Consider the following 288358-nt stretch of genomic DNA (forward strand, 5'->3'; position numbering starts at 1 on the left):
CTATAAAAAGTAGTATTATGGTGCTTTATTTTTGGCTCATTATCATACCAGTATGTGTAAGCAGTACACAAAAAAAGATCACCTCAAAGAGAAAAAGCAACAAGTTTTGGCATGGAAATTTTCAAACCTTGAGAGTTGCAGGGTTGATTTAAGCAGATTACCCTGGCTTGCTGGTGTGGAGGACAGGCAGGGGAGGTTTGCCCAAGCAATAGAAAAGCAATAATGTCTCTGCTCCAAACCATCTGTTCCACTCGCCGATTGTGGGATCTGAAGCTTCATCATCCATACTTATTCCTATCCTGAAAACTTATTTTGATGATCATGAGTCTTGAAGACAGAATGTTTTTAATCTCAAAGTGTCCAGAGCTAGGCCCCTAATAATCCTCCATAAACACTGATTGACTAAGTAGAATGAAGAGGCCCTTAGCTAAAATGCTAATACTTTCTGGTATAAACCAGTCACTATCCATTTGCCCCTCACTTGAGGAGGTTCCAATTGAATAGGTCTCAGGAAAGACTCCTGGCATCTCCTGGCAGATTCTGCCACATAGCTAGGTTGAAAATCCCTGGGATAGGTATGGGGTGAGAGGAATGGAATGGACACCAAATGTATACCTCATAACGAATCTCTAACAATGGCAATGACACACTGTAGATAAAGCATAGGAATGAGCCCTCAATTTAAAGACCCACTTTAAATCTTACCAGCTATGGGCATTTAGCCAAGTGAACTAGTTGTAGCTTTGTTTCCTTGCCTGTTACAGTGCAGGTGGATCACAGGAGGTAGTGCTTATGTAGCACCATGGAAGCAGCGCTTATGAAGAGGGTAATGCTTACTAACCTCAGCCATTATGACCAGCACTGGCAGAGCACCTTATACAGGGTACACTTACAGAAAGCCCCTCCTTCCTCTCCTCCTTCTACTCTTCCTCTTCCTATTCTGTTCATCATCCTCCTCCTCCATCTCCCAGGTTGGCAACGGATGCTCTGCTCCCCCTGCTTAAGCCACCCCCTAATATATGAAGTGCAAAGCTTCCCCCAGGTCTCAGGTATCACATGGAATCAGCCTAAGCACTGAGGTGTAGTGTTTTCTCTTTGTTCTCCCTCTTCCCTTTCTCTGGCATTGCATGCCTCTTGGGCATAACTTCCAAATGGGTGAGCCATGATAGAATATTCTTGCTCCATGAATGGATGCAGTCAGTTCCTTCTTGTCATTTCTAGATAAAATGGTTTTGAATCAGATTCTGTACTATGCCTTATATGCTACATTCACTTCTCTTTCCATAAGTAACAGAAAAGTGAACGCTATAGTTAATACCATTGGAAGTAATATACAAAATGGCATCCTTTTGCCTTGAAAGAGTCAAAGGGCATCTCTGAGTGTTTTACTTGTTACTTCAAGAACAGGAATTAGGTCAGGGAGAGAATTTGGCTCATTAAATTTCCTTCAAAGATAAAGACAAGTTAAGGACTTGTCCAAGGTCACATAGCATTTCATATATTCCTCAATCTCAAAATTAAAAGAAAAACTTATGGACACATTTTCATGACCTTCATAAACTTAGATAACAAGAAGTGCAGACTCTATAACTTTTCTCAGGGCATGTAAGAACTAGGAATGAACAGCCGGGTACAGTGGCTCATGCCTGTAATCCCAGCACTTTGGGAGGCCAAGGCAGGCAGACCACGAGGTCAGAAGATCGACACCACCCTGGCTAACACGGTGAAACCCCGTCTCTACTAAAAAATACAAAAAACTAGCTCGGCGTGGTGGCGGGCACCTGTAGTCCCAGCTACTCAGGAGGCTGAGGCAGGAGAATGGCGTGAACCCGGGAGGCGGAGCTTGCAGTGAGCCGAGATCGCACCACTGCATTCCAGCCTGGGCGACAGAGCAAGACTCCATCTCAAAAAAAAATAAAAATAAAAATAGAAATAAATAAAATAAAATTTAAAAAAAGAACTAGGAGTGAACTTGTAGAGGTCATGATGAGACAAAAAAAAGAACTTTCAGTTATGCTTACCCTTTAATACTAAATGCATATCAGTTACTAAATCTAAGAATATTTAGAAAGAAATGATATTGAATAAAATTAGCAAGGTTTGCAATTTTTCATGATATGAATAAATGAGATAGAATTAAAAATATTTCCTACTTAACACTGTCCAGTGGGAAAGAAAATTAGTTTATGCTTAGTATAAGGATACATAAAATTTTACTATAATTCAGCCCTAAGGAATTTTTTAATTACCTCAGTAATGAAAAATGTAAAATTACTATAAGCGTGTGTGCTGGGATCTTTCAACACCCACTCCTCAGCTTAAATCACTTGCCATTTTAATATCCAATTTCATAAATACAATATTTCCAAAATGTTTGGCCCTTCAGAACAAGGCAGGAGTGAATACATGATAACATCTAGCCATAACTTGCACTCAACAAGAAAAAAAAAATGGCAATATCCATGGATTGTACAACTCCAACTGTGTTTAAATGCCAGCCAGTCATTTCTTCATCAGGAGCAGTGACAAAATTACAAATTCCATTGCTGCTCTGTCTTCAGAATTGGGTCCAACAAATCAGAAACAACAACCTCCACTAGTTTGTGTGGTCTGGCAAAAGATTAAGCCAAAAAAATTAAATATTTTCCCAATCAGCAAATGTTCCTATGAATGGATTGGCCAACAACCCCAAGTGCATTTCTTTGAATTATTTCTTACATGCAATCCCATTTTTTCCAGTAATCTATTAGTTAACCAGAAATACTGTACATATTTTAATGGGTTAGGGGACCTTAAGGGAATTGATGCATCTCAAATGAATGCCTCAGGGGACTCTGGTTTATTACATAGAAGATAATTCTTTCCTGAAAAGGAGCAAGCTTCATTTGAAATTAAGATTTGGAGATCATAAATGGAATCAATTGAGCCAAGAAGTCTTTTGTAATGTATGGCCCATGGGAGACAAATAAGCCTTTGCAGCAGGTTATTCAAGTGGTGAGAGGAAAGGCTAGAGAGCGACACAAACCTCTTCTCCTACCTGCCTCTCATCAGAGCCTGTAAACACAACATTTTGTGAAGGAGACTTAAAGGATTTTCCTGGTCAATGTGCTGCACTAAGAAGTTCTTTCTTCAAAGGGGCAGAGAGGGAGAGAGAGACAGAGAGAGAGAGAGAGAGAGAATGAATGTTGGTTGTGTTCCAGAATATCTTGACGCAGTTAACCACAAAATAAGTTATTAGCTTATTGTAAGTGCAGCCAGTTTTAAAGTAATGGAGTAATCCACTGTGGATTGCAGCAAGGAAGTGGAACAAAGGGTGTGAAATGAACAGATGGATTTGATTTTAAACAAATTAGGCCCATGACAAGGGATGTAACAAGTCATTTTTTAGTTTTCCATGCTATGGGTTAACTTTGCTTGTGACCTTTCCAGCCTGTGAGCTCATTATTCCTTTACCAGGAACTCAGACCTTTCTGGGAGAACAGCTTTCATGCTCTGCAGTTGTAAACTACTGTCTCTTGCTTCTACTAAACTGATCAAACGAGGCACTACAGAGACTGCCAAGACAGAATGCATGATTACTTAATCTTCAAACTATTTGTTCTCTTAATCTCGTACTCATTCTTGGCCACATTGATAAATACAAGAACAAATGTTCCGGAGGTGTCACACCTGTAACCCTGGGTTCTGAGAGCACTTGACAATCCCCTACTGGCATACTCATTCATGTGGCTGATACCTACTCTAGGCAGACTTGTGACATGGGCCATCTGTCTCCTTTCCACTCTTTCTTTAATCCCCCGTGTGCCTCCCTGTCCCAACTTCATGTGTTCAGTCACAGAAAACCACTGGAGATAGCCCTTCTGCAGTGAGGCACAGCCCTCCGCCAAGCCTGAACTCCCTCACAGGATCCACTGCCTCAAAACATCCTACTGTCTTCTCACTGCCTCAGTAAAACCCTCTCTCCCTACTGCCAATGCCATCTAGAGCTTTGGACAGAATTGATAGGTGTATAGAAATTCACACTAAGGGGTGAATGATTGGCCCCTTGACCTAAATTACAAATCTCTTGACTCTTCCCTCTCCACAGAACCACTAGGGTGAACGGTCTAAAATGATGATTCCCTGTGACCCACAGAAAATGTTAAAGTTCCCAACTTTACTCCTCCTGGATCCTCACCCTATTCAACCCATCACTGCCCAGACATCAACCCTGCTTCTCTCTCTTCTTGTCCCAGAACCGAGACTGACATGATTACCTTTCTTCTAAATCTTCTTAATCTAGAACACACTTGCTCAGTCACAACTGTTTAGCAAAATCTGAGGCCAAAATCTTAGTTCAAGCATTACCTCCTCTAGAAACTTCCCTGACTCACACCCACTCAAGCAAAGGTCATGGCTTACTTTTGGTGTCAAAACCTTACCTAGTTCATGACAGCGACTCTCAGCAACATTCACTAGATTTCTGCAAATTCAGCCCTACCCAAATTGTTCCCTTAATTACCTCTAAAATGTGACTGACATGACACTTTTGTATGAACAAAAAAACAAGGTAATTCAGTGTGTGCGTAAATGCTATGCAATGAGAGTGTGTGGTAGAGAGACACCAACACAAAGAGGAGGCTTGCGATTTGTTCCTGTTCCCGGAATGAGGGATCCTGAAGCCATATCCTTCAGTCTTGTCCCACAGTTAGATGCCAGGAGAAAGACCTCAAGGGACTGAGGTGGGGGAGATGCTACAAGGATCCAGAGATTACATCAACCCTGACAGCCACTGGATGGACTGGCGAGGACTGCCTGCCATTCACTTCTTGCAGATGTGCCCTCCAGATCCCTCTCCTCCCTACAGAGAAGGCTTTGTCAGCCTAGCTCTGAGTTTGTGGTCATGCAGAATGCAGAAAATGTGTGGCAGGAAGAGTATGAGAAAGGCAACAGGAATGTGGAATGATAACTGCTTGCGGGATTGGTTCTCAGTTTCTTATTTCTGTGAAGAGAAGCAACAGGGCAGAAAGAGCAAAACAAGAAGGTGAATGGGTCACAGGGAGTGAGGAGGGGGAGGGAAACTGAAAAGGTACAGGAGTTGGGTCTAAGAGATTCTTTAAGTTTAGCATGGGAGAGGTTTTGAGGCCCTTCAGGGGAGAAAAAAACTGAGCAACAGAGAAAGGGGTTGTTGGGAAGTGTTGCTGTGGATTTCACAAAAACATAAAAGTTGACTTCATTCAAAATGGTGGTTGGCCCTGGGGTGTGGGTATTGATTGACTGAGAAGGGGCACAAAGGAGCCCTCTGTGGTTCTGGAAATGTTCTCTATCTTGATCTGGGAGGTGTAGGCGTGCCAGATAAAATACAGGATGCCCAGTTAAATATTTGGGACACACTAATACAAAAAATTATTTGTTGTTTATCTGACATCAAATGTACCTGGCTGTCTTGTATTTTTGTTTGTTAAATCTGGCAACCTGAGGGTGGTGGTTACATGGTATAGACCAGGTAACCACCTGGGGGTGATTTTGCCCCTGCAGACATGATATAAAATCAGCTGGGAGTGATTTTGCCCCTGCAGACATTTGGCAATGTCTGAAGATATTTTTGGCTGTCACAACTGGGTGGGTATGCTGCTGGTACCCAGAGGGTGGAGGCCAGGGAGGCTGCTAAACATCCTGTATTGCACAGGACAGTCCCCCACAACAAAGAATTATCCAGCCCACACAGCAATAGTGTATACCTATGTAAAAACCCAGCAAGAAGACACTTGCTCAAAGCACCCTTGCTCTTGTTACTGTATGTATATTATAATAAATAAATTTATGACAGAAATAATTCTAAACCAACAAAACTATTTACAGTATCAGAGACCTTAAAATGGGTTAAAAAAATGAATTAGATAATGGGATAATGAATCTAAATAACATCAGAAAAAAAATGGACCTCATTTTTAACATTTGTTCATTGGAATGCACTTTAATAAATTTGAGTCCTTGAGGAGACTGAGCAATATGCACTTGATGTGGTTTGGCTCTGTGTCCCCAACCACATCTCATCTTGAATTATACTCCCATAATTCCCACATGTTGTGGGAGGGACCCGGTGGGAGGTAATTGAATCATGGGGGCAGTTTCTCCCATACTGTTCTCATGGTAGTGAGTAGGTCTCACGAGATCTGATGGTTTTATCAGGGGTTTCCACTTTTGTGTCTTCCTCATTCTCTCTTTGCCTGCTGCCATCCATGTAAGAGAGGACTTGCCCCTCCTTGCATTCCGCCATGACTGTAAGGCTTCCCCAGCCACGTGGAACCGTGAGTCCCACTAAACCTCTTTCTTTGTAAATTGAAAGTCTTTTGTAAATTAAAGTCTCAGGTATGTCTTTATCAGCAGCATGAAAATGGACTAATACATGGCTCCAGGATTTTTCGAGTTGCATATTTTTTCAGTATTTACATAAGACCTCATGGTTCCCTGTGGCTCCCCAGCAAACTCATAGAGATACCATGAGATATTTTAAATTCTCAAGAGAAACACAGAGGTACTTAACAACTGCCAGACACTGTACAAACTGCTAGCCTCAACTAGTTCAGTTTTAACATGAGGTCACAAAATTCAATATGAAACAGAAAGTGAGGGTTGGTGGTGCTTCCATAATTTGAGAAGCCGTAGTGTTCTCAACTAGCGTACACAATCTCATTAGTAAGTGTGGTCATCTAAAAAATCTTTTTCCTTCCGATTTATGTGTATTTATTTAAATGTTTACTAAGTAATATATAGGGCACAGGTATTATTAAGTTGTTTTAACCTAACTACTTAATAAGCAGAACTGGGCCAGGCATGGTGGCTCACGCCTATAATCCCAGCACTTTGGGAGGTCGAGAGGGGAGGATCACTTGAGGCCAGGAGTTCAATACCAGCCTGGCCAACATGGTGAAACCCTGTCTCTACTAAAAATACAAAAATTAGCTGGGTGTGGTGGTGTGCACCTGTAGTCCCAGTTACTCAGGAGGCTGAAGGAGGAGAATTGCTTGAACCCAAGAGGCAGAGGTTGCAGTGAGCTGAGATCATACCACTGCACTCCAGCCTGGGAGACAGAGCAAGACTCTGTCTCTCTGTCTCAAAAAAAAAAAAAAAAAAAAGAAAAAAAAGCAGAACTGTAGATATTTTCTTTAGGTTTGGAGTGCCATGAAAACATCACTGGGTACCATGAACAGAGAAAGTTTGGGAACCTCTGCCTAAGAGAACTGAATGATTGTATAAATTTAGCAGTATTTATACAATACACAGCACACTGATTTGCAGTTTTTGAAAGTAAGCGTGTTTCCTCCCCCTTGAAAAAAGGCATTGTCTTAATCGTCTTTGTCTGTCCAAAGACAGAGAATGTTTGCTGAATGGCAGTTGAATGAAAGGGGGAAAATTAGCAGCTTGTTACCCCTAGAAGAGCGTGGCTAACGTGTGATTTCAATTGACGGGATAAAATTTGAAAACCCACAAAACAGAGAAGAAAGCAAGGAAATTTTTAGACAGGGAGATGTGAGGAATGGGGCTTTCCCTGTGTCCTGACATGACAGAGCAGACACAATGCCCTCCTCTGTCCCTGGGATTGGCTTGGCCTTCATGTGAGCACAAAAGACATAAGATAAAATTCCTTGGGCTGAACATTAGAGCAGTTGATGTCACCATATCTATCTCATAATCACCAGTGGAAAACAGCCCATTTGCCTTGAGCAAGCATAGAATTTTTCAGTTGTGTTCAAAGCATTGCCACAGCCATGTTCATTTTGTCACCTGCTTCTTACTTGGTGAAAAGCATGAACATCATGGGGCTCCTGTGCCTGGCCCAGGTTCAAATTTCCTGGCTTTCCAAAAGGCATGCAGGCCTCTCTGCTTTTGCACAAGGCAGTAGCCCCTTGACCTTTTGCAGTTTTCCACAGTTGTGTCATATCCAGTCACTCACGGGCAAGCACAATTAGTGGTACTGCCAAGTGCCGGTGGAGAAATGCCAAGGTGGTGAGGAAGTGAATCAAAATGAATTGAAATTACCTGCAGAGAACTGATGAGGAGGACTCAGTCTGCCGCAAAAATCAATGAGTTACAAAACAAAACAAAAAAAGGTCTGCCTGAGAAAATCAATGAAACCCAAACGGGGTGACCATCGAGAAAAATTCTCACATACACACAAGTCATACCTGACCTCAGATGTGCCCAGCAAATCCAGCTCTTGCCCAGCTTGCTAAAGGGAGCATAACCCATCTACCCTCTGCAGCAGGATTTCTCAATCTTCCCTGTGTATGTGAGTCACCTGGGGACCTTGTTAACTTGCAGAATCTGATTTAGTAGGCATAAGGTGGGGGTCTGAGAGTCTACATTTCTAACAAGGTTCCAGGAGACATTTCTGCTGCTGGTGTGTGAACCACGCTGAGTGGCAGGCATCTAGACGTATGTGGTTTCTCAAAGGGTAGCCCTTACACCAGCATCATCAGTACATCTGGGAGCTTGTTACAAATGCAAATTCTTAGCCCTCCACCCCAGTCCAACTGGATCAGAAACTCTGAGAATAGGGTCCAGAAATCTGAGTTTTAAGCTCTCCAGTTGTTCTGATGCATTCTAAAGTTTGAGAACCGCAAATATTCTAGATCTGTGTTTTCGTGTAGGTCCATGCCCATCTCTACAATAAAAATGTTTTATGCTCACCGAACCCTAAGGTCTCTTGCCTTCCTCTGAAATCACCATCCCTTAAATTTCTATTTTATGTTGTTAACTTTTCAACGGTCATATTTATCTCCCAAATAGCTATTGTCTTGTCTTAGAAACGACATCAAGAGCTGCTTGAGAGCAGGGGCCATACCTTGTGTAGCTCTGTATTTCCAGCTTAGCACAGTGTTTGCCACATGGCATTTGCTCAACAAATACTTCTTGATAGGCTGATGGGTATTATGTGGATTCATGTTGAAGTCAAATATGAAGTGACATGCAGGAATTCATTTTCTAGTTCAAGCATCCTTTTCAACTGAATATAGGCATTTCTGTGAATATCTAATGCTGCATAACAAACCACCAAAAAACTTAATGGCTTAAAGTGACAATACTCATTTATTATCTCTCATGGTTTCTGTGGATCAGGAATTCAGGACACATGTGGCTGGCAGTTCTGGCTTGGCTTGGGGTCTCTGATGAGGTTGCAGCCAGATATTGGCAGGCTAAAGTCAAGCAAAGGCTTGAGTTCCTCTCCACTGATGGCTGCTTGAGTGACCTCACAAAATGGCAACTGGCTTCCCCAAAAGGAAGCAATCCAAGAGGCCAAGGCAGAAAGTCTGAGGCTGTCACTTTGTTTAGTATTCTATTGCTCACATAGGTTAGCCCCAGTGCGAGGTAGGAAAGGACTGCACGAGAGCGTGAATAGCAGGAGGCAAGGATAACTGGAGGTCAGTTTGGAGTCTGGCTGTCGTAGTGGGTATCTTCAGGTAGCCACACACATTGCTTTTGCTCTCAAGGAGTTTGCATTCCTGAGGAAGACAACAAACAGTAAGCAAGTCCACAAATAGGGATTTAAGACAGAAATACATGTATAAAAAAAAATAAAACAAGCAGGCAACAGGGTGGGATGGGGGTGTGACTTCAGATAATGAGGCCAGGGACTCTATGCGGTCATGATATTTGAGCTGAACGATGCAAAAGAACCTCCATGTGGCAACCAGACAGAGGGAACAGCTTGTGCAAAGGCACTGGGCAGGAGGCACAAGCTTGGCATGCTTCAGAAACAGAAAGCAGGCAAGTGCAGCTGGAGAGTAGTAAAGAAACAGGAGAATGCCAGTGAGGAGAAGCCAGAATCCAGGGAGGCGGGAAGGGAGCTGGAAGGGTTTGGTGTCTCCAAAGCCAAGAAAAGAGAGTGTTTTTAGAAGGACAGAGTCATCCACTGTTCTAAATGCTGCTGAGAGGTTGAACAAGAAGAACATAAAGAATTGGCCAACGGATTTGGCAAGGAGTGCTTTGCAGACCTTGTCAAGAGCAGTTTCCATGGCGTGCTTGGGATTAAAAGCCTGATGAGTGTGTTGAATTGAAGCCGGGAAACGAAGACGTGGAGACAAGCAGTGTGGAATAATTCTGAAAAGAACTGATGTCGTGAGAAAACAAATGGGGCAGTACCTGGGGAGGGGGGAGGGGGGAGGGGAGGGGAACGTGGAGTTAAGAAAACTTAGTTTTGATTTGGTTTTTGTTTGGGGCTTTGGGTTTTAGGTTTTGGTTTTTGGTTTTAAGGTGGGAGATAGGACAGCTACATGGGCTGAAATATGCTGAAGGGAATGAGGTAGGATGCGGAAGTCTCTGGAACACAGCAGTCACTCAATACATGCGGTTCCCATCATTACCCATGTGACTAAATTGTACTTTGACCCAACTAGCTCGAGACAGCAGATGTGGCAATTTGGGAGACTTCTGTTTACTTGGGAATTGTAGTTCGTTAACTCTTCTCATTTAACCTATGAAATTACTACTTATACCTTAGTGTCTAACTTGTAAAGTTTATGGAAGTAGTAAAGCAATCTTTTGTTTCTAAAATATATAACTTTAAATTGCCATTGATTTAGACTTGTCTCCTTCCTTTCACTCTTCTGCTTATTCCTACTGAGTTTTTTTGTGGTTAAATATGATTGGGTGCAGAGACTCACCCCTGGCTGTGCTCTGCCTAGGGTGTTCCCAGTGATCTCAAGGGGTATTGAATTTTTCCTACATTTTATTGAAACTGTCAACTTTCATTTACTTTAATTAAATATATAAGTTATAAAGGAGGGCTTTTTTTTTTTTAAACAAATATACAAAACATCCCATTGTTGCCTTGAGGCACCCTGGGGAAACCACAAGATCCCCTCAGTGATCCACAGTACTGGCAGCCTCTGTCTTCCTTGTTGTATTTTATGAATATTTTCCTTTTTTGTAAGTGCCATGAACTGCAGAACACTGGGAAATCTGATTTTAAAATACTGGATGGATGGAAGTCAAAAGTGACACAAGGCCTTCTTGCTTTCGCCTGGCTTCTCCATGGTGGGACCCCAGCACCCTCCCATCCTCCATCACAGCTCTGCTTGTCTGTCTTGGAGACTTCCTATCCTCTTTCCATTCACCAGCCTTGTATAGGACCATGTTACACTTACCTTTGAGGTGCCTGGAGAAAGGGAGGAAACAAATAAAATCAGTGATCCACATGTATGTGCTAGTTAATGTCAATCTCCTTGGTTGCTGTGAGTTAGTACTAGCCCTCCTCAGGAATCCCCACTGTAGGGGCAGATGATTAGGAAGTGAAGAATCCTAAACATGAGTCCATTCTCCAGATTCTGCAAATGCTCCAAATAGCAACCTCTAAATCAGCACCAGAAGGCTCCTAAATTAGCATATGGATGTTAGATTTAGGCTTTACATTGGGAAAATGTTTTCAAGGTGTATGGTTGGCTAAAATGATTATGCATGCACCACCGCCCTGCAGTCCAACACCTTCCAAGCGGTACCCCAGTTACAGAACTCCATGTTGTCCTGAATGGCCCCATTCACAGAGGACTCTGCTGCCTGATCTAGCTGGAAGACTTGCTGATTCTTCTCCACAGGGGGCTGTTCTGAACGCCCAAGAGGACAGAGAACAGGGGCTGCACCAAGCCTAGAAAAAAGGTTGTATGATGCTTTTGAACCTGTTTTCTTACAAGTCTCTACACGTGAAAGAATTCTGTCTGAGACCAGCTTCCATTTTTAACCTGTTTCACTTATCTGCTGCTATTGACCACCCCCAAACCCAATGGCTTGAAGCGATGATTTATTATGTTTCATGATTCTGTTGGTTGGCAATCTGGGTCCTTTTTTTTTTTTTTAGATGGAGCCTCACCCTGTCGCCCAGGCTGGAATACAGTGGCGCAATCTCAGCTCACTGCAGCCACTGCCTCCCGGGTTCAAACGATTCTCCTGCCTCAGTCTCCCAAGTAGCTGGGATTACAGGCACCCACCACCACACCCAGCTAATCTTTGTATTTTTAGTAGAGATGGGGTTTCACCATGTTGGCCAGGCTGGTCTTGAACTCCTGACCTCGTGATTCACCTGCCTTGGCCTCCCAAAGTGCTGGGACTGTCCTGAATCCCATGTCTGGCTGTTGGTGCCAGCTGTCGATGGGGGCACCTCTGTTAATGCTTCCCCAGGAGACAGTGCTAAGCTTTGTCACAGCATGATGATCTCAGGCTTCCAAGGGCATGAGAGTGGAAGCTAAATAGCCTCTAGAGGACTAGCTCAACATCACTTGTGACATATGCCCTTGGTCAAAGTGAGTTACAGGCCAGCCCAGATTCAACGGGGGCGGAGAAATAGACTCTGTCTCTTGTTAGGACTAGCAGCAACATCACATTGCAAAGAGGCATGGCCACAGGAAAGAATGACCCATGAAAGCCATTATTATATTGATCGATTCCCTCATCTGGTAGTGAGATGGTGGCAGAGGAGGCAAAGAATTTCTACCCACTGCTGATCATTCAACGAAAGAATCCAACAAATTAGGCTGAAGTACATCCTTTGTCAGAATAGATGTAAACCCTTTTTCACAAATCGTCTTCTTGATAATTTTGAATTTTTCTTCAGGAAAAACTTGTTAGGCCTAATGAAAACCTCATTTTTTTTTTTGAACCTCATAATTTGGCTGATGAAGAGTTTCAAGTATTCCAAATTGGAAAAGTGTCAGCATAGGCATTTTTGATTGTGTTATGTTTGCATGATTAGTATTATCTTATTCAACCTCCAGCTCCATCGCTGGAGGATTTCTAAGCCACCTATACAGTTGGTAAGCGTTGCTTAAAATTGGACAGGCTAATACAGAAATCTGCTTTACCTGAACATGGAATCTGCAACACATCATAATTTGCTAATAGAACAACACTGTCAATCCCTCTTCACCATCCCTGCCATCCCTCGAGATACCTTGTGAACTGAATGTGACATGTGTCCTGCTGAAATATGGATCAGGTGGGGTTATATCATCAAACCTGCTATTAAATAGTAGGAAGCCTTATTTTATTATTTATTACAGATTTTATATAACTCTATATTTTATAATATATTATAAATTATATTAATTATATATTTATGTATATTATACCCATTTTTTCTTCCTATGCCTCCGGTGGATTATGTTTCACATCTCTTTGGAGATGATAAAAGTTACCTTCATGCAATGCATAATTTATTACCTTATTTTATAATTAATCGTGTGTGTGACATCTACCATACTCAGGACTAGGACTAGGGTGAGGTGACTAAGGCATTTGTCATGTGCACAAAATTTAAGGAAACACCAGAAAACCCTGTAATCAAAATAAGTACTATTTTAATGCAATATTTTAAAAATCAAAGTTAATGCAAAAAAGATCCATAATGAACACAATATGAAAGTTTTAAGTAAAGACAGCCTCCAACAGGGCCAAGATTAGCATTAGGCGAGTGAGGCTGCGTGCAAATGCAGACTTGCACAGTCTTTATTCTACATGTTCATACTGTGTTCATCCATGAAACACAATCTGAGATATGAGATTTTTTAATAAGAGTTTTTGGATTCACAGCAGTATTGAGTGGAACATACAGCGAGTTCCTGTGCACGCCCCATCTCCACACATGCACAGCCTTCCCCACTATCAACATCCCACACCAGAGTGGTGCGTTTATTACAATCAGGGAACCTGCATTGTCACATCATCACCATTCAAAGTCCATCATTTACATTAGGGTTCACTTATGCTGGTGTGCATTCTATGGGTTTGGACAAATGTATAATAACACATATCCACCATTATGGTATCACACAGAATATTTCACTGCCCTAAAAATCCTTTGTGCTTTGCCTATTCATTCCTCCCTCCCCCCTAAGCCCTGGCAACCACTGGCTTATTTACTGTCTCTATAGTTTTTCCTTTTCCAGTACGTCTATAGCTGGAATCATGCAACATGTATCCTTTTCAGACTGGCTTCTTAGGCTAGTAATATATCAATTTCCTCCATGTCTTTTTGTGACTTGATAGCTTGTTTCTTGTTAGTACTGAATAATATTCCTTTGTCTGGATGTTCCAGTTTATCTACTATATTAGTCTGTGTTATCCAATAGGAGATATATATATATATATACACACAAGTATATATATATGTGTGTATGTACATATATATGTATATAGGTAGGTACAGAAGGTACAGGGAAATGGATTGATGATAAGGAATTGGCTCATGCAGTTATAGAAACTGAGAAATCTGAAGGTCTGAGGTTGGCAAGCAGAAACCCAGCACAGGAGGGCTGATGGTACAGATCCAGTCCAAGTCCAGAAGCCTGAGAATGCAGAGAGCCTATGATGTTAAGTTCCAGTCTGAGACTAAGTCCAAAGGCAGAAAAGACTCATGTTTCAACTCAATGATAGACAAAGCAAATTCTCTCTTAGCCTTTTTGTTCTATTCGGGCCATCAACAGTTTGGATGAAGTCCACCCACATTAGGGAGAACAATCTACTTTGCTCAGTCTACCAAATAAAATGTTCTTCCCATCCAGAAGCACCTTCACAGACACAGCCAGAATAATGCTTAATCAAATATCTGGACACCCTATGGCCCAGTCAAGTTGACACACAAAATAAAGCATCACATCTACTCACTTACTGTAGGATATCTTGGTAGTTTCCAAGTTTGGGCAATTATAGTAAAGCTGCTATAAACATCCGTGTGTAGGTTTTGGTGTGAACATAAGTTTTCAGTTCATTTGGGTAAACACCAAAGAGTGAGATTGCTGGATCCTCTGGTAAGAGTTTGTTTAGTTGTAAGAAACCAACAAATTGTCTTCCAAAGTGGCTGTACTTTGCATTCTCACCAGCAAAAAATGAGAGTTCCTATTGCTCCACATCCTCATACATATTTTGAACTAATTTTCATATTTTTAATATTACAGTAAAATATATTGGTCACTGCATTTTTTGGCACCACTTTAAATTTTGAGCCTAAGGCCAATGCCTTCCTCACCTCACTCTAATCCTGGCTCTTGATTTAGCTCCTTTAGGGCAGAAACCATTTCTTCTAATTTTTGAAAATATCTCAAGTAAAGTACTTAGGAAAGTGCCTGACATATAGTAAGTGCTGGAAAAATGTTAATCATAGTAATTACTATTATGAAATAGTGCCTACCAGAGTTATTTGTACAAAATGTTCAATGATGTAACTGCTTTTTATATAATTGAAATATCCTTTTACCTTTACCTTTCACCTATTTTATTAATAAAAGCACATTGTTGCCTATTTTGTCCAGCTCAGCAAATTTGTTATTTGCGGCCTGTCCATATCTTTATATTCACTTCTAACATTTCGAAGGTTGCATTTTTAAAAGTCAAGCCTTGTGCTTTCAGGTAGAGCAGATGAATCCCGGATGGAGAAAAGATTTTCTACTTGGGCTAGAAAAAAAGGCAGTTTCTCTTGCTTTCCTTGTTATGCAGTGCAGTGAGGATACACATTTGCTCTGAGATTCTACTGGTGATTAAAATAACATTATAATTCAATAAAAAGTGCACCAGGCAGCCTCTCTTCCAGACGATTACATGTCACTGTGGTTGTTTTCTATTTAAAGTTCAATAAAATAAAGTATAATTCAGTACTGACTTTAGGATTTGCTCCAATGTTTTCATCAATTGTAGTTTTATGTACAGTCTTCTGATTTTCCTCACAGTCTAGAATCATTGAAGAGTTGGTCCAAATGAGTTTAAAAATTTCAATTGCTGAGGCAGGAGGATCGCTTGAGCCCAGGAGTTCAAGACCGCAGTAAGCTATAATTGCACCACTGCACTCCAGCCTGGGCAACAGAGCAAGACCCTGTCTCAAAAAAAAAAAAAAAAAAAAGGATTTCAATTACTAGCAAATTACAGAATTGTAATTCTTAAAGTAGAAATAGCCATAAACCAGAATTCTCAATGTAAACAATAATGACAATTGAATCTTGTGAAAACAGCCTACAGAAAGGCTGGGAGAAAAATTTCCCATTCTGGCAGGATAGTCACTGATATTTTTGTGACTGTATCAAGAAGCTATTCCCAAAGTTCTCACAATTACGCAAGGCAAGCCACTTAATAACCTGCTTTTGAACAGCTGTCAGTTGCCAAAATAAAGGATCACATTTACCACAACACAACAAAATTTCTGTTCAAATCAAATCAAAGGTTTATTTCACACATTTGTGTATCTTCCCACCAAAATAAAGAAATCACACATGCATCAAGGACTTCAGTCAATCCTAGCCCCGTTTACCAGTTGAGTAAAGATAGAAGCAGAGGGGGAAGGAAAAGGGAAAGTGATCAGTTTAATATTTTTTTAGCTTGTGATAGTACTAGCTAACTGGTGATTTATCTTAAAGTTTTCCTGCTCCCAGGAGTGGAAAGAAAGATCAGCAACAAAATCCATTCAGTACTTTTTTTCCTTTTTCTTTTTTGAAATGGAGTTTTGCTCTTGTTGCCCAGGCTGGAGTGCAGTGGTGTGATCCCAGCTCACTGCAACCTCTGCCTCCCGGATTCAAGTGATTCTCCTGCCTCAGCCTCCCGAGTAGCTGGGATTACAGGCATGTACCACCACGCCCAGCTAATTTTGTATTTTTAGTACAAAATGGGTTTCTCCATGTTGGTCAGGCTGGTCTCGAACTCCCCACCTCAGGTGATCCACCCGCCTCAGCCTCCCAAAGTACTGGGATTACAGGCATGAGTCACCGCACCCGGCCCATTCACTGTTTTTTTTATGTGAGCCATTCAACCAAGCGCCTCACTCTCAGAAACGTGTTCAGTTGTGGCTACCATGAACACTTCCTTCAGCTGCTGATGGTAAGAGGAACATGCCTGGCAAGGACAGTACGGCCATGGTGCTGAGCTCCTCATACCTGTGTGTTGCCTTAGATTTCTCTTACCACACAGGCAGGTCTATGCTAAAAAAGTATAATTTATATATTCTGAACCACCATTAATAGGTAGCAATTGATATTTACTAAGTGCAAATCATCCATTGAGGTTTAAAACTTAAAGCAGAAAACTTCTAATAGATTTACTTTCAATGATTTAAGTCTAATGTCAGTAGAGTAGAGAGTAGACAGTAGAGAGCATTCTGAATTGTATTCACTTTAACAAAAGATGGCTGGAAAGGCTAAAACCCATCTAAAATTCATGTGAGTGATCTGGCATCCCTACATGGGAAAGGCCCAGGCTGGAGTGCAGTGGCAATTCACAGGAATGATCAACGCACGCCACAGCCTTGAACTCCTGGCCTCAAGGGATCCTTCTGCCTCAGCCTCCTGAGTAGCTGAGACTACAAGCGTGTGCCACTGCACTCAGCTGCTTTTCCTTCATTGAGTCCTTTCTGCTACGAATTTGTCCACGTTACTGAGAAATAATCATCCTTTGTTGAAATGCTCAATTGAATTACGGCTGTGATGAGACATTAGTATCTCACTTACCTGTGGAGGATTCTGCTCCACAGATGCTAGCAACAGCATAGAGCTTTTAACTATTTAGATGCGTATATTAGAGATTTCTAAATATTACACACTAAAAATCCATGTTGTCTAAAAGTTAAAACATCTAAAATGGATATAAGCCAGGCACAGTGGCTCACGCCTATAATCCCAACAGTTTGGGAGGCCAAGGTGGGAGGATCAGTTGAATGCAGGAGTTCAAGACCAGGCTGGGCAACATAATGAGACCCTGTCTCTAAAAAAATAGAAAATATTAGCCGGGCATGATGGTGTGTGGCTGTATTCTCAAGCTACTCGAGAGGCTGAGATGGGAGGATTTCTTGAGCCCAGGAGCTTGAGGCTGCAGTGAGCTGTGATTGCACCACTGCACTCCAGCCTGAGTGACAGAGTGAGACCCTGTCTAAAGTAAAATAAAATAACAAAATAAAATGAAACAGATATAAATTAGTAGACAGTATGACCAAGTTTTTGTTTTTTTTTTTAATTTTTTAGATGGCGTTTCGCTCTTGTTGTCCAGGCTGGAGTGCAATGGCGTGATCCTGGCTCACCGCAACCTCTGCCTCCCAGATTCTAGTGATTCTCCTGTCTCAGCCTCCCGAGTAGCTGGGATTACAGACATGCGCCGCCACGCCCAGCTAATTTTTTGTATTTTTAGTAGAGATGGGGTTTCTCCATGTTGGTCAGGCTGGTCTTGAACTCCCAACCTGAGGTGATCCACCTGCCTTGGCCTCCCAAAGTGCTGGGATTACAGGCATGAGCCACCATGCCCGGCTTATGACCAAGTTTTTAGGCACTAACAGAGATTTTCAGAAAAAAGACAACACTAATATTTATGTTCTGTAAACTGAAGGTACAGGAGGTCTGAATCTTCCAAATCTCTGAGTAGATGGTTACCATGCTGCTACGTGCAGGTCCAGAAATGAGAAAGACAAACATGGTAGATGACGAGTTTTGCACAATGACAAAGTGGATATCATGAAAAGCAATAATAAGCACCTGGGCCATATTCCTGAATTATAATTTGTTTGATAAAATGCTAGAAGGATAGACATCTTGGCTAGGTGTATTCTATTTTATTCACTCTTCAAATAAAGGAGTCCAGCCCAGTGATATGTCATGGGATTGTACAAATTGGCATTTGCGGATATCAAAAGGATGCCTGCCACCTAGAGAGACACGGGAGTTTGCTGTCAGCTGCTGGCTGTCAGCGGCCTTTCTGATCTTGTTTCCATGGAAATTGACATTAGATAGGTGAGGGGGAGGGGAGAGTTATGGGTTGCGTTTTTATTTCATTATTTCAAATGAGATGTTAGAATCCTTTACCTTCTTTGCACCCATCTGAAACTGGTTTCCCTGACAACGGCATCAGGGATGCTGCCCCCCCAAGATCTGAGAGCAAGAACTCTTACTTCGCTGGTCTCAGACAACGGCATTGAAGAGGACAATCAGCCCAGGCTGCAACTCCCTCAATCAGCAGAAGGGGGTCAAGAAGAAAAGGAACTGGAAGTGACCTGAAACTTTCTAAGAAGGTTAAAAGAAACACAACAAGGTTTCCTTTATTTCAAAAACTAGTCATTCAAGTAAAACAAATGCACAGGTAGTGAGGCCTGGCTCAGACCTTAAAAACTGCCATCATGCGGATAACTACCTAATCCCGCTGGTCCACACAGCTCCTCTCTCTGTGGCTTGGACCACCTGCTCATGCGCTGTCTTAGACATCATGCTCACTTTTCTTAGATAGAAAAAAAGAAAGGAAAATTCCAGACAAGGGCTCATTAGGTCATTTTCTTTCCCCACCAATCAATGTTCTTCATACTGAGTGCTTTGCTTTCCAAGGAACTATAGTTGTTTTTAAAGGATTTTCGCTGCAGAGGGTATGCTAAATGCAGAATGTGGTGGCACTACAATGGCTGTCTGCTTAAAAAAATAATACTATACAAGAAACCATAAGGGAAAGAAAAGAGTGGCCATTAAAGTACACTATTAAGAATGGTTGCCCTCTACATTCCAAATGTGAAGTTATGTATCAGGGCTATTACAATGGCAGAGAGCTGTGCGGTGGATTCAGTAGAATGGCCATGTAAATTGAAAAGCAAACTAATGTCTCTTAAAGCCTGGAAACCACAGAAGGAATTTGCTCCCAAGTGGAAAACTCCAGGCAATCAACCAATGAATCACTCACCCAAAGAACAAGAGCTTTGTCTTTCTCGACTGTCTTTTATGCAGAAGGATATGGGTCACTACACACAACATCAGAAGAAATCTAGAAGGGCACAGGCTTTGGCATAGGCCGTACTTGAGTGTTGATGGTTTCTATAATGAAAAGGGAAACAGTTTGTTCCTTTTCTTTAATTTTGCCATATAAAACATTCTTATGAAAGGCTATACCAAAAATGCTTGATAAATAGAAAACTCTTGATTGAGATGCTTGTGTCAGGTGGAGATAAATTTTACTTTTATGCAAGCCAACAACAGAAATGGAAAATAGGCTTATGATATAGTCACACTCTATGATGTAGCAATCTCATTCTTGAGATTATTGCAAGGTAATAGTTCAAAAGAATAAAAAGGAAGTTCTATATATGGAGACTTTAATACAGTATTAGTTATTAGAGTTAAAATAACCATGCAAGGCCAAGCACAGTGGCTCACGCCTGTAATCCCAGCACTTTGGGAGGCCAAGATGGGCGGATGTCTTGAGCCCACGAGTTCAAGACCAGCTTGGCCAATATGGTGAAACCCTGTTTCTATTAAAAATACAAAAAATTAGCCAGCCATGGTGGTGTGTGCCTTATAGTCCCAGCTACCCAGGGGGCTGAGATGGGAGGATCACTTGAGCCCAGGAAGGTAAGGCTGCAGTGAGCTGAGATTGTGCCACTGCACTCCAGCCTGGGTAAGAGGAGTGAGACCATCTCAAGGAAAAAACAAAACAAAATCATGCAAAATGGCAGTAGTCTAATAAATGGCATTGTATTATTTGATGGGGTCAATAAAAAGTACAGAAGACTATGCAGAAATAAAGGGGAAAAATTTGTGATAGCAAATGGAACGGGTGTTGTGCTTACATATGTATGCATGCATGAAGAAATAAATGTAAGGGAAATATACCAAAAATAGAAATACTAGGATGGAAGAGTTTTGTTTTTGTTTTGAAACAGGATCTCACTCTGTCACCCAGGCAGGAGTACAGTGGAGCAATCTTGGCTCACTGCAATGTCCACCTCCCAGGCACAAGCGATCCTCCCACCTCAGCCTCCTGAAGAGCTGGGACTTCAGGCACCTGCCACCATGCCCGGCTAATTTTTGTAGAGATGGGGTTTCACCATGGTGCTCAGGCTGGTCTCAAACTCCTGAGCTCAAGCAATCCGCCCACCTTGGCCTCCCAAAGTGCTGGGATTACATGCATGAGCCAGAAGACTATGCAGAAATAAAGGGGAAACAATTTGTGATAGCTAGTGAGAGCAGAACACAAAATGGAATGGGTGGTGTGTTTACACGTCTGCATGCATGTAGAAATAAACGTAAGGGAAATGCACCAAAATAGAGATATTTTTGCCTGGCAGTTTTGTTTTTTAATGCTTTGTAGCCTTTTCCTCCAACAATATATAAAATAAGGCAGTAAACTGAATGTTTGGGCCCTTCCTGCCTCACTTTTGCAAGTGGATTTGCATGTTGGCTGTTGCTTACTGCGTCAGTTCGTGGCATGTGAGCTGAGTCATTACACTGGTTACTTCTCTAACTAGACTTAGCATAAGGAAAACAGGATAAATAGTAGCATATCCTATTCACAGCAAAGGAAATGACCACTTACATCAAGAAATTGCTGAAAACTTGACAATTAACAGGAACATACAACAGGTGGAAACTGTGCAAGCCTTAATAGAGCTCACTCATTTTGAGAGATATGAATGTAAGTATAGCCTTTAAATTGCAAGAGATAAATGCCACCTATGCTTTAAGGGGTACTGAAACACATTTTCTTTCTATGGAAAATGGTCTGAACAATCATTGTTCTAGGATAATAAGGGTATCCTCAAAACCAGTAACATACTAGGTAACCCATTTACTGACACCATCAGCATCTTTTTTTTAGAGCTGAGAGAAGCTATCCGCAGATTGGACAAACATTAAGTTGATCATATCAGGACTCACACAAATCGACCGTACCCCTACAATCCAGGCATGCTGCAAGGCATTACAAGTTTCTTCAAACATCACCTTTTCCGAAGGTAACATTTGAATTTGGTTATTTCTAGGAAAAGACGCCAGTTCAGAAGGTCCTGGATGTTGAGGCCTGACTTCCCAGTCACCACCCATGCCCTTAAACAAACTAAACAAGAGTTGCTGACTGTGCTAGTGACACTTTGTACAAGTTTTGTTAAAGTCTACCCATTTATTTACCACTCAAGGCAGGCCCAAGTAGATACCAGTTGGGGAGGTCCAGTGGCCAGCCAAACTGGGCCCAACATGGCAACTTCTCAAGGAAATGCATGACTAACCCCCATGTTAAATTCTCAAAGTGCAGTACCTGTTAACAACTCTGTGAGGTATACGCTTTTATTCCAATCTTGCAGCTGAAGATTCTAAGAAGGGCTGAGGAAGTCGCTCAAGGATATACAGAAAAGGTAACTACGTATCACACCTGCCATCTGTGCCTGGTCTGGAGTTGATTACAAATGCAGTGTCCTTAACACACTACAGTGCCCATGGCATATTACTCTTACAACTACAGAAGATCTTTTTAAATAATACGAATATAGGAGTAGGTTATAGGTCCCCACTCTTAACTTATTAAGGTTTATCATCATTGGGGTTTCTAAATTACCCCTTTGTGGCAAGTAAATAACAATGAAAAATAATTATGATCCTGGAAAACTATAGATTCTTAATATTGAAAAATAGAACACACAAGTATATACAACAGAAACCGATCAAGAAAATTAGGCATTCACATTAAGTGTCTAAAAGAAGCTATCAAGAGTCTATGAAAGCTTTTCTAGGAATTGTTAACAGGACAGACATCCATTGTTCTTAAAGATGGTGTTAGCCTATGAACTGACTTCAGGATCCTTTAGAAAATAATGAATGGAAGCTAGAACAAAACTAGATGGAACATGAGATATTTATTGCCTATCATTAGCAAATACTTTCTTAGAGTAAGAACATTAACGAGGTTGACCTGAGAAAAGCAGCTATTGCCATGCTTTGCTAGGGACAGTATACATAAGCCCAGTAGTTCTGGAAAGCAATTTGGCAGTTTATAATATCAAAGATCTGAAATATCTTATCTTTCGATGTGGTAATTCAACTTCTTAAGATTAATCCTAAGGAAAGGAGCAGAAATGAGGAGAGAAAATTATATATGAACATTTTCTTTATAAGGATTATAATATCTTAATGTTTAAAATGGCCTACATACCTAACAAATGAGAAATAGGTAAGTTATAATATACCCAACACTGTAAATTTTAAGTAATAAAAAAAAGTGAGAAGCAGGTTATAAAACCTCATGGACAAGAAGGTAGAACAGAATTAAAACTTTGGAGTCTGAACATCTAGAGTTAAAATCTGATGCCACAATTTGCTGTGTGATCTCAAGCAAGTTAATTTCTGTGCCTCGGTTCCCTCATCTGTTAAATAAGCATGAACCCAGTAACTACCTCATTGGGCTTTTGTGAAGGTTCAGTGAGATAACACAAAGTGCTTAACTGTCCTTTGGTAAGTAGCAAACACATTAATAATAATCTGTATTACATTTGGCATGATTGGCACAAAAAGAGTAGTTTTAGCCAGGCGCAGTGACTCATGCCTGTAATCCCAGTGCTCTGGGAGGCCGAGATAGGTGGATCACTTGAGGTCAGGAGTTTGGGATCAGCTTGGCTAACATAGTGAAACCCTGTCTCTATTAAAAATATAAAAATTAGCTGGGTGTGGTGGCATGTGCCTGTAATCCCAGCTACTGGAAAGGCTGAGGCACGAGAATCACTTGAACCTGGGAGGTGGAGGTTGCAGTGAGCCTAGATTGCGCCACTGCACTCCAGCCTGGGCAACGTAAGACTGTCAAAAAAAAAAAAAAAAAAAAAAAAGAACAGTTTCTAGGTGAAACAATTATGGTGGGTTTTAATTTTCCTCTTTGCCATTGTTTTCCAAATTGATAATCAGGTGTGTGAACTTTTTGATTTTCTTAAAAGTATCAATAAAAACAAAGGAGACTGTTTTTTATTATATATATGGGCACATTCAGTAATTAAATGCAAGAACATCTGGAAGCCCTTGGGACGTTGCCTGGCATACAACAGTTCTTCCAGACACTTGTGGGAATGGCACCACTGGGTGTTCTAACCAAGGGTCAGCAATGCCAAAGTGTAATTCACATCCAAGACTGCTGAGTGCTGCCTGCCCATCGTTACTGTTGGTTTTCTTAGGGCCATGCCTCACCACATCCCCTCTATCACCATCAGCAAATTCTTCCCCAACTTCCCTCTTTGGAGTAACTCCATCTTAGTCACCAGCCCAGTGACCACCCTGCTTTAGTCAAATGGCTGGTTGACTGAATCTAATATGATAATTTGAAGGACAACACTCTGTCAAGTCAGCAGCTTACTGTTTTACACAGTTAGGTATCCAATTTTCAAGGAATGATTTCTAACTCTGCATCACCACTCCAGTTAAACACCATGTACATTCTTGTGGCCTCCACATTAGGTCCTTGTGGTATGTTTTCCAAACCTCCACAGACTCACACTGATTTATGTCTAAGAAAGAAGCAACATTTTTAAGAACTCAATTATTGTAGGGCTCTTATAGTACTCTGCTTCAAAAGTTAGTTTTGGGCAGAGACTACTCAAAGAACAGATGTCAAGCAACTTCAAAACAGTAAGCCTTACACTTTATTGCCATCTTCCTTTTAATCTTCAGCCTCAAACTCTCAAATACTGAGAGGGTTCCAGTCTTTAGGAAATATTAATATACTCTCACAGTTTATTAAATTGATGGCTCTGTTGTAAAGATTATTATGCCAGATCACTAGTTCTCAAAGTGTGGTTCCCAGTCCAGCAGTCTCAGGACCACCCGGGAACTCGCTTTAGAAATGCAAATTCTCAGGTCCCAACACGGCCTACTGAAACAGAAACTCTGAGACTGGGGTCCAGAAATCTGAATTTTAACTGGTGATGCTGATGCAGACAAAAGTTTGACAACCTCTCCAGAAACGTGAACCTCATTAAGAACAAAATATTTAACTGTTTATTAAGTGCTAGTTCAAAATATGAGGCAAAAAAGCTTTATATATCTGGATAGTAAATTCCCCGGGGCAGAAAATGACCCTTACATGGCTTCATCTTGCTCAGGGAAGCCTGAAATTGTGGTGATCTGATGATGTCACTGCCACATGAAGAGAGGACATCTTTGAGAAGTAAACAATCCACGCACCCGAGCAGAGAGTTTGAAATGTCACCACTCAACTTCCTCGCCATGATGACAGAGGCAGCAGTCTCTTGAGGGAATTAAACAACACGCTGAAATTAAGAATCTGATCCCTTTCTCTGATCTGTTGGCAAATCTGGGAAAAGTCAAAACTATTACCAAAAGTGTAATTTTAAAAATCCCCATATGGGCTGAGCATGGTGGCTCACTCCTGAAATCCCAGCACTTTGGGAGGCCAAGGCAGGCAGATTACCTTGGTCAGGAGTTCCAGACCAGCATGGCCAACATGGTGAAACCCCCACCTCTACAAAAAATACAAAAAATAAAATAAAAATAAAAATCCCCATATGAATGTTCTCAGCTTTGGGGCAGCTGCTATTTACCAGTCATATCTTAAAAGAGCCCATCAAAATCCCATCAGCCACCACAAAAATTAGAATTTATGTCAAACCCCTACCCTATCACCTCACAAACAACAGAAACTTAATAAATGGTAATTATATTGATGCAATATTTTGTCCTTATTATATAATAGGTGCTAGAAACATCTAGCTATGAAAAAAGTATTACAAAACCAATCTCACTAGGACTTTGATTTTTCAACCCAATTCCATAGATGAGTTACATGGTAGAAACATACATGCAAGGCATGAGTAAAGACTGTGAGTGATTTAAAACATCAATATTAAATATATATGATTTGTTGGTAGAGAATGAGGAAAACAAATATTTACACAAATTAGGTTATAAATTAGTGAACGCGAACGTATTTATACACCTAATATTACATAAGAGTGCTACTTAAGGGAACTGTGCAAATTATATTTTTTTTTTGAGACGGAGTATCGCTCTGTCGCACGGGCTGGAGTGCAGTGGCGCGATCTTGGTTCACTGCAAGCTCTGCCTCCCGGGTTCCAGGTTCACGCCATTCTCCTGCCTCAGCCTCCCGAGTAGCTGGGACTACAGGCGCCCGACACCACGCCCAGCTAATTTTTGCATTTTTAGTAGAGACGGGGTTTCACCGTGTTAGCCAGGATGGTCTCAATCTCCTGACCTCGTGATCCGCCCGCCTCGGCCTCCCAAAGTGCTGGGATTACAGGCGTGAGCCACCGTGCCCGGCCACAAATTATAAATCTTTGAAATGAAATGAAGAGGGAATTTGGAGAACTAGGGGGAAAAACAAAAATCACAGCCCACTTGGCTGGGTGCGGTGGCTCACGCCTGTAATCCCAGCACTTTGGGAGGCTGAGGCGGGCGGATCACGAGGTCAGGAGATCGAGACCATCCTGGCTAACACGGTGAAACCCCGTCTCTACTAAAAAAAAAATGCAAAAAATTAGCCGGGCGTGGTGGCGGGCGCCTGTAGTCCCAGCTACTTGGGAGGCTGAGGCAGGAGAATGGCGTGAACCCGGGAGGCAGAGCTTGCAGTGAGCCAAGATTGTGCCACTGCACTCCAGCCTGGGCGACAGAGCAAGACTCCAACTCAAAAAAAAAAAAAAAAAATCACAGCCCACTGTATGAAATTTGAAAGAACACAGACAAGGCTCATGGCAGAACCTGCATTTGGTCTGTCCTGTGAGGCCATGGGGACACAGCTTCCCTGACCCTTGGTTATATGAGGATAATGATAACCACCTTCTGACATTTTTATATGCGAGACTGCCACATACCTCTTGGCACATGGTGACCAAAGAATCTGAATTTGTTGAAACTTACTTTGTAACCCATATTCAGGGCAAAAGGTATACAAATATTTGGCTTACTAGATCTCAACAATCACATGATTCCAGTCTCCTGGGGGACAGGAGTGGTGACTCCTACGGTCACAGCTTAGGAAGAAATTGCTCTCCCACTTGCACTTGCATTTGTGAGAATCACCACTCACAACCCTGTTCTCATACCTACCGCCATCCTCCAGACCCTGAAAGGTAGACACAATTTTTACTGTTCCCATTTTCCAAGTGGGAAACACTCAATTGTCTGGGCAATTTCCTAAGACTCTAACCCTTCTGCAGCTGGGCTTGCACTAGTCATCTCCAGGACTCTTGCCACTAACACAGTCACAGCCTCTTCCAAAATCAAATAGAAGTGGCTTCATCAGATTCAAGATGATCTATGAGTTGATAAAAGTTTCAGAAAAATACCGTTACAGAAAGAATGTCACAAGTTTGGGAACTATAAAGTATGAGGGAAAATGAAGGGAGAAAATCCACTAACAGAAAACAGGAGTATCTCTTTAACCCACACACATGCATCCCCCTTCTCCACGGGCATATGGCTGCAAAGCAAGACATCGCATTTCCAGTCTCCCTTGTGGCCACCATGTGACAAACTCCCTGCCGACGGACTGGCAAATAAAAGTGATGGAACAAATTCTAGACACCTGCTTAAAAACACATCCCTTTCCCTGGACTTCTGCTCTTTCCCCACTGCTGGCTGGAAGTGGTGGCAACTAGAGAGGCCTTACAAGTGCAGAGCCGCATTGTGGGCCTGGGTCTCTGGGTCGCAGGTAGGAGGGAGACAAACTCTAATGGTCTTTAAGCTACTTCATTGTTGTATTAGAGAAAATAGGGAAGTAAGGCGGGGAGGGAGAGAGAACAGAAAAGATAAACACTCCATTACTCCATTAACAAGCCATCTGAGTCTGTCAGATAGAAACCTACTTCGTTATACAAGGAAGGGATGACAGCATAATCAGCTTTAGTAATGGGGGTTTGCCATTCACTTAATGAGAAGTGAAAATATTTAACTCAGTATATAAACATTTTTTTTTGGCAAAAAGCAAACAAAGTAATGTTTTTGAATATATAAAGAACAAGGTCTTGGTAACAAATGAAAAATATTAAGACAAACTGCCAACAACTCGCTGGATCATAAGAGAACAAGAACATTAAAAATTCCTTAGGTGCTATTTTTAAACAGCCAGGAACACTGCCTTAAATTTATTAGCTATTATTTTATAAAATAATATAAAATAATGGTATATAATAGTATATAGTATATAAAAAATAAGCCATGTAGCTTTTTCAGGAGGAAACATGGATGGTAACTTATTAAAAGCCCAGGGTTACAGATTTCATCTAATCAAATTAGTAAAAGCATGTCCACAAAGATAAAGACCAAAGACTAATGATAGATAATAATGGCTAGAGCTGCAGGGAGGGCCTTAATGAGAAGAATGCGGAGAAGTGATGGGTATGGTTGGCTTAAGTAAATTAATATAATAGACCAAATAAGTATTAACGAAGACAAAACCAGCTGACTTTCCACCTTTTACAGGTTAATGAACTCTGCAGCTTTCTGTGTATCATAGATCATAACACAAAACCCAAGTGAAGCTTGTGAAGAGAGAGAATACGGATTTGAAACTACTGAGGCTGGCAAGTAGTGGGTCATGCCTTTAATCCTAGCACTTTAGGAGACCAAGGCGGGAGGATCACTTGAGGCCAGGAGGTCGAGACCAGCCTGGGCAACAAAGTGAGACGCTGCCTCTACAAAAAATAAAAATTAAAAAAAAAAAAAAATTAGCCTTGCTATTCAGGAGGCTGAGGTGGGAGGATTGCTTAAGCCCAGGAGTTCAAGGCTGCAGTGAGATGTGATCATGCCATTGCACTCCAACCTGGGTAACAAACAATGTGAACTCAAATCTTTAAACAAAAACAAAAACAAAAAAAAAAAGGAGAGAGAGAGAGATCGAAAGAAAGAAAGAGAGAAAGGGAAAGAGAAAGGGAAAAGAAAGAGGAGATTGGGCCTTCCTAGAAAAAGGAATATTTTGCCTTCCAATGAATCACCAGAAAAAAGTAGAGCTTTAATTTGTGACCTTGAATCACAATAGTATCATAACAAAAGAACAAATCTTGATGAAGTAATTTTACTTTCCTAAAGAAAACTGTCATTAGTAAACCTTCAATTACTCACAATTCCTAGTCTTGAGTTCCCAGTAACTCAAGCTTGTGAAGGATTAGGTTCTAATGCAATGGGAGCCTACCATCAAATATATTTATAAAATAAGCAGTGCAATTCAAAACTTCCTCTACAAATGTATAATCTTTGCTTATAAAACCCACATGGATGATCCCAAAGCTTTAATAAAAAACAATAAAGAAAGAAAAGGAAAACCACTTATTGGTACTAAAGCCTTTACTGTAATAAACCAAATATATTTACAATTTATACAAATGTTTAACCTTCAACAAAAATACAAAAAAACATTTCACAAGATGCAAAACCAGGAAACAAGTTCATTGGAGACACCACTGCTCTACAAAGGACGGAAAGTGAGGTGAACTGCAAGGAACAGAAAGGTAATCTCACACTTGGGCAAGGCGTGATCCCCAGATCACCCAGAAAGAAAGAATGGGCTGTCATGTGAGTCGGCAGATTCCGTTCCTCAATCCTACAACCCATGGCCCCTCTGTCCGCTTGGCCTTGGTGCTCCATTTGGTCTATGTAGACAGGTGACTTTCTGCTGATGGACTTGTCGCCTCCTCTTTGTAGACTCAAAGTAGTTTTGTGTCAAGGTTTGGAAACAGGTGTTTGTAATTTTTTTTCTCTTTTAAAGTTACAACTTTTCTATTTCTATAAATTCGAAACATTTTGGCCCAATTCAACTATAAACGTTAAACCACATAATGATTTCAGTAGATGACTTCATAGACTGTAGCCTTCTTGTCCCCCGAGCCAGTGACTATGTACTTATCATCCACAGAGATGTCACAGCTAAGCACTGACGAGGACTCTTTGGACTGGAAGAGAAAACAATGGACATGTGTTTAATGTGGAACAACGGTACTCAGAGGCCCTGCTCCCTTGGAGGCACCTTCACTCCTGGCTTCAGAGGCGACACTGTGGTCAAACTGTGGATCTAGGTGAGGAGTACTTACTCACCTGGAATATGCTGGCTCCATAGGGGGTCCGCCAAGCATTGAGGAGGTTATCTTTTCCAGTACTCACAAACCATTTACCTAGAATTAGCAAAGGAATATCTAGTTTTCACAAGGTTAAAATTCCTACTATACAATTAGCAACTTGGACTTAATCAAACTAAGAACATTTTTAATATATGAACTATCATGCCCTAAGGACTGGTCCATGATATGAACAGAGGTTTTAATCTGGGCTCCTCAGTGATTTATCAGTGATCTTGGGTATAATCTAAGAGGTATCAGCCTCCTTAGTCACTGGATACAGGACTAGTAGCATCATATCCAACACACGGTAACCCTCAAATATAGAAATCAATGAAGAATGTGTTCTATTTTAGTCAGTCTCCTCATGATAAAATGGGATTAAAGATTCCCATCTTTAATGGGAATTAAAGGATTAAACATCCAACTTAAGTAAAATGCCAGTCACATCATATAGCATGAAGAAAAATGCTCAATAAGTGATAGGCACTCATCCACCCATCCATCCATCCATCCATCCATCCATCCATCCATCCATCCATCCATCCATCTATGCATACTGTGAACAGATATCTGCCCATCTGCAGCACACAAGAAGGGTCACCACATGAACTTCTTCCCTCTTCATCCTCACTGTAGAGTAGAGTGTAACTAAGTGTCTGCGTATACCTAAATATCGACTTCTCTAACCCTGGATTCCTCATCATGGCCAGCTCATAATGACTTCCACTGCCCCTGCTCCATTCTTCAATAAATTCCCACCCACCCCTCTTCAGAGTAGAAACTCATTGTCGTCTCCCAACCCCTCCAAAACAAACTTGTGTCCAAACCGTGTATTAGGCAATCACATTGCCTGCTGACTTTTCTCAAATTAGCAAAACAGACTGAAACAGACATTGCTGTGCTCTGAAGGGCATATTAAAACAATAGAATTATTGCATCCAGCTGTTCGGAGAACATTTTTTCCAGATTATGATCTCTACCATATTTTTTTAAGAAGCATTTTCCATTTGGGCCATCAACGGCCTCCAGTTTCCTTTCGGCTGAACTCACCACAGTAAGCAAATTTCAGGGACAGCACGCAGCTCTCATGCAGGTGCAGCTGGTACTTGTCAGGCTTGTTCACGTGCAGCACCTCCACATTGCTGCTCTCCATGCCCACCGCCAGCCACTCCCCAGTGGGGCAGTACCCCAGGGAGAAGATCTACAAGGAGCAAGACAGGCTCACTCATGATTCCGCCTGATACACTTAGGAAGGGAAGACGCAATGTGAAAAGTGGGGAAATAGCAAGAATGGGGGGAAGTAATCAGCCAAGTCCAGACTGTGGGGAGGTCCACAGGGCAAGTGATCTAACGCAGATGAACCAAGTGTCAAAACCTTTAGGAAACTGGAAACATTTGAACCTCTCAGTCCTTTGGGATAAAATTAAGAAATGATTCCTAATAATAATGGTATTCATCTGTACATTTTAGAGGAGGCTTTACCTTTTAGAGACACTAACTGAAATACGATCATATATCACCTATCAAGGGGGATACGTTCTGAGAAATGTGTTGTTAGGTGACTTTTTTTTTTTTTTTGAGACGGAGTCTCGCTCTGTCGCCCAGGCTGGAGTGAAGCAGCATGATCTCGGCTCACTGCAAGCTCCGCCTCTTGGGTTCACGCCATTCTCCTGCCTCAGCCTCCCGAGTAGCTGGGACTACAGGCGCCCACCACCACGCCCGGCTAATTTTTTGTATTTTTAGTAGAGACGGGGTTTCACCATGTTGGCCAGGATGGTCTCAATCTGACCCTGTGATCCACCCACCTCAGCCTCCCAAAGTGCTGGGATTACAGGCGTGAGCCTCCGTGCCTGGCCTTGTTAGGTGACTTTATTGTGTGAACTTCAGAGAGTGCACTTACACACACCTAGAGAGTGGAGCCTATCGCTTGTAGGCTACAACCCTGCACAGCATGTTACTGTACTGAGTACTGTAGGCAACTGTAGCATAATGGGAAGTATTTGTACATCCAGATACATCTAAACATTGAAAAGGTACAGTAAAAATATAGTATTATAATCTTAAGGGACCACTGTCACATATGCGGTCTGTCCTTGGCTAAAAGGTTATATGGTGCATGGCTGTGCTTATGGATAAAATGATATGCTGCTAGAGTTTATTTTAAAATAATCCAGTGTCTGGGGGTGGGAACGAGAGTTATCATATGGCCAAATAACTTAAAGCTGAGCGATGGGCATGTGGCATTTATTGTACAATTCTCTGTGCTTTCATAAATGCTTGGACATTTGCTGTACTCATATGTATTTGAGAATTTCTCTAAGAAGTTTTAAAAAAAGGCAGAACAAAAATTGTATCCTGCTTATGTTGGGAAAGAGTGAAAACAGCAAGACTCTAAGAAACTCAACAAAATGTTAACAGGAATATGAAATTTAGAAGTATATATGCTTGTTTTCTGTTTCTGTCCTAGTTTTCTGAGTAGAATTATTTTTATTACAAAACAAGGTAAAAAATAAATGCCAAGTCATGATCGAAAGAACAATTCTACCACCAGAAAGCATTTAAAATGGCAAACACTGTTTTTTCCAAAACAAGTCTGCATTCAGACATTGGACATCAAAATACTTTTCACAATCTACAAAGTTGCCATTTATATATTATTTCAAAAGTCTGCAAATCTAGTCAGCCACCAGTTCATTTTTTAAAGGATGAGGAATAAAATGGGTATCACTGAGGTATCTGTGCATTTTTTTGAGCTCTCTGGTGCAGGTTAAATAAATGAACTTTCAGAGGAGCTGTGACTTTTCTCTACTCTTAGTGACATTCTGCAGATTTCTCAAGTTCTATTTATTTGGGAATCAAAAAATCATCTCCTACTCCTGCATTAGATGGTGAGAATATGTGCCACAGATCAAACACTGCTGAAGGAAAACTATACATTCTTCAATGTACAAATCCCTTAAACAAACTCATATGTAAATATAACAGAGAACACGCCTTAACCTACAGGATTCTAAAAACCACTCTAGTTTTGGGGAAGGCAGGGGGAGGGTCGTGAAGGAGGAGGTGGTGGTCATTGTCTTTAAATTATTTATCTCAAATTCAGCCCTGATCTGTTTGTCCAGCCACTACCATCCTAGGGTAAGGAGGGAGGGTTGTGAGGAGGAAGACACACCCCAGCCACCTCCCAGACTCCAGGGCAGGCGGAAGCCACTCAGTCACCTGGGAGGTGAAGTCGTGCTGCTGCAGCTGCCGCCCCTCGCGCAGGTCCCAGGACCTGACTGTGTTGTCCAAACCACCCGTCCAGAGCTTGGTGCCATCATTAGAAATGTCAATACAGCTGGCTCCGTCTGTGTGGCCCTGGAATTGCCTGATAAAACAAACCAGATTGAATAATGATTTCCTGCCAGAGCTCAAGGTAAACACTGTTGTGTTGTTAGTTTTGGACCGTGTGTGTGTGTGTGTCTGTGTGTGTCATCCCGCCTGTGTGTGTGTGTGTGTGTGTGTGTGTGATCCCGCCAGTGTCTGCTGATGTGCAAGATCAAACTAACCTTCCCTGAGGAGGAGGGGAAACAGCACCTGCGATTGTCTTTCCCTTTTTTCACGATCCAAGTGCTAAAGAAATGGAATGCCACTGCAGGTCACTACCCAGAACTTAAATAAGCTACTCTGACAAAACCGTCTGGAAGGTAAAATTCTTTCCAGGTCTGGAAAAGTGTTTAATTGTTAAATAGAAAATAAAAGACAAACACACAAAATCCCGATTGTATTCCTTATGGGAAGATAAAGGTCTGTTCTTTAATCGTGCAGGCCTGAGTCCGTGAGAGAAAGAAATGGGGACGTTACAAGCACAGGGTGTACAGAAGCATTCCTGTTTCCATGAGTGAATCAACACAGCAATGCCCTACGTGCCAACAGAGCATGAGCTCATGTATTTACTCAACCTTGCTTTCTGTGTTAGAAAGAGCCCTGCATTAGGAAATCTGGACTCCCAGAGACAAAGGGTCACGCATGCCGGCCTCCTGACCTCAGAGACATTGGGCAGAGACACAGGTAATTGCTGAGGCAGACCCATGGGCACCTCAGCAAGACTGCCTCCAAGCGGAGCACAAGGTTGTTCTTTAAAGAACCTTGTGCTTCATTCAAAAATCGCCATCAGAAACGATCAGCCAACAGGGATCTGCTGAGCACAGATGCTGTGCAAGGCAACTAGCAGAGCTGCTGAGGGGAGATCAGTGTAAGCCCCAGCAGGGACGGTGACTGGTGGACTCAGTTCTGCATGCTGAGAGGAAGCTGGTGGGGGAGCAGCCAGAAAAGGCGAGCAAAGTCTAGACCCACCCTCAGAAGCAGGCGGGATTCAGTAAAGAACTGCGTGGCAATTTCAACACTGAGAAGAAAGTTACCATGCTGCTTCTTCCTCCAGGATCCCCACACCTTATCATTCCTGTAGAGCTCCAAACTTTTAACCTGAGCTTGGATTTTAAAGAGTGCAAGGGAAGGAAAAAGCACCACTACTGCCCTAAATTCTAAGCCAAGACGTGAACCATCACTTTTAAAATCTTCTCTCTGCAAGCCATCCCCAACTTCTGCACTTTAGGATCCAGGTTGAGTCCTCTCTCCTGCGGCCGTGCAGGTGGACCTCCAATGTTTCTGCTTGCTTCCCAGACATCCCCACAGAACACCCAGGCCTGGAGCAGTCCCTGCTTCACTTGGTGAAAGTGTTGCTTTTCTTCCCTTCAAACAGCTCTGGAAATCCAGTGACCCTCTGACTTCTTTTGACCTTTGTAACTCATGAAACGCTGTTCCTCCTTGACTGAAAACACCTTCCTCTGCTGACATACAGTACCTGGCAGCTGCTCCCCGATCCCTCTGCCCTCTCTCCGTCCATATACTATACTCCAGCATTACTCTCAGGCACATCCTATGACTGTTCAGAACGTGCTGGGTTACAGTGGATACAAAGACATTCAATAAGCTGTACATGGCCCTATTACATGCAGCAGCCACTAGCCACCTGTGGGTGGTCCAGAGAAAGATTTGTAAGATGCTACCCCATTCTATCCAACAGGTATTTACTCCCCAGGAGCCGGCACGGAGCAAGGGTTCAGAGTACAGACAAGAGAGCAGAATGCCTGGGCCTCAACTTGGCTCCACCACATCTGACTGTGTGACCTGAAGCCAGTAACTTACCCTCTCTGAGCCTCAGGCACTTCCTCTATAAAATGGGGCAAATAGCAGGACAGACGTTATGAGAACTAAGTGGAGGAATATTTGAAAAGTGCTTAGAATTGATATTTTGAAAGTGCTACTTATGGAGTTTTAAAAAAAGAAAAAAACAAGTAACTTTTGCTAGGATAAAAGGTGGAGAGGGCGTTCGGCCCTGGCTCCATCATTCCATTTCGCTCACCTACACTACCCAGCAAACAGAAGAGGACAGTAACTGCCGCACTGTCACCCACACGCAGGGTCCGGGCCCGGCTCAATGACACTTCATGGATTTCTACAGCGGAGGTTTGAAGAGAGTGAGCTGTCATGATGACTTCTGGAGCCCATCCCTTCTCTGTGCAGCATGAGAGGGGACTTACCAAACAAGCCACAGACCCCAAACTGCGCCATCCGCAGGGACGGCTTCCCAGCAAAGATGAAACAAGAGTAAAACACGTGCTCATTTTACCTTTCATATTTCATTCGTGCTTACTTTAAAAAGACTTTTTGAGAACAGCTCTGGTGTGAGCACTGACTTCTGAAGGGGGCATTTGGCGGGGGAGCTGAGGAGAGACACAAGGGTACCAGAACTGCAGCTGCTGCTAAGGTGACAGGGCTGATGCCAGAAGGCCAGGAAGAGCCCTGCGGGCTCCTGGGTGGAACCACCCCTGGGCAGGTCTATTTCATTATTGAGATAATTTTAAAACCATTTTGTAGGCAAAATTCATAGAATCTCCTCTTCTCATGTCCCTTTGTTGATTTTCTGTTATCTTTTATCAGTTGGCTCTTGTCTGCACCAAGTTCTAGCCAAAGCCCAAAACATCTAGTATCAAGGGCCTTTTGTGCTGCCGTGTAATCCACATTAGGCCACCCCTTGGCAAAAGCCAGAAATATTTTTAGAACAAGTTTGGAGTCTGTATGTGGGCTGAAGAATTGGCACATTAAGGAGATAGAAAGTCTCGGGTGACACCAGGCATAGTAACAAGACTGTAAGCCCCCCAAAGGCAGCAACACAGTTGTCTTTGTTCCCTCATCACCTAGCCCCATGCCTGGCATTCAAGAGGCTCTTATTGTGTGGGCTGCAGGCAGCCAGAGAGAAGCAGAGGTGATAGGCCCAGCTGCTAAAGAAGCGAACCCCTCCTTAGACGACCATCTTTGCTCACCTCACTAGTGTCTGGTTGTGCAGATCCCACACAGCGATGTTGCCGTCGCTGCAGCACGAGAAGCAGACCTTGGAATCGGGGCTGATGGCGAGGGCGTAGCAGGCGGGGGCCGAGGATGTCAGCTCCGCCTTGATGCGCGGGGTTGGAGCCGCCAGGTCCCAAATGGACAAAGTACTGGCTTCCCCTCCCACTATGAGAGTGCAGCCATCAGGTAGCAATTTACAGGAACGGATATAATTGTCTCTGTTCTGTAGAATAAACATAATTCATTGCTATAATGAATTACCGAGAATCATAGCACCATGTTCTCTAATGGCTGTCTTGGTTTTTTGAGTTAAGAGTGGCGTTTCATGGACACTCTAACAGAGCAAGAGTTCTCTAGTCAAGATTGGGGTCCAAGTACAACTGTCTCCTTCAAAATAGTAAACAAAACAAATTCACAGGAGCTTAGGTAACTGCTTCTGGTGTCCTGCATCACAGAGCTGAAACTATCTAGGTATGAGGTACAGGTGTACACATAGTTCCCTGATAAGAAACCACTTTTCCAAGCTAGTTTATAAATCTACTTCATCACCCTGCATTATTTACCACTTGGAAACTGCAGGCCCATCCTCTATGTTTCGGTCTTCCTTATGCTGAGCACATTACCTCATTAGTCAGAAGGATTCTTGCTAAGAATTTACCAGAGCTGCTTTCTCAAGTTGTCATGTGGCTGCTGTTACACTTAAGCCCCTCAATGCAAAGGCCAAAGAACCTGATAAAAGCAGGCATCTTTCCATCAAAACCGACACACATGAAGGGGCTGTGGGTGGGGGGCCCTCATATGATCAACTCCTGAAAGATGCAGATATGGCTAAAGTTTGCTTACATGCTTTTAACGATGGATTATCTTTCAAAGATTAAAGAAACTTTAAGCACATGACTTCAACAAAGGATACTCCTACTGCTATAGAATATTGGGCCATATTTAAATAAGAATTTCATGAATGAAGACGTTTTGAAGTTATTTGGTTTTTTTAAAAAATGCACTAATAACTACTCTAAAAAAAGTCTGTGTTTCAAAAACACTGCCACTCTGCTTTTTGGAAACACCTTCTCCGGAATCCTTACAATTTTCCAGGCAGGCAGTGGGTACATGGCACCATCTGCAACAGCAGAGTGCAGGCAGACACCACACCAGGGCAGGGCAGGGCAGGGCAGCTCGGAGTCTGCTTAAGGCCAGTGGTATGTGCTCTGTAAATCCTGGGGTTATGGTTTAGAAATTGGAACATAGCCGGGCGCGGTGGCTCACGCCTATAATCCCAGCACTTTGGAAGGCCAAGGCGGGCGGATCACAAGGTCAGGAGATCGAGACCATTCTGGCTAACACGGTGAAACCCCATCTCTACTAAAAATACAAAAAATTAGCCGGGCGTGGTGGTGGGCGCCCGTAGTCCCAGCTACTTGGGAGGCTGAGGCAGGAGAATGGCATAAACCCCGGAGGCAGAGCCTGCAGTGAGCCGAGATCCGGCCACTGCACTCCAGCCTGGGCGACAGAGCAAGACTCCGTCTCAAAGAAAAAAGAAAAAAGAGATCCGAACATGTCCCAACATGTTTTATGTCCCTGAAAAATGCTAAATGGTATTCTCAGGCTCTGAGCGGACGTGGCTTAGGTACTCTGGGAAAGCATTCTCACTGCTCTCTTTCGTTGATGGCTGCCCCGGGTCTTTGCAGTGACAGCCTTTAACCCTTTCCTGAAGTTAAGGCCATAAAACCTAACCAGCTCTCTCAGGTCTCCCTTAAAAACACAGACCCTGTTCAGAATGGTTTTTATGCCATGTTATCAAATATTTACTATTCTATATTTATCTAAAGGCTGTAGGTCAATTAAAAAACGAGTGGATGGCAGGGATCAGAGTCCAGGCCAAGTTGTGCTTTTGTCCATTAAATGGGAAACTCTCTTTTGTAATACTCATCCATACATGAGGAGAGCCTCTGTAAACCACTGTAAAACATTTTTTAAAAAGAAATCCATCAACTCTGGGATTTAGCCAGTACAACAGCAACAAATGAAACCTTCGCATTTAAATGGGGAGCCGAGGGGGTTAAATAACCAACACAGGAAACAGAAGGGGCTTCTATTTCCTCATAATGGGAATAAAACCCAGGCCCACACAGCTATTTCCTTATTGAATCTCCAGGGAGAAATTGCCCTTGTGCACCAGTTCCTGTTCACTCACCAGACAGTCGAGCTGGGAGACAGGGCTCTTATTGCCAGGGTGGCTGATGTCCCAGACCTTGACGCAGCCCTTCCCACCCGTGTACACGTGTCTCGTGGGGTTGCTGATGGTCACCGCGCACACCACCTCCCCGTGGTTGAGGGTGTTGATCTGGCGAGCATGCCGGGGGATTCCGGGTCCGATGAGGGCGTCGGGGGGAAAAGGGACAGGCTGCATCTGACCGTCTGCAGTAACGTGGAAGGAGTATGCACTTTTGGAAAAACGATTGGAGAGAACACAGAAAACACATTTACAGAGGAAGCAATCGTTATCTCGGCAATGTGCTACGACTATGAAAAAGATGAAAAAAAGGAAAGATTCTCTTGTATAGTTTCCTTTGAAATCAATACAAATTGAAGCATTTACTGATGGTGCAAATTTAAAATAATTAATAGCAGAAATCTAGCGTGTACCAAATGACATATATATTGAACTGTATGTAAAATTTTTTTAAGGGTTTTAAATTGTTCTTACCCATTCTGTAAAGCATTCCCTCAAATCTCATTATAAAACACTTAATGTACTTCCAAATGAACATAAAATACCTCCTTCCATGTATCTTGTGTAATTGTATGATTTCTTAGTATAATTTTAAATGATTATTTTCCCTGCTAAAGATGAAGCCCTTAAGAACTAATAATAATTAAACAGAGTAGATATATTTCAACAGCAAAAACAACCCCCCAAAAAACAGCTTTCTAAAAATACCAGTTTATGGTTTGGACTTCAACTTTCTTTTGCTTAAGGAAGAGAAAATAAGAGATTATCTTATATGGCTGTAAACAGAGATTTTAGGTTTCCTACTCGACAATCTTCCTTGCCTACCTTGGACAGGAACGCCATTATATAAGACAGCAAAGTGCGCAGCTAAAAAACTACTCTTCCCCGGTCTCCTTTAGCCCAGCCTGCCTATGTTCTGACCAATGAGGTGTAAGAAGAAGCTGTTGGATGGCATTTTGAGGAAGCTCTGAACTTGAAAGAGGGGAGAGGGATGGGGGATATGGGAACTCTCTGTAACTTTCCACTCTATTTTGCCAAGAACCTATAACTGCTCTAAAAAAATAAATGGGGAGAGAGCATACTTGCCCTCTTCTCTTCTTCCTTCCCACTGCCTGAGCTAAGAGCAAGATGACTGGTGCTCCTACGGCCCCTCTGGGCCACAAGTTGATTTCAAAGACAGAAATCAATTGCTGGATAGCAAAGACTTGGAACCAACCCAAATGCCCATCAATGACAGAATGGATAAAGAAAATGTGGCACATATACACCATGGAATACTATGCAGCCATAAAAAAAAGGATGAGTTCATGTCCCTTGCAGGGACATGGATGAAACTGGAAACCATCATTCCCAGCAAACTAACACATGAACAGAAAACCAAACCCTGCATGTTCTCACTCATAAATGGGAGTTGGACAATGAGAACAATGAGATCGCGCCACTGCACTCCAGCCTAGGCGACAAGAGCAAGACTACGTCTTAAAAAAAAAAAAAAAAATTATGCACATTCTACTTTGAAGACCACTACTTCCACTTTCTTAACTTGAAATCACTAGGAGAGCTAGAAGTTCAAACCATAAACAATAAGTGAAGTATGCACTGCTTCCTCCTTCCCATTACCCTCGAGAAAGTCTGGGCCCTTTCTGGAGATTGTCATTGGCAGCTTTAAATATAATGTAAACACCATGAGTACTAACACAGAGCTTAAATTTTCATTTTAATACAAACTCAAATTTTGTAGAGTAACTTAGCAAGCACAAAACTGAAAACCGATTATGCCAGGTCTCTACCACCCTGCACTTAAAACCCACATACATTTGCTTGAAAATAAAATGCATGCTATTATCTTCCCTCCATAAAAGCAAAATATCAGACACATGAAGACTTTTAAACTTCCCCTCCACTCAATCACAGGACATAATCTCAATCTGTTATCTGCTGGCAAATTGGTTCCAGTAACTAATAGTAAATAGCTTTCTGGCCCAAAACCTTAATGTTACTCTTAATTTGAATGAATAAGCACGTATAATGGGAACCATGGAGACTGTCCTGGGGAATAAATACACATATAAAAACAATATAGCTCAAAGCCCTCACATCACCAAACCACTCAATCTCATTTTTTATCCAACAGGATTATTTGGTGTCCTTAGCAATATATCGAGTCCACATGATATTTCAACATGCACATTATAGTTAGTTGAACAGGAACCTATGCCACTTATTATGGGATATTTGGAGTCATAATCAAATAGCATTTTGTTGCCCTTGAAGACTGCCACAGAACTATGGGAGTTTAAGTCTATTCATGTCCTACAAGAATTCTAGGCTTTGAAGAATGCTCAACGAACAAAGTCCAGTAGCCAAGTTCTATGACTCAGAATCAGGCTCCATGCTCTGGGTCCAAAAACAACAAAAAAAATTGCCAGGTGATACTGAAGAAATGACAAGTAAATTTCCATAAAATTAAACAATTGAGGCTGGGCGGGGTGGCTCACGCCTGTAATCCCAGCACTCTGGGAGGCTGAGGCGGGCGGATCACGAGATCAGGAGATCAAGACCATCCTGGCTAACAGAGTGAAACCCCATCTCTACTAAAAATACAAAAAAATCAGCCGGGTATGGTGGCGGGCGCTTGTAGTCCCAGCTACTCGGGAGGCTGAGGCAGGAGAATGGCGTGAACCTGGGAGGCGGAGCTTGCAGTGAGCCGAGATTGTGCCACTGCACTCCAGCCTGGGCAACAGAGACTCTGTCTCAAAAAAAATAATAATAATTTAAAAATAAAAGTAAAACAATTGAGTTGCACATGATTTATAAGGATGGTGTTTAAGATGGAGAAACTGCTTCTCAAAGATCTCGGTGCTATGAGAGAAATGACACATGTGAGGATTAGTTTTTCTCTGTGTACCACAAATCAAGCTGGGCGCCTCCAGGTAAGGCCAGGTTTCCATGAGGCACCCTTTCATCAATCTCAGATTTTTCAGAGAAAGGAAATTTTATCTTCCTCCAACTGGAAGCCTGCTTATCATAGAGTTAAATGTTCCAGATTAAATAGATGCACCGAGTAACAGACGGGAGATCTGTCTGCTGATCTTTGGAAGACACCCACTTCTCTCCCAGGTGTCCTCTTCTTTACACTGCACAGGAGGCCTGCGATCATCATACGGAGGCAATTTAAAATTGATTCACAATGCAGCGAGCTGCTGTCAGAAGCTGTGAACACTCATCCGTCCCACGGGAAACCCATATGGATGTTAATACATCAGTCACAGGGGGCCTCGCAGGAAGCTGGTGCTGCCCGCTGTGCTGGAGAGCCAAATCAAATGAACACACCAGAGCAACACAAAGGGTGGATGGGTCTTTAGGAGGGATCAACTGGAAGGAAAAAACGAGGGGAGGAAATTATTCACCTATAATAATAACAGAGCTTTTTCAATAAAAGGCCACACTGAGGGCTCATCATGACAATGGTGAAGGGATCCCAGAAGGAAACTTAACTTTCTCTACTGGTTGAGGAACTAGGAAAAGTAAAACCAATCAGAAAGAGGAATGTATAAACAGATAGTGAGCATTCATGAATATCGCTCACACCTGAATTCAGAATGAAGCCAGATACAAAATAATGGACATGGAAATGACTGCATTTCTAGAATTTCGAACACAGGCAAAATTCATCTGCAGTATTGAAAGTCAAGGTGGTGGTTAACCTTGGTGACTGCAAGGGGCATGGGAGGCGTTTCTGGGCAACGATCCTGTTCTGTTCCTTGATCCAAGGGCTGGTTACACAGGTGGCTGCCTTTGGTGAAAAGTCACTGAGCTAGACATGTATGATTCATGCACTTTTCTGTATGTGTATGGTATTCCAATATTTAAAGTTTAGATTCATTTACTTATTCAAGAGGAAGTCGAGGGGAAGGCTCGTAACCAGTTAACACATTAGATTAGGTCCACAGGCAAATCAAGTGCCCAAACTTTGCTGTTAAATGAACCTCTCTCTGGTTCTCTGGCTACATCAACTGCAGTCTTGCCAATCAGCCAGCCTGCAGTCTAGAATGTGTCCGTTTCGTGATCCATAAGATAGGAATAATAATAAAACACAGAGGTTGCAGGGGTTGCTGTAAGGATTAAAGTGGTAACAGCTGCAAAACACTTAACACAGCACTTGACACCTGCAGTGAGTCTTCAGGAAATGACAGTATTGTTATCGCACCACCACGACTTAAAAAAAAGCCAAGTGAAGATACGTTGAATTGAGGGCTTTATCTCAACCAGTGGACAAGTATGTGGGTCAGGGAATGCGGAAAGGGAGGAAGACTCAGGGTGGGGATCAGGAAAGCACAAGGGCAGTGACGAGGCAACAAAAAACACAAAATTCTTAAGTCATCAAAGGTGAGAGTGGGGGAAATGGCAGTTGGCAAAGACTAGAACAAACGCCCAAAGAGTAGAGATGGACGTTTGGATAGAATCGTGGCAAACTGCAGGGCAGACAGTCAGTCCTGGATCCCTCCTTAGGGGCCATACAGCGAAGCCCACCTGCATCTCAGAAAGCCTCAGAACTGAGCCCCAGCCCCCACCTAGCTTTCTGAATCAAGCTCCTACAGATCAGGATCGCTTCTGCTTCTGAAGTCTGGTGTCAGAATCGAAAAGAATAAAGCCCACTCGACTTCACAGATGTAAAACATGAATGAAATAAAAACCCATTAAGAGCAAGGGGCTTTTCATTTACTGGGCACACAGCAGAGGTGAAGGAACTAAAAGCAAAGAGTCCCCACCGGGCTCCTTCGCAGCTATGGTGAACTGGAAAACAAGACTGTGTTCCAAGGGGGCACGTTGTTTTTTCCTAGCAGACCAGGCTCCTGTTAATAAAACTATGCTGTGTTCTGTGGTCAAAGGAAAACAGGTGTTTACAGGGTTGTTGGTTTCCTGGAAATAGGAACTGCAGTGGCAGAATCAAGTAAACAATAATGAAGAACCACAGACCCCAGAGATGACGGCTGTGGTCAAGCCCCGCTGCCTACGGACTTGGCACTCTGGATGTGAAATTGTTAGCTATATTAACAAGGATCAAAAATCCGATCGTGTCAAAAACCTTCATTCGCTCTTCAAGCTCTTTAGGGCTCATGAAGCCCTTTACAATTTAGTGCCAACAAGTCTTACTTCATGTGACCTTAAACTCCCAGCCACATAGGACAACAGGCCAGTCCCCTAAAATATCACATGCTGTCACATCTCCAAGTTGCACACAAACTGTTCCCTCCTGCTAGAACAGCACCACTTCCCTCCCAAGTACACGCCGCTTCCTCCCTCCCTCTGCCTGCCACGAACTCCCCAGCCTTGATGATTCTTTCCCAGGGTCCTAACCTTTCCTATTAACCTCTCTAATAGTATTTCTCATATGGTGAACATTTAAGTCTTTCCCATTCCAGAGTTCTTCAGGGGCAGGCAGAAGGTTTCACCAGCCGGCACTCCATCAAAGGATCAGAACACCACAAGCTGTCTACTGTTACCTAATCACTTATATATTGAGGAAAAGTTGCCCTGGTAAGGAAAATCTGCTAAAATAAGGTGGGCATTCCTCTCTAAGCCCCTGGGTTATGCCAGCCAACTTTTCCCAGGCAACGTCTAGCAATTATACCAAATGTCACTAAGAGATGGTAGCAGTTTCCTAAGGGGGAAAGGCAGTCTCTAGACAGCTGACTTAGACCACAAAAAAGACAATGAAAGCAATGACAATAATGAAGTGAAATCCATAGCTTTCCCCTAAGCCAGCTAAATCCAGTGGATGCTGGGCCCTTCCCAAGTAAGCTGTGGCAGAAGCAACCAGAGGTCACATGGAACAAGCTCGATCCTGCATCTGGGCCCTGGAAAGCAGGACCCACACAGTCAAGTGCAAGAAGTCAGAAGGCACAAGCAATTGCTTCAGTTTAATGACCAGTAACATGTGGGCACCAAGCCTAACTAACTTGAGCCTCATTTCCCCATTTTTACAATGTGCCCTGACAAAACTTAGCCTATGAACAGGACTGCTGAGGTGTGAAGTAATGAAGCTACATGGGAAAGTACTTCAAGAAAACTATGAAGCGCAATATAGTCAACCTTTGTTTGCCACATCACAGGAGGGGGCTCACTATCCCTTACTGTTTAGAGATGAGGGAAGGTGGCACAGGCTAGGCTAAGTAACTCGCCCATAACCACGGCTAGTAAGCGGTAGACCAACTCCAGCTCAGCCCAGCTGCAAAAGTGGAGCTGTTAATCTTTACCTTAGCTTCCAGGTCAGCACTACCTGTGACGTTATCCCCTCAAGAGGGATAACATGGGACCCACCAGGACAAAGACACCTACCCCACACATCATGAGCAACATAAGGCATGTCGACATCGTGAGTATGACTGTGGGGGCTGGGGGAACCGGGCTCCTTATAGAATGGATGAGAATAATGTAATTTATGATTCCAGAGGATACTCTTAGCCTGAAAACTAATAAAGGTGGTGGCTGGGAGGAATAGTGACATGGGGCTCATAAGAAAATCAGTCTTATTATTCTAAGACTTTAGAAGAAAGTATAATTTACCTGCTATGGGTAAAACCTTCCTCTGTCAATTATTTTAAGGGTCTGCACATCTAACCCATGACATCTACAAAATTTTTCCAGTTTGGCCATTCGCGTATTCTTCCAAAGAGAAAATATGCAGAACAGGGTATAATTCCCACCTTATTTGGAAGACAGCATTTCTGCGTTAACGGAGGGCTTTATTAACAACTAACTTGAAAGTAGCAAACTTCAAAGCATTGGTTGGGAGACTCTTTGTTTCCTTATTTAGAGGCATACACTCTATTTTCATTTATTGTTTTTAAAGGCAAATACAAAACTTCTTAAAATGGATATGTAAAGGAAGATTACAAGCAAAGAAAACAAGAAACAGATGACCTAAGTTGATAAATGAGGAAGTATTCCAGCCAAAGTCAACATTTAAGATTCTGAGTTCTAGGACCTAACTTCCTCTATCAATTACACATTTCCAAACTTCTCAATGTGCTGGGGCAGGAACAAGGCTCCTAAACAGGACAAAGATACAAATGGAGAAATTCTTGGATGGAAAGTAAAACAAAAAGAGGCTTAATATATTGCTATTTCAAAGCTAACCTAAAAAATTCCAGCAAAGGAACTATCACTACAGACAAAAACGAGCATTATCCAAGCAAGAAATATACACACTATATTTATATCCCATAAACCAAAAGTCATTTCTGACAAGGTGAAGAGGGAGAGAGAGAAGTAAAGTGAGGAATTATTATAGCTAAACACAACTGACATCAAAAGGAAGGTCCTCCCAGCTACTCAGGAGGCTGAGGCAGGAGGATCCCCTGAGCTCAGGAGTTTGAGGTCACCCTGGAGATCCCCATCTCATTTTTCTTTTTAAAAAGGAAAGGCCTCACCTCAACTTAATTTCAAAAAATTAAGCTACATATTCCTATATCAGAAGGTAGAAAAACAGAAATTAAACTAATACCCACATGTCAATAATAAGGAACAAAATGGGCGTGTTATTTTTAGCATTTAATAGACCAAAAAAAAAAAAAACCTACCCAAATATCACTGTGATGGTCAATTTTATATGTCAACTTGATTAAATCAACTAAGGGACACCAGGGTGGCTGATAAAACTATTTCTAGGCGTGCCTCTGAGGCTGTTTCTAGAAGAGATTAGCATTTGAATAGGTAACCTGAGTAAAGAAGGTCCCCTCACCAGTGCAGGTGGGTATCACTGAAGGCCTGGACATGACAGAAAGTTAGAGGAGGAGCAAGTGTGCCCTTCACTTGAGCTGGAACATCTACCTGCTGCTCTCGATTATCAGTGCTACTGGTTCTCAGGCCTCAGCTTGGAGTAGAACTACGCCGGCTTTCCCCGGCCTCCAGCTTGCAGACAATAAATCATGGGATTTCTCAGTCTACACAGTCGTGTGAGCCAATCCCTCCAAATAACTCCTTCTCCATATCCATATCTATAGTTTATTGGTTCTGTTTCTCTGGAGAACCCAGAGTCATACAACCCCATCAAATAAAAAGAGGGCTGAATCAATTTTCAAGTCCACTAAATAAGCGAGCTGTGGAATCTAGACAAAAACAGAGAAACCAGAAGATCAGAAACAGAAAAAGTGGGGTGAAAGGGGGAAGCCCCCGGCCACTGAAACTTTTTCTTGGCTAAAAGCCTGGAAAGGGTCTCTAATCACTGCTGCAAGTGTTTTCCTATGAGGCAATTTTACCCCAAACGTAGTTAAGATTTTTCTTTTCCCTTTAGGCTCTAAACCAAAAAGGTACTTTAAAGATTTATGTAAACACTAAACAAGTGGGTAGAAGATTTCTAAATTACATGTCTGGCATTAAAACATAGGGTGAAAGGACCTGTAACTACCCTAGACTCTTAAGCCAAACTATTATTAGCCTGAGTTATTACTGACCTCTAGGTGCTAATATATAAGGCAGGTAGAGCACAGCCCCCAGGTATTTATAGGGAGAACAGCAGTGCTACAGTGCCAGAAAAAAAAAAAAAAAAAAAAAAAGTCTAACTAAACTTTGGAATTTCTCTTACCAATGATCTCCACAGAGCTCAGGGGAATAAATGTCCTAAAACTAAAAATGAATTCAAGTTATGCTGAACTAAACAATACCAATTAAATCCAGCCTTGAGGGTATGAAAACAAGCTCAGGGTTACCTCTTATAAACCAACACTACTTAATAATTCGAAAATGCAAACCAGGGATCTCCTTTAGAAAAGAATGAATCACAGGGTCTTACACAATCCTGGACCTGCCTCCCACCTATTCAAGGCAACAAACATTTGTTTCCTGGGTGTCTATGCTCAAGGGACAAGACTTCGGGAACTTCCATCCTCGTGGGGAGGAAGCAGATAGAAACACGGCTTGTACACGATTATAATCCAAGCTCTCAAAAGTGTGAGAAGTGTCATAAGATGTTTCACGCTGCAACTGGAGGGAGACCATAGATGGGAAGGCATCCATGAAGGCTTCATGAAGGAGGCAGCAACTCAAGCGGGCTTTGAAGGACAGAAAATTCTTCAACAGAAAGAGACCAGTGAGAAGGGAAGCTGCTCCAGGGAGCAGGGGCTGGAGTCATCAGGGAACAGAGGCTTATCCCATTGGGTTAGCACAGGATGTAAAGCACACAGGACATGGCACCGGAAAAGCAGGCTGGGGGGATATTACCAGCGGGGCCTTGAAGGGCACGTCGGTTTATACAGGTCGAACATCCCTTATCCAAAATGCTTCAGGACCAGAAGTGTTTCTGATCTCAGATTTTTTTCAGACTTCAGCATATTTACATATACATAAATGAGTTATCTTGGGGATGGGACCCAGTCTAAACACAAAATTCATTTCTGTTTCATACAGACCTTATGCACTTAGCCTGAAGGTGATTTTAGTTTTCCCTTGGGGATACCAAATAAACTGTGTGTTGTGTGTTTTGACCGCACCTTGTCACATGAGGTCAGGTGTGGAATTTTCCATGTGTGGCATCATGTCCGTACTCAAAAAGTTTCAGATTTTGAAGCATTTTGGATTTTGAATTTTCGAATTAAGATGCTCAATCTGTATTCAACTTTTGAAGATCTCTGTGCAACACACAGACCTGATAAGTGCTTTACAATAAAGAATACACTGACAGCAATCTGATGAGGAAGGAAGACAACACTCAGCTAGAACCTTACTGACAAAACTGGGCATGAGAAACATGAGAATTTTAACAAAGAATAAGACTGTTAAAAAAAAAAACGAGTTAAATGGGGAAGAATCTAACACTAAAGTTTGGGCTCAGATGTCAGAGGGAATGGGAATGATGCTTTAACAAGGAGAAGAAGTTTGGGGAGGCTGGAATGGGTATGAGAGAGGAGGGAAGGTGACCAGGGTGGTTGGGAAACCCATCTTGTCATCTTAACACCGGAAACAGGAGTGTGGAATGGTAGCACTACAAGTCATCTTGCTCTGTTCCACTCTGATTGACAACAGCGTGAAGTCACCGGGCCTTTGCACATGCTGGTCTCTCCACCCAGAGGTTCAGCCCCTTCCCCTATTGGGTTAGTGCAGCTCTGAAAACCCTTCTGCAGGGAATCCCTGCTTGACCATTCCCAATGGGATCAGTCCCCCATGCTGTGTCATAGGCTTTCTAGGACACTGTTCCTCTGTAATAGCTCCGTGGTAGCCTCAGGGTCTACAATTCTGCCTTGGATTTTGTGATTATTTAACTCATGTTCCCCTTGAAGGATCCTGTTCAGGATATGCCACACCAAATATGCCCTTTCGGTATATTGGTTATATTGAGCTGAAAACACTTGAGAAATGAGAGATCCAGGAAAGACTTTCTGACCTCTCTCTTTCTATACAAAAACAGGCCATAAAATTTCCCATGAGAAAGGTGCCCTCCCTGTACCAGAAACAGAAGAACAGCCTTATCACCAGAGTCTGGGAATCAACACTAAAAGGGATTTCCACAAATAAACTTACCAAAATAACCTTTGTCTCCCACAAGTTTTCCCCCAATATATCTATCTCTTAGTTACTTCCCCACAATTTACTGCCTCCAGCCCAAAACTCTTTTTCTTGTCATGTCTTCACAAATTTGTCATTTCTTTGTATAAAAGTGATACAAGGTCAGGCGTGGTGGCTCATGCCTGTAATCCCAGCACTCTGGGAGGCCAAGGCGGGTGGATCACCTGAGGTTATGAATTCAAGACCAGCCTGGCCAACATGGTGAAACCCTGTATCTACTAAAAACACAAAAATTAGCCGGACATGGTGGTGTATGCTTGTAAGCCCAGCGACTCAGGAGGCTGATGCAGGAGAATCGCTTGAACCCAGGAGGTAGAAGTTGCAGTGAGCCGAGATTGGGCCACTACACTCCAGCCTGGATGACAGAATGAGACTTTGTCTCAAAAAAACAAAACAGAACAACAAAAAAAGGTGATACAAGCTGTCTGCTCTGGTCGCTTCTTCGGGTCTTCATTTCCTTGTGAAGACTCCCATGTACACCTAAATTCTTAATAAGACTTGCGTGCATTTCTCCTGTTAATCTATCTTATGTCAGTTTGATTCTCAGGCCCAGCGGCAGACTCTGAGAGGGCAAAGGAGAATTTTTCCTTCCCTGCACCCCATCCTAGGCTGTGAGCTCCCGGTGGGGTCCCCTATGCCTATGCAGGAGGTCTCAATAAAATCTGTGAAAGTGTGGATGGAAAGGAAGTGACAGGGTCTGGATCTTAGTGAGCAGGTGATGTGGGAACCCTAAACCACGGCCCACAAGAGAGGGCTGAGGCGACAGACAAATTCTAGCCAGAAGAGAAGCCTCAGGGTGGTGTGGAGGTCTCCAAACACTGAAGAGCTGCCATGAGGATGATAGATTAGCAGTGTGCTGTGTGGTCTCAGCGGGTAGGAAAGAGCCAGGATTGATGAGTCAAAGTTCCAGGGAGACAGATTCAGCTCAAGGGCTAGAAGAGTTTTCACACAGTCATGGAAAATGCATTGTTCTGGGCAGCAGTGGGTCCCCCATCCTTGGACACGCACGGTCAGAGGCACACAGTCACTGCACGAGGCTATCTTAGCAGACTTGAACCATGGATGAGCATTTATACTAAAGGGACATTAAGGTCCCTCCTGCCCCAACTGAACTCTTCTGGCTGTAACACTCAGGAGGCACTCATCCACCTGCACATGGATCCCTCAAGCTCTCTCTCTGTGCACGACACAGACTGTGCCTCCCCGGTTCCATGGGAAACTCATTCCTTCCTGCATGCGCTTCAGCTTCACCCCACGAAGTCTTTCGGACCCTAATTTTGGTCACTTCTTTACATGTCTCCCTATCACCCACTGCTCTGCCTCGAGAGCACATATCACAAGTCAAACCAGGATATTTACTTTTCTTTTAACGACATCATCAAGCCCCCGAGGGCAGAGAAGGCTGAGAGCACCCTCTTTCCTGGAGCATGACTGGCATCGCACACAAAGCCTGACAGTTCACACTCAGTCTATGAATGGCAACTGTGCCTTCCGTCTGCCTCACCCAAGCATTCTTTCCGTGGGTATTTTTCAGAGAATTATTTGTATAACTTTTAACGCCTTGTTCACTCTACCCTGGACACATGAGTTTGTCCTCATTTCTCTTAAGTGCCTCAGACCAGCCCTACTCAACGTGTGGTCAGCAAACAGTGGCTACTGTTTGCAGTGAGATGAGTGCAGTCATCAAGAGTGAGCGACAGCAACCTGAGGACTTAGGGCTGTTGACTCTTGTAACAACAAAAAATGGACTTGGATTTGGTATCTTTTTCCTCCTATTCATTTGTATTGTATGTTACAAATGTACCTATCTTTGACTTACAGGGCGGGGCGGGGAACTGGTCTGTCACCATAAATAGTTTGAGCAGCACTGCCCCAGGCAATATTACTTTACTAAATAGTAAGAACAACAAGTCCTCTCATACTAATTAATAGATATGGGCAGTCATACGTAGAAAGCTGAAACTGAATCCCTTCCTTACACCTTATATAAAAATTAATTCAAGATGGATTAAAGATTTAAATATTAGACCTAAAACCATAAAAACCCTAGAAGAAAACCTAGGCAATACCATTCAGGACATAGGCATGGGCAAAGACTTCATGACTAAAACACCAAAAGCAATGGCAACAAAAGCCAAAATAGACAAATGGGATCTAATTAAACTCAGGAGTTTCTGCACGGCAAAAAAAAAAAAAACTACCATCAGAGTGAACAGGCAACCTACAGAATGGGAGAAAATTTTTGCAATCTACCCATCTGACAAAGGGCTAATATCCAGAATCTACAAAGAACTTAAACAAATTTACAAGAAAAAAATAACCCCATCAAAAAGTGGGCAAAGGATATGAACAGACACTTCTCAAAAGAAGACATTTATACAGCCAACAGACACATGAAAAAATGCTCATCATCACTGGCCATCAGAGAAATGCAAATCAAAACCACAATGAGATACCATCTCATGCCAGTTAGAATGGTGATCATTAAAAAGTCAGGAGACAACAGATGCTGGAGAGGATGTGGAGAAATAAGAACACTTTTACACTGTTGATGGGACTGTAAACTAGTTCAACCATTGTGGAAGACAGCGTGGCGATTCCTCAAGGATCTAGAACTAGAAATACCATTTGACCCAGCCATCCCATTACTGGGTGTATACCCAAAGGATTATAAATCATGCTGCTATAAAGACACATGCACACATATGTTTATTGTAGCACTATTCAAAACAGCAAAGACTTGGAACCAACCCAAATGTCCATCAATGATAGACTGGATTAAGAAAATGTGGCACATATACACCATGGAACACTATGCAGCCATAAAAAAGGATGAGTTCATGTCCTTTGCAGGGACATGGATGAAGCTGGAAACCATCATTCTCAGCAAACTATCACAAGCACAAGGACAGAAAACCAAACACCGCATGTTTTCACTCACAGGTGGGAGCTGAACAATGAGAACACTTGGACACAGGTGGAGAACATCACACACTGGGGCCTGTCAGCAGGTGGGGGATTGGGGGAGGGATAGCATTAGGAGAAATACCAAATGTAAATAACGAGTTGATGGGTGCAGAAAACCAACATGGCACATGTATACCTATGTAACAAACCTGCACATTGTACACATGTGCCCTAGAACTTAAAGTATAATAAAAAAAAAACATATATATATAGAGAGAGAGAGGCAGTAAGATTGTATATAACCCAGATCCTGGCAACAATGGCAAAGTTCATTTTTCCTTCTGATATTAAGTCTATCTTCCTCACATAATATGGCTCAAACATGAAAGAGAATCCTAAAAAATATATTTTAGGCCGGGCATGGTGGCTCATGCCTGTAGTCCCAGCACTTTGGGAGGCCATGGCAAGAGGATCACTTGAGCCCAGGAGTTCGAAACCAGCCTAGGCAACCCAGGGAGACCCAGTGTCTCTAAAAAAAAAAAAAAAAAAAAAAAAAAATGGAGAGAGAGATTTTAATTATTTTAGAGAGAGCAATGATTGCCAAAGGCCAATGGCGATTTTGACCAAGATGAGAAAAGTACCCTGACATAGTATCACAACATTGGCCACTGTGTCCACTGTCCTTGTCCTTAGGCACATTGTGATTCCAGTTTGCACGGCTTTGAACACAAAGAAATGCAAGGTGCTCACAAGCCAAGGACATGAATACTTAACTCTAATAAGCATGATATTACTTCTGTCTTACAACTGACCCTGTTAATACACACATACACACATATAAGGAACAGGGTCCAATTTAACTGTGCCCACCCACCAGCCTTCCACCCTAGCATCACAGCTCACAGCTCTGCTCACCCGCCTTCCCCCACTGCATCTTCTATTACACCCAAGGTGGGGGCTTAGCAGCTGAACACACGCCCCGTACCTCTAACTCTTGAAGCTAGCTTTTTCCCTAAGGATCAGCTGAACTTGGCCTTATTTGCCTATTATTCCACCAAAGGTTCATTGGCTACTGGTACTACTGCTTCTCATCACAACTTTACTGGTTTGCCCTTTATCCACTCACCAATCAGTAGAACACAACAGCTACAACACTGCTGGCAACCACAGATAGGAAATGCTCACAAGTGCCCCCAAGGACCTCCCAGGCTGGAAGCAGGGGGGGCATTCCCAAATTCCCAAGAAAACACACCAGGTAGTAACTAGTTCATGGGTACTCAACTGGAAGAGAACTACCAGCTAAGTGAACATTAAGCAATACTACCCCTGACTCCCTTCATTGGGCACAGAGGTCATCATAAATTCCTAACATTGCTACTGATTCTTAGTGTAGACAAAAACCTCATTTCATAATGAATCAAATTATTGTGAAACAGATATTATAATATATGAAAAGTAGAGCAACGGGAATCGGCTTTCCTAAAAAGCAGGTGACAGGGTAAGAAATTCAATTTTATCTCATGCTGGTGGTTTATTTGAAACAAGGCTCTTATCAAAACCACACAAGGATGACCGGGCAGCTGAGTGGACTGCTCAAAATAATTCACCATGCTGGGAGTGGTGGCTCATGCCTGTAATCCAAGCACTTTGGGAGGCCAAGGCAGGAGGACTGTGTGAAGCCAGGGCCTCACAACTTTACTGGTTTGCCCTTTATCCACTCACCAATCAGTAGAATACAATAGCTACAACACCGCTGGCAACCACAGATAGGAAATGCTCACAAGTGCCCCAACGACCAGACTGGGCAACATAGGGAGACCCTGTCACTATAAAAATAAATTTAAAAATTGGCCAGGTATGGTGACACACGCCTGTAGTCTTAGCTACTCAGGAAGCCAAGGCAGGAGGATGGCTGGAGCCTAGGAGGTCGAGGCTGCAGTGAGCTGTGATTGTGCCACTGCATTTCAGCCTGGGCAACAGAGCAAGACGCTGTTTCTAAAAATAAAAAACTCACTAATGTGACACGCAAGTGACGTACTGATAAAAGCTGAAAGCAACCACATGAAGGCAAGGGTATGACAAAAACAAACTGAAGGCCTAAGACATGTAGCACCAGTACCTTTATTGAAACAAAATCAGCTGGGCACGGTGGCTCACGCCTGTAATCGCAACACTTTGGGAGGCTGAGCAGGGCAGATCAGCTGAGGTCAGGAGTTCAAAACCAGCCTGACCCATATGATGAAACCCCATCTCTACTAAAAATACAAAAATTAGCCAGGCATAGTGGCATGCACCCATAATCCCAGCTACTCGAGAGGCTGAGACAGGAGAATTGCTTGAACCTGGGAGGCAGAGGTTGCAGTGAGCCAAGATCGCACCACTGCACTCCAGCCTCGGCAACGAGTGAAACTCCGTCTCAAAAATAAAAAAAATAAAAAAAATAAAAGAAAGAAAAGGAAAAAGAAAAAAAGCAACAACATTTGCAAAGACCTGCTGCCTTAAAGAAAAAGAAAAAAAACAACATTTGCAAAGACCTGCCCCCTCCCCTCCCCTTTCCTCTCCTCTCCTTTCCTTTCCTTTTTGAGACAGAGTCTCCTTCTGTCACCCAGGCTGGAGTGCAGTGGCATGATCTTCACTCACTGCAACCTCCGCCACCCAGGTTCAAGCGATTCTCTGGTCTCAGCCTCCCGAGTAGCTGGGATTACAGGGACATACCACCACGCCCAGCTAATTTTTGTATTTTTAGTAGAGACGGGGTTTTGCCACATTGGCCAGGCTGGTCTCGAACCCCCGACCTCAGGTGATCCACCTGCCTCAGCCTCCCAAAGTGCTAGGATTACAGGCGTGAGCCACTGCGCCTGGCCTCTGCTATTTTCTATCTTAGGAGAAGGCAGAGTTTTGCTGCTAAGCAAAACAGACCTTCACATTTCAATTCTGCTGTTTAAAAAATTTGAGAACTTTAGCAATTCTTTGAAATCACACTTCTAATTACTCACATTATGAAAATGAAGCAATTTTTAAAGTGACCCAGGAAGAATCCAATTGAGTTTTTTTAAATTCCAATTCTTTTGTGCACTGGACACAAAATGAACATTAACTTTTCCTGCTTCCCCACGAAGCCACTTTGCTTTTTATAATTCTAGATCTCTTGGAGCACTCATCAAAACTTTACTTGGGGGTAAACCTGGGGTGCTGGCATCCAACACAACCTACCCTTCAAATAACTCTTGTTTCCACCAAAATAAGAAAAAGGTGGCACAGAGCTGAGTAAAGAGATGACACATTTCAAAAAAGTGTCTAAGCCTGCAAGAGTTCGTGACAGCTGACTGCCCACAGCACAGCACTGTTGGGAATCTCCAGCAGCTGCCCTCTAACCAAATGGCAGAACAGAGCAGCTTTCTGAGGGGTCAGGCGAAGAGGGCCAGCCACCTCCAGCTCTTTCCTCCCACCTCATCCTCATCTCCATCAGTTTCTCTCCAGAAATAACTAAACTTAGGAGATCACCCCCAGGGAGAAGACAGAGGCATGACACCTACAAGCTGCCTATTTATAGAAAGTGTTAACACTCCTCAGGAAAAGACACCAGAAATCTCCTTGGAAACGCCCAAGCCTGTACTCCCTTTGGAATTCTAGTCTGCTAATACCAATGACTGAGTAACCACCTTTAAAACAAAACCAAGGTCTCTGAGGTACTTACGGTTTCCCCCCAGGGATTCCTGCCAGGTTTGGAGGAATGGTAGGTACTCTCATGTGAGGGGGAGGATCAAACCCCACCTGGAAACAAAAATAAGGCATTGCAGACTCAGTTTATTGCAGCAGGCACTTTGTGAACATCAATACCGTTCATTAGAAACTCACAGATCCCCAAAGCAACATAAATGGGAACAGTAACATGGCCTAGTGTTTTTCTTTTTAATTACTATGCAAGAGGTAATATAAGCACCCCTGAACGCCACAAGACCCACTTCCTTTTTGGGAGGTAGAGAGGACATGTGATCTATTTGTGCACTGAGAACCACTTCCCCATGGTAAATACTTCCCTTAGACTTGCAAGCAAGTTCACAGAGCAGTATGTTGTATTAGGATTTCTCAACCTCAGCACTACTGACATTTGGGGCCAAACAGTTCTTTTCTTTGTTAGGGGCTGTCCTGGGCGTTGCAGGATGCTGAACAGCATTCCCGGCCCCTACTGTTTATGTGCCAAGAGGAATCCACACCTGCCCCCCCCCCCCCACCCCCAGTTATGATAATCAAAAGTGTCTCCAGATATTATCAAATGTCCTCAAGGGACAAAATCATCCCCAGTTGCACACATGGGTCTAATTTAATGCTTAAGGATTCATACATGGATTCCCTACTTTGTCTAGCGTTAAGGACAGCATGTAGTCTCTCAGCTGACCATCTTACTTTCAACACTTTGCCCGCCACTGCACAGCCTCTCCTACAAGTGCAATATCAGGAAAAACAAATGAATCTTAATGTCACCGCAAACTAGTGGAGGTAATGCTATGTGAAGAGGGGACAAGAGAGAAAGGTAGAGGACATTTTTCAAACAGCCAAGAGAAATGACGGTGGGACTTTATACCCTTAATGCAATCAACGATCACAGAGCCAATTCTACCCTTCAAATGCAGTTTTGTTTCTTCTTGTTCAAAAATTAGATCATTTGCACAGTGGCAAGAGGCAGGGCAAACAGACGAGAGACAGCCTGCTCCCGTGGTTCAGTCTGTCCAGAATTCTACCTGTTTACAGAGACCACTGCTTATATATAAGTCATGCTATTGGGTTTAAAGTGTAACATAGGCATAGAAAGAGAAAGTGATGGCTTCTCAGACATTTTTTCCTAAGGTTTAATGAGAAAAAAAAGTTCAAGAAAATGAATGAAAAGGCTTCTGTGAACCACTCGAATCATTTCGTCGCCTTCAAATAAAAAAAAAATCGACTTTGGTGGGAGAAAACCAGATGTCCCCTGAACCACTGAAGGCGCTTCTAAACACTGCCTTTTTCATCCACAAAAACAGCAAAACAAAAAACGTTTGGCCCTCACTTAATGAAGCAGCATGCTGATGAAAGCTGACAAGAGGAAGGTGAGTGTGTGGCTGGGACACTGGGCGTCTTTGTCTCCGAGGTGTGTGGGGCTGGCTGCTCCTGCCCACGCAGCGCAGAGAGGCCTGGCCCCAAACCTGACAGTGCTCAATGGAGCATGCAGCGTTCCTACCCCAACCACAGCCCACCCGACAGCGGCCTACCATGGGGGAGCGCCCGTAGGCCACCACGGCGGCCGCGGCGGCTGCGGCGCTCATCTGGGGCGACATGTTGTGTAAACTGGCGTAGGCAGCGCCTGGGCTGGTCAGCTCGCCGTTCATGCCAGCGTGGGGGACCATCCCAAAAGGAGCAGGGTATGGGCCGGGCACTGCCAGGGGTGTCCTCAAGCCAGCTGCTGAAAGGAAACACAAGCCGCACATCATTCAACTGACCCACTCCATCAAACCTGACCAGCAAGTCTGGCCTCATCATTTGTTAGTGTCACTCATGGGGAGAGAGAAAGAGGTAAGGCTTCTAGGGGAGGGGGAAAATCACCTCCAATTTATACACTGGATCCCTCCTTCCCCAGAGCAAATTCATCTCCAGGAAAGAAAAGACTCCAGGGGAAGCACAACCCACACATTTTCTCATTTGTGTAAATGGCAGCACCAGGAAGCCAGGGGAATTAAGCGTATTCCATACCCAATTTACAGAGGGCAAACCAAGGCACAGGCACCAAGTGTTTACCTGACTTAATCTCAAAAGAAGATTTTCTCGATAAAATCCAAGATTTCTCTTTCAGTCCGAACTTTCCATTCCCTGGTACCAATTCCAAATGAAAATCCAATCCTGGATTTACGTAAACCAAAGCACGGGTTTAAGAGGAATATTCTGTTGCCTATTTTCCTTTGGGCCCAGGTTGTTGCTTTTTTCCTTTCCCACTGGGGAATATCAGGTTGCAAATTATGAGTTTTTTAAGGGCTGGAGTCGCAGAGAAACCCTCCTAATTTCTACTGAAGGAGAGACCACTGATTCCTGAAGCCTCCCTTAGCAGAAAACCAGCAAACTATAGTCTGCAAGGAGCACGGCTGGGCCAGCCAAACTGCTGTTTCAGCCAGTATTAGCAAAGTCAGACGCACAATGCTAGTTAGGTAGGGAGGCTTGTGTTCAAAATAATTATCAGAAACTTTACTGAAGTCCCTAGGATTTGAATTATTTAAAACTAAAAGAAGGCTGGGCTAGGTAGCTCACCCCTGTAATCCCAGCACTTTGGGAGGCCGAGATGGGCAGATCACCTGAGGTCAGGAGTTTGAGACCAGCCTGGCCAACATGGTGAAACCCTGTCTCTACTAAGAATACAAAAATTAGCCAGGCGTGGTGGCAGGCGCCTGTAATCCCAGCTCTTTAGGAGGCTCAGGCAAGAGAATCGCTTGAACCCAGGAGGCAGAGGTTGCAGTGAGCTGAGATCCCGCCATTGCATTCCAGCCTGTGGGGGGACAAGAGCAAGACTTTCATCTCAAAGCCCAGGAGGCAGAGGTTGCAGTGAGCTGAGATCGCGCTATTGCATTCCAGCCTGGGGGGACAAGAGCAAGACTTCGTCTCAAAGAAAAAAAAAAAGAAAAGCTGAATGTAAACAGTTGGAGACTGAACAGAGTGCAGCTGCTGAAACCCAAGGACAAACATCTGTTTCTTATCATGGCTTTTTCAGAGATAGGAAGGAGGGTGGCCCTAAGTACATTTCATATTTGTAGGGCAATTGCGTCACAACATTAACAGACAACAAATCAAGCTGGGAATGGGAGAAACCAAACAAAGCACAACAAGAGGCGATGCTGTACCCGCTTGGTTAACGAGGGGGTCTATGGCTGGAGGCTTGCCGAGACCTGGACGGAGGCCTGGAGTGGCGCTGGTGCCCGGCGTTGGCATGTCGCTCCGAGGCGTTGGTGTGCTGGATTTCAGAACAGGCGTGCTGGCTTTTTCATGCTGGTGTCATTAAACAAATTAAATGAGTATTATTTTTAATCCAAGCCATATTACACAATTTATCACAACAGCAGCTGGGACACTGGGCACCTTCTAGCTACTCCCTCAGCCAATTTTCATAAATCCACACAATGTTGACAGCATTAACTTGTGAGCGAGAAATGTTGACCTTTCCTCTTCCTGCCAGAATTAAAACTCGAGCTAGAGACACAGAACATGATCACACTTCTTCCTCCGCAGATTTTATTTTAAAAGTATTTTCCATCAGCCTTGTGGACTTTGGGTCTACGCCAAGTTAGAAAGATGACCACCCAGAGAATATTTCCCAGGCACTCAGAAACACATGTCCTGGCCGCCAAGTCCAAGGAAGACCCCTTTTCTTTTCTTTTTTTTTTTTTTTTGAGATGGAGTCTCACTCTGTCACCCAAGCTGGAGTGCAGTGGCGCAATCTCGGCTCACTACAAGCTCCGCCTCCCGGGTTCACGCCATTCTCCTGCCTCTGCCTCCTGAGTAGCTGGGACTACAGGTGCCCGCCACCATGCCCAGCTAATTTTTTTGTATTTTTAGTGGAGACGGGGTTTCACCGTGTTAGCCAGGATGGTCTCGATCTCCTGACCTCGTGATCCACCCACCTTGGCCTCCCAAAGTGCTGGGATTACAGGCCTGAGCCACCGTGCCGGGCCAGAAGACCCCTTTTCAAGTCTCCTTTTTAGGTAGCCCTGGGATTGAGACAAATGGTGAGAGACAGTGGGGCCAGTATCTCAGAGACAAAAGCCCCAGGGCTAACCTTACCAATATGCCTAAAAAGAACAACACTTTGGAGTTAAGTGTCACTGCCCACTTGCCTACATAACCAAAGTGGACCCACCAGTGCAGATCAGAGACTGAACACCAGCAAGGGGCCTTTCGGAGTCCAGACAGTAACAGGGTTACAGGGCACCTTCTCTGGCCTTTCAACCTTTCATGTGCTTTACAACACAGTCCAAGAACCACTACAGTGTGGCAAAGAGCACAGGCTAAAGAGAGCTCTTTCTGACCTTGGATCATGAGCCACGGCTGTGTAGCCTTGTTAAGTTATTCATTCCCCCCAACCGGTAAAATGGGATAATGCCTACCGGGACCAGGTAAGGATTAACTGCAGGGTTGTTATGAAATGTTGTTGTTAAAAGATGATGCAGTCTACAAAGTTTGATTGAATGAGTGACCACATGAGTGGGTTCTGATGCACCAGTTCCTGGCTTCCCCTGGGGCCTCCTTTGTGCATCACTGATCTGACGAGCTCCATAATATCGGGGCATGCTCTATGACATGCCCCGATATTAAGGATCAGTCTACCAGGTAAATGACCAGCCTAAGAAAATGAAGACTTAAGAATCTCGGAAGTTTGAAGCCAGGTGCGGTGGCTCACACCTGTAATCCCAGCACTTTGGGAGGCCAAGGCAGGCAGATTGCCTGAGGTCAGGAGTTCAAGACCAGCATGGCCAACATGAAACCCTGTAATAAGCCAAGATTGCACCACTGCACTCCAGCCTGGGTGACAGAGTGAGACTCCATCTCAAAAAAAAAAAAAAAAAAAAGAAGAAGAAGAAGGCAATGAACATGGATGCATGTACACCCTCTCTAATGTGTGGTGGTACCAGGCATGGTGGTGAGTGCCTGTAATCCCAGCTACTGGGGAGGCTGAGGCAGGAGAATTGTTTGAACCTGGGAGGTGGAGGTTGCAGTGTGCCGAGATCACGCCACTGCACTCCAGTCTGGGCAACAGAGTGAGACTCCGTCTCAGGAAAAAAAAAAGAATCTCTGAAGTTTGAACCATTTGTCAACTGGGAAGTTTCAGAGAGCTGTGCGGCAAGAACATATCCCCCAAGTAAGACGGCAGTGAGGCTGGGCTTGTAATCCCAACACTTTGGGAGGCTGAGGCGGGCGGATCAAAGAGGTCAGGAGTTCAAGACCAGCCTGACAAACATGGCAAAACCCCATCTCTACTAAAAATACAAAAAAAAAAAAAAAAAAAAATTAGCTGGGCATGGTGGCGTGCGCCTGTAATCCCAACTACTCAGGGGGCAGAGGCAGGAGAATCACTTGAACCCAGGAGGCAGAGGCTGCAGTGAGCTGAGATTGCACCACTGCACTCTAGCCTGGATGATGGAGTGAGACTCCGTCTCAAAAAAAAAAAAAAAAAAAGAAGAAGAAGAAGGCAATGAACATAGATGCGTGTACACCCTCTAATCATGGCCGAAAAGAGACGACTGAGAGGGGAAAAAGTAAACCCTGAATGGTGACAAAAAACAGAAGGATGAGTTTCACTATTAAACTCTTAAAAATACAACCCTCAAGCAGCAAAACCCCCACATTTCCAATACTTCAGAGTCCTCCAGTCCACGATGAAAAATACACTGCCAAACAGGCAAGTGTCAGTTTTCTTTACCTACCAAGCTCATTTCTTTGGATTTCAAAGAAGTGGAACTTGCCGAGGAGGCCGTGGAAGCTGGACTGCTAGAAGCATCCTTCTTTAGCAGGCGATTTTTGTCGATTCCATTTTCCCGGGGCGAGTGGGCAGGGCTTGCTCGCGGAGAAGAAGGGTCCTCAACAAGCATAATCAAAAGTTTTCGTGATTTAGCTTGTAACAGACAGACTTTTCCCTTTCCACACTCATTCTCTAAATTTAAGGACAGAGCTGAAAGTCCTTCGGGTTGGGGTTGTACAAGGTGACCAACACCATGTTATAAATGAGCAATATGGGGTTGGCAAACATACCTGCAAACATGCCATAAAAAAAAACTCCGCAGTCATATCCCTCTTTGTGCCTCAGGCTTAAGAACTTTGCCTAGAGGGCACTGGAAGGAAAGGGGAGCCAAACATCCAACTTAGGCATTCAAAATGTCTAGAGAAATATCTTTTTTTAAAGGAAATAAAACTTTATGTCAGTTAGACCATTATTGCTCCATACATGAGCAACCATTAACTTCTTAATGTAAGAAGTTGCAAGAGGTCCCCCCACCGAGGGGCTCTACTTCCTTCATTCACTGTTAGTTTTTTTTCATAACATTATTCAAATCATTCTGAAGATAAACTTTGATGAAAAGAATGGTTACCTCATTAGACACATCCACAACTAAGTTGTCATCACTTTTGTCACCATCACTGTCCTGGAAAAAAGAAACATTAACGCCATTTACTAAAAGCTAAGAATAGGTTTGAGGCACAGTTAGATTTCTTTCTACAGTTCTTGGTAGCAGACAGACTAAAAAAACTACCTGGGACAGGCCTGCAGGCTCTCTATCAGTTTGCCAGCCCTAGTAATTATTATCATCTTCCCCCTCTTCTCATCTGACCTGGGGCTAGGCAAAGCTTCAGGCAGGAATTCTGTAGCAGTAGCAAACCAACTATCCAATCACAACTTGTTTACAGGTGATGGCAAGTTGCAAATACTTGGCAGATTGTAAGAGCTCAGTAAATGGTTGCAACAGCTGAATTTCTCGAGGGATGAAATCTCTAATTTGAGATCTGCACACCCTTATATCAGAGTTTTTCCATATGATTTCAAGGGAAACCATTTTCCCATGGGATTACTAGTTAATGCAAAAAAAAAAAAAAAAAAAAAAAAAAAAGAATCCCGCAAAGCTAGCTGGTGGATCGAATAAGCAAACAAAACCCAATCTTTTTCTCTTAAGTAACAAAAAAGTAAATTAAAAATAAACCTTTTTAGCAATCAGCTTGAAGTATTTTTGGAAAGATAATAGATGGCAATATTTGAAGGGCAATGGCATTCTGCAATAGGGCTCTCATTGTCCCTTCATAAAGCTATCATATTTACTAATCAGAGGAAACTCCAAGGTAGCACTGGGTTTGGAAAAGATTCGGAAAAGCTGTTCAGCCGGGCACAGTGGCTCATGCCTGTAATCCCAGCACTTTGGGAGGCCGAGGCGGGCAGGTGGATCGCTTGAGGCCAGGAGTTCAAGACCAGCCTGGCCAACATGGTGAAACCCTGTCTCTACTAAAAATACAAAAATTAGCCGGGCGTGGTGGCGCATGCCTGAAGTCACAGCTATTCAGGCAGCTGAGGCACAAGGATCGTTTAAACCCAGCAGGTGCAGGTTGCAGTGAGCTGAGATCGTGCCACTGCACTCTGGCCTAGCCGACATAGCAAGACTCTGTCACAAAAAAATAAATAAAATAAAGCCTGTTCAATTTAATGATGTGGGCTGGGCGCGGTGGCTCAAGCCTATAATCCCAGCACTTTGGGAGGCCGAGGCAGGTGGATCACGAGGTCAGGAGCTCGAGACCAGCCTGGACAACATGGTGAAACCCCGTCTCCACTAAAAATACAAAAATTAGCTGGGTTTAGTGGTGTGCATCTGTTAATCCCAGCTACTCGGGAGGCTGAGGCAGGAGAATCGCTTGAACCCGGGAGGCGGAGGTTGCAGTGAGCCGAGATTGTGCCATTGCACTCCAGCCTGAGTGACAAAAGCAAGACTCCGTCTCAAAACAACAACAACAACAACAAAAAATTCAATGATGCGATCATCCCTACATCAAGTTTGAGGCAGGCTGAAAAAGTCTACCTTCTTAGCCAAAACGTCTCATGTCCTTTAGGGCAGAGTAATACATTATACAATGTAGGCATATGGAAAAAGCAGGACATCTCAATGGGTTTGAATTCTTGGAAAGGAAGAGGTTCTGAATTTATGATCTAAACAATTCTTTTACTGATGCTGTTGTCAGTGAAGAATATAGAAATAATATCTGAAAAATATTAGTACAAACAAGTGCAAATATTATCCACATTGGCCTTCTGAAGTAGGCCCACAAATTTAGTCTAGAAAGTTTACCCTCAACTCTAAATTCAGGTCTTAAATGATTTGTTTCCTAATCATACCCAGAGCACTACACGTGAGAGACCCAATATATTTTCTTCAGTAGCGTGTTACAAGATATATTTTAGCCATGGTTACAAGGGCACCATGCAATTCACTAGTAACAACTTCAAATTACAACCAATGAGGAAGCCTGGGTAATCCTAAATAACAGTCTACTGAAATAAATATTTTCATGCAATAAAGAACAAAACTAATACTAACAAAAATCTGTTTTCTCTTGGTAAAGCCCACAGCAAAGCACAAATGTTTCCAGGTATTAAGGGTGGTGGTGGTGAAAAAATATAAACTAAAAGAGTTTCTCTTCTAAAAAGAAAATTATGAAAATGGCTAATTTAGTACACAGAAGGAACTAGCAAAAAGTAGCAAACTATTCCTTTGTTACAATGGAACTCTGAAGTGAGTTTACTGTAATTTAAATCTTAGCTTTGTACTGGACCCTTCTGCAAATATAAACCTTCACAGGACAGTACATGTCTGTCATCAGTGATCTAAGGTCTGAGGCCTCTGTTCCAGATTCTCCAACATACTCTCCACACATGGTCCCTAACCATCTATCCAACCAGACAAACCTAGTACATGCAGGTTACAAAACTACCACGGCAAGCTTTACGGATTCTAGAGCACTCATTACTAAATAACTTACTATACACAACAGCCTCATGAAGGGCAATTCAGAATTCTACATCAGCAAATCTCTGCATGTCATAAACCTTCCAACTTGCTTATTAACACTGAAAGTACACAATGAAAGTACAGCATGGGACATCAGCTCTGGGCAACAGGCAAGGGGAGAATGATATGTGCTAAAAAGTGTTGGGCTAGGGTGGGGAGAACCAACAGCTTTGTTTCTTAGTATGTTATTAAAGCATAGTGCAAAGTGTGAACCAATTTGAGGATCTCTGGTAAAATAATCCAATACTGGAGCTGGGTTTGGGCATCTTAGCATAGTGTCGAAGAGCAGAGATACTACAGCTGGCTCCAGCAAATCACTGGGATGTTATAAGAGTTAAATGAAATAATCCATGTAAAAATCACAAGGTACCTGGCACTAACTCCAGGTGGTACTCAAAAAGATGTTACCTATCATCAGCTATAGGCTTGGGCCAGCCAGCAGGAGACACTATCCTCTGTCTAGTGTTTAGACCTCCACATAGCCTGCACAGTAGATACCTCTTCCTCCAAGGGCATCAGGGACGTAGCCCCATTTCAGCAACTTTACTTTCATACTGTTCCTGAGAATGCATCCAACCTGAAACAGACACTCAGGGACACACAGGCAACTCCAAGTCATACATCGGCTGCAATGTTTATAACCCTGAGAACAGAGCCAATGGCCATCTGGCTTGGTTTGGTTTCCTTTTGAATGTGGTTTTAGCTGGATCTGTGACAAGAGCCCTCACTCCATCAACCAGTACAGTGATCTCATCTACAGAATTTAAACAAGATGCCTCTGGGGTTTCTTCCATTTTGACCATGAACTTAGATCACTAGAATGCTCACTATGGAAGACATTGAGCTCTGCCTTGAGAAGTAGCATGAGCCTATATTATCAGAACAGCATCCACAAAGCTTTTGTGACACTATAATTTTTACTCTATTTTAGCAGGAGCGGCTACTAAATTCACAGAGTCCAAGACAAAATGAAAAATGCAGAGACCTTATTCAAAAATTGAGAACGCAAAGATGGTGAGATCAGAGCATTACACCAAGGGAGGTGGGGGGCCCAGGGGACTCCTAACAAGAGCAGGGCCCTGAGCAACCGCACAGCCCACAAAGCCAGCCCTGCATTTTCATATTCCCTTTTGAGTAACAAAGGCAGGAAGTCTAAAGCTTAACACCGAGCCTGGCAGAAGCATAATTTACAGCCCCAAAGGGAAATACTATCCTACAATGTAAGAACCTCTCCTCTTTACAGTATTATTTTTAAGGACATGGAATTATCACTAAGATCTTAGAGTACACTTGGATACTCAGGTGAGCAGTAAGCAAACAAATATTATTTCAAGTCCTTTAATTACTTACATAGTGGCTGGAGTCCTTATCATCCACCTTCCTTTTCTTGATGTCATTGGAAAATTCAGGTCCATTTCTGCGTTTATCTGTGCCTCTTAGACTGTCTGGGACCAGGAGGGAATTACTCTGCAAGACAAAAAAATTCATCAAAGATTTCTTCCCAAGCCTCTTTGTACACATGAAAACCCAACCTCGATGTGAGAACTATTTTTGAAAGGTGATACCTACACAGCCTTTCATTCCATTTAATTCATCTCATCTAAAGACTTTGATGGCAAACATATCTACAGGTTTACACACTTAAAAGGGAGACCCTGACTTTGCAATCGAACCATCCAAAGCTAGGTGGATTCTTCAGGCCTCCTTGCTTCTGTTCTATTTACTGTTTGAGAAATAGGAGCTTGCTGTGTTGTATGTGGATGTGTTTTTATTCTTTCCCACTGCGACTTCCTGGTCAGGAATACGAATGGCCTATGAGCAAATCTTGAGATTACTCTATTAGATATATTCTTTAACTGTAAGAGTCAATGTGTACCACTCTAAAAAGGCACAAAGGAAGCGGTGGGATTAACAGCATGGTTTCCTAAAAGGCAAATCACATTTTCCACAGCAACAATGAAGGAACTCTTTTGAATTCTTTTAATTTATTGTTGAAAATAAGACTTGGTGTTCCTCGCCAATAGCACTGAAATTTAAGACCTAAGGGGGGAATTTCAGCCAGTGAATCTTCAATAGCAAGGCCAGCTCCCACACACAAAAGCAGGAACAAGGACTAATCTTTTCCACAAACGACACAGGATACTTTCATTCGCATATGCCGAGTAGGAACTGTTGACCCAAAGAAAACAGGCATTTTAGATATTTTGGGGTCACATGACATGATCTGACATCTCTTCAATTCCCATCTCCCCTCAGGCTAAAGCATCAGAACATGTTACAATGAGTTCTTTTAAGTGTGGGATTAGCATATGCAAGGGGGCAATTTGTTCAGTGATGTGTTACTGCCCTGAACAATGTTGAATGAGCTGTACAAAAACCTCCTTTCACAAAGCCCAGATAACCCCAATCTCTGAAAGATGTTTGAGCACTAAGAGGACAGTGTCCAGGGCCAACAGACAATTATGTTACCTTTCTCTGCCACAATTTAAAATAGAAGGGCCTGGGGGATACCTTTAAGTTAGACCACATCTAATGCAACAGTATACAACAGGAGCAAATATTTTATGGTACCTTTTTAAAAGCCCTGAGTTTCATTCCTAACCAGCCAGAGGTAATCAGCCAGGTGGCCAGCCCTCAAAGCTCCCCTGAAAACCATGGACCCCACCATGGGAAGGTTGTCCCCAGCTCAACCATATGCAGGAGGAAATCAAAACTGGGGACCAGAAGGCAATCCCAAGCCTCTTGGCCCGCCTCAGGGACTGACTCTAAAGGAGCTGGGCTCTTTTATTCATGACTGTTCAAGCTACACAAATGCCAGGAGGCTTAGATAAAAGCAGCTGGGAGGGACCAACGCAATTCAATATAGAGAAGCTCAAAGTAACGTCTTTACCACAGTGTTTGGGGCTGAAAGGTGAGCCGGCTGGATCCCTGAACTAATTACCTAGATACATGTCCGCTAAAAGCTAACCCCTCCAACCCAGACCCCCAGCTGACAAGGCTGCAGGAGACCTAACTCTTGCAAAGTGCTAACACGCCCTCTGAAAAGCTGGGCCGGGGCAGCAGCTGCTTGTTCACACATGGGAAACGTGTTTAAATACACCCCTCCTAGTTTACTTCAGCCCCGAGGTCTCCTCCTCCAGACTCTGAGCAGCATCCAGGGCAGGGCTGTATCTTATTCAACTTTAAATCCGCCCAAGTGCCCAGCAAAATGGGGCACAGAGTCTGTGTGTGCTGACCAGTTTTAAGTTCAAGTCTCTCTCCACAGCCTTCCAAGCCCTCCTGCTGTCATCAGCACTGCACATCCAAGCCACAGGGCCATTCCAAGACAGCTTCTTAATGTCTTGTTTTTTTTGTTGTTGTCGTTTAATGATGTCAAGTGGTACTGTGAACGTAAAAGTAAACTACACTTCTGTTAGAAACAATATAATTTCTGTTAGAAACAATACAATTTCTGTTAGAAACAATAACCTTTCCGTGGCTGCACCTTTAAGACTGTCAAGCTTTGAGGCCTCTGCGCCTATGTGTTCAAAGTTACTACTGTAATTTCCACTTGAGCGGCTTAAATGAAGCTTATAATCTGAATAGGTTTTGAAAAGCTCTGAAAGTTCCTCTAAATGTGGTGGACAGGGCTAGTAATTAGCACCCCTGCTTATCTGAAAATGGGCCCCATTCAACAGCAGACTTCAACAAGTTACAAAACAAGATGCCTCATCATACCTTTGATGCTGTAAAACTGACTCAAAACAAGGCAGCAGAGTGTGGGCTGGGAAGGCCCAGAAACACCACACTCAGACCCAGGGATCCCTGGCCCACGCAGCTGCTGGACGCCCGGCAGGCTTTCCACCTAAAGTCTACCCCACCAAAAACAGACCGCTTCCTTTTACTCTTGCTCCCATGAACCCAGTTTTCTGTGTATAATTGCCCCTGACTTCTTCCAGCCCTGACGCTGCTTTCATTGTTGTTCTTGATATAAGCAAACAGTTCCAGCCTAATGAGCTTCGCTGGTAGCAACAGCAAACATTCTGGTTTTTAAACTACTGCCTGGGGGACCCTTACCTTCATGATTCCCTCATTTGTTCCCAGAAACCCAAAAGTGACTTTGTGGGTACTGCATTTCTTGAGGTGTTTTTCCCTCATGTTGTGATTTCTCCTCGCGCACCCCCTACTGTGTGTTGCTTATGGCTCCAGGGTAGAATACAGTCATTTTGATGGCCATTAAGAGCTACTTTATACATATTTTGAGAATTCAGAGACTAAACCTGGGTATTGACTAAATTGTCATTTTAATCCTCCAAAATTTCGAATGCTATGTTGTCTGGGTCCAAGTCTAACAAATCGAGGCAACATTTATGAGGACACCATTTGCAAAAGAATGAAACAGAGGTTGCTTTGCATTAAGCTATTTAAAAATGGTCATGAGGCCGGGCACAGTGGCTCATGCCTGTAATCCCAGCACTTAGGGAGGCCGAGGCAGGCAGATCGCCTGAGAAAAGGAGTTCGAGACCAGCCTGGCCAACATGGTGAAACCCCATCTGTACTAAAAATTAAAAAAAAATAAAAAAATAAAAAAATTAGCCGGGTGGTGGCAGACACCTGTAATCCCAGCTACTCAGGAGGCTGCAGCACAAGAATCGCTTGAACCTGGGAGGCAGAGGTTGCAATGAGCAGAGATCGTGCCACTGCACTCCAGCCTGGGTGACAGAGTGAGACTCTGCCTCAAAAAAATAAAATGAAAAATAAAAATCAAAAAAATAAAAATGGTCATGCTTTCTAAACACAGAAAATAACTGGAATCAAACCTGAGAAGAGGCCAAAGCAACCACTGAGACATTTCGTTCCTCTTCCTCCTCCTGCTCCTTTAATCTGGAGGGCTAGGATGTCCAGAGACAGAGGTGATTTGCCTGAGGCCAAGCGGCTCTGTCCACCACCTGCTGATTCCCATTACAGCCAAAGTGCCTCCCCTCTCAGAAGAGTGATTTTTAAACTCAAGTTTACATACATGGAACACTTGTACCCAAAAACTTACTTGAAATCCACCCTGGCTCTTTCAACTACTGCACTTAACATTCTAATGTGACATAATACCTGACGCATGGTTTCTCTGACCCACCTCCTAACCAACAGAATGCCTTGCTTTAATCAGGTTAGATGTCTTCCATACCAAAAATAGAAACGTGTAATTTTTAAATGAACATTTTAAAGTCTACTTTAAAATGAACTAGGAATAGTCCCAAATTCCTGCCTTTCCACTCAGAACCCAAAATTAACACTGAAAAAGGCCTCAGCAGAGTGACAAAGCAGCCCAGGTACACACAGGCTTCATGGCATGCCAATCACCAGAGGTAATCAACCTACAGACCTATTTGCCACTGTAGACACCTCTTCCTAGAGTCTATATTTTGAAAGATTTTAATCTACCAAACAGGATTCATCAAGTAGAATTCATTTTTCAAATATTTATTTGCCAAATAAATATTTAATCGAGAATCAGCTTTTTGATCAACATGAGAACCAGTGTTACTATCCTGACTGATGTACTCTAATTCCAGCCAAGAAACCCAATGTTTTATTTCACCTTGCAGCTGGTAAAATGTAAATATCTGCCAGGATTTTTTAAAAGACTTTAAATGTTGGGAAGACTTCTATTACAAGTGTTCCAAGGACTGAGGTTTCTAGACTGTATGTAAGTTTTCATTTAAAATTAAAAAAATAAACAAATAAACAAAATCACCTTATTTACATCTTCTACAGAAACTCAAAATAGGAGTAATACAGCCCACGGAGGACATTACAAACCTGGGCAAATCAGCTGAAAACACATTGTTCAAAACAAACTGAAATTCTAAAACCAAATAATTTTCTACACCTACGTATGGCATACACTTGTGGGTACAGGGTCAAGTACCCTGTACATAAAGGGAGAAGCGTATCTGAGAAGTCTAAAAGAAAAGATCCTCCTAGAATGCTCAGTATCAGAAACATAAAGAGGGTCCAAAAATGGGCAGAACTGGCATAACTTTTATATAGAAAGTACTTGAGATGATTAGAGAGGTGCAAGAACACAGAAACCATATACTCCATAAGAAGGGACTGGACTCTCTCTCTCACGAAAATCTGGAATTCTGTGAGAACACCAGATCTCAAGAGGGCATCTTCACTGGCAACAAGCAAATTGCTACTTATTAATATATGCTTCCTAAGGGTTACATCTAACTTGCACTAATAGGATGACAGAACAGAATGGCTATGACAGCAAAAGAGCTGGTCAGAAGAAAAGAGGAATGGCAGATCTTCTGATATTACAGCCTGTGTGCATTCTGAGACAAATTCTGAGCACAATTTCCTAACTCTGGGAACCATGTTTTATTAAACACACAGCAGGATCTTTCCCTGTGGTAGCTCAATGGCCTGAAGGTAACCAGATAATTGGCGAAGTGTTTGAATATCCTGGATGCGAGAGGCCAATATATTCTTTTAAAATAAAACAAAACTAAACATTCCACCACAATTATGAAACCATACCTTCATGCAAGAACTTACAATGTAAGTAGGTGGGTTGACTGAACCTCAGAGAGCACCCAGTGGCGTCAAAAAAAAATGTTAAGATTGGGACTCTGTATTACTTTATCCTGACCATTCAACACAAATGATGTGTCTATTTCATGCTCCAAACACCTATTCAAGACCAAGGTAGCAAAGACCCAGCCACTTCAATAAGGATAACAACCAGTCTTTATAGTCTTGTTCCAAGAATTTGACTTTTCTTTAGCAATTTAACAGTAATGGTTGTTCACATCTACTAACATGTTCCGGAAAGTAACCTCAGAAACTACTAAAAAAAAAAAAAAAAAAGCAACTTTAATAAAATGCTGCCCTGTCAATGCTATCAAACACTAGTTACAGAGGCCTTCATGAATCCTAAGACCTCCAAGCAACTTCGCTGCCAACAAGTTCGAACCCTGAAACCACCAGCAGCAAAATGGAAAGGAAAACCCATTCATGCATACAGCAAAAGCAAGACAGGTTTCCCTAATGCAAAAATAAAGCACATTATTCAAATGGATTTCTTTAGCTGCCATGCTGATTCCCCTTGGGAACTTTCTCCTCCCCGCAGGAAAAGTGTTTGTGTCAGAGGTACAGATTGGAAACTCGTGACACCTCATTTATCCTCAGTTACACTAAGGCAGTAGGAACCTAATTTACTAGCACACTCCACACTGACAATTAACTTCTCGGTGAACATTAAAACAATTAGGTAACGACGCACCCCATCACATCTGTGTGCCTTCTCCACCTACACCTGGTGTCAATTAAGCCATCACCCTGCGCTGTACTTTTTGCTACGGTCCAATTGGTCATTCACGTACTCTGCCTAACACTTCGACTAATGTATTTTTAACCCATAAAACTAATGAGATCCCCGCTTGTTAACAACATGGACAAAGTTGAAAATCTGTCCACTGGCAACCATATCATATCTCAGAACCCTGCCTGTGCAGCCAGTCTGAAGGGCACACATTGATGTTTCACACAGTTTAAATGCAAACTATGGGAAAGAACCAGTGCATTCCTGCAACTCGATTTTGCAACTCATCACTGCAGAATCCAGGTGGGTGACTCAGTTAGGAGGACTCATGGAAAGATAGCCGTGCAGGTGACACACAGGGCCGGTTAATGTTGAGGCTGGACAGGGTGCTAAAACCACGATGCCTTCGTCACCACCCTCTCATTTGTAGCTGGCCCTTCTACCCTCCTCCAGGCAAAGCAAAACAAACTCTGGAGCGGACAATAAATACAATTATTTAAAATTAATTTTTAAATAACCTCATGACACTGCCATTCCCCAACTGAGGACCTAATCACAGCAAAAACAAAATCTCTATGTCAAAGCTTTTTTGAAAGCATGGTTTCTAAGAGCTGCTCAGCTGTTTCTGTGCCTCTTTGCTCTCCAGCCCCTGTTGAAATACTTGCTAATGCAAGAAATGGCCCTGAAACTAAAAAGCCATTAGGTCAGGACTTGACTAAGTCATCTGTGTATCTGACAGCACTTACATTTATACCTCCTTATCTCAAAGATGAGGACACAGAGTTTGTTGTCCACCTATGTCCCAGTGAGGAAATGATAAAAAGATTATAGGGACAAAAGAAAAAAACCTGCTCACAATTGTAGGTTTTCTAATTACAGAGCACAAACTCAAGTCAAAAAGAGGTTTTGGAGGGAAAAATTGTTCTCTCACTTTTTGTTTTGGTTTTTTTTTTTTAGAGTAAAGATGCCCTATTTTCACTGTAATCACAGTGAGATAAAACCTGAACGTTAATCCAGTCCCACCAAGGCCCCGATATCCACCTGACTTATTGCATCCACAGTAAACAGACACCTCTACCTGGTACAGGCTCCTGACAATCTAGAAACCACTGGGGCTTTCCTTTCAAGGGTTCACCCTATTCACAGCAGTGATGCCAACTTTCTCAAAGAAGAACCATTTTTTTAAGCTGAGTTTTAAACTTGGCCAGAAGGGAAACCTGCCCAGGAGACTGCTTAAGAAAACCTAAGTGTTTTCCACTGTGCCCAAAAATTGAAATTTTAGGTGACTCATCTCAGTTTTAGCCTTTATTTCCAGGCAATCTCTTAACATGTCAGGTCATGATTAATTCATAAATATTTAGGCAAAAACAGTACCTCCTAGGCTGTGTCTACTTTTGAGAAATTTGATTATCAGGAAAGTGATCACGTTAATAAGCAGCTGAGATCAGTTTCACGGTGCTGACATGCTGAGAACCATCGGTAACTGCCACCTTGGCACGTGGACCCTTATTTCCATAACCGCTTGTGTAATGTGTATTTTAAAAAGGAAGAGAAAACCAAGGCTGGGTGAGGTGGCTCACGCCTGTAATCTCAGCACTTTGGGAGACCAAGGTGGGAGAATCACTTGAAGCCAGGAATTCGACACCAGCCTAGGCAACATACTGAGACTCTGACTGTACAAAAATTAAAAGAAAATTGTTTTAATTTAAAAAACAAATAGGAGAGAAACCCAGAAGTAACTGCATTGAGTGTAATGAATGATGCATTCACTGCTGTCTTGCTACTCTGCAAACGGCGGTGGGAGGAGGGCATTCCCTAAGCACCTTCTATGCTGTCTGCTACCCTCCCACCTGAGGCCTCCTAACCCCCTCCCTGTGAGGCAACCACTACTACCACCATTTATAGATGGGACTAGGAAGGCACAAAAGGATGAAAAAGCCTTGCCTGTGTAGCCAGAATTCCACTAAAGTCTGCCTTTGTACAAAACTCACGTTCATTCTACCACCCCTGATGCCGCCATGGTTCCCATAGGCCTCCGGGAATGAATGTGATTTTTTTTTTCCAGAAAAGACCAACAGTATTCTTTTCCAAAGCAAGCCTCACATCTTAACTCCTCCTTGCCTTCTATAATGTTGTCATTTTGAGAAAAAGTGATGGATGGGTGGTCCTAACTAGGATTTGGTCCTGCCTCTGACAAAATTAACTAGTCAAGAACAGCTAGAGAAGAGTAACAAAAGAAAGAAACCACTTTATATAAAACAAGGTGATGTTTGTCATAATTATCTCTAGGCAAGTTCTAAATACAAACTGCTGGTGATTTTAGAAGTCAATTACAGAGTGACAACATGGTCCCTCAGATTACTAACTCTCAATCTGTTAACTAAGTAACTATGTGACTGGATACACCCAGCCTCCTTGATAAAACCATGGTGCTGTGCCATATGACCTGAAAGACAGATGAGTGGTGCTTAGACTGTTGTGAGTTAGGAACCCCTTTCTGAGAATTTGATGAGTTATAATCTCTCCCCAGAATTCTGCAAATGAGCACGGACCCACCCAGTCCATCCATGAATGCCACTGCGTAGGTCTATACACTGTCTGCTCTGGAGTCTCCCCCAGAGTCTCCTCCCTTTTCCAAACAGTGATCACACTAGCTAGGTATTTCAGTGCCTTACATTCAACAAATGTTTAACTGTGACATAAAATGGATCACTGCAAAATGATAGCAAGTATACGCAGTACCTCAAACAGTACTCGGGCACATAGTCAGGGCTCAACAAATATTTGTCAAATGACTCGAAGTATTTAAAAGCATGCCCTATTATAAATTTTTTTAAACCATACAACTTTTTGTCAATTATCTCTTTCAAGCAGATAAAAATAGCATTCCCTTCAGCCAAAACTTAATGTAATTTATCCTTAAATTAATTAAAATATCTAAAGTTATTTTTTTATTATTACTGAATGCTACTAAGAAATAATGGCCTTTCTTAGGTCATTTCATATTTCTCTGCTAAAGAGCTGCACTTTTATAAGAAAAAAGATATCAAAATTTTAAAACAGCCAAAATAATTTTTTAAACCAAAGCCAAACCTCTATAAAGTTGCTAGCTTTATTGTTCATCCCTTTCAGAAATAAGAAACTTTAAGGCAGTTTCCACAAAAACTTTCACTCTTAGAACAGCCATGTGTCACTAAACAGGGATACTTTGTAAGAAAGCCATGTCAGGCAATTTCATCATTGTGCAAATATCGAACAGTGTGTTTACACAAACCTGGGTGGTATAGCCTACTACACACCTAGGCTACTGCTCCTAGGCTACAAACCTGTACATGTTACTGTCCTGAATATTACAGGCAGCTACAACACAATGTAAGTATTTGTGTATCTAAACACACCTAAACATAGAAAAGGTACAGTAAAAATACGGTGTTATACACTTAGGGGACCACCATCATATATGCAATCCACTGTTGATGGAAGTGTTGTTATGCAGTGCACTGATTGCACTTCTATTTCCTAGGCTTCACATTAAAACAGATTGCTTATTTAAGGCTCATTTGTTTTCCTACCATAAAATCTTTAACTAGCAAATTAATTTCTGCCACTAAAAATAAACAAACTACCTACCAACCAGTTTTAGGCTCACAGATAAAAATCCATACACACCCACATTCCCTGTGGATCCCATCAGTCTCTGATTTCTGCACTTGGTATAAATAATATGTTCAATATAGAAAGACAAACAAGAAGAAAAAAAAAAAACAATAAGGAGTTCGTCTTATTTATGGCCAAGGTTCTCAGACTTTGGTCCAAGGATCCCTTAAGGGTCCCGGAGACCCTCGCAAATCTGTGAGGGCAGATTCTCTTCCTAAACGTCAACTAAATACCACAAAAGAGCGAATGCAGAAGATGAGAATCCAGCTATCCTCTTTAAAACTCAATAAACTACAAGGCATTCAAGACATTTGTAGACATAGATAACAATGCCACTCTTCCCACTATAATTTTTTTTGCTTTGGAAAAGTTATTTTTCATTAATAATGTTATTTGTATTAACACAATTTAAATTAAGTAGCTCTTCATCTGTTTAAGTGATTTAATTTTTTTTCTTTCTTACCCAGTAAGTATCAAAAATCAAAATATTAACCTAGTAAATATCAAAATATAACCCAGATAAACAAAAAGTTCTTCAGGGTCCTCAATAATTTGATTTCAAGGGTATCAAGATCATGAGGCCATAAGGCTTTGAAAATCACTGGCCTGTAGCAACCACCCTTAACCTCTCACTGGATTAAAAAACAGCAGCAAACAGCAATTGGCTGACTTAATCTGCCAAGTAAAATTAGACTAATTCAAACCACTTTATTAAATAGATAAGTACTATAATATTTTAGGCACTAATAGTACACATCATCTCATTATCCACTGCTTTTCATACTCATTTTTATACAAAGTTTGAAGAGCTACTTAATTTTATATAACTGTAGCAAAATCCCACTTATGTGGACAGTGAACAGTTTAATTCCTCTCTCTGGACTGAATTAAATGCTTAGGTTACAATTAGTGTAGTTTTCCCATTTTAATCATCATTGCCCAACAGTTTTCTGCAGTAATTAGGCAGGAAACACAGCATATATACTTGTTCTGAAAATATTCATTGAAATGATTAGAACTTGTCAAAAATTTGATATAAAAAAGATACATGTCCAAAACACATAAATCCACATTTGAACTAGAAAGTTCGTTGACTGCTAACCCTAACTTATAGACTTAAAAATCACCCACAGTTGCCTGTAACTCAAGAACTGCTTCATACTTCTTGAAGGGGACAACCAATAACCCTCCCTCCACCCACTCCAATGAACCCATGAATTAAGCACTTGCATATATTTTTCTGTCAAAAATACCAACAGGAGGTTATCCGACACATTCGGAAATTCAGAAAGACACAGAGGTATAAAATACATCTCTACTAGCTTAAGCATACAAACCTCTGCCTATTCACACTTCTGGCATTTCAGAGAGGCACATACCACGTCACGTGGTATCACTTCCACAATTCTGATACCACTAAGTTATAGAACTTTTGCTGAAACTTTCTCCAGTCTTGCTTCTTTTAGTAATTGTGTCACTCACTCCTCCTCGATTCTCTGGGAAAGGGCTTTGTTGCATGCTTACATACCTCGAATTGCAGATGCGTGTCCCATAATGCCTTACATATATGGTATGCACTCAATGAACATAGCCATTTAAGGTGAAACAGGAGTACTGAAGAAAACATGTTAAATTGAAGTCCCAAAGCTAGAATAAGTTCAATAGATTTAAAACACGTAATAGCCTAAAGGGCATGGGCTTTCCCCAAATTTCTTCTGTGATTTCATCCAGGGTTAGGTTTTTAAATTTGACACTCTACTGAACAGACATAAAAGATGACTATCTCACCGGGCATGGTGGCTCAGGCCTGCAATCCCAGCACGTTGGGAGGCTGAGGCAGGCGGATCACCTGAGGTCGGGAGTTCCAGACCAGCCTGACCAACATGGAGAAACCCCGTCTGCACTAAAAATACAAAATTAGCCAGGTGTGGTGGCACAGGCCTGTAATCCCAGCTGAGGCAGAAAAATCGCTTGAACCCAGGAGGCGGAGGTTGCAGTGAGCCGAGATAGTGCTACTGCACTCCAGCCCCGGTGACAGAGTGAAGACTCCATCTCAAAAAAAAAAAGACTATCTATAGGAACCCTGGAATGGCAAAACAATAAGGCTTCCTCCATAAACTAAAGCCAGTTTACTTATCTGTACTGTGTGTGTAGAATATTTTATTTCCCAGCTATAATTTTTTGTCCCCCCAATCCCCTCTCAACATTTTCCAGAGAAATTTATAGGACAAGAATTTTAGAACTAGCTACCCTTTCCTTCAACCATTCCCCACTCCTCCACGCACATCCAGATACATGAAATATACCAAGATCTGTCTCAAAGACAATTTTAAAAGTAGCTACTATTCTACACAGAAGAGGGGGAAAAAAAAAAACCCTGAACTTTTATCTTCCCCCCAAAACTTATACCAAAAAAGTTATCAGATTTAAATGTTCAGTATCCCCCTTTTTTTTTTTTTTTACCATATTAAACACGGTCAAAATACTGCTATGTTCAGAAAGAAGGAGGCAAAACCTATAGGTTATCCCAGCTGAAAAGGGGCTGAATTCTCTCTATTTGCTACACAACATTTGAGATGCACTTTAAGTACAGGTCTCTCCAGAGCTAACTGGCAGATGCATGTACGGATCAAATGTACACATGAAAAATGAGTGTGACTTAGGCTGGTGAAAACATGAACTCTATGCACACAGCCCTGTCCACTGAATTTCCTTCTTTTTAAGAGCTTACTGGTATGCTCAGTTCTTATGTCTAAAATAGATATAAGATCAAGTTCACATTCCAAGGACAATTATGCAAAGAAAACAAGATATGGAAACCTAGCAACCAAGATGCATTCGCAGAGGATGACTGGTTTAAGTAGAAATGGTACATTACTAACCAACTTCACAAAGGGATTGTGATCTCTTGCCTCTAAAACTGATTTAAGATATAAAAATGAATATTCTTTTAAACTACAGCCAACCAGACTTAGAATGCAACCATTAACACTTTTAAAGTCAGGCAGGGGAATATACAGATCAAAGTGTATTTCCAAGTAAGTAATCACAGCAAATAGTGTTGCCTCCAATTTATGCCCCTCTTGTCTGATGCAAGTTTTGTAAAAAGACAAGAGCAGAGCAAACAGTCATATAAGAAAAAGAAATTTTAAAGGAAAAAAAGTAAAAGAAAAAAGCCAGGTCACTGAGAGAGACAGGGAGAGTGTGCATGCCTGTCTGTGCCTGTGTGGAGAAGTGTTGTCAGAAGGGGACCATATGTTTGTGTGTGTGTGTGTGTGCATGTGCAGCAGGCGTTTGAGTACTTACTGTGCCCGGCTCTCTGTCTGCTCCCGAGGTTACCAAGAAACGCACAGACATGCCCGTTCAGACACAGAGGCAAGAACAGAAATAAAAAAAAGGGGGGAATAATTAGAACACAAGCCCCAAACAGTTTTAAAAATGGCTTTTATTTATATAAGTCATTGCACATTCCTAATACAGTGATTTCCTGAAAATTACAGTATTTTGTAAACATAAGATTTACAGTTTAACCATACACAAAGCCTATTTTTTTATTTCTTGACAGAATAAATTACTTTTCTTCAAAAAATTAGTCAAGTGCAATTTTGCCCAATATTTAATGCATACTAGAATTAAAGCCTATGAAACTAAGTAGTAACAGATGCAATTATCAAACCTTTCATTTGAACACATTCACTTTCAAATTTAACTTCTTATTTCGCCCCATTTAACAACATTACTTTCTTTGAAAATTACCCAATTAAGCAGTTAACAGTTTTCCATAATATGGTACAGGCCACTGGCATTAACTAGGCAGTTGCCAAGATGTCAAGATGCCTGCAATCTAACGAGATCGAGAAATCTACAGATGCCCACAGCAAACCCTGCAAACTTCCAGGGTGACCTGTGTTTCAGTGGAAAGCTTTGCGACAGTTCCTCTTATCTCATTGTTTGCTCTCTGTATAGGTTGGGGCTCTCTTTAGCGATGCACACAACTTTGCAGCACTGTAAGAGTATGAGGACAAAGTCCTAATCTGGCTTGCCCGGCCTCTCACCTCTGTGGTGCTCTGCATCGTGGTGCTTCTTGTCATCTTTTATTGCCAAGTGAGACTGCCCACTCAGAGCACTAGACAGCGCAAGAAGGCCGGCACTGCCCCCGAGGGGCGGGATTCCAGGAGGCTGAAGTCCCGAAGGATGAGGCGTAAGGGGAACTGGGGGTCCGTGGCCATGAGAAAGATGCTGAGCTTGCAACTGCTGCTGCTGTTGGTGGTGGTGAGAGAAAAAGGAGGAGGAGGAGGAGGAGGTAGTGGTGACAGTGATGGCGATGGAGGCGGCATCCAGGGGAAAACAGACATGACAGGAGGGGAAGGCGGAAACAGAACAGGAGGTTCAACAAACACACAAAAGGAGCCAAGAAAGAGAGGGAGGAAAGGGGAAAAAATGCGATTAGTGCTTTCAGTTCATCAAAAGCTTTCACTTGCTCAATTACCTCTCCCACCTTCCCAAAATATAATCCTCATATCTACACTGTCACTTTCTGGTATCACTCACTCCGAGAGGGGAGCTGTTTATTATTAAGCAAGGCTGGCTACATCAGTAAGTAAACATGAGCTAGTTCTGTCTTTATGCGCCTCCAGGGATGAGATCCAGCATGTCACTGAATCTAAGATGCCACAGATTTTCAGACACACGCTGTTTTCAGAGGGTTTAAAATGGGGGTGGGGATGCATCCCACAATATAGTAGCCATACTCTCAACCTGTCACCAGGTAACTCCATTTCACCCTACACCCTTGCATTGACTTACCACAGTAGTATGATGAGACGAAACCAAAATACTATCACTAAGGAACAGAATTTGGAAAGGAAGACCCAGTAATCTGGGTGGGTGTCTCATGCACCACCCAGGCACTTATGCCCCCTTATTCCATCGATCCCTCTCAGTACTGTGAGGAAGTATTGCAATTCCCATTTCCCAGAAGGAATGAAGGCTCAAAGGCATTGACTAAATTGCTGAAACTCTATCCCTAGGCAAGAGGGGACTGCAGTCAGTACAGGAGCCACTCTTAAGGCTGCTGTTTACCATGCTGCCATAGACAGGGGAGAGGATCTCAGGGAGCCAGGCTTGTGGCCGCTGGAGGAAACATTAGAAACGAAACTTTGTTTATCCTTTCCTTCCTACCAAGCTCCACAACTCAAACCCACTCTTTCATTGTGACTGATGAAAATACTGAGACCTAGAATGGGTAGGACCGTGGATGAGGAAAGCACTTATGTGTGGGACTCCAGCCAGCGAGCCAAGCCCCCGTTCCCAAATGCCTTTTCCATGACTGCACTTTGCCCCCATTGCTTAACCCATTCCAGAAGTTCTAAGTCTGTTCTCATTACACAGTATCATTGTTCTTATACATTATATTTAAAAGCACATTGTATGAAATGAAAAAGTATCCAAGAAATGGCCCCTGTACCATGAATCTGGCCACATTTCAGCTGTCCAATATAAAACTTATTTTTGATGAGACAGTAAAAACGATTAAGGCTCAATTTCTAAGGTGTAATGTTAGAAAATTCTCCAGATTCTGATTCGTGCTCACTTCCTTGGGACTCAATTACTCATTTTATTTATTATCCCTTTGCGTGCACTGAATATATTAAATCTTCATGCCAGATCTTCAGTCATTTCTACCCAGCCCACTGATTTTTAACGGAATCCCAAACACAGTTCCCAGCCTCAAAAGTTAGAGAAAACACCATCTTAAGGCCAGAAATCAGTGTCTGTGGAAATTTTACAATGAATTTTCAAGCACTCCAACTTTTCTAAAAATGTTTAGGGTCAGGCACAGTGGCTCACTATAATCCTATAATCCCAACACTTTGGAGGCCAAGGCAGGAAGATCACTGCAGCCCAAGAGTTTGAGACCAGCCTGGGCAACATAGGGAGATTCCATCTCTATTTAAAAATAAACAAATAAAAATGTCTAAGAGCCAGCCAACCATCTTTATAAACTTTCATTCTTTTCAAAGAGAGCATGGTTCTAATTAGAAGCAAAATGGAAAAGGAGATGAGGTCAGAACAGGCAGCATTCATAGCATTCTTGGAAAGTATAAACTACTCATTCACCATTTGAGATCATAATAACAATTTCTTTATGCATAAAATCACCTTCCTGTCATCCCAAAGACACTAATTCTTGCTCTGTCACCTTTTAAGAGCTTGGCAATAGTGAGACATAAAACTGAAGAAGCTTGCAGTGGCATCACGGTCCACTAGGCATGCTCATTAGCACTTAATTAGGAACTAGACACCTGCCATAAGAGATGTGCTTGGAGAAGGATGAGGAACAGGACTGCCCTACCAGCAATTACTATCATTACTTGGAGAGTAAGAGCTATGTCAGGCTTCGGGGGGGGGGGGCATGCAATGATGCATACACAAGCAAGTGCAGCGGGTAATTAAGCACGGCACTAATTAAAAGAAGATGAGAGAGGCTAAGCAGAGGGGAAGGAATCTAACTACAGGGTGGAGGATGTCACCCTCTCACCCCTCTCCCTGCTTTCCCCACTCCCCTAAAAATCTAGAATGGAGTCACCAGAAGATGACTTCAGAGGTGGGATTCTTATGTCAGACCAAACATACTCTGGTAATATTTAGATACTAACAAAGTAAAGATTTCCGGCCAGGCACAGTGGCTCACCCCCATAATCCCAACACTTTGGGAGCCCAAGGCAAGTGGATCACGAGGTCAGGAGTTCAAGACCAGCCTGGCCAAGATGGTGAAACCCCGTCTCTACTAAAAATACAAAAATTAGCCAGGTGTGGTGGCGGATGCCTGTAATCCCAGCTACTGGGGAGGCTGAGGCAGGAGAATCATTTGAACCCGAGTGGCAGAGGTTGCAGTCAGCTGAGATCACGCCACTGTACTCCAGCCTGGACGACAGAGTGAGACTCCGTCTCAAAAAAAAAAAAAAAAAGAAAAAAAGAAAAAAGAAAAAAAAAGATTTCCCCTCCCATAAATCCAAGCTAGCTTTCAGAAAGAAAGCTGGGGAAGGTGGATCATGCCTGTGATCCCAGCACTTTGGGAGGCTGAGGCGGGTGGAACACTTGAGGTCAGGAGTTTGAGACCAGCCTGACCAACATAGTGAAACCCTGTCTCTACTAAAAATATACAAATTAGCCGGGCGTGGTGGTGCATGCCTGTAAAATCCCAGCTACTTGAAAGGCTGAGGTGAGAGAATCGCTTGAACCTGGAAAGCAGAGGCTGTAGTGAGCTGAGATCGTGCCACTGCACTCCAGCCCGGGTGACAAGAGTGAGACTCAGTCTCCAAAAAAAAAAAAGATGAACTGGGTAGCAGATTCTGGTATCTTACTGTGAAGAGGTGATGGCTTACATAATGGGGCTTTGCCACAGCTGTGAAGCAAACTTTTGTGGTTAAACCCAACAGTTTGACTAATATCTATCAACAGCAACATTCAACAGCCTAACTGGCCACAGGTAACTTCCACCTCTACCCTAATCTGACCTTCTAGGTCCCCTGAACAAACAGCTCACTGTCTGTTATTAGAGGTAACTGGGTTCTTCCATCCATTGCTTGGCTACAATAAAAGGTTCTTTTTTTTTTTTTTTTTTTTTTTTAAGCAAAATCCTATCAAATTGAAAGGAGTACTAAGTAACAATCAAATGGATCACAACTGCTGAAGATGTCGTGATTCTAGGAAATGTGGCCACTCCACCTCATATTCGACTTCTTGTTTCTGCAGGGCAGTGCTCCTAGATAATATCTAAGTGTCCATCGTCTGGCACAAGCTTGGAACACATCTGAGGCAGGGAGGGTAGGTATCATGATACCTACCCATTTCACAGATGATACTGGCTCAAAGCCAAGAGGCTTGCTACAGGGCTCAGAGCCAGAATGAGGGCTACAAACCTTTTGTTTCCTAGGACAAGATTTCTCCTGTAACCCCAGCAGCTCAATCATGTTCTCCAGAATAAGAAAGGAAAAGGGCAAAGTCATTCTCTACTGAGACTTCGCATTTCCCCCACTGCTCAGCTAACCAGATGCTCTTGAGAACACCTGATACTACATACACAGAGACAAATCCACCCTCACCAACAGGCCTAATGGCAGTGACAGGGGAGTTCACGCTTAGACTGCATGAGTACCATCTCCTGTCCCCCTCCCCTTCTCAATGCCTGTCCTACATCTGCAAAAGGACACTATCCCTTGCCCCCAGCTCTCTTCCAAAGAAGCACGTCAAGAAGAATCAAGCCTAACAGTGTTGGCTCTGGCTTTTCTCAGAAGTAGATGCTTAACATTATAAACACAAAGTGTCATTTCTGAGATAACATATTTATTTAAATGAGTAGAGGGGCCAAATCTAGAAGAGTAAAACAGCTATCTCCAAAAGGACAGCGCTCCTCTGTCCCATCTGTCTTTGGAAGCCCATTTTTTCTCAACAAGGCTTACCTGAGACAATCTTGTACTTATCACCTTCAACAAAAGGAAAAAGTATGGATGCTACTTGAATATATTTTAGGAAAAAGTGATACTGATACTACTATATAGCCAAAACCCAATAGCTCTGCCGATCAGGAGAATTTATGCACACTTTTCTTTTTTTGAGACAGAGTCTTCACTGTCGCCCAGGCTGGAGTACAGTGGCGCAATCTTGGCTCACTACAATCTCCTCCTTCTGGGTTCAAGCGATTCTCCTGCCTCAGCCAGCCAAATAGCTGGGATTCCAGGTGCACACCACCACGCCCAGCTAATTTTTGTATTTTTAGTAGAGATGAGGTTTTACCACATTGGCCAGGCTGGTCTGGAACTCCTGACCTCAAGTGATCCTCCCACTCCGGCCTCCCAAAGTGCTGAGATTACAAGCGTGCGCCACCACACCAGCCGATACATGCATTTTTTTTGAAGCAAAGTCTCACTCTGTTACCCAGGCTGGAGTGCAGCAGTGCAATCATGGCTCACTGCAGCTCAAATGCCTGGGCTCAAACAATCCTCTCACCTCAGGCTCCTAAGTACATACTTAGCTAGGACTAGAGGTGTGCACCACTACACTTGGCTAATTTTTTTTTATAGAGATGGGGTCTCACCATGTTGCCCAGACTGGTCTGGAACTCCTGTTTTCAAGCAATCCTCCTGCCTCAGGCTCCCAAAGTGCTGGGATTACAGGTGTGGGCCACTGTGCCTGGCCACAGCTTGGCTAATTTTTTTTACACAGATGGGGTCTCACTATGTTGCGCAGGCTGGTCTAGAACTCCTGGCTTCAAGCAATCCTCCTGCCTCGGCCTTCCAAAGTGCTAGATTACAAGTGTAAGCTACCATAGCTGGCCTGCATCTGTCCTCTCTAACCAAAACCTGCCCCTATCATTTCGAAAACTGCAAGATGTTTTTTTCAACATGACAGGAAGGATGAGGAAATTTATTCTTCTATCTAGGCATTAGTTTAATTAGGAAATTTGCTTAAAAGTCAAAATGCTTGTAGATTTATACAACACAGAACACACATGAAAAAGTTTGTAAAGTGATTAGTAAAAGTTTTTTGTTTTTTCGTTTTTTTTTTTTTTTTTGAGACAGTCTCGCTCTGTCGCCCAGGCTGGAGTGTAGTGGTGCAATCTCGGCTCACTGCAACCTCCACCTCCCGGGTTCAAGCTATTCTTGTGCCTCAGCCTCCATAGTAGCTGGGATTACAGGTGAGCACCACCAGACCCAGCTAATTTTTGTATTTTTAGTAGAGATGGGGTTTTGCCATGTTGGCCAGGCTAGTCTCGAACTCCTGACTTCGAATGATCAGCCCACCTCGGCCTCCCAAAGTGCTGGGATTACAGGCATGAACCACCGCGCCCAGCCGAGAAAAAGCATTTTTGATAAGCAATGACAGTTTCTAGCAATATAGCTGGTTTCTCAGGCTATGATTCTAGACCACTGGTTCTCAAGCAGAACCAATTTTGACACCCCTCCCCTCCCTGCTTCAGGGACATATGGCCATGTGTGGAGGTCACTGCGGGGGAGGGAAAAGAATGCTACTGGTGCATCTAATGGGTGAAGGCCAAGGATGCTGTGAACATCCTACAATGCACCGGACAGCCCTCACCACAGAGAATTATCCTGCCCAAAATGTCAACAGTGCTAAGGTTCACTGACTCGAATTTAGACCTAAGCTGAGATTCTGTGCCATTAATTAGAATTCATGTTCTTGTATGCTAAATGACTTGCCAAATTCTTGTTTAAAAAATAAAAATACTGTTCAACATTCAATCACATTCACTGTCCCTTCATCGCCATCTGAGTACCCTGTCACAACACAAAAAAATGAACATCTGCTTTCTTAAGCTGATTCCACTAACAATTTCAAAAATTAAAAAAAAAAAAATCCTTGTATTTTACAAAGCAATTTGAGAAAGGACTACACTGGGAAATTTTACATACTGGTGTTCTGGGGCCCTAAAGGGAATGACAAACGTTCAGATTTGGGGATAAAGAGATCAGTGCACTTGCTCTAACCAAAATCATTTGAATAGGCTGAGAGTGAGACAAATAAAACAAATGCCAAACCCTGAGTTAATGATACCGAAAACCCACAAGGAATAAAGCGATCTCATCCATGTCAAACAACAGCCACGCATTGAGAATTTTAATTCACATTTTACTTAGTGCAGCTTGGGTCAATTATATTACTATAATGAAACTGACTTTGCTGTTTACATTCAGAGTGTTACTGTAATGGTATAGTTTCTACACACAGTCACAGCACATGGCTTATCACAATGTTGTTGTAGCCTCTAACAACTGGGAAGGACACCCAGTATGAAAACACAGGCCAATGCCCACCTTCTCCTGACCGGAAACTAAGCTCCTTACCACCAACCATGGAATCAACTTTAATTTCTGAAACTTCACCCGCTCTGTAACCCCAAGAAAAACTATGTCATAAAAAATCACAGACTTAACCCAATCCAAACTAAAACCATGCCCCTAAGTGGCACCTCTGATGCTAAGAGTGACAGTAAGTGGCATTTATAGCACCCGGTATTTAAACACTTTCTTTTAAGGGGACAAAAACGTGAAAAGGAGCATTTGTTGACAGTTCTCTCCAAATCACTCTTCCTTGATTTCTGCTATTTCCCTGTTCTTTAAAACACTCAATTCCTATCTTGGGAGACAGCAAAATAAATAAATAAATAAATAAATAAATAAATAAATAAATAAATAAATAAATAAAAATAAAGAAGAAGAAAACTGGTATGCTACGTAAACACGTGGAAAAGAGCTGTCTGGCAGCAGAAAACATCAAGGATGCTACTGCAGGAGTTATCGCAAAACCTCCCATTATGTGAATGGCCTCTCACGTAAAGAGGGGCAAGGGTGATAAACAGGGAGAAACTGCTTATGGGGCCAAGAATTCTCCAGCCACTTGAAGACAATAACAAAAACTAAAATAACAACCCACTAAAGGCCCCATCTCAATGCAGGAGCACACAGAAAATGATGCATGGGCAACCTAAGGAATGGGAGAAAATATTTGCAAACCATACCTCAAATAAGAGGTTAACATCCAAAAAACTCAATAGTACAAAAATAAAAAAATAAGTATCCTAATTTAAAAATGGGCAAAGGACCTCCTGAACAGACATTTCTCAAAGAAGACATACAAATGGCCAACAGATATACAAAAAAATGCTCAATATCATTAATCATGAAGGAAACGCAAATCAGAGCCACAATGAAATATCACCTCAGGCTGGGCGCAGTGGCTCACGCCTGTAATCCCAGCACTTCGGGAGGCCGAGGTGGACGGATCACCTGAGTTTGGGAGTTTGAGACCAGCCCAACCAACATGGAGAAACCCAGTGTCTACTAAAAATACAAAATTAGCCAGGTGTGGTGGCGCATGCCTGCAATCCCAGCTACTCAGGAGGTTGAGGCAGGAGAATTGCTTGAACCTGGGAGGCAGAGGTTGCAGTAAGCGGAGATCGCGCCATTGCACTCCAGCCTGGGCAACAAGAGCAAAACTCCATCTCCAAAAAAAAAGAAAGAAAGAAAGAAATGTCACCTCAAACCCGCTGAGATGGTGGGTAACAAAAAGACAAAGATATGTGTTAGTGATGGTGTGGAGAAAAGGAAACCTTTGTACACTGTTCTTAGGAATGTAAATTGGTACAGCCCTGATGCAAAACAACAGTATAGAGGTTTCTCAAAAAGTTAAAAATAGAACTACTTTCTCAAAAAGGTTAATTATCCCTTTTCTGAAGTGCTTGGGACCAGCAATGTTTGGATTCTGGATTTTTTTCAGATTTTTAAATATTTGCAATATTCTTACTGGCTGAGAATTAGGGCTGCTCAATCTGTACATGATCCAGCAATCCCACTTCTGGGTATATATCTAAAGAAAATGAAATTGGGGTCCGGGGTCCGGGCACAGTGGCTCATGCCTGTAATCCCAGCCTTTGGGAGGCCGAAGCAGGTGGATCACCTGAGGTCAGGAGTTCGAGACCAGCCTGGCCAACATGGTGAAACCCCGTCTCTACTTAAAAAAAAAAAATTAGCCAGGCATGGTGGTGGGTGCCTATAATCCCAGCTACTCTGGAGGCTGAGGCAGGAGAACTGCTTGAACCCAAGAGATAGAGGTTGCAGTGAGCCAACACGGTGCCACTGCACTCCAGCCTGGGTGACAGAGTGAGACTCCATCTCAAAAAATGAAAGAAAAGAAAGGAAAGAAAGGAAAGAAAGAAAGAGAGAGAAAATGAAATCAGTTTATCAAAGATACATCTGCAATCCATGACCACTGCAGTGCTATCACGAGAGCCAAGATACCGAACAACCCAAATGTCTGTTGATGGATGAACAGATAAAGAAAATGTGGTACATATAAACACAATGGAATACCATTCAGCCTTGAAAAAGAAGAAAATCCTACCACTTATGACAACATGGGCAGATCTGCAGGACAGTAGGCTAAGTGAAATAAGCAGATTCAGAAAGACAAATAATGCATAATCTCCCTTCTATGTGGAATCTAAGAGTACAACTCACAGAAGCAGAGAGTAGAATGGCGGCTGCCTTGTGGGGTAGGGGAAAATGAGGAGCAATTGGTCAAAGGGTACAAGGTTTCAGTTACCCAAGATAAAGAAGATCTGGATTTCCAAGGTACAACACGGTGACTATAGTTAATAATACGGTATTGTATACTTGAAATTTGCTAAAATGGTACTTTGTGGTGTGTTTGTTTTTTGTTTTTTGTTTTTTTTTGACAGAGTTTCGCTCTCGTTGCCCAGGCTGGAGTACAGTGGTGCGATCTCGGCTCACGGCAACCTCCACCTCCTGGGTTCAAGCGATTCTCCTGCCTCAGCCTCCTGAGTAGCTGGGGTTACAGGCATGTGCCACCACGCCAGGCTAATTTTGCATTTTTAGTAGAGATGGGGTTTCTCCATGTTGGTCAGGCTGGTCTGGAACTCCCAAACTCAGGTGATCCGCCCACCTCAGCCTCCCAAAGTGCTGGGATTACAGGCATGAGCCACCGCGCCCCGCCCTTTGTTTTGTTTTCTTAGAGACAGGGTCTCATTTGGTCACCCAGGTGGGATACAGTGGCATGATTTTATCTCATTGCAGCCTTGAAGTCCCAGACTCAAGCAATCCTCCCACCTCAACCTCCTGAGTAGCTGGGACTACAGGCACGCACCACCACACTCAGCTAATTTTCTTGATTTTCACTGGAAAAAAAGTCTTGCTATGTTGCCCAGGCTGGTGTCCAATGCCTGAGCTCAAGCAATCCTCCTGCCTTGGCCTCCCAAAGTGCTGGGATTACATGTGTGAGCCACCATGCCTGGCCTGTCTTTATTCTTTCTCCATTTCAGCTAATCCACACAGGCCAACTCCTCCTGCATGACCACTGCCTTGCTCATCCCATTTCCCCGGAAGGCCATTAAGGCTATGACAAGCCATGTGAAGGTGGATCCACTACAAAAACTATACAGGTTTTGGTTGAAAAGATGTTCAACATCATCAGCCATCAGGAAAATGCAAATCAAAAACGGGAGATGCTGCCTCACACCCATTAGGATGCGGAGAATAAAAAAGATGGACAGGAAATGCCAGAGATCATGTAGAGAAACTGGAATTCTCGTACGCTATTGTGGGAATGTAAAATGATGCAGCCGCTTTGGAAAACAGTCTGGCTGTTGCTCAAAAAGTTACCATAGACCCAGTGATTCTAATCCCAGAGACAAATCCAAGAGAAAACATGCCCACACAAAAACCTGTACACAAACGTTCATAGCAGCATTATTCATAATAGCCAATCAGTGGAAATAACCTAAATATCCATCAACTTATGAATGAATAAGCAACTGTAGTATATTGATGAAATTGTCAATAGAAAGGACTAAAATACTGGTGCATACGACAACATGGATAAACCTTGAAAACATGCTAAGTAAAAGAAGCCAGGCATACAAGGCTACATATTATATGATTCCATTCATATGAAATGTCCAGAATAGGCAAATTCATAGAGATGGATAAGCACATTGGTAGCAGCCAGAGGTTAGGGGAGGAGGCATGAAGAATAAATGGTAATGAATACGGAGTTTCTTTACAGGGTGACAAAAATGTTCTAGAAAAATTTTATAGTCGTGATGGTTGTACAGCAATGTGAATATGCTAAAAACCACAGAAGTGTATGCTTTAAAAAAGGTGAATTTGGCCAGGTGCAGTGACTCATGCCTGTAATCCCAGAACTTTGGGAGGCAGAGACAGGTGAATCACCTGAGGTCGGGAGTTTGAGAACAGCCTGGCCAAATATGGTGAAACCCCATCTCTATTAAAAATGCAAAAATTAGCCAGGCGTGGTGGTGTGTGCCTGTAATCCCAATTACTTGGGAGGCTGAGGCAGGAGAATTGTTTGAACCCAGGAAGCGGAGGTTGCAGTGAGCCGAGATCGCACCATTGCACACTGCACTCCAGCCTGGGTGATAGAGTGAGACACTGTCTCAAAAAAAAAAAAAAAAAAGGTGAATTTGATGGTATATGTATCATATCTCTATTTTAAAAATAACACACAATAGGCTGGGTGCGGTGCCTCACGTCAGTAATCCCAGCACTTTGGGAGGCCAAGGCAGGTGGATCACCTGAGGTCAGGAGTTCCAGACCAGCCTGACCAACATGGAGAAACCCTGTCTGTACTAAAAATACAAAATTAGCCAGGCATGGTGGCGCATGTCTGTAATCCCAGCTACTTGGGAGGGGAGGCTGAGGCAGAAGAATCGCTTAACCCGGGAGGCAGAGGTTGCAGTGAGCGCCAAGATCGCGCCATTGCACTCCAGCCTGGGCAACAAGAGAGAAACTCCGTCTCCAAAAAAACCAAACAATAGTAATAATAATTCAACTGTAATTTTAAAATAACTAAAAGAGTGTCATTAGATTGTAACACAAAAGATAAATGCTTACCGGGTCTGGTGGCTCACACCTATAATCCCAGCACTTTGAGAGGCCAAGATGGGTGGATCACCTGAGGTCAGGAGTTCCAGACCAGCCTGGCCAACACGGAGAAACCTCGTCTCTACTAAAAATACAAAATTAGCCAGGCGTGGTGGCACATGCCTATAATCCAAGCTCCTCGGGAGGCTGAGGCAGGAGAACCGCTTGAACCCAGGAGGCAGAGGCTGTGGTGAGCTGAGATCAAGCCACTGCACTCCAGCCTGGGCAACAAGAGTGAAACTCTGTCTCCAAAAAAATAAAATAAAATAAAATAAAAATAAATGCTTGAGGGGATAGATACCCCATTCTTATGATGTGTTTATTAAACACTGCATGCCTGCATCAAAACATCTCCTGTACCTCATAAATATATACACCTAGTATACACAAAAACAAAAAATTTAAAAATACACAGGTGTAACTCCTATAATGGGGTATTCTATTTTCTATTCTGAAGCTTTTTTCTCCTTCTGGAAAAATGAAGAATATATAATGCTTTATTCCAGGGAATCAAGTAAAAATCACAGGAAACTATGTGGGTGGGTTGATAGGCGCAGCAACCACAGCACACGTTAACCTATGAAACAAACCTGCACATCCTGTACATGTATCCCGGAACTTAAATTAAAATTTTTTTAAAAAAGGAAAGAAATATGTGGGGAAATTAAAAAGTAAATGCTTCGACACTTTTCTAATAACTACAAAGCATGATGACAATAATCCGGACACTGAGGAAAAGTTCTGCATTTGTCAGGCGCCTAGTTGTGCTCTCAGTAAAAACAAACAAACAAACTTAACCAAAGGAGAAATGGGCTGCGAAGACTTCTTTGCAATATTGCTCTTTCCCTTCGGAAATTTAATAAAAGGGCTAGACTGTTGGAATTTAAGTAGAGAGTACGTCACTAAATACAAGTTAGTAGAGCTAGAAGATCCATGTTTGTTGTAGCTATTTAGTCTTCTCTCGGTAGCAGGATATGCATTATTCTCCTAGGGAGAATTTGTTTTATAAAGAAACTTACAGCTGGGTTACTGATGGCTTTCCAGGGATTAACCACATACTCATAAGAATAAGAGGCTAACCTCATCCTCTTAAACTTCACACACTACAATCCCATAGATAGCTGACAGCTATAGCCAAAGGAGAAAAATAATCCAACATTTTACTAATCCTTAAACCAATCATCTCATGCAACAGTGGAGAGCCCTTTAGGTCTACAACTCATCTCTTAGGGATAGACAGGCTCCTTCTACAAATGTTTTAGGAGTTTGAATTCACAGCCATCCCCTACACAAAAACATCTAGTCAGACATCACAAAATACCCTAGACTTATTTTTAATTTTATACTAAGTTGTTTTAAAATATACAAAATCAGATATTTGCCTATGGAGAAGGAATATAGAAATCTGACCAATAAACAGATTCCCATATAAGCCCCATATGCCTTGACCAAGGTTATGTTCATGAAAAATAAGTCAGACTACATCCAAATAAGTGAGAAAGAAAAATGAGGTTGCCTAAACCCGAATTTCATGTTTTTTTTTTTCTCTTATGCATAGGTTATATGTAAACAAACTCAAATTTCTTGATCTCCTAAAGTTCACAGGCATTACTATGGGTAACTGCTCAAATTTTCTGGCACCCAACTGTCAGCTCTGAGGCCACAAATAGAAACCTGGCATTTTGTGGACGGGAAGGACAGTCCCCACTGGTCATCTGACGATGTCTTCTAACTCTCTCTTCCCTCCCAATTTTATCAGAATGATTCCTATAACCTCTTGTGCCAACAATGACACTATCTGCCTTATTCTTTGTGTTAGGTAAGGAAGCCAATGATGTCTTCACGTTTTTGCTCTCAATTCTGTCTCCATCTGTTCCCCAAACTTAAGTTTGCACATCAAAAGCTAAATGGCCATCCTTTTTCACTATTGTTTCCTTATTAAAAGTCATTCATGCACAACAACTTAATGGCAGGAGCAAAGCATCTGGCTGGGTCTAATCTCAAACACCCACATCCCTGTAACCACTAAAGACAAAGGAGGAGGTGCACTGCTGCTTGGCACAACCACCACCGACCAGGACTTGACCAACTGGACACACAGATCTGCTACAAGCACTTAGGGAAACCAGACAGACAAAACTGCGGTTCAAGGAGTCAGGACCACATGTTCAGGGAAGGCTGCCAGCCAGGGTCTTATCCCCACAAAGGCTGGGAAGGTAGATGGTATTACCATCTACAGATAGGGGACATTGATAGAGGTTAACTGACTATATGAGGTCATAAAGCTAATAGATGGCAGCTAAGCATCCTCCCCAAGTCCATCTGATCCCAAGGCCCATGCTTTGTCCAAGGCAACACAATGTAAATATTCCTATGTGGATTACCAAAAACACCATGAAATGGACCAACAGGTGGTTAGAAATAAAATATACAACTGTGCCATTGTTTACTATTAATATTTTTAAAAATGCAATTAGCTCATTCTTTTTTAACTTTTCAGTTAAAAAAACAACCATCTTTATGGGCAGGCACGGTGGCTTGCACCTGTAATCCCAACACTTTGGGAGGCTGAGGCGGGTGGATCACCTAAGTTTGGGAGTTCAAGACCAGCTTGGCCAACATGGTGAAACCCTGTCTCTACTAAAAATACAAAAATTAGCTGGGTATGGCGGTGCATGCCTGTAATCCCAGCTACTCGGGCGGCTGAGGCAGGAGAATCACTTGAACCCTGGGAGGCAGAGGTTGCAGTGAGCCGAGATCAAACCACTGCACTCCAGCCTGGGTTACAGAGTAACACTCTGTCTCCAAAAAAAAAAAAAAAACCCAAGCATCTTTAGCTCTTCTTTCACATGCCAAAAGAAAGAAAGAAAAAAAAGCAAATATCTTTCTTTAGGAGAAGGGGAAAAACTGTAAGAATAAGGGAATTCACTGGGGTCCTGGAAACCACCCCCTTATTGTGGAATGTGTTTGATACACAGGTATCAAAAATCAAGCTGTGCATTTCACTATATTACAATTATACATCAACTGAAAAAAACAAATATATGTGTGTACAGATATGTATCTCTCTATATTATCCCTCGATTATCTGTGATGTAAAGAGAACAATAATTATTTAAAATCCCAATCCCAACTGAAATCAATTATTCAATATCTATCAGAGCAGGTAGAAGAGAGCTTTTAGTTCCAAACTCCCCAAATAATAAAGTGGAGAAGTGGTCTTGAAGAATCTTTCAATCAATTATCCCTGCATTCAGGCAGCCATTAGCCATTCCACAAATAAGATGTTACAACATTTAATAACCAATTTTGTTTTGATCATTCTTAATAGAAATTTTAAAAAACAAACAAAAATGTTGCTTATGGTGTAAAAACGATCCTGATCTAAAAACTCAAGGTCTCAAATGAGTAAGTTCCCCTCCCACAATGCGACTTGTTTTCTAAGGCCTAAGTGAGCTGTGTGTCAAACCAAATAAACCTTGTACATATTTTGTACACCTTTGCACTATAAATTATCCTTTTCATTGTGACAAGACTACAATACATTTAATAGGAAAAGAATTGGTAAGAAGCAACAGTCAAAAAGTAGGGCTGTAGTTATTATTCTGCCAGTCATCAAATTTGCTGTCGAAGCTGTTTAAAAAAAGGTCTACAAAAATATTTCAATAGTCTCTCCAGTATCAAATACCTAAGAAGCTTATTTTTCTTAAATACCGATACTCTATGTAAGTTGAAGGCAGGTGCTATGGTGAGAAAGAATTAAAATTCAGTATTTTTTGTCAGACAGGAGAACTACAATTTCTATGCTGGTGAGAAATGGGGACTGTTAATTCACTCAACAAGCACAGAAAAAATACAACCTCTCTCTGTCTCCTCAAAGAGCACCCACAGGCCCAAGACACACCTTGAACTAACCTAGAAGCTGGATGTCCTTGAGATGATTTACTTTTTCCAGGTTTGATAAAGAGAAATATCTTTAGCCCTGTCAAGCAAGAAGTAAAGCTCCTTGATTGTACCTTAAAGGGAATGAGAATGTTTCGGCTCATTTGCATTTTAAAGGGTACTCTTTCATGATCTTTCACACTTGTAATAGATGTCTAAACCGTTAAATTACTATTTCTTTTCTTAGCCTGAAAGTGGATGCAGACTAAGAGCGTGGCCTCTCCCATTGTTCTTTACCCTAAGTCGGCCCCTGAACAATACTGACAGCTGCTATCAAACCAGGCTGCATTTACTCTGCACGCAGCTGCTGCTTGTAGGAACAGACAGTCTCCCGGTACCTCCTCCCCTCTGGGGAGACAGGTTGACACACTGCATGTTCAATGAAGGGGTGCAAAGGTCCACTGAATTGTCAACCCAATTTTATGCTACTTCGATTTTCCAGAACGCACACAATTCCTTTCAGGCAAAAATCAAGCATATGCCACAGCATGAAACTTAAGGTGTGGGATAATTATTGATCACTACAAACCTGAAAAGAGCCTTCGGACATAAATTCATATACTAATCCAAAAATTACAATGATAAAAACCGCACATGCCAGTATGCCCAAGACACACAATGGGCGCAAGTCTCGCTTGCATTGCGCCTGATTCACCACTTTGGTTTACTGTTGCCAAGGCATCCAGAGCTAACCTGCCTTTATAATAACCTCCACAACATTTTTCCTGTACTAAAGCCATTCGTAAAATTAGAAATTCATTTGCCCTTCTAAAAAGATCTGCTATTTTTATTCTGTGATTCAGCTCAAAATGGGTATTACCTATGAACATCTGGTTAATGCGATTTCCTCCTTCCTAAAGTGTAGATGCAAAGGAGATTCACAAGACCTGGGCGGTGCCTTTGAGAATTTAAACGTCAGAGTTTTACCATCATGAAATTATATGTCGTAATGTAGAGTCTATCAGAAAACAAACATGTTCCACAAAGTTTAACTGGGTACTTGAGAACTGCTTTGCATATGTTTTCTTTTAATCAAAACAGGCTTTTCCATCCTCATTCATTTGGGTGAAAAAATTCTGTGCTTGAGCTACAAGTACAATTCACTATTAGTCTTTGCTAATCAAACACAGTACATGAGAAAGTACCAGTGAATATTTGATTTGATCTCTGAAATAAAGCAATTCATTACACAAGAAAAGGGTACAGAAGGCAGCAGACAAATGCAGATGTAATTGTGTTTTTTGTTGAATGTGATTAGAGAGCCCACTAAGTAACAGTCAAAAATGCGATACTGAAGGAGGGGGAAGGCAGTGCCTGGATCTGGGGGGAAGAGGAGGGAGAATTGTTTATGCAGAGCTAAGCTGTCAAGTGTAATAAAGCAGCTTGAATAAAATTTAAGCTGAAAATCCACTGAAGCTCCCCATTTCAGGGAGGAAAAAGCTATTAAAAGGAAATGAAGGTCACCCTCCTAGTTTATTTCGCCTAATTGACTGCCAATAGCTTACCACAGACAACTCAACTGCAGATCTGCAATTGAGAAACTGATGAAAGGAGAGTTTTCAAGCTGAGGCTCATTCTTTAATCCTCCTTGGCTCTTATGTTTTTTCTCCATCTCCAGTTGGGATGTAATTTTAAGCCCTGATGGATTAACTGGTTCCATTGTCTGTGGCCGTCATTGGACTATGGCACTCTTAATCCGTACAGCAGCATGTCTAATTATCATTACAAAGTGTCTGAGGGAACTATAAAGACCAGCAGGGCATCATCTCACAAGCAATTAACATAAATTGATAAATGAGTGATTTGAATCTGCTCAAGGCACTCACATATGAATAAAATCAGAAAGGACGGTCCCTTGTTTCAGCTCCTTCTTTGGCTTAGTCTGGAAGGGGACGAACACATGAGAACCGTCCCAGGTCCTGCAGTAGGGGGCGGGGGATGAACTCATGCAGGGGATGGAATGCACGGTTCACCAGATTCATTAATGCAGAGCAAATGACTTGTGATTGACAACCAGTGGCTAGCACGGAGCACTAACTGAACTCAACAGAGGAGAGCAGAACCCCGGTGAAAAGCCAGGGAGCATTAGGGCAGACAATTAACACTTCTTTCATGGCAAGAGAGCACTCTTTTCATTGGTGTGTGACTTAAAAATTCATGAAAGAGGCACAAGAAAGAACAAGAGCCAACAGTTATATAGGTTCGAATACCCAAGAAAGCAAAAGGCAAAAAGCAAAGATAACTAAATGAAATGATAATTCAGAGACCCATTTTGACCTCATTGTGATCTTACATTGTAAGACAGAAGTGAGGAAAGTATTTAAAATTCTAACCTAAAGCTTTTACTAGACTAATGAAGCAAGGGTGGTTTAGGTGTCACAGGATGAACTACATTTATTTTCCCACTTAAAAGTAGATTTAGGGCTGGGCAAGGGGGTGCCTGCCTTTGGACCCAGCTACTCAGGAGGCTAAGGCAGGAGGATCACTTGAGTTCCAGGCCAGACTAGGCAAAATACCAAGACCCCGGTCTGTTTAAAAAGAATTTTTTTAATTAATAGATTTATTTTTTGTCCCCTCCTAAAATGCTTCTCCTGTCATCTTCCTTATGCTAAGCCCTCTTCCTCCATATACCTTAGCACACCCCAAGTCTCTTCCTCTCTTCCTCCCACCCTTATCAAATAGGTCGACGTTAAGACACACACACACACACACACACACACACACACACACACACGTAAAGCCATCCAATTAATAAGAAATGAAAGCTGGTTATACACACTGTAGGAGGTAGACCTGGTAGGCCACGTACCCCGATGATGGCATTCAACTCTGCCATGGTCACCTGTTTGGCACGTTCGACAGCCTGGGCCACCTGTTGTTGATGCTTTGAAAACAAGGAGAAGAAAGGGCATTAGCAACAGCCAAAAACTTCACTGTATATTCTAACAACAAAAAGTCAAATGCTGTGTGCAATGCAGGCTGAAGTAGAAGGGTTTAAATGCAGAATTTCTCAACCACACTTTATTTTCACAGAACATAGATAGGGAAAGAAAAACTGAGAATGGCGCTGCCCTTTATTTCTAAACAACACCAGTCACTACTTCTGGCTGTAAATTTCGGCTTGGAATGGTAGAAAACAAAAAGGACATAAAGAATGATAACATAGGACCTTAAAAAATAAATAGAACAGAACTTGGAAGATCACCCTTGTTCACAAAAGGGGTTCATAAGTTTACAGCAATTTTAAAATATTCATTTTACAGCCAGGTGCAGTGGCTCATGCCTGTAATCCCAGCACTCTGGGAGGCCAAGACGGGGTGAGCCTAGGAGTTCAAGACCAGCGTGGGCAACATGGCAGAACCCTGTCTCTATTTTTAAAATAAATAAATAAAATACCCATTTTAATACCTAAAACTTTAACATTAAATCCGTTGATTGGTTGATCACTTGTCTGATCAACCAATCTTGACCCACCAGTCATTTTCGGAAACTCCTGGAATTCCTCTCATTCCTCTCATTCTTTTATAGCCTTTTGATTCTTTACCCTCCACAAGGCAAAGGAAGGACTCCAGCCTCAGTTCAGAGATGGAAACTCACCCCACACCTCCCAACTCCCAACTCCACCCACAAATAAAAACAAAGCCATAAATTTACTTTGGGAGGCATGAGAATGTAACATAGAGCCGTGGATCACTAAAGTCTAACAACTACTGATATATTCAAAAGGCAGACAAATCTGTTGTCATATCAGACAGACAAAGGTTATGGTGGAAGAGGCTGTTACAACAATAATGAGATGGTGACCATCCGGCATGGAGCAACAGGTGCCAACCAGGATACCCAGTATTCCAACTCCTAGGCCAATAAACTTTCCACCCTGTGTGAAGATGCATTCATCCCGTGCACACTTAGAACACATTACAGCATTTACTAGCTTATATCCAGAAGGAAGGTAAACTTTTCAAGGCTTTAAAGCTAAAATACAATAGTCTTGAGTCAATTTCATAGATTACTCATATAAAGAGATTCCTCCCTCAAAGAATGTTAAGATTAAACCTCTATGACTTTGTAACTAAACAAAATAGCTTATACATGCATATGACTCAGTAAGTTAATGTATTTTGGACTATTATCATCCATCCCTTCAAGGACAGCATTAAGACAACTGCCTTGATACATAAGTACAATAGAACTATCTGCTTCCATAGTAAAGTCTACCTTGATGGAACCATTTTTAAAAGTCAGTATGAGAACAGCTTTCTATTTAAAAGATATAAAAGACACCTGAATTTTCAGTAGCTCTCAAGCTTATGCTACTTAAAGCAAAAGCTGTACATCGGATAGTCATTTTGCAGTTTTCCACAGGAAAAAAAATTTATTTGGGGGTTGAGCTATTGTCACCATTTCTACAGTGTGCCCTCGGATGTGTTGGATAGACTAGCAGGGGGTTTACACACTTCAGCTGTAACAGATGTTCTTCACACTTGTTCCTTGTGATAAAATTAACATCTTAAAACTAGCTAATTTGCAAACAGAGAAGCAACATAATTGCACTTTAACAGCTGAACAGTTTTACTTACTTCCTGAGACAGAAATGGGATGACTTGTGCACAAATCGTATTCAATCTCTTGGCGATTTCAGTCTATAAAGACAAAGCCACACAAATGTTTAGAATACTTCACAATCAGTTCAGAAAGGTAAAACTTCATACCTCTACCACTTCAGTCCTCCTCTCCCTTGCTCTGGAAATGTGTATAAAATGGTTTCCCCAGGTTATGTTACTAATACTTATCTTGAAATAAACAGTAGATATTAATCCCACTTGCAAAGTAAGCCACAACTGCACACTTCATTGTAATAAGAGATGAGTAGTTTTATTGAGTTGGAAAATCTAGGCGGTTTAAGGCTATATGATCATTTAATATGGTGACTATATATATATACATATATATATATATTTTTGAGACAGAGTCTTGCTCTGTCACCCAGGCTGGAGTGCAGTGGCACGATCTCGGCTCACCACAAGCTCTGCCTCCCGGGTTCACACCCTTCTCCTGCCTCAGCCTCCCAAGTAGCTGGGACTACAGGCGCCCGCCACCACTCCCGGCTAATTTTTTTGTATTTTTAGTAGAGGTGGGGTTTCACCGTGTTAGCCAGGATGGTCTCGATCTCCTGACCTCGTGATCCGCCCGCCTCAGCCTCCCAAAGTGCTGGGATTACAGGCGTGAGCCACCGCACCCAGCCAAGTGTACTTTTTCAATGATGGCACACCATGACACATTTATGTCATTATTGCAAGTTCATTCAAGCGGGTGTCAGAAGCCACTGCAGCTGCAGCACTGTCAAAGCAGTCCACCTTTCAAAGATGAGGCCTAAGGTGATAGAGTAGAAGAAAGGCCTGCTGACCTCTTTGCCACTTGTCCCAGCTCTTGTACAACTGAAAAAGGATTTTATTGTTCATAGCTTCCCTAAGTCTCAAACTTTCAAACAAACCAAGAAAACATGACTAAAAACATTCCAGTCTAGAGGGTGATGGTCAAGTCATGATATCCTGAGTATTCGGAAAGTTTCGCCACAGTTCAGTATCAAACTCAAAGACCTCACCGACAGGGCCCAGGGGTCAGCTGAACATAATAAAAGGTGTCCTTAGTGTCTATAGCAAGGGCTGTTTTAAAGAAGGCAGGAAAGGCCGGGTGTGGTGGCTCACGCCTGTAATCCCAGCACAATTTCTGAGGCCAAGGCGTGTGGATTATGAGGTCAGGAGTTCAAGACCAGCCTAGCCAAGATGGTGAAACCCCGTCTCTACTCAAAATACAAAAATTAGCCAGGCGTGATGGTGGGCGCCTGTAATCCCAGCTACTCGGGAGGCTGCGGCAGAGAACTGCTTGAATGAGGGAGGTGCAGGCTGCAGTGAGCCGAGATCACGCCACTGCACTCCAGCCTGTGCGACAGAGTGAGACTCCACCTCAAAAAATAAAAAAAATAAAGAAGGCTGGAAAAACCTTTGCTCCGCTCCACATCCACAGCAGTCCCTCTGCTACAAGGGACAAAAACTGGCAAGAGAGGGAACAGAGGATACTCTACTTCTAGCCTAGGGGAGGGTCCACCTGCAGCACCTCCAACACCCTACAGCAATGCAAAGCAGCTCTGCTTTCCTCTACCTGGGAAGAACCACTTCTGCTTTTTTAAAAAAGAAAAAAAAAGTCATCTGTAAAGAGGCCCATCCTTGACCTTATTTATTTCATCATTTTGTCAATGCTTACTAAATGCCACCTATATTACTGAATTAAGCAATGAAAAGGATCACAAGAAAAAAACTTAAAAGCACGCAGTCCATGACCTTGAGAAATAGAGAATGGAAAAAGACAAAGTAGAAATCCCAGGAACAAAGTCGAGCCTGCGGTGAGCTGAGATCGCGCCACTATACTCCAGCCAAGGCGACAGAGCAAGACCCTGTCTCAAAAAAAAAAAAAAAAAGAACAAAACCCCAGGAACTTTACAATCAAGCATATAAAAAACAGCAGCCTTGTATCTTCTAAGATGATTTGAATTAACTAAGCAAAGTCTTTGGTTTTATAAGATTGGATTTAGTCTGACCCAACCCAATTCTCCCTGACCACCAATGAGACAAGGTTACAGACAGACCATGCCTTGGACAAAATGTACTAGAAGGGGAAATGACTGGTAGAGAGAGGAAGCCCGTGCATGACCTTGCTTTAGCCAGCGAGGCAGATATATGCAAAAAGGGTGCAGCTGTACCAGGTACAAAAACAGAACTGGGTCAGCCCCACCCAGTTCATTTGATCACAGCCACCCACTCAAGCTACCTGAAGGTCATGGCTCTCCTCGAAAGCATGGGCAAGGCTTTCCTTTGCAACAGGGTTCTGCACTGTCTATTTGAGTGCATGTAAAGGAGTAGAGATGCCTTTGGTAGGTATCCTACTTAGGTCCTTGCTTCCAACTCCCTACCTACCACACATTCCTGCAACACTCTGTACATTCCTCTTCTCGGAAATTCACATTGAAGGTTTCCAATTTTAAAAATGGTATATGCTCACTTTGAACTCATACACATGCACACAGATGTATGCTCACTTTGAACTCATACACATGCACACAGATATATATACAGAAATATAAAAGAAAGTTAAAATAACCCTGAGCCCATCATCCAAGGATAAGCATGGGTAACATATTGGTGATTTTAGGATACCATCATTCCAGGTTCTCACTTATGTGCACAGAAGCCCAGAGTGAGAGAGACACATTTTAATACCAAGGGGTTTCCGTTACATACCCTGCCTTTCTGTAATTTGTTAATCAAACATGTGTCAGGGACACCATCCCAGTCAATACAGATTAACAAGTACCTTGAAATATTCCACCATATAAGCATACAGATGTCTAAGTACTATTGACACCAGTGAATATTTATGTTTCATTTAATTTTGCACAATTAACGACTCTGTCAAATAAGCCTCCACACAGATCTCTAAAAGGAATCCCTAGATGTGAAACTGCTGGGTCAAAGTATACGCATATTTTAAGTTGCAATGCATGCTGCCAAACTGCCCAGAAGAAAAGCTGTACCAATTATTGCGAGTTTAGGAGGGTTCCTGCTCTCCCACCCAGTGTCAATATTGGGTTTTGTTGACCTTCCTTTAATCTTCATCCATCTAATGGATTAAAAAATGACCTCATTTTTATTTGCATTACTTGAATTCTTCCTCTAGTTAAACATCTTTTCATGTATTTATTGCTCCACTCTATGTTTCCTTTCTCCATTCTTCCATTGTTGTTTAATCATTTTTGTCCTTTGGTGGTGCTTCCTTGAATGGGACAAATATTAACCCTTTATCAGAGTTTGCTCAGCTTGCCACTTGTCTTTCAACCTTGCTTAATATGAATTTTTTGCTGTATAGAACTTTAAGGCTTTATGTGGTCAAATGAAAGCATTTTCTTCCTATGCTCCTGGCCTTTAGGTAAAGATTAGAACACACCAGTATCATAAAAGCCATTCTTACTTTTCTTCTAGTGTGCTATGGCTGCACTTTTTATGCTTAACTATTTGACTGGAATTTATTTTGGTTTAAGAAAAGATGCCCTCATCTTTAACTATGATAGCAACTATGTGTTACTACCTAGAATGGCATCAAAGTAGACTTGAACATGGTCGGAGGACAGTTAAGATCCAGTCTGAATGAAATGAACTTGTAAACCTTTAAAAACATTAAAGTTATCAAAAATAAAATAAAGAAAAGAAAGACATATGAAAGCAAAGGCAATGAATACAGTGGTCTCTCGGTATCTGTGAGGGACTGGTTCAGAATCCCCCATGGAAACCAAAATCTAAGGATGCTAAAGTCCTTTATATAAAATGGTGTATTTGCATATAACCTATGCACATCTACCCATACACTTTAAATCATCTCCAGATTACTTAAAATACCGAATACAATGTAAATCCTAGGTAAATGGTTGTTGTATTATTTAGGAAATAATGACAAGAAAAAAGTCTGTACATGTTCACTACAGACATAATTTTTTTTTGTTTTTTTTTTTTTTTTGAGACAGAGTCTCGCTCTGTCACCTAGGCTGGAGTGCAGTGGCACAATCTTGGCTCACTGCAACCTCCACCTCCCGGGTTCTAAGGAACTCTCCTGCCTCAGCCTCCCAAGTAGCTGGGATTACAGGCACGTGCCACCACGCCCGGCTAATTTTTTGTATTTTTAGTAAAGATGGGGTTTCACCATGTTGAACAGGCTGATTTTAAACTCCTGACCTCAAGTGATCCACCTGCCTCAGCCTCCCAAAGTGCTAGGATTTATAATCCTAGCATGAGCCACTGTGCCTGGCCGATGCAATGTTTTTTAAAAAAAAGTATTTTCAAACCATGGTTAGCTGAATTCACAGATGCGGAACCCACAGATACAAAGGGCCGACTGTACTATGTAAGTTGGGTTAGACTGGATAAGCCTGAAACAGGAGGAGAAAAGTTAGAAATCAAAGCTCAAACTGATGAAAAACATCAAAAGCCATACCATATGTTCTGGAAATTCTACATAAATGGTCTGGAGAAGAAGCAAATAGGAGCAATAGAGGAGAGTCTTACCCAAGACTTCCCCTTCGTCTGCCAGGTCTCTAAACCCTAATCTTAAACTATCCTGACAAGCCAGCTTGACTTTTGAGCCAGAAAATCTAAATCCAAGTCTTGGACTGTTCTATTAACAAGCTGGTTTACCCCAGAAAAGGCGCTGACGTCCTCTGAAATACCCTGGCTCCTTCACCTGCACAACCTACCTCCTGGCAGATGAGGGTACACAGCTTACCCAACAATGCTCTGTGAGTCCTAAAACATCACTAGCTCTCCAAGAGGACTTCATGAACATCTTCCCTTCAAATTGTCTGGATTGCAGCAGCATACAAACTGGCAATAATTCTTTGTATTATCTCTTGCTTCAACAAAAGGGTATTCTGGTAAGATTCTTAATTTAGCACAAATTAACAAGTCTCGTAGTGACTTTATTTATGTATTTATTTATCTATTTATTTATTTTTTTTTTAGATGGAGTCTTGCTCTGTCACCAGGCTGGAGTATAGTGGAGCCATCTTAGCTCACTGCAACCTCCGACTCCCTGGTTCAAGCAATTCTCCTTCCTCAGCCTCACGAGTAGCTGGGATGACAGGCATGCGCCACCACACCTGGCTAATTTTTCTATTTTTAGTAGAGATGGGGTTTCAACATGTTGGCCAGGATGGTCTCGATCTCCTGATCCTTGTGATCCGCCCACCTCAGCCTCCCAAAGTGGTGGGATTACAGGCGTGAGCCACCGCGCCTGGCCTCTCGTAGTGACTCCTGCCCATGCTTCTATTCTTGATCAGAGTGTGCTGGCAGGTTAACCTGGGTATTTGACCCTGCTGCCTTCCACCTCTTGCAAAAGCTAGACAACTCCAGTGAAAAACTGAGAGCTAACTGTATTTCCCACCTAGAAATAATTTTCCTACCCAATGATGAATACCTATTTGGTACCCACTAAGTCATAATGCTTATAAACTTTCCCTGTGCCTAGATTTTTTAATACCGTGTAAGGCAACAACAATAAATCTGCATTCAAGAGCTATCCACAAACCAAATCTGCATGAAACCCTCCACTCAGAAATGTAAGCAGCAGGATGAAGGCTCCAGCAACAAGACTTTCTTCATGGATGGCCACCGCCTACTGAGGCAGGAGGAAGCAGGAGTCCAAATTACCTGTCTACAACAGTCTTTCATTCTCCTTACCTATGCCAACTCTCCTCACTGATTTGCATATGGTAATACAGTTAGCCCTCATCATCCAAAAATTAGGGTTTGCATCTTGGCAAACTACTGCTAGGTGTTCTATGTTAAGTCACTTAAACCACTGGGTCCCAACCAGGTCTCTTACTTAACAGGATTACCACCAATCTACTTGAGAGTTTCATCAAAATCGAGTGAGCTGATGAGCTGGTATGTAAGGTAAGGTATACTATTCCAAAGTGCTGTACAAATATGAGAGATCTTCCCAATCCTTCAAGGCCTGCCTCAAATTCACTGAGAAGCTGCCTTTCCCCCATAACACCAATAAACACACTCTTCTCTAGGCCCTTCAAGATCCTCCACAGCACTTACTGTCATTTGGTAAACTAAACCTATGTGCTTAAAAATCACCATGTCATACAAAGCAAGCTTCCATACAGTTTCTTAACAGCTTTCTACATAAAAGCCTTCTCAACACAACAAGATGGGAAGCATTACGAGAACACGACTCCTACTAAATACTGTGACACATTTCTTTGCTGTACCTCCCCTACTAAAACTGATGCCAGGGTACATATTTAATATACTTTCAAAGTCATGCCTCAATGAACCAAAACTTAATCTCCATGCACCCCTAAATTCAATGGCCAAGGTGCAACCAGATAAACCATTACTAAACAGTGCTAGACAAAGGCTGTTCACAAAAAAAAAAAAAAAAAAAAAATCATACGTTGGTAAGTATACAATTCACGTACATGTATGGCTTTATTTTTTTATTTTATTATTATTATTTTTTGAGACAGAGTCTCACTCTGTTGTCCAGGCTGGAGCGCAGTGGCGCGATCTTGGCTCACTGCAAGCTCTGCCTCCTGGGTTCATGCCATTCTCCTGCCTAAGCCTCCTGAGTAGCTGGGACTACAGATGCCTGCTACCACACCCGGCTAATTTTTTTGTATTTTTAGTAGAGACGGGGTTTCACTGTGTTAGCCAGGATGGTCTCCAACTCCTGACCTCGTGATTCGCCGGTCTCAGCCTCCCAAAGTGCTGGGATTACAGGCATGAGCCACCATGCCCAGCTACATGTATGTTTTAACTGAGCGGAAATACGGCCAAGGACCTCAGAGATCAGCAATCAATCAAACTCTAGTGTATTCTGCGACTTTTAAATTCAAGATATGGCCGGGCGTGGTGGCTCACGCCTGTAATCCCAGCACTTTGGGAGGCCAAGGCGGGAGGATCACGAGGTCAGGAGGTCAAGACCATTCTGGCTAACACGGTAAAACCCCATCCCTACTAAACACATACACACACACACACACACACACAAATTTAGCCTGGCGTGGTGGCACGTGCCTGTAGTTCCAGCTACTCAGAAGCCTGAGGCAGAAGAATTGCTTGAACCTGGGAGGCTGAGGTTGCAGTGAGCTGAGATGGCGCCACTGCACTCCAGCCTGGCAGAGTGAGACTCGGTCTCAAAAAAAAAATATATATATATATATTTTTTTCAAGATATGGTCTTCTGAGTAGCTGAACTTAAGAGTTTAGGGTTCTATAATTCCTAAAACCACCTTTCCTACTTCTCATACTTTGTCTAACTGCAATACGGAAGAGCCCACTCCTCAGCGCCCGCACACTTCGCCACTACACATACAGTAGTGCATAATGAGTGCTGTTTGAAACTCAAAACAGGGTGAGGACTGCTTAAGAGTAATTGCCCATGGGCCTCAAAGCAATCCAATGGCACCTTGCCCAAAGTCAGCTTAGGGAGGGGAAACTCCACCAGCATTAAATTGCAAATTGATGGATCATAAAAAAATGGTGCTTATGCTGAGGGCTGGCAAACTGATCTTCTGGTTTCTTTGAACCAAGCGGGAAAGCCAAGATAAAAACACAGTGGAGTGTTGGTAAGAAGTGTCTGGCAACAGATACATGGGCAAGAACATGAAAACAAAGCACACAAAGGAAATAAACAGATAACCTCTAAATCCCTTCTGACTAGAAGTTTCTGAGTCTGTGAAATGACAACCTTAAATCCACCCCCCCGCCAAAAAAAATGTACACAGAAACCTCACCAGCAACCAAACAAAAATGTAAATTTTGTTGTAAGTAAGGTAGGTCATTCAGGAAGTTAAGGCAGTTTTTAAAAAATTAACAAAATCCAATGATGAAGCATCCTCAGGGAAAGTGGAACAATCATACGTTACTGATGACATTAAATTGGTAGCGCTGTCTTGGAAGGCAACTGGGCAATGTGTTTCAAGAGCATGAAATTATTCAAACCCGTTGGTAAGACTTCCCACACCTAAGAATTTATCCTAAGGAAATAGTTCAAATGAAAAGCATTCCATGCATGAAGCTGTTCACTGCAGCACTAGTTTCAAAGCAAAAAGAGAAAAAGCCAGGTAAAGATGTAACAGCAATTCAACACATCACAACCATCTACCGAGTTTTTGAGAAAGTTAACATTTGCCCTCCTAATAAATCAGTTGTCTAATACTAAGAGAACAGTTAAATATGCTACACACCAACCCACAGGCATGGCAAGTAGCCATTAAAGTCATACCTTGATAATGATGCTAAAATGACCAAGACATTCACTAGATGATGCAGGAGACACGGTGTTAGTATTAGTGTGCCTGTTTTGTGTGTGTGTGTGTGTGTGTGTGTGTGTGTTTTTAAAGGGCCAGGCTCTGTGGCTCACGCCTGTAATCCCAACACTTTGTGGGGGCCGAGGTGGGTGGATCACCTGAGGTCAGGAGTTCGAGACCATCCTAGCCAACATGGTGAACCCTGTCTCTACTAAAAATACAAAAAAAATTAGCAGGGCATGGTGGTGCATGCCTGTAATACCAGCTACTTGAGGAGCTGAGGTGGTAGAATAGCTTGAACCCATGAGGCGGAGGTTGCAGTGAGCCAAGATCGCACCATTGCACTCCAGCCTGGGCAACAAAAGTGAAACTCCGTATCAAAAAAAAAAAAAAAAAAAAATAGGAAAGTGGCCAAGCACCGTAAATTGATATCCAAAATTAAGAGTAATTATGCTGAGGTGGTAGGGCTTTTAGTGACCTTTTTTTCCTCCCTCCAGTGACTTGGAATCATTGCCCTCGATTTACTGTTTAAATGTTTTTGTTGTTGTTGTTCTGAGACAGGGTCTCACCCTGTTGCCCAGGCTGGAGTGCAGTGGCATGATCTCAGCTCACTGCAACCTCTGCTTCCTGGACTTAAGCGATTCTCATGCCTCAGCCTCCCGAGTAGCTGGGACTACAGGCGTGCACCACCACGTGCAGCTAATTTTTGCATTTTTAGTAGATGGGGTTTCACCATATTGGCAAGGCTGGTCTCGAACTCCTTACCTCAAATTATCCACACGCCTCAGCCCCCCAAAGTGCTGGGATTACAGGCACAAGCCATTGCACCTGACCAATTTACTGTTTAAATTTAATATTTCATCAGGAAGGGAGATAAGCGCCGTCAGGCTCACCACGTTTGCGATCAACAGTGGTGCTGAGACACAACAATGCTGGCAAACCTGGAACCATTTGGGTACCCAGCCCTCTTACAATCCTCAAATCACAGGTAGAGAAACAGAGGTCTAAAGGAAATGATTTGTCCAAGATCATAGAGCAAGATTAGAAGCCACATATTCCCTGCCTAGTTCTTTCTCCAGAAAGCAGAAGTTGAGAATTGGGAGATAAAACAAGAAAGAGCTGACGAACTCGGCCCTGCCTGCAAAGCAATGCAGCTGCTGAAAGGCCATACAGCCCAAACAGGGCTGCAGCAGCACAAGGACAAGTCCACATGATCCCTCAGCCAACAAAGGGACTACAGAAAGTGCCTCTCATCTGTCAACGACAGGGTCACGGTGCCCTTGCTACCCTAGCAGAGGTATCTGCACAGAATAGACTTTTTTTTTTTTTTTTTTTTTGAGATGGAGTCTCGCTCTGTCGCCCAGGCTGAAGTGCTGTGGCGCAATCTCGGCTCACTGCAAGCTCTGCTTCCCGGGTTCACGCCATTCTCACGCCTGCCTCAGCCTCCCGAGTAGCTGGGACTACAGGCACCTGCCACCACGCCCGGCTAATTTTTGTATTTTTAGTAGAGACGGGGTTTCACCATGTCAGCAGGATGGTCTCGATCTCCTGACCTCGTGATCCGCCCACCTCAGCCTCCCAAAGTGCTGGGATTACAGGTGTGAGCCACCACACCTGGCCAGAATAGACATTTTATAAGGGACCTCAATTATAAATTGCAAACCTTAAGTAAATGAGTTGCAGCCAAACTCCACTTTAATATTCTCCTTCACAGGCTGAAAGAATGATGCATCAACCCTAACATCAGACCATCTGGCCCACCAGTAGAACAAAATCCACAAACACATCTCTAGTTCCTGTAGATGACGTCTTATTTTTATACCTAAAGAAAGTTAGGAGCCAGGCATGGTGGCTCATGCCTATAATCCCACCATTTTGGGCGGGATGGATCACTTGAGGCCAGGAGTTTGAGACCAGCCTGGGCAACACAGCAAGACACTGCCTCTACCAAAAAAAAAAAAAAAAACTTAATTAGGGATACATGAATAAAAACTGTGTACCAAAAATGATACACACAAAACACTGCAAAGAATCTTCCAATACTCTCTTTCCCTTCATAGGAGAGGAAGAGTTCTTTGCCAAGAGGCCTCCTTCAAGATATCTGCTACTCAGAGTCTTAAGATTTCTCCTATCACAGTGCCTTGCTCACCAATAGCTCATGAAAAGGTAAATTCATCTTTAAATCTAATGTGTCTGAGTAGCTTTTGTTTAAAATATAATTACGCCGATAAAATAACTAATCACATTTTGGGGAAATCCAAATTTTAAAAATGTGGGGAGGTCGGGCACAGTGGCTCACGCCTACAATCCCAGCACTTTTGGGGGGCTGAGGCAGGAGGATCCCTTGAGCCCAGAAGTTTGAGACCAGCCTGGGCAACACAGGGAAACTCAATCTCTTTTAATTAAAAAAAAAAAAAAAAGTGAGGTACCTTTAAGTTGACCTTATAATGGTTAGTGAGGTTATCAGTGGTTCTCAAACTCCAGCATACACTAGGATGGTCTTGTGCTTGTTAATACACAGATGACTAGGCCCACCTGTGGAGTTCCTGTTGGAGTCTAGGCCTGAGAATATTCATTTCTAACAAGTTCCCAGGTGATCCTGAGGCTCTTGGACCGGGGAACATGCTTTGAGAAGCACTGCCATCTATTTCAGCAGCATCTACTGCTTAGCACCTGCCAGGTGCTCTGACACCCACTCTCTAATCTTCATGTGGACACCAGGTCCCCCGGGAGAACAGACTAAAATAACTTGCCTAAGATCAGAACAAGACAGTGGAGAGGAGAGGTCAGGCCTGTCTCTCTCCAGAGCCCTGCAGCAACATGAGAGCTGCCCTCTCACACATTTTTACAAAACACTGAGGCAAGAACACAAACCGGGGGTGTAGGAACACATTTGCCTTCTGTGGAAAACCTCGCACAATATTCATTTAAGTTATTCCACCCATGGCAATGTAATCTCGCCCCTTCTTCAAGCCTGTGATTAAAACAAAACAAAGAGTACCAGATGACAGAAACCCTTTAGTGGCTCAACTAATCAGAACACAAGTCACCAATTACTGGCAGATAATAACTTTTATGTTCCATCTCCCCCTCACTTGGCAGCTCCTGCAGCATTCTAAATCTGAGCTCTCTCCAACTGGGCCCAGATACTATCCTTTCACTCCTCATCTTTCACACTCGCAGTTCTCTGAAAACAAGGAGGGGTTAAAAGAAAGGAAGGAAAAAAAAAAAAAAACTGTGCTGAAGGCTGCTCGGGCAGAGATAGCAACACTAATTGCTCCCATTCTCTAGCTCCTCGTGAGGCAGATTGCAGGGGCCTGCATCTCCGGAGAAAGCTCTCCTATCTTCGCAGCAGCTCTCAGCAGAGCAACTCAAGTGCCCTTAATTGTTTATGTTCTTAATGCAGAGGCTCTTGAATGCATTCATTTTTAATAGCAGGCTTGAGTGTGGGGCCCATCAAAGAATGACAAAGCAACTCTATTCATTGGTTCTCCTTCCTGCAATGATGGTCTTTTGATTTATTTGCAAATGACAAGCTTGCCAGGCCCCACTTGAGGGCTGCCCTCGTTTTTTTTTTTTTAAAGAATTCAGTTGCATTTTCCAAGATGAAGTTGAGTCTGCAATGCTGTTTGTGTAAATTTTTCCCCCTTCAGTTCCGTCTAATTAATGACTTAAATGTTTTGACCCAACTGTTGCCAAGCAGAGCATTTGGGCTTTAATTTGTCATTTTGGTAAAGATGCATCTTTGACAAAAGCATCACAGCTGTTTTAGTTCCTAAATAGCACATTTCCATTATTCAGAAACCCTTGTTATGGAGTTCAGAAAGAGCCTGTTCACAGGAAATTGTATTGACTTGTCCAAGGATGGAAAAAGGACAGCTTTTGGTGGGCTTAAAGGAAAATGCACTCTGTGGTGGAGAAAGAAATCTTTCTCCAAACTCTGCAGAGTGAATCACAGATCATCACCGTGAAGTCATCACCTACTCTCCTGTGGAAAGCAAGCAAGCCTCTCCCTGGGCCACACCCCAAGCAAGCCTATACCTTTAAACCTCTTCACATATCTTAGTCATTAGAGAGCTCGTAAGAAATTAGGTAATACCATACAATGGCAGGATTAGTGGGAGGAAAAGTAGACTACATCATCATCATCACTGGTTGAAGGTTAAAATTACAATTATGAAACTAAAATATGCCTGTGTAGCCAGGCGCGGTGGCTCACACCTGTAATCCCAGCATTTTGGGAGGCCGAGGCAGGCGGACTATGAGGTCAGGAGTTCAAGACCAGCCTGACTAACATGACGAAACGCAGTCTCTACTAAAAATACAAAAATTAGCCAGGCGTGGTGGTGCACGCCTGTAATCCCAGCTACTCAGGGGGCTGAAGCAGGAGAATCGCTTGAACCCGGGAAGCGGAGGTTGCAATGAGCCAAGATCACGCCACTGCACTCCAGCCTGGGTGACAGAGCAAGACTCGTCTCACAAAATAAATAAATAAATAAATAAATAAATTAACTAATTAAATAAAATAAAATATGCCTGTGTAAATAAAGACAAAGGCCTGAAGCACTGGCTCACATCTATCAGCACTTTTGAGAGCAAGGTAAGAGGATCACTGGAGAGCAGGAGTTCAAGACCAGCCTAGGCAACATAGTGAGACCTCATTTCTACAGAAAAATTTTAAAAATTAGCCGGGTGTGGTGGTGTGGCCTATAGTCCCAGCTACTGGGGATGCTTAGGCAAAGGATCACTTGTTCGGAGTAATCCTTGGTTTGGAGTTTGGAGTTTTGATTAAGCCACTGCACTCCAGCCTGGGCAACAGAGTGAGATAAAAATATGTAAAAATCAGCCGGGCACAGTGGCTCACACCTACAATTCCAGCACTTCGGGAGGCCGAGGCAGATGGATCACTTTAGGTCAGGAGTTTGAGACCAGCCTGGCCAACATGGCTAGAAATACAAAAATTAGCTGGGTGTAGTGGTGCACACCTGTAATCCAGCTACTCAGAAGGCTGAGGTACAAGAATTGCTTGAACCCGGGTGGCAGAAGTTGCAGTGAGCCGAGAGATCACTCCAGCCTGGGAGACAGAGAGAGACTGTCTCAAAAAAAAAAAAAAAAAAAAAGCAAAAATCAAGTTACCTCTGAATGTTTCCCTAACACATTGAAATCTTCAGCCAATCTAGATGGTAGAAAAGGAACTTTCTGCACATGGGCCATGCTACAGCTGAATGACCCACATACACGAGTAACAGCTGCCACTCTCCTTCCTGAGCAACTTCTTAGGGAAAACAGCTCTCTACAAGGAGATCTAGGCCCCCAGTGCCACATAATGGCTCCAAGTTTGATATATGTATCAAAGCCATTCCTGGCCCCTCAAACTCAGTGCTGAAACTTCAGCGGGGAAGTCCCAGCCCTTAAGCTGTATTCCTGCTCCCCCAAGCTGAGCGGCTGGGGAGAGGTGGTCCTTTGGGAAGGAAGATAAGGTTGCTGCCTTCCCGGATGGAACCTGGAATTATGTTTTTAATCAATATCACATGCCAAAAAACCTGCAATGCTCCGCAACTTACCCTCAAAGTAGCCAGAAGGATACTCAGACCTGTAACCCCAGCATTTTGGGAGGCTGAGGAGGGTGGATTGCCTGAGGCCAAGAGTTTGAGATCAGCCTGGCCAACATGGTGAAACCCTGTCTCTATTAAAATTACAAAAATTAGCCGGGCGTGGTGGCACATGCCTATAATCCCAGCTACATCAGGAGGCTGAGGCATAAGAATTGCTTGAACCCAGGAGGCGGAGGTCGCAATGAGCCGAGATCGCGCCACTGCACTCCAGCAGCCTGGGCGACAGAACAAGACTGCATCTCGAAAAAAAAAAAAAAAAAAAAAAGAAGGATATGTAAAGGAAGTTGGAAGTTGTGGTGGGCAAGGGTAGGGATTAAAATTTGGAGCCACTGAGGCAGAAAAAGAACCTGTGAACAGTTAACAGTCAAGAAGTTTTATTTTCTCAAAAGCATTTTAGTCACGATTAAAATGAAATCTGGGATGCTAGCTAAATTTTTCAAAGCATAACCTTTGGAAAAGATTATTTTAAGTATTTAGAAGAGAGTAAGCAAAAGGATCCTAGATGACAGGTGCCATGGTGTATGGATTCACAGAATATTGACTCAGCCATGCATGTGGAGGCAAACAGGAATAACATTTTAAATACAAATTACTTCTTTACCAAAAAAAACCCCAATCACTGCATCATTATACAATCCACAGAGGAATCTAAGTAAGAGAAAAATAATCACCATTCCTCCAAGATAACAATCAACCTACATTCAGGATGGGAAAAAAAGTGTCGTATGGGACAGAATCTATTCAGGGTTACAGGGACTGACCAAAAATACACATAATTAAAAGTATGCCAAAAAAAAGGCCTTCATCCCCTTATGCTCAGTCATGTCAATTTATAATTTTAAAATTATAAAGCCTTACAGTATTGTCTAAGATATACTAGGGAAGCATTAAATAAGGAGAGAGGAACTGAAGATAATGGAAACAAGAACAATTTATAAACCAGGGGCCACCAGAAGTTACCACTCCTGTAATTCACAAGTTATTTTACAAGTGGACAAATCAATTTATATGCTCCTGTGTGTTTTTAGAAAACATCCTAGATATTCTTCCATTAATTATGTGGGTTCCAGGACATGTCAATTCTCGTTTCCCACAGCACCAGAAACCAAATTTAACCCACGTATTCTGTTACACTGGTCTGCACTTGTGTGGTTCCCACAGGGCTGGGCTGGCTCAATAATGCTGCACTCCTTCTGGAAGAACAGAATAGACTTCCTGCCATTTGGACTGTGAAACACAGTAATCCACCAGGGAATAAAGGTCAATGTTGCACTTTTGGTCATTACTGAATCATTTGAGATGATCTGTGGTGAGGATGAGAGGAAAATCGAAGGCTGTGAGAACGCTGCAAATGGCTTGACCTCAGACCAATTTTCATCTCCATCTGTCTAATAGACATGTGGATAAAAAGCCCTCCCTCCTTCTGGGCCACTCGGCTGTTTTCAAATCCGTGGCACAAGCCAGGAACCAGTTAAACAATATATTAATGAGGGGAAATAACCTTCTAAGCCACAGACTAATGCTTATTCAGGTTTCAGATCATCAGCTGAAGTTTGGAACGCAATTTTCCAGTCTGCAAGCAGTACTGCAAAGTAGAAATTTTAACTAATACAGAGAATCATCTGCAGTGTAGGGGCATGTGCCAAAATCTCACTTGTACATGCAAATATATGCATGCTTACACCTCCACCCTCCCCCCCTACACCAAAAGACATGCACACAAAGAGGAAGGGCAGTTCCAAAAACTGCGCATTGCTGCTAAATAAATCTTTTTTTCCCCAAGTGTCCAATTAAAGCCGCTTAATCATTATTTAGGCATTTCAATCCTTAGATACAAAATATTCTTGGGAACCCAGAGTCTAATCATCATTTAAGCCATAGAATAAATAAATGTTAATATCCCTGACTTTATACCAATGGTCCCCTTTGCTGGTTTGGCCGAGCGACTTTTTAAAGATAATGTTGTTCCACATATAAGTTTAGGCCCCCACAGTATATCAATGTCAAACAACATCGTGTCAAGCTAAGATTCAATTCAGGTAAGTGCCACTGCCAAATTTTCTTGTTCCCAGACGGGCTTTAAGATTATTTTATTGCTTAAAATTTAATTTGTTCCAACTCGTGTCTCCATGACAACGTTGGCCAACCCTGCAAATCATTTGGGTAATTGGATATCTTATCTTTCTATTGCTCTCAAATCGAATGATTCTGCTAGAATTGTAACAGCCAATCAAATTTACAGTCCTCCTGAGTAATAGACTTGGAAAAGTAGCCACATTCATCTCCTCTTTACAGCCATATTAACCAGTATGCGACAAACAGTAGAATCTGGTCTTCAAACTCTACTCCAAATTATAAATGGTGTCAATACCAATATTCTCACAATGCAAAGTCTACACAAAAGTCCCTTCCCTTTTTTTTTTGAGGCAGAGTCTGGGTCTGTCGCCCAGGCTGGAGTGCAGTGGGGCAATCTTGGCTCACTGCAACCTCCGCCTCCCGGGCTCAAGTGATTCTTCTGCCTCAGCCTCCCTAGTAGCTGGGACTACAGGTGTGCGCCACTATGCCCAGCTTATTTTTGTATTTTTAGTAGAGACGGGGTTTCACCATATTGGCCAGACTGGTCTCGAACTCCTGACCCTCCTGACATCTCGTGATCTGCCCACCTCAGCCTCCCAAAGTGCTGGGATTGCAGGCATGGCCACCTTTTATATTGCTTTGAGAAGCAACAATTGTTACTTATTCCTTATTAACTTTGAGCAATTTCAGCACTTTGAGAGTTCCAGAAGCTAATCAGAAAAAAATAAAAAATAAAAAAAAAATCACAGCTATTTTTGGGTATTTGATCTTGCGATAAAATAATAACCCAAAACAATGGCTGCATAAGATCAGTGATACACTGACATTGATCTGTCTGGGACCCTTTCGGTAGGTAAGCCATACTTAATAAATTAGTCAAGAAATAAGGATGGGCTGGGTGCCGTGGCTCATGCTGGTAATCCCAGCACTTTGGGAGGCCGAGGCAGATGGATCACCTGAGGTCAGGAGTTCGAGACCAGCCTGACCAACATGGCAAAACCCCATCTCTACTAAAAATCCAAAATTAGCTAGGTATGGTGGCAAGCACCTGTAATCCCAGCTACTTGGGAGGCTGAGACAGGAGAATAGCTTGAACCTGGGAGGCAATGACTGCAGTGAACTGAGATCACGCCACTGCACTGCAGCCTGGGCAACAGAGTGAGACTCTGTCTCAAAACAAAAAAGAAACAAGGATGAATACAGATTTAACAACCAGTTCAAAACTAATGTATTCTTAGGCTGTGTATGGTAGCAAATGCCTGTAATCCCAGCACTTTGGAAGGCTGAAGCGGGCGGACTGCTTGAGCCCTGGAGTTCAAGACCAGCCTGGGCAACATGGCGAAACCCCGTCTCTATTTAAGAAAAATGAGGGCCGGGCGCGGTGGCCCATACCTGTAATCCTAGCACTTTGGGAGGCCAAGGTGGGCGGATCACTAGGTCAGGAGTTTAAGACCAGCCTGACCGACATGATGAAACCCCACCTCTACTAAAAATACAAAAATTAGCAGGGCGTGGTGGCATGTGCCTGTAATCCCAGCTACTCGAGAGGCCAAGGCAGGAGAATCGCTTGAACCCGGGAGGCGAAGCTTGCAGTGAGCCAAGATTGCACCACTACACTCCAACCTGGGCGACAGAGCGAGACTCCGTCTCCAAAAAAAAAAAAAAAAAAGAAAGAAAAAAAATCTATATACTCAGAAAAATCCAGTCAGTATTTGAAACCTCCTTATACTTCCTCCTTACACTTCCATTTAATTCATAAACATCATAGCATCTAGGGTAGTCAATTATAAAATACAGATTTCTTACAAGATTCAAATGTCAGCAGTTCCCCTCCTAAGTTAGTGGTATGATTTTGGCCTTTGGTCAGCTAAAAAGTACAGAAGTTGGATACATTTCAATGGTCCAATTCCAATCTCCTCAGTAGCTGTGCAGAGACATTGGCTCTGAGGGAGCTCATGGCCCAGGCACTGTAAAAGAGCCAGCCCACTTACAAATGGAAAAAGTTCTGGGACCCAGGCCAACTGGCAGGCTAGGGGGTTGTCAAGAACCTAGTGCTTCCCCTACAGATCCTCAGGGTGTCAAGGCCACTTCTCAAGCTAAGCAGAAAGAGCCACGAACGCGGAGCTTCTCAGCACACCCAGATCAGAAGGCAGCCAACTTTGGAGCTTGTTTGAGAGCAGGTACTGGCACAACTTGTCTGAACTGTGCCCTGCTTTATCTCAAATACTTACAAAGACACGCAAGAAGTTTCTACTGCATTGTGCTTGGGATTAAGAGTAAACAGCCTAAACTTCCAGTTTGACCAATCCCAATGGCTCTGCTTTTCTCCCCTGCAATAAATTATTATTATTATTATTATTATTTGAGATGGAGTTTCACTCTTTTTGCCCAGGGTGGAGTGTGATGGTGCGATCTTGGCTCACTGCAACCTCCGCCTCCCAGGTTCAAGTGATTCTCCCGCCTCAGCCTCCCAACAATTTTTTTTTTTTTTGCTTCCCCAAATATTAGTACATCAGCAGCAGCTGTGAACCTTGACTGTCAACAAAAATCTCAAGCCCATGGAGTAGATGGAGAAAGACAGCACCACAACTACTCTACTCACAACTTTTGCACAGTACTTTACAGAGCAAAAAGAAAACTACATGCACACACTCCCCACAGGTGTACATATCCCTCATCAAAATGAAATTTTTTTCTTTCTGTAACCCAGCAACAACTTGACCCTCTAATTCCATACCCTGTTTGTTTTCAAAATGACAAATTTTCCATGTTACATTCGAAAGAAAAACTCTGAAATATACCTCCTAGTCCTTATTCTGCCAAAACTTACTTTGATAGAAAGAACCAAATCCTTTGTTGTTCTTCCATCCCTTTAAATGAAAAAACTCAACACAACTTTATTCTCACTGATAGTTACATTACTTAAAGCTATTGCCTTCCAAGGACACATTCTGCTGTTTGGCCAAAGTAAGACATTTTACTTAGACAATAAAGACTGCCAACAAGGCCGGGCGCGGTGGCTCATGCCTGTAATCCCAGCACATTGGGAGGCTGAGGCAGGCAGATTACTTGAGGTCAGGAGTTTGTGACCAGCCTGGCCAACATGGTGAAATCCTGACTCTACTAAAAATACAAAAATTAGCTGGGCATGGTGGTGCATGCCTGTAATCCCAGCTACTCGGGAGGCTGAGGCAACAGAATCGCTTGAACCTGGGAGGTGGAGGTTGCCGTGAACTAAGATTGTGCCATTGCACTCCAGCCTGGGGGACAAGAGCGAGACTTCATTTCAAAAAAAAAAAAAACAAAAAAACAGACTGCCAACAAGTCCTTTTTTTTTTTTCTCCTTTTAAGCCTAAAGATAAATGCTTATGATCTTAGAAGGAAAGAAATAAAACACGGTAATGGGAAAATCAATTCAGAGGTAGGAAGGAAGCTGGGTTTGCAAAAACAAAATGGAAGTATCAGTGAAGCATGGCCTAGAAGTCCAAGAGCAGGTGTAGAGTTTTAAAGGGACTGCTATTTAGATCACAGCTATCCCTCAGAGCGCCCCCATGCCAGGAAACTACGCAACTGCTCCTGCATATGGTAACTCACTTAATCTTGGTAATTACCCTATGGGGTAGGTGCTACTGTCATCCCCTAATCCCACTCACCTGTTTTCTCTTTTTCAAGGTGGAATAATTAGTATCCACACAAAGGGAGGCTGGGAAGGTTGACGGGGGGCTCCTAGCGGAACAATTCCTAGGGCACATGGGAGCTCCATGGATGGGGGCTATGACAACTCTAATGTTGTCATTGGAAAAGCTTACTGTAATAATAAACCCAAAAAGCTGACTTCTGAAAGCCAAAGAGCTGAGAAAGACAACTATGTGAGAATGGAGTGTGTACCTGTATCTGCAGGCTGCATGGGGACTGGATGCCCTTTCTCCATCTGGTGGTCCATCCTTTATTCTCTCCATACCAGACCAAGACGCAGATCAATGTTAAGACCCTCTTTCCTAAACCGAAAGCAACCTTTTTATTTTCACTCACTAATCCATAGAGGCCTTTCAAATGGCACAAATAACGGTGGCTGCATTTTGTTCTCTAAATCAATTTTCTCCCCAGCCATCAACTAGATGTTCCCACACAGAGAAAGAACAGCCCTTCCCTTCTAATTCAAAAATCCATACTGCCATTGCCCTTGCAAACTGCTAAACAAGCAGTATCGGCAAGTCACTTGTGTTCTGTAATATATTTACTGCAAATCCCAATGGCTTGCCTTCTAATGCAGTTTTCTATTGTGTCTGTGCGTGTCAATACACTGGCTGGCCACTGTACTTATAAGAAGCTCTGACCAGCTGTTTGCTCAAGGCATCAAGAGGGCACCGAGAGGAAACAAAGACTGTGCTCCTGAGGAGCAACCGGAAGGCCACAGCATTGAAGGGCCTGGTTCCACACACTGGGGTCCTCAATGAGGTTTTGTTTCTGGTCCTTTACACCTCCTTACCACCCAAGGTCCCTGAGGCCAACTGAAAATCTCCATCACGACAATTCCATACACACAAAGTTCAAAATCAGAGTCCTTCTGCAAAATTATTTCTGTTTTCTTACCTATCGTTGCTAACAATATTTCCCCCAGCAAATATACTGGTTACATCTTAAAGGTAAAGTATAAGTCAAGTTTCATTAAGGGGTCAGAACAAAGAGAGGAGGACTTTGTAAGGGGAGTCCAGCTTTTCTGCGTTAAATAAAATCTCAAATGACAGTTGAGAAAGAAATCACCTAAAAACCGTGTAATGGTGGATCACCTAATACAACCACACCAAAAGTACAAAGGGCAAGTCTAGGAGGAAAACCTTATAAAAACAGGTGAAGACAGAATTCTTAAAATGTACATGGACACCAGGTGTGGTGGCTCACACCTGTAATCCCAGCCCTTTGGGAGGCTGAGGTGGGAGGATCACTTGAGTCCAGGAATTCGAGACCATCCTGGACAACATAGTGAGACCTCATCTCTACTGAAAAAAAATCAAAAAATAAATTTTAAAAAAAGTACATGGAAATCCCTGCTTCATGTTATCAGTCTAAACCAAGGTCGGTAGCTAAAGAAAGGCCTGATCCTCTATCAAGTCCTTCCAAATTCCCGATATTATTAATTTATTTCTTGATTTTGGGGAAAGGAGGAGCCTATGGAAGATATATGACAGATAGATATTATAAAATGTTAATTTATAGACTCCAGGTATCATACAGGTGGGTATAATATGGGTATTGCTGTGTATTTCTCTTTTATTCTGTAACTTGAAATTTTTCATAATAAAATGTTTGGGAGAATGGAAGACACTATGTAAAGACTAAGAAAATAATCAATGGTTATACTCATTATTACTAAGAAATCTGGTGACAAGTCAAGTTTAATGCCTTGAGAGAAGCTTGTCATGCAATTCATCTACACTCTATTGGCAGCTGCAGTTCCAGGGACAGTAATGCCTGCACATGCTCAATTCACACCAAACCTAGGCCCCAGCAACATGCTAGTTTTGTTTATCTCTCTTTTTTAGTCCAAACCCAAACATATTACTATAATAAAACTCCACACTAAGAAGTCTCAGTGGTTACTGACTACAGATCACTCTTACAAAAGAAAAACTGAGCAAAACTGGTTAGATAAGGTTATTAGAACTGAAAATATTTCATTTTTAATTTTAGCATAAGGACTCACACTAGTTTTCTTTTTTTTCTTTTTCTTTCTTTTTTTTTTTTTTGAGACGGAGTCTCGCTCTGTCGCCAGGCTGGAGTGCAGTGGCACGATCTCAGCTCACCACAACCTCCAACCCCCTGGTTCAAGTGATTTTCCTGCCTCAGCCTCCCAAGTAGCTGGGATGACAGGTGCCTGCCACCACGCCCAGCTAATTTTCGTATTTTCAGTAGAGACGGGGTTTCACCATGTTGGCCAGGATGGTCTCGATCTCCTGACCTCGTGATCCGCCCGCCTCAGCCTCCCAAAGTGCTGGGATTACCGGCGTGAGCCACCACACCAGGCCGACCCACACTAGTTTTCTTGATTCGAGTTTTTAATCTGAATTCCATGGACTTGTTGAAGGATCTTGAGATGCACACAAACAGCCAAAATCGTTGGGCAAAGCTATCCTGGGTATTAGTGTGTAAAAACATGTACAAACTTTTCTTGCAAAGTAGCTTTCACCTGATTTTCAAACGTTCAGGGTCCAAAATGGATACAACTACCACTACACATAAGGAGTACCCAAAACACAATATAATCAATGCCTACTCTGGATAACTCATCGGGAAGGGTAGATGGAAGTCCCTAACTCAGCTTCAAGCAGACTGCAACCTAGTCGGAGCAAGGAAAGAAGCACATGAAAAACCATTATTACAAGACACTGAGCAAAACAAGTGCTGTGACAGCCTGCCACTGGGCAGTCCCAGGCCGCCTTGAAGTAAACAGGTGGTGGTGTTTGAACTGGGACTTGAAGGAGACTGAGGAAGGCCATCTGAAGGTTGATACAAAAGCCTGGACTTTTTATAAAGAAAACAGGAAAACTCAAAACATACTTTCAGCAAGAAGAGGCCTATTTGGCAGGATAAAAGGAAATGCAGGAAGAGAAAGAAGCAGTGGCCAAGACAGGAAGGGAAAGTACTCAGGGGTAGACACAGCAGGCTATGAGGGACAAAGAGGTCATCACAGGGGGAAGTCAAAATTTAAAAGAACACACATGCAGGATAGGATGGATGTAATCCCAAGACCCTGAAGACAACTTACATCTGCTCTCTTAAAGATGCTCCCTTTCCAGGGCTGGAGTTCCCAAGGCGCGGCCAGGTTTGACATATGGGCTAGCAGTCTCTGAGCAGTGGGGACACTGGGCAAGTGAATGGAATGTGTGCTGAGAATAGGAACATTTCATTTTACCACTGCTTAAAATGTTCATTTATTTTAAATGTATACAACAGTGTAATACAACAATGTATGTATGTAACTTACAAATTTGGCCGGGCATGGTGGCTCAAGCCTATAATCCTAACACTTTGGGAGGCCAAAATGGACGGATCACTCGAGGCCAGGAGTTCAAGACCAGCCTGGACAACATGGAGAAACCCCATCTCTACCAAAATGTAACAATTAGCTGGGTCCGTGGTGGCACGTGCCTGTAGTCCCAGCTACTCGTGGGACTGAGGCAGGAGAATAGCTTGAACCCCAGAGGCAGAGGTTGCAGTGAGCTGAGATTGTGCCACTGCACTCCAGCCTGGGAGACAGAACGAGACTCATCTTCCCCCCCAAAAAAAAGACCTTACAAATTTAAAAGTAAACAACTCAGGCCGGGCACGGTGGCTCACACCTGTAATCCCAGCACTTTGGGAGGCTGAGGTGGGCAGATCATGAGGTCAGGAGATCGAGACCATCCTGGCTAACATGATGAAATCCCGTCTCTACTAAAAATACAAAAAATTAGCTGGGCGTCGTGGCAGACGCCTGTAATTCCAGCTACTCGGGAGGCTGAGGCAGGAGAATGGTGTGAACCCGGGAGGCGGAGCTTGCAGTGAGCTGAGATCGTGCCACTGCACCCCAGCGTGGGTAACAGAGCGAGACTCCATCTCAAAAAAAAAAAAAAAAGTAAACAACTCAGGTAAATGCACTCGAGCTTTTTACCAAGAGGTTGTACGTATACCTAGACTAGTATCATAGACTAGTAACCTACTTAGATCAGTCGTGGTGCTAATACCAAACCCAGTCTCATGGTACATGTATTTCAGTAGTTTGACAAACTGCAAGATTTGGACGCTCAAGTTCAAACACACCTACATTCTCAAAGACTGATTCCACTTCATCTAATGGATAACGAATATCCATTAGTACACTGGGAATAGATTTCAGGGATGATCAGCAAGCTACATATACAACTCTATCCCTTCCAGCGTACAGTGGTGTATATCTAGCATACTTAATTTTTTCTCTATTTGGAAGATGAAAAAGTTAATTCAACGGATAGAATTTTCAGAATTTGTTTTTTCCTCCCAGCTTTTTCCTTCTACCAAAAGTGACTTGTATCCTACTCTTTTTCTGCTAACATATTTTGTGGTCAAAGAATGACTAAGTAGCAAATACTACTATAAGAAAAACTAAAATATATAGCTGTTTTTTATACCTACTATGAGAGCTTACAGGGGAGGGGATAAACAACTGTGCCCACCATTATGATTTTTATATTGCTTCAAAGAAGGTAAATAGAATACAATTTATTGTTTGTGTGTTCTGAGACAAGGTCTTGCTTGTGTCATCCAGTCTAGAGTACAGAGGTGTGATCACAGCTCACTATAACCTCCCCACTCCTGGGATCAAAAGATCCTCCTGCCTCACTCAGCACTAGTACTAGCTAGTACTACAGGTCTGTACCACCAGGCCCAATTAATTTTTTTTTAAATCTTTTATTGTAGAGATAGGGTCTCGCTATGTTGGCCAGGCTGGTCTCTAACTCCTGGGCTCAAGTGATCCTCTGGAGCTGGGATTATAGGCATGAGCCACATGCCTGGCTTGCAACTTAGTAATTATTAAAAATTTAGGGGCTGGGAGCAGTGGCTCACGCCTGTTAATTCCAGCACTTTGGGAAGCTGAGGCACATGGCTCACTTGAAACCACAAGTTCAATACCAGCCTGGCCAACATGGCAAAACTCCGTCTATACTAAAAACACAAAAATTAGCTGAGTGTAGTGGCACGTGCCTGTAATCCCGGATACTTGCAAGGCTGAGGCAGGGGGGAAGTGCTTGAACCTACACACCTGTAATCCCGGCTACTCAGGGAGGTAGAGGTTGCAGTGAGCCGAGATCGAGCCACTGCACTCCAGCCTGGATGACAGAGCAAGACTCCATCTCAAAGAAAAAAAAAAATTAGGGGCTGGGACCAGTGTCTCACACCTGTAATGCCAACACTTTGGGAGGCTGAGGAAAGTGGATCACTTGAGGCCAGGAGTTTGAGACCAGCCTGGACAACATGGAGAAACCCCATCTCTACCAAAAAATAATTTAAAAAAAAATTAACCAGGCGTGGTGATGCACGCCTGTAATCCCAGCTACTCCAGAGGCTGAGGCAGGAGAATCACCTGAACCCAGGAGGCGGAGGCTGCAGTGAACCAAGATTGCGCTACTGTACTCCAGTCTGGGTAACAGATTAAGACTCTATAGCCATTAAAAGAACAAAAAAGGAAAAAAAAATTAAATGTTAAATAATGAAACATGTAATTTTGCTAAATCACAGGTTATTTGATAAAATCATGTATCAACACTTCCTGGATTTTCATTAAAAAATATTACGGTGACTGGGTAGTCTACAAACAATAATTTTAAAATTTTTTCTTCAATTTTTTTTTCCCCCTGTGGACCCTGCTCAGGAAGAAACACAAGCAGCAAATCTGAAATCATTCCTTTGCAAACAATTTTAGAAACCATACTTTTGTTAAATCAAGTGAATGGCAATACATGAATATCTTAATTTATGTTAAAATTTCAGTGCAAATTTATTTCACTTTTCAGATCAAACCACACCTCACGGGGAAAAAAAATCAGAAAACCTCTCTCCTCCTGCCCACACCTGCGCATCCTAGTTCCACTTAAAACATCACACCGTATTCACAGAACAATCCTCTGGTGAGGAGTATTTTGAAGGTACAGATGCCTATTCTTGTCAAATAAGCCCACCGACAAAAACAGCTGTCTAAAATTTACTTAAAAACCACTATACTAAATACCCTGTAGTAAAGGTACCAGTTGTGAGAATTTCCATTTTTAAAAATCAGAGGCAACAATAAGCAATGGGGAGGGGAGAGAGTAGGAAACGAAATCAATCAAAGCTTTGAGGAAAGCCAGTAAGTTTCTCAGTTTCCTCCCCTTTAATCCACTTCTGGAGACCACAAAAGGTTTAATAATAAAACAGCAAAGACTCAGATCCATGGAAACTTAAAATGGTTCCATGAGCCAGTAACTGAATATATTTTTAGTTTAACTACCACTCAAGATGATTTATTTAAATATTTACTAAAGAAACAGATTTTCTTTCTGTTTCTTAATAAACACTATTTGGGAGAACATCTTAAGCCCTCTGGCGAAGGACGCTCCTCAATTTGCACGCACGAGGTGCTGGGTTCTGTGGGTGTATGCTGGGATGGCTCCCACCATGCGAGGGAACAAACAGACTTTTGTCTAGTCTAACCCTCAATATACAGAGAGGGGAACTGAAGCCAGGGAACGTGTTCATGACTTGCCCAGTCCCGAATGGAAATCCCCAATTAAATGACTTCAATGAACTACAACGGAACCAAGTCAGAGCCTATAGTTCATGGCCACTCCCCACAGGACACGTAACCAAAGGCAGAAAGAGGGGGAGGCAAGGGAGGCGCTGTGGCCCTGCAATGGCCTGACTCTACCTCCTGTCCTCACCCTATTCCCAACTCCCCTTGTTGGATCCTGCCCTGATACAAAATGTGGACATTTTGTTCCTTGAAGATTTTGGGGGCATTCCGTTTGAATTTTCAAAATATTGATCATGATAACTATGTTTTCTGATGGTGCCCCCTTAAAATCCATGCCCAGGGACTCCCTTGCCTTACTCCAGTGCAAGTCCAGGGCAAAACCCAGCCACTGGCCCACTGCTGAAGGGTGAGGAAGGTGACTGAGAGGTTAGAGATCAGTCCTGCTTGCTGATAAGAAACAAAGGCTAATCTTGCACCTCGGAATCTAGGCTCTAAATGCAGAGAGCTTTCTCTCTTTTAACTTATGCTTGCAAAGAACAGGCCTGGCTAATGAAGTTGAGGACCACTCCAATTTTGATGACAGCTACCCTCTTTGTATGACAAGATTATTAACACCTGCTGGAGCTTAACTCTAAGTGCCTATACTCTAGCTAGTCATTTCCCTGTGTGAGATGTTGACTTAGGGGGAAAAAAATCTCAAAGTGAGAAACTGTAGACAAAAACACACATGGTTAAAAAAAAAACCAAAAAACCACTAAGGTAAAATTTGCAAAAGAGTAAAAGAATCACATCTGAGGAAATATCCCACAGGTGAGTCCCTAACAGTCCCATCTAAATACTTTTTTAAAAACCCACTAAAGAACAACGCATTTTTCTAAGAGAAATTTTAAAGCACACATCAAAACTGTAAAAGGAGTTTCACTTCAAAATTTACATGGCCTGAGATGTTGCTTGCTGAAATATCACATGGAGCTCTTTCCCCTTCCCAACCAGGATTGCAGAATATATCATCCTTCCTTTCAGATTTTCAGAGCTAGTCCTTTCATTTATTTTTAAATGCTTCACCATCGGCCGGGCACAGTGGTTTACGCCTGTAATCCCAGCACTTTGCGAAGCCGAGGCGGGGGGAAATCACTTGAGGTCAGGAGTTTGAGACCAGCCTAGCCAACATAGTGAAACTCCATCTCTACTAAAAATAAAAAATTAGCCAGGCGTGGTGGTGGACTCCTGTAATCCCAACTACTCGGGAGGCTGAGGCAGGAGAATCGCTTGAACCCGGGAGGCAGAGGTTGCAGTGAGCCGAGATTGTGCCACCACACTCCAGCCTGGGTGACGGAACGAGATTCCGTCGCGCAAAAAAAAAAAAAATTCTTCACCATCCTGGAGAGCCCAGTGCTCTCACTCTGCCCATTCTTCAGCAGAACACAGGCACAAAGTGACTGATCAAACTCCCTCCCCATCACTGGGTCTCCACCAGGATTCCTGACTTGTTTCTTCTTAAACATACTTTAACCTGAGGACAGTACTGCTCAGTAGTTTTACCTACCCATGGACTGTGACCCTCGTCTCTCCAAAAAGACCAGTCAGCGGCACTGCTGATTTTCCTAACTTTTGGAACATACATCCAGTCCTGACATGTCTTATAAATCATGAAGTTCATCAGCACAGAGTCAGAACTGAAGAGGCAGGCACTAGGGAGACACGGTCCACCTCATCTTCCTGATGGCAGCATGAGGGGACAGGAAGAAGCACAGACAGGCCGGGTGTGGTGGCTCATGCCTATAATCCTAGCACTTTGGGAGGCCAAGGTGGGTGGATCACTTGAGGTGAGGAGTTCGAAACCAGCCTGCGAACATGGGTGAAACCCTCTCTACTAAAAATACAAAAAAAAGAAAAAAAAAGTTAGCCAGGCATGGTGGCGGACACCTGTAATCCCAGCTACTCCGGAGGCTGAGGCAGGAGAATTGCTTGAACCCAGGAGGCAAAGGTTGCAGTAAGCAGAGATTGCACCACTGCACTCCAGCCTGGGGGACAAAGCAAGATTCCATCTCAAAAAAAAAAAAAAAAAAAAAAAGGCAGCAGCAGCAGCACAGACAACCCTGGAGGAGGCAACCCAACTCAAGCTTCAATAGATGCGTGGCCTTGAGCAAGTCCCAGACTCTGAACACGTGCACACAGCTGTAGGCAGAGCAAAACACCTACCCAATCTACTCTGGAGGATGCCTATGGAGGTCACAGAAGACAAATCACATTGAAAACTGTTCATTACTGTGCAAATTAAAGCCACCAATGACAATTTATAGCATGGCTTCATCAGCATGCTGAAAAGATAACATGAGTGGGCTAAAATAAGGCTTATGTGTGCATTTACAGTACATCTTGTTCCCAAAAATATCAAATGAGGTAATATCAAACCATATGACAGACAAAAACATTTAAAGATCACGCCACCACACACACTAGGCACAGCTAGGCAAACCACCAGGCTCACATCAACTTGCTGTTTTTTAATGCACCCTAACACTCTGATGGTATCAGAACTGCCTCAATTTTCCATGAGACATTGTCTACCTCTACTGTATAGAGATATCTAGAGTTTACCATCCACACAGATAAAGATGGGCAGACAGGGATCTATAAAAGGCTCCAAGAAAAAAATATTCTTAGTGCTACCATGAAAGACTTAAGTATCTATTACCATTCCTGTTTCATTGCCTTTTCGGTAACCCGCCACAAACGGGAGCAGAGAAAGCAAAGGGAAGGCTTATCAGGAAGTGTTGACACAACCTAAACACGGGCTGTGGGCACCACACCAGGGAAGGAAACCACAATTATACCATTCTTGATTTGGATGCACTTTCACTTTAAAACTTCCAGACAGGAAAGTCAGCAGTGAGATTTGACACTGAAATCTCTAGAACTCACTCCTTCGACAAACCCGTTGAAAGGTGGGAAGGGAGAGTGGTCGTCACACTGGAGACAAATCTTAACAGCATTAAAGCTCTCTGTACAGAAAGTTTCCCCATCACTGCATTTTTTTTTTTTTTTTTAGTAACAAAGATGTTGTCAAAAATGACAATTTTTTGTGTCCCCTGATGATGCCTTGCTAGCATTTGGTTATAAGCCATAAAGCAGGAATAATTTCAGCCTGTCAGGAGTCTCACTAATGCCCAGTTTCCCCCTAGAGAGAATTCCTGTCAAATCTAATGAGAGCTCCAAAGGCCCTCTCTACAATATAATGAGCACTTAGGCCATGCTGGTGATCAGGCGGCAAAAAGCATCAATTTGAGCTTGGCTACACCCTGGGGGCCAGACGTCACCAGTTTTAATAAGAATTATGATTACTAGCTGCACCAAATGCCTCCTCAGAACTTATTATTAATGTGTGACATTCAGAAGGATGTTTTTCAAATGTAAGGCCACTTTAAACTGAATTATAGCACTACTTTGCACAGCACTCTAGTTAAGGGTCTGTCAGCATTTCCAATATCAACTAAATTTCAGGAGGCTCAGTACCCTACTATGAAGAACATGGTGTCTCTCAGCTTTTCACGTTTTTCAAATTGCTAAGCCAATTATACACAGCATATTATTAATGCATACAGGCTCACAGACAGACAGTATATAGCCACAAATGCCTCATGCTGTATAGAAACTCATTAGAAAACTATTCTCACACCATGGTGTTTCTGACCCACTTCACCCCTTCTCCCTACATGATAAAGAAGAGGTCATCCCGCCACATGACCTACAGGAACCCAGAAGAATTACACACCTCTTTTAGCTCCTCCAATAAACCCAGCACCAGCATATAGCATCACACTGAGGTGGTGTTCCCTTGTAAAAGAGTCAATGAGGTTATTAAATCCTTTGAGTTTATGGCTTTAAGAAAAAGCTCAGTCTCCTCTTACTCTTCCATAATATCTGTTATCCAAAAAAAAAGTGCCCTTCAGAATAACTTAAAAAAAAAAAGATTAAACCGCCTAGGCCAAGTTTATTTGCATAATTCACTTAAATGATGACAGATGTTAGCCATAGATCTTCTAGCCCATTTACTATCAACAAGTTACAAGTGCCTGAATAAGGCACTAGCCATTGAGAAACACACAAAAACAAAGGCACAAACCCAACATAAAGTAGGCTACCAACTTTGTAAATCATAGTAAAATCTGCATTTTTAAAGGCCCAATTACATTATTAATAAAAGGCCCTGAAAATCACAATCTCCTTCCAAACACAAATCTGAGAACAGATCTAATGTACACGATAACTTAACATTATGAAATCTATGATGAATTAAAAATCAAAGAGTGCAGAGTTACAAAAGCAGAATTCAACTCTGAAACACACTTGCTTAATGAAAGTCTTTGAATATAAGGAAGATCTGAAGGCTGAACTAATCAATTTCTCCACTGTGCCCCAGCCGGTCAGCCATGCTCTTTAATTTAATGAAACAAGGGTTTGAGATGAAATAGCACATATACATCAAGTAAGAATTGTATTGTTGCACTTTGAAATGTGTCCAACTGTGCAACTTCATCTGATGATAATTTTTTAAGAGGCAATCGATTTCTAAAAGACTTATTGTACCAGCGTCTTGATGAAAAAGTGAATGTCAGCATATCTCCAGAATACTTACACCCTGCCATTAATGCTTTCTTTGGCAGACAATGACTACTCAATCGAGGGTCCTTTGGGCTGAGCAATCATTTAGCTTTTCTTCTCTTATGAGGTCCTTAGTGCCTTGTTCCAGCTCAATACCCTTTTTATACACCATTATAGTAGCCATAAGTGTGAATTTTATGGGAACTTGCAAACTCATAGTCATTGCTAGAGCTTTCCAGTCACTAATCTTTTCATGCTTTAAAAACCAGTAGGACTGAAGCAACTCCCAACATATGCTCTGGCCATAAAAAGATGCTTTTTTCACATCCACACCTGCAACAACTGAGAAATTTTTCAAAAATTTGTTTGCTAATAAGCCACTAATCCTGACTGTTGCTTCATGCAGCCCCAAAGCATAAAGAATACTCCACAGATAGTCATATACCTTGATTACCATGATTAAAAAAAACTCCTGAATACCCTTCTTTCCCCCCAACAGGTCCACACTTCCTTGCAAAACAGCACAAAAACATTAACTATTCTAAACTTCAGCAACTGTAGAAGATACCCAGCCCTTTCAAGAGGATAAATCTATACAGGTGAAAAAGTAAACTCAAGTCTTAATTCCTATCTGCCAATAAACAGGCTAGTTTATATTTCCAAAACACCTCTCCCTCTCCTAGTCATTTAAACGCTTGTAATTATCAAGAAGCAACCCTTGCTGCAGAATACTACCATCAATCCACAGGACAGGAAACCAAGGCAGAAAAATAGCATACAAACCCCCACCCCTAGAGCCCACTACTGAGAACAAAGCCAGTATTATTAAATCATGTGAACTGATGTCTCATTTCAGCTTGAAGTTCAACTAAAGCTTACCTGTTTGTGCATTTCAATGTTTAATCCATATGACATTTCATAATACTGTAAAGAGAAAAAAGAATCAGGCATTTCATTAACTCATGTTTTTTACACTCTGCTAACACGTTTGCTAATATCATATGAAAAAGGAAAAAGTCCAATCTTTGATACCTACCATCACATAGTGCCTCTGCATTTCTGTCTTTTCACTTGCCAGTTTCTCACATTCCAATTTAAGGCTACGAAAACAAAACAGGCAACTTAATGTAAACATTATGTCACTTGTTTTAACATCTGCCTCACATATTTGCACTTCAAGTAAAAACACAGACCAATTTGGAAAAGCCATAAACTATCTAGGTAAACACCCAAAAGCTTTGTCCTTGCATTTAATAGGGAAGAGGAATAATGTGAACAATACAAGGTATCCATTCAGCTACCATTCTTCTTGGTGCCTATCTGGTTAGATGACAAGAATGAAAAAAATCTGTCAGAACCTCTAACTGATTCCTCCTCATGGTCATCTGCTCCCTACCTTCCTGCAACAGTTTGTTTCTCTGGACTCCACCAAAATCCGGCCCCTTGCACAATCTTCACTCTTAGGCATAGGCTGTGCCATCTCTGCCAACTCAAACGGTCTCTAGGTTTGAAAATCCTATCTGTTAAGTTACTCCTACAATTGCTGGTCCCTTTCAAAACCTTTGGTTTTTAAATCCCTGCCAAAATATGTCAAGTAGCTACCGCAATAAAGTGGGTTGAAGTTCTCCCTGCTGGGTAAACACGGTGTGTGCAAGTATGCCTCAAGCTGCAGAGATATTATCTACAAGTAGACAAAAGGTCAATAATGAGAAAGCCCCTGACAAAGTAAGAAAATTCACACCCAAGCCACTTCGCCTCATCTGTGTGCTTTTTCTCAAGCATGACAAAAGCAAAAAATGTCAATACAGTTATTTCTGAGTTAGAATCAGGTAAAACTTCATAGGAGCAAGGGAAAGAAACTAACCTTTCTGGGAAGTTCACTATTGGCAGACTATTTTACAAAAATTTATAAGTCCTTTGAAGGTAAGTCTCATTACTTGAAGAAACTAAGGCTGAGATGGATATAAATGTGACTCCACTCTCTCATCCTACCCAAACCAATCCGAAATGACGCCAAAGCAGGTGAGCTTTCTTCTGCATATTATTATACCCACCTCCCTCACCATCACCAATGATGGGCAATGTTATAAGCATCTAGCCTTCCTTAATGGACTTTGCCTCAGAAAACCCAATTTTCTAGTATGGCAAACAGCGATTTCAACATGGCTTTGCTTCCCTGAACCCACACTCCAGGACTGAGACATCGATTGAACCAATGTTTCAGCTCAGTCTGCTGAAAAATAAATACATGAAGTGCAAATATTGACGATTCTCATGCAACTCCTAAAGACATGAAAAAGGACTCCCTGGAACAGTGCAAACCGGCAAAAGGGAAACAATGGGAGGAGGAGGAGACAAGAGAAGAGGCGGCCCGGGAAGAACCAGGAAAGGGGGTAACTTGAATGACAGGTCTTAACTGAGACTCCACACGCCACCGCCTGGACGCAAGAACTAAGTACAGGCGCCGCCGCCACCCGGCTGGGTGCAAGGGGCACCGAGACGCCCGCGACCACTCGCCTGGCGCGGCCGGACACGCACCTGTGATACTGCGCCTGCAGGAACTGGAATTCCTCTTTAATCCGGTCCAGGGACTCCGGGATAGTGAACTTGAAGGGCTGGCCTGCAGCCTGGTGCGGCGTCTGGGGGCGACCAGCGAGGGGGACGGAGGGACGGGAATGCGGGCGGATGAATAAAGCAGTAAGTCAGAGAAGGCAAGAACGGGTGGGACATAAACAAGAAATAAAGTTAGAAGTGGCTGAAAACGAGGCCCCATACTCGAGTTTGCCCTTCACTTTGGGGAGGGGGAAAGCGGACCCTCCCCGGGCCCCGGCTTCTAAAGAGGCTCGGAAGCTCTTCCCAGTCTCCAGGGCGGATTGCGCTAAGTGCGCCCGGGTCACCAGGCCAAAGGGAAGGGGGCTCCCCGGCGGCCAGGGAAGACCAGGCCAGATTGTCGGTGTCGCCGCCCCTTCCCCCACGGCGGCGATAATGACCCCGGGGACCAGAGAAGAAAAACAACTCCTTTACGCTCCCCATTCCCAGAGTCGCCGGGGCCACCTCCAGACGCACCGGAACCGGGGCCGCATTGACATGTAAATAGGCGAGAGGAGAAACAAAGGGGGGGCGCCCTGCCCCCACTCGGGGAAGGTAGAGGGGATATAGCTGCAGGAGAGAAACCCCAGCCTTCCCCAGCGCCCCTGTCCGCTCGGTATAGACGTCAAGTAGGAAGGAGCCCAAAGGGAGGGAGAAAATTAAGAGTTTCGGCCCACTCCCCACCCCAGGAAGAGAGGGCCCCAGACCTCCCCAGCCTTACACCGCTGAGGGCGAGAGGGTCCGCCGGGCCGCAGAAGCCACCAGTCTCCCTACCGCCCGGGAGAAGCGCCTCCCCAACGGTCCTGCCCCCCCACCACCCAGCCGCGCCTCACCGGGTGCCGGCTCTGCGGGAACATCGCTCTGGCGGCGGCCGGGGCTCTGTTCCCCGGCAACTCAATTCTCCGGTCAATTTCCAACTTTAATCCCGCCGCGGAAAATTAAGCCGGAAAGCCAAGCAGAAGCGGGGAGCGCGCTGGCCACGCACGCAGGCGCGCTCGGCCGGGCGCACCGGCCACTCGGCGCCCGCAGCTGCTCCGGCTCCCGCTCCCGCTCCCGTCGGTGCGGGCTCTGGCCCTCAGGGCCACATTAGTGGGCGCCCCAGGCCCAGCTGCTTCAAGAACCTGCGCGGACACGTCGGGCGCTCGGGGACTGTGCGCGGGGGCAGCGCTCCAACCCCCGGCCTCAGCCGCCCGGGCGGGGAGGCGGGGGCGCGGTGACTCCGACCGCACTCCCCTCGGCGATCCGCGTGCGCGGCGCCAGTCCTGGGCAAACAAATCCAGACGGACTGCTTTTCTTTGCTCTTCTCCTGGTCCGCCTCCTCTTCGGGCTTTCCCCGAGGCGGCGGCGGGCGAGGTGCAGGTGGCGCGGCGGCCCCCGCTAACCCCACACAAACCCGACGCTTTCGGGGCGACTCCCGCAAGATTCGGCTGCGCCTTCGGCCGGGTGCTCGCAGGCTCCCGGGACGCAAAGGGGAGCGAGGTTGAAGACGCGGCAGAGGCTCCTGGCCGGGGAGCGAGGGATGACGAGGCGGGGAAAGTGCGGAGGGCGCGCCGGGAGGCGGCTCGGCACGCCCCGTGCGACCAGCACTCGGTGTTCTCCGCGGTTGCACAAATCCTCCGGGCCCGACGGGGCTACTCCACCGAGAGCAGTCCCGCAAGTGCCCGCTGCTCCTCGAGCCCGGGGAGCATCAGGGCGCCGCGCCTCGCGCGCACTCGCCCTGCACGGCCGGACCGGCCGCTCCGGACCCTTCTTACGAGCCCCTTCTTCCTCGGTTTTCTTTCTTTCCTTCCTTCACCTTCGTGTGCTTCTCCGCAAAGGGCGCTCCAGCCCACTGCAAAGTTATCTCACCACCCGAGGGACGACATCCACGAGATGGTGGGGAAAACAGCAGGAGTGCGCTCCGCCAATCGGCCACCCTCCCCGGCGGGCAAACTCTGCGGGCGAGTTCAGAGTAGTCACAGCGGCGGGGCCAGCGGGGGTTTTGGTCGCCGCGGGACGACGGAGGTCCGGGCTGGTGGCGCGGGTCCCGCCCGGCCGTGCGAGGGTGGGGTGGGGCAGTCGGCTGCCTCCGGGACGCGGGGCACAGAGTACCCGCCGCTGTTTCTGCTGCTGCTGCTGCTGCTTCTGCAGCCGCCGCTCCCACCGCCGCCGCCGCCGCCGCCCGCGCCTCTCGCGCCGCTTACATTAACACGCGGTTTCACACTCCGGAGCTAACCAGCGCCGGCCCCGCCCAGCCCCGTTCGGGCGGGGGGCGCGAGCGCGGAGCCGGCAGGGGACGTGAGCCCGGGAGGTTGGGGGGGGGGGGGCAGGAGGCCCGCATCAGCCAATCGCGTGCGCTGCAACCAACGTGGGGCGCTGACGCGCTCCTCCCCGGAGCCTATGGCAGCGCAGCGCCGGACGGGGCGTTCTCCCTCCCCCCTCCTCTCGCTTCCATCTCCGCCGTCTCCTCGGTCTCCCCTCCCATCCCGGCCCCTCCTCCGCCAGCCGCGTCCTCCCGGGCTTGGTGAGGAACTGTTCCTGGAGGAGCCGCGGGACGCCAAAACCAGCCAATGGGAAGCGGCGATTCGCGGAGATTGGCACTGATGATGGGAAGGTCGGTGGGAAGGAGAGCGGCGGGGCTGGGCTGTCAATCAAAGTAACGTGGGGCTGGCTAGAGAGCGCGCGGGCGCGCGCTAGCGGGAGGGACTGGCGAGCGTGCAGCCGAGGAAGCTGGGGGCTCGAGTTAGCAAAAATCCTGCCACTTGCTCACTTTTCCCTTTAATGAAAATCCTCAGATCTAAGTGAAAGTAACTCAAAGACTAGCTGCGGAGTTTCTTATTGGAGGCGGAGGGGGGCTTTTGGTAATTCGAGCAAATGTGTTTTTCAGTGCTGGACCCCTTGTTTGATGCTACTCTAAAAGTGAGGCCACATTCAAAAATTTATCTGAGGTTTGTTTTTCCTTGAGCTGCCTTTTTACGGATGTACGAGAGGGAGTGGACTGTGCACTTAGTTGGAAATGCGTAAATGAGCAACGCCACGGTTGGCGTAGGTACACCAGCAAAGACGACTATGATGTCCTCCCACCCCACCCACCCCCTTTGCACTCAAAGTGGTAGGATTTGATTTTTATTGCAGGATTTCAAGCCACTTTTCAAAAAGATCGTCCTGTCCCGTTTGGCGGGAAGGATTCCCAGGGTGCTGCCAGAACAAGGCACGCGTGTCCGCAGATGAGACGTTTTGCCCGGGGCGCGAAATCCCAGGTCTTCGTCTTAAAAGTCCTGACTTCGCTGTGTTGGGAGAGGAGGGGAGCGGCTGAGGTTTTTAGGAGCTTCTCAGCTACAAGACCACGAGTCTGTTTCCAATTCCTGGGAACAAAGAGAGACAATGTAATAAACCAGCACTGAGACCTGAAAAACCTGTCCCGCACACCCCACCCCCATAGTCTGGGTGGTATTCCTGAGCTGAGCTGTGTGAAGAGCTAAATGGGAAGAGTTAGGTAAATGACGTGGCTAAGGTTCTTATGAAGTGGAACTTGAGTTAAAAGGGATTTTGAGATTGTAATAATCAAGACATGCTGTATAATTAATGCTGAGAGTCTTTGGTTTTTGTGTATGTCTCTAAATACACAGCAGAAAACCGTCAGTATTGCCGCATTTATGCTTTTTGTTTGAAGAACATTTCCACGTGAGCAGTGAGTGAATAATGCTGGTTTAGCCAAACGGTGGTAACTTCTTCCATAAGGGCACATCTTGGACAAGTATTTATCTTATGTTGGAAACTAGTTAAGTTTTTGGTATTAATAACCCCCACGTTATTATTTTATTATTTTACCTTCAAGAGACTTACGGGAAGGAGCTTATTTAAACAGACATACATTTTATTTAAAGATGTGCTTTTGCAGAGTTCTTTTTCTTGAAATAGTTTTAGAAGTCGTTTTAGATAATACATTTCACTGTTGGAGTTGTTTTTAAATATGTATGATATTGATTTGTCTATAATTGCATCACTCCCAAATATCAATTATCAATTATAAATGAAAAAATAAAAAAGCGATTTTAACCAGTCTGTACGAAGCCATAGTAAATTCTTAAACAAGTTGGGCATTGTAGCTTTGTGGTGTTCTCATTAAGTACAGTTGGGAAGGCGGCTGTATTATTCATTTTGCTAACCTGGAGAACAAAAAAGAAGAAAGCACTGCCTCACTTTCCTTGGTTAAGTTTGGTGATGATGAGAGTTTTGCTCGACATACAGGACTTTTTGGAATCATAGGATCCAGGGCCTTTAGCAACCTGTTTTCCTTGAAATCATCTAGTGATTGAGCCACATATACCAGTCTGTGGCCAGTTCATCCCATAATCAGCTCCAGGACCGGATAGAAAGTGCTTGGATGCCACAAGTATGCTTGTATACATGCTGTGACAACTGGAGCAACTGATATTCCTCCCCGGCTTACCCAGGCTTTACGTGGTGCCTGTATCTTGAATAACTGGCACACTCCCGTTAAGTTTAAACAGAGCCATTAAAATATGCTTTGAGACGGGGCAAAAGTGTTGCTACTTCTCTTCTTTCCCCACCCCGCTGCCCTCAAAATCAGTACTAAGGCATCTTTAAATGTTCTCTAATATAACTACTCACAGACAATGTGTCTGCTCACCGTATTTCCCAGTTTGCCATGAGTAAACACTAGAAATTCTCTTTTAACTAGTCTTTCCTTGCCAATAGAGTTTGAAACACCAGGCCTTCTGATTTCCTTATAATGAAGTATCTATAGTATCTACAGAGCATTATGAATTTAAAATTGGAAGGCCTTTAATTGTGTACATAAAAATGGTTGGTTTTGGTTTTTGAAGCCTTTTTTTCCCATTTAGAGCATCGTCTGTCAGAGTGGGAGAAGGCTCTGCCCTTTTCAAGGTCATGTTTTCTCCATGATTGTCATGCTGTAATAATTATACTACAAAACTCTCATCAAACTGCATTACAAATGATGGTGTTTAAACAGTCAAGTAGCTTTAATCTTATGTTTTAAATAAATAATATATGTGCAGATTGCCTACAGCCTGTTTAAAAGAAAATAGTCCTCCTCATGAAATCTATAATTTTGGTCTTCCATTTAAAGCCTGTTAACCATAATCTTCTTTACCTTTAACATTCATATGTCAATGATGTTTTTATGTGAAATGTATGATGCTCCCACCGGAAATTTTCTCTGAAAAACACAGTACCCTTTTTATGCTCTGCAGAGAAACAGAAAGATTGTCAGCTTGTTCATTTTCTTTTGATGCATATGTGGGTATATTCCCATTCATTTGTTGCTGATTACCAAATTTTCAACTCAGCAATAGCCTAAGTAATTACAAAAGCTAGATGTTATCTAGTACAGATACTAAACAAAATAGGAAAAGTTATAGATGCTGATCGTAGCAACTAGACATCTTTTAAATCTATTACTTTTTTATTTGAAATAATAATTGTAATTTTTTTATTTTTTTTGGAGACGGAGTCTCACTCTGTCTCCCAGGCTGAAGTGCAGTGGTGTCATCTCAGCTCACTGCAACCTCTGCCTCTTGGGTTCGAGATTCTCCTGCCTCAGCCTCCCCAGTAGCTGGGACTACAGGCATGTGCCACCACACCCAGCTAATTTTTATATTTTTAGTATAGACGGGGTTTCGCCTTGTTGGCCAGGCTGGTCTCAAACTCCTGACCTCGTGATCCGCCCTCCTCAGCCTCCCAAAGTGCTGGGATTACAGGCATGCACCACCACACCTGGCCAATAATTATAGTTTTTAACAGACCACCTTTGTTGTGTTCTCTTCCTTTTAGCTGAGAACTATTGCTCATACATTTCCTCATTTGACTTTTTTTTTTTTTTTTTTTTTGAGTCAGCGTCTCGCTCTGTCGCCCAAGCTGGAGTGCAGTGGTGCGATCTCAGCTCGTTGCAACCTCCACCTCCGAGGTTCAAGCGATTCATGTGCCTCAGTCTCCTGAGCAGCTGGGATAACAGGCGTGTACCACCACGCCCGGCTAATTTTTGTATTTTTAGCGGAGACAGGGTTTCACCATGTTGGCCAGGCTGGTCTCGAACTTCTTACATCAGGTGATCCGACCGCCTTGGCCTCCCAAAGTGCCGGGATTACAAGCGTGAGCCACCCTGCCCCACCTTTTTTTTTTTTTAATTGATAGTTTTCTTAAACCTAAGAATGTAGCGTCCAGAAGAATTTTTCCCAGCATTTCTTTGTAATCTTTTTCTCCCTCACTCCTTTACCAAAGAAAAGGGCAAGATGGACGTGGAGGTGAAAGGAAGAAGGCAGAGAAGGAAAAAAAAATCAGTAGCAGATCCATGCAGCAGTAAAACCTCAAATAAAATCACTTCCAAAGAATCTCTTGCGGTTTCACACAATATGGTAAAATTAGAGATTGCAGGAAACCAACTAAATTAAACTGGGAGCATTTGAAGAGAAATGAGCAGACTTTATGAAAATGACACATTGACTGACCAGTATGCTTTTTTATCAACAATTTCTTTGTTAAGACAAAGATCAAAGGAACCTGCATATGTTTTCATTTTGTTCTAACTAGAAAATTACATCCAGATGTTTAATAGGCATTTGGTTGGTTTTTCAGCATTGATTAGATATGTTGGTTCTGTTTGCTTACAAGTGCAGCCGGATCATTAGCTAATGCAAAGAAATGTTTGCTGTGAGTTGCTAATTAGGGCTTTTGGAAACCCTCCATGCTCAAGAACAATTTGTACTGTGGCCAGAAGAACTTGAGGGACTTGAGGAAGTTGTTTCCCTTCTCTGTCAGAGTGGGGAGAAGCAGACAGCCCTATTCCCTAATCTCCCTTTGCCTAGGGGGATTGCGATGAGATCCCCAAGGATTGGAGTGCAAATAAAGTAGGAAGAGACCACACAGGCACTCCCAAACATGGAGAGATAAATGTGCTCTTTCTGGAACCAGCACTGTGCGGTCTTTTGAGGTGGGGGGAGCGAACATCTGAAACACTGGATATTAACATGTGGAAGATGCTTGGTGCTAATGTTATCAAATACACAGCATTTTTAAGTATACTTTAGAGACAGATGGGAAAGCCCTTTATGATAAACGAGTGTACTTGAATTCATTACTGTAGTACTTATAATTAAAAATGTCTCCTTTGCAATTTCAGTACTTTTACAGGATGCGAGAGACCAAGCTTGGGAACTAGAAGGCTGGGGAGAGTGAAAGGAGTGAGGGAGAGGAATTTTGGAAGCTAGGGTGAGCCTGGGAGGAAATGCAGTGTTTACTTTCACAGCCCACCCATTCGTTTACCTTGTTAAAGCCCCAGAACTTGTACAAGATTAGCTATTCACTCAGTATTCAAATAAACTGTTTGGGAATTTGAGGAACCAGGCGGATAAACTTCTTAGCCCACCAATCACGTTTTTAAAAAAGCTTGACTGTGTCTGAGGCCTGCAGAAGAACACCACCTCAGCTGCGGCCGAACTTTTGTTTATTTAAGTCTATATTTCGAGAAAGATATCAGTCTAAAATAGCATGTGTTTATAAGCAATCATAGCAGTGCAGATATAAATCCCATTGTACGACGTTCTTCTGCCTGTTAATGCCCCTTACTAAGTCTGTTTACATCTTTTTTTTCCCCTCCCCCCGAGACAGAGTCTTGCTCTGTCACACAGGCTGGAGTGCAGTGGCATGATCTCAGCTCACTGCAACCTCCGCCTCCCAGGTTCAAGCAATTCTCCTACCTCAGCCTCCCGAGTAGCTGGGATTACAGGCGCCCACCACCACATCCGGCTAATTTTTGTATTTTTAGTAGAGACAGGGTTTCACCGTGTTGGCCAGGCTGTTCTCGAACTCCTGACCTCGTAATCTGCCTGCCTCGGCCTCCCAAAGTGCTAGGATTACAGGCGTGAGCCACCACGCCCGACCAAGTCTGTTTACAACTAATGCACACGTACGGCACACTCCTATGTGTTAATGTTACCTGATTAATTTGGGATTTTCACACCAATAGGATATATTCATGATTAGTTTCTTTGAAGTAGTTCAAGCAGAGGGTCTTTCTGCCAGAGCTTTCCCTGTCTACCAGCGAGATGCCCCAGAAAAGCAAGAACAGTATTTTGGGGCTCGATGAAACACTGCCTGGAGTTCAGACCATAATAAAAGATCTCAGTGAAGTTTGTCCTGCCCCTCTTTGAGACGGAGTCTCGCTCTGTCGCCCAGGCTGGAGTGCAGTTGCGCGATCTTAGCTCACTGCAACCTCCGCCTCCCGCGTTCACGCCATTCTCCTGCCTCAGCCTCCGGGGTAGCTGGAATTACAGGCGCCCGCCACCACACCCAGCTAATTTTTTGAATTTTTAGTCAAGGTAGGGTTTCACCGTGTTAGCCAGGATGGTCTCGATCTCCTGACCTTGTGATCCACCCGCCTCGGCCTCCCAAAGTGCTGGGATTACAGGCGTGGGCCACCGCGCCCGGCCTTCTTTTTATTTTTTTAACCCGTTCTAAAGTCTGAGGAAAGTTGGGATCATACACTTTTTAAAAAAATTCATTCAGTTTAGCATTTAGCTCGACTGAAGCTGAAGAGCATTTGGTAGAAAAAAGAAAAAAGTAAAGGAAGCACCTTTGATGCTCCTTCCTACATATTCACATAACAAGAGCAGACCTGGGCCCCTTAATGTTCTCTGCTTGAGCCACCTTTGCTGCAGGCCAAGGACTTGCTAGGAAATCAACTTTAAACTGAGACATCTTTCCTTTTCCTTTAAAAGCTTTCACTTTGGCAGTATCATTTAAATAACTTTTCTTCCTGAAGCCAGACATATCATTGAAAGGTTAAAGCTTGAGTTCAACTAATTGATGATCTTCAGATGTTCTTCAGAGCTGAAGGCAGGTGAACTCTCGGGATGGGAAGGGGACTAGAGTGCAAGTGTATGTTCCAGGTACCTTCACGTTTCCAGAATACAAACTTTAAGTCTAGTTGAGCAAGTTAAATGGAATAAATACAGAATGTTGGGACATTCTACAAGACAGCTAGCCTGAGCTATTTAAAAAGTTAATGTCGAGAGAGACAGAGAGGAGAGAAGTGGGGAAGGACTATTCCTTAAAAACAAAGATATATAATGAAAAAGCAATGTGTAAATCTTTATTGGCTCCTGGATTTAAAAAAAAAAAAAACATGCAAGATGTCTTGGGCAACTTTAATTTGGACTGGATATTTATAGATAGTATAGAATTATGGTTCTCCTTTTTTTGATGTTAGAATATTGTGGTTATTTTGGAAGATGTTATTCTGAGAAGATAGATGGTGAAGCATACAACTTCAAATAACACCTGCAACTGCAAATAAAAAGTGTATGTAGAGAGAGAAAAAGAAAGCAAATTTGGCAATGTGTTAACCATTACAGAATTTCAGGATAATGTCTATAGCTATTCATTTTACTATTCTTTCAATATTTCTATGTTTGAAAATTTTTCATGATGAAAAGTCTGGGAAAACAATTCTAGGTTCATTGTCTACATCTCTTTTTTTTGTGCATTATAATGGAATTCACTTCATAGTTAAAAGATTTACTTGTAATGTTTCTAGTAAAAAAAGAAAAAAGAAAAAGTATGAGGCCCGCCGCAGTGGCTCACGCCTGTAATCCAGCACTTGGGAGGCCGAGGCTGGTGGATCACGAAGTCAGGAGTTCGAGACCAGCCTGGCCAACATGGTGAAACCCCATCACTACTAAAAGTACAAAAAATTAGCCGGGTGTGGTGGCGGGTGCCTGTAATCCCAGCTACTCGGGAGGCTGAGGCAGGAGAATTGCTTGAACCCAGGAGGCAGAAGTTGCAGTGAGCCGAGATCGTGCTACTGCACTCCAGCCTGGGTGACAGAGCCAGAGCAAAACTCTGTCTCGGAAAAAAAAAAAAAATATATATATATATATATGTATATATATATATACACACACACACACACACATATATATACACACACATATATATACGTACATATATGTATATATGTGTATATATATGTATATGTATATACATATATATATGAAAAAATGATTTTTTCCCCTGATCATGGGAAAGCTGTCATACTAATAACCAAAGTATTACCCAGTGTTTTTGCTCTGGATCTTTTAGTAGTTTTATTATTTATGATATTTTATTTTTGTTTGGTTTTCTTCAGGAGTCCCAAATGTCCATTAGTTACCAATTAATATAAAATGTAAATCTTTAAATACATTAGGGTATTACATTAATAATCCTCTAAAGCATTGTTTTATGATCCATAAATCTCAGAATCACCAGAAAATCTATTATAAAATAAAGAAGAAAACTGTTTTATGTTAAGAATAAGGCAACAGCAAATAAACGTTAATTCCTTTATTCCTTTCTTTTTTTCTTTATTTCTTTCTCTCTTTTTTTTGAGACTGAGTTTCACTCTTGTTGCCCAGGCTGGAGTGCAATGGCGCGATCTCGGCTGCAACCTCTGCCTCCTGGGTTCCAGCGATTCTCCTGCCTCAGCCTCCCAAGTAGCTGGGATTACAGGCATGCGCCACCACACCCAGCTAATTTTCTATTTTTAGTAGAGGCGGGGTTTCACCATGTTGGTCAGGCTGGTCTTGAACTCCCGACCTCAGATGATCCACCCATCTTGGCTTCCCAAAGTGCTGGGATTACAGAGGTGAGCCATCACGCCCGGCCTTTTTTTTTTTTTTTTTTTTGAGACGGAGTTTTGCTCTTGTTGCCCAGACTGCAGTGCAATGGCACCATCACTGCAACCTCCTCCTCCCGGGTTCAAGTGATTCTCCTGCCTCAGCCTCCTGAGTAGCTGGGATTACAGGTGCGGGCCACCACACCCCGCTAATTTTGTATTTTTAGTAAAGACGGGGTTTCTCCATGTTGATCAGGCTGGTCTTGAACTCCCAACCTCAGGTGATCTGCCCGCCTCGGCCTCCCAAAGTGTTGGGATTACAGGCATGAGCCACTGCACCCAGCCCCTATATTTCTATTATGAATAGTTGTTTTGCTAGCCTTTTCATCATTTGACCTAGCAGTGAAACTTAGAAATTGTTAGTTTGATTTTTAAATTTCCTTAATATTTTGAAATGTAATGCTGATACAGATTATTGCATGTACCAAGCTTTAAATATTACTCATGAAAAGAAATGAAAATGGCCGGGCACGGTGGCTCACGCCTGTAATCCTAGCACTTCGGGAGGCCAAGGCAGGCGGATCACGAGGTCAGGAGATTGAGACCATCCTGGCTAACACGGTGAAACCTCGTCTCTACTAAAAATACAAAAAATTAGCCAGGTGTGGTGGTGGGCGCCTGCAGTCCCAGCTACTTGGGAGGCTGAGGCAGGAGAATGGCATGAACCCGGGAGGCGGAGCTTGCAGTGAGCAGAGATGGCGCCACTGCACTCCAGCCTGGGCAACAGAGCGAGACTCCGTCTCAGAAAAAAAAAGAAATGAAAATAGCACTAAATCTTGGACACTGAAGTTGTGCTCATGCAGAATCACAAGGGCACGTATTCATGATGTGCTAATAAATAAGCAGTTTTCCAGAAAGGTTGTGAAAAACGACAAGGCATAATCTGAGAGATGACAGTTGGGATATCCCGTCTATCAATTCTTTTTTCCTTTAATCATAGCTATTTAGTATGTTGTGTTTTTCCTATCACTGTTATGTTTATTGACGAGAAAACTTTCTGTGACATTAGTAAACAAGATTCTAGTTAACGAGTGAACAGATTAAATCCTTTATTTGTGATGTAAAATTTGAGTGTTTAGGGAGGCAAATATGAAAATACTGGGAAACCAGGACTTTGCACACATGGTGATAATCCATCCATCCAATACTTCGAGCCACCATCCACATAACTAATTATTATGTAAAACGAAACCATGAAAAGAATTGATGCTTCTCCATGGCAGTAGATGCCCCAGGGGAACAGAGTTCCCATTCCTGGTTTCCCCCATTTGCAGCCTCCACACTTCAGAAGAACTAGCAAGTTGCAATTGGCACTTGAAAAAGTGTTACAAAACACTGACAAGTATTAGAGAAACGTTGATTAATGTAAACAGCCTGCCTCAAGGAATGATACCTTTCTTAAGCAGTTTTCAATTCGCATTTCTATGTGCAGGTAAATGCAGTGTTTGAAGAGATGTGATTTTTGCCTTTGCTGGAGAGAAGAGAGGATTATCATATTTACATCTTAACTTTCTGAAAATTTGAAAAAAGAATTGACAGATTAAAAGTCAATAGGCCCAAAAAAATGAAGGAAATTCTGACACATGCTACAACATGGATGAACCTTGAGGACGTTATGCTAAGTTAAATAAGCCCGTCACAAAAAGAAAATGCCAAATGCTTCCACTTACATGAGGGGCCTACAGTAATACATTCTTGGAGGCAACAGTAGAATGGTGGTTGCCCAAGGCTGGGAGTAGGGTGTAACGGAGAGTTCTTGTTTAATGGGTATGGAGCTTCAGCTTTGCAGGGTGAAACAGTTCTGTGGATGGATGGCAGTGATGGTTGCACAACAAGGTAAATGCACTCAGTGGCACCGAACTCTGTGCTTGAAAATGGGTAAGATGGCCGGGCACGGTGGCTCACACCTGTAATCCAGCACTTTGGGAGACTGAGGCACGATCGCTTGAGACCAGGAAGTCGAGACCAGCCTGGCCAACATGGCGAAAACCCGTCGCTACAAAAAAAAAAAATGAAAAAAAAACCACACACAAAAATTAGCCGTGCATGGTCCCAGCTACTCGGGAAGGCTGAGGTGGGAGAATCCCTCACGCCAGGGAGGCAGAGGTTGCAGTGAGCCCAGATCACACCGCTGCACTTCAGCCTGGATGACAAAATGAGATGTCTTTAAAAAAAAAAAAAAAAATTAGTAAGATGGTAAATTAGGCTGGGTGCAGTGGCTCACGCCTGTAGTCCCAGCACTTTGGGAGGCCAAGGTGGGCGGATCACGAGGTCGGGAGTTGGATACTAGCCTGGCCAACATAGTGAAACCCTGTCTCTACTAAAAGTACAAAAATTAGCCTGGCATGGTGGCGCATGCCTGTAGTCTCAGCTATGCGGGAGGCTGAAGCAGGAGAATCGCTTGAACCCAGGGGGCAGAGGTTGCAGTGAGCCGATATCACGCCATTGCTCTCCAGCCTGGGCAACAAAAGCAAAACTCCGTCTCAAAAAAAAAGAGTGAGATGGTAAATTTTATGTTATCTGTATTTTACCACAATCTAAAAAAAAAAAAAAAATAGGATTCCTTTTTTCATGTACCAGTTTTATTTTGGATTCTCATCCAATTCACTTTCTTTTTATTTTATTCATTTATTTATTTATTTATTTTTGAGACGTAGTCTCACTCTGTCACCCAGACTGCAGTGGCACGATCTTGGCTCACTGAAACCTCTGTCTCCTGGGTTTAAGCAATTCTCCTGTCTCAGCCTCCTGAGTAGCTGGGATTACAGGCGCATGCTACCATGCCTGGCTTATTTTTTGTAGTTTTAGTAGAGAGGGGGTTTCACCATGTTGGCCAGGCTGGTCTCGAACTCCTAACCTCGTGATCCACCCGCCTTGGCCTCCCAAAGTGCTGGGATTGCAGGTGTGAGCCACTGCGCCCGGCCCCTATTCATTTTCTAAAGTTATGCATGGCATGACTCTTTTTTTTTTTTTTTTTTTTTTTGAGACGGAGTTTTGCTCTTGTTGCCCAGGCTGGAGTGCAATGGCGTGATCTCGGCTTGCCGCAACCTCTGTCTCCCGAGTTCAAGCGATTCTCCTGCCTCAGCCTCCCGAGTAGCTGGGATTACCGGCATGCACCACCATGGCGGCTAATTTTGTATTTTTAGTAGAGACGAGGGTGTCTCCATGTTGGTCAGGCTAGTCTCGAACTCCTGACCTCAGGTGATCTGCCCGCCTTAGCCTCCCAAAGTGCTGGGATTACAGGCATGAACCACCGTGCTGGGCCTGCATGACATTTTTAAATATTTATTTTATTTTATTTTATTTTGTTTTGTTTTGTTTTGTTTTGTTTTTGTAGAGATAGGGTTTCTCTAAGTTGCCCAGGCTGATATGAAATTCCTGGCTTCGAGTGGTCCTCTTGCCTCAGCTTCCCAAAGTGCTAGGTTTACAGGCATGAGCCATCATGCCAGCCCCTGGCCTATAATTTTTTATTGAACACTTACTATGTGCCAGATGCTGTTCTAAGTAGTTTACATGTTAATATGATGTAATTTACTGTACCCATCATTTCTTTCTTTTTTTTTTTAAATTATACTTTAAGTTTTAGGGTACATGTGCACAACGTGCAGGTTTGTTACATATGTATACATGTGCCATGTTGGTGTGCTGCACCCATTAACTCGTCATTTAACATTAGGTATATCTCCTAATGCTATCCCTCCCCCCTTCCCCCCACCCCACAACAGGCCCCAGTGTGTGATGTTCCCCTTCCTGTGTCCATGTGTTCTCATTGTTCAATTCCCACATCATTTCTATTAGGTAGGCACTGTTATCATCCCTATTTCACTGAAAAGGCATGTGGGGCCCAGTACTTTTCCTAGAGTCACAAGCAGGAGAGCTGGGTGTCCCATCCTGGTGCTCTAGAGAGTTCACTAGCAGCCAGTAGCCACAGCTGACTTCTTAGCTAGTCTTCCAGTGCCATTTCTTCCTCTGTTCTCACATTCCCCATGGATCTACTGATAGAAAAATGTGTATATGTATTTTGCCCACAAGCTTGGTAGGATTTCTCTTGGTACTTTTGAGGTGAAGTTGATACTTTAAGAATTCATATTGCTGCAAATAGTTCTATTCTAGCTGCCTCAGGGCTCTAGAACTGTGTCTGCCAGTGGAAAAACATGGCCACCTTCAGTTGTGTGCTTTCTGGCAACACCCAATTCATCCCCTAAATTGCAGTTCCACAAAGAAAGGAAGGATGATTTACAACTTGGTAAATGCTATAATTAAGGGGGGAAAAGCAGAAGATTATCTGTCTATCTATCTATCTATCTATCTATCTATCTATCTATTTATCTATCTATCTGAAGTTCTGTAATTAACAATGGTTTGGGATGATCTTGGTAATAGTAGACATGTAGTCTGAGTACTAATGTCACATTTGGAAACATTTGGTCTGCTGAATGTCAATGGATGTGTTTCTAGCCTGCAATGCCCTATTGAAATCAATAGTTTTAAAGATCTTTAACCATGAACTGTAGTAAGAAGTAAATTTTAGGCTGGGCACGGTGGCTCACTCCTGTAATCCCAACACTTTGGGAGGCCGAGGCGGGTGGATCACCTGAGGTCAGGAGTTCAAGACCAGCCTGGCCAACATGGTGAAACCCTGTCTCTACAAAAAATACAAAAACTAGCCAGGCATGATGGCAGGTGCCTGTAATCTCAGCTACTCCAGAAGCTGAGGAAGGAAAATTGCTTGAACTGGGGAGGCGGGGGTTGCAGTGAGCCGAGATCACACCATTGCACTCCAGCCTGGGTGACAGAGCCAGACTTAGTCTCAAAAAAAAAAAAGAAGTATATTTTAAACATCTCAAACAAGTGTTGTGTACATATACACACACATACAGGTTGCAACACACAGTTTTAAAACATTGCTTTAAATTATGCTGTAGGATTTTTCAATTTGATTATTAACCCTCTAGCCTGGAAAGTTATTGTCCTCAAAACCATGTTCTCATGAAAAATGGCAACATAGTCTGCTCAATAATGTCAGAACAGATTTTTCTTTCCTTTATCCCTTTTGCAATGAGAAGTCGTAATCCCTGCCTTTGGTGAAGTTAACCTTAAATTTCAAATCAGTAGGATTCAAAGCTCTTCAGAGAATTTCTGAATAACTCTGTAGTCACTCCCTTCCCTGCTGGCTCTTTTCTGCCTTGAGGCCCCCACCTGAGCCCCCAATCTCAGCACCCCTATCCTGTCTGCCACATCTCATGGCATCTCTCAGCTGCCTCCCTGCCCATCTACTCACCCCAAGCCTAGAGTGGTCCAAAAACAGAGAACCAAGCTTGGAGACAGAGGGTCCTGAAAGGGAATTCCTCGCCACCCCCCTTACTAGATTGACCTTGGGCAACCCACTGCCACTCTCTGGGCCTCAGTTTCCTCACTTATAAAATGAGGATAATAACAGTCTCTCAGGGTGGTTTCTTGGACTGAAAGAGGAGAACTGAGATAGGGTAGTAAAGTAATTAACACAGTGTTTTAACTTTGTGAACATTGTTCCCTTTCCCTTTTTTGCCTGAGGCATGTTGAAGGCCCTGTCTGAGGTCAGCAGGTGCTGGGAAAATAACACCCTGACTAGAGATGCATCCTGGACAATCACAGGGCAGCATGGACTCCAAAAATAATGTTCTGTGAAACTCTAGTCCAGTTATGGCCCAAAACTCCAGGGTCCAAGAAAGACATCATCATGGTATTTCTAGGGGGCAGGATAAATGGATCTCAGGGAAAAGCAGGAGCCAATGACCTTGAATGCCCTCCCACCCCCTACCCATTCATAGACTGTTTCATACTCATGAAAAAACAGCACTGGAGGCCGGGCGCGGTAGCTCACGCCTATAATCCCAGTACTTTGGGAGGCCGAGGTGGGTGGATCACTTGAGGTCAGGAGTTGGAGACCAGCCTGGCCAACAGGCAAAACCCTGTCTCTACTAAAAATACAAAAATTAGCTGACTGTGGTGGCGCGTGCCTATAGTCCCAGCTACTTAGGAGGCTGAGGCTGGAGAATTGGTTGAACCCAGGAGGCGGAGGTTGCAGTGAGCCGAGATCGCGCCACTGTACTGCAGCTGGGGCGACAGAGCCAAGACCTTGTCTCAAAAAAAAAAAAAGGAAAAAAGAAAGAGAAAGAAAAAGCAGCACGAATATATCTTTTTGGAACTGGAAATGCAACCTTTCAAACTTTGGGTGAGAGGGCTATGAAAACAAATAATGAACAATATACATCAGCTATTTTTGGTGGCTACTGCCCTGAGTTGCCCATTTAAATAATAAGAACAAATGGTGCTAATCAGTGAGAGGTTAATGGAATCAGGTCTCACATATGCTCTCCTTGAATGTCATGCCATCCAATGAATATTGGCCATCCAAAGAATGTCACCCAATGAATATGAAGTTGTATGTTAGAAAGACCTTGAGAAGCACGTATAGAAATTAGGAAGTCAATGAGATATCCGCTGGATTCTTTTCAGGAATATGATCTGAGGCCGGGCACGTTGGCTTATGCCTGTAATCCCAGCACTTTGGGAGGCCAAGGTGGGCGGATCACGAGGTCAGGAGATCGAGACCATCCTGGCTAACACGGTGAAACCCCGTCTCTACTAAAAATACAAAAAATTAGCCGAGCGTGGTGGCAGGCGCCTGTGGTCCCAGCTACTCGGGAGGCTGAGGCAGGAGAATGGCATGAACCCGGGAGGCGGAGTTTGCAGTGAGCCGAGATCACACCACTGCACTCCAGCCTGGGTGACAGAGCGAGACCCTGTCTCAAAAAAAAAAAAAAAAAAAGGAATATGATCTGGTCTAGTATTAGTTTTTAACTAGGAACTTCCATTTTTCCTCCTGGAGACTTCCCTTTCACATCAATTTTATTAGTGATGGCTGAGGTCTCTCAAATCTGTGAATAAGGTTTAGTGAGAATTGATGAGCCCTGGTTAAATAAGAATTCTAATGGCTATGCGTTGCCGCTATGTGGTAGAAGTCAAACTCAATTATCTTTTTTTTTTTTTTTTTTTTGAGACAAAGTCTCTCTCTGTCACCTAGGCTGGGGTGCAGCAGTGGGATCTCAGCTCACTCAAACCTCCGCCTCCTGGTTCAAGCAATTCTCTTGCCTCAGCCTCTCAAGTAGCTGGGATTACAGGCATGCACCACCATGCCAGACTAATTTTTGTATTTTTAGTAGAGATGCGGTTTCGCCATGTTGGCCAGGCTGGTCTTGAACTCCTGGCCTCAAGTGATCCACCTACCTCAGCCTCCCAAAGTGCTAGGATTATACATGTGAGCCACCACGCATGGCCTAAACCAATTATCTTTTAATTCAACAATTCTCTGTCTACCAGGAGACTCCTAGAACCTCTTCTTTGTGTCTTTTTTCATTTGAAATCTTTCCTTTGAAATCAGGCCTACTTTAGAAAGACAAAAAAAAAAAAAAATCAAAATACAAAACCTTCATTTGTGAAAAATGAAAGAAAAGGAGAGGGGGTTTTTCTCTCTAGATTTAGCTTTTTTCAGTAAGGAAATATTAGACCATCAGGTAATCAATCTTGGCTACACAGTTCAAGCAAAAAACAAAACAAACAAAAACCATAGATTGCTTAGCACTGCTGTATCCCTAGACAAATTCTACCAGCTTTTACATTGCTATTACTCCCTTCCCCATTGCAGCCATTTAAGAAAATTTCTATTTGGGAAGATAGAACAAAGCCTATCTTTATGCTGTAAGCAGTGCCTAGCTCTCAGAGTTGGAGGAGGGGAGAAGAGAAAGGAATAATGAACAAGGAGGAGGAGAAGGTGGTATTTAGTTTCTTCTTAAATTTCACTTAGTAAGAATTTCTTCAGTGTCAAATGGGGAGGCATCCTTAGGATTTGCAGTTTGTTAAATGTTATCCAATGTTTTCAGATACATTCTTTGGAATATATTCCTCTTTTTTCGATATGTATATTCACATAATAATACATTAGCAGGCATTAGGAACAGCATGGACTGGAAGGTCCACGATTGTACCAGGCTAGAGCTAGGAAACTTTATTTATTTATTTTATTTATTAATTATTTATTATTTTTATTTTGTTTATTTATTTATTTATTTATTTTTGAGATGGAATCTTGCTCTGTCACCAGGCTGGAGTGCAGTGGCGCAATCTCGGCTCACTGCAACCTCCACCTCCCAGGTTTGAGCAATTCTCCTGCCTGAGCCTCCCAAGTAGCTGGGATTACAGGCACGTACCACCACACCTGGCTAATTTTTGTATTTTTAGTAGAGATGTCATTTCACCATGTTGGCCAGGATGGTCTTTATCTCTTGACCTTGTGATCTGCCCGCCTCGACCTCCCAAAGTGCTGGGATTACAGGCATGAACCACCATGCCCAGCCTACTTTTTAAATATATATACAGGGTCTTGCTCTGTCACCCAGACTGGAGTGCAGTGGCACAATCATAGCTCACTGCAGCCTCGACCTCCTGGGCTCAAGAGATCCTCACACCTCAGCCTCCCAAGTAACTGGGACCACAGGTGTGTACCACCATGCCTGGCTAATTTTTTTTTTTTTTGGTCAGAGTCTCACTCTGTAGCCCAGGCTGGAGTGCAGTGGTACCATCTTGGCTCACTGCAACCTCCACCTCCAGGGTTCAAGCAATTCCCCTGCCTCAGCCTCCTGAGTAGCTGGGACTACAGGCATGTGCCACCACGCCTGGCTAATTTTTGTATTTTTAGTAGAGACAGGGTTTCACTATGTTGGCCAGGCTGGTCTTGAACTCCTGACCTCGTGATCCTCCCACTTCAGCCTCCCAAAGTGCTGGGATTACAGGCATGAGCCATCGCGCCCGGCTTAATTTTTGTATTTTTTGTAGAGACGGGGTTTCATCATGTTGTCCAGGCTGGTCCCAAACTCCTGAGCTCAAGCAATCCACCCACCTTGTCCTCTCAAAATGCTGGGATTACAGGTGTAGAGCCACTGTACCCGGCCTAATTTTTCAACTTTTTGGAGAAATGAAGTCTCACTATATTGCTCATGTTGGTCTTGAACTTCTGGGCTCAAGTGATCCTCATACCTCAGCTTCCTAAAGTGGCGGGATTACAGGTATGAGCCACTGCACCCAGCCCTAGGAAGCTCTTTCATAAGGAGGGAATATTCTCTTCCCCATCATCCTTTTGGGTTGAAGATAGCAGCCAAGATGGTATTAGGAAAAGGTGGGAAGATAGTGATGGTGGTAGTGGTGGCAGGTGGAAGGGATTAATGTTGAGAATTGTTATTTCCATTGCAAAAAGAGCCTGATGTGTTTTATGAATACTATCATTCTCAGTTCTTGAAAAATACTCTGATAGGACACTGCCTAGTTCTACAATCTCAACAGATAATTAGTAAGTATCCCAAGTTGGAATTAGTTTCACTGAGTTTAGCTTAGAGGTCTGTATAGAAAAAAAACAAACAAACAGTTCTTTCACAGGTACAAGGAATGGTAGGGAAGCAGCCTCTTCTTAAGTTGGCTTTGGGACCCAGAAAACTGCAAATAGTTTGCAGTTTGCTAGTGGCTAGATGGCGTCCAGCAAGCCTTTAAAATAAATAGAATAAATAGGCCATACCATCCTGAATGCGCCCGATCTCGTCATAAAATAAATAGAATTTCTTTGGTGAAGCATTTTCTCCCCAAAAGCTATGACAATTCTTTTAGGGGCTAATGGCCTTCTCATCAAAGTCCACTGTACACTTCTCATGGTCCTCGTAGAATTCAAACTCCTGGGCTGTTGGTCCTTAGTAGGTGGACATTGTCTAATCCCTTACTTATCAAGATTTAGCTGCCCCATATCCACTTTCAAGGATGGGCATGTGTGCGTTAATGAAAGTTAAAGTTTTCAAGCATAATGTGTTCCAGGTAACAAGTTATCAGCCAATATGTTTATTTAGATCTACCAAAAAATACAGTTCTCTTCTAGGTATTGAGGACATAAGGAACTATTACATAAATGTTAGTTCTTCTCTCAAAACATACAGGATAGCTGGGAATCCAAAACTCATACTTTAAATTATAAGTAATAGTAAAAGACTATCACAGAATATATGCTACGGATCAAATAAGGGTTAGCTTCAGAGAGCGCTGGATGAACTAGTGAGGCCATGTGACTTGAAATGGTGTCATGAGTGTCACTGAGTCTTGATGCTGTGCTCCTGGAAGAACACAACCAAATGAAGACAATTTTACTCGTGGAAAATGGCTCTCCTATCTACGCAGTCTAAAATAAAAACCATGAATACATCTTCATGAAAAATAATCTGGCCGTTGTGCTAGGCCTAAGCAACTGTTTCTGAACTTTTCCAATAATACTCGTTTTCTACGTATTAATTATTTCCAAATACTTATTAGCACTAAAGGCATAAAAACTTATGGCATGAAAATTTAAATTTAAAAATTTCTGTTTGTTAACCTAATTTGGGCCAGGTGAGGTGGCTCACACTTGTAATCCCAACACTTTGGGAGGCCAAGGCTAGAGGATCACTTGAGGCCAGGAGTTCAAGACCAGCCTGGGCAATAATAGAGTGAGACGCTCATCTCTACAAAAAGAAAAAAAAAAATTAGCTGAGTTTGGTGGCACACGCCTATATTTCTAGCTACTTGGGAGGCTAACACAGGAAGACGGCTTGAGCCCAGGAGTTCAAGGTTGCAGACAAAGTGAGACCCTGTCTCTAAAATTAGATTATAAATAAATAAATAGAATAAAAAGAGAAGGTCAATCAGAAGATATTAGGATCTCTATTACCCAGGAGCACCAGAAAAGCCTGGGAAGGAAGCACTCTCTCTCTTGAGCTCACAGACAGTAGAAGCAACATAGTATTAGCACGTTTTAGATAAGTACAAGATTTGTCAAGTTGAACAATATATGCTCTGGTTCTTACCTAACATCTTTTTCTTCACTTCTAGTCCTTAAAGACGTTGAAACAGGCCCGGTATGGTAGCTCACGCCTGTAACCCCAGCACTTTGGGAGGCCGAGGTGGGTAGATCACAAGGTCAGGAGGTCAAGACCAGCCTGGCCAAGATGGTGAAACCCCGTGTCTACTAAAACAAAAATTAGCCGGGCGTGGTGGTGGGCACCTGTAATCCCAGCTACTCAGGAGGCTGAGGCAGAGAATTGCTTGAACCTGGGAGGCAGAGGTTGCAGTGAGCCGAGATTGCAACATGCACTCCAGCCTGGGCGACAGAGCCAGACTCCTTCTCAAAAAAAAAAAAAAAAAAAAAAAAAGATATTGAAACAGCTTGAAGCAAGACCTGTTCTTTCTAGGGTTCTCAGTCTCTTTTGGAGTTAGTTTCGGTGGGCTTTACCAACGGAAGGGAGAGGTAAACATGGCTGGAGGGTATGCCTGGCAGTAGATTTGGGAGAGGGAATTTCTTCTCCTGCACATCTAAAATGGCTCTAGCAGAGCCCTCTTTGCCCTCATACTTCTGTCCCCTTTGTACCTTCCTCTTGACGACTCCCTCACCACCCTGCATTCCCCTCAGTATACTAATCTGGGCCACATTTATCAGCATGTGTCATTACTGTTCGTTAAAGTTGAGAAACCACATTCCATTTTACTCTTTCTTACCTCCTGCCACCCCAAAGGATCAGGCTAGTCTTCCTTGTACATTCTGATGCTGCTTAGACTCAGGAAAGAAACAGAAGTGGAATGCCCTGCTCAGGAGTTCCGGCCTTGGTCATATCTTCTCCTAAAAATTAACCAGAGTTGGCCGGGCGCAGTGGCTCATGCCTGTAATCCCAGCAGTTTGGGAGGCTGAGGCGGGCGGATCACGAGGTCAGAAGTTCGAGACCAGCCTGGCCAACATGGTGAAACGCTGTCTCTACTAAAAATACAAAAATTAGCCAGGCGTGGTGGGGGGCGCCTATAATCTTAGTTACTCAGGAGGCTGAGGCAGGAGAATCGCTTGAAACCAGAAGGCAGAGGTTGCGGTGAGCCTAGATCAGGCCACTGCACTCCAGCCTGGGTGACAATGTGAGGCTCTATCTCAACACACACACACACAAAATTAACCAGAGCTGCGCTAATTTGGGTAGGAGGTAGAAGTCGAGCTGTTTATACACTTACCGAGCTAGTTCTTTCTTCCCCCTCTGGCTCTAGTTCAGAATGTGTCTCTTCAGCAAAGATCCCTAGAGGACCAGAGAGGGGAATGACAGGAGCTGTGCATCAGAACTCTTCTCTGAAGCTCTCATATTTGAGGGCACTGTCAGCCAATGCTACTGCTTTAATATTAGCGACTGACACTAATAGGCGAAGGAGAGGCAAAGGAATACAGTCCCAACAGAGCCCAACAGTGGACTGGCTGTACCTTTGTCAATATTGAACTAAGAGCCATAAAATATTTTACCTTTCCTAATTCAATAATCCCACTGTTGGAACTGCATCCTGAGAAAACAATTCAAATTAAGACAAGAGAATTCTGATGATACCTACTGCCAATATCTTAGTATCTGAATGCCATTACCCATGAGAAGGTACCAGAGCTCCTTGGAGACATGGCTGATTCAGATCTGGGGCAAGGAAACCTCGTGGTGTGTGTCAGAAAGGAAAATGATACTTAGAGGAGGAACAGTTTTGGGTAGAGAGGTGTTGAATTCTGTTTTTGATTGAGCTGTAGGTACCCGGGAGATGTACAGCTGGAGATGATCAGTGGTACTATACAGATTTGGGTGTCGATTTATACCTATGTATCAAATCAGATAATCAATGTTGAAAATTTTCTTGTGCCACCTTGCAGAATAATTCTCTCTGATGCTTGGTGAAAATGCAGATTTCTAGGTCCCACCTCAGAGGACGAGGCAACTGCATTTTAAAGATGTTCTGGTGTTCTCCAAGTGACTTTTTTTTTTTTTTCTTCAGACGGAGTCTTGCTCTGTTGCCCAGGCTGGAGTGTAGTGGCGTGATCTTGGCTCACTGCAACCTCTGCCTACCGGGTTCAAGCCATTCTCCTGTCTTAGCCTCCCAAGTAGCTGGGATTACAGGCACCTGCCACCGCGCCTAGCTAATTTTTGTATTTTTAGTAGAGACAGGGTTTCACCATATTGGTCAGGCTGGTCTCAAACTCCTGACTTCAGGTGATCCACCCTCCTTGGCCTCCCAAAGTGCTGGGATTACAGGTGTGAGCCACCGTGCCCAGCCTCCAAGTGACTTTTTTTTTTTGGAGATGGAGTCTTGCTCAGTTGCCCAGGCTGGAGTGCAGTGGCGCGATCTCGGCTCACTGCAAGCTCCGCCTCCTGGGTTCACGCCATTCTCCTGCCTGAGCCTCCCGAGTAGCTGGGACTACAGGCGCCCGCCACTACGCCAGGCTAATTTTTTTGTATTTTTAGTAGAGACGGGGTTTCACCGTGTTAGCCAGGATGGTCTCGATCTCGTGACCTCATGATCCGCCCGTCTCGGCCTTCCAAAGTGCTGAGATTACAGGCGTGAGCCACCGCGCCCGGCCTCCAAGTGACTTTTTAAAGCACACATTAGCTTAAGAAATACTTACTTTTTTTTTTTTAATCTTTTTTTGAGACAGGGTCTCACCCTGTCACCCAGGTGCAGTGCAGTGGCAGGATCATGGCTCACAGCAGCCTCAACTTCCTGGGCTCACATGATCCTCCCACCTCAGCCTCTGAACAGCTGGGATTACAGGTGTGCACCACCACACCTGGCTAATTTTTGTATTTTTTGTAGAAATGGGGTTTTAACACGTTACCCAGGCTGGTCTCAAACTCCTGGGCTCAAGCAATTTTCCTGCCTCAACCTCCCAAAGTGCTGAGATTGCAGACATGAACCACCGCGTCCAGCCCAAAAGACACCCACCATGGTGTCACATGCCTGTAGTCCCAGCTACTTAGGAGGCTAAGGTGGGAGGATCATGTGAGCCCAGGAGGTCGAGGCTGCAGTGAGCCATGATCCTGCCACTGCACTATAGCCTGGGTGACAGGGCAAGACACTGTCTCAAAAAAATAAATAAAAATAAATACTTATTTAAGGGATTGTGAAATGCAAGAGCCACTATGGGAAGCTGAGAAGAGTTGGAGAAGCAAGAGCAGAAGAGGGAACCAGGGCATTCTGTGCTTCCCAGGAAGGAACAGCACTTCCCTGCAGAGCCCTGTGGAGTGCCACTGAGAGGACAGGAGAAGTAACAAGGGCATAAATGTAACAAGGAATGCCAACAGTCACGCATGATGGGCCCTCCTGTAGTACCAGCTACTCTTGAGGCTAAGGCTGTAGAATCACTTGAGGCCAGGAGTTTGAAGCCATAGTGTACCATGATGGCCATGATCACACCTGTGAATAGTCACCTAGTCACTGCACTCCAGCCTGGGCAACATAGCAAGAGAGAACCCCATCTCTTAACACAAAACAAAACAAAACAAAACAAAACCAAAAAAGAAAAGAAAAATTGGAGAAACCATAAAATAAGAGAAGAATATATAAGTACCTGGCCGGGTGTGGTGGCTCATGCCTGTAATCCCAGCACTTTGGGAGGCCGAGGCGGGCGGATCACCTGAGGTCAGGAGTTCGAGACCAGCCTCAACATGGAGAAATCCCGTCTCTACTAAAAATACAAAAAATTAGCCGGGCGTGGTGGTGCATGCCTGTAATCCCAGCTACTCGGGAGGCAGAGGCAGGAGAATTGCTTGAACCTGGGAGGCGGAGGCTGCGGTGACCCAAGATCATGCCATTGCACTCCAGCCTGGGCAACAAGAGTGAAACTCCGTCTCAAAAAAAAAAAAAAGAATATATAAGTACATTTTTCACCTGTTCACAAGAGAGAGAACTTTGTTTCTATTTATTTTTTATTTACTATTTAGAGACAGAGTCTCACTCTGTTGCCCAGGCTGAAGGGTGGTGGCATGATCATAGCCCACAGCAACCTTGAATGCCTGGACTCAAGCTATCCTCCCACCTCAGCCTTCTGAGTAGCTAGGACTACAAGCATGCACCACCACGCCTGGTTAATTTTTCTATTTTTCATAGACACAGGGTTTTGCTGTGTTGCCCAGGCTGGTCTCAAACTCCTGGGCTCAAGTGATCCTCCTGTCTCAGCCTCCCAGAGTGTTGGTTTTATAGGTGTAAGCCACCACGCCTGGCCCTACTTATTTATTTTTAATGTTTAAAGTTTTTAATTTTTAAAATTTGAGATGGGGTCTCACTACGTTGCCCAGGCTGGTCTTGAATTCTGGGCCTCAAGCCGTCCTCTCACCTTAGCCTCCCAAAGTGCTGGATTACAGGCTTTAGCCACCATACCTTGCCAGTAGAGAATTTTGTAAGCTTAAAAGCAAAGGAAGAAAACAAAGCATTTCCAGATCTGACTACATGAATGTTAAATACTTCAGCATGTCAAAAACACCATGAAAAAAATTAACATGAAAAATTAGAGGGAAATCGTACAGCATATATGAGCAAGTAAAGTAGTATCATTAATATATGAAGTTTTTATAATCCGTGCAGAAAACTACTGCTATTTCAGTAAAAAATATGTGCAAACACATGAATACGCAATTCCCAAAGAAAAAAGAAAAAACAATTTTCTCTATGTATAGAACATGAATATGACATACTTATTAAAACAAAAAACGGAATGTCATTTTTAGCTCCTCAAATTGGCAAATACTTGTATGAGAACGTATGGCTCAGGGAATCAAGGAAATAAGCAAAGTCATTCTCTGTTAGTAGAAATGAATTTGGTATCACTTTTCTTTTGTTGTTGTTGAGACAGGGTCTCACTCCCAGGCTGAAGTGCACTCCCAGGTTAGGATCTTGGCTCACTGCAGCTTGTACCTCCCTGGGCCCAGGTGATTCTCCTAACTCAGCCTCCATAGCTAAGACCACAGGTGTGCACCACCACACCCGGCTAATTTTTTGTATTTTTAGTAGAGATGGGGTTTCCCCATGTTGCCCAGCTGGTCTTGACCTCCCTGGGTTCCAGTGATTCGCCAGCCGTGGCCTCCCAAAGTGCTGCGATTACAGGTGTGAGTCACTGTTCCTGGCCTAGTATCACTGTTCTGAAAGGCATGTGTAAGTAATGTCAAAAATTTTAAAATATTCCTACCCTTTGAAAGCAATTCTGCTTCTGGGAGCTTTTTTTTACGCTTACGTAAAAAAAAGTTTGTTCCAAGCCAGTTGTGGTGGCACGCACCTCTAATCCCAGCTACTCGGGAGGCTGAGGCACAAGAATCGCTTGAACCTGGGAGGCAGTGGTTGCAATGAGCCGAGATGGTGCCACTGTGCTCCAGCCTGGGTGACAGAGCAAGACTCTGTCTCAAAATAGACATATATATAAAGGCTCGCTGGCCTTTGGCAACCTTGCACTTATTACCATTGCCAAGAAGTGTGTGAAAGTGTGAACCAGTGAGAGTTTCCCCGTTCTACGTTTTGACAGAGTTTTATATCTTCTCATTTGTAGATGTGCACTTTAATACAGACAGCTATATGATGAGCATGTAATACTGACTCAAGGCTCAGCAGCTCTGTTAGTTGAAATAGTACACATCTGTACCCTCTACTTCAGTTGTTCAGATGTCCCTATAAAAATAGTTATGAAAAAGTGGCTGTTCTCACAGGTACACAGGCAATCTTAAACATTAATGAGTTGGCTGTTTTCCCCTTTAGCCTAAGAATGGCCAGTCACACTTTGGAAGTTAGGCCAGCAAATCTGGGAATGCAAATAGAGTCAGAAACCTGGAGTGCTTTTATTCCCTTCGCAGACTCATCTAGCAAAATAGATTGCTTTGCAATTGTGAAGAGGAAAAAAAAAGAATAAGGAAGAAAAGAAGAATGTGTTGGCTTTGTGAGCCCTGGTTTGAGTATAGGATGATTTCTTTTTTTTTTTTTTATATGAAAAGTGGGATCTTAATGGACGCTCACAGTCGGCTCAGGCAGCCTCTGAAAGCTCCCCTTGTCAAACAGCACCCGAGATAGAAGGACCCATTGTTTTCTAAAACTAGTTACCACTCTTCCCTTTATCCTTTCTTTTGTACCTTTTAGCGTTTGCTTAATCAGAATATTTTAATCCCTAATGTGGTGACTCGGTGTAATTTATCTCATTAAGCCTCTCCTATTTTCTCCTGTTTACATGACTAATATTATTGTGTTTTATAGAGCTTATACCAACAAGTCACTCCTTTGTCCCATTGTTTCAGCTCCAGGCCAAAAACCAACAATGAAGTTTTATCTTTCCAATCTTGGACCTCACCTACTTGTCATTCAGATTGTATAGATTGCATGAAGAGCATGTTCCTTTGAAAACAAAGCAAAGATTCATTTTTATGACCTAAAAACAAACAATTACCTTTCTCAAAGGTCCTGGTCATCTCTTTTTATGAGTATAGACTGGCAAAGACTCACCTTAGAAGAGGAAAAAAGTATATACTTCCTTGTGGGCTGAAAGCCCAAAGTCCCCTAGCAATAATGCCCTGCTCCCTAACTTATATTTCTTTCCTAGAGCATAGAATATCCAGAAGCAGAGAATCTGAGCAGTGGAGGGCATGTGGCAAGGTTATCTCATCCAAACCCCTGCCCTTCAGCAAGACCACACCCAAGCCAGACAGAGGAGAATCTATCTTGTTTTTCAACGCTTACAAAGCAGAGCCTTCTTTGAAAGTCCCATATTTGAAATACCATGTCAGAAAATTTCTTTTCTAAAAACCCAGCCTAGTAAAAGCTTTTCTTGTCATTTTCTCGGTTACTCTTTTTCTTTTCTAGGCTGAAAATAACCAGTTACCATCCTCAGGGAATCAACAATTTAATGAGCAATAACTTCTGGTGAGGCCATGGTTCTCAAATGTTAGCCTGCATCAGCGTCACCTGGAGGGCTTATGAAAGCACAGATCGCTGCACACCCCCAGTTTCCGATCTCAGAGGTCCAAGGAGGGCTCTAGAATTTGCATTTCTAGAGAGTTCCCAGGTGATGCCGATGCTGTTGGACTGGGGACCCCACTTCAAGAACTGCTGCTATCAGTGCTAGGAAATCTGAAGGATAGAAATATGCAGATGCCTAAGAGGTGGGAATAAGTGGAGTTAACAAGTAAATGGGTTAACCTCCATATGGAAAGTGCCAAACGCCCATCACATAAGCCCTTTGCTAGCTCAAGGTGCAGTGTGGGAGGCCGACGTGAACAGTAGTTTAGGATGTTAGCCATTCACACCAAGAACTGTGTGGGCATTGAAGGGGAGCACAGCTTCCTGCAGACCTGAAAGCATCAGGAACCATTCCTGAGTGGATTTGTTTGTTTGTTTTGTTTTGTTTTTGTTTTTGTTTTTTTGAGATGGAGTTTTGCTCTTGTCGCCGAGGCTGGAGTGCAGTGGCACAATCTCGGCTCACTGCAACCTCCACCTCCCCAGTTCAAGCAATTCTCCTGCCTCAGCCTCCCAAATAGCTGGAATTACAGACACCTGCCACCTACCTCCATTTCCCAAAGTGCTGAGATTACAGGTGTGAGCCACTGAGCCCGGTCTCCCGGGTAGATCCTTTTTTTTTTTCTTTTTTTTTCTTTTGGAGATTCCTCTTTGAAGGTTTTTTGTTTTGTTTTGTTTTATTATACTTTAAGTTCTGGGATACATGTGCAAAACGTACAGGTTTGTTACCTAGGTATACACGTGCCATGGTGGTTTGCTGCACCCATCAACCCATCATCTACATTAGGTATTTCTCCTAATGCTATCCCTCCCCTAGCCCGCCACCCCCCAACAGGCCCCAATGTGTGATGTTCCCCTCCCTGTGCCCATGTATTCTCATTGTTCAGCTCCCACTTATGAGTGAGAACATGCGGTGTTTGGTTTTCTGTTCCTGTGTTGGTTTGCTGAGAATGATGGTTTCCAGCTTCATCCATGTCCCTGCAAAGGACATGAACTCATCCTTTTTTATGGCTACATAGTATTCCATTGTGTATATGTGCCACATTTTTGTGGATTTTTCAAGAAGAGAAGGTTTCCAGACAAAGGGGCAAGGCGAGGCATGTGCTCTTCCAGCAGCAGAACAGCGTGGAACTGAGGAGGGGATGTGGAGTGTTCACAGAGCAGCAAGCCATGCAAGTGTCCCCAAGGGGAGCATGCAAGTGAGGCAGTGAGGACAGGGTGCAGAGGTGGGCACGGCGAGATCCAGGGAGCATGGCAGCACAGGGGGAGGAGTCTGGGCAATATTCTGAAGGCTTCTTTGACATCGAGGACAGAGGAAGCTTTGCTAAGACTCCATATAAGGGGTCATCAGAGAAAAAAGAAGCAGGAACACAGCTCTCCCCAGACCTCTAGGTCCTCCGTGGTAGGACTTATCTGCCCAGTTCACTCTGGTTTCCCGCTGGTGTCAGGGCCCTGCTAGCCTCCTAGCCTAGGTGCAGGACTCAGCTTTCTCTTTCCTTTTAATTTCATTGAATGATTTGGGAATTTCATAGAGGGAAATTTGTAAAGACACTGGGCAAACAGAATCAAAATGAACACAAAGAGAATACATGGGTCTAGAGATAAGGCTTCTAGCTCCACCTTTTGCAGGCTACATGGCCTTGAGCATGTTACTTAACTCTGTGTGCAGCTGTCTCTGTATTTAAATAGGGACCTTATCCCCAACAAGACCCACAAGACCTTATAGGGCCCGGCACTCCCTGCTGTTTTCAGCCTGAGCTCACACTCACTGACTCTGCCCCAACTACATAAACCTCTTTTATTTATTTATTTATTTATTTGAGACGGAGTCTCACTCTGTCACCCAGCCTGGAGTAAGGTGGCAAGATCTCAGCTCACTGCAACCTCTGCCTCCTGGGTTCAAGCACTTCTCTCACTCAGCCTCCGGCGTAGCTGGAATTACAGGCACCCGCCACCACGCTCAGCTAATTTTTGTATTTTTAGTAGAGACGGGGTTTTACCATCTTTGCCAGGCTGGTCTTGAACTCCTGACCTTGTGATCCACCTGCCTCGGCCTCCCAAAATGTTGGGATTACAGGCGTGAGCCACCACGCCCGGCCTATAAACCTCTTTTAACTTGGGTTTACTGTGCTCCATTCTGCCCCAGGCCTTTGCACACGCTGTTTCCTTTGTCTGCAATAGTCTTGCCCTCACCTCACTAATTAACTACTACATTAGATCTAAGACCTACTCCTTCAGGGAAACCTCTGCTCTCCCTGAATAGGTTAAATCTCTCTGATTATAGTGTTTTTTAGTATCAGGAACTTCTACCTGATGTCACTTAATGATTGCTTTTTGTGTAATTATTTGCTTAATGTTTGTCTCCTACTAGAACAGGGGTCAGCAAACCATAGCCAGCTTTGGCCTGAAGCCTGTTTTTATAAAAAAGTTTTATTGGCATGCAGCCACACCTACTTTTTTACATATTGTGTGGTTGCTTTTTCACTACGGTGGCAGAGTTGAGTAGTTGCAGCAGAGGCCTTATGGCCCACAAAACCTAAAATACTTACAATCTGGTCCTTTATGGAAAAAAAAATTGCCAATCCCTGTATAATCTCCATGAAAGCAAGCACAAGGTCTATTTTTGCTTACTTACTTATCCTCAGCATCTAGCATAGTGTCTGCCACATAAAAGATGCATAATATTTATTTTTAAAAAGTGAATGCAAGAAGATTTTTTTAAATGACTATTTTGCCAGAGTGTTGAAAGAGTTAAATAAGAGACAGTGTTATTTTTTAAAAACCAACAACGTATGCCTAGAACACAGTAGGTGTTTAATAAAAAATAAATGTTAGCAGTTTGTTGTTGTTGTTGTTGTTGTTATTCTCAGCCTTTCCTTAGTCAGTGCTTTTTTTGTTTTTGTTTTTTGTTTTTTGTTTTTTTTGAGATGGAGTCTCGGACTCTCGCCAAGACTGGAGTGCAGTGGCACAATCTTGGTTCACTGCAACCTGCACCTCCCGGTTTCAAGCAGTTCTCTGCCTCAGCCTCCTGAGTAGCTGGGATTACAGGTGCCCGCCACCACGCCTGGCTAATTTTTTGTATTTTTAGTAGAGACGGGGGTTTCACCATCTTGGCCAGGCTGGTCTTGAACTCCTGACCTCATGATCCACCCACCTCGGCCTCCCGAAGTGCTGGGATTACAGGCGTGAGCCACCGCGCCCGGCCTTTTTTTTTTTTTGAGACAGAGTCTTGCTCGGTCACCCAGGCTGGAGTGCAGTGGCGTGATCTCAGCTCACTGCACCTCTGCCTCCTGGGTTCAAGCGATTCTTCTGTCTCAGCCTCCCTCCTGAGTAGCTGGGATTACAGGCATGTGCCACCATGCCTGGCTAATTTTTGTATTTCTAGTAGAGATGGGGTTTTGCCATGTTTGCCAGGCTGGTCTCGAACTCCTGACCTCAGGTGATCCACCCGCCTCGGCCTCCCAAAGTGCTGGGATTACAGGCGTGAGCCACCATGACCAGCTGTCAGTGCTTTTTAGTCCTCTCTGTGGTACTAGACCTAAACTGTCCTCTGACCCTGGTGCACTCCTGTCTTCCATATCTTGTCCTCTGGCCTTGGTCTCCTGGAGGAGAAAGGCATTTCCATTTCTGTCTTCGGGACTCCTTCCTTGGACCCAGATTGTTAGCAATGTCTTCTCCACCTTTCCTAGAGATTTCCTTTTATGATGTTCAGTCTATTTGAAGCATATTATTTGCAAGCCTTGTCATAGTGTTTGGGTGATGCCCCTTTAACCTGTCCTTGGGGCTTTGCTTCACCAGGGTCATCTAAATGATGGCAGTTCCATCTTTCTTTATGGCCACCTCCTGCAGGGACAGCAGAACAACTGCTTGTGGTTGGTCAGGAGATGCTGGAAGACTGGAGGAGAGCTCCTGATGGGGCAGTGATGAGCAGAGGCTTGTGGACTGGACCCGTGTGGTTTCATAGGTGAGAGGAGCGGGCAAAGGAGAGCAGGCTCAAAGCCCGGCCTAGAAGCTGTTTAGTCTGGAGTTGGCCCAGCTGGATGTAGAATCCAAAAGAAGGGAAGGTTTGGTAAAACTAGAGTCAGCAAACTGTCACCTGCAAGCCAAATCCAGCCTGCTTCCAGTTTTTATGTAACTTTTACACTAAGCATGGTTTTTACCTTTTTACATGATTGGAGAAAACAAAAGAAGAATAGTATTTTGTGACACATAAAAATTTTAGGAAATTCAAATGTCAGTGTTCATCAATAAAGCTTTATTGGAACACAGTCCTGCCCATTCACTTATGACTATGGCTACTTTCATGTTACAACAGCACAGTTGAGTAGTTGGCTACAGAGACCATATGGCCCGTAAGCCTGAAATATTTACTGTCTGGCCCTTTACAGAAAAAATTTACCAACCCCCAAGTTATACTATTAGTCTGAGCTGTGACAGTGGCTTTGACCCAAGCCCATCAGAACACATTCCCTGTTCAGTGTTGCGTGACCTCTGCAAACCCCACCAGGTCCCATCCTAGGAGCGGTAGGGAGAGAACAGGTTAATTAGATGGGTTAATTTGAGGAACTATTCTTTCAAGAGGTGAGAAGGGATGAGATGAGAGAACGCGATGGAGTTAAGACCATGGGCTCTGATTCAAATGTTGATTTCACCACTTATAGCAGTGGGATGGACCTTGAGCAAGTGTCTTAACCTCTCTGAGCAGCAGTTTCCATATAATAAAATGTGAATAATTATATGGTCAAATATATAGTGTCATTGTGAGGAGCAAATGAGCTAATGCATCAACAATGTCTGGCATATGGTAGACACTCAATAAATATTCACTGCTATTAATTACTGTGATTAGATGGAGTACAACAGAGGAAGAGTTGGCCTGGGAGAGGAAAAAGCTATCTTTCTTCGAGCAGCATGTGGAATAGAGTAAAAACAATAGGCATTCGAGATAAACAGACCTGGGATCAATTCCCTTTGTTAGTGATGCTGTGTGACTTTAGTAAAGTTGATTAACTTCTGAGCCTCGGTTTTCCCCTCTCTATGGAACTCAGATGTCAAGGGGTGGGGGTGGGGGGCCTTCCTGCTCTTGAATTTAGGAAATGTACTTCCTTTATAGTACCGCCTGTCACCATCTCAGGTGAAACACACGTGGCTTCTGTTTCACCCTATGCCAGAAAGCCCATTCAAAAATTCTCTTTCAGCATTTCATGAGCTTAGTAAATTTACTTGAGATTTTAAGACTTATGCTTTTGAGGGTAGGGGCATATTGTGCCACACGAAGCCTTTCTCTAAAGCTCCTACTCTTTTCTTGCCTCTTCCCCTCCCCTCTTCTTTCTGAATGAGGAGCCCACCATCCCCTCACCCTGCCCATTCCACACGTATTTCCTCATCTCTCTCCCCTCCCCCCACATTGTCCAAAGAGGCTGATCAAGGCATTTTCCCATGAAGATGATTCTCTCCCCAAGATAAATTTTTTTTTTTTTTTTAAGCAGAGTCTTGCCCTGTCACCCAGGCTTGAGTGCAGACTGCAATTTCCGCCTCCTGGGCTCAAGCTATTCTCATGCCTCAGCCTCCTGAGAAGCTGGGATTACAGGCGTACACCACCACACCTGGCTAATTTTTTGTATTTTTAGTAGAGACGGGTTTTGCCATGTTGGCCAGGCTGGTCTCAAACTCTTGACCTCAAGTCATCCGCCCGCCTCGGCCTCCCAAAGTGCTGGGATTACAGCCCTGAGCCACCACGCCTCGCCCCCAAGAGAAATTCTCATACCAGCTGCTAAAAGAATATGATTTCCTCCATCCTCTAACAAGCAAAACAGGGATAATTATGCCTACCTCACAGGGTGTTTGTGGGAATTAAATGAGGTAATGTTTCTGCAAGCTGCTGGCACATAGCAGGCAGTCAATAAATGTTAGCTCCCTCCTCCTTTGATTCTTCCTTTGTGAAGTGAAGGAACAAAGAGAGATATTGAGAGATATTTTGAGGTGGGGAGGAGAGTACATAAAGCAGCCAAGAAGGTCATCTCCTTGACCATCACCCTCCAGTAAAGTGGAAGAGATTATTTGCCAAGAGCAACTGGAAGAGGTGGAGGGGCTCAGGGCGGAAGCTAGACAAGCCTGGTTTATCATGGAGTCCACCCAAAAGGGTTTAGTTACTAGAACAGCAGTTCCTCTACATAAATCCTTCAGGTTCTTGAAAAATGTTATTAAATCACTTCTGCATCATAAATAATCCTGATTTTATTACTCTGCCCTCTCAGGCCAAGGTGTGAGTCCTGCAAGGTCCCTCTCCTGCTGAGCTGCAGGCCCAGGCACACAGCTGCACAGGGGCAGGATCCCAGGCTTGGCTGAATAGGATCCAGTGGCCTGTATCGTCTGCTGGCTTTCTCTGATGTTTTCCAAGCTGTTTCATTTTTTTATTTTTCTTTAAAAAAACTTTCTTAAAAAAATATGGGCCAGGCGCGGTGGCTCATGCCCTAATCCCAGCACTTTGGGAGGCCGAGGTGGGTGGATCACGAGGTCAGGAGATAGAGACCATCCTGGCCAACACGGTGAAACCCCGTCTCTACTAAAAACACAAAAAATTAGCCGGGCGTGGTGGCGGGCACCTGTAGTCCCAGCTACTCGGGAGGCTGAGTCAGGAGAATGGCGTGAACCCGGGAGACGGAGCTTGCAGTGAGCCGAGGTTGCGCCACTGCACTCCAGCCTGGGTGACAGAGCCAGACTCTGTCTCAAAAAAAAAAAAAAAAAAAAAAATGGAATGCTTCACAGATTTGCGTGTCATCCTTACGCAGGGGGCATGCTAATCTCCTCTGCATTGTTCCAGTTTTAGTGTACGTGCTGCCAAGGTGAGCACTCCAGGCCCTTTCGAAGTTGAGTTCTTCTTAGTAATCTTCCTTGAGGTGTAGGACTCCAAATGGGAGGTTTATTAGCAAGGTCCTGGGTGCAGAGTCATGGGAATTTGGGAATTCTGTTACTTGTCTATTTAGATATGTCTCTTGTCCTGTTTGTTTGTGTTAGTTAGCTTTTCTTTTTCTTTTTTTTTTTTAAACCATGGATTTTTTTTTTTTCCTAGACAGAGTCTCGCCCTGTCGCCCAGCTGGAGTGCAATGGCGCGATCTCGGCTCACTGCAACCTCCGCCTCCCGGGTTCAAACGATTCTCCTGCCTCAGCCTCCTGAGTAGCTGGGATTACAGGTGCCCGCCACTATGCCTGGCTAATTTTTTTTTTTTTTTTTTTTTTTTTTTTGTATTTTTAGTAGAGACGGGGTTTCACCATGTTGGCCAGGCTGGTCTCCAACTCCTGACCTTGTGATCCGCCTACCTTAGCCTCCCAAAGTGCTGGGATTACAGGCGTGAGCCACCTCGCCTGGCTAAACCACGGAATTTTTTTAAAAACTTCTTCCAAAAGAGTGGATGGATGGCTTTCGTCCATTCTTCTGTGGGCCAAGGATGTTTCTCCCCCATGTAAAAACAAATGGTTGTGATTATTCAATATCAAATTGTATCCTACACCTTAAGAAGTCCCTGCTATTTTCCCCAACTGTCCTCATCCATATCTATGTATCTTTTCTTTTCTTTTCTTTTTTTGAGATGGAATTTCGCTCTTGTTACCCAGGCTGGAGTGCAATGGTGCAATCTCGGCTCACCGCAACCTCCGCCCCCTGGGTTCAAGTGATTCTTCTGCCTCAGCCTCCCAAGTAGCTGGGATTACAGGCTGATGCCACCACACCCAGCTAATTTTGTATTTTTGGTAGAGATAGCATTTTTCCATGTTGATCAGGCTGGTCTTGAACTCCTGACCTCACGTGATCTGCCTGCCTCAGCCTCCCAAAGTGCTGGGAGTATAGGCGTGAGCCACTGCACCCACACCCGGCCCTGTATCTTTTCATTTATCTTTTTTTTTTTTTTTTTTTTTTTTTTTAATTTTAGAGACGGGGTCTTGGCTGTATTGCCCAGGCTGGAGTGCAGTGGCTGTACACAGACTCAATCATATCACTCTACAGCCTCAAACTCCTGGGCTCAAGCAATACTCCTGCCTTAGCCTCCTAAGGACTACAGTTACATGCCACTGCGCTGGGCTGTCTACAATTTTTTAACCCACAGATTTCACGTAGCTTTTCTTCCCAGAGCAAAGTAAGTTGAAAAGTAGCAACACCAGCCGGGCATGGTGGCTCACGCCTGTAATCCCAGCACTTTGGGAGGCCAAGGTGGGTGGATCACGAGGTCAGGAGATCGAGACCCTCCTTTCTAACACGGTGAAACCCAGTCTCTGCTAAAAAATACAAAAAATTAGCCAAACGTGGTGGCAGGCGCCTGTAGTCCCAGCTACTCGGGTGGCTGAGGCAGGAGAATCGTTTGAACCTGGGAGGCGGAGGTTGCAGTGAGCCCAGATTGCGCCACTGCACTCCAGCCTGGGCAACAGAGCGAGACTCTGTCTCAAATAAGTAAGAAAGAAAGAAAGAGAGAAAGAAAGAGAGAAAGAAAGAGAGAGAGAGGAAGGAAGGAAGGAAGGAAAGAAAGAAAAAGACTAGAGACTGGGTAATTTATAAAGAAAATAGGTTTCATTGGCTCATGATTTCAGAGGCTGTATAGGAGGCAAGGTGGTTTCTGCTTCTGGGGAGCCCTCAGAAAACTTACAATCATGGCAGAAGGTGCGGAGGGAAAGCAGACACACCTTACGTGGCTGGAGCAGAAGCAAGGGCTGGGGGTGGGGGAGGTGCTACACACTTTTTTTTTTTTTTTTTTTTGAGACGGAGTCTCGGTCTGTCGCCCAGGCTGGAGTGCAGTGGCGCGACCTCAGCTTGCTGCAAACTCTGCCTCTCCGGTTCTCGCCATTCTCCTGCCTCAGCCTCCTGAGTAGCTGGGACTACGGGCACCCGCCACCTCGCCTGGCTAATTTTTTGTATTTTTAGTAGAGACCGGGTTTCACCGCGTTAGCCAGGATGGTCTCGATCTCCTGATCTTGTGATCCACTCGCCTCGGCCTCCCAAAGTGCTGGGATTACAGCCGTGAGCCACCGCGCCCGGCCAGGTGTTACACACTTTTAAATAACTAGATCTCATGATCTAGCACAGCCCCGAGGGGGTGGTGCTAAAGCATTCGTGAGAAACTGCTCCCATAATCCAATCACCTCCTACCAGGTCCCACCTCCAACATTGGGGATTACAGTTTGACATGAAATTTGGAAAGGGACACAGATTCAGACCTTATCAAAGCATACCCTTTCTTGTTTGTATGAGAAACAAGAAATGAGGCTTCCCTACAACTGGACCCTTCTCAGTCTCCTCATAAATAATCCAGATTTTCAGGGTTCAAAATACTTCAGAGCTATAAAGTAGGGACTGCTGAAAGATGTATTAACTCCTCCAGGCCTCCTAGGTGCTATTTAAAATGTTATTGCTTCATATCCCGTAATAGAAGCTGAAACCTTATTGGTGGCCTTTCTCCTGATTGTTTGTATGTGGAGGGTGAAGGTTTGGAAATAAAGAGTTGGTGAACTAGAACAGAACACTGAATTAACTCTTTCAGCAAGGCTTAAAATAAAGGAGTTTAGTCTTATAAACTCTAAAGCCTAAAAGATACTGAAGCTTCCAGAATGAATCAGTAGCTAAGACAGTGTCATTAGATGCAATAATTACTGGAGGGGTGAAAACCTTGTTGATGCTGACTGAAAATAGGTACATTTAATACTTCTTTTATAGCAACATTTCCAATACTGTACTAATGTGAATATTAACATAGTGTCTGTGTATTAAAATATGCACATCCTGGTTATATAGAAGAAACTTCAAACAGCCATCTTTTTATTATTAATAAAAGGTTAATCAGGTTTATGTTAACATCTTCAATTCATAGATCGGTCTGTTTGCAATAGGGAAAGAAATGAGACCATCAATGGCTAGCTTTAAAAATTCTACCTATAATAATAAACAAATATGCGTGAATATAGAGGCAGCCTGAATAGTAGGTATATTTTGGATCTGGTGTAACTAGATACATGGGAAGAAAGCCCTGATTTGTAGCATTTGCCAAGCTATATGGTGCAAATATTTCTACCATGTTTGACTTCTGGCTACCACATGGCATCACAGAATGCGAAGTTGGGAGGAGATACACCCAGTTGGTTCTGTGAGATGTATAAGCGAGTCCTACATCATTGTTTATAATTCTTGGAAAGCCAGTTGGGTGGTAGGTACTTGGATAAGCCTTCTTATAATACTATAGGAAACAAGGGCAAATTTTATTGGCAAGGTCTGTGGCAGAGTCATGTAATGTGCATTGAATCTCCATTTACTCCCTGATAATTCTCATTGGCCAATGGACTGGGAGCAGAGATGGAAACATTTAAAAGTTGTGTTCAACCCCTCAGCCCTCTCTTCCCTTACTACTGCCATCAGAGAGGTCGCATTCCCAATGGTGCAGATACAAGATGGTGTAACCCATATCAACCTGGTTCCATGAATGTCTGGGTGGAGCCCAATGCCCATTCACCCACACTGGGTATGTACGATGCTTCAGTTTGCTACTACTGCCTAACAAGCTATCCCATTCAAAATGGTTTAAAACAACAATTTGTTGTTACTTCTCCAATTTTGTGAGTTGGCTGGGCTCACCTGGGGAGTTCTTACAATCTCACTTAGAGTCTGTCCTGTGGTTGTGGTAAGATGGTGCCTGGGTCTGGGGTGCTTAAGAAGCTTGACTGTGATTGAACTAAAGATGCTTCTTTGCTTATGTCTGGCACTTTGGTGCTCCTCTGCATAGACGTTCATTCTTCAGATATTTTATATTGTGAATGGCTCCAAATGCAGTATCAGGAAGTGCCCAGATTTCTAAGGCACTGGGGAGAGCCACAGTGTCACTTCTGCCACACTTATTTCTGCACACTTCCTTGTTTAAAATGAGTCATGAGATCGTGCAGAGTCAGAGTGGAAGGTAACTTTCCAAGGGTGCGATTACCAGGAGGGAAGAGTCACTGGGAGCCCTTTTTGGAGACTAGCTACCACATACCATGAGTAAGAAACAAACCTTTGTCATGTTAAGCCACTTAGATTTCAGGGTTAATTTGTTCCCTTGGCAAAAACCTAGCCTAATCTGATTAATCCAGAAATTGGTACTGTATTAATGATGATAAGCTAGAAAAAACAAACGCCCAAATATCTGTGGCTTAACACATAGTCCCCTGGGGATCTGATGACACTCCAGGACTGCGGCCTTCTAATGGTGACTCAGGGGTCCACGCTGCTTGCCTTTTGTTGGTTCACCATCCAGAACATGTGACTTCTAGCTAACTGGTGCAGAGGAAAGAGATCCTGGGGACTCATAGGTCTTCAGTACCTATTGACCAGAACTAGTCATGTGCCCCCTCACTCCAGCTACAAACAGGCTGAGAAATTGTGGGGAGCATGTGGGCATTTGGTGATTAGTAAATGTCTTGGTCATAATGTGATGTGGGATTCTTGGCCTCTTTTTTTCCTCCCTTCCCCTTATCTCATCCTTTGTAAGAAATTTAAAAGAAAGAAAGAGATAGAGAGAAGGAAGGAGGGAAAATAGGAGGGAGGGAGGAAGAAAGGAAGGAATGAATGAGGCAGGAAGGGAGAAAAAATGGAAGGAAGAATACCGGCAGGAATCTGCTCTATAGGATGTAAAATGCAACCACTAAAACTACTAAAAAAACAATACTATCAACAGATACTGCTAAATAAAAACTATTAACAAAGAACTGTAATAGCAGAGGCTTTCACTGTGTTTTTAACCTGTTTCATTTTCCTTTTTAATCAGCAATGATAAGGAAACTAAACTGGATTAAGTGCTATCATCTTGGAGGTGCAAAGGCAAACAAGGAGAAAGAAGTGATTGAAGAGCACTTCAGAAAGCTTGGTACATTCAAATCAGCAGGGCTTGATTACTCGCATCCCAGGACATTTAAGGAATTGGCAAATATAATTGCAAGACCACCAGCCTTTATTTTAGAAAATGAAGGTTGGACAGAAGAAGGTCCTGACAAGTAGAATCAGCAGATGGAGTACCTATTTTTTAAAACAGGGAAAAGGACAGCTGTAGTAATTATAGACTATTCAGTTTATCTTGGATACCTGGGAAGATACAAGAGCAAATCATCAAACAATCAATTTGCAACCACCTAGAAGAGTACAAGGTACTGGGTCGTAATCAACGTGATTTTGTGAAGTGCAAATTATGCCACACCAATTTAATTTTATCTATGATAGAGTGATGAGCCTGGCAGAAGAGGGGAAAGCAATATCTACAACTGGACTTCAATAAGGTTTTTAATTTTCATTTTTTTATTTAAAATATTCCATTTCCTGGCATTTTCAGCATCAATCTTCTGAGAGGATGCTACTTGAACAGCAGTTGGGTAGGCATGATTCTGGGTAAAACCCTCAAAATGGTAAAAACAAGGATTCTACTCCAGGTTGACATAGTTATTAGTAGTAGTTATTATTATTATTATTTTATTTTTTATTTATTTATTTTTTTTGAGACGGAGTCTCATTCTGTCGCCCAGGCTGGATTGCAGTGGCGTGATCTCCGCTCACTGCAGTCTCCGCCTCCTGGGTTCACGCCATTCTCCTTCCTCAGCCTCCCGAGTAGCTGGGACTACAGGCACCCGCCACCACGCCCTTCTAATTTTTTGTATTTTTAGTAGAGACGGGGTTTCACCATGTTAGCCAGGATGGTCTCGATCTCCTGACCTCGTGATCTGTCCGCCTCGGCCTCCCAAAGTGCTGGGATTACAGGCGTGAGCCACCGTGCCTGGCCATTGTTATTATTATTTTAATCAATTGATGTAGACAAAGATGACAGTAGTGAGGTGAAGATGGCATTCTCCATCACTGATGAGAAATATGACAGAAAATAGAAGATGTAAAAACTCATATAAGGGGTCCAACAGCTAAGTAATATGAGATCCAGAAGTGGAGAACAGACAAAACAGTATAAGGGACATTACTCGAGAAATTATATAAGAAAATTTCCCAGAAAAGGACACATTTTTACATTAAAATAACCCTCTAAGTGCCAACTGTGATAAATGGGGAAGATAACCCACTTGGACATAATTTTGTAAAATTTTAGAACTCAAAGAATAAACAAAATTTTTGAAAGCTTTGAGAAGGAAAAATTAGGCCACATATAGAGGAATGTAAATTGAACAGCCAAATTCTCATTAACATCTCTGGCTGCTGGAAAATAATAGAGTAGTCCTTTCAGTTCTGGGGGAAATTAAATTTGAAACTAATTTACATATCCAGCCTACCTGTCAATCAACTGTGAGGGTAGAATGTTGGTGTTTCATACAAACCAGGACTTGTAAAATTTACTTGGAAAGACTCCTTTTTTAAGTTATTTGAGCATGTATTCCAGCAGGATGAAGAAGTTACCCAAGAAAGATTAAGGCAAGGGATCTTTCTAACATGAGAAAGGAAAGTAGTGTGTGATAAAAAAAAAAAAAAAATCATCCATTTTGAAGTAGGAAGACAAAGAGTGCCAAAGAGAAGGACTCTGGGACAAAAGAATTGCATGTAGTCCATAGTGTTACTAGGAGAACAACAACAAAAAAGTTTTAGTATATGATAAACTATATATTTAGTCAATAAAAAGATAGGCAATTAATAATTCCAGAAAAACAAAAAGCCAGTTGAGTATGTTATGGCCCAATTTAGAAGAATAACATATAATTTTCAGTAATTTAGGGAGTGTAAGAAAAAGACTAGTACATGGTGCTAAGACATTTTTCATTGAATATATGAAGGATATGATAAACATATGAAGATATGACACTGCCCTCATAGAAAGGAAAATTGCATTCCTAATATGCTACCTAGTTCAGCAGTGCACAATATTGATGTAGTCTTACTAATGTAATTACTTTTTGTTGTTGTTGTTTTAACTACAGTCACCATCCTGTATATTAGATCTCTAGAATGTATTCATCTTCTAAGTTAAAGTTCATCCTTTACAGTCAACTTAAGGACAAAGAAAGGAAGATCTTGATTATTTTGCAAAAAAAGGCAAGCATTATTCTTCATAATATAAAAGTATAGCTGACAAAAGGTGGGAAGTGGAAAGAAGGAAATATGAAGAGAAGGATAGTATCATAGATACCTGCAACTTCTATAATCCGAAGTCAGGATACTGACTCAAGTTTTTGGAATGAAAAACTGATGTGTAGCATACTATTTTAAGTTAAAGGGTAACCACAACAAAACTTAATGACAAAACTACCTAACACTGAAGGAATTGGGAGGAAGAAGAAAACATAAATGAGCTAAATTCTTATCTTTTATACCTGGAGGCCATTAGATAACCAAGAAATTGGAAAGAAGTGTGATTTTTCCAAACACTTCATGTATTCAAAGCATGCATAATTCATGAGTAGTTTTTTTTATAGGCAGATCTGTATGGTCATGGGGGTATAATCTCAGAGCACAGGTGCAGACAATCTCTGTAGCATAAGGACACATTGTGTTACGAATGATCTTGCAGCCATAGCATTTTTTCCATTTCATTATCCATGCCCAGATTGTATTTGCAAACTTAAAGTTGTATTTGCTTTAATACTCTCTTAAATTTTCCCAGAATTATCTTTGATATTTCACAGAGTACTGTCTCCAAAATTTAATAGCTTGGTACATGGCCATGTGGCCTTTATCTAGTGTTTTATTGTCTCTGACTTCTGTTCCAAAAGAATATATTTTCAAGATTGGGTTATTGTTCTCACTGAATTAAATGCTCACTGGAACTTGCTCCTTAGATGACCTTGTTATAGAATAAAAACTATTTAAAAATTGTAACTCTAAAAATTAAAATAATAGGCCGGGGGTGGTAGCTCACACCTGTAATCCCGGTACTTTGAGAAATTGAGGTGGGAAGATCACTAGAGCCCAGGAGCTTGAGACCAGCCTGGGCAACAAAGTAAGACCTCACCTCTACAGAATATTATTTTTTTTTTATTTAAAGAACTTTTTTTTTTTTTTGAGACAAAGTTTTGCTCTTGTTGCCCAGGCTGAAGCACAATGGCACGATCTCAGCTCACTGCAACCTCTGCCTCCTAGGTTCAAGCGATTCTCCTGCCTCAGCCTCCCGAGTAGCTGGGATTACAGGCATCCGCCACCACATCTGGCTAATTTTTGTATATTTAGTAGAGACGGGGTTTCACCATGTTGAGCAGCCTGGTCTTGAACTTCTGACCACAGGTGATCCACCCACCTCGGCCTCTGAAAGTGCTGGGATTACAGGCGTGAACCACTGCGCCTGGCCCCTTAAATACATTTTTAAATAATTGAGACGAGCTATGATCATGCAGGGTGAGACACTGTCTTAAAAAATTAATAAATTAATTTAAAATTACAATTGAAATTAAAATAACAACATCAGCCAGGTGCAGTGGCTCACTGCAGCACTTTGGGAGGCCAAGGCAGGTGGATTACTTGTGGCCAGGAGTTCAAGACCAGCCTGACCAACATGGTGAAACCCCATCTCTACTAAAAATACAAAAATTAACCGAGCGTGATGGCAGGCATCTGTAATCTTTGCTACTCAGGAGGCTGAGACATGAGAATCGCTTGAACCTGGGAGCTGGAGATTGCAGTGAGCCAAGATCGTGCCATTGCACTCCTGCCTGGGTGACAGAGTGAGTGAGACTACATCTCAAATAATAATAATAACAATAATAAGTTAACAACATAAAAGTCCATTGAACCACTTCTAGATTTAAATTTACATAACTTTTCAATAATAGCATGGTCTACAACCCACTGTTAAATGATGGCAGGTGCAAGTAAAACCTCATTGTAACTCAGTAAGTAGGGTCTACAATATTCAATTCCATAACATGTGATGCCAATTTAGTACAAAGTTAATAAAATGACTAAGATGATCCTGCTGCAAAAGGACAGGAGCCAATCACCAAACTCGTCATATCCAAATTCATGTTATCAAAGAGGACATAATTACAAGTTCCATTGTACTTCTGATTACCAGCTAAAGTGGCATGCCACATAGCCATGAAGATTAAGACAGTTGCCATTCTTACTGCCTCTTAGCTTTGAAATTGTGCAGCTTTTAAAAAATAACTTTTTATTTTTATTTATTTACTTATTTATTTAATTTTTTTTTTTTTTTTTTTGAGACGGAGTCTCCCTGTGTAGCCCAGGCTGGAATGCAATGATGCCATCTTGGCTCACTGCAACCTCCGCCTCCTGGGTTCAAGCGATTCTCCTGCCTCAGCCTCCTGAGTAGCTGCAATTACAGGCGCATACCACCATGCCTGGCTAATTTTTATATTTTTAGTAGAAATGGGGTTTCACCATGTTGGTCAGGCTAGTCTCGAGCTCCTGACATCGTTATCCACCCGCCTCGGCCTCCCAAAGTGCTGGGATTACAGGCGTGAGCCACCAAGTCCAGCTTATTTATTTATTTTTTGAGACAGAGTCTCGCTCCTGTCGCCCAGGCTGGAGTGCAGTGACATAATCTTGGCTCACTGCAACCTCTGCCTCCCAGATTCAAGCAATTCTCCTGCCTCAGCCTCCAAAGTAGCTGGAATTACAGGTGCCCACCACCATGCCTGGCTAATTTTTGTATTTTTAGTAGAAACAAGGTTTCACCATGTTGTCCAGGCTGGTCTTGAACTCCTGACCTCAGGCGATCCACTGGCCTTAGCCTCCCAAAGTGTTGGGATTACAGGCGTGAACCACCACACCCAGCCTAAAAAATTACTCTTGACAGGAGTTAAATGATTTCAAATTTTGCACAAAACTGGGACTTTCTTATTTTTAAAACATTTATTTTTATTTATTTATTTATTATTTATTTATTTATTTTTTGAGACGGAGTCTTGCTCTGTCACCCAGGCTGGAGTGCAGTGGCGTGATCTCAGCTCATTGCAAACTCTGTCTCCTGGGTTCAAGCAATTCTTCTGCCACAGCCTCCCAAGTAACTGGGACTACAGGTGTGTGTCACCACATCTGGCTAATTTTTGTATTTTTAGTAAAGATGGCGTTTCACCATGTTAGCCAGGTTGGTCTTGAAATCCTGACCTCAGGTGATCTGCCCACCTCGACCTCCCAAAGTGCTGGGATTACAGGCGTAAGCCACTGCGCCCGGCCTATTTTTTTTATTTTTTATTTTTATTTTTATTTTTTTTAGACAGAGTCTCGCTCTGTCGCCAGGCTGGAGTGCAGTGGCGTAATCTCAGCTCACTGCAACCTCCACCTCCCAGGTTCAAGCAATTCTCCTGCCTCAGCCTCCCAAGTAGCTGGGACTACAGGCACGCACCACTACGCCTAGCTAATTTGTGTATTTTTAGTAGAGATGGGGTTTTACCATGTTGGCCAGGATGGTCTCGATCTCTTAACCGCATGATCCGCCTGCCTCGGCCTCCCAAAGTGCTGGGATTACAGGCATGTGCCACGGCGCCTGGCCTATTTTTTTAATTTTTAAAAAAATTTTTTCAGAGGTGGGGTCTCACCATGTTGCCCAGGCTAGTCTTAAAAACCTGGGCTCAAGTGATCCTCCCACCTCAGCCTCCCAAAATATTAGGATTACAGGTGTAAGTCACTGTGCCTGCCAAAGCTGGGAGTTTCTTACTAGGTCAGTTATACTATTTCAAATATTCATTATTCTTTGTTTGCTTGTTTTTGAGACAGGGTCTTGCTCTGTTGCCCAGGCTAAGTGTGAGTGGTACGATCAGGGCTCACTGCAGCCTTGACCTCCCAGGCTCAAGTGATCCTCCCACCTCAGCCTTCCAAGTAGCTGGGACTACAAGCACACACCACCATACCTAGCTAATTTTTTTTTTTTTTTTTTTTTGTAGAGACAGTGTCCCTCTATGTTGCCCAGGCTGGTCTCGAACTCCTGCACTTAAGCTATCCTCCCGCCTCAGCCTCCCAAAATGTTGGGATTACAGGCGTGAGTCATACCATTCTTAGCCTTGTTATTCCAACTTATGTAAAATATGAGCATATCATAAAAGAGAAGTATTTATTTTAAAAGTTTTGGGTGAGAGAGCCTCTTTACAACTAGAAAACTAAAAGCAGAAATGTTTAACAAAGGCCAGGCGTGGTGGCTCATGCTTGTAATCCCAGCACTTTGGGGGCTCGAGGAGGGCAGATCACCTGAGGTCGGGAGTTCAAGACCAGCCTGACCAACATGATGAAACCGCATCTCTACTGAAAATACAAAAATTAGCCAGGTGTGGTGGTAGGCGCAAGTAGTCCCAGCTACTCGGGAGGCTTAGGCAGGAGCATCACTTGAACCCAGGAGGCAGAGGTTGCAGTGAGCCAAGATAGCACCACTGCACTCCAGCCTGGGCAACAGAGCAAGACTCCATCCAAAAAAAAAAAAAAAATGTTTAACAGAAAGTCTCACACAAACCCACAGCTAACATCATACTGTATGGGGAAAAGTTGAAAAGTTTTCCTCTAAGATCTGGATCAAGACAAGGATGTCCACTTTCATCACTTTTATTCAACATAGTCCTAGAACTGCTAGCCAAAGTAATTAGGCAAGAGAAAGAAATAAAAGACATCCAAATTGGAAAGGAGGAAGTCAAATTGTCCCTGTTTGCAGGTGACATGATATTATGTATAGAAAACCCTAATGACTCCACCAAAAAAACTGTTAGAACTGATAAACCAATTTAGTAAAGTTGCAGGATGCAAAATCAACATATAAAAATCAGTAGTGTTTTTTTATGCCAATAATGAACTATCCAAAAAAGAAATCAAGAAAATAATCCCATTTATAATAACTAACATATATAAATATATAAAATCTAGGAATACATTTAACCAAGGAGGTAAAATATCTCTACAATGGAAACTATAAAGCATTGATGAAAGAAATTGAAGAGGATACAAATAAATGGAAAGATATTCTGTGTTCATGGACTGAAAGAATTAATATTGTTAAAATGTACATACTACTCAAAGTGATCTACAGATTCAGTGCAATCCCTGTGGAACTTTAAATGACATTCTTCACAAAAATAGAAAAAAAATCAATTCTACAATTTGTATGGAATCACAAAAGTTCCCAAATAACCACAGCATTCTTGAACAAAAAGAACAAAACTGGAGACATCACACTATCTGACTTCAAAATATACTATACAAAGCTATGATAACCAAAATAGCATGGTATTGGCATAAAAATAGACACATAAATCAATGGCACTAAATAGGAAACACAGAAATAAATCCACACACAGCCAGCTGATTTTCTGTATGGTGCCAAGAACATACATTGGAAAAAGGACAGTGTCTTCAATAAATGATGTGGGGAAAACTGAATGTCCATATGCAGAAGAATGAAACTAGACACCAACCTCTCATCATATACAAAAATCAACTCAAAATGGATTAAAGACTTAAATGTAAGATCTGAAACTATAAAACTACTTGAAAAAAAAACATAAGGGAAATACTTCATGACATCGATCTGGGGAAAGATTTTTTTGGATGAGAACTCAAAAGCACAGCCGGATGCAGTGGCTCATGCCTGTAATCCCAGCACTCTGGGAGGCCAAGGCGGGTGGATCACCTGAGGTCAGGAGTTCAAGACCAGCCTGGCCAACATGACGAAACCCCATCTCTACTAAAAATACAAAAAAATTAGCCAGGAGTGGTGGTGAGTGCCTGTAATCCCAGCTACTTGGGAGGCTGAGGCACAAGAATCGCTTGGATCCGGGGGCAGAAGTTGCAGTGAACTGAGATTGCACCATTGCACTCCAGCCTGGGCAACAGAGTGAGACTCCCTCTCAAAAAAAAAAAAAAAAAAAAAAGCACAAGCAAAAATGGACAAGTGGAATTACATCAAACCAAAAAGCTTCTGCACAGCAAAGGAAACAATCAACAGAGTGAAAAGACAACCTATAGAATGGGAGAAAATATTTACAAACTCTGCATCTGACAAGGAGTTAATACACAAAATATATAAGGAATTCAACTCAATAGCAAAAAATAAATAATCCAATTTAAAAATGGGCAAAAGATCTTAATAGGCACTTTTCAAAAGAAGACACAAAAATGGCCAACAGGAAAAATGTAGGCCAGGCGTAGTGGCTCATGCCTGTAATCCCAGCACTTTGGGAGGCCGAGACAGGTGGATCATGAGGTCAAGAGATTGAGACCATCCTGGCCAACATGGTGAAACCCCGTCTCTACTAAAAATACAAAACATTAGCTTGGCGTGGTGGCAGGCGCCTGTAGTCCCCGCTACTCAGGAGGCCGAGGCAGGAGAATGACGTGAACCCGGGAGGCGGAGCTTGCAGTGAGCTGAGATGGCACCATTGCACTCCAGCCTGGGTGGCAGAGCGAGACCCCATCTCAAAAAAAAAAAAAAAAAAATTAGCTGGGCATGGTGGTGGGCGCCTGTAGTCACTGCTACTTGGGAGGCTGAGGCAGGAAAATTGCTTGAACCCGGGAGGCAGAGGTTGCAGTGAGCCAAGATCGTGTAACTGCATTCCAGCCCATTGACAGAGCAAGACTCCGTCTGAAAAAAAAAAAAAAATAAGAAAGAAAAAAAGACTTCAAGGAAAATATTTGTTCTTGAGGAGCTAAAAAGATAACAAGATAAACATATGCAACTCTGCTTCTCTCTCTCTTTCTGTTTATCTGTCTCTTGCATACCCTTCTATGTAAGGGAACAATAATTCTTTTCAACATCCTTTAATGTAAGCCACCTCTTGAACACACAATAGCTAAGAAAATCTGTTAAGTTTTAAAATTCATGACAATGACTGGTTTCTTAATTATGTAGGGAAAAACATTTTGAGACTGTCTTTGTATCTTGTTTTGGTGGTGATCATTTTTTTTCATTCCCATGACTGCAGGAATATTGATCTCAGCGTTACTTTGACCATTAATGAATTATGATGGCAATAAGCAAAGATTTGCACCTCTAGCCTCTGGGGAGCTTAATCTTCTGCTACAACATTTGCATTTGTAAGTCAGCACCTGTGTAATCTATATTCTATTTGTTATTCTCCTTTAATTACATATTGGTAGTGGTCCATTTGCAGTCTGGGAGCAACCAACTGGAGCATCAAAAAGATTATTAAAATATTGACTTTAAATTAAAAGGCCAAAAAGGGAACAAGACAGGGTTTGTTTCTACCCATTCCGTTATGATGGTTCAGGAACAATTATTTCCTTTCATCTCATGAAAAGTTTCAAGAATTGTTCAAGGAACTCCCATATGCCCTTTACATTCATTCATTATTTATATCTTGCCCCACTTGCTGTCTTGCTTTGTATTATCTATGTAAGCCATAGTTCAAATGTAAATTCAGATTTTCTCAATTGTTCCAATGATGTCCCAATAATTGATTATAAACTAATTTTTTCCCCAGGTTAGGATCCAGTCTAGGATCATGCCTTGTACTGAGTTCCCATGTCTCCTTTGTTTCCTCTAATATGGAGAAATTTCTCCGCCTTTCTTAGTTTTCTCAATTTGACTTTTTTTTTTTTTGAGATGGAGTCTTGCTCTGTTGCCCAGGCTGGAGTGCAGTGGTGCAGTCTTGGCTCACTGCAGCCTCCGTCTCCAGAGTTCAAGCAATTCTCCTGCATCAGCTTCACGAATAGCTGGGATTACAGGCATGCACCACCATGCCTGGCTAATTTTTTGTATTTTTAGTAGAGATGGGGTTTCACCATGATGGTCAGGCTGGCGAACTCCTGACCTCAGGTGATCCATCTGCCTCGCCCTCCCAAAGTGCTGGGATTACAGGCATGAGCCGAGATCGCGCCATTGCACTCCAGCCTGGGCAACAAGAGCGAAACTCCGTCTCAAAAAAAAAAAAAAAAAAAGTTGACCTTGATATTTTTTGCCTGGTCATGTGTAGCTCTTTTTGGAATAAGAAAAGTATTGCTATTTTATACAAAAATGGAGTGTCTTTGGTTTGGTAAATTGGTAATGTGGCATAAAAATATCTTAGAGGGAGATGAGTTATTCATCATTCGGTTCTAGATATTTTCTAATTTCTTTTGTGATTTAGTCTTTGTACCACAAGATATTTAAAACTAGGTCACTTAATTTGTGAATTTTTTCTTTTTTTTTTTTTTTCCCAAGACGGAGTTTTGCTCTTGTTGCCCAGGCTGGAGTGCAATGGTGCGATCTCCACTCACTGCAACCTCCGCCTCCCGGCTTCAAGCAGTTCTCCTGTCCCAGCCTCCCGAATAGCTGGAATTAGAGGCTCATGGCACCACGCCCGGCTAATTTTTGTATTTTTAGTAGAGACGGGGTTTCATCATATTGGTGAGGATGGTCTGGAACTCCTGACCTCAGGTGATCCGCCCACCTCGGCCTCCCAAAGTGCTGGGATTACAGGCATTAGCCACTGCGCCGGGTCAATTTGTGAATTTTCTAGTTACCTTTTTCCTAACGGTTTCTTTCTTTCTTTCTTTCTTTCTTTCTTTCTTTCTTTCTTTCTTTCTTTCTTTCCTTCCTTCCTTCCTTCCTTCCTTCCTTCCTTCCTTCCTTCCTTCCTTTCCTTTCCTTCCTTCCTTTTCTTTTCTTTTCTCTCTTTCTTTCGACAGGGTGTCTCTCTACTGCTCAGGCTGGAGTGCAGTGGTGCGATCATAGCTCACTGCAGCCTCGACTTCCTGGGCTCAGGTGACCCTCTCGCCTGAAACCATACTCCCCCTCAAGTAGCTGAGACTACAGGTACATACCACCACACCCAACTAATTTTTATTTTTTGTGGAGACGGGATCTTGCTTTGTTGCCCAGGCTGGTCTTGAATTCCTGGCCTCATGCGACCCTCCCTCTGCCTCCCAATGCACTGGGAGCCACCGTGCCCAGCCCTGTATTTCTTTTACAAGTGATGTTTTAGCATAATTCTGTGAAGCCCAGGGAACAGATTCTGTATGATTTCAGTAATGTGACAGTTGCTCAGACTTGCTTTGTTGTCCAGCATACATCAATTTCATAAATGTTCCAAATACACTTGAAAAGGAAATGTTTTCTGTGGTTGTTGGTGGGAGTGTTCCTCTTGTCAATTGTGTCAAGTTTATTAACCTTGTTCAAGTCTTCTGTATTGTTAATGATTTTCTTATTTTTTGCTTGTTTTGAGTGTTTGCTTATTCTATCATTTATTGAGAGAGGGGTGTTAAAATCTCTCACTGAAAGTATGACTTCATTTCTTTCTTCAGTTTTTGCTATAAATATTTTGAGGCTAGGTTATTAGGATGAATTCAAATTCAGAATTCTTATATCTTCTGGTAAACTTAACCTTTTTCTCATAATAAAGTTTTCCTATTTATCTCTGGCGATACTTTCTGCTGTAACCACTAATTTAGTATTAATATAGCTATACCTTCTTTCTTCTGGTTAATGCTTGCATCCGGTTTTTTTTGTTTGTTTGTTTTCGTTTTGTTTTGTTTTTTGAGATGGAGTCTCGCTCTGTCACCCAAGCTGGAGCGCAGTGGCCCCATCTTGGCTCACCGCAACCTCTGCCTCCTGGGTTCCAGCGATTCTCTTGCTTCAACCTCTTGAGTAGCTAGAGTAGCTGGGATTACAGGCACTTGCCACCACGCCCAGCTAATTTTTGTATTTTTAGTAGAGATGGGGGTTCACCATGTTGGCCAGGCAGGTCTTGAACTCCTAACCTCAGGTGATCCTCCTGCCTTGGCCTCCTAAAGTGCTGGGATTATAGGCATGAGGCACCGCGCCAGGCCCATCCTTTTTTTATCGTTTTCCTTTTCCTATCCAATTACTTTCGATCATTTTGAGCATTTCATATGGCTTTCCTTAATTTTTTTTTTTTTTTTTGAGACGGAGTCTCACTCTGTCACCCAGGCTGGAGTGCAGTGGCGCAATCTCGGCTCACTGCAAGCTCCGCCTCCCGAGTTCACTCCATTCTCCTGCCTCAGCCTCCCGAGTAGCTGGGACTACCGGCACCCGCCACCATGCCCGGCTAATTATTTTTTGTAGTTTTAGTAGAGATGGGGTTTCATCATGTTAGCCAGGATGGTCTCGATCTCCTGACCTCGTGATCCGTCCACCTCCGCCTCCCGAAGTGCTGGGATTACAGGTGTGAGACACCGCCCCCAGCCTCCTTAATTTTTTAATATTTCCTTTACATATATTTTCGCTGATTTTTAAAAATTAAATTATAGACATTGTGAATATTCAGACAAACATATCTCCAAAAATAATTCCTTAATATCATCTAACACCAAGCCCACACTCAGCTAACTCCAGTTGTTTATAACGTGACTTTTAGAACTGTGTGTGTTGGCCAGGCGCGGTGGCTCATGCCTGTAATCCCAGCACTTTGGGAGGCCGAGGAGGGCGGATCATGAGGTCAGGAGTTCGAGACCAGCCTGGCCAATATGGTGACACTCCATCTCTACTAAAAATACAAAAATTAGCCGGGCATGGTGGTGCATGCCTGTAGTCCCAACTATTCCGGAGGCTGAGGCGGAGAATTGCTTGAACTTGGAAAGTGGAGGTTGCAAGTGAGCCAAGATCGTGCCACTACACTCCAGCCTGGACGACAGAGTGAGACTCCATCTCAAAAAAAAAGAAAGAAAGAAAGAAAAAAGAACTGTGTGTGTCATTGCATTTAACTGTATGGCTCTTAGTCTTTTAAAATCTAAAATAAGCTAACTTAATTGATAAATTTTTATGTCAGGAGTGACCAGAGGAAATGAAACAGATATTTTAAAAATCACTCTTAAAAATACATAAGGAATATATTCAGTACATCCCCTTTATAAGAAAAATCAGAAAGATAGAGAAAGTAGAAATAAGAAAATAAATATTTTTATGGCTTTTACCAATTGTGAGCATGACTACCTTCCTGATACATTTATCTCCGTCTAGCTCCTTATCTGTCAATACTTTTACAAGGTGAGACCATTCTGTATGTAATTCTGCATTTACTGTAGGCAGTTTTATATCTTGCTTTGTATCTTTAAAATTAATATGATTATAATTTTTTTTTAAGAGACAGGGTCTCACTTTGTTGCCCAAGCTAGGCTGGAGTGCTGTGGCATGATCATAGTTCACAACAGCCTTGAACTCCTGGATTTAAGTGATTCTCCTGCTTCAGCCTTCCAACTAGTTGGAACTACAGGTGCATACCACTGCACCCAGCTCATTAAAAAAAAAAAATGTTTTTATAGAATGGGATCACTTGCATTGTTGCCCAGGCTGGTCTCAAACTCCTGGCCTCAAGCTATCCTCTCACCTCAGCCTCCCAAAGCACAGGGATTACAGGCGTGAGCCACCACAACTTGCCAGTAATTGTATTTTTAATGGCTGCATATTGTACCATTAAGTGACTACGCTAATTTTGTAAACAAACATCTTCTGTTGAATATTTAGTTTTTTCCAATTGTAATTGTTAATAAAAATAAACATATTTTTAAAGAAATTTTAGTCTGCTTCACATTATAGCCTAATCCTAGATGCTTAAAAGTGATATTTCTTTTTTCTTTTTCTTTTTTTTTTTTTTTTTTTTTTTTGAGACAAAGTTTCGCTCTTGTCGCCCAGGCTGGAGTGCAATGGCACAATCTTGGCTCACTGCAGCCTCTGCTTCACGGGTTCAAGCGATTCTCCTGCTTCAGCCTCCTGAGTAGCTGGGATTACCGGTGCCCGCCACCATGCCCAGCCAATTTTTGTATTTTTAGTAGAGACGGGGTTTCGCCATGTTGGCCAGGCTGGTCTCCGACTCCTGACCTCAGATGATCCACCAGCCTCGGTCTCCCAAAGTGCTGGGATTACAGACATGATCCGTTGCACCCAGCAATGACATTTCTTAATGCAAAGGTTTAACCTCTTTTAAAGCTTTCTAGAAAAGTGTTCCAAACTTTTAAAATTCCAGTGAGCTAAAGTTTACTACATTGAGATTAATGTCCTCGTCATAGCAGACACAGCCTGTGAGGCTTCACGGATACTTGTTTTGGACACCTGTTGTGGAAGCTGAAGATGCCAGATACTTTCCCAGGATCTCTTGAAGTGGGGGCACTGCCCTGCGACCTGGGATAGACCAATCCAATTGGCTCCCTCCAGACTGCGGCAGAGGCTGTTTATACCAAGACGCACAGTAGAGAATCCCTTTGGGGGATGCCTGTAGTGGCAGGAGCTGAGGGGTGCTGCATCTGATGTACAGAGCTGAGGTGGTGGCCATGAGGTCCAGGACTCAGTGCTGGTGGCAGCAGTGTCCTCACCAGTAAGGGCTTAGGTATGATTTTGGCTCTGGCTGTGGCTGATTCTAGTTTTCTTCTTCTTGCCCATTTACTGAGCCTGGTTGTCTAGCCTTTCCTGATCTTCTTTTAAGTCCCAGTATCCTTCAATAAATTACTTTTCTATTAAAACTAGTCAGTTTGATTCTATTGCTTGCAAGGAAGAATTTGATGAATCTTCTATACAGGGGATTTCTGTGTAGCAAGGCCCATTTCAAATAGCAGGAGAATTGGCATGCCGAGGGGGCGCCAGGGTGATAGAGAGAGCTCAGCGTGGTCACGTGTCAGGGCTGGGAGTTGGAAGAGCCCAGGTCAGTGAACTGGGACAATATTGGAATCTGAAGGTAAAAATAGCTTCTTAAGAAGTTAACATCAGCCAGGCACAGTGGCTCATGCCTGTAATCCCAGAACTTTGGGAGGCCGAGGCCAGTGGATCACAAGTTCAGGAGATCGAGATCATTCTGGCTAACATGGTGAAACACCATCTCTACTAAAAATACAAAAAATTAGCCGGGTGTGATGGCACACGCCTGTGGTCTCAGCTACTTGGGAGGCTGAGGCATAAGAATCACTTGAACCCAGGAGGCAGAGGTTGCGGTGAGCCGAGATTGCACTATTGCACTCCAGCCTGGGCGACAGAGCAAGACTCCATCTCAAAAAAAAAAAAAAGAAGTTAACATCTATGGCCGGCCACGCCTCCACAACTTTGGGAGGCTGAGGCAGGTGGATCACTTGAGGCCAGGAGTTTGAGACCAGCCTGGCCAACATGGTAAAACCCTGTCTCTACTAAGAATACAAAATTATCTGGGTGTGGTAGTGCATGCCTGTAGAACCAGCTACTTGGGAGGCTGAGGCAGGAGAATCGCTTGAACCCAGGAGGTAGAGGATGCAGTCAGCTGAGGTTGTACCACTGCACTCCAACCTGGAAAACAGAATGAGACTGTCTCAAAAACAAAACAAACAAACAAACAAAAAAGTATGATTTTTGGGCATGCAGTCTGTATGGTAATAGAGTGATTCAGGGGCTGATTCAGGAGTCCAGCTCTTGTAAATGTGTTACTAGAAACCAGGTCTGGGAAGGTGACTAAACATTAAGCCTCTGAATGGACAAGAAGCCAGGCAGCCTAGGTTGAGATGGGTGTTGGCTCTGAGACTATACATGGGCAGGGGACAGTGGTAGATAGAGCTGTGCAGACTTGGAGTGGAAGCCAACAACACCAGGGAAGGCCATGACAACCACTTAGGAATTTCTTTTTGGCCATTTCTTCAGAACCAGTTTCCAAGTAATATGACAAAAGCAGCCTCGTAATGTTAAGAGATAAACTTTGTTTCTGACCAAAAACAGTATTACTCAGTTTGATATCTTTCCCGTAGGGATGGGCTTTGATAAATTTAGGCCATTTCAAAAATCCAGAAAACCAAGTCTGTAACCACTAGGGACATTTAGAAGAACATCGCCAGCTCTAAAGGCGATCTTTAGAATTGCTATTTATTTAGGCATTATGTGTTTCCAAAGTTAACCAGTGTTTCACATCAGCTGTCTTCTCTAACCCTCTCAACAACCCTGAAAGGTAGGTATTAGTACCCCCATTTCATGGATGAAAGAACAGGCTGAGAAATTAATTATCAGATTAGATTGTAAATGAGTGGTAAAGCAAGAATTCAAACCCAGATCTGGTTCGCTTTTTCTGTAGGCAGTGTTTAAGGAGGATCCAGGAATACTTTAAGTGACGCCAGCGTTAGTGTTGCCTCCTCAGAAGACTGCTTTCAGGGGAACAGTATACATCTGCCCTGTAAATTCTGGATGGTAAATATGACAAAAACTCTCTCCTTGACCCAGCTCTAGTGAGACTGCTCTAAGTCCTCTTCTCAACATGGCTCAACCTTGGGCTTCAGTGTACATTTTGTTGGGCCTGCATTGCTCAGTTTTAGCAAGAGTCCAGTTAAATGAAAGAGAATCTCACAGCTTTGATATCAGATTCTTCCGTATCTGATCAAATTCCTCATCCCCTGCCTTCAATATCTGATCACTCTGCCCTGTCTGCACCAAGAATCTCCCCTCACCCTTGATGTCTCCTCTTAGTAATTTTCCATCCACCAATCTCTCCCCACTCTTCAAACCTGCTCCTTGGCTATAAGTCCCTACCCCTTCTTGTCTTATTTGCAATAGAGCTCAGTTCTACACTGGGGTCTCTTTTTCCTGATTGCAATAGTTCCTGAATAAAATCTGTTTTTACCGCTTTATCCACTGTCTAGCTCTGGTTTTCTTTACCGGAAGTCACAGTTAACACATGTGAAAACCCATTTGCAAAACAAATCCACAGGACTCAGTCCATGTGCTGTGAAGTCTTTGATTAAGGGCTTAAAAACAATGAAATGTAATAAATGGATCTGAATACAATTCAGGCAATAAAACACTTTGATTGGTTTTCATACTCAGCAAAAGTATTTTTACGGATTAAAAGATAAATAATCCTCACTCTACTAACTCCATGACACATTGAAACATTAGCCTAACTTGTGCAACTTTCAATGAAGCTACTCTCTTTGCGTAGGCACAGCCCTTTCTGCCAAGGTACAGGAGAGCAAACCCACGCATGAATTCCGTTCATCTCAGGGCATTTCTTTCTGTGGTTCTTAATGTGTCTTTGTGAAGGAACGCACACTCACAACAGCTGAAAATCTAACCCTCTAGATTTCATTTAGCTAACATCAGGCCAGTCTTCGGACTGAAACTAATGCCAACATATAGGAGGAAGGGAGAGGAATCACTGAATTGCAACCCTTTTAGACTTCCTCCATGATGAAGCAGAGGGGAGGACTATTGTTTGGGAGATGTGTGTGGGAGGTGAAGATTTCAGATTTTCTTTAAAATAATAATTGACTGCACAGGCAGCAGCAGAGCTGGCCTGTCCATTGTGGGATTGTCTCTGTGTTGGTATGAGGTCTGGCCAAGTTGGGGGCCTCAGCAGGGGATTGCTCAGTTGATCAAGTCTTAATTTGTCTTTTCCACCTTGGGTGGTGCTGTCTGTCCTTTTCATCTCCCAATCACCGACATGGTGGGAGATGTTGAGGGCAGTGCTGTGTTATCTTAAGGTTTCCTTCAAGAAAGCAAAACCAAACAAACAAGCAAACACTTTTTGCTTCCCAACTGTGCCCTCCTAGGGGAGATTCAAAGGCTCTTCTGAACCAGACAGGTGCTGATGTCTCTGCTGCCATTTGGATGTGGGTTTGGCGAAGGTGGCAGGAGTGAAGGGAAAGCAGAGGGAAGAGTTAGGCAGAGGGATCTTGATTGCCATTTCTTCCTGCTGCAGTCGCTTCAGACGGTTCAGCTTCCAGCCAGACAGTTTCTAATGGACCTGCACAGCATGCAAAAAAACCCTCCTTTGTAAAAATAACTTCTTTGATTTCTCCCAGCCTTGGGCCCTGTTTAGTTAGGGGCAATGACCGGGAGGCAAGTCGTTTCGGGCCTTGCTGGTAGAGTGAGGGGGAGATCGCCCATGGCTTCCCCAGCTGTACTGCCTGTGGAGCAAAGGGTTCAGAAGCAGAGCATTTTTAAAAATATAATAATAAAAAAAAATGAAAGAAAGAAGCCCTCTTTGAAAATCCTTACTGTTTCCCACTATCTCCTACAGCGATTGCCCTTTCATTAGTGTGGAAATCCAACAATGTGGAAATGGAGTGTTTTTTTTTTTGCTTTGATATCAGCCTAACCCTTGAGGCTAAACTTGTGGTAAGCCACCTATCCATGTTAGCTAAAATAAAGTTGTAGCTGGAATCACCACCTAGTCCTTTAGCAGTTGTACATTTTCATGTTTATCCTTTGAGGAGTGAGACAATAACCACATATTGTTTTATTATTCAGGATCCCCTGGGTTGCTGGCAACTGAAACCCAAATTGAATTTGTTTAAGAATAAAGGAGGAATTTATTGGGAAAATATTGGGATATTTTAAGTAACTGAAAGCGGGGTTAAGAGGTCATTCTATGAGAAAGACAAGGAACTAGCCAGAAATTTAACAATAAAATGAAATAAAACTGGAACCAGGACTCGAAGTGCTCCCTGGATTCCTTCTCTCTCTGTCTGCAGCTCTATCCCTCCTGGTATCCAGGGCTTTCTCTCTCATTGTAGATCTGAGTCTTACATACTGTGGGTTAAAACACCAAAGAGAGCCTGATTTTGTTCTTAATTCTAGATAGAAAAGTCTTGGGGAAGGCTCTGACTGTGCTGGCTTCAGGCAGGGGCCCCAGCCAGGTCCAGGCAACTCTAGTTAGTGGAGGCGGGGTCATGTAAGAACATGGCCACACTCCCCCCACTCCCTGAATCACATGTTTAGAGGGCGGAAAGGAGCAATTCCAAACAGGGAGCTTCTTTCTTGGAAGGAAGGATGGGTTCTAATCAAAGCAAGCAGCAGTCATTTACTAAACATACATAACATACTTGCATATGGACTTGAGAAATGTTTCTTAGGGATTTTGGCCATCTTGGTAATAATCAGAGTCTTGGTAAAAGTCAGAAATCAAAAACCTAATCAGATGCATCTATATGGCAAAAACTATAAGATTCTTTTATTTGTTTGTTTTTAACTCAAAACTCCAAAGATGACAGAAGATATTGAGAATGACTGGACCCACACTCTAAAGCAAACTAAATACACAGCAGTTACACTCGTATTTATATGTACCATAGTGCACGGGACTTCAATGAGTTCTTATATTCACCTCTAGTTTCTCCTCCCTAAGGAAGCAGTGACCACTGCGGATTGAAGCAGCTAAGGGGGTTTTCTAGGCTTACTTGGATTGGATTCTCTTTGGCATGCTCACTGTTGTTTTTTTCTTGCTTGATTTGGTCTGAGCTGAGATGTCCACTCTTTACTGGAGGACTGTCATGTTGGAGACTTGCCTCTGCTAGCTCACTGGATGGGCTGTGCTCACTGTGGCCTGCTTACCTGGATGAGTCAGTCAGCATGCTCTCAAAGGGTCCTATCTCTTTCTGCATGGGTGGCTATCTCTGCAAGGGCTGTGATGGTGGGTAAAATGTCCAAAGACCCATAGGCAGCATGAAATGCACCATTGTCCATTTATTCAACTCAGTGGTATCTGACATAAGACCACAGAACACACCTTCTCTCCACCACCCATCTTGCCTGACCCTACCTGCTGGCAGTATGTTGCCAGCAACCTGGATATTATTGTTAATTAATTCATACCTAACATGCAGTGGCTTATACTTGGTATTATTGAATGTTTAAGAATAGGCACAGAGCCTGAAATTGAGAAGTGAAAACTGCAAAATGGCTGGGTGGAAAAAATGATGGGACATGGAGCAGGCCTTTTGGTATTTTCCCTGTAGTTATCTTTTACAGATTAAATAAGATTAATATTCATGGTGAACCAAGAGCAATTAGCTACTCTGCATGTGTTACTGCTTCTTAGCCTATTCTAAACTCTGTTTTATGTATTTATTTTAAAGGACTTTGCCTTGATTAGGGCCATTCGTATAAGACCTTGTACTTTGCATATTTGCAATCATGTTTGCATGTTTGCATTTCTAAAGTTTTGAATTTCAAATCAGGCAACGAGTTTCAGCAAATATACTTCATGTACACATGACCGTAATCAGGGCGTGAGACTATACTACAATAAAATCCCAAAATGGCTTCTAGGAATAAAAGATTTTATGTTTTCTATTTATAATAAAAATTTGGGGTGAGGGTTGGCTTTATTTTAAAAACAGAATAATTCTGTATGTAATTTAAATGCAAAATTGTGAACTAGTATTTTTCTAATTGTATTCAAAATCTGAACCCCCTAATGGGGGCAAGGGAAGGTTGGAATATTCTTATCCATAATGATGACTGAACAATAGGCCTTTCCCCTTTTCTTTCCTCTGCTTCCCTGGGACAGCAGCGCCCACTGTCACGCACGTATCACTTACTCTCATACTGTTTTCCAGGATACTTGGCCAAGGCATCTTCTAACATAAGATGATTTCAGAAATAATTTTTATCAGATCATAGTTAATCTTTCTAACAGATCTATGAGGTAAACATCCCAGGCCCACTCACTACAAATGTCAGGGCTGCGATTTTTAGCCAGATTTTTTTGACTTTTAATCAAGGACCTTTTTCACTTCATTTATATTTCTCAAATTAAGGTCTGAAGATCCTTGAAAGTCTTCAGTCGTATTCTCAAGGGGCCTTGAGTTCTCTGTGAGAATTCAATTTTGTATTTTCATTTTGATGCTAATAATCAGTGAAGATCAACATATTTTGGTTCATTTGGATGATCAACTTAACGGAGAGCTTCCACATACTTTCAGGGCCTGCATTTTTATCTGTGTTTAAGATTTTCTTGGTGACAGGGAGTGACAGTTTCTTTGTCATAGAAAAATCATTGTAAATAATTTTTAAAAAAACAAAACACACAGACATGTGAATGTTGTATTCTCACCAAGTGAAGGTCCAATGACCTCATCACAGGATGTACCAAGGAAGGTTCTGCATAATGTAAATAGAGACAAGCAGTGGAAGCATTGAGTCACTGCGAAGCATGAGGCCAGCAGGCTGAACTCAGGAGAGCCTGGGCAGGGAGCACCACTTTCATGCTGTTGAGGGGAGTGACCATTCTGTATTTGTTCCATTAAATTAAAAGTATTCATTTGAATTGTATGACTTTCCTACATTTGTTCACCTATAAGTTTGTTTTGGTTTTATTGTGGCATGATGTCTATATGAAAACATTCTTTGTATCTAGTTTTAAGTTTACATATATTAAAAATACCATTTTAATAAAAATCACTTAGGGATGACATCAGAGGTCCATGAGAATGTCTTTCCCTTAAAGACGGTCACACATTATTCCATCAGCACTCCATCATAGGCTAAGTTTCCAAAGAAGTTTTAGGAAAGAGGAAAGTATATTTGATGGTTTTCGTTTTGTTTTGTTTTGTTCTTTTTTCTTTCTTTCTTTTTTTTTTTTTTGACAGAGTTTCGCGCTTGTTGCCCAGGCTGGAGTGCAATGGCGCGATCTTGGCTCACTGCAGCCTCTGCCTACCAGGTTCAAGCGATTCTCCTGCCCCAGCCTCCAAGTAGCTGAGATTGCAGGCGCCTGCCATCATGCCTAATTTTTTGTAGTTTTAGTAGGGACGGGGTTTCACCATGTTGGCCAGGCTGGTCGTGAATCCCTGACCTCAGGTGATCCACCCGCCTTGGCCTCCCAAAGGGCTGGGAGTACAGGCATGAGCCACTGCACCGGCCCATGTTTGAGTTTTATGCAATTTATGTTGGCGACTTGTTAACAGCACCAGAGGCCCTACCTTCAAAATATATCGAGTCCAGTTGCTTTTACTCCCTCTATTCTTAGTGCCTGGTCTAGTCACCATTTCTCAGCTGCCTGGATGACAGCCACAGCTCCCAGCTCCTGCCAACCCCTCTGTCCATTCTCAACCTACAACCAGAGGGAGGCTGCTCAAGCCTGAGCCTGATCCTGTGACTCCTCTTCTTCCCACCTGCTAAATGGCTCCCCTCTCTCTCAGAGTGACTGCCAAAGGCCCCCTTACCAGCAGGCCCTGCACTAGCCCCTGTGCCGCTCCAGCTTCTCCACGGCTCCCACTGTGCTCCCACCACTGCAGCCCCACTGACCCCTCCTTGCTCCTGGAACACACCAGGCCTACTCCTGCCTCGGGACCTTTGCACTTCCTTTCCCACTGCTTGGGAAGCTTTTCCCCAGATACCCAGTGGCTGCCTGCCTCCCTTGGCTCAAGTCTTCTCTCAAATTGCATGTTGGCAGTGATGCCTTCCTGACCACTCTGTATAAAACTGTAAACCCTAGGCTGGGCATGATGGCTCACGCCTGTAATCCCGGCACTTTGGGAGGCTGAAGTGGGCGGATCACCTGAGGTCGGGAGTTTGAGACCAGCCTGACCAACATGGAGAAACCCTGTCTCTACTAAAAATACAAAATTAGCTGGGCGTGGTGGCGCATGTCTGTAACCCCAGCTATGTGGGAGGCTGAGGGAAAAGAATCACTTGAACTCAGGAGGCGGAAGTTGCGGTGAGCCGAGATCGTGCCATTGAGTTCCAGCCTGGGCAACAAGAGCGAAACTCTGTCTCAAACAAACAAACAAACAAACAAAAATTGTGAACCCCACCCCTCCAGTGCTTCCCCCTCTTTCTCTGCTTCATTTTTCCCACATGACTTATCCTCAAACACACTATTTATTTAATGTATTTATGTATTTGATGCAGTAAAGGCAGAAGTTTACCCATTGCCTAATGACCCAGGGGACTTTTTGTTTAGATTTTCTTCTAATCTTATACTGTGTCCTTGTTACAAAATACAAAAGGTACAGAAGTGAATAGTAAGTCTTTCTTCATCCCAGTTTCTATGCTGTACTTTCTATGTATTTATCTTCTGTGTAATGACCCAGGGGACTTATATTTCTATGTAATGACCCAGGGGACTTTTTGTTTATATTTTCTTCTAATCTTATACTGTGTCCTTCTTACAAAATACAAAAGGTACAGAAGTGTATAGTAAGTCTTTCTTCATCCCAGTTTCTATGCTGTACTTTCTATGTATTTATCTTTTTGTTTTGTATTAATTCTGACATCAGCTTTGTTATAAATTGACATATAATCTTAGTAATATTAGTTCAAATTATTGTATTGCCATTACTTTATCTTTTCAGCATATGACAATTATTTGCTATTGTAAATAACACTGTGATAAACATCTTTGTGCTTGAAACTTTTCCATGTTTGGGTTATTTCTTTAAGATATATTCAAAGAAGTGGTATTCCTAGGCCAGTCCCTTGAATGGGCATTTTTGAGATTCCTTATTCATATTGCTAAATTAATTTTGTAAAAAGCCTATAAAAGGCTGGGCGCAGTGGCTCACACCTGTAATCCCAGCACTTTGGGAGGCTGAGGCAGGCAGATCACGAGGTCAGGAGATGGAGACCATCCTGGCTAACTCGGTGAAACCCTGTCTCTACTAAAAATACAAAAAAATTAGCTGGGTGTGGTGGCGGGCGCCTGTAGTCCCAGCTACTCGGGAGGCTGAGGCAGGAGAATGGCGTGAACCCAGGAGGCAGAGTGTGCAGTGAGCTGAGATCACGCCACTGCACTCCAGCCTGGGCGACAGAGTGAAACTCCGTCTCAACAACAACAATGGCCAGGCGCGGTGGCTCATGCCTCTAATCCCAGTACTTTGGGAGGCCGAGCGCGGCAGATCACCTGAGGTCAGGAGTTTAAGACCAGCCTGGCCAACACAGTGAAACCCTGTCTCTACTAAAAATACAAAAATTAGTTGGGTGTGGTGACACACGCCTGTAATCCCAGTTACTCGGGAGGCTGAGGCAGGAGAATTGCTTGAACCCAGGAGGCAGAGGTTGCAGTGAGCCGAGGTCGTGCCATTGCACTCCAGCCTGGGTAACAAGAGTGAAACTCTGTCTCAAAACAACAACAACAACAGTCTATAAAAATGTGCCATTCAAGGTCAGGCATTGTGGTTCAAGGCCTGTAATCCCAGCACTTTGGGAGGCCGAGGCAGGCAGATTGCTTGAGCCCAGGAGTTCAAGACCAGCGTGCCCAACATAGTGAAATGCTGTCTCTACTGAAAATACAAAAATTAGCCGAGTGTGGTGGTAAGCGCCTGTGGTTCCAGCTACTGGGGAGGCTGAGGCATGAGAATCGCTTGAACCCAGGAGGCAGAGGTTGCAATGAGCCAAGATTGGGCTACCACACTCCAGCCTGGGCAACAGAGCAAGACCCTGTCACACACACACACACACACACACACACACACACACACACACACACACGCCATTCGAACAGCAAAATCTGAAAGATTTTGACCAATTTATTTAGTTTTTTGAAACGGAGTTTCACTCTTTTGCCCAGCCTGGAGTGAAGTGGCACAATCTCGGCTCACTGCAACCTCTGGCACCTGGGTTCAAGCTATTCTCCTGCCTCAACCTCCTGAATAGCTGGGACTGTAGGCACCCACCACCACACCTGGCTAATTTTTGTGTTCTTAATAGAGACGGGTTTTGCCACGTTGGCCAGGCTAGTCTCAAACTCCTGACCTCAGGTGATCCACCTGCCTCAGCTTCCCAAAGTGCTGGGATTACAGGCGTGAGCCACCGCACCTGGCCTGATTTTTACCAATTTTTAAAATGTACCTTTAACAGACATTTTTTTTTTCAGACCCTCATTCTTGTGATGATAAAAGGGGCCAGAACCAATTGAGGGTTCTTTTAGAGCCTCTTCTCCAGCTACCCGGGTGGCCAAAGGTGGGGAAGAGGGGGCAGGAAGGGTCAGGGCATATGGGCCCTGAGAATCTTTTGGTTTCTGGCTCCACTTCTCTTTTGTAGGGTCTGCTGAGGCTTTGCTAGGCCCAGAGAGATACAAGCAAGGGGTTGGGGCTGTGGGGACTGGAATGGAATATAAATAAAAATCAATAATCATATGCCTAAAAGTGTTCCCTTCATGACCTTTCAGCCTTGGTCAAAGCATTTTGGGGTTTTTTTGTTTGTTTTTTATTTTTTATATTTTGTAGAGATGGGGTCTCCCTGTGTTGCCCAGGCTGGTCTCAAACTCCTGGGCTCAAATGACCCTCCCACCTTGGCCTCCCAAAGTGCTGGGATTATAGGTGTGAGCCACCGTGCCTGACTGGTCAAGGCATTTTGTATTGAAAATTTCCGTCTCAGACATAGACAGAATAATACCTAACACTTACACCATGTAAAAGGATGGACTTGGGCATTTAATGCTGCTTACATGGCCAGTGATACATAAGTCTAAAGAGTTGACTGCTCCAGCCGGGTGCAGTGGCTCATGCCTATAATCCCAGCACTTCGGGAGGCTGAGGCGGGCGGATCACCCAAGGTCAGGAGTTCAAGACCAGCCTGGCCAACATGGTGAAACCCCGTCTCTACTAAAAATACAAAGAAATTAGCCAGCCATAGTGATGGGTACCTGTAATCCCAGCTACTTGGGAGGCTGAGGCAGGAGAATCACTTGAACCCGGGAACTGGAGGTTGTAGTGAGCCAAGACCGTGCCATTGCACTCAAACCTGGGCAACAAGAACGAATCTCCGTCTCAAAAAAAGAGAAAAAAATTGTCTACTCCATTTAGTGATTAGTAATATTTCAGTGGAAAAGACCTCAACTAAGGATAATTGTTTGGATAAAAATATTTCAATTCCCATAGCAAGAAAAAAAATTTTCAATTCCCAATTCTATTGCTTCCCTATTTAAATGAAAGTACAGAAATCCATTAATTCTGTAGCACATGCCCGAGAGCAGATAATAGTCTAAAGCCTGCCTCCTAAGGAAGGGTTGTTGGTTCTTTCATTCTTTGCATTATTGAGAAAACTAAAAAATGTTAGTCTGTAAGATGATTTTGTTTTCTCCATTAGAAGAGAACAGAAGTAAATATAAGAAACGAGTAATATTTGTAGTCTCCAGAAAGGGGATGGCTTAGAAATTGGGATGAAGAAAGACTTACTCTTCACATCTGTACCTTTTGAATTTTGTAACAATGCATCTGTCAATAAAACAACAACGAAAGATGCACCTTATGTCTCCTGACACTGCCAAGAGGTCCTATCTCTATGGTCTTTGCTCTTCAACCAGGTGATCCCTTCAACCAGGTGAACACTACAAATCCCATTAATAGGGCTCTACAAAAAAATACAAAAATTAGCCGGGCATGGTGGCACATGCCTGTAATCCCAGCTACTTGGGAGGCTGAGCTGGGAAGACTGCTTGAGCCCAGGAGGCAGAGGTTGCAGTGAGCTGAGATGGCACCACTGAACTCCAGCCTAGGTGACAGAGTGAGTCCCTGTCTCAAAAACAAACAAACAAACAAACAAAAAACTAGTTTCGCCTGTTTCTTTCTATTTGCATAATGTGACTACTAGAAAGCTTAAAATTATATATGCGGCTTACAGTATATTTCTCTTGGACAACACTGTCTGGAGTTTATGGTGAGTCCAATGTGTCCAAGGACCTAAAGCTACTAGAGTGTGGTTAGCATGTGAAGGGCAAGGGGGTTGTGGCAAGGACAGGCCTGGATATAGGCAGTGATCACAGCAGGCATGATTGCCCTTGGAGGTCATTTCAAGGGTTCAGACCTTCCTAAGGGCATAGGAAGCTACTGGGGAGATTTCCTCAGGGCAGTGATAAGAACAGATCTGCATTTTAAAAAACACTTGGCTTCTGTAGGAAATTCGCAGGAGGGGCTGCTGCAATCATCCATAGCTGTTCTGTGCACTTAGACGAAAATCCAAATTCCTCATCTCAGCCTACAAGGCCCTTTGCATTGGACTCCAGCATCCTGCTGCCACCTCATCAAATGCCATGACCTCCTATTGTCTCTCTGAAACAGGGCAGAATCTTTTCCATCTCAGGACCTTCTCACTTGTAAATTCCCTTTGCCTGGAATGCTTTTCCTTGGCTCATCTCAGAACTGGCTGTTTGTAGTAACCAGAGGTATTTTTTTTTTTCAGCTTCTGTGTCACCTCCTCAGATAAGCCTTCTCTCACCCCCCTTCCTAAAATATCCACCTCCAGTTAATTATTTCCTTCATTGCACTTATCACTGTCTGAAATTATCTTAGGATTTATTTGTTTGCTTGTCTGTTGTCTATGTTTGTATATCAGGATATAAACTTCTGGAGAGCAAAGGCCTTGCTAGTCTAATTTGCTCTTTTGCATGACGATGGGCGCTTTGAGGATAGAAAGGGTACAGGGAAACCTGAAGACCAAGTGCAGGAGAAGGCCCAGGATAGAACTCTAAGGAGGGTAAGTGTGCAGGAGGTGAATGACAGAAGGAGAGCAGGCGCTGGAGACTGAAGGAGCATCCAGGCAGAAAGAGCTGCGTCCTGCCACAGAGGGCCATGGAAGAAAGGGTTTCAGGAAGGAGCTCTTGGTCAACAGCAGAAAGTGATGCCTGGAGGATAAGTATAGTGTCCACTGTCTATAGTGAGTAGGGGGCATTGGTAGCCTTGGGGGATGTTCTGTGGAGTGATGGGGTGGAAGGCAGATGGCAGTGAGCAGAAGCACAAGGAGGTGGTGGTGAAGTAGAGGGGGTGGATGTACAAACCTCCACTCCTCCAGGACATGTGACAGTGGGAGATCCAGGGATGGGGCTGGAGTTGGATATAGGGCCTTTGGAGGAATTTTTTTTTTTTTTTTAATCAAATGGGAGACAGTTGAGCTGATGGGCTGAAGCTGGAAAAGTTAAAGGAAAAGGAGAGATAGGAGATGATGGATGTCATGGAGTCTGTGAGAGGCAGGAGGGGAGGAATCAGAAGACTATAAGAGGATGGGCTTTAAATAGGAGAAGTAGGACAGTGCTTCCATTATAAGAGGAGAAAAGGCAGGATTTTTGTTTGTTTGTTTGTTTTGAGACTGAGTCTCACTCTGTCACCCAGGGTGGAGTGCAGTGGCACAATCACAGCACACTGCAACCCCCGCTTCCTGGGTTCAAGCGATTCTCCTGCCTCAGCCTCCTGAGTAGCTGGGATTACAGGCGTGTGCCACCACGCCCGGCTAATTTTTGTATTTTTAGCAGAGACAGGGTTTCACCGTGTTGGCCAGGCTGGTCTTGAACTCCTGACCTCAAGTGATCCACCCACCTGGGCCTCCCAAAGTACTGGGATTACAGGCGTGAGCCACTGTGCCCGGCCAGGATATTTACTCAACACTTATGATTGGCAGACAAGGAACATGGTCCCATCTCCAGAAGGCTGCAGTCTGGTTGGAGTGGCAAGACATGGCAACAAAGGAGAATAACTCAGTGTGTGATAAGCCTACAGGAAATGAGTGCTGTAGTATTTCAGAAGAGAGCAAGATTAACTCCTGATGCTGTGATCAAGGAAGTTTTCATGAGAAGTGGCATTTGATTTGGGACTTGAAAGCAGAGGAGCATTTTGCTAGCTGGAAAAATAAGTGGTAAAAGAAAATAAAGGAGAAGGAGGGTGCATTTCATGTAAATGGACTGGCATGAACAAAGGAATAAAGTAATGTATTTTAATTGGTTTATCCTTTTGGCAAAGAAACAGGGACAATTTTTTTTTTTTGGTCTATACTCTGATAAAACACGGCAATTTGGAGGAAGAAAAAGACTTTAGAGATTATCTCATCAAATGTCCTTTTTTTTCTAGGTATGAAAACTGAGGTGCAGAAAGAAATAACTATTGAAAGTCACAAAACTGGTAAGTGACAGAGTTGGGCTCTGGCTCACAAGTGTAGCTTCCACAATAACATTATTGTACAGGTTGTAAGGATAGAATATATTTAGTAAAACCACACCAAATTTTGTTGATTTACATCAGAAGTGCAAGGGAGTAAAGACTAGATGAATTTTTAGATTTTTTTTAAAAAAGAAATATAGTTGTAATCCCAGCATTTTGGGAGACTGAGGCAGGAGGATTATTTGAGCCCAGGAGTTCAAGACTAGCCTGGGCAAAAACTGAGACTTCCTCTTTACAAACAAGCAAAAAATTAGCCAGGTGTGGTGGTGCATCTGTAGTCCCAGCTACTTGGAAGGCTGAGGTGGGAGGATCACTTAAGCCCACGTGGTTGAAGCTGCAGTGAGCCATATTCACACCACTTCAGTCTGAATAACCAAGTGAGATCTTGTGTCAAAAAAGAAATACAGTTATGTAGTCATAGAGATTACAATTCCAACAAAGTTTTGCTGCACAGGCGTGTCATTGCAACCTACATAAATGGAGAGACAAGAATGATTTGTTATTGAGAGATTAACTGATGACTTCCTGCTATTCACCAGACTTATCCTGGTCTCCAATGTCATGGCCAAATTAAGCCCCAATTGGCCAAAAGTGAAATTGAAAAAAAAATCTATGTTAACTCAAAGTATGAATTCACAAAAGAGCAGGAGAAAGATGATGAGAAGGTATTAGTTTCCTATGGCTGCTATAACAAGTTAGCACTTTTGGGGCTTCAAACAACACAGATTTATTATTTTACAGTTCTGAAGACCAGAAGTCTAACACAGGTCTCACTGGGCTGAATCAACTTTTGGCACAGCTACATTCCTTCCTGGAGGTTGTAGAGGAGAATTTGTTTTCTGCCTTTTCTGACTTCCAAAGACTGCCCACTTTCCTTGGCTTGTGGCCCTCCTCCTCTTCTGTTAAAGCCAGTGACATTGCATCTCCCTCAGGGAACTTTATCACCCCCCCTGACCACAGCTGAAAAAGGTTCTCTGCTTTTAAGACTCATGTGATTAGACTGGGCACAGTGGCTCACGCCTGTAATCCCAGCACTTTGGGGGACCGAGGCAGGCAGATCACTTGAGGCCAGGAGCTCAAGACCAGTCTGGCGAACATAGCAAAACCCCGTCTCTACTTTAAAAACTACAAAAATTAACCAGGCAGGCCCCTATAATCCCAGCTACTAGGGAGGCTGAGGCATGAGATTCGCTTAAGCCCGGGAGGTGGAGGTTGCAGTGAGCTGAGATTGAGCCACTGCACTCCAGCCTGGGCGACAGAACAAGACTCTCATCTCAAAAAAAAAAAAAAAGACTCATGTAATTAGATTGGGAAATTGGATAATTCAGGCTTCTCTCCTTGTGTCAAAGTTCTTAACCTTAAAATCACATCCATAAGGTCCCTTTGCCACAGAAAGAACAATTTCACAGGCTCTGGCATTAGGATATGGACATATTTGGGGATCCATTATTATTTTGCCTAATACAAAGAAGAAGGAGGAGGAAAGGACATACTGTGAATTATTAGAGAGATGACTTATAAATAATTAGAAAAGAAAATGCGCATCAAGAGCCAGTATAAATTCATTAAATCATAGCAGATATTTTCTTGTGTAGCGGAGTTACTAGGCAAATAGATATGGGGAATGCCAGAGACAAATTGATCCTCCGGTTTTTCTCTTAGGATGTGCTTGTGGAAATATAATAGCATTTGTGTAGGGTGTCAATGCAGCACGTCTATTCACAACTCATTAAACAACTGCTGATAACTGGGAACAGGCATAAACCTGATGAAGGTCTCCTGGTGTGTCATGGGGGTGTCTGTCCTTGGTCCATCTATCTGTAGCATGACCAGCAACCAGGATGAAGACTGGAAGGTCAGGTGTATCTGATCTGCAGGTGACACAACAGTATATAAATCTAAAGAAAATCTCAATACACTGGGAAGATAAGATGAACACACATTAATGTTACAATAGTAAACGTGAAGTCTGAAATGTCAGGGAGAAAATCAGTTGAATAAAGACAGGATGGGACTGAATTTGGTGTCAGTTTCTGTGGAAAATTAAAAACAAGGCTGGGTGCAGTGGCTCACACCGGTAATCCCAGCACTTTAGGAGGCCGAGGTGGGCAGATCACCTGAGATCAGCAGTTCGAGACCAGCCTGGCCAACATAGTGAAACACCGTCTCTACTGAAAAATACAAAAAAATTACTCGGGCTTAGTGGTGGGCACCTGTAGTCTCAGCTACTCGGGAGGCCAAGGCAGGAGAATCGCTTGAACTCAGGAGGCAGAGTTTCCAGTGAGCCAAGATAGCACCATTGCACTCCAGCCTGGGTGCCAAAAAGAGACTCTGTTTCAAAAAAAAAAAAAAAAAAAAAGCAATTGCTGTGTCTGTGAAAGTAAAAATTATATTAAGGGCATCAATTAGCAATTTTTTTTTTTTGAGACAAAGTCTTTCTCTGTCCCCCAGGCTGGAGTGCAGTGGCGCGATCTCTGCTCACTGCAACCTTTGCCTCCCAGGTTCAAGAGATTCTTGTGCTTCAGCCTCCCTAGTAGCTGCGACTACAGGCATGTGCCCCTACGCCTGGCTAATTTTTGTAGTTTTAGTAGAGATGGGGTTTCACCATATTGGCCAGGCTGGTCTCGAACTCCTGACCTCAAATGATACGCCCACCTCAGCCTCCCAAAGTGCTGGGTGTGAGCCACTGTGCCCAGCCCAATAGCAATTTTTTGAGCATCTACTATGTACCAGGTACTGTGCTAGGGGGCTTTACATGTCATATATTTTCACCCTCACCAAAAAATCTATAAGGAAATAATGATTATCTCTGTTTCACAGATGAAGTTAGGATTCAGAGACGTGAAGCAACTTGTCCAAGATTACAAAATCATCTATTTATATGAACTTGGGTCTGACTCCAAAGACAAGTGTTTTCAAAAGGCCAAGGAATTGTAGTTGCATTAGAAAAAGTCAGTATCCAGCCAGGCGCAGTGGCTCACGCCTGTAATCCCAGCACTTTGGGAGGCCGAGGCGGGCAGATCACCTGAGGTCAGGAGTTAGAGACCAGCCTGACCAACATGGAGAAACCCCATCTCCACTAAAAATACAAGATTAGCCAGGTGTGGTGGTGTGTGCCTGTAATCCCAGCTACTCGGGAGGCTGAGGCAGGAGAATCACTTGAACCCGGGAGGTGGAGGTTGCAGTGAGCTGAGATCACGCCATTGCACTCCAGCCTGGGCAGCAAGTGTGAAACTCCATCTAAGAAAAAAAAAAAGTGAGTACCCAGGTCATTCTAGAAAACATCTGTGATAGATTTTCTATTTTGATTTCCTCACTTTAAGAGGGGCTTTGACAAACTTGAATGTGTTTAGAGGAGTGTGACCAGGGTTCTGAATGTTTTAGATGCTAAATCATATGAGGAGTAATTGAGTGAACTTGGTATGTTTTGCCAAAATATCTTGAGGTCAGGGTGGATAGCACAAAAACTTAATACTCCCTAAAAATATTTGAAGACAGAACAAAATTTTCTCTTCTGGAAGTAGTGCAGCAATTTCGATTCAAGAGAACTTGATCATAATGATTTATGTCATGAAGTCACCATTCAAGGACAGGCTTAGTGTGAGTTTCTTGGAAGTAGCGACCAAAGTGCTTTCATCTTTGGAGTTATATAAGTGGTGCTTGGCAAGAACAGGTGCTCAATTTGTGTCTGTTGAATGCATGAACAAGTGACTTTGTCAGGGATATCATACAAGATATTAGCAAATTAAGAAGCAAGTTAGAAGAGGTGAACTTTAGAGTTATTTCGAAGTTCGGGATTTTTCTTTGATTTTAGATTGTTGACTTGAGATAAGTAGGGGAAACAAGCTCCGGGTCTGCTGCCTTTTTTTTGCCTCATTGGTAAGTCAAAGCAAAATTCTAACACTCTGATTGACACTAAGTTCTAATGACCTGAATATCAACATCAAAAGTATTTCATATTTGCAATACGAATAGGTTTCTTTCTAAACACATTGACATTTTAATTGTTCCTTAAAAAAATTTTTTTAGAGACAGGGTCTCACTTTGTCACCCAGGCTAAAGTGCACTGGTACCATCATAGCTCACTGCAGCCTCAAACTCCTGACTGCAATCGATCCTCCCGAATCACTGAGATTACAGGCACAAGCCACTGTGCCCGGCTGACATTTTAATTGTTCTTGAGTTGCCCCCACTATTTTTTTTCTGCATTCTTGCAGGGTTGATTGGCTAAATCATAGAAAAACAAATTAAATTTGCAATCTAGCCAATTTCTGTAAACAAGCTGGCAGTATAAGGGTCCCGAGGGGTTGTAGCTACGACAACAGCTGCCTAGAATAAGTGGAATCTGTTTAGAGGGCTCATATAGGAAGTGAGTCATACATTGTGGCGCAGTAAAGATGACCAGGAGGATACAGACAGGGAAGGGGATATCACAGAACTGGCCCAGAGTCAGCGTGACCTATTTTATAATCTGAAGAACTCCAGTAAAGGCTACTATCCAGCTTGAATGTATTCAAAATAATGTTGAGGCCATATACATGTATATCAAAATCCTATCTTAATACAACCAAATATGTTAATATTACTTATTTGTGGTTCCAATGGAGCAGACAGCTGAATTTCTCTTAATATTTTTGCGTATCTTTTGTGCTATTTTGATGCTCAGCTATTGGACCCCGTTAGTTGGATCCCATTAAGTTAGCAAGACTGCTATACTTTTAGATCCATCCCCCACATGCCAGTATTTTATACTCAGTTATTTTGAACCCCTGCCATTTAACTCTTTCAAAGTTTATTATAATATGAGACCATGTCACCATAGGCACATAGAAGTGACTTATATGTAGAGTTATTTAGCCCTTTGGAATGTGCCTCGTTGGAATTTAATCCTTTAGAATTTCCAAGTTATTTGCCATTACATTCATTGTAGCTAGCAACCACTTCCTCCTTTGTCCTGGTGCTTGAAATTTCCACTTTTAGGGTTATTGTTTAGTTTTCAGATAACTCTGTTTACTTGGGAAGAGTAATCTACTAAAGCACCTTGATAGAGTTAGTTTATCAGATTAGTTTGCCTCTCTTTCCCAGCATCCTTTGTGTATCACTCAGGGTCTCTTTAGCAAACTGATGGCATTTTCAAGCTGAATAATTGGGGATTATTTATTTATTTATTTATTTATTTATTTAATTATTATTTTTTGAGACAGAGTTTCACTCTTGTTGCCCAGGCTGGAGTGCAATGGCGGGATATCGGCTCACCGCAACCTCCACCTTCCGGGTTCTAGTGATTCTTCTGCCTCAGCCTGTGGAGTAGCTGGGATTACAGGCATGCGCCACCACGCCTGGCTAATTTTGTATTTTTAGTAGAGATAGGGTTTCTCCATGTTGGTCAGGCTGGTCTTGAACCCCTGACCTCAGGTTATCCGCCCGCCTCGGCCTCCCAAAGAGCTGGGATTACAGGTGTGAGCCACCACGCCTGGCCGTAATTGGGGAGATTTTAATAAAAGAGTTATTTTAAAAGTGTGTATGGCTTAGGAAAAGCAAGAAGGACTAGGACAGTACCCCTGGCTAGTATCAGCAAGGCTTCCTTACCACATCTGGCCCTGATAGGTAGGGAGGGCCATTGCTGGAACCTGAAGAGGTAGTTGGTAGAGGGATGAAGCAGGGAGTGAGCTGGAGAATAAATAACTGGATGTCATTCTCTTCTCTCCTTCTGTCTGCTGGTAGGCTTTCTCGCGAACTAAACCAAAGCAAAACCAGAGGGCAAGGAAGCCCATTGGCATAGTCCATATAGGTCAGTCTCCTGGGGTGGGATAGACAGTGGATCTGGAGGGGCAAAAGGAAGAAATCTAGTGCAACCTGTAACAAAGTTGATGTTCCCAGGGCACTGTGCTTGACCTCTTTCTTACACCAACTATTCCCCCATGCCATTTCTTTCTTTTTTTTGAGATGGAATTTTGCTCTTGTTGCCTAGGCTGAAGTGCAATGGCGCTATCTCTGCTCACCCCATCCTCCTCCTCCCGGGTGCAAGTGATTCTCCTGCCTCAACCTCCTGAGTAGCTGGGATTACAGGCATGCGCCACCACGCCCAGCTAATTTTGTATTTTTAGTAGAGACGGTTTCTCCATGTTGGTCAGGCTGGTCTCTAACTCCCGACCTCAGGTGATCTGCCCACCTCAGCCTCCCAAAGTGCTGGGGTTACAGGTGTGAGCCACTGCGCTTGCCTCCCACGCCATTTCCTTTTCTTTCTTTTTTTTTTTTTTTTTTTTGAGACGGAGTCTCGCTCTGTTGCCCAGGCTGGAGTGCAGTGGCGCGATCTCGGCTCACTGCTGCAAGCTCCACCTCCCGGGTTCACACCATTCTCCTGCCTCAGCCTCCCGAGTAGCTGGGACTACAGGCTAATCATGCCATTTCATTTATGGTTTTTACTACTCCCCTCCCTCCACATGCCAAAGTCCAAATAAGTCCACCTGGTCTTTCCATACGCACTTAATCCTCAACGTGCCCTGAGCAAACTCATTAAAACTCATCATCTCTATGCCCTTTATCCAACCTGCTTCTCCTCTTGTATTCTGTATCCTAGTTAAGATATCACTATCCTGGTGCCCAAGTCAGAAATCCAAAAATTATTTCATACCATAATCTTTCTCTTAGCCCCAATATCCAATAATCAATTCTGCTGATTTTACCTCTAAACTATTTCTCCATATAGCTACTTTTTTTCCACTCCCGCTTTTCTGGTTTAGGTCATCACTGCCTCTTATAACATGTCTCTTGGCCTCTAGTGAGTTCACTCTTGAAACAATTAGTCACATTGCTATAGAGGGTGCATTTAGAAATAAAATATATTTCATTCATTCATTTATTTGGAAGTGATATTGTGCTAAGCACTGGACATTTGGGAATGAATAGATATGTTCTCTGCATTCAGTTGTATCTCGTGGTAGAGAGACAGAAGTACAGATTGGTAGGTGCAATGACAGAATTATAAACAAGGCACTTAGCTTATAATAGGGGTAAATGTGGTAGAGAAAGCAACACCTACATTTAGCCCTGAACAACTAACAGGGGTTAACCAGGTAAAAAGAAGGAGAGGAGAGACAGCCAGGGAAAGAAGTTTCAGACTATGTGTGCAAGCTGGTACAAGTTCTGGAGTGAGAGAGGGCATAAAGAACTAGAGGAATTTAAAGTAATATATTGTGTGTGAAGCAGAAAGTGTGAAATCGGTATCAGATGATGAATTTTGTTGAGGACTTTGGACTTTATCTCAAAGATTATGGAGACCCCTGGAAGACTTTAGATTGAAGTTTGACATGATCATATTTGTGCTTTGGAGGGATTATTCTTGCAGTTATTTGGTGAATAGACTTGAAAGGGGATAAGACTAGAGGCAAATTAATTGTGAGACATGTCTTTCACCTTCTGCCATGATTGTGAGGCCTCCCCAGCCACATGGAACTGTAAGTTCATTAAACCTCTTTCTTTTGTAAAAAAAAAAAAAAATAAAAAAAAAAAGACTAGAAGACTAGAGGCAAATTAGCCAACTGTAAGGAGCTCTGACTGAACTAAGGAAGTGGCACTGGATATGGAGTAATCAGAACTATATTAAAGTGAGATTACTTATAGGACACTAAAAGAGACTGAATTGGGAGGGTAAAGGAGTGAAAGGAACCAAGACTGGTGCTTAGGAGCCTAGCTTGAGCAATTGGGTGGACAGTGCTAGTATTCACTAAGGTAGGAAATTTGGAAAGATAAGGCATTAGCAGAGTCAGGTGATTAACTTAATTTTGGACATGCTGAATTTGTGATTCCTATGGGCCATTTTCATGGAGATGAGTTGGATGGTCATGCCTAGATTTTCAATTATGATAGAAGATGAAACTTTTCAAGGAATGCCTATTGAACGAAAATAGGCTCCAGAAAGGACCAACATATAAAGCTTATTAGAAGAAAGAAAGAATAAATGTTTAGTAAACTAGGAGAAAAAGTTTTCAGTTTACTTTATCAAGCTCCGCCTCCCAGGTTCATGTCATTCTCCTGCCTCAGCCTCCTGAGTAGCTGGGACTACAGGCGCCTGCCACCACGCCCAGCTCATTTTTTTGTATTTTTAGTAGAGATGGGGTTTCACCGTGTTAGCCAGGATGGTCTAGATCTCCTGACCTCGTGATCCACCCACCTCAGCTTCCCAAGGTGCTGGGATTACAGGTGTGAGCCATCGCGCCCTGCCAAGGTCCAAGTTCTCATGTTAAAATTTTTCTCTTCAACTTCATCTCAGGCCCATTCCCAACTTAACATTTTAAGCTCTGTTAGTACCAAACTGCTGCTGATCCTCCATGTATATTGGGTCTCTGTTTCTTGGATGTCCATTTACTGCTTGCTTTCAGTGTTTGCTTTGCCTGAAATACCTGTTCTTTCTCCCCATCCTCCTCCTCCCGTCCTCCTCCTCCTCTTACTTCTTTCCTCCTCCTCCTCCTCCTTCTTCTTCTTCCTCTCCTTTCTACTTACGCTTTCTTCTTTCTTCTTTTTTTTGTAGAGACAAGGTCTCACTATGTTGCCTAGGCTGGTCTTCAACTCCTGGCCTGAAGTTATCCTCTCATCTTGGACTGCCAAAGTGCTGGGATTTGGCACCACTGAGCCAGATCCCAGGCGTGAGCCACTGAGCCTGGCTTGTTCTTCCTTCTTTATAGGCTTAAAAACCTTCAAAAATTATCTCAAGATTATCCACTCCAGGAAGAACTTGAGCCTCATTGATTGAATTGGTGCACTTCTCCTCCCTTCGTATAGCATTTTCTTTATGTGTCTATCCTAGCACTTCTCACACAGTATTGAATTCATCTGTCTACCTGGCTCATCATACAAATTGTTCCATGAGTTCAAGGATCATGCTGCATGCTGGATTCCCCAGGAAGCTGATTCTGAGATGGAGTTTAGTGTACTAAATATTTATGTGGGCCTTTGGATCATCACCTGTGAAAAGGAAGAGAAGGAAGCAGGAGTGGACCTAGGGTGAAGTGAAGCTCTGATGCAAACCTGACAACTGCCTCACCTGACACCATGAAGAGCTCTGGAGCTAGAATGGCCTTTTGTTGTTCTGAATTGGTGTGAGGTAGCTAGGTCTTTACACCCCTGCCGCCACCCATTATTGGGTATGGGCCAACCAGGAAGGGGCATGACCATGAGTGATGCAGCTCTGCAGCTGAAGCAATAACTGAAGAGGCTGACAGCTGAGGGCCATCTGCTGACAGCACTCCCTGCAGCTGGGCAGCACATCCTTTCTCAAAAGGGGATCAAGGCAGTTGCATCTCCGTGTCCACCATGGACTATATATTTTTTCTTTGCATTCCTAGGGCCTCCCATAGTATATGGCACATAGTAGGCAAAACTGGAGGTCTGTAGGGCAAATTCAGCTAGTAGATGAGTATTGTTTTTTCACCCACAAAGGGATTTTTAAAAATTAGTTGTCAACATTTAAAAATAAAAAGATTTCACATTGAAATCATCATATTTTCTAGCTTTTCTTGAAAAATCAAAGCATCTGGCAACACTAGATCTTTTTCTGAGATGGAGACTGTGGGCTGGAGCCGAGCCAAGGTTGTCCTCAGACAGGCTTCTGAGCTCAAGGTCTCCAGACACACACCTTCCCCAGTCCTTGAGACATGGAGCCCTGCCTGCTGCATGCATTTACGTTACCTGTTACCTGTAGTCCTTTGAGTTTGCCACCCCTATTAGTTATTAAAGAAATGTTTATTGAACTGAGCAAACATTAACATCACTGCATTATACTTCTCAAGGGATATTCATGTACGTTCATTTATTTAATCCTTAAAACAACCCTGAAAACTAGATGGTATGATCACCCCCATTTTACAGATGAGGACACTGAATCCCAGAGTGGCTCAGTGATTGCCCAAGGTCTCTAGCTGGGAAAGTGGTAGGATTATGACTTGAAATAAAATAAAATGTTTTTATTTTTAATCCTGTAATCCTCCCACTGTGACACCTGAGGGCCCTGGGATGTTACCGCTGGAGGACAATCGGGTAGACCTAGGTTTTAACTAATCTTGGCTAGGTGGGAAGAAAAAATCTTCTTAGCAAACTAAAAATACACAGCAAGAAAGAAATTGGAATATTTCTAAGTTGGCAGCAACGACTGGAAACGAGACTATTCTTTAAGGACCTTCTTTTTTTCCAGATGGTTTCAAAGGAATAAAAAACAATTAGAGCTGCAAGGGAGAGTGGGAGACAAGACAAGGTTGGTGATCAAAGGGGAGAGCTGTGTAGGAAAATAGCAACATGGCAGCATTTCACACATAGCCACACACACTGAAAATGTGTCAACAGCGCCAGGTCATTGGTAACTGCCAAGAATAAGACTGAAATAGATTGTTAAATAAGACACAGTATTGCCGAGGCTGAGTTGTTTGCCTTCCTCAAAAGGACAAAATTCTGAGAGATGTAATGAAAGAAAATTCAACCAATTTACTAGAAATATGATGACTCCAGTGCCAGATAAGGATTATAATTTTTTTCATTACACTAAACTTGAATAGTTAAAAGGCTTTGAAAATAACATTTTTCTTCTCTACAGAGACTTCCTTCCTTCCTTCCTTTCTTTCCTTCTTTCTTTCTCTTTCTTCCTTCCTTCTTTCTTTCTTTTTTTTTTTTTTTTGAGACGGAGTCTCGCTGTGTCCCCAGGCTGGAGTCCAGTGGCACAATCTCAGCTCACTGCAAGCTCCGCCTCCCAGGTTCACGCCATTCTCCTGCCTCGGCCTCCTGAGTTTGTTTGTTTGTTTGTTTGTTTCTCTCTCTTTCTTTTTTTTTTTTTTTTTTTTGACAGGGTCTCGTTCTGTTGTCCAGGCTGGGATGCAGCAGCACAGTCACAGCTCACTGCAGCCTCTACCTCCTGGGCTCAAGCAATCCTTCTGACTCAGCCTCCCAAGTAGCTGGGACTACAGGTGCATGTCACCATGCCTGGCTAATTATTTTATTATTTTATTTTGTAGAGATGGGGTCTCACTCTGTTACCCAGGCTGGTCTCCAGCTCCTGTGCTCAAGCAATCCTCCTGCCTTGGCCTTTCAAAGTGCTTGGATTGCAGGTGCGCTCAGTCCACATAATTTTAAATAAAGGATTTTGTTTTTTAAAAAGAAATTTCCTTTTTATTAGAAATAAAGTTCTTGGCTTCATTCTTTAAAAACAAATTTTATTGATATATAATTGTACATATTTATGGGATACTTGTGATATTTTGATATATGCATTCAATGTGTAATGATCAAATTGGGATCTCTCTCACCTCAAATAGGTATCATTTCTTTGTGTTGGGAACATTCCAAATGTTCTAGCTGTTTTGAAATATATAATACATTATTGATAACTATAGTCACCCTGCTGTGCTATTGAATACTAGAATGTATTCTCTCTATATAACTATTTCTGTACACATTAACCAATTTCTCTTCTTCCCATCCTTACACCTCTAAAAAGCATTTTTTTTTTTTTTAGACAGGGTCTCACTATGTTGCCCAGGCTGGAGTGCAGTGGCACGATCTTGGCTCACTGCAGCCTCTACCTCCTGGGCTCAACCAATCCTTCCACCTCAGCCTCTTGAGTAGCTTGGGACTTCAGGCGTGCACCACACCTGGCTAATTTTTTGTAGAGATGAAGTTTCACCATGTTGCCCAGGCCGGTCTCAAACTTCTGGGCTCAAGTGATCCGCTCTCCTTGGCCTCCCAAAGTGCTGGAATTACAGCTGTGTAATCCACTGTGCCTGGACTAAAAAACAGTTAAAGTTTAATTTGTATGATTACAAAATACTTATTTCAGACAGGAGAGATTTCAAGTATATGGATATAAAGATGAAGAATATAAAATTGTATAATCATAATTTCCATCACATTGTGTAAATCATATAATGAAGTCTCAGAGGTGACTTTACTACTTTGTAATTTGAATTCACATGTAGATTTTTAAAAACTAGAGCTCGGAAACAGTTCTTGAAAACATGATTGATATGAGTTTTTGGTGGAGGAAAGCATAGCTATTAAGTGGAAAATTACTAATAGCAATTTCCTTAGGTTTCATTAGTTGATGTAAATATAATATAGTTAGATAATCTTTTACCACAGTGTAACTCTGTCTATCTATCCACCTGCCTACCTGCCAATCTATCTGCCTGCCTATATTTTAGGGATACATACTTTTATGGACTGAATTGTGTTCCCTGCCAAATTCATACATTGAGGCCCAAACCCTCAAAGTAACTGTATTGGAGATAAGGCCTATATGGAGGTGATTAAGGCTAAATGAGGTCAAAGGTGAATCCCTAATCTCATAGGACTGGGGTCCTTATAAAAACAGGACGAGCTAGCAGAGTGCTCTCTTTCTGTCTTCCTAAATGCACACAGAGGAAAGGCCATGTGAGAACATAGCAGGAAGGCAGCTGTCTAAAAGCCAGGAAGAGAGGCCTTACCCCAAACCACCCTCCTGGCATCTTGATCTTCGGCTTCTAGCCTCCAGAGCTGTTGTTTCAGCTACCCACTCTGTGGTATTTTGTGATGGCGACCTGAGCAGACATATATAGCAGAAGTGGGAAGACAGGCTTTGGGGTGATAAACACCACGTTAAGATAGGGCCAAGAGTGGGACTGAAACAGAAGACAGGTGAGCATGGAGGCCCAAAACACTGCAGAGATTTGAAGCTAAACATGATCCAGTTTCTACTAAAATTCTTTTTTTGGGGGGGATTGGTGGGGGGACAAGATCTCGTTCTGTTGTCCATGCTGGGGTGCAGTGGTGCAATCTTGGCTCACTGCAACTTCCACCTCCCAGGTTCAAGCAATTCTCCTGCCTTAGCCTCCAGAGTAGCTGGGATTACAGGCGTGTGCCACCACACCTGGCTAATTTTTGTGTTTTTGTAGAGATGGGGTTTCGCCATGTTGGCCAGGCTGGTCTCAAACTCCTAACCTCAAGCAATCCACCCGCCTCGTCCTCCCAAAGTGCTGGGGTTACAGGTGTGAGCCACTGCATCTGGCCTTAAAATTCTTCTTTAGTCAAAACAACCAAAGTACACTTTGGCTTCTGTATGAGAAATAGTATGAGGCCGGGGCTGGTGGCTCACACCTGTAATCCCATCACTTTGGGAGGCTGAGGCAGGCAGATCACGAGGTCAGGAGTTCGAGACCAGCCTGGCCAATATGGTGAAACCCCATCTCTCCTAAAAATACAAAAATTAGCCGGGTGTAATGGCAGGCACATGTAGTCCCAGTTACTGGGGAGGCTGAGGCAGAAGAATCACTTGAACCCAGGAGGCAGAGGTTGCAGTGAGCCGAGATCATGTCACTGCACTCCAGCCTGGGCAACAGAGCAAGACTCCATCTCAAAAAAAAAAAAAAAGAAATAGTATGAACAGGGACCCAGCGCAAGGAGAGACCAGTTAGGAGACTGTTACCTTAGTGCAGGTGAGATATTATGGTAGCCTGGATTAGGGTGCCAAGAATTCAGAGGTGAAAAGTAAATACATTCAAGGCAAAAAAGTAGAATATCCAACACAATTTTGAAAATGACCAAAGTTGAGGGACTCATACTACCTGATTTCAAGCCTTGGAATAAAGCTACAGTGATCAGGACAATGAATATGGGTGAGCAGATAGACATACAGTTCAATAAAATGGAGTAGAGACTTCTTATAGATTTACAAAAATATGGTCAGTTGATTTTTGAAAAAGGTACAAAGCCAATTCAATAGATAATGAATAGTGTCTTCAAAAACTGGTGTTTGAACAACTGGACATCCATGTGCAAAAAAAAAGAAAGAAAAAATGAACCTTGACTTATACTTCACAGTTTATACAAAATTACCTCAAAATGGATAATAGACTTCAATGTAAAACATAAAGGTTTTGAAGAAAATCTAGGAAAAAAATCTTAATGGGCTTGAGTTGGCAAAGATTTCCTACATATGATACCATAAGCAAGATTTATATGAGAAAATCTACCATAATTAAATTTTTGGCTTTGTCCAAGTTGCTGTTAAGAGGATAAAAAGACAAGTCACAGGGTGGGAAAAAATACCTACACATCGTATATTTGACAAAGGGTTTGAACTTAAAACACATAAAGAACTCTCAAAACTCAACTATAAGCAAGAAAAAGCCGATTGGGTACAGTGGCTCACACCTGTAATCCCAGCATTTTGGGAGGCCGAGGCGGGTGGATCACCTGAGGTCAGGAGTTCAAGACCAGCCTGGTCAACATGGTGAAACCCCATATCTACTAAAAATACAAAAATTAGCCAGGATGGTGACGCATGCCTGTAGTCCCAGCTACTTGGGAGGCTGAGGTACAAGAGTTGCTTGAACCTGGGAGGTGGAGGTTGCAGTGAGCAGAGATCACTCCACTGTACTCCAGCCTTGGTGACAGAGCAAGACTCTGTCAAAAAAAAAAAAAAAGTAAAGAAAAGAGAAGACAAGAAAAGAGAAGAAAAGAAAAGAGAAGAGAAGAAAGAAGAAAAGAAAGAAAAGAAAGAAAAGAAAGAAAAAGAAAGAAAGAAAGAAAAGCAAATTTTGACAGTTACTTTATGAAAGAAAACGTATAGATGCTATATTAGTTCATTTTCACACTGCTGTAAAGGTGCTACCTGAGACTGGGTAGTTTGTAAAGAAAAGAGGCTTAATTGACTTACTGTTCCACATGGCTGGGGAGGCCTCAGGAAATTTACAATCATGGTGGAAGGTGAAGGGGAAGCAAGGCCTGTCTTACACGGTGGCAGGAGAGAGGGCAAACAAAAAAGAACTGCCAAACATTTTTAAAGCCATCAGCTCTCGTGAGAACTCCCTCACTATCATGAGAACAGTGCGGAGGAGACCACCGCCATGATCCAATCACCTCCCATCAGGTCTCTCTCCTGACATGTGGGATTACAATTCGAGATGAGATTTGGGTGGGGACACAGAGCCAAACCATATCAGATGGCAAGTAAGTGCATCAAAAAATTCTCAGTATCATTAGGCAGTAGCTGTTAGGAAAAGGCAAATTACAATCACAGTGAGATATCCTATACATGTATTAGAATAACTAAAATAAAAAACAGAGAAGTGACAATACCAAGTCTTGATGAAGTTGCGTAACAACTGGAATTCTCACATTGCTATGGGAATGCAAAATGGCACAGCCATTCTGAAAAAGTTTGACAGTTTCTTATAAAATTAAACATATATTTACCATATCATTCAGTCATGCCACTCCTGGCTGTTTATCCTGGAGAATTATAAGCTTATGTTCACACGAAAAGTTGTACGAGAATGTTTATAGCAGCTTTATTTGTATTTGCCCCAAAGTGAAGTGAAACAACCCAAATGTTCTTTTTTTTTTTTTTTTTAAGACAGAGTTTCACTCTTATTGCCCAAGCTGGAGTGTAATGGCACAATCTCTCCTCACTGCAACTTTCACCTCCCCGGTTCAAGCCATTCTCCTGCCTCAGCTTCCCAAGTAGCTGGGATTACAGGCATGCACCACCACGCCTAGCTAGTTTTGTATTTTTAGTAAAGACTGGGTTTCTCCATGTTGGTCAGGCTTGTCTCAAACTCCTGACCTCAGGTGATCCACTAGCCTCAGCCTCCCAAAATCCTTCTGGGATTATAGGCATGAGTCACCACGCCCGGCCCAAATGTTCTTTAATGAGGAAATGGATAACCAAACTTTGGTACCTTCATGCAGTAGAATATTACTCAGCAATAGAAAGAACAAACTTTGATACATGCAACAACATTAATGAATTTCAAAGCCATTATTTTAAGTGAAAAAAGCCAAATTCCAAAGTTTGCATACCGTGTGATTCAATTTATATGTCATCCTGTACAAGCTGAAGATACAGAGATAGAGAATAGACCAGTAGTTTTCCATGGTCGGTTGTATGTGTGTGTGTGGACATGGAGGGGTGTTTGACTAAAAACAGTCTGAGGAAGTTTGGGGAAGTAACGGAACTTTTTTGTATCTTGATTATGGTTTTGGTTATATGTCTTGTCAACCTGAAATAATCAAAAGGATCAGAATCCAGTTTTTAAAAGTTTATTCAAGAGAAAAGCTGGGAATGGTCATCCAGCAGATATGGATGTCAGAGAAGTGGGGATCAGTGCTCCAGAATCAAAACTTAACATCAGCCAGGCACAGTGGCTCACGCCTGTAATCCTAGCACTTTGGGAGGCTGAGGCTGGCAGATCACGAGGTCAGGAGTTCGAGACCAGCCTGACCAACATGGTGAAACCCCATCTCTACTAAAAATACAAAAATTAGCCGGGCATGGTGGCAGGTACCTGTAATCCCAGCTACTCGGGAGGCTGAGGCAGGAGAATCGCTTGAACCTGGGAGGCGGAGGTTGCAGTGAGCTGGGATCTCACCACTGCACTCCATCCTGGGTGACAGAGCAAGACTCCATCTCAAAAAAAAAAATTATATAAATAAATAAATAAATAAATAAAACTTAACGTCTTTCATATATAGGCCCAAAACAAAGAAATTTAGTAGGATTACAATTTTTTTATATAAGCCTGGTTTATCAGTGACAACAATTTAATTAGTTACAGTTTTTTTTAATATGCTTATTTTTTTCTTTCCTATTGAAAAGTACGTATTTAACATTCCATCCTTGACAATGTGACAGTCATGAAGTCTTTATGTGAGAAAGGCAAGAAGAAAGTTAATCTATAATGAAGATCAACAGTGAAGAGAAATGAGGTCTGCCCTGGTGCACTGAAGTCATTCACAACATTTTACAAAACAATGTAAGTAAGGAAAAAGGCTCATCTATAATTAGAGAAACAAAGGTTACAGCTGCCTAAGTTATAGCTGTCTGTTTACATGACTCAGTTCCCATAATCACGTTCCCTTAAGGTTCAAAATATTACCAGCTTAGATTTTTGAGTAACTTATTTTTACAGTCTCTATGCATTTGTCAAAACTCTTGGAATTATATATCAAAAAAGTAAATTTTATTGTATATAAATTTAAAATATAATTTTAAATAGTAAAAAGATGGCTCTAGGTTGAAAATCACACAAATGCAGTAAGCTGGGAGGAGAGGATCTAACCCCTCTGCCCCTTGCCCTAGTGGAAACTACAATTCTTTTAGAAAAGAATGCAGATACCTAATCAAGTGCATGCTGTTGGCAAGACTATATAGTAGGGGACATAAAAGGGTCTGGGCTGGAGAAAGCGAAGAATAATTAGAGAGGACAGTTAAGTAAGATTCAAATGTGTGAAAGGGATACAAGTGGCCTGCTTGAATTCTTGAGTTCTTCCTGAATTGCCCAAATTGGGTTTACTTGTGTTGGTGATACCTAGCTAGTTCTCTTGGTCAAGAATAGACTAAGTGGAGGCCGAGCACGGTGGCTCATGCCTGTAATCCCAGCACTTTGGAAGGCCCAGACGGGCAGATCACAAGGTCAGGAGATTGAGACCATCCTGGCTAACATGGTGAAACCCTGTCTCTACTAAAAATACAAAAAAATTAGCCAGGTGTGGTGGCGGGCGCCTGTAGTCCCAGCCACTCTGGAGGCTGAGGCAGGAGAATGGCGTGAACCCAGGAAGCGGAGCTTGCAGTGAGCCGTGATAGCGCCACTGCCCTCCAGCCTGGGCGACAGTGCGAGACTCCATCTCAAAAAAAAAAAAAAACAAACAACAATAGACTAAGTGGAACAAAAGTTTCTCTGAAGTCCTAATATTGCATAACCACTCCTTTGTCCCCTCTTCCTTGTTCATGAGTAAGGGAGGATGGGTCTATCAGGCAAGAGTCTCTGGTATTTTTTTTTTTTTTTTTTTTTTTTGAGACAGAGTTTCGCTCTTGTGGTCCAGGCTGGAGTGCAATGGCACAATCTCAGTTCACTGCAATCTCCACCTCCCGGGGTTGAAGCGATTCTCCTGCCTCAGCCTCCCAAGTAGCTGGGACTACAGGAATGAGCCACCACGCCCAGCTAATTTTGTATTTTTAGTAGAGATGAGGTTTCTCCATGTTGGTCAGGCTGGTCTTGAACTACCGACCTCAGGTCATCCGCTGGCCTCAGCCTCCCAAAGAGCTGAGGTTACAGGCATGAGCCACCGTGCCCAGTGAGTCTCTGGTATTTTTTGTTTGTTTGTTTGTTTTTGTTTTTGTTTTTGAGACAGAGTCTTGCTCTGTCGCCCAGGCTGGAGTGCAGTGGTGCGATCTCTGCTCGCTGCAAGCTCCGCCTCCTGGGTGCACGCCATTCTCCTGCCTCAGCCTCCCAAGTAGCTGGGACTACAGGTGCCCGCCACCATGCCCGGATAATTTTTCTTTTTTTTTTTTTTTGTATTTTTGGTAGAGACGGGGTTTCACCATGTTAGCCAGGATGGTCTCAATCTCCTGACCTCGTGATCCACCTGCCTTGGCCTCCCAAAGTGCTGGGATTACAGTCGTGAGCCACTGCGCCCAGCCCAAGTCTCTGGTATTTTTATACCAAGATTTCTTTTAGACTTTTAGCCACTTTTAATACTGTGCACCCCACTGGGACATTTGCAAATTAATACCCTTATTCTTTAGGGACACATTAAACTATAGCAAACAAACAAACAAGAAAACCCCAACCCAGTTATCCACTTTTTCAGTTAAGATTAGTTAGAACCAAAAATATATGATAAATTTTAAAAACACACCCCAAATTTTGGATACAAGTATTAGAAGATAAATAAAATAAAAATCAAGCAACCTTACTAGACTCTCATATAGGCCCTCCTTCATAAATACACAACTTACGGCTTTTGATCACAAATCCTTTAAGGAAGGAATACTGGTTTTCCAAAATCCAATGGAGGGAGAAATGAAGCTAAAAATGAGTGTTTTCAAAAAATAACAAATAATAAGCCCGGGCATGGTGGCTCACACCTGTAATCCCAGCACTTTGGGAGGCTGAGGCGGGCGGATCACAAGATCAGGAGGTCAAGACCATCCTGGCTAACATGGTGAAACCCCGTCTCTACTAAAAAATACAAAAAAATTAGCCCAGCATGGCGGCGAGCGCCTGTAGTCCCAGCTACTCGGGAGGCTGGGGCAGGAGAATAGTGTGAACCAGGGAGGCGGAGCTTGCAGTGAGCCAAGATCACCCCACTGCACTCCAGCCTTGGCAACAGAGTGATTCTCCGTCTCAAAAAAAAAAAAGAAAAAATAAAATCATCAAGTGAAATTCATTTATTTATAAAGAATATTTATTGTTTTCCCACCTAACATTATTAGTTAAGTTTCCAGTTTTTCTTCCTGACAGGAAAAGCAGCTATTCTGGGATGTTGATTCAATTCCTTTGCAGTGTAATGCTTATTAACTGGCAAAGTTGGGGGTAAGATGGATATTCTTTTGTGAAAGTTAAGGAACCTGATGATGACATACACATTTTATCTTTTTTTTAAAAGGAAGATCTCACTCTATTGCCCAGGCTAGAGTGCAGTACTGTGATACACTCCAGCCTGGGCAATAGAGCTCTGAGGTTATAGTTTGCTGTAACCTCAAACTCCTGCACTCAAGCAATCCTATTGCCTCAGCCTCCTGAGTAGCTGGGACTACAGGCATGTGTTATCAGGACTAACTAATTTTTTACAAATGTTTTATAAAGACCGAGTCTTGCTTTGTTGCCCAGGCTGGTCTTGAACTCCTGGCTTCTAATGATCCTTCTACCTTGGGGTCTCAAAGCACTGGGATTACAGACATAAGCTACTGCACCTGGCCGTGTTTTTAACTAGAGGGTGGAATGTATAAACACCCTTGAGTATGACCCAGTTTTTTCTAATGCAGTACTTTCATGTTTGTTTTTATATACAGGTGCATTTATAGGTGGTCCAACCTTCCCCATTCACCTCATGGAGTAAGGGTGGCCGATATCTACTGTGTGCTCCACCCCTCTGCTTTCATATCTTTGCTCCCCACTGCCAGAATCCTTTTAAATGTAGTGCTGCAGGCAGCCAACAGCAACAACTCAGTGTATTAGTTTTCCAGGGCTGCCATAACAAAATACCATAGACTGGGAGGCTTAAACAACAGAGATTTATTTTTCCCAGCTCTGGAGGCTGGAAGTCCAAGAGCAAGATGTTGGCAGTTTGGATTTCTCCTAAGGCCTCTCCTTGGCTTTTTGATGGCCGCCTTCTGGCTCTGTCTTCACACGGCCATTTCTCTGGGCTCACATATCCCTGGTGTCTCTCTTCCTCGTCTTAGAAGGCGCACCAGTTAGATTGGATTAGGGCCCACCCTAATTGCCTCTTTTACTTCAATCATCTTTTTAAAAGACCTTTTTTTCAAATACAGTCACATTCTCAGGTACGAGGGGTTAGGGCTTTAACATACGAGTTTTGGAGTGACACAATTCGGTCCATAGCACTCAGATGTAATCTATTTGCTATCTCTGCCATAAGCGAAGATACCCTACTTAAAAAGAAATAGCCTGAAAATGTTTGCCGACCTCCTGACTAAAGTTCATTGCTTTGAGCATGAGAGTTCATTGCATAATCTCATCTTCAGGCGGGCTCCTGAGCTTTTAGGGCAGTGCAGGGGGGAGGTATCCAGTGTGAGCAATACTCCCCTAAAGGATACAGCAAGGAAATAGGTTCTCATTGAAATTTGTGTCCAGGCATTGCTGCCACCAGAGACAACCAAGGCCAACAGCCAAGTGTGGACTGCCCCTAAACACTGAGTCAGCATCACTGCACTTGGGAGGGTTCCTCTACCTCCTTAGGCTGGAGGAAAGCCAGGACTGTAAAACCAAAGAATTTGAGCCACAATGATTCTGTTACTGGAAAATATTGCAGTTACATTTGCACACACAGGCACATAGATTAGAAAGGTATTTCACAACAATCTTCATCTGACATTGTCACTGGAGAGCAACAGTAATTCCTTATCACTTAAGACCAATACCCACAGGTTGAAAGCTAGGAACACTCCCAATATTCTGTATGTAAGAGCCAAGGAAATTTCACAGAGAAAAGTGAGGAAGGGACGTGTAAGGGTTACAGATGGGCATTCAGCAAACAAACTTTTACATATGTTTCTCAGGATTGGAGGAGTCTCTGGGATTGCGCAACAGATACTGGCTGAAAACAGTATTCCTGAACCAGAGCAGTGACTATGCTCTGGCTAACTTATTCTTACTTTTTTCCAGGTAATACATAATATTCTTTTTTTCCTTTTTGGGAGGTGGGGGTATGACAGGGTATTGATATGTTGCCCAGGCTGGTTTCAAACTCCCGGGCTCAAGTGACCCTTCCACCTTAGCCTCCCAAGTAGCTGGGATTAGAAACACATACCACCGTGCCCAGCTTATTCTTTGAGATGCACATTTTAGCATATCTGCAGTTGGACTTCAGTCTCGCAATAAACATAAAATGTAATGTGTTCTTTCTCTTCCTTCTATTCATCCTCTTTTCCCTTCTTTTTTTTGTCCTCCTGGAAAACCCTTATTAAAGAGCAGGTGCATTTTACAGTTGGCGTCTTGAAATTGAGGTAATACACTTCCAATTTGTTTGAAGTCTAGGTTGAATAAAGTCTTTAATAGTGTCTCAGTTTAGTTTTCCCCATTTGGTTGCAGAGTCGACATTAATAATTTGCCCTCCAAAACTGGAAGGCACCTCCATGGGTCTGTGCACTGACGTCCTCTTGTATCTCAGATCTTAGTGGGACTCCTACCAGAGCTGTGTCCTGATAAAGCCCTGGGAGGGCTAAGCCTGACAAAGGCCATGTGATGCATGGGCAAGTGCCACCTTCCAGAAATGAACACAATGTCTTTGATGGCAAAGCGATGTAATCTCTCTTTGCTCCAAGTCTATGCAAATTTAGACTTCATTTCAGAGAAAACCTCTGTTTTGCAAAGGCACTGGTGTGTGTGTGTGTGTGTGTGTGTGTAATCTCCAACACAAAAAGTAAAAGCCACCATCTTATGGTAAGTTAGAATAAAAGAACCATTAGCTCTTAAATCACTGGAATACATTAAAGAGTAATTACATCAAGAATAGTCTAGAAGTTAGTCTTCTGGAACAATCTGCTTCATAGATTAGCATGAGAGCTCATTTGCATATATGCTATAGGCACATTTAAAAGAGAGAGTGTGTATATGTGTATATATAGCATATATGGCATATATAGCATTTTCAAGAGAGTAAACATCATGCTAATTCCTGTGGCAAAAGACAATTTCAGTGTTTTTGCAACATTTGACAATCGCTTCTCTTTGTAATACCATCTAAATTAGCATTTTAAAAAATCCCATATATTACTTAACAGAAAAGACCTAAGTAGTATCAAAAGAGACTGGAGGCAAATTAAGTTTCCTTTTGTCCAACTTTGTGTCACTTCCTGCCTCCATAAATAGGGAAAGCAAAATATCTGTGCTTCTTATTCATGTACATCTGCCAAACCAATTAACACCTCCTGAATGTTATCTTAATTGCATTTATTAACATAACATTAACATAGCGGGGAGATAACATTCAGGAGGTATTAATTGGTTTGGCAGGCACTCTTGAATGGGGAACATTGAGAAAGGCCCTTCTCAGTATCTTACTTTTCATTTTTTTAAATTTTTGTGGTGAAGAGGAAATGAGATTATGTTGAAAGAGAGAAAATATATCTTAACCAAAATGGTAGCGACATTCCTTGATTCTAACTCTTTGTCAGCTTACCCAGTTGCTCTCTCTGCAAAAGTGTCTCTGTGCAGTCTGGCTAAGATGGCTTAAAGTATGCTTCTTGGGGATGCACCAAACTACAGTGGTGAATTTTTACAGCATCTCAACTGCCTTACAAATCATCCAAATACTTTCCACTGATGAGAATTTAATAGGGCTCCTACCCTTATAGAATCACAGAACTATAGAATGTTATAACTAGATTCATCCATTCATTAACTCATTCATTAGGCATTATTGAGCTCCTAGTTTAGTCCAGGGACTGTAAACTGCTGGTGGAAAGAGATAAACAGGATTCAACACCTGGCTCAAGAAGTCCAGCTGGCACAGGAATTGGACATGAGGACAATAATTGCATGTGTTTGGCATCGGTAGCTGCCTGCTACATATTGATTGAGTGGATGAATTAATGAAATGTGATTATTTTGTTTCTATCTGATGGTGGTATAGAGGGTGGTGAGTGTGGGTTGTAGGGTTATGTGTATAAGAAGACAAAAACTGAAGACAAAGAGATGATTGTGAAAACATTTGGAATCATCAGGGGCTGAACTAAGTTAGAAACCCTAGGCATGAAGAAGAGGGGGTAGATAAAGAAGTCCACATGGTAAAAATAACTACTAACATTTGTTGAGGATTTTCTTAGCATTTTATATGAATTTAATTTTCTCAACCACCATATAAGGCGGACCTGTTATTACACCCATTTTAAAGATGAGGCAATTGAGCCGGGCGCGGTGGCTCATGCCTGTAATTCCAGCGCTTTGGGAGGCCTAGGCGGGCGGATCACCTGAAGTCAGGAGTTCGAGACCAACCTGACCAACATGGTGAAACCCCGTCTCTTCTAAAAATACAAAAAATTAGCCTGGCGCGGTGGCGGGCGCCTGTGATCCCAGCTACTCGGGAGACTGAGACATGAGAATAGCTTGAGCCCAGGAGGCAGAGGTTGCAGTGAGCCGAGATTACGCCACTGCACTCCAGCCTGGGCAACAGAACAAGACTCCATCTCCAAAAAAAACAAAAAACAAAAACAAAGATGAGGTAATTGAATGTGGTAGTCTGAATACTGCTGCCCCCATCCCCCGGGCTGCCATACCCTAATACCAGAACCTGTGAATATATTGCATTATATAGCAGAAGGGACTTGGCAGATGTGATTGAGTTAAGAATTCTGAGATGGGGAGATTATCCCAGATTATCCCTGTGTGCCTGATGTAATCATAGGGCCTCTATCTGAGGGGGCAGGAGGATCGGTGTGAGAGCGAGACAATATAAGGACAAAAGCAGAGGTCAGAGAGGAGAGAAGATGCCACACAGCTGGCTTTGAAGATGAAGGGGCCATGATCCCAGGGATGTGGGTGGCTTCTAGAGGGGCTTTCCCTGGGCACTTTGTGTAATGAGACTCCTCCCAGTTACTCACCCTGTTCACTTTCTCTCCTTCCCTCCCTCCCTCCCTTCCTTTTTCTTTCTTTCTTTCTTTCTTTTTCTTTCTTTCTTTCTTTCTTTCTTTCTTTCTTTCTTTCTTTCTTCTTTCCTTCCTTCCTTCTTTCCTTCCTTCCTTCCCTTTCTTTCTTTCTTTCTTTCTTTCTTTCTCTTTCTTTCTTTTTTTCTTTTTTTTTCTTCTTTCTTTCTTTTTTTTTTCAGAGTTTCCCTCAGTTGCCCAGGCTGGAGTGCAGCAATGCAATTTTAGCTCACTGCAACCTCCGCCGCCCAGGCTCAACGGTTCTCGTGCCTCAGCCTCCCATGTTGCTGGGATTACAGGCCCATGCCACCACACTCGGCTAATTTTTGTGTATTTTTAGTAGAGACAAGGTTTCACCATGTTGGCCAGGCTGGTCTTGAACTCCCGACTTCAGGTGATCCTCCCACCTTGGCCTCCCAAAGTTCTGGGAGTACAGGCATGAACCACCACACCCAGCCTCACTTTCTTTAGAGTGCTTATCTCTATGGGAAACTACTTTAATTGTATGATTATTATTATTATTATTTTTTAAAGTTTCCCCCATTAGATTATTTCGATGAAGGCTATTTCTGTATTGTCTGCCATTGACCCAGTGCCTAACACTGTGCCTAACATAAAAAATGTGCTCAATAAATGTTTGCTAAAAGAATATAGGAAGGGAAGAAGTTCTCAAACTTGTTCAGGGTGGCATATTTCCTGGCTGGCAGGGTGTCCTCTGAGGATCTTGAGATATTGAAATACAGACTTATGCTGGGTGCAGTGGCTCACGCCTCTAATCCTATCACTTTGGGAGGCTGAGGCAGGCAGATTGCCTGAGCTCATGAGTTCAAAACCAGCCTGGACAACACGGTGAAACCCCATCTCTACTAAAAATACAAAAAAATTAGCCAGACATGGCAGCGTGTGCCTGTAGTCCCAGCTACTCAGGAGGCTGAGGCAGGAGAATTGCTTGAACCTAGGAGATGGAGGTTGCAGTGAGCCGAGATCGCACCACTGCACTCTAGCCTTTGCGATGGAGCGAAACTCCATCTCCAAAAAGAAAGAAAGAAAGAAATACAGACCTATAATCACTCTGTGGCATGGAGGTGCACTGCTTCAATTCCCCTTCATCGAAGAGTGTATTGGCTCAGCTGCTGGAAATGTGGTCCGCAGACAATCTTTAGTTATTAGGGATAATCTCAACTGCAGAAAACTGCCTTGCCCAAGTACACCCTTCTCGGGATGGCCCACACACAGTGGGTGATTGAGATGGGTATAGAGGCCTGGCCATTTCAGTCCAGCATGGGACAACCCTGACAGGCTGTTTTTAGCTCCAGAGCTCCTTGTGGGGTTGTCCAAGGCTGTCATTGGCCCACATTGCCTTTGACCTCTGCCTCACCCAGTACTGCTTCCACTGCCTTTCCACATATGTTGATCCCAAGGACTCTCCTTAATAAATATCCTGCACATTAAACTCTGTCTTGGAGTCGACTTCCTACAGACCCCAATCTTGAACAATCACTAAGCATAGAATTTTATCTTGAGCTACATAATTATAAACAAGCAGAAACAGAATATAAAACTTAAGAAAAATGCATGGAAGAGTTTAAGATTAAGGAAATGCTATCCATTAATTATTATAATTTCACTGATTTAGAAAAAGACAGCTATTATTAAAAACTTCGCTGGGCATGGTGGCTCACGCCTGTAATCCCAGCATTTTGGGAAGCCGAGGTAGGTGGATCACCTGAGGTCGGGTGTTCGAGACCAGCCTGACCAACGTGGAGAAAACCTGTCTCTACTAAAAATACAAAATTAGCCAGGCGTGGTGGCACATGCCTGTAATCCCAGCTACTCGGGAAGCTGAGGCAGCAGAATCGTTTGAACCTGGGAGGCGGAGGTTGTGGTGAGCTGAGATTGTGACATTGCACTCCAGCCTGGACAACAAGAGTGAAACTCCGTTAAAAAAAAAAGAAAGAAAGAAAGAAAGAAAAAAAAGGACTCGTCAGTGGAAGTCTTTAACACACTGATGTCCCCCCAGCGACATGGCTTGACAGCTGGCAATTTTGATTTTCAGGAGCCTGTTCACAGCCAGAATTTAACATGTCATCTTTCTTCTAATCTGATCTCCTTGCTGGGCTTTCTGTGCCCATGAATGACACCAACATCATTTCAGCTGATCAGGCCCAACTCTGGGAGTTGTCCTTCAGACCTCCCTCTCCTGTGTTCCCTAATTCACCAAGTCACAACACGCTATCTCCTAAGTATCTCTTGGAGTTGTCTCTCTGATCCATGACCATCATCATTCTTGATTCAAGCCACCTATTCCTCCTCTCTTGGCTTAATGGACAACTCTTTTGTTCTCTTGTTTTGTCTCTTTCCAGTTTGTTTTTTTCTGTGCTGGGATGGTCATTGCCCAGCTTAAAGCTCTTTGAGTAGCTCCTCATCACACTAAGCATGAAGTATAACCCCTTAACAAGACATCCAAAGCCCTCTCTAATCAGGTTTTTCCCTATTTCTAGATACACCTCTGATATGTCCTTGTTAACCTTGCCCCCTCTCCACTGCCTCTTTTGTTTTGGTTCCGATAAAATTCTCCAAAATATCCATGCTTGTGCAGAGGCCCATTATGGCCTGGATTCTCCCTGGGGCTCCAGTCTTTAATTTTGCCATCATCCCTTCTTCCTAGTCTTAGCCATACTGAATAACATGTAGTTCCTCAATATGCCTTCTCTTTGTTTGCCTTTGGGCCTTTGCACATGTTTTTACCTCTGTCTGTACTATTTCCCCCTTCTCTGCCCACCCACCTCCCCAGCCTTCTTCACCATGTCGAGTTCTAACTACTGCCACCCTTCTTTGATTCCATGAGGATAGATTTGGTGCCCCTGCTCCTATGTGCTCTTATAGCACTCTGTGCCTGGTCCTTTTGATAACAGTTGTACTATGTGTAATTGCTGCTAAACCTGGCTATCTCAGATACTAGATGAAACTCCTTATTTATTTATTTGTTTGTTTGTTTGTTTGTTTGTTTGTTTGTTTTTGAGACAGTGTCTTGCTCTGTTGCCCGGACTGGAGAGCAATGATGCGATCTCGGCTCATTGCAACCTCTGCCTCCCGGGTTCAAGCAATTCTCCTGCCTCGGCTTCCCGAGTAGCTGGGATTAGAGGTGCCTGCCACCATGCCCGGCTAATTTTTGTACTTTTAGTAGAGACAGGATTTCACCATGCTGGCCAGGCTGGTCTCGATCTCCCAACCTCAGGTGACCCGCCCTCCTTGGCCTACCAAAGTGCTGGGATTACAGGCATGAGCCACCGCACCCGGCAAAACTCCTTGTTCATAGCGGTGCCCCAGCATTAATACAGTGCCTATCACAGAGAAGGTACTCGGGAAACATCTGTTGATGAGTGAATAAACGAATGTGTAACAAGTCTCATGAAAACCCTAATACATAGGCAGAGTAGACATTTTGTGGCCACGTTTTAGAAATATGGGAATTGAGGTTGACTTAGCCAAGCATATATTGCATTTGGGTCTTCTGTTTGCAAATCTAGTGCTACTTACGATAAACGTCTCCATTTTTCGTTCATTCCACATTATAGTATTCCACAGATACTTGAAAGCTTGCTCTGTGTCGGGCTCTATTATAGGTGCTCCATGGTCTGTCTTATAGTGCTTACATTCTTGAAGGAAAGATTGACAATAAACAAGTAACAAAATAATTTTGGGTAGAGGCAGGTTCTATAAAAGAAGTATGATAAGGTGATGTGACAGAATGGACGAATATGGGTGAAGGTGGTTCTTCAGAAATGGCGTCAGGGAAGGTCCATTGGAGGAAGTAGCAGTTGAGCTGAGATCTGAATGAAGAGAAGGAACCACCCATGAGACAAGCCAAGAAAGAACCTTCCTAGCAAAGGGAAGAGCATGTGCAAAGCCCGGAAATAGGAGAGAACTCAGTGTGCTCAAGCATCAGAAAGAAGGCCAGAATGTTGAGATCACAGTAAGCTAATAGATCTGTTCCCCATTATTTGGAGAAAGTGAAGGAAAATGTGACCAGAGATAGCACTGGTCTAGACCATCTTCCTGGCTGGTAGATCCTAGCCAGGAATTTGTTTTGTTTTTTTTTTTCCTCCAAAAATGAAATGAGAAGCCAGTGAAGGATTTAAAGCAGGGACTGACAGTTACTTAATCCAGAATATGATAGAGTCATAGTCCTAATGATATAGGAGAACTTGATGATTAGAGTTTCAGGAAATAAAATTCCATGTAATTGGGAAAATGGAGTCTAGTGTGAAAAAAGCTCTGGAAGCAGTGTGGACCTGGTGACCATTTTTCCTTGAGAATTATAGGTAGTTTTAAAAGCCACAATTATGGTTTTGACCAATACCTTCAAGCAAATAAATTCCAAGTCTGAATTTCCAGCCTATTTCCAATTTTCTGCTGGACAGGTCTTACACAATATCCTGAAATTCGTATCTAAAGGCAAATCTATTCCCTTGCCCACCTACTCTAAGGTTCAGTGGTATGCTCCACCTTTATTAGTGATTTGCTCAAGTTATAGGCATCCTAAATGACAATCCAATTACAGAAGCCCAGATGATCACCAAGTCCTGCTTCTTCTACCACCTAAATATGTCTTGGATTTGTCTTCATTATCTCTGTCTCTCTTCAGGTTATCATCAGCTATCACCAGGACTTTTGTAGCAATCTCCTACCTTATCACCAGCTTTCTTTTTTTTTTTTTTTTTGAGACGGAGTCTCGCTCTCTCACCCAGGCTGGAGTGCAATGGCACAATCTTGGCTCATTGCAAGCTCCGCCTCCTGGGTTCATGCCATTCTCCTGCCTCAGCCTCCCTAGTAGCTGGGTCTACAGGCGCCCGCCACCTCGCCTGGCTAATTTTTTCTATATTTATTAAAGACGGGGTTTCACCGTGTTAGCCAGGATGGTCTCGATCTCCTGACCTCGTGATCCACCCGCCTCGGCCTCCCAAAGTGCTGGGATTACAAGTGTGAGCCACAACGCCCAGCCAACACCAGCTTTCTTTACTCCAACCCCTCTACTACCAGAACTAATCTTATTTTTTGTAAAAAATGCTAGCCTTTTAATGTTTTATCTCCACTACAAAAGTAATAACTTCATTATTGTTAAATAGCTAAAATTATGTCACCCAATGAAAAGCCATTGTGCGTTCTCCTAGAACTTTCTTCTGTGATTATACAGATATACACAACCTTGTTATATTTTTATTTTAGCAAAAATTGGATTGTAATATAATTCTGTTTGATAATCTGCATTTTTATTTAATAGAGTGTGGGTATTTTTCTAAATGAGTAAACATGCGACATCAATTTTGGTGGCTTGAAATTATTTCATTATGTGAGTGTACTATAAGTTATTTAAATGATTTTCTTTTGATAGATGATATGGTTTTGCTGTGTCCCCACCCAAATCTCATCTTGACTTATAGCTCCCATAATTCTCATGTATTGTGGGAGGGACCCGGTGGGAGATAATTGAATCGTGGGGGTGCTTCCCCCTACTGTTCTTGTGGTAGTGAATAATTCTCATGAGATCTGATGATTTTATAAGGGGTTTCTCCTTTCTCTTGGCTCTCATTCTCTCTCTTGCCTGTTACACGTAAGATGTATCTTTAGCTTTCTGCCATGATCGTGAGGCCTCCCCAGCCACGTGGAACTGTGAATCCATTAAACCTCTTTTTCTTTATAAATTATCCAGTCTTGGGTATGTCTTTAACAGCAGCATGAAAACAGACTAATACAATAGCCATTCAGGTTATTTTGCTTTTATGAATGATGTGTTAAATGTCTTTCTAGATTTACCTATATATAGATCTCCATCTTTCTGTTTCTTAGGAAAAATTTACTTAAAATGGATTTTTTTGGCATATAAATGAACTTTAATAAGAAAATATTTCATATCTGTTTACTAATCTCTCAATGTAAAATGGAATTCTTGATCACATACAATTTCTTTTAATATTTTTGTAGTTTTGTGATTTATAATTAAGTTTTAAACTTTTTTTTATTTAGAAATCCTTAGCATGAGGTATGAATTCATGGTCTGAACTTCATTTTTCCTAACATGTTGAACCAGCTTTCTCAATATTATTTGTAGTTAAATGCAATCTTTTTCCAATGATTTGAAGTGCCGACTCTGTCATACACTAAATTCTTATATATACTTTGGGTTTCTTTCTGGGCTTTCTATTCTAGTCTATCAGCCTGGCTGCAAATTTAAACAAAAATGCCTTGTTGTTTTAAATGTAGTAGCTTTAGTTGGTAGGCCAAGTCCTCCTATTTTGCTCCTCCCCTTTAACTTATTTATTTATTCATTTATTTATCTTCTGGCAGAGGCTTTCCAATGTTTCTTTTCCCACATTTTATTTTCAAATATAATTTAATACCATTTTATTAAATTTTTTTTAAAGAAAACAAACGTGCTGAGAGTTTTATGTTGGTTGTAATAAATTTATACATTATTTTGGATGAGTTTGGCATCTTCAGAACTATCTTTTTTTTTTTTTTTTTTTTTTTGAGACGGAGTTTCGCTCTTGTTGCCCAGGCTGGAGTGCAATGGCATGATCTCAGCTCACTGAAACCTCCTCCCCTGGGTTCAACTGATTCTCCTGCCTCAGCCTCCCGAGTAACTGGGATTACAGGCACCCACCACCACGCCTGGCTAATTTTTTGTATTTTTTAGTAGAGATGGGGTTTCAGGCTGGTTTCAAACTCCTGACCTCAGGTGATCCACCCACCTCGGCCTCCCAAAGTGCTGGGATTACAGGTGTGAGCCACTGCACCCAGCCCAGAACTATCTTTCCAAAATAAACCAGGTTCATTTATATTCTGCTTTAAAACCTGTTTAGCTCCTACTAAAGGAAAACTGTCTCTTGGCATGGCATTGAACACCTTATGTATTTTGACCTCTGCATACTTTTTTTTGTCCTTCAAAGGCTTAGAAAATAAGGTGTATTCCTTAGATTATAATACTTCAAATAATATGGAGTCATTATTAGAATTTCAAATTTGGGGAAGGGGGTTGAGTGGTAGAGAATGCAGTGGCAGATTGAAGATATAATTTGGAAATCTGTACTTACCTCATTTGCAGCTGGAGCTGGAGCCGAGGTCCCCTAGGCTTGATTGCATTTTGGCCTGTAAATACACCCAGTGGAAGAACATCAGTGCTAACCTACAAGCATTCCAAGAATATGTGCATGATCAAGGCTATCTTTCTTTTAAGTCTTGGGAAAACTGTGACTTTCTAAAAGTCTGGCTCCTGCCTCTTGACGTTGAAGAAGAAAATTCCACTAACTGCAAAATAAACAATTTGGCTGCTTTGTGTTTAGTTTATAGCATAATCTCCAAACCCTGGCCCCAGTAAGTTTCTGTTGGCTCTTTTATTCCTCCTCACCCTTCCTTGTTCTCCGTGTGTTTCCCTCTTCTCCACCATGGACAAATCTGGTGGTGGAGATCTGGGTCAGTGATAGTGAATGCTTAAGAAGGAAATGAGAGGGAACAGGGAGAAATGTCAAGAAAACTAAACTTGGCAATGTTAACACGTGCTGAGAAAATTTTTTTAATTAAAAATTTATCTAATTAAAATTTTTAAAAAATATTTTAAATTAGTTCATTCTTCCACACAAACACTATTGTAGGATGCAGACTATGATTTTTTTCAGACATCCAGCAAGGATCCCAATACTCACAGGGTACTATTTATATATACCATGTTAGCTGAAAAAATCTCATAAACATTCAGTCACAGTATTTAAGAACTGGATTTTGTGGTTATCTCGCTAACATTTGAGATGTAAAAATGACTCCCTCATTGACTCTAACATTGGGAGAAGAGTAATTGGCATGGGTCTTCAAACTCCAGAGTTTTCATTTTGGTCAATGGCTTCAGGTTTCCTTCCAAACAGTCTGATTGGAAAGATGCTAAAACGTGTGCAGTAGATTAGCTTGTGGGGTTTTTTTTTTAACCATTATTTCTTGACCTCTTCTTTACTAAAGTTGATATTGAGCAGTAAAGTATTGAAAAAAGGAACAGAACAAAAATAGGAATTGAAGATAGGTACAATTTATAGATGGGATTATCACCATTGAATGATTTTTTTTTTTTTTTGAGTTGGAGTTTCACTCTTGTTGCCCAGGCTGGAGTGCAATGGCATGAACTTGGCTCACTGCAACCTCTGCCTCCCAGGTTCAAGCAATTCTCCTGCCTCAGCCTCTGGATTACAGGTGTGTGCCACCATGGCCAGCTAATTTTTGTATTTTTAGTAGAGATGGGGTTTCGCTGTGTTAGCCAGGCTGGCCTACAACTCCTGGCCTCATGTGATCTGTCCGCCTCGGCCTCCCAAAGTGCTGGGATTACAGGCGTGAGCCACCGCGCTCAACCACCATTGAATGATTAAAAAGCTTGGCATCGTAGTCCATATAAGTTGAAATTGAATGGCCATAAGGCAAAATTATGCCAAAAAGTTTCTAGACCTTTATTTCCAATGTATGTTGTTTTCAGGATGTCCTGTGTGTGTTTGTGCAAAGACAATATCCCTACTTTATGATTATTTTTAAAATGAAGCTGCAAAACTGTTACTATTAACTGCTAGAGGAATTAACAAATTTTTGAGAATCATTTTTCAAAAGTGCAGAATAGCTATTTCAAACTAGTAAAAACGTGGTCATAATGTAACAATAATTAAATGTAAAAACAAGAAGGGAAATACAGAAGACATGTATGTACAGTTTTTGTCCTAAGAAATGTTACAGGCCAGGCTCAGTGGCTCACGCCTATAATCCCAGCACTTTGGAAGGCCGAGGTGGGTGGATCACCTAAGGTCAGGAGGTTGAGACCAGCCTGCCCAACATGGTGAAACCCTGTCTCTACTAAAAAATACAAAAATTAGCCATGCGTGGTGGTGGGTGCCTATAATCCCAGCTGCTCTGGAGGGTGAGGTGGGAGAATTGCCTGACCCAGGAGGCAGAGGTTGCAATGAGCCGAGATCACACCACCGCACTCCAGCCTGCGTGACAGAGCGACATGCTTTTGAAAGAGAAAGAAAGAAAGAAAGAAGGAGAGAGAAAAGAAAGAAAGAAAGAAAGAAAGAAAGAAAGAAAGAAAGAAAGAAAGAAAGAAAAGAGGGAGGGAGGGAAGGAAGGAAGGAAGGGAAAGAGAGAAAGAAAGAAAAAGAGAGAGAGAAAGAAAGAGAGAAAGAGAAAGAAAAAGAGAAAGAGAGAAAGAGAAAGAAAAAGAGAAAGAAGAAAGAAAGAAAGAGAAAGAAAGAAAGGAAGAAAGAAAGAAAAGAAAGAAAGAAAGAAAGAAGGAAGAAAGAAAGAAAGAAAGAAAGAAAGAAAGAAGAAAGAAAGATTACAAATGCACCATCAGCCTGGTTTCTCCTTTTGAGTGCAGAAGCTTAGTCATCTAAGCAGGAATTTTTTTAAAAAATCAACCAAGCTACTCGCCTCTCCCAAGATCTGATCATGAATTATAGAACTTGGGATTCAAGGACACTAATTGCCCATGCAACCCTGCAGGGAGTTGAACTAAGCTCGGTTGGAGGTCACAGCAGGGCAGCAGAGGACAGAGGTAATGAGATGTCTGGGCAGTAGGGCATTGGCTCATTGGCTGCTCATCTGAGGAATCCTGGTGTATGGATGAGGACCAGACTCTGAAAAATAATGAGGCAGATATGACTCATTGGTTCAACTTGAAGCAGAAGAATAGTGAAAGACAAGGAAGGGGACCAAAAAATAACTCAAGATGGTAGGAGACATCGAGATGAAAAGCAGACTTTACAGGGGGCATTGTCTAACCAGGGCTAAGAGTTAGAAATGTGCCTTGATCTGCTATTTGTCCACTTACTTGAAGGGAATTTCTGAGGCCTCATATAGTAGCACCAGTGCATGCACACACACATTAATGAATTACATCCTTTGCATAGGGAAGAAGCAAAGTTATCAAACATTCTAGAACTTACATTCAAATATAGAGACAGACTTCTGGAGTTTTTTTCTATTAATAAAAGAACACTTCAAATATACAAAGAAGTAGAGAGGAAAAATATACTGAAGCTCATGTTACCACTGCCCAGCTTCAACAATTGTCAACATTTACCTTTTCTTCCTTAATTGTAGCTGTGCTTGGGAAGATTTTTTTTCTTTTTTTGAGAATATGGTCTCACTATATTGCCCAAGCAGGTCTCAAACTCCTGGGCTCAAGCTATCCTCTCGCCTCTGCCTCCCCCAGAGCTGGGATTACAGGTGTGAACCACTGCACCCAGCGATTTTTTCTTTTTTTGATGAAGAGAGTTGGCATAAGGAGAAGAGACCTGGAAGGTAAAGCTAGTTTGAAGAGGGGGAAGCAGAAACCTATGTTGTCAGCACGGCTTCCTGAATCCCTCCAGTGTGACATTATTACAGCATTACCTGCATTACTTGGTAAATGAAAGGCATTAACTCTGTGAATAATCAGGTAATCAAAAACTAGTTACTGCTTTGACTTTTTATTATAGGTTCTTCAGCCACTTACATTTAAAATTTTTAAATATATTATTATTTTAAACACACATCATTATTTTAATTATATCCAATTAAATATACCTGCATCTCCTCAGCATGCATCATTATGTACTTTACTAAAAAGCACTTTGAATCAAATTGCATACCAACGTTCTTTATTATAATTTATGTGCACATGTCTGCAGCAGATTTATACATTTTGGAGATTAATTATCAAGAATTTTATTTAGACTTTTAATAAATGTGAAAGTTATCTTGAATCTCAATGTACTTTGGTATTTAGAATTCTATAATATTATTCTATTGTCCTGTAATACACCATTTTGTTTTTCTTTCTGAGAAGAGTATGGTGCAGATACATGACTAGCGGAAGTGATTATGGTTACCAAAACCATTTGTGTCCAGATCCTTAAGTTATTCATCTCTTTCGTGTCCGCTGAAACTCAGTCTTTTTAGATTCTGCCAAATAGTGGCCCAAAAGGTTTCCCGAGACTCAGTCCCAATCACATGAAAATAATATTACTAGGTTAAGGAATCTAAAAGATATAGCCCTTAGTGATTGCTTCTCATTCTAGTTGAAGGATTTTAGCTCCTCTTACCCATGGATCTGTAACTTTTTATATCTGCTCTTGTGTCACTCAGAGGGCCTAAGAAATTTGCTCTACTGATGTTTGATACATGATAGAGTGGCACAAAGATCTTTAAAATAAAATTTTGACATATAGTATTTGTATTTTAGCCAGCTCTCTGCCATCAGCTGCCACCCCATCCCACTGGCTGTTTGCAACAAATGGATCCACTAAATAAACTCCCAAAGGAAAGACCTAATCTCTCGCCGTGCTGGAGGCAACCAGTTGGTTCAGTTTGAAGCGAATGTCTTGATTGGTTCCCGTATCCTAGATCCTAAATCCTTGGATTGAATCTATGACTTGAATACTTGCCTCTTCCACAACCCATATCCTCTGATTTTGGCATATTTCCTTACTTCCTCCAGTATTTAAACAAAAGCATTTCTGTATAGCTTCTGGATTAACTCATCTCTCAGACCCTGGCATCTCTTGTTTTCTCCAGGGTGGATTGGCTGTTATCAGAGAAGCTCTGTGCAGTCCCCCACTCTGCCTTTAAATGGAGTTTGGGAGTTCAGAATTGGGTTACTTTATGACCTGGGGTAAATCAGTTAGATCCTCTTAGTCTCAGTTTCACCATTTATACATGTCTTAGGTGGTTCAGGATGCTGTAACAAAATACTATAAACTGGGTGGCAGAAATTTACTTCTCATAGTTCTAGAGGCTGGGAAGTCCTAGATCAAAGCACTGATAGATTTGTTGTCTGTTGATGTCTGTTTTCTGGCTCATAAATAGTGCCTTCTCACTGTTACCACATGGCAGAAGGGACCAGGGGGCTCTCTGGGGGGTCCCTTTTATAATGTCACTAATCCCACCATCCATCCTCATGACCCTAATCACCTCCCAAAGGCCTCACCCTCAAATACCATCACATTGGGGATCTGGTTTCAACATATGAATTTTGGGGGGACCTACACATTTAGTCTACAGTATTAAAATTGGGAGATTTGGGACTAGGTCATCTCTGATAGTCCTTTCATTGTTAACATTCTATTTTGTTTATGATTTTTGCCTAATTCTTAAATATTACACAATTAATGTATGATTATATTCTCATTGTAAAAGTTTTTTGTTTTTGTTTTTGTTTTTTTTAAGTCAGAGTCTCACTCTGTCACCCAGGCTGGAGTGCAATGGTGCAATCTCCGCTCACTGCAACCTCAGCGTCCTGGGTTCAAGCAATTCTGCCTCAGCCTCCTGAGTAGCTGGGATTACAGGCGCCCGCTACCACACTCGGCTAATTTTTGTATTTTTAGTAGAGACGGGGTTTCACCATATTGACCAGGCTGGTTTCGAACTCCTGACCTTGTGATCCACCCGCCTCAGACTCCCAAAGTGTTGGGATTACAGGCGTGAGCCACTGCGCCTGGCTGTAAAAATTTTAAATAGCACGCAAGTATACAAGTGTACAGAAAATGGTTGTAGAGTCCCTTCAGCTTCGCTGTCTTTCCCACCCCTCCTTCCACAGCCAAAGATAACTACTTACATGAACATTCCTTGATTAATTTGTATAATAAAATTTTGTCATGCAAACTTGCTTCTCTGTGACCTTTCAGCTGCTATGATTTGTGCGTTCTATTTTGGATGCTGTTAGTCATTTAAGAGGCCGGGCTTGTGAGGAATGGTGTGGATGATCTCAAAAGCACAAGCCTTCAGTAGAAGATCTGAAACATGAACAATGAATTATTCTCCTTGGTTTGAATAAGAGTCTGTGAAGTTAGTTCTTTACCTTTTGAATGACAAGAAAATTGGAGAGGAAGGAGGTGGTGGTGAGAAGAGTGAGGGAGAAAAAGAGTGTTCTCCATCATTTTATATATTTCAGTGTGTAAAACTAGTCTTTCAGAGATTTTCTTCACTATAGCTCATGAAACTTATGTGGTTAAGAATTTTTTTGGGATTGTGTTTTGTGACTTCAGTGAGTAATTTGTCCATTGACTAGAGTAATTGAGGACATAGATTTTGGTTAAATTCTATGTAGATAGTTACAATATTTCTTTAGAAAAATGTTCTCTGTTAAGATGATAAAATGTGACAATTTCTACTGCCAAATTATTGTATAAACAGCAGGGTACTTAAGAGCAAAATTTAAAGAAATACAAATGCATTGTTATGATCTGGTTCCTTTGTTACTAGCACTACCTGTTATCAATAGCTAATTATTTGAACAACACTACTATTGTAGAGAACCATTTTTTTTTTTTCTTTTTTGAGATGGAGTTGCCCAGGCTGGAGTGCAATGGCACGATCTCGGCTCACTGCAACCTCTGCCTCCCAGATTCAAACAATTTTCCTGCCTCAGCCTCCCAAGTAGCTGGGACAACAGGCACCCGCCACCACGCCAGGCTAATTTTTGTATTTTTAGAAGAGACGGGGTCTCACCATGTTGGCCAGGCTGATCTCGAACTCCTGACCTCAGGTGATCTGCCCAACTCAGCCTCCCAAAGTGCTGGGATTACAGGCATGAGCCACTGCACCAAATTAGACCTCTTCTAGAGTGAACATAGTTCCCAGGCTTTAAGAACATGATTAACAGGCACACAAAGCTCCTGTAGTTTCCTTCCTACTGTTAATCTCTTCACTTTTAATAGGTGGTACTTAGAACTCATTTTACATTTATAAGATTGAATTCCGTTTTCAGTTTCAGTTTCTTTCTTTCTTTGCCCCATGTAAAATTAGAAGAATGGGGAAAAGGCTGGCAGCAGTGGCTCATGCCTGTAATCCCAGCACTTTGGGAGGTTGAGGTGGGCGTATCACGAGGTCAGGAGTTTGAGACCATCCTGGCCAACATAGTAAAACCCTGTCTCTACTAAAAATACAAAAATTAGCCAGAAGTGGTGGCAGGCACCTGTAATCTGAGCTACTTGGGAGGCTGAGGCAGGAGAATTGCATGAACCCGGGAGGTGGAGGTTGCTGTGAGCCGAGATCGCACCACTGCACTCCAGCCTGGGTGACAGACCAAGACTCTGTCTCGGAAAAAAAAAAAAAAGAAGAAGAAGAAGGGGGAAAAAGGCAATTCTCATATGTATTAAACGCCAGCCTCAATAATATTAGGTTGGTGCAAAACTATTCGTGGTTTTTGCCACTACTTTCAATGGCAAAAACCACGATTACTTTTGCACCAACCTCAATATGTTTTGCAAGCAGAAAAATTGCGCACATTTTCTCTTCACTGTTTTTGAAACTAGTGACTAGGTGCAAAAAGCTAGAATACTAACAATTATACATTCCTTAGAGCAACTAATTTTGTACTTCAAATTCTATACCCAACCAAACTTGTGTTCCAGTGGGAGGACAAAATATACTTTGGGATATGACCACAGACATTCTTCAAAAGTAATCTTCAAAACACTTTGCTTGAAAACAAGAAAAATAAATTTTATAAGTTTTATACACTTATAAAATTTGTATTTGAACACATGTATGTATGAATACATGTTTTTTTGTTTGTTTAGTTTTTTTTTTTTTTTTTTCGAGACTGACTCTTGCTCTGTCATTCAGGCTGGAGTGCAGAGACCCGATCTTGGCTCACTGCAAACTCTGCCTCCCAGGTTCAAGCAATTCTCGTGTGTCAGCCTCCCAAGTAAGGTGGGATTATAGGTGTGTGCCACAATGTCCGCCTAATTTTTGTATTTTAGTAGAGACGGGGTTTTACCATGTTGGCCAGGCTGGTCTCGAGCTCCTGAACTCAGGTGATCTGCCTGCTTCGGCCTCCCAAAGTGCTAAGATTGCAGGCATGAACCACCGCGTCCAGACACAGGTATTTTATGAATAGAACAATGGGAAAGATGTGGGTCGAAAAACATTAAAAATGTAGCTGAGTCTAAAGAACTATTGATGCATAATATAGAAACAATTGTTAATATGGAACTAGAATTTCAACCTGTAAGTAGAAGATGTGGGAGTACAGAGATTAGAGAATAGGAAACAGAAATGGGGTCAAAATTAAAATCTTTAAAATTCATGCCTTAATCAAGATGACAATGGAGGCCCTGATTATTTCTAGACATTGATAAGATAAAGATATTTAAATGTGAGTATTAAAATGTAAAGGCAATTCTTAAGAAGAATAGAAAAGGATACAGTTTTTAAAAAACATTTAGAAAAGAAGAAAAAACAGAACAACTAGATTAATCAAACAAAAGACAGAGAATAAAAAGAGACAGAATGCAAAATGATGACAAATAAAAACATATAAGTAAATGGTGAAAGGCTGGCCGCAGTGGCTCACACCTGTAATCCCAGCACTTTGGGAGGCCAAGGTGGGCGAATCACCTGAGGTCAGGAGTTCAAGACAAGCCTGACCAACATGGAGAAACCCCATCTCTACTGAAAATACACCATTAGCCAGGGGTGGTGGCACTCCCCTGTAATCCTAGCTACTCAGGAGGCTGAGGCAGGAGAATCACTTGAACTTGGGAGGCAGAGGTTGCGGTGAGCCGAGATCGTGCCATTGCACTCCAGCCTGGGCAACAAGAGCGAAACTCTGTCTCAAAAATAAATAAATAAATGGTAAGAAATAAGTAGAACATATAAGTACTTGCATTAAATGTCAATGGTTTATATTCTTCCTTTAAAAATCAGACTTTCAGACGGGATAAAGAAAAAAAATCCAAATTTATACCATTAAAATATGTGACACTCCAAAGCAAAATAATACAAAAGGTTTGACAAGAACAGTAATAGTCATGAAATTGTATGCAGGACAAAGTTATGAAATACAAACCCCCCAAAAAACAAAAAAAACCCCACAAAAATTATGCAAATGCAAAGAGAAGTTTGTAAACTCACAGTTATAGAGGGAAAACTTTTTTTTTTAGGACAGAGTTTCACTCTTCTTGCCCAGGCCTGAGTTTAATGGTGCGATCTTGGCTCACTGAAACCTCCGCCTCCCAGGTTCAAGCAATTCTCCTGCCTCAGCCTCCTGAGTAGCTGGGATTACAGGCATATGCCACCACGTCCGGCTAATTTTCTATTTTTAGTAGAGATGGGGTTTCTCCATGTTGGTCAGGCTGGTCTTGAACTCCTGACCTCAGGTGATCCGCCCACCTTGGCCTCCCAAAGTGCTGGAATTATGGGCGTGAGCCACCGCGCCTGGCCTATAGTGGGAAAACTAATACAACTTTCTCAAAAACTAATAAATCTAGGAGTCCAAATTTTTTTTTGTTTGTTTGTTTGAGGCAAAGTCTTGCTCTGTCCCCCAGGCTGGAGTGCAGTGGCGCAATCTTGGCTCACTGCACGTTCTCTCTTCCGGGTTCACGCCATTCTCCTGCCTCGGCTTCCCGAGTAGCTGGGACTACAGGCGCCCGCCACCCCGCCTGGCTAATTTTTTGTATTTTTATTAGAGACAGGGTTTCACCGTGTTAGTTAGTCAGGATGGTCTCGATCTTCTGACCTCGTGATCCGCCCGCCTCGGCCTCCCAAAGTGCTGGGATTACAGGCATGAGCCACCGCGCCCGGCCAGGAGTCAGAATTTTAAAACACATTTAATAGTCCTGATATAAAACATGAAATATATATATTTTATGTATTTATGACCTTCGAATTCACATTATTATTTTTTTTTTTGAGACCGAGTCTGGCTCTGTAGTTGTGGCTGGAGCGCAGTAGCGCGATCTTGGCTCACTGCAAGCTCCGCCTCCGGGGTTCACGCCATACTTCTGCCTCAGCCTCCCGAGTAGCTGGGACTACAGGCGCCCTCCACCACTCCCGGCTAATTATTTTTGTACTTTTTAGTAGAGACGGGGCTTCAACGTGTTATCCAGGATGGTCTCGATCTCCTGACCTCGTGATCCATCTGCCTCGGCCTCCAAAGTACTGGGATTACAGGCTTGAGCCACCGCGCCCAGCCCATTATTTTCAATCTATGGCACATTTACAAAATTTAATCATGTGTTAGTTCACTAGGAAAATCTCCATAAAACCCAAATAGCAGAAATCATAGTCCATATCTCTGAACAAAATACAGTAAAATTAAATAGTAACAACAAAAGAAGAATTCTCCAGGCCTAATTAATCAATTTTGAAAAAAGTACATACTATTTATTGGGCTGGGTGTAGTTGTTCATGCCTGTAATCCCAGCACTTTGGGAGGCCAAGGCAGGCGGATCACCTGAGGTCAGGAGTTCAAGACCAGCCTGGCCAACATGGCGAAACCCCATCTCTACTAAAAATACAAAAAATTAGCCGGGCGTGCTGGCATGCGCCTGCTGTCCCAGCTACTTGGGAGGCTGAGGCAGGAGAATCGCTTGAACCTGGGAGGTGGAGGTTGCAGTGAGCCAAGATCGTGCCACTGCACTCCAGCCTGGGTGTCAGAGCAAGACTCTGCCTCAAAAACAAAAACCAAAAACCAAAAAAAAAAAAAAAAAAAAACCATACTATTCTAAAGAATTTTTAGGTTAAAGAGGAAAGAAACTGGCCAGGCGCAGTGGCTCACGCCTGTAATCCCAGCACTTTGGGAAGCCGAGGGGGGCGGATCACGAGGTCAGGAGATCGAGACCATCCTGGCCAACATGGTGAAACCCCGTCTCTACTAAAAATAGAAAAATTAGCCAGGCGTGGTGGCAGGCACCTGTAATCCCAGCTACTCGGGAAGCTGAGGCAGGAGAATAGCTTGAACCAGGGAGCCGGAGATTGCAGTAGCTGAGATCGCGCCACAGCACTCCAGCAAGACAACAGAGCGAGACTCTGTCTCCAAAAAAAAAAAAACAAACAAAAAAAAAACCATTCACCATTAATAAATAAATAAAAATTGAAAGCCCTACCAATCAACACTTACTATGGCTAAAGCAGCACTTCAAGTAAATTTTACAACCTCAGTTCATTTATTAGAATCTAACAAAGGTTTAAAAAAAAAACTAATAAGAGAAGAAGCAGTAAAGTAAGCCCAAAGAAAGCACAAGAAGGGAGATAATAAACTGAATTAAGGATAGAGAAACAGAAAAAACAAAACAATGAACTTTATCTATGAAACCCAAAGCTACTTTTCCAAAGTGGTGTATGAAGTAGGCAAAACTTTTGGTGAGACTGATCAAGAGGAAGTTGGGCTGGTGGGTCATGCATATAATCCCAGCACCTGGGAGGCCAAACCGGGTGGATGGTGTGAGCCCAGGAGTTCAAGACCAGTCTGGGCAACATGGTGAAACCCTGTCTGTACAAAAAAAAAAAAGATTTAGCCAGGCATGGTGGCATGTACCTGTGGTCCCAGCTACTCCGGAGGCTAAGGTAGGAGGATCACTTGAACCCAGGAAGCTGAGGCTTCAGTGAACTATGTTTGTGCCACTGCACTCCGGTCTGGATGACAGAGTGAGACCCTGTCTCAAAAACCAAACCAAAACAAAAAACCAAAAATATGCAGATACACTTTGGAGATAAAGGAGAGGAGTTAACTACAGATTCGGAGGAAGTTAAAAAAAATTATTCAAGTACAGGGTCTTTTACCTTAAAATAACAAATTCAAAATTTATTTGAAAAGGGTAATTTTTCTAGGAATACATAAATTACAAATATTATTTCAAGAGGTGGTAGAAAATCTAAAGAGAAAAATAAGCATAGAAGAAATTTACACAGTAATAGTAATAATAATAAAAACTACTCTCAAAAGATACAAGACCTGGACAGTTACATGGGCTTTAAAAACATTCAAACTTTGAAGAACTAGTTAATCCCTGCTGTAAATAAATAGATGGAGCCGGGTGCGGTGGCTCTTGCCTGTAATCCCAGCACTTTGGGAGGCCGAGGTGGGCGGATCACCTGAGGTCAGGAGTTACAGACCAGCCATGGCTAACGTGGTGAAATCCCGTTTCTACTAAAGATACAAAAAAATTAGCCGGGCATGGTGGTGCATGCCTGTAATCCCAGCTACTTGGGAGGCTGAGGCAGGAGAATCACTTGAACCCAGGAGGCAGAGGTTGCAGTGAGCCGAGATTGTGCCATTGCACTCCAGCCTGGGCAACAAGAGCAAAAACTCTGTCTCAAAAAAAATAAATAAATAGATGGAAATCACCCCAACTCAACTATCATTCTATCAATTATCATTCAGTCCAACTTTTTCTTGATCAGTCTCACCAAAGGTTTTGCCTACTTCATACACCACTTCAGAAAAGTAGCTTTGGGTTTCACAGATAAAGTTCATTGTTTTGTTTTGTTTTTTCTGTTTCTGGTATCACTTCGTTGATACCAGAAGCGACAATGACTTCACACACACACAAAATGACCACTATAAGCCAATCAACCTTATAAGTGTAGATACAGAACTGCAAGGAAAATATTATCATATTGAATTCATTATTGCCAACTAGTATTAAATCCAGGAATGTAATGATGATTGGACACTAGGAAATCTGTTCATATATTTTACTATATTAAAAAGTTAGAGGGCAGGGCATGGTGGCTTACGCCTGTAATCCCAACACTTTGGGAGGCCGAGGCAGCTGGATCACGAGGTCAGGAGTTGCAGACCAGCTTGGCCAACATGGTGAAACACCATCTCTACTAAAAATACAAAAATTAGCCAGGCGTGGTGGCGGCGCCTACAATCCCAGCTACTCAGGAGGCTGAGGCAGGAGCATCACTTGAACCTGGGAGGCAGAGGTTGCAGTGAACCAAGATCGTGTCACTGCACTCCAGCCTGGGCGACAGAGCGAGACTCCATCTCAAAAAAAACAAAAAAGTTAGAGAAAAATCATTTGTTCATCCTGATAGTGCTAAAAGCAGTTGATATATATCAACACCCATTTGTGATTTAAAGTAATAATAATAAAATAGCTTCTAACATAGAGAATAAAACTTTATTAACTTGGTAAAATTGAAAGAGTTATTGATCTGAAGAGAAACAAAAGGTTTTTGTTGCTTTTTTTTTTTTTCTTCTGAGACAGGATCTCACGCTGTCACCCAGGCTGGAGTGCAATGATGCAATCTCAGCTCACTGCAATCTCCGCCTCCTGGATTCAAGCGATCCTCTTGCCTCAGATTCCCAAGTAGCTGGGATTACAGGTGTGCACTACCACACCTGGCTAATTTCTGTATTTCTAGTAGAGATGGGGTTTTGTTATGTTGGCCAGGCTGGTCTCGAACTCTGGACCTCAAGTCATCTGCCCACCTCAGCCTCCCAAAATGCTGGGATTACAGGCATAAGCCACAGTGTCTGGCCAATAAATAGTCCTTTTTGTTTTTTTTTGTTTTTGTTTTTTTGAGACGGAGTTTCGCTCTTTTGCTCAGGCTGGAGTGCAGTGGCACAATCTTGACTCACTGCAAACTTTGCCTTCTGGTTTCAAGAGATTCTCGTGCCTCAGCCTCCCAAGTAGCTGGGATTACAGGCTCCCACTACCACGCCCAGCTAATTTTTTTGCATTTTTTTTAGTAGAGATGGTGTTTCACCACGTTGGCCAGGCTGGTCTCAAACTCCTGACCTTGTGATCTGCCTGCCTCGGCCTCCCAAAGTGCTGGGATTACAGGTGTGAGCCACTGCGCCCAGCCTATAAACAGTCTTAATAGCAGTACCTATTAAAATTAAAGCTGGATATTTCTTTCAACTCAGGATTACTTTCAACAAAGTAATACACACATGAATATTTATGGCATTGTTGCCCATGATAGCCCCAAACTGGAAATAACCTCCGTGTCCTGAGGTTAGAAGAATTCATAATAATTTATGGAGCATCTATACACATAATATTAGAGGAAAAAATAAAGTGGCAAAACCTGTGTAAAGGTTTTGTTGTTGTTGTTGTTTTTAGACAGAGTTTCACTCTTGTTGTCTAGGCTGGAGTGTGATGGCACAGTCTTGGCTCACTGCAACCTCCGCTTCCTGAGTTCAAGCGATTCTCTTGCCTCAGCCTCCCAACTAGCTGGGGTTACAGGCGCCTGCCACTATGCCCAGCTAATTTTTGTATTTTTGGTAGAGACAGGTTTCACTATGTTGTTCAGGCTGGTCTCGAACTCCTGACATCAGGTGATCCACCTGCCTCGGCCTCCCAAAGTGCTGGGATTACAGAAGTGAGCCACCGTGCCTGGCCTAAAGTTTGACCTAATCTATATTATATGTTAACCAAAACTAAACTACATATTACATGCCAAACTGTAAATCGATTATCCTGTGGAGTTGGGAAAAAAGGATTGTTACGGAGGGAAGATGTACTTTCATTGCTGATGTTAATATAAACTTGTGAATAATTTGAAATGCTTTCTTTGTTGTATTTTGAAAAGCCTCTATCTCCTTTCATATTTCTAATTATAAAGGGGAAAAGTCATGAATCCACCAGTTTATATTGGATATATTTTGTAGATGATGTTCCATTACAAAAGAGAAACACTGTATTTTTATTATGTGTTATGCTATTTTTTCACTCAATAATATTTATTGGGTGCTCAATTTGTGCATTAAACACTATCCTCAGGCTCAGTGGCTGAGAGTGGGCATGTTCTCATTCCAGCATTACTTTGGTTGATTTGCCTGAAAGATCACATGCCCCGTGACAAAGCCTAGGAAGAGGCATAGAGCATCTTCCTCCGGTACTTTTGTGCATCTCCCTAGTGTACTGAACAGAGATTCCTTGGTGATGGTGGCTAGGCCAGTGCTATTTTGTGTGTGGCAGAGGAAAAAGTCACTGGGACCAAGAGCTTCTGTGAATTTCACATGTAAGGGATCACATTTGGAATCTTTGCCCTTCTGTGTTTACAAGATCTATTTTTCACAGAAGAAAGTCAAATTATTTGAAATAACTTTCTCTGCAACTAGCCATGATGGTGGCTATTCGTGGTTTGTATTCTTCCCTGGGATAGTAACAAATTTAAACTGACCAGTGTACAAACCTATTTCTCTCTATCTCTTAAAAGACAGGTATTTTACATGCCCATTTGATATTTTCAGTTACATCCTTTTCTGCCCATAGTCTCTTTTTTTTTTTTTTTTTTTTTGAGACAGATTGTCCCTCTGTCACACAGGCTGGAGTGCAGTGGCACCATCTTGGCTTGCTGCAGCCTCTGCCTCCCAGGTTCAAACAATTCTCCTGCTTCAGCCTCCCGAGTAGTTGGGATGACAGGCGTGTACCACCATGCCCAGCTAATTTTTGTATTTTTAGTAGAGATGGGTTTCACCATGTTGGCCAGGCTGCTCTAGAGCTCCTGGTCTCATGTGATCTGTCTGCCTTGGCCTCCCAAAGTGTTGGGATTACAGGCATGAGCCCATGCGCCTGGCTGCTGCCCAGTCTTAAACCAAATGCTAATTTAACTACAGATCCTGACAATTTGAATACATGCAACTTCTGAAAAAACACCTCTCTGCTATTCTTTCCCTCTGCATCCTTGAGTTTGAGCAGAGAAGTGACACAGAAAATGGGATGCACTAGGAGTCAGAAGACTGAGGTTTGACGCCTGCCTTCTGGAACCTTTTGCAAGTCTCTTCTAGGCTTCACTTTGTGTCAGCTGTCAAATGGAGAGGATGGGGAAAATTGGGGAGGTGGGTGTAGGTGATAAAGAAGAAAGAGTTTTTGAAAGGCATAAAACATCAGATCAGCATGAGACTTCATACAAGCCCCTTTCTCCTCTTCCTGTGCACATACAGTCACACACACACACACACACACAGACACACACACACACACACAGCCACAGCTGCATGCATGCTCTTTGGGTTTTTTTATCTTTCACCTATGTTCCCTTTAAAAGTAGGCATTCGAATCCCTCCAAGCACAGCCAGCTCTGTCATTTGTCACATGCACCCATTGATCTCCCTGGTACCTGAGGCCTTAAATTGACTTAGTTCTCCCTTTTAGGCAGTACCTGTTTTCTCCCAGAAGAGCATTTAGCTTAGTGTTAAAAGCACAGTGTGTTCCCTCTTTGTTAACTTAACCTCTGTGTTGTTTTTTTAAAATCAGATTTGAAAGAACAGGGACCCTAGAAAGTCTGTGATATGTAAATATTTAGCCAGGCAGATAGGGATAGTAAGCATTTTCTCTCTTAACACAAAACATGATTTTATTTGCTAAAGCTGTAATCTTGTTTGATAATCCATCAGTTTATTATCAGCTATGTGGTGAGACATAATGCTACAGGGAGATAATCAAGAACCTTGCCTGACACTACAGGGTTGATTACAGTGCCTGGAGAAGAGAGAGGCTTCTGGAGAGGATTATGTTAAACATAGCCTTTCTATTTGCAGTTGATTTCCTCCGAGCGCTTTAACCATTCTGCTCCCAGCCTAAGTAAGTAGGTCATCTGAAAACCTTCAAGGAAAAGGAGTCTTTGCAGGTGTGAAACAATGAGACATGTCTCTTTACCAAGCCCCATTAAGTCATTGTTTCATGCTCAATGCATTTCTGAATCGAAGAAAAAAGAGATATAGTGGTGTTTCATTGAAAACACCAAAAGCAAAGAATAACAGGAAACCAAAGAACCAAAAGAACAAAGTGGTGCTTTATTAAACAAACCAAAACCAAAGAACAACAGGAAAGTCCAGGCTGAAAACAGAACAGGAAATCCTACCCACAGGTAACACTGGGACTCCAGCTCTAACTATTAGGTCCAATAAGCTGCATTAGTAAAATGAAATGTGAATATGACATTGATTGATAGCATTCTCTAAATGCTGTAATCAATCTGTGGTTTCTAAACCAATGGCAACACACATGTAGGGCATCCTCAAAGCTTCTCCTGGTCAGGGCAGTTGGAATGCACAATCCCAGAGGCAGAATTCACATGTATTGTAACAGGAGTGGTGCCATTGGATTACTGAAAAAAGGTGGCACTACTTCCATTCCTTAGTGGGAGGCAGAAGAGCATTTTTTTGTAACTTTTTGTTTTTTTTGAGACAGAGTCTTGCTCTGTTGCCCAGGCTGGTGTGCAGTGGCACGATCTCGGCTCACTGCAACCTCTGCCTCCCAGGTTCAAGGGATTCTCCTGCCTCAACCTCCTGAGTAGCTGGGACTACAGGCACGCACCACCACGCCCAGCTAATATTTGTATTTTTACTAGAGACAGGGTTTCACCATGTTGGCCAGGATGATCTCAATCTCTTGACCTTGTGATCCGCCCACCTCGGCCTCCCAGGGTGCTGGGATTACAGGCGTGAGCCACTGCGCTGGGCCTTTTTTGCAACTCTTATCCTTGTCTACCCCATTCTTCACTTTTTTGAAATTTATCTCCTCAGGATTACCCACTATGCAAAATGTGCCCACCACCCACTGCTAATTCAGCCTTCAAGTCACAGGCCTGTGATTACTTGACTGATTTCTGGCCACTGAAAATAGAGGTTGCAGTACTCTGCAATTAAAATGCCTTCAGGTACATTATCTCACTTGAGCCTCTCTTAAGATAAGCAGATGAAGAGACTGAGTTTCAAAGAATTTAAGTATCTTGAGTTTATACAGTTGGTGATGATTTCTTCCCTTCTTTTGTTCCCTTCTTGTCTTCTTGCTTTTCTTCTTTCCTTTCCCCTCCAAACACATATTATTAAGAATGTAGACTCTGGCCAGGTGCGGTGGCTCACGCCTATAATCCCAGCACTTTGGGAGGCCAAGGCAGGCGGATCACGAGGTCAGGAGATCAAGACCATCCTGGCTAACACGGTGAAACCCCATCTCTACTAAAAATACAAAAATTAGCCAGCCGTGGCAGCGCGCGACTGTAGTCCCAGCTACTCAGGAGGCTGAGGCAGGAGAATCGCTTGAACCTGGGAGGAGGAGGCTGCAGTGAGCTGAGATCGCACCACTGCACTCCAACCTGGGCAACAGAGCAAGATTTCATCTCAAAAAAAAAAAAAAAAATGTAGACTCTGAAGCCAAAGGCCTGGTTTTAAATCCCTGGTTCTGCATGACCTTGGGCAAGTTTCTTATCTTAGTATGTCCGCCCTCAGCAGTAAAATGAGGATAACAATATTATCTACTTCATACGGTGATTGAGAAGATAATAATAATACAAATATACTGATTCTCATAGTTAGAACAGCGTCTGGCACATAACAAAGATGTAGTAAGTCTTATTATTATTATTGTTGTTGTTGTTTCCTTCCATTCTTCCCTCATCAAATATTAATCATCTCTCTGATGAGCATTAGGCTAAGCCTCAGGGCTGAGTCAGAGATGTCGCTGTTCCCTGGAACTCACAGTCTGTGAAGGCATAGGCCATCAGCTAAGTGCAGGAGATGTCATGGTGTCATGTAATCACACATGATATGTTTGATGCCCATTGTTAGCTGCGAAGGCCTCATGGAGGAGACCAGGCATTGGAGTTGAACATTGGAGATCAAGAAGTGTTTGCCAGGCCAATAGTCCAGGGATGTGCACGTGGGCAGAGTAATCAGTATACATGAAATGAGGGGAATGAGAAGTTGTATTATTTTTCTTTGGTTGCCTGTAACAAAAGACCACAGAAGGGATTGCTTAGAAAACAGAAATGTAAGGCCGGGAGTGGTGGCTCACGCCTGTAATTCCAGCACTTTGGGAGGCCGACGTGGGTGGATCACTTGAGGTCAGGAGTTTGAGACCAGCCTGACCAACATAGTGAAACTCCCTCTCTACTAAAAATACAAAAAATTTAGTCAGAGTGGTGGTGCACGCCTGTATTCCCAGCTACTCAGGAGGCCGAGGCAAGAGAATTGCTTGAATCCAGGAGGTGGAGGTTGCAGTGAGCCGAGATTGTGCCACTGCACTTCAGCCTGGGCAACAGAGACTCTGTCTCAAAAAAAAAAAAAAAATTAAAAAAGAAAAAAAAGAGGCTGTGTGCAGCGGCTCACGCCTGTAATCCTAGCACTCTGGGAGGCCGAGATGGGTGGATTGCCTGAGCTCAGGAGTTCGAGACCAGCCTGGGCAACACGGTAAAACTCCGTCTCTACTGAAATACAAAAAAAGAAATTGGCTTGGCATGGTGGCATGCGTCTGTAATCCCAGCTACTCAGGAGGCTGAGGCAGGAGAATTGCTTGAACCTGGGAGGTGGGGAGGTCACAGTGAGCCAAGATCGTGCCACTGCACTCCAGCCTGGTTCCAGAGCAAGGCTCCATCTCTCCAAAAAAAAAAAAAAAAAAAAGAAAAGAAAATAGAAATGTATTTCCTCACAGTTCTGGAAGCTAGAAGTCAGAGAGCAAGGTGTTGGCAGGATTGGTTCTCTGAGGCCTCAGGGCCTGGGCTTCTAGATGGCCACCTTCTCGCTGTGTCCCCACGTGGTCTTCCCTCACATCCCTGGTGTCCTAATCTCTTCTTATAAGGACAGCAGTCGGTTTGAATTAGGCCCACCTATGTGATCTCATTTTGCCTCAGTGGTCTCTTTAAAGGGACTTTCTCCAAATACATTCTGAGGTACTGGGGGTTGAGGATTTCAGCATATGTTTTTGTGGGATACAGTTCAGCCCATAACAGAACCATCTGTGAAGGAGGGCTAGGGTCAGGTCGTGTGGATGTGTGTTCTGGGATGAAGCCAGAACACCAGGCATTCTGCATCTTGAAAGGCCTGGCCTCTCATCAGGATGAGAAGGATATTGGGGAATGGACACCACCACCTTATGTAGGCTCTGCTGGCCCCCCAGGCTGCAGTGTGAGGGGCAGACTACAAGAAGCCACCCTGTACTCTGTCTGATGAGATACGGATTTGAATTCGAGTTCTCTTCCACCACACCCCAGGGTCTGCATAGCAGTTTAGGGGAGGCAAGGATTCCCCAGTAGCAAGAGTGTCCATGAGAACAAGGACGTGTGTGGTTGTAGGGGGCAGGTGGATGGGGCAATGGAGGCAGCGACAGCTGATCGTTTGCCTGTGAAGTCCCTGTCACCGTGTGAAGTCAGTGAACGGCTTTCCAGGCGGAAGGTACTGCAGCTCATGCAAGTGAAGAAGCACCAGAGGACGGATGAAGCCAGCTCTGGTGTTTTCTTTTCGCCCAGAAGCCCCTTCAAGTGTTCCTAACAGAATCACATCTCTTACTACTGTATTGTGTAAATGAGAGAACAGCCTCCCTTTCATTCTCCTGCCAGGTAGAAGCACACAGCAGCTCATGGCTGTTGACAGTCAGAGAATGAGATAATTACCCTTCTCCATTTTTAGATTCCTGCTCAAACTCAAGCATTTTGGTGCAAAAAGAGACAACGCGTTGGGAGGAACAGCCTTGTTTTGTGTAGTTCCCATTTGGTTCAGAGGCCTGAGACAGAGGCACCCTGCTCTGGTTTGACTCGTTTCTGATAAGGCTCCTTGAGCAGGTCACTTCTTCTACCACTTGGGCTTCTCTTTTACAAAATGGGGATAATCATGTATAAATGACCAGGATAGTGGTGAGGATTCACCAAGAGCCCTTTGCAGTCATTGAAGCGCTATGCAAATGTTAGTTCTGGGGATTAAAAAAAAAAAAGGATTCACCTTACTAGAAAGAGACAAGGTGTTTGCATTTTGCAATTTTGGTGACTTGCTGCCTTACTAGAAAAAAAAAATGAGCATTTTCGATTCTCAGCCCGGCTCTGTTGTTGCATGTGAGGCATTCGCAAACCCTGCTTGTCGGGTACAGCTTTGCAAAGTGGGAAGTGGTCTCTCTCTCCTTCAACTCTTCTTCTCTGAGAAGCTGTAAGGATTAATTGGATGGTGTCCGTGCTGTCTGCCAGGAAGATAGAAAGTGTGAAGTATCATCTGGATGGGTTTGGTAAGCACGAGATTCTCTTTCCTCTGCTTATGACAAACAGAGTGACAGCCCAGTGCTGTGTTTAAACAAGTTAATATGTATGTTCCTTGACATAAGGAAGCGCTCTAATCATGAAATACAGCTTGCATGTCATTTGGTTTTGAGATTTTATTGAGTGCTACTAATCTTGACATATTTTGGTTGGCACCACATTCTTGGTATAGTGGGTTAGTGGTTGAATAGTTTGCAGACTTTGTGAAACAAAATCCTCATTTAATGGTTTAGTTTGGCTACATTTTGAAAATATACAAAAACATAATGCGCTTTTATTTTATAGGGAATTTTTTTTCAACTTGTGGCTTTGTTTTTTTTTTTTCTTTCTTTCTTTCTTTTCCTCACTGCCCTTTCTTTCCTCTCTGTCCCTGTCTCTTTGTCTCTGTCTCTCTTTTTAATGTTCCAGTTGCAGCAGCCTAGGAGGAAAGCAGCAGAGAAAGACGAACCTGTGACCCTACTGAGCTGCAGGCAGAAGAATCTTCTTTGTACTGCTCGAGGTCAAGAATGTGTTTACCCCCTGGCCTAATGCTCTGAACTTTTGCATCTGAGTGCAGGACTTCAGGACCTCTGAAGGCCACCACGCAGTGGAATGAAGCTCCCTAGCAGAAGCAACTGGATTAAACGTGCAACAAGACCAGTCCACACCAGCCCCCCAAGTCACTGAACTCAATGACATCATGCCCAGGCAGAGAAAGTCAACAGGCCTCTGGCCCGGGTCCCCTCCACTTCTCTCATTTCTTCTGCCTCTCGCTGTTCTTAACCCAGGGACAATATTTAGAAAGCAGAGCGGGTTCAGGCAGCCCTCTCAATTACTTTGGCTGGAACCTTCCTGAGTACATTTTGCTATCTCTTTGTGATGTAAACAGGGGCATTCACAGTTGGCAGGGGATGCGCTTTCTGTTTTAATTACACATGGCATAATTATAGTCCCAGGGTCTGGAAACAGCACAAAGTTCTTTGGAGAACTTCATAGGGATTTTTCTGTTATGACATAGTTTATCAGGAGAAAAAAAAAGTAAGGCAAAAGACATTTCCAAAGAGGAACTAACAACACTATTTATACTAGCATTCCATTCCATAATGAGCAGATCACAAAATCGGAGTAGACATTTTTTCTGGAGGCGGGGGTGGAGTTTCAAAATTTTGACTCGTGGACAGTGGTGGCAAAATCTAGATAAATACTAATGAATGGATGTGGGTGGAGAAGGATATATACGTAAATTTTTTTTACTTAAGAAAGCAATTAGAAGGCATCCAGCTGTATCTGAGGGAATTTGCACGTACCCTGGACCCTGAGGATATGGAAAAAGATTCTACCATAGTCATAGTAATCTGGCCTAAACCTGAGTCGTAAAATTCTCTCTGCCCCCAGATGTGCAGTATGAAGGCACTTCATTACTCTGCTGATGTAGTGAGAAATCGCAGAACTGCCATGGTAATGGAGAGTGCAGTGACAGAGATGGGGAGAGACGGCTGTTTCTCTGTTATGAAACATGTTTTCATAGGTAATTCTGATGTACAGTAGGTATTAAATAGAGCAACGAAAAGATGTTTTATTTTAGATTAGTGCTAGAGTGATATTTCCCCCATGGCACTAATAATCTGGCTGCTTTCTAAAGCCTATTTCCTCTCCCAGTTTCTCATAGACTCTCAGCACTGTTTTGGCAGAAGGGTAAGCCATTGCATTGAAATTTCTGCCTTGGAAAAGGAGAAGATCAACTTTATATATTATGCATTTTATATTTAGACTAGAGGGACATGGTGCATTTTTTTCTGGTGGGGAGGAAGATATTAAATAAGTTCTGCTTTTGCAATGTAGAGATAGGAATATATATAGGGGGTAAAAATATTTCAAGAACGGCTTTTTGTAATTGAGTAATTTTTTTTTTTTTCTAAGTCTTGCTCTGTTGCCCCGGCTGGAGTGTAGTGGCACGATCTTGGCTCACTGCAACCTCCGCCTCCCAGGTTTGAGCGATCCTCCTGCCTCGGCCCCCCTAGTAGCTGGGATTACAGGCACGCACCACCATGCCCAGCTAATGTTTGTGTTTTTAGTAGAGACAGGGTTTTGCCATGTTGGCCAGGCTGGTCTCAAACTCCTGACCTCAGGTGATCCACCTGACTTACCCTCCCAAAGTGTTGGGATTATAGGGGTGAGCCACTGTGCCCAACCTCGAGTGATCATTTAAGACACCCCTGTATGCATGCATGCTGGTTTGAAATCCAGGGGACACACCACTTCAGCCTAGCCTCTCTGCTGTCTGCATCACGCAGGACTCACAGACCTAGTTTAATTGTACGCTTCTTACATATTTCAAGGCTGACACAGGAACAGCAATAAGAGGCCTATTGTTGAAACCACATCGTTTTCATCACAGTGGAAAAAAAATAAGGTCATTGCAGGTTTGGAGCATGGTTAGGTTTGAGCCTGCCCACATTATTTTATTCATGTTAAAGTATAAAGAGATGAGAAACATATTGAACGAGAGGACAGAAGTTAATTTATTTCTGGGCCTTCCCCTCTCTGCAATATCCTCCCACCCACTTTTAGCTGGAGGGTGAGTCCTCTCTGCCAGCCCTTCTCCCCCTCCACCTTTGGGGTTTTGTTTTTCTTTTTTTTTCAATTTGTTAAGATGCTGAAATCTGCTTTGTGTGATTTATGAAGGAACTTGAAGCGATTAGTTTCACAGTGCATGAAAATTCCTCAGGTTCAGGGGGGGATGGCCAATCTGTTACACTGTTTGCCGTGGACTGGATGGGAACTTGAGCAGCTCGGAGCCATAAGGAGATTGTGTTGAGTTATTAAACACTTGTGGTAAAGCTGCTTATTGTTAATTCCCCGATGTCCTGCTGAAGCGATAGGATAAAATCAGATCGGATTAGATCAAAGAGCCTGGGAGCCAGCCTTTGGAGCAGATTCATTTAATCAATAAAGAGACCTCCTGAGAGACAGGGAGAGAATGGGCAGTGCTGGTGGCTCAGGGATTAAGACCGGGTTGGGGGAGTTATGGGAAAGAAACAACAGTTTATACATAGATATTTCTCCCCTTTTTTAGAGGTGTAATTCTCTTCTCAAATATTTTAGCCACACTCAGCAAAGTGTATAAACATTTCTTTAAGATTCCATGACTCCGATCCTCCATTGCTCCAAAAATGCCCTATAAGTCAGGAAGTTAGAAAAAAACCACCAAAAAAACAACTTCTGTTCCATAAAAGGTATTTCAACAAAAGCAATTTAGGCTTAAGTGATTCCCCAAGAAACATCAATCCCTTATGAGTCAATCTGCAAAATTTCCTATTGTTCTTTTGTGAGGAGAAATAATAGAGAAACACCAAAAGGCCAAAGTCTAGCTCCACCCCGCTCTTTGTATTCTCCTCACTGCCCACCTCCCAGCCCCCGCCAGTAATTATAAAGCATTGTGTATTAAGAGGTATGATGTGGCTTCCTTCATCCATGATTAACACTTACACCAATGCATATTCATTCATCTCTTAGCCCTACCAAACCCTGCTAAAATGAGGACTTGCCAATAAGGAAGTCACACCCATTAGAAAGTTAACCACAGAAAATGAGAGAAAAAATGAAGGATAGAGCAAATTAAGGATGCGAGTCCCTCAATGGTTATTGGCCTTAATGGTGTTATAAAAATGATATTGGCTTTTACCAGGAATAATTTATATTCTGAATTAAATAAGGATATGTATCTATAAATCCATTCTATAAAACTTAATTTTCCATCTAGATAGGCTGATTACTTTGGGCTCGGCATACCTTTACCGGTTGTTAATTACTGCGGGATGGTTTAACACTATTTTCCAAATCAGCATGCATGCATAAAATGACTGCAATCCAATTTGACACATTATTAGTGATGATTATTGTCATAGATAAATTAGATTGAACAGAAAATAACCTTCATCCTTAGCATGTTTTAGCTCTCAGAATTAATGTGATTTGGTGAACACATATAAATAAAAATCTGATGAGTCCCTGCTGACTACAGGGCCTGTTGGTGCTGAAGTGTATCAATTTCATGCAGATGATGAATTCCTTAAGCATTCAGTGATAATCATGCTTGATTTGACAAGACTTTCTCATGCTATTTTAGGGCCTTAATTTTCTGTGAAGTTCTGTCAAGTGCTCATCAAGCACCCACTTATCTCCGTATCTTAACCTGGCAGCCAATCACAAGGTTGCCTAACAGTACAGCTACGGAGTGCCAGCCCATTAATATTCAGGTCACGTGACTGTCCAAGGAGAGAAACCAATCAATGGCTGATTAACATTCAGGTCACATGACTCCCGAGGAGAGTAAATGAGTTACACAGTAAGACATCAAACAAATTTTCATCTTGAAAGAGTGATTGCTTTTTCTGCTGCTGTGATGTTTGTCAAATTCGCTCTAGCCTTGTCCAATTAAGCTCCATGAGCTGAATTAATAATGAAGAGATATAAGCACCGAGCCAGCATGAGCGCTGCGATCTGTGCCACGAAATAAGAACTGCTTAAAAAAAAAAAAAAAAAATCCTACAATGATTGAAAAATCACATCTGGATAACTGGAATAATTGCTTTTGCAATCTTGATGCTGTTTTGTAATCTCCAGTGCAAAGTGTGAACTGGAGTACGCTGGGACATGGCACTGAGCTGGCATTGTACTTCAAAGATGAATGTGTTCTTGAGTTTAGAATGATTTTAAAGGCATTACACAAATACATGTTAATTGGATTATTGTTTGTGACCATAGTAATGAATTTCATTTGCACACTCAATTATGCTCTGGGGCTTTCTGGAGATATGATCTTTCAAGGTTTTTTAAACTGGCTCATGCCTGTAATCCCAGCACTTTGGGAGGCCGAGGCGGGAGGATCATGAGGTCAGGAGATCGACACCATCCTGGCTAACACGGTGAAACCCTGTCTCTACTAAAATACAAAAAAAAATTAGCCGGGCATGGTGGTGGGCGCCTGTAGTCCCAGCTACTGGGGAGGCTGAGGCAGGAGAATGGCGTGAACCCGGGAGGTGGAGCTTGCAGTGAGCCGAGATCGTGCCACTGCCCTCCAGCCTGGGTGGCAGACTGAGACTCCATCTCAAAAAAAAAAAAATTTTTTTTAAACTGTCAGAAGAGGGGAAGGAAATTATTCTCTATTCTTGTATCTTGGGTGAAGAAAAGACTGAACTAAGTCCTCAGAGAGAATTTGAGTGTTGGTGTGGGTGTGTGGGTGTGTGCTTCTCATTTTATTAACATGCAGAGGTTGATAAATTGAATTCACTGAATTATTTCAAAATGCACATGTGAACCCAGTGAACATTTTCAGAAAAAGGCAGATGCTCTCTTGGTGTTGATAGCCAGTGACAGCTTTCTTGTAGTTTCAGGGAAAGTTCTATTCAATCACAAAGTCAATTGCATTTCAGCACAGATGCACTACTAAATTCAGGTGACATGTTTAGAATAGAGACCCTATGACTAATAAAGCTTTCATTCTTTCCCTGAAGGGAGTGAGACTTGACTAATGGTTTATTGGAATTATCAAAGAGTGTCAAATCCCACTTATTAAGTTCCAGCATGAAATTAGCTAAATTCCCAAAGGCCTTTCTAAAACAATATAGTCAAATAAAAGGTGTTGGGCGTGCTGGAAAGAGTGTTAAAACCAGTTACTTGGAAGTGATGAGAAATAAATCTAACCATAGGCAGGAGGCAATGTTTATGTATACAGTTAATAACTTTCTTAATGGGACTTCTTGGCTTGGTGATTCCCGGACGGGGAGGAAAGTGAGATGTGGAGCACAGGGTAGGCGAAGGGCCGTAAGTCAATTCCCAGCACTGTTAGTCAAGGATGGAAATTGCAAAGAGAGAAGCAATGAATTTAAAAGCCCCAGCAAGCTGAGAGAGTGGAAGGAGAAGATGAACTGTACATTTAGAGGAGGAGGGAATGAAGGTGGAAGGGGGAATGGTTGCGAGTCCACACTGGATCATAATAAAGTAATTAAAGTTGATTTAGTCCAGAGAACAAGGGGCTCCATCATTTTTTCAGCATTGTCTCCTTAGGGTGAGTGAGGCCTGAAGGAGAGCATATTATAGAAGTGGTTTTATTCAAAAAAGCTAAAGTTGAGACCCCAACCACTAAGACTCAAATGGAATTTCAGATTCTTGTGAAAACGCAGTCGTGAGTTGGTATAAGAAGACCTGAGGTACCCAAGGTAATATAAGTTGAATGGACATTCTTTTCCTCAATATTTTACCTCTGACTCACTTTGCAGTGAAGTGGCAGCCTGGAGCTCTACTTACATGCAGCTCACACACCATGGAGCCCCTTCCTACAAGCACCCCTACTTCCTGGCACTTGAGAGGCACGGAATGGAAGTTGGCTCCACGTTGTCCTCATCAGTTGGCTTTAGAAGGCCCTGAATAAAAGAGTATTCCACTTTCTGCATAACTTTACATAATTAATAGTTTTCCACGCAAACTATTGTTTGCAGTAATTGTTGTTTCAACAGCTGTTTTCATTAAATTGTAAAGCCCGCTGTGTCTAATCCTTTGAGCCCCACTATTGATAACAAGAACAGCTCTGAAGCTTGCTCTGGAGGAGGGTTCCCTGCCAAGCTGGAAAACTGTCATGAAGTTACTTGAAAAATAAGGCCTACAGTGGGACTGGTTGTGTAGCTAATCCATTAGGCTTTTCAAAAGAGCCATGCTCTGTCCCCTTATGGCTAAATTGACCCAACAACCAATCAATGCCTTTATTTGCTGAGTGGCTGCCCCCAAAGGGTCTTACAGCTGGGTCCAAGTCGTAATCAAAGCCTCCATCAGTACTGGGGCCCTGATGACATAAATGGCCCAACTTTCAACGCAGCTGGCCCAAGTCCAGTCACACCATTTTGAAGATACAAAGAGGCTGTGTTGCGCAGTGGAATTCATTTTCTTGTTTACTTCCTCCAGAAACAAGAGCATCATCAGCATGCTCAGTGCATCGGATCAGACCGCGGAGTTGTTGACAGAAGCTTGGCGAGGACTGCCAGCTTTCCACATGAAACGCTGGCTTTCTTCTCATACACCCCCTACCGTTTGTGTCTCTGCCAATTGTAGCACATCAGAGCGGCCATTGAGATAATGACCGTGAAGTCTCATGATACACTTTGATGAAGTGTAACATTTTTTAAAGGATTTTTGTCTGTGCCAAAATGATCGAGGCAGCTGACTAAAAATCGCCCCATCAAAATCAGGGCTGATGAACAGCAGGCGGAGGCAGGAGTCTCCCCAGAGAAGATGGGGGGATTTTGCAGCCAAAGTGTCTTTCTTTCCATGTCTGTGTGCACCACAGATTCCTTTTTTAAAAAGTTGTCTTTGTTTCAGATGAATATATGTCAGTTGCTGATGCTTCAGCCTCCAACATTTTTTAATTCTTTTTTTTTTTCTATCAAACCCCGGAAGATGCAGGGACTGATTCCTTTCTGACAGGTCCTTACTAATGACTTAGAACATAATGTTATTGTTAATAACTCCATCTTGCTTGGGAAAAGCATTCCAGAGCTCATCAGTGCAATAGCAGAGGTTTTCAGTCAGAAGCTGACTCTAGATTCGTGTTCATGTAACTTTGCATTTCTCTAGTTTAGCAGGAATTGAGAGTAGGATACACAAAGTGGTTCTCAGCCAGGGAAAAACAAAATTAAGCTGGTAAAACATAGACAAAGATTCTGAGCTTCTTTGGGAGAAAAATCATATGTTTCATTTACTGCCTGGGTCCATCACGACTACCATTTATTGAACACCTGCTGAGTGAGGTGGGTGATAGGTGATTTGGATATTCACATAGTGTCCCTGACCTGCAGGACAACTCCATTTCTCAAGTGGAGAAACCAAGGCCCAAATGAGGAGCCTCAGTTGGGGCAATGTTAAGTGACTTGGCCAAGCCCAAACCAAAGAGCTGGGAAGTGGGAAGGCAGGTCTGACCCGTGCACTTCCTTACAAGATGTGATCCCTTTCTATCTGTGGTTTGCTGTTTCCATTGTGCACCTGATATGGCTTATTAAATGGTGCTCAGTGGGAGAAAACAATTTGTGGTTGAACTGGTAAAGGCAATGAATCAAATGAATTTACAGTCTGCCACTCTGACCTCTTAGCTTTCTCGAAGGAAGACATTAGCTATGTGGCATCCTTTCATACGAGTTAACAAACGTAGGCTCAGAAACCAGGTTTAAGCATGAAAGAAGCGGCAGTGAGGTTTTGGCTACGCTCTCTCCATCTGTAGTTTACCTTCTTACTCAAGGTTAAACCTTGGGACAGGTCTTAACCTTCTGAGGAAGTGAGAGCTGTGAACTCTAGGACTTCGCTGAATGTCATAACTAAAGAGACACCTGTATTTAAGTAAGTTTATGCAGAAACCACAAGTGGAAACCACAAGGGGGTTATGGGTCAGTTGCCTTTAGAATCTTTGCTTCTATATAAGAATATGCATGCACATATATATTCTTGGGTGCAGGACTATGTATCAGAGTGGGGCAGAGGTGGTAAATTAGGGGAAGAGTGAAGGTAAAGGAAGCCAGGGGTAGCTGGCTTAATCATGATAAAAACACTTGTATTTGCATGTGCAGATGAGATTCCTTTGGGCTTCTTTTAAATGCCTTCATACTGTTCCCTAAGTACAGTCAAATAAAAGGTGACAAAAACTCAGACAACAGAACAAAAGAACCAAGCTAATTTTGTGCACACATTGCAAGCAGTAAACTGCAGAGCTTCACTACCCTCTTTCCAAAGAAAGCATATTTCAGGAGTCAAGATGGGTTCGTCCCAGTTTGCATTTAGATTTTATTTTACTAATTATTTGGATTTTAAAAAGGAACAGTGTCCCAAATCCAAGTTTTGCAGACAAGTTTAGGCAGTCAAATTTATACACCTGAGGCATTGTGAAAGAAAAAGGACAACAGCCTCTCTGGAGTTGATAGGAATTTGACTAAGGCTTCTCATCCCATAGAAGGCAGGAAGGAGCTACATAGATCCATTTGCACAGGGAAACTTGTCTAATGGACTCAGAGATTTTCTGAGAGTTCTTTCAGCCTCCCTTCTATGCCAAAGTATGGGCATATGCATTTTATAACGGGAGAGTAGTCTATTGGGAGAATCCATCACAAACTCTTTATCTCATTTCAAACAGAAAGCACTAAGACTCCAAAGGCAAAGAGGCTCCTTCTTTCCTTCAGGAGCCCCTGAGTGAGGGAACCACACAAACCCATTTAACTTTAGAGAAAACTGTTACGATTTGTTTCAGCCTGTCTTCTTACCCTCACTTTGCTCATTTGTAGAATGATGGGTTTATATTCTCTGAATACCCCCCAGCACCAAAAGTTTCTAGTTTTTAAAGATTCATGAAGTATAGACTAATGCCTTTCATTTCCACTGTTTCTAAGAGGATCAGGAAACTAACTGAATCAGTCCAAATTGACAAATAAAAAGATCTATTTGCTACTTTCCAAATATGCTGTACTTCTGAGCCTTTGCTCAAGTCTGTGTTTCTCAGAGTGAGGTCCCTGGACCCAGGCCATCAGCATCACCTGAAATGCAAATTCTCATGCTCCATCCCAGACTTACTGAATTCCTCTCCCTCTCTCTCAGCCCAGCCACCACGTAAACAAGCCCAGCTGTCCTGCTAGAGAGGTTCTGGGGTGAGGCTGCGAGGAGAAGAGCCTTGATTTGAAGCCTTAAGAGTGACCCTGAGCTAGAACCACCCAGTTAAGCTGTGTCTCCATTCCTGAGCCACAGAAACTGTGAGATGATAAATGTTTATTGCTCTAAGTTGTTAAATTCGGAGGTAATTTGTTATGTGCCGGTAGATAACTAAATACACAGGGCTTGCATGTTTTTGTATTCTCTAAAGCTCATAATGGGATGCTTTGCTCATAATAGGAGTTTATTATATGATTGCTGGAATTGAAGGAATTTTGCCTTGAGAAATTTTCAAGAGTAATTACTCAGTTTAAAAGGGTTGTGTTCACTATAGGTTCCAGGAAAAGATGCCTGAATAAGTTACAGGAAAACAACAAAAAGGGTGGGGTTTGGAGGAACACAGAATGAAAGGAAGAAGGGAAAACGTGGTAAGTTTGAGGGAAACTGTATATTAGGCTTCTCCAGTCTTTGAGTTTTCCTGCAGTTTCTCCAACTTATGAAATAAGGGAGTTTTTTTTCTTTTTTTTTTTAAGAGACAGAGTCTTGGTTTATCACCCAGGCTGGAGTGCAGTGGTGTGATCATAACTTACTGCAGCCTGGAACTTGTGGGCTCAAGCAGTCTTCCCGCCTCAGCCTTCTGCCTCAGTCTCCTGAATAGCTGAAACTATAGGCGTGTGCCACCAAGCCCATAATTTTTGTAGAGACTGGGGTCTTGCTTTGTTGCCCAGGCTGGTCTCAAAATCCTGGCCTCAAGCAGTCTTCACTCCTTGGCCTCCCAAAATGTTGGGATTACAGGTGTGAGCCACCACACCTGGCAAGAGACTTTTTATGTTACCGTTTTAAGAGGAAGGAGGCCCAACTACCCAAATAAATATCTTCAGTGCAATAGAGGAAGTCCAGAAGTTCCAAATTGCCAGCCGGAGTCCACCATTTGAAGATAAAGTGCGACACTTACAAGAGGCTGAGCCTGGATTTAGCTGAGACAAGTGTCGGAATGACCAACTCTCACTTCTAGTCTTTCCTGCCACTACTTTCATACCTTTCTTTTAAATTTTGACCAATAAAAATTGTGTATATTTGGCCAGGCGTGGTGGCTCACTCCTGTAATCCCAGCACTATGGGAGGCTGAGGTGGGCAAATCGCTTGAGGTCAGGAGTTCAAAACCAGCCTGGCCCACATGGTGAAACCCCGTCTCTACTAAAAACACAAAACAGTTAGCCGGGCATAGTGGTGCATGCTTATAATCCCAGCTACTTGGGAGGCTGAGTCGGGAGAACTGCTTGAACTCAGGAGGTGGAGGCTGCAGTGAGCCGAGATTGCGCCACTGCACTCCAGCCTGGGCAAGAGAGTGAGACTCTGTCTCAACAAAAAACAAAAATTGTTTATATTTATACAATTTGTGTAATGGTGTACAACATCATGTTTTGAAATATGTATGCACTGTGGAGTTATGTTTCTCTTTTTCTCAACATCCTAACATCATATTTTCTGCTCATCAGCTCCAGACATTAACGTGAATAATGTGGAAGGTAAAACAACACATCCTCTGGATTTGTGAGTAGCTGGAAGTTGGCCTTCCTTATTCTATGCATGTGCCCCTCTTGCCTAGCTAGCTCAGTGTCACCTCAAGTTTCTTTCTTTTTTTTTTTCTTTTTAATTTTGAGACGGAGTCTCAATCTGTCGCCCAGGCTGGAGTGCAGTGACGTGATCTCGGCTCACTGCAACAGGTGATCTCGGCTCACTGCAACCTCTGTCTCCCAGGTTCAAGTGATTCTCCTGCCTCAGCCTCCAGAGTAGCTGGGATTACAGGCACCTGCCATCATGCTTGGCTACTTTTTTGTATTTTTGTAGAAGTAGTGTTTCACCATGTTGGCCAGGCTGGTCTTGAACTCCTGACCTCAGGTGATCCACTCACCTTGGCCTCCCAAAGTGCTGGGATTACAGGTGTGAGCCACCGTGTGCAGCCTCACCTCAAGTTTCTTTCCCTTTCTTGTCTAAAGGACGGCTGAGCGTGCCTGGAAGGAAAGAGGGGTGTTGAAGACAGGTGAGCAGCCCTTCTCCTGGTACAGCCAGCAAGCTTGTCCACACAGTATTTGGTGTGGTACTTATTCTACCCTTCAGGACAATGCTTTCTTGGTACTTCTGAATGCTGCTGCTGGCTCCTGCAACCACACACACACACACGCACACGTGTAATGCACTCCTCTGAAAAACTCCAATCTCAGAGAGAATGCAGCCAGCTGAAACCAGCAGTGGAACATCCTTCTCTAGATACCTCAGGACATAATGGAGACTGACTTTCTGGGAGATTGCTTGGCTGGGTGGAGAATGAAGACTTTAATTTCAAGCCATCTTGTTTGCAGTTTCCTTGAGAGAAAATCTTGGTTTGGATGACACCCAGTATAATATGATTTATTTGGTGTAAGTGCAAGAATTTTTCTCTTTAATTTTCTAATTTCCTGAACATAGGGCCTTTTTTGAGTGTTTTTTTCTTTCCACTGTTGTTGTCATATTTGGTTTCATTTTTAAGAGCAAAAAAAATTTAGGAGAAAGGCTTAATTAAGTTTTCTAGGGATATTAATTTGGCGATTACTTGCGTTACTTAATTAAAGAAAAGCCAAATAAAACTATATAGCTATGATTTCAAGGCACAGCACTTCAGAATAAGTGTCAGACAAAATTGTTTCTTGTTATGATCTGGGGAGTGGCCTATGAAAGCTGTTTTGAGTTTGGAGGAATTTTGAAGTTGTTGCTTTATGGAAATTGTGATGTTTCTGGAGAGATCCTCCAGGTTCCACATTCTGTAATTCTGTAATTTCTTTTCTTTTCTTTTTTTTTTTGAGATGGAGTTTCGCTCTTGTCACCCAGGCTGGAGTGCAGTGGTGCAATCTCGGCTCACTGCAACCTCCACCTCTTGGGTTCAAGCAATTCTCATGCCTCAGCCTCCCAAATAGCTGAGATTACAGGCATGTGCCACCACGCCCGGCTAATTTTTTGTATTTTTACTAGAGATGGGGTTTCACCATATTGGTCAGGCTGGTCTCGAACTCCTGACCTCACGGGATCCACCGGCCTCGGCCTCCCAAAGTGCTGGGATTACAGGCATGAGCCACCATGCCTGGCCCCATCCCAGACTTCTTCCAGCTGAGGAAGATGCTGAACCCAGGCACAGGCCAAAAAATGGTGGCGTTCAGTGACAGCATTGAAGGAGCATTCCGGCCTCCTCCCTCTGTTTATCCTTTTGTCAATGTGGATGATGTTTGCCAGGGTAGAAAAGCCACACATTCTTGGTATAATTGATGGGGCACTGTCAAGCAATGGTATAAGTGGTTTATTTTGAAGGAGGTTATTACTGGCCACAAAACTTCAAGTCAGCTGTTTGCTGGGAACCCTCGTGAAGGAAGCCCCTGTTTTGGTGTCCACCCTCAAAAGCATCTCACAGAGGGCTTACTGTACTTTTGCACCCAGCCACATTTAATCCATTTATAAGACCCCTTTGTCTGAGATGCCTTACCAGAGGAAATTAATGAAGGATATTGCAGACAGCTTTTAAGAATGTCTTTTCTATAGCACTGTGTAGTTCTGAGAGCAAAGTGGTTTTTTTCCCCCACATTGTTATGACTTGACATCTCCGATGTGGAATGTTTCCAGCCAGTTATGATAAGAAAGGGCTGGACTTTTTACTCTTGTGGAAACCACAGCAGAAGAAAGCCATTATATTATCTATTCACTTGCTCTCCTGTAAATATAAATGCATTTAAGAAATGGGTCCTCGTTAGGGGAGGTGAGGTGGCAGCACTTAAAAGTCAGGCAATGAAAAATGGAAAGTTTGCCCGGGCGCGGTGGCTCACGCCTGTAATCTCAGCACTTTGGGAGGCCGAGGCGGGTGGATCACCTGAGGTCAGGAATTTGAGACTAGCCTGACAAACATGGAGAAACCCTGTCTCTACTAAAAATACAAAATTAGCCGGGTGTAGTGGCACATGCCTGTAATTCCAGCTACTCGGGAGACTGAGGCGGAAGAACCACTTGAATCCAGGAGGTGGAGGTTGCGGTGAGCCAAGATAGCGCCATTGTACTCCAGCCTGGGCAACAAGAGTGAAACCCAGTCTCAAAAAAAGAAAAGAAAAAAAATGGAAAGTTCAAGATCACAATGGTTACCATGTGGACAGCAGAGCAGAAGATAAACATGTGCCTCACAAGGAGGAAGATATATTTAATAAAGCTATCCCCGAATGAAAGGTCCTTGGTCTTTTCGTTTTTGTTGTGTTCATTTCACAGCAGATCAGTGAGTGTGTCCTTACTGCCTGGCCCCAGTTCAAGTCCTGGTGTTAGTGCTTCGGCTTTGAAGTCAGATGACCTGGGGTCAAGCCTGTGCTTTGCCACTGGGTGGCTGTGTGGCCTTGGGCAAGCTATTTGCTAAACTTTCTGTTTCTGCATCTACACAAAGTGAATAAGACTGAAACCTTCCCTTCATAAGGCTGTTGAAGGCCAGGCATGGTCACTCACGCCTATAATCCCAGCACTTTAGGGGACCGAGGTGGGAGGATCGCTTGAGGCCAGGAGTTTGAATTCAGCCTGGCAAACATAGCAAGACCCCATTTCTACAAAAAAATTAAAAATTAGCTGAGTGTGGTGGCATGTGCCTGTAGTCCCAGCTACTCGGGAGGCTGAAGTGGGAGGATCTCTTATGCCCAGTAGTTTGGGGCAATAGTGAACCATGATCCACTGCACTCCAGCCTGCATGACACAGTGAGATCCTGTCTCCAAAACAAGGAAAAAAGGCTCTTCTAGAGGACTAAATGAGGTAAAGGAAACATGTAACTGGGGTATAATGGGCATGCAGCCCTGGGAAGCTCTTGCCATCAGAGCACCAAGCACACACCCCTTAAAACAGAAATATTTGGGCCAGGCACGGTGGCTCATGCCTGTAATTCCAGCACTTTGGGAGGCTGAGGCAGGTGGATCACCTGAGGTCGGGAGTTCGAGACCAGTCTGACCAAAGTGGAGAACCGTCTCTACTAAAAATACAAAATTAGCCGGGCATGGTGGCCCATGCCTGTAATCCCAGCTACTCAGGAGGCTGAGGCTGGGAATTGCTTGAACCCGGGAGGCGGAGGTTGCGGTGAGCCAAGATTGCGCCACTGCACTCCAGCCTGGGCAACAAGAGCAAAACTCCGTCTCAAAAAAAAAAAAAAAAAAAAGAGAGAGAGAGAGAAATACTCAAATGCTAAAATGAGAAGGGCAGGATTTTTTTTTTTTTTTTTGCTTGTTTGTTTCTTTGCCAAAGTCACCTGCATTTTATCATTTACATTTATAGCTAAATTATTTAGAAAATAAAGAGAATACATTTGGAAGAAGAGAAGCAGTATATCATTAAAGCATAGGTGGCCAGCATAGCAAGTGGAGATCATAGAGGCAACGCTTGTTGCTCACCAAGCAGAGAGATGTAAGATCTGGATATCAGACACAATCTGCACTCTGAGAGCTGATCTTTGTGGTCAGCTAGAGACAGCTCAGGGTCCCCCCTCAATCCGTAGGTGCGAGAGTGCTTTCCCCACCATCACTGATTTTCTTTCCCTTGTTCTGATGTTGTGATCATTAGTCAACTTCTGATTAATTTAACTCATCTTTCCCAATACTTTTGTCTGAAACCTCCTTCAGCCACTGTCCTTTCTCCCTAATCAACTCCTATTTATCCTTCAAGATGTCCTCTTTGCTAGGTGCAGTGGCTCACACCTCTAATCCTGGCACTTTGGGAAGCTGAAGCAAGGGGATCACTTGAGTCCAGGAGTTCAAGACTAGCCTGGGCAACATGGCAAGACCTTGTCTCTACAAAAAATTTTGCTAGGTGTGGTAGTATGTACCTGTGGTCCCAGCTACTCAGGAGGCTGAGGCAAGAGGATCATTTGAGCCCAGGAGGTCAAGGCTTGCAGTGAGCCATGATCGCACCACTGCACGCTAGCCTGGGCGACAGAGTAAGACTCTGTCTCAAAAAGAAAAAAAAACAAACAAAAAAGATGTCCTTTTTTAAAAAGATTCATTTGTCTGCTATTTTCTTAACTCTTTTTTTTTTTTTTTGAGATGGAGTCTCACTCTGTTGCCCAGGCTGGAGTGCAGTGGCGCGATCTTGACTCACTGCAACCTCTGCCTCCTGGGTTCAAGTGATTCTCCTGCCTCAGCCTCCTGAGTAGCTGGGATTACAGGTGCACGCCACAATGCCTGGTTAATTTTTGTATTTTTAGGAAAGACAGGGTTTCACCATGTTGGTCAGGTTGGTCTCGAACTCCTGACCTGGTGATTTGCCCGCCTTGGCCTCCCAAAGTGCTGAGATTACAGGCATGAGCCACTGTGCCTGGCCTCCTTTCTTAACTCTTTTATACTAAATCATAATTTTAGAAAATTACCCGGCTTTTTCATGAAACTGTGAGCTTGACAAGAGTGATGGTGTTATAGTCTCACTATGAAGAGTTCCCTCTTCCCCAAGTGTCACATCTAGTCTGAAGGAAGCACTGAATACATCCTTGAGGACTGGATATTGAATAAATACATCGAATGAGTGAAGAGCAATTTGTGGGTGAATCAATGTTAGACAGTGTGTTGTAGCAGAGTATTATGGGCTGAATTGTGTCCCTCAAAATTCATGTATTACAGTCCTAACCCCCAAGTACCTCAGAATGTGAGTGTTTTTGGAGACAGGGTCTTCAAAGAGGTGATTAAGTTAAAATGAGGTCATTGTTAGGGTGGGCCTTCATCTAATCTCACTGCTGTCCTTATAAGAAGAGATACCATATGTTTGCCCATTCTTGCATTGCTATAAAGGAATACCTGAGACTGGATAGTTTATTTATTTATTTATTTATTGTTATTATTTTGAGATGGAGTTTCACTCTGTCACCCAGGCTGGAGTGCAGTGGCGTGATCTCAGCTCACTGCAACTTCTACCTCCCGGATTCAAGTGATTCTTCTGCCTCAGCCACCCAAGAGGCTGGGATTACAAGCATGCATCACCACACCCGGTTAATTTTTTTTTTTGTATTTAGTAGAGACAGGGTTTCACCATGTTGGTCAGGCTGGTATTGAACTCCCGACCTCAGGTGATCCATCCGCCTCGGCCTCCCAAAGTGCTGGCATTACAGGCGTGAGCCACCGCGCCTGGCGAGACTGGATAATTGATAAAGAAAAGAGATTTAATTGACTTATGGTTCTGCAGGTTGTACAAGAAACATGGCTTCTGGTAAGACCTCAAGAGGCTTTTACTCATGGCAGAAGGCAACGTGGGAGCTTACACATCACATGGCAAAAACAGGGGGAAGACAGAGAGTGTCATGGGGGAAAGGTGCCACATACACTTTTTAAGGAGCAGATCTTGCAAGAACTCACTGTCGTGAAGACGGCACCAAGCCATGAAGGACACACCCCTATGATCCAAACACCTCCAACTAGGCACCCCCTCCAGCACTGGAGATTACAATTCAACATGAGGTTTGGGTGGGGAGAAATATCCAAAATGTATCCCACTATAGGATTCAAGCACACAAAGAGGCACCAGGGAATCACAGGCCCAGGGAACAAGCCGTGTGAGGACACAGGTAGATGGTGGCCATCTTCAAGCCAAGGAGAGAGGCCTCAGGAGAAATCAAACCTGCCCACGCCTTGATCTCGGACTACTAGCCCCCATCACTGTGAGAAAATCAATTTCGGTTGTTTAAGCCACCCCGTTTGTGGTATTTTGTTATGGTAGCCCTAGCAAACTAATACAGAGTAATGTGAATGAGCTATTTCTGAGGAAAATGTCAATGTATTTTAAAACCAATGTGGGCCGGGAGTGGTGGCTCACGCTTGTAATCCCAGCAGTTTGGGTGGCTCAGGCGGGTGCATCACTTGAGGTCAGGAGTTCAAGACCAGCCTGGCTAACATGGTAAAACACTGTTGCTGCTAAAAACACAAAAAATTAGTCCGGTGTGGTGGTGCACACCTGTAATCCCATTTATTTGGGAGGCTGGTGCAGGAGAATGGCTTTAACCTGGGAGATGGAGGTTGCAGTGAGCAGATATTATACAACTGAACTCCAGCCTGGGCAACAGAGCGAGATGCTGTCTCAAAGAAAAAAGAAAGAAAAAAAAAGAATGTGAAAGGAGGACTTAAGAGGAAGCTACTTAATATTAACTAAACAGCAATAATAAGTCACCTCTAGTGAGTGACTGCTATCTCCTGACACTCTTCAAAGTGGCTGACATACATTATTTAATTTTACAATAATCCTGTCAGGTAGTTATTATCATCCCTATGTTATAAATGAGGAGGAAAGTGAGGTTTGGGTGGGTTGAGTAAAATCTCATAGATCACACAGGCGCTGAGTAGTGGACTGGGACCTGAACGCAGGTCTGATTCCAAAGCTCATGTGCATATTCCGCCATATTGCCAAGTTACATCCATCACAGGGAGAGGTCCAGAACAGCATCAGAATTTGACTAGCCTCTGAGGCATGTTTTCTCAAAAGCATTAAGCTTCAAAGGAACTTGTCTTCAGAAATACATGGAAATATTATAGCTGAGAAGATTCTGAAAGTTTGCTGAGAGATGAAATTACATATTTGGGAACTTGCAAAGAATTTTTTATGGAGACAAAATTGATTTTGCAGTAGGCAGTAACTGAGTAAAGCAAACAGGTACAAATGCGAGACTTGCAAAAAAAATTGTAAAAGATTCAGCCTAAAACATTCCCAATTAATTTGTATGTGATGAGCTCAAACTCTGTATGAATCTTCAGCAAATAAACCAGTGTCCATTTGCAGAGATGCTAAGTTGCCAGCATTCTCCTACAAGTGAATTGCAGAAAATGGGCTTGATTCTAGATCATGTCATTTAAGGCTTAGTTCTTTTATCCCACAGGGTTAAACTTAGTAAACAAATAAAAAGGTTTAAAAAATATTTTTCACACTAAGAATTTCCTCACCAAAGGCATTTTAAAAGGCTTTTTAAAAATCCGTATTTATTAATGGAAATATGCTGCTTAGTTACACCACTGATTCCTGTCTTTTACTGATTCCAAAGTCTAGGAGGAGTCTATTAACTGGAAACTCAATACAATTCAGAAAATAAACCACAACAAAATCCTGGAAAAATAAAATACTTTGCTGCAAAAGCTTTTGACCCCTTATCATTCCTTTAGTGTTCTCTAACTTTCTTGAAACTCGGTTTGTGTGGACTATTGCTTTCATATTATCTACAGTTTTTAGCACCAGTTAAACTAAATTGAATTCTCATCTTCTAGGAATTAGCTCAAGTATTGATCAGTTTCCTTTGAAGTCAGTTCTAGCTCTGCTTTTGGAAGAGCAGAGGAGAATCAAGATTATTTTCCAGGTTTTCTTGACCATGGTTGCTCTTGACATATCTTAATGTGTAGCATCTGCCCTTTTGGTTCTAAATTCACTCCATAAGCCAAAAGTCTGACTAGCTTAAAATCTATATATGATATAGCAACATGTGATTTCAACCTGTAAAGACAAAAGAGTACCCTTTGTCCTCTACTGTCCTAATTTCTTTGGGGGTAAAGATGAATTAATTGCAAGAAGGAGAGGTGTGTTGCCTGTAATTATGTGGTATGTGTAAGAAAAGGCCAGCTCAAGTGAAAGCATACAGCTTCTTTTATAAAACAAGATCTGACTTGGGTGTATAAAAGCAACACTGGGAATCAGACCAGAAAAGGAAATCAACCCAGATGTCACTAAGTTTCATTATGAAAGTAACAATAGCATGAAATCACTTTTTTAAAAATTCAGAAACAACCTACACTTATTCTCAGTTAGAACTCATTATTGGTCCCTGGTTGAACTTTAGAAAGATTTAAGCTGAAAGAAACTAAATGTTCATAATGCACCAGCAAAATTCTCCTTAATTTAATGATTGGAAAAGAATAGAATCAGTAGAAGGTGAGATGTAGTATGAAATCTCTCTCTCTCTCTTTTATTTTTTTGTGGGGGGGGTGGGTGGATGGAGTCTCTCTCTGTCACCCAGGCTGGAGTGCAGTGGCATGATCTCAGCTCTCTGCAACCTCTGCCCTCCAGGTTCAAGCGATTTTCCTGCCTCAGCCTCCCGAGTAGCTGGGATTATGGGTGCCCACCACCATGCCCGGCTAATTTTTGTATTTTTAGTAGAGATGGGGTTTCACCATGTTGGCCAGGTTAGTCTTGAACTCCTGACCTCAGGTGGCCTCAGCCTCCCAAAGTGCTGGGATTACAGGCATGAGCCACCGCGCCCAGCTAAGCATCAAATCTTAAAAAAAAAAAAAAAATCTGCTAAAAGACCACACATTATCACATCACATGGGACTAGGTATAACACTGACTTCTTTCAACAGTATTGGGTAAATATTTGACCTCCAGTGTCATTATGGTTAATGTATATTCTAGACCTCAGAGGACATTAGGACGGAAGACAAGCTTTCTGACTGGCTCTCTAAAAGTCTTTGTTTGCTTGGGAACGACTGGTAATATACTCTATCCTTAACTTGGTGCAGTTCAACTCCTAGCTGTTCAATAGATAAAACAATAATGATCTTATCCTTTTTATCATGTAACTAAATGTGATTTGTAAATCAGTACATAATAATAATAACTTTGGGTTAATTATTAACTCTCAGAAAATATTCTCATTAATAGCTTCCAGGGCTAATATCATTCATTTATTTAATTATGGAAAGATTGAGATATAGGTGCTGCACATCCTTGAATGTCTCATAAAATCAAAGTTGATTACAATGACACTAATATTTCCATAACTCATGTCTTTCTTGCAATTCCCTATAAGGATAAAACAAATTGCCCTATGTTAAATTACTCATTTTGATAACTATGTGAGAAGATGAGGCACAGATGGTATTTCTGAGAATGGCATCAAAGCATTTAAAATGCTGATTGGCAACATATCGCATATTTATATATGAGTGGAAAGTCATCTTTTGACTATATTAATGCTGCAAAAATAAACACACTTTGGTCTCTGATGCAGAGTTTTAAGTTCTCATGGCAATATCTGTTCACTTTGCTTACCAGGTACAATAGCAGAGTCGACATTTTTGTCAGTCAGCTGCATTTATTCAACACCCACCGTGTGTTCAGCATCAGGTGCTTTGGAGCCTTGGCGAGAAAGACATTCAAGGACTTTATAGTTTAATGGGGGAGAAGGAAAAACACAAATGTGTACATGTAAACAAGCAGGGTTGGAGATGTCTAAACACACACACCATCCTGAGCATCTGTGCAAAGATACGGGCGGAAAAGACAAAGGGTGTGTGCGTAAAATGAGTGCAGCAGCTGAGGTGAGGTGAGTCTTGTTTTGTCTAGGCTGTGTTGGAGTGGGAACAGAATTTGTTTTCCATTTCTTAAAAAAATTGAGGAATCATATACATTCACGAACATAATTTTTCTTTTCCTTTTTTTTTTTTTTTTTTTTTGTGAGACGAGTCTCGCTCTGTCGCCCAGGCTGGAGTGCAGTGGCGCGATCTCGGCTCACTGCAAGCTCCACCTCCCGGGTTCACGCCATTTTCCTGCTTCAGCCTCTCGAGTAGCTGGGACTACAGGCGCCCGCCACCATGCCCGGCTAATTTTTTTTTGTATTTTTAGTAGAGACGGAGTTTCACCGTGTTAGCCAGGATGGTCTCGATCTCCTGACCTCGTGATCCGCCCGCCTGGGCCTCCCAAAGTTCTGGGATTACAGACGTGAGCCACCGCGCCCGGCCGTGAACAGAATTTTTCATTCCATTTTTGGTGCAGCTGGGGGAGCTCTATGGGATTTGAAGTGAGGGAAGTATATTTCTAGTGGAGAGAAGTGCCCATGCGGTGGTTCCCAAAATGTGGTCCAGACCAGTGGCATCAGCATCATCTGGGCGCTTGATGGAAATGCAGATCATCAGGCCCCATCTCAGATCTACTAAATCTGAAACTCCGGGAGTGGGGCCTGGCGATCTGTGTTTTGGCAAGCCTGCCAGGGGATTCTGATGCTTAAGTGTGAGAAGCACTGCTCTATGAGATGGCTGTGAGTCTGCAGCAGGGGCAGTGTTCCTTTGAAATGACAGGTCCAGAGGCCACCTGATACCCATAGGAGGCATTCTACAAGACAAAAGCAGTTGGTGAGGCGGGGGCAGTTGTGAAGACCTCAAAGCTCACCACCAGAAACTTCAAGAGGCTACACTGAGCCCTCTGAAATGTTTATGTTAGAGCCACTATACTGACTTAACGTCTTCAGAGAATACTAACTTTCGCATTTCCTGACTTTTATGAGCATGTTGAGTGTTGTAATTCCACGAGGCCTTTAAATGTAATTTCCTTTGCTTTTAAGGAAAAGATGGGATGGTGGGGAGGGGGTTTAGAGGGTATGGGTAGCTAGTAGTGAGAGGGTAAAAACAGGAAAAAAGATTTTCGGGAAAAATTCTTTCAAGACATTGCTGCAAAGCCTATATGCCTGGACTGAAACACAATAGAATAATAATAGTAATAGAAGCTAATATTTATATAGCTCTTGTTATGTGCCAGGTATGTTCCAAAGTATTTAAGAACATGGTCATTAGTGTTCTTGAAAGCCATCTGTGCATCATCTCCTCACATAGTTATCAAAATGAGTAATTTAACATAGGGGAATTTGTTTGATCTTTATAGGGAATTGCAAGAAAGACATGAGTTATAGAAACACTAATATTAATTCATTAATCCCCACAACCACTTCTGAGGTAGAACCTATTATTCTCATGTTAAAAAATAAGGAAACTGTAGCACAGAGAGGTTAAGAAACTTGCACAAGGTCACGCAGCTAGAGCTGGTACTAGAGCTCTGGCTTGCAGGCTGTGGTTTTTATTTTATTTTATTTTATTTTTTTTACCTGAGATGTAGTCTTGCTCTGTTGCCCAGAGTTGGAGTGCAATGGCGTGATCTCGGCTCATAGCAACCTCTGCCTCCTGGGTTCAAGCAATTCTCCTGCCGCAGCCTCCCTAGTAGCTGACATTACAGGTGTGCGCCACCATGCCTGGCTAATTTTTGTATTTTTAGTAGAGACGGGGTTTCACCATGTTAGCCAGGCTGGTCTCGAACTCCTGACCTTGTGATACGCCCACCTTGGCCTCTCAAAGTGCTGGGATTACAGGCATGTGCCACCATGCCTGGCTAATTTTTGTATTTTTAGTAGAGGCGGAGTTTCACCATGTTGGCTAGGCTGCTCTCCAACTCCTGACCTCATGATCTGCCTGCCTCGGCCTCTCAAAGTGCTGGGATTACAGGCGTGAGCCACCGCGCCCAGTCACAGGTTGTGTTTTTAACCATGACGCTATGTTATTCTGCAAGAACTAAGACATTGGAAGACAACTATTTCTATTTTGAAAGAGTGACTCATTGTTCTAAATTGTTTGGCATTTGAGTATTAAGCTTCAGGGCCTGATGACTTTCTTATTTAATTTTCTGGTTGGCCAGCCGAGTATTTCCTGCGTCTACCCAGTTCTCACAGAAAGTAGCTGAGGCTGACTTCTGGGCAGGGTAAATCAGTTACAAAATAAAGGTTAGGCTGAGTGCCCATAGCAAAGCTAGAAAAGGCTCTGGAGTGATTTCCCCTCAACCCAGAGCAGTTTAGCTTGGACTCAGCAGCCTCTGCAGGTTTTGGGGGCTCCTGCAAGACTTGAGTCCCCTTCAGAGTGCAAGGAGAGCAAGATTCACAGGGTGGAGGGAGTTAAGGGGGAGAAAAAAAGAAGACACAGTTTGTTGACACCATCTTGTCTTCTATGAGTAATTCTCAGGACAAAGAGTTGTCACCATTTACGGGTGAAGAGCATGGACTTTGGTGTCAGAAAAAAGCTTGAGTTTGAGTCCCAATTCTTTCACTTATTAGATGTGGGAACTTACTGCTTTTCCTCATTTTCCTCTCTTATAAAACGCAGATGACATTAGTACTTGCCTTGGTGGTATTGAGAGGATTAAATAAACAATACACTTAAAGTTCTTAAAGCAATATGTGGCACACAAAGCAAGCTCTAAATAAGTGTTAGTTCTTCTTGTATTGACCTCCTGCAGCACACGTGGCACCATTCTATAAGCTTTCAGAACACTAATGACCACCTACCACTATTTCTCACAACTCTATGACTTAGGTATCTCCTGTTTTGCAGGTGAAGAAACTGAGCCTCAGAGGTGTTCACTGGCCCAAGGTGACTCGAGCAGAGAAGGGCTCAGCCAGGCTTTAGCACAGGTGGGCCTGAGTCTGCGGCTTGGCAGCACTGCTGTCCCCTCTCCCGCAGGCAGACATGCACCCCCACTGGATTGAAATAATTGTCTACGGGGTCCTGGGGAAACCGCTACTGAGTTCGTGCTTTGTTCACCAGTTTTAAAGCTGGATTTGAAGCAGCTTTTAATCACTTCGCTCATAAACATTCACTGCTCTGTGGGAGTCCTCCCCATAGGTTGTCTTACGGATGCATCAGCATAAGAAATGTTTGATGGGGCCTGCAATTTGCTTGTCATTTTCTGCCCACGTGAGTGATTGATAAGTGCTTTGAGTCATATCTGAGACTTCCTTTTAGGGAATGCATGTAGATCAGCAGTCACATTCCCTGACACCTCTCACACCTTCAGCTGCACTGTCACCAACACACTGACATCAGAAGCTGGGGCCTCTGCTCATTGTGTACATAGGAAGGGACAGCTGGTCCAGGTCAGCAGAGAGGGAACATATGTCAGGGTCCACTATGAACTCTGACCTCTCTGCCCTCTGGCCCAGAGGACAGTCTCATGGCTAGGTTGTTGTCATTGTCATTCCCAGGTACACCATTCAACCTCATGTGGCTGCTAATTTAATTTACTGTTTTCTGTTTAGTCACACAACAGGTTTGAACTTCTTTAGCAAATTGATTTCCCTACCTGGTGTCTTATAGTAGACATTCCAGACGAGACAGGGCCCCAAAATAGTTGCCCTCGATGTGTTGTGAGAGACTGAAAGCCAAAGTGCATACTAATGGGTCATTAGTTCATATCTGTGCATGTTTTACTGTTATTTGCACTGTAAATTTTTTTTTGAGATGGAGTTTCACTCTCTCGCCCAGGCTGGAGTGCAGTGGCACGATCTTGGCTCACTGCAGTCTCTGCCTCCTGGGTTCAAGTGTTTCTCCTGCCTCAGCCTCCCAAGTAGCTGGGACTACAGGCGCCTGCTACCATGCTTGGCTACCTTTTTCTGTTATTTTTAGTAGAGATGGGGTTTTGCCTTGTTGGCCAGGCTGGTCTCAAACTCCTGACCTCAGGTGATCCACCCACCTCAGCCTCCCAAAGTGCTGGGATTGCAGGTGTAAGCCACCGTGCCCAGCCTACAGTAGATCTTTTGACTTTGTAATATTTACTTTAAAGTACACTGCAGGCCGTAAAGTACACTTTAAAGTACACTTTTACTTTACAGTAAAGTACACTGTATACCAAAAAACAAAGAAGCAACAAGCAAAATTCACAGTATCAATGACTACATAAACCTGGAAACAGAGACTGTAATTGACTTCTAGGTATTAAGTTGAAACACATAAAACTGAGAATCTTTAATATTTTTGACCTATAAGAACAGACTATCTCTTGGGCAACAGTGGAGTTAAAATTAGGTGAGAAAAGAATATATTCACTGCAACCTCCACCTCCGGAGTTCAAGCAATTCTCCTGCCTCAGCCTCCTGAGTAGCTGGGATTACAGGCATTCGCCACCACACCTGGCTAATTTTGTATTTTTAGTAGAGACGGGGTTTCTCCATGTTGGTCAGGCTTGTCTCGAACTCCCTATCTCTGGTGATCCACCCACCTCGGCCTCCCAAAGTGCTGGGATTACCGGCGTGAGCCACTGCGAGATGTTCCAAACTAGATAGATAATCTTTTTTGAGGATCTATGGAGAAGACCCTCAATTTGAGACAGGTATCTTATCTATTTCTCTGAGGCCTGTTTAAGCTTAGCGTTAAACAGAAACATTCCTGAGTTTCTGCATCCCAGGGGATTTTAGTGCACATACACAGGATGTTTCATGCCCTTCATGTTTCTACCCAGTAGAAAAAAATAAAATCTATTTGTAGCTTGGACCAGAAACAGGAGGTGATTCTTTTTACTATCAGCCTCAAAAATATCTTTCTTCTTGTGGTGTGGCAAGGGGACTTTAGCATACACCGTCACCCTCCTCAGAGGATGCCAAGGAGCTACATGGGGTTGTGGATGGAGGGAGAACATTTTCTGAGCAGTTACTAAGCAAGTCAGGTAAGAGCATTTTACAGAAAGCATTGGAGAGAAGCAAAGTCTCTGTGGCATTGTCATGACAATGTCTGTATTTTCAAGCAAAATCCATCAACAAGGACTAAAGTCAATTCTTCCAATGGTAAAATGATCCCCATTCAAGGAAGGGACATGATGCCAATTGGTAACATTTTCAAAATACCAATAATACTCCTCCAAGTGTTCTAAATGCGTTGTGTTAATCCTGAAAATGCTCTGAGTTTAGTACCTCTTATAATAGATGATAAAACTGAGGCACAGCTGAGATTTAAAGGTTGTAGGTCCACACAGAAATGCATTAGGAAAAGCTGGGTATCACAGGGAGAAGAGAAACCTACCAAGGAAACACAAGGTTTTTTTTTTTTTTTTTTTTTTTTTTTGGAGACAGTCTTACTCTTGTCACTCAGGTTGTAGTGCAGTGGCACAATCTCGGCTCACACTACAACCTCTGCCTCCTGGGTTCAAGTGATTCTCCTGCCTCAGCCTCCCGAATAGCTGAGACTACAGGCGTGCACCACCATGTCCAGCTAATTTTTGTATTTTTAGTAGTAGTGGGGTTTTACCATGTTGGCCAGGCTAGTCTTGAACTCCTGGCCTCAAATGATCTGTCTGCCTCGCCTCCCAAAGTGCTGGAATTACAGGCATGAGCCACCACACCTGTTAGGATTCTTTTAATTGGAAATAATAGTGCATAATCCCACTATGATTTACTCAATACAAAAATACTGCTATATATTATTTAATTAAATATATTATACACACACACAAGTAGTTCATTCTCAGCTATTCTGTTTGTTGCCTTCATAAATCCTAAGATAATGAGTCTTTCAAAGTATTGTTAGAGATAGAAAACTGGTCTGATTGGGCTGCACCTGATATTGCAGTTTACATGCACGTAGTTTGGTGTTTTACTGACCTGAGTCAAGACCCCAGCTCCTGTATTCATCAGCTGTGTGACCCAAGTAAATTGCCTGGTAACTTTAACGATACCTACTTCATAGAGCTGCTGGGAGATTTAAATGAGATCGTATGTCTAAAGCAGTTAGTACAGTACCTAACACATGGTAAACGATTAATAAACAGTGACAAAAACAGTGATTTCTGGAGTCACTCAACAAAGTAAACCGCGTCCTTTCACAATGGTCCCTTTGCCAGGTTTAACAGGTGTGACACTCTATAAACTTGCTCCCCAAGGCACTGCAGTAGACCCAACAAATAGAAAGGTATTTAATGAACTTGTTCATTATCTTGCCAATTTTATGGGCCTGTCCAACAGGATCTGCCCCAATCATAGAAATGCAGTGATAAAGGCAGTGCCACTAAGCTCAATTTTTTTTTTTTTTTTTTTTGCTGGGGCAGCTCTTTCCATAAGATGCCTCCAACAGACTTCCCTTTGCCCCATTTGCTTTTTCCACTTTTGTGCATGAAACCAGAGCTATGTGTAACTTCCAGTGTTCTCATATGTTGATCTTTTTCATCTACTAAAAAATAGTGAGCTTGAAAAGTTCAATTAAAATGAAACATAAATATTTTCTTTCTTACTATGTCATTAAAAACTCTCTCCCACTCCCCAACGTTACTTGGCACCCACCCAAAGAAAATGTTTTCCCTGTTAGGCCCCCAGTGTTTAAAGCGTGGAGGAAACAGGTCTGGTTAGTCTGTCTGGACAGGATCCTCACATGGGGAGAAGAGCGGAGATTTCAAAGGACTAGAAAACAGAGTACAAAGTAGAAAAGTAAGCAGAGGGAAAAAGGATGGTGACTGAAAGCTAAAAGAGAGAGAGAGAAAATGATTTCATAGAACCAGCCTAGAATGGACAATTTCTGGAAAATTGTATCTTATCTTGGGTTTCTGTATCTAAGTGTAAAGCTCACTGTTTGGTGATAACCCCTTCCAGAAAAGAGTCTAATATAACACTACCCCTGGTTATTTCTGGTCAATTCCAACATTATTCAGTACAGCTGGTATTTCAGATTTATGTTATCAGGGGGATAGAGCATCTTCAACAACAGCAGTGGCACAAATATTTATTAAGCATTTACTATGTGCTATGAAGTTAACAAGGATTAGTTTCTTTACTCCTTAAAGAAATCCTATGAGCTAGATACAATTATAATCCCAATTTCAAAGATAGGAAACCTGAGTTTAGGGAGGTTACAACTAGTAGTTGACTGAGGCTGGATTCAAACTCTAGCAGTTGGACTCCAGAGCTTGTGCCCTCTATCATATTCCACAGGACACACCAAGTTTTTGGACACCTTTTCGAAATTCTTCTTACTATAACTCCTCTCACTCCCGTTCCTCTTCTTCCTCTCTGTCATCCTCCTCCTTTTTTCTCTTCTGCCTTCCTCTCTTTACATGGATCCTGCCCAGAGATTCAGGTTCTTTTTTGTAAGTGGTACATCATCCAATTTTTATTTCCTATCACAGAGCTAATGTATTCCAACCAGTCCTTTTTCCAATAGTTACTAATCCAGCGAAATCAGTATCAGTCACCACAGGAAATTCAAATAGAGGGAACTGCTCCATCTAGAGTTTCATTTTGCAAATAAGTTATTTGTTGTTTCCATTTAGTGCTCTTCCTCTCTTCTTCCCTTTCCAAGATGACTTTGCCTTGTCTAAACATTAGGCTTTCTAGTCCAGGTTAAGCCAAAAATAAATCAGTCTATGGTGGCATGTTCAGTGAGTGGTTTCCTGTAGATATCTGAGGGCAGCACATTCCTTTTCACCTTCTCTTTTCTAAACAAATACATCTCGATTTCAATCTTTTTTCCTAGGGAAATACTCTTTCCTTTTTCTTCCCATACTCTGAGCTCTTTTTTTCTCTTTGTTTTATGCATTTAGCTGCTTCAATTTCTTTCCTGCTGACTTTAAAACAATATAGTCAAAACTGAGGTGAGAACAGGTTATTACTTTATGTTGAGTTTGTTTTAATCAGACGACCCTTACTTTGAAGTGGAAATATCTTACCTCAAAAGGTGACACAGAGGCAGCTGAAGTCCAGATCAGAGATTCTCTGATCTTCATCTATTGGGGTGATTGACACAGTTTTTCACTTTCACAGTCCAATCCCAATTAAGACAAATCCTTAACCCTTAAAAGCAGCAGTCTCTGAAACCCTTTAAAGTGGTTAGGCAAGAAGGGTCCCAGAGCAGATTGTATTCTTGTGTTATGTATGGTCATAATATCTCTTCCATTATAAAGTATAATATATTGCATTTGCTAGCTGTGTGATTTTGAGGAAACTCTATGTGGCTCAGTTTCCTCATCTACGAAGTGGGGAGAATAAAAATAACTACCTTATAGGGCTGTCATAAGAAAGAAATTGGTATATGTATGTATGGTATATATATATTAGAACAGTACCTAACATTGGAAGTTAAATATGTGTTACCTACTATTATCATTCACTTAAAATTCTAGCCCTCATTCTTATTTTAGCAGTATCAGTTTGCCGCTCTTATTTATTCATTCGTCATTCCTTCTGTCCATCCTTCCTTCCAAATGTATTTATTCAGTATCTAATATATGCCAGGCACTGTGCTGGGCTCTGGGATGCGGTGGTAAGCAAAAATAGAATCCTTGCCTTCATGGAGCTCACAGTCTGGTGGGGAGACCAGGCAGAAGTCAAATGATCATGTGAGATCATGTAAGTGCCCTGTGAAGCATTCCATGAAGAATTCATGAGCTGGCTGATGGTGCAAAGGAGTTTACAGCATAGGAATTTGGCTTAAGCAGGAAGCAGAGGTTCCTCCTCAAGTGCTCCTGAGGAACTGATATAAGTTAAGAGCTTAGGGGTGAGGAGAAGATGAGTTGGCAAATCGAAGAGGAAAGAGTGCTCCACGTAGGGGAATCTGGGCTGCAAGATGCAACAGGAAGAGGAAAAGGGCGGCCACACAGATAAGGCAGAGCTCTCTGGGCCAATTCAACTAGTTAAAGTTGTCAGAGCAGCTGGGCGCGGTGACTCATGCCTGTAATTCCGGCACTTGTGGAGGTCGAGGAAGGAGAATCACCTGAGGTCAGGAGTTGGAGACCAGCCTGACCAACATGGTGAAAACCTGTCTCTACTAAATACAAACAAAATTAGCTGGGTGTGGTGGCACATGCCTGTAGTCCCAGCTACTCGGGAGGCTGAGGCAGGAGAATCTCTTGAACCCGGTAGGCAGAGGTTGCAGTGAGCCGAGATTGTGCCGTTGCACTCCAGCCTGGGCAACAGAGTGAAACTCTGTCTCAAAATAAATAAATAAATAAAAAATAAAAATAAACTCTTCAGAGCAATGGGGAGCCTGCAAACAATTTTAAGCTAGGTTCTATTTTTATTTTTATTTTTTGAGATAGAGTTTTGCTCTGTCGCCCAGGCTACAGTGCAGTTGGCTCACTGCAACCTCCGCTTCCTGGGTTCAAGCGATTCTCCTGCCTCAGCCTCCCAAGTAGCGAGATTACAGGCATGCGCCACTGATCCCGGCTAATTTTTGTATTTTTAGTAGAGATGAGATTTCACCATGTTGTCCAGGCTGGTCTTGAACTCCTGACTTCAGGTGATCAGCCGGCCCTGGCCTCCCAAAGCACTGGGATTACAGGCGTGAGCCACTGCACCTGGCCTTAAGCTAGGTTGTGTGTGTGTGTGTGTGTGTGTGTGTGTGTGTGTGTGTTAGGGGTGGCAGTGGTATTCAGATTTTAGTAGTTGTATGTGAGTTTCCAAAAGATTGTTGTGGCTGCAGTGTGAAGAATGGTTCAGAAGAGCTAATCGGGTTGCTGAGAGACTGGTAAGAAGGCTGTTGCAGTAATCTACAGGAGAGATGTTGACAGCATGGCCATGCTGGCAGTGGCCAAGGTACAGTGGTGAGGATAGAGGCGAATGGCATTTAGCAAATACAATTCATACTGTTTGGAGATGGAAGAAGTTGGGAATGGGGCAGAGAGGGCTGGGTGCCATGGTGACTTCATTTATTCTAGTGAGGTTGAATGTCTTTCCTTTTGTTCCTCTTGAGTGCCCTTACCTCCTAGGCCCATAAGCTGACGTGTGGAATCTTGTACAGAGCTGAAATAATCAGTGTCACCCAAAACATTTGAACAACACTGCTTGGGCATGCTAATTAGCGAAAATAAAATAAGGAAGTTGACCTTCAACCCTTTTCTTTGTTTTTTTTTTTCCAGCTGCAGAAGTCATTTTCAGTTGTTCTCTGACTCCAGTAAGCAACAATTCCTGTCGCCTTATCCTTTTGATGCCTGGTTCCACTTCTATATTTTCACTTGGACATTATTCTCACTGACAGTAGAAAGTTCAGCACCAAGACCTACAGCTGTGAAAATACTTGCTCCTCTTCAGAACTATTAGTACTCCTGGGAATCATGTCACAGTGCCAACCACTTGCTGGTCCTGAAGTGACCCTGTTATTTTGGGAGGTAGTAAAGGAAATGATATTTTTAAAACCTCAAGTGGCACTCTCTTTGGACACTGAATGGTGTGTAAGTGATAAAACGCTCACTATGCTGAAGGAGCAGGGGAGCACACAGGTGCTGGAAGCTCTCTAGTGTCTCTCTTCGTGGCTGCAAAATACCGCTGAGCTCACCAAAATAACCCGGGACCAAAGTGTTCTCTTCTGTTGAATAATTAGACAACGTAAGTGGTCACTTTAGAGAAGCTAGCTCTCTTCTTCTGTATGTGTTTTAGGCTTTTTATTACAAACTAAACACAATCCTTGGGCAGATTTAGGAGCATAGGAAAAAGACCGCTAGATTTTGACTGTGAACAGAACCTATGTTTTATTATTCTTTGTATCCCAAGCATATCCACAATGCTTCTCATTTAGTAGATGCCCCCAAAATATTGGTTGGATAAAAGATTCATTGATGTTTTCTTTCCTTTTCCTTTTCTTTTTCTTTTTTTTTTTTTTTTTTGAGATGGAGTCTTGCTCTGTCATCCAGGCTGGAGTGCAATGGCCCGATCTTGGCTCACAGCAACCGCCGCTTCCAGGATTCAAGCAATTCTCCTGCCTCAGCCTCCTGAGTAGCTGTGATTACAGGCGCATGCCACCATGTCCAGCTAATTTTTGTATTCTTAGTAGAGATGGGTTTCACTGTGTTGGCCAAGCTGGTCTTGAACTCCTGACCTTAGGTGATCCACCCGCCTCGGCCTCCCAAAGTGCTGGGATTACAGGCATGAGCCACCGTGCCCAGCCGCTCGTTAATGTTTTCATGGAGTATTATTTCTATGGTGTGGTGTGGTGTGGTGAGTTGAGCGCTTTTTTTTTTTTGAGATGGAGTTCTGCTCTTGTTGCCCAGGCTGGAGTGCAGTGGCACGATCATGGCTCACTGCAACCTCCACCTCCTGGGTTCAAGCGATCCTCCTGCCTCAGCCTCCTGAGTAGCTGGGACTACAGGCGCCACCACATCCAGCTAATTTTTTGTATTTTTAGTAGGGACGGTGTTTCACCATGTTGGCCAGGTTGGTCTTGAACTCCTGACCTCAGGTGATTCACCAACCTTGGCCTCCCAAACTGCTGGGATTACAGGTGTGAGCTACTGCACTCGGTCAGAGTTGAGCATTTTTCGTTCTACTTGGTAGAGACAATCACTTCCTGTGCTCTTTATTTATTTTGACCTTTAGCTACAACGATGTTCTAAAATGAAATAATAAAGAAATCACTTTTGAGTACCATTTTGCATGTACAGATACATACACTTGCTGACCAGGTGCGGATAGAGATGCTCTGCCTGGAAGATACTTCTGCAACTTAATTGCACTGAAATGAGGTTATTGATGTGGGAGGAAGGGAAAGTAAGACGAAACTCACAACTTAATTTCTACACAGGATTGCTATTTAAAAAATGAATTTTAAGTGCTTCTTGCACACCCAGCATAGGCACTGGGGGATTTACTGGTGATTTGTGATTTGTAATTACCCAGAATATGGTCCAATGGTCCCTTGTCCTTTGAAGCAATTGGCCCGTTCTCTTGACTGCTGCTCTGTACTTTCCCACTCTCAGCTCTCTCATAAGGGCCCCATTCCTTCTGGTCTGTTCTATTGGAACAGTCTCTTTCCACTTCATTCTTAATTTCTCCTTGTTGCTGGATTACTGTATGTTAGTGCTTCTCAAATTGTGGTCCCCAGACCAGCACATTAGCGTCACCTGGAAACGTATTACAAGTGCAAATTCCTGGCTGGGCACGGTAGCTCACGCCTGTAATCCCACCACTTTGGGAGGCCAAGGTGGGCGGCTCACTTGAGGTTAGGAGTTCAAGACCAGCCTGGTCAACATGGTGAAACCCTGTCTCTACTAAAAATACAAAAAAATTAGCCAGGCATGGTGGCATGCACCTGTAATCCCAGTTACTTGTGAGGCTGAGGCAGGAGAATCGCTTGAACCTGGGAGGCAGAGGTTGCAGTGAGCAGAGATCATGCCACTGCACTCAAGCTTAGGTGACAAAGTGAGACTCCCTTTCAATAAAATAAAATAATGAAATAAAATAAAATAAAATAAAATAAAATAAAAGAAATGCAAATTCCTGAGCCCTGCTCTGGACCTACTAGAGAAGACACTGGAGGCCTTAGTGGTTTTGTTTTAATAAGTAAGTGATTTTGATGCACTTTCAAATTTGAGAACTACTAGCATATATAAAGCTCATTCTATCACCTCTTTGTTCAACACCTTTTGTCTTTTTTTTTTTTTTACCAAAACTAAGTGTGTGTTTTTATATCCCTCTATTTAATGCTTTCTACCATAGAACACCAGCTTGTTTCCCTAAACATATAAGTGTATCCCACACTGCACAATTCAAATAGAATACTTGTTTTTCCCTGTCTTATTTCTTCTTGTAGAAACCATACTCATTCTTTAGAGCTCATTAAAAACTTAACATTTATCTAAGTAATTCATACATGTGGTTTTAAAATCAACTGGTATTAAAGGGTCTATGAAGAAACACAGCAGGCCCTACCCGACCTCTCAACCACTCTTTTCTGTTCCCCAGGGAAAGTAACTTTAATCTTTGTTATTTTCACTTTTTCTTATGATGACCTTTATTTATATAACTAATCTGCAAACACCTCTAATTAAAAATAATTAAACATTTCATCTACTAACTTTTATGTTTATTGACTAATTTTTGCTGTGGTAGTGTATCAGTCACAGTTTTCTAAAGGGACAGAGCTCTATACAATTTGAATAAATAAAATTTTAGGTAGATAAAATTTGATGGATACCTCATTTCTCCTCTTGACTCTTCCCAATATATCTTCAGTTAAATCTTGATCCTGTGCCAAGTTTATCCTTTTCAGGGAATGTTTTCAGATACTCCTCTCTTCCCTGCCATGATAGAGCTTTGCTTCTCTCTTTTAATGCACACCAGCCCTGCCTTGTATTACAGCAATGTTTGAAAGTGTGCATTTCCTACCCCAGCTAGGTTATAAGAGCTAAGGAAATCTAACTTGTGTTTTATTTTCTTTGTATCTTCCCAGGGCTAACCACAGGACCTGTGACATTGTACAGTCACATGTTGCATGATGATGGGGGTATGTTCTGAGAAGTGCATCCTTAGGCAGTTTCATTATTGTGCAAACGTCATAGAGCATATTTGCCCAAATCTAGGTGTAGAGCGTACTACACACCTAGGATATATGGGACA

General features: G+C 42.8%; 1 protein-coding gene, 1 long non-coding RNA gene and 1 other non-coding gene across 14 annotated transcripts; 1 reads left to right on the plus strand and 2 right to left on the minus strand.

The window, feature by feature from the left end:
• Positions 1–29024: 29024 nt before the first annotated feature.
• Positions 29025–133828, minus strand: TLE1 (TLE family member 1, transcriptional corepressor). Of its 12 annotated transcripts, none has more exons than XM_055349825.2 (20): positions 133688–133828; positions 132804–132904; positions 131302–131365; positions 131145–131189; positions 99436–99498; positions 97665–97739; positions 79487–79688; positions 78738–78754; positions 65819–65935; positions 62012–62065; positions 61349–61501; positions 58772–58916; positions 57158–57345; positions 55606–55682; positions 38397–38646; positions 36178–36425; positions 33032–33179; positions 30863–31013; positions 29790–29866; positions 29025–29647 (listed from the first exon to the last, which is right to left on the minus strand). In XM_055349825.2, the coding sequence occupies exons 1-20, from the start codon at positions 133709–133711 to the stop codon at positions 29540–29542; spliced, it is 2307 nt and encodes a 768-aa protein (XP_055205800.1). In that variant the 5' UTR covers positions 133712–133828; the 3' UTR covers positions 29025–29539. The 12 variants fall into 12 exon arrangements, with proteins under 12 accessions (XP_055205800.1, XP_055205794.1, XP_018889548.1 ...); XM_055349819.2 differs by having other exon boundaries at positions 57158–57348; XM_019034003.4 differs by having other exon boundaries at positions 79487–79691.
• Positions 133829–135144: 1316 nt separating this feature from the next.
• Positions 135145–211382, plus strand: LOC129524417 (uncharacterized). Its single transcript, XR_008668170.2, has 4 exons — positions 135145–135447; positions 182266–182377; positions 183971–184097; positions 210420–211382. It is a non-coding gene; the product is annotated as an uncharacterized lncRNA (long non-coding RNA).
• Positions 168162–168268, minus strand: LOC115935955 (U6 spliceosomal RNA). Its single transcript, XR_004071538.3, has one exon. It is a non-coding gene; the product is annotated as a U6 spliceosomal RNA (small nuclear RNA).
• Positions 211383–288358: the final 76976 nt, after the last annotated feature.

Source organism: Gorilla gorilla, chromosome 13 (genome assembly GCF_029281585.2).
Source record: "Gorilla gorilla gorilla isolate KB3781 chromosome 13, NHGRI_mGorGor1-v2.1_pri, whole genome shotgun sequence".
Classification (NCBI taxonomy): domain Eukaryota; kingdom Metazoa; phylum Chordata; class Mammalia; order Primates; family Hominidae; genus Gorilla; species Gorilla gorilla.

Bases quoted from the DNA above. Each gene is read 5' to 3' on its own strand.
- TLE1 (XM_019033999.4), bottom strand. From the start codon at position 133,711: ATGTTCCCGCAGAGCCGGCACCCG. The intron at 62,066-65,818 runs GTAAGTAATTAA...TCTTTTTTCCAG, and splicing joins ATAAGGACTCCAGCCACTAT to GACAGTGATGGTGACAAAAG. The intron at 36,426-38,396 runs GTGAGTGAACAG...TTTATTCTACAG, and splicing joins TCTCCCAGCTCGACTGTCTG to AACAGAGACAATTATATCCG.